General features: G+C 53.7%; 13 protein-coding genes across 18 annotated transcripts; 5 read left to right on the top strand and 8 right to left on the bottom strand.

Moving 5' to 3' along the window:
* The first annotated feature begins 69,540 nt into the window (after nucleotides 1–69,540).
* Nucleotides 69,541–82,128, top strand: ETV4 (ETS variant transcription factor 4). Its single transcript, XM_038754262.1, has 10 exons — nucleotides 69,541–69,577; nucleotides 69,903–69,950; nucleotides 73,803–73,856; nucleotides 74,841–74,967; nucleotides 76,035–76,175; nucleotides 76,289–76,551; nucleotides 78,548–78,613; nucleotides 78,809–78,954; nucleotides 81,318–81,419; nucleotides 81,836–82,128. Exons 1-10 carry the CDS (start codon nucleotides 69,541–69,543, stop codon nucleotides 82,040–82,042), a joined length of 1,191 nt encoding a protein of 396 aa, XP_038610190.1. The 3' UTR covers nucleotides 82,043–82,128.
* Nucleotides 82,129–84,455: 2,327 nt separating this feature from the next.
* DHX8 (DEAH-box helicase 8) lies at nucleotides 84,456–96,051 on the bottom strand. Its single transcript, XM_038754124.1, has 23 exons — nucleotides 95,938–96,051; nucleotides 94,960–95,045; nucleotides 93,046–93,118; nucleotides 92,749–92,834; nucleotides 92,037–92,146; nucleotides 91,544–91,873; nucleotides 91,135–91,279; nucleotides 90,639–90,842; nucleotides 90,249–90,336; nucleotides 89,948–90,045; nucleotides 89,648–89,795; nucleotides 89,307–89,488; nucleotides 88,965–89,159; nucleotides 88,670–88,855; nucleotides 87,822–88,032; nucleotides 87,536–87,717; nucleotides 87,191–87,331; nucleotides 86,865–87,020; nucleotides 86,202–86,339; nucleotides 85,952–86,080; nucleotides 85,634–85,830; nucleotides 85,175–85,354; nucleotides 84,456–84,918 (listed from the first exon to the last, which is right to left on the bottom strand). Exons 1-23 carry the CDS (start codon nucleotides 96,047–96,049, stop codon nucleotides 84,699–84,701), a joined length of 3,597 nt encoding a protein of 1,198 aa, XP_038610052.1. The 5' UTR covers nucleotides 96,050–96,051; the 3' UTR covers nucleotides 84,456–84,698.
* An 11,976-nt stretch (nucleotides 96,052–108,027) lies between these two features.
* On the top strand, nucleotides 108,028–109,196 carry CCDC200 (coiled-coil domain containing 200). The gene is made up of 4 exons (XM_038754847.1): nucleotides 108,028–108,246; nucleotides 108,334–108,508; nucleotides 108,946–109,010; nucleotides 109,141–109,196. The coding sequence occupies exons 1-4, from the start codon at nucleotides 108,043–108,045 to the stop codon at nucleotides 109,165–109,167; spliced, it is 471 nt and encodes a 156-aa protein (XP_038610775.1). The 5' UTR covers nucleotides 108,028–108,042; the 3' UTR covers nucleotides 109,168–109,196.
* A 145-nt stretch (nucleotides 109,197–109,341) lies between these two features.
* Nucleotides 109,342–111,634, bottom strand: TMEM106A (transmembrane protein 106A). Its single transcript, XM_038754846.1, has 7 exons — nucleotides 111,270–111,634; nucleotides 111,056–111,119; nucleotides 110,829–110,979; nucleotides 110,590–110,730; nucleotides 110,402–110,445; nucleotides 110,106–110,159; nucleotides 109,342–109,951 (listed from the first exon to the last, which is right to left on the bottom strand). The coding sequence occupies exons 1-7, from the start codon at nucleotides 111,427–111,429 to the stop codon at nucleotides 109,750–109,752; spliced, it is 816 nt and encodes a 271-aa protein (XP_038610774.1). The 5' UTR covers nucleotides 111,430–111,634; the 3' UTR covers nucleotides 109,342–109,749.
* A 1,676-nt stretch (nucleotides 111,635–113,310) lies between these two features.
* NBR1 (NBR1 autophagy cargo receptor) lies at nucleotides 113,311–135,070 on the bottom strand. 3 transcript variants are annotated; one of them, XM_038753478.1, is made up of 22 exons: nucleotides 134,995–135,070; nucleotides 126,981–127,091; nucleotides 125,300–125,362; nucleotides 124,410–124,428; nucleotides 124,049–124,071; nucleotides 122,536–122,790; nucleotides 121,173–121,247; nucleotides 120,778–120,986; nucleotides 120,372–120,533; nucleotides 119,942–120,151; nucleotides 119,616–119,775; nucleotides 119,266–119,484; nucleotides 118,765–118,893; nucleotides 118,452–118,527; nucleotides 117,981–118,091; nucleotides 117,630–117,791; nucleotides 116,240–116,329; nucleotides 115,445–115,916; nucleotides 114,887–115,002; nucleotides 114,691–114,754; nucleotides 114,107–114,212; nucleotides 113,311–113,578 (listed from the first exon to the last, which is right to left on the bottom strand). In XM_038753478.1, the coding sequence occupies exons 2-22, from the start codon at nucleotides 127,080–127,082 to the stop codon at nucleotides 113,405–113,407; spliced, it is 2,997 nt and encodes a 998-aa protein (XP_038609406.1). In that variant the 5' UTR covers nucleotides 127,083–127,091; nucleotides 134,995–135,070; the 3' UTR covers nucleotides 113,311–113,404. The 3 variants fall into 3 exon arrangements, with proteins under 3 accessions (XP_038609406.1, XP_038609405.1, XP_038609407.1); XM_038753477.1 differs by lacking the exon at nucleotides 134,995–135,070 and adding an exon at nucleotides 130,895–130,974; XM_038753479.1 differs by lacking the exons at nucleotides 117,981–118,091; nucleotides 134,995–135,070 and adding an exon at nucleotides 130,895–130,974.
* Nucleotides 135,071–141,360: 6,290 nt separating this feature from the next.
* BRCA1 (BRCA1 DNA repair associated) lies at nucleotides 141,361–178,771 on the top strand. Its single transcript, XM_038753886.1, has 18 exons — nucleotides 141,361–141,448; nucleotides 146,178–146,231; nucleotides 146,576–146,653; nucleotides 147,355–147,443; nucleotides 147,924–148,057; nucleotides 150,126–150,225; nucleotides 153,962–156,418; nucleotides 157,044–157,129; nucleotides 158,915–159,065; nucleotides 161,117–161,391; nucleotides 165,470–165,557; nucleotides 175,132–175,209; nucleotides 175,540–175,580; nucleotides 176,322–176,405; nucleotides 176,953–177,007; nucleotides 177,559–177,632; nucleotides 177,783–177,843; nucleotides 178,457–178,771. Exons 1-18 carry the CDS (start codon nucleotides 141,369–141,371, stop codon nucleotides 178,582–178,584), a joined length of 4,113 nt encoding a protein of 1,370 aa, XP_038609814.1. The 5' UTR covers nucleotides 141,361–141,368; the 3' UTR covers nucleotides 178,585–178,771.
* Nucleotides 178,772–189,604: 10,833 nt separating this feature from the next.
* RND2 (Rho family GTPase 2) lies at nucleotides 189,605–195,287 on the bottom strand. The gene is made up of 5 exons (XM_038753917.1): nucleotides 195,165–195,287; nucleotides 194,925–195,012; nucleotides 194,031–194,140; nucleotides 193,189–193,323; nucleotides 189,605–190,466 (listed from the first exon to the last, which is right to left on the bottom strand). Exons 1-5 carry the CDS (start codon nucleotides 195,264–195,266, stop codon nucleotides 190,212–190,214), a joined length of 690 nt encoding a protein of 229 aa, XP_038609845.1. The 5' UTR covers nucleotides 195,267–195,287; the 3' UTR covers nucleotides 189,605–190,211.
* Nucleotides 195,288–197,927: 2,640 nt separating this feature from the next.
* On the top strand, nucleotides 197,928–202,445 carry VAT1 (vesicle amine transport 1). Its single transcript, XM_038753863.1, has 6 exons — nucleotides 197,928–198,331; nucleotides 200,371–200,578; nucleotides 200,830–201,000; nucleotides 201,089–201,178; nucleotides 201,374–201,615; nucleotides 201,834–202,445. The coding sequence occupies exons 1-6, from the start codon at nucleotides 197,987–197,989 to the stop codon at nucleotides 201,915–201,917; spliced, it is 1,140 nt and encodes a 379-aa protein (XP_038609791.1). The 5' UTR covers nucleotides 197,928–197,986; the 3' UTR covers nucleotides 201,918–202,445.
* Nucleotides 202,446–202,539: 94 nt separating this feature from the next.
* IFI35 (interferon induced protein 35) lies at nucleotides 202,540–204,364 on the bottom strand. The gene is made up of 7 exons (XM_038754261.1): nucleotides 204,278–204,364; nucleotides 204,098–204,178; nucleotides 203,604–203,928; nucleotides 203,411–203,517; nucleotides 203,121–203,313; nucleotides 202,939–203,045; nucleotides 202,540–202,819 (listed from the first exon to the last, which is right to left on the bottom strand). The coding sequence occupies exons 1-7, from the start codon at nucleotides 204,362–204,364 to the stop codon at nucleotides 202,628–202,630; spliced, it is 1,092 nt and encodes a 363-aa protein (XP_038610189.1). The 3' UTR covers nucleotides 202,540–202,627.
* Nucleotides 204,365–222,931: 18,567 nt separating this feature from the next.
* Nucleotides 222,932–229,010, bottom strand: RPL27 (ribosomal protein L27). The gene is made up of 5 exons (XM_038753871.1): nucleotides 228,953–229,010; nucleotides 228,652–228,738; nucleotides 224,757–224,926; nucleotides 224,480–224,590; nucleotides 222,932–223,017 (listed from the first exon to the last, which is right to left on the bottom strand). Exons 2-5 carry the CDS (start codon nucleotides 228,730–228,732, stop codon nucleotides 222,969–222,971), a joined length of 411 nt encoding a protein of 136 aa, XP_038609799.1. The 5' UTR covers nucleotides 228,733–228,738; nucleotides 228,953–229,010; the 3' UTR covers nucleotides 222,932–222,968.
* Nucleotides 229,011–238,249: 9,239 nt separating this feature from the next.
* RUNDC1 (RUN domain containing 1) lies at nucleotides 238,250–247,413 on the bottom strand. Its single transcript, XM_038754260.1, has 7 exons — nucleotides 247,336–247,413; nucleotides 247,140–247,247; nucleotides 246,813–247,097; nucleotides 240,524–240,682; nucleotides 240,026–240,224; nucleotides 239,613–239,729; nucleotides 238,250–239,415 (listed from the first exon to the last, which is right to left on the bottom strand). The coding sequence occupies exons 1-7, from the start codon at nucleotides 247,411–247,413 to the stop codon at nucleotides 238,538–238,540; spliced, it is 1,824 nt and encodes a 607-aa protein (XP_038610188.1). The 3' UTR covers nucleotides 238,250–238,537.
* Nucleotides 247,187–261,245, top strand: LOC119934954 (putative protein PTGES3L). Of its 4 annotated transcripts, XM_038754541.1 has the most exons (17): nucleotides 247,356–247,419; nucleotides 248,801–248,914; nucleotides 249,355–249,421; nucleotides 249,508–249,606; nucleotides 249,821–249,910; nucleotides 250,338–250,391; nucleotides 254,187–254,315; nucleotides 255,717–255,876; nucleotides 256,262–256,319; nucleotides 258,949–259,105; nucleotides 259,315–259,431; nucleotides 259,526–259,656; nucleotides 259,766–259,832; nucleotides 259,988–260,079; nucleotides 260,252–260,306; nucleotides 260,603–260,697; nucleotides 260,962–261,245. In XM_038754541.1, the coding sequence occupies exons 1-17, from the start codon at nucleotides 247,412–247,414 to the stop codon at nucleotides 261,095–261,097; spliced, it is 1,629 nt and encodes a 542-aa protein (XP_038610469.1). In that variant the 5' UTR covers nucleotides 247,356–247,411; the 3' UTR covers nucleotides 261,098–261,245. The 4 variants fall into 4 exon arrangements, with proteins under 4 accessions (XP_038610468.1, XP_038610469.1, XP_038610467.1 ...); XM_038754542.1 differs by lacking the exons at nucleotides 247,356–247,419; nucleotides 248,801–248,914; nucleotides 249,355–249,421; ... (1 more) ...; nucleotides 249,821–249,910; nucleotides 250,338–250,391 and adding an exon at nucleotides 252,977–253,055; XM_038754540.1 differs by lacking the exons at nucleotides 247,356–247,419; nucleotides 254,187–254,315; nucleotides 255,717–255,876; ... (7 more) ...; nucleotides 260,603–260,697; nucleotides 260,962–261,245 and adding exons at nucleotides 247,187–247,289; nucleotides 250,978–251,307.
* A 1,143-nt stretch (nucleotides 261,246–262,388) lies between these two features.
* G6PC1 (glucose-6-phosphatase catalytic subunit 1) lies at nucleotides 262,389–277,596 on the bottom strand. The gene is made up of 5 exons (XM_038754886.1): nucleotides 277,311–277,596; nucleotides 273,900–274,009; nucleotides 273,615–273,720; nucleotides 273,405–273,520; nucleotides 262,389–263,473 (listed from the first exon to the last, which is right to left on the bottom strand). The coding sequence occupies exons 1-5, from the start codon at nucleotides 277,526–277,528 to the stop codon at nucleotides 262,977–262,979; spliced, it is 1,047 nt and encodes a 348-aa protein (XP_038610814.1). The 5' UTR covers nucleotides 277,529–277,596; the 3' UTR covers nucleotides 262,389–262,976.
* Nucleotides 277,597–278,732: the final 1,136 nt, after the last annotated feature.

The raw sequence follows: 278,732 nt of genomic DNA, 5'->3' as shown, positions 1-278,732 counted from the left end.
CTAGCATGTGATGCCAGGAAACCAGGCCACAGCCAGGGCCAGAGAGCCATCTTCCGGGATCCCCTTCTGGCTCTGTCCCCTCTTCGAACCCCGTCTGCCTTCCCGGCTCCATCTGCCTTTCCAATCCATCTGCCCTTCGGCCCCATCCTGTCCTCCTTCCTGGGTCTGTCCCATCCGCTCGCCTGGCCCCATCCGCCCTCCTGGCCCCGTCCAGATTTCTATGGCTTCTATGTTAATGGATTTTGACCCAGAATCCCATCCATCTCAAACCAAAATCAGACCAACCAGAGACCCAATGTAAGGGGACAGAAGTGAGTTTTTGGTTCAAAGATGATCCTGCTGATAATTACAACTGTGGTATGTATGAAGCGCTTACTATGTGCCAAACACTGTTCTAAGCACTGAGTTAAATACAAGATAATCAGATTAGACACAGTCCCTGTCCCACATGATGTCTAAGAATAAGAATCTCTTGCCATGTCTTATGTTTGTGACAGTGTGTGACTGTGCATGACAGTGAGTCTGTGTAGTGGTAATAGCACTTAAGTGCCTACTCTGTATAAACCCTGGGAGAAAATACACAAGTGAGAATTAAACATGGCCCCTGGGCATCAAGGGACTTTGTGGCAGTGTGATTATGTATGAGAGTGGGTGTGTGTCAGTGTGTGTGACAGTGTGTCTTTGAGCCACTTCCAAGACTCTGTCAGGTAGCTGATTCAGGAACAACTGCTCAAAGTCTGGGGACCATGTGGGACAACTTTCTGGACTGTAGCCTAAGACTTACCCCAGTATTGTGTGTGTATGTGTGTGTGTGCATGTGCGGGCATGTGCGCTTGTGTATGTGAGTATGCACGTGTATGACTGTGGGTGTGTGAAACAGTGGAGACAGAGTGTATGACATTGCGCGGATCTGATTGTGTGAGGATTTGCAGTGTGGTTGTGATGATGTGTACGTGAGTGTGTCTGGGTAGAACCTTTTCTCCTGACACTAGGGTTGGGCAGTTGGTGAATGTGGGAGAGCAGGGACAGAGCCCATACAGGGCCAGAGCAGGAAAACAGGTCTCCAATGCCATCCTCTACCGATAAAGCAGAAATTTCCTCCCAGAGATTAAACCTGGGCCCTGACCCTAGGCTTGGCCCTAGCTCTGGCCTTAATAATAATAATAATAATGGCATTTACTAAGCACTTACTATGTGCAAAGCACTGTTCTAAGCGCTGGAGAGGTTACAAGGTGATCAGGTTGTTCCACAGGGGGCTCACAGTTTTAATCCCCATTTTCCAGATGAGGGAACTGAGGCCTAGAGAAGTTAAGTGACTTGCCCAAAGTCACACAGCTGACAATTGGCAGAGCTGGGATTTGAACCCATGAACTCTGACTCCAAAGCCCGTGCCCTTTCCACTGAGCCACGCTGCTTCTCTAAGGCCCCTGGCCCTGGAACTGGCTCAGGCCTTATCCCTGCCCCTGCCCCCGGCTTCTGAGCATGGGTGCACTCCAGGCCTGGACCTGGACCGGGAAGGGACAACAGAGGTAACAGGGGCAGAAGACCCTCCCCAACCCACCACAAGAAATTCTCACCCTGCATGGGGGAAGGGACACTGGCCCTGGGGGGACATAGGGAAAGGGGCACTGACCTTGGAGAGCTGCTGGGGGCAGGGGAGTAGGCCTGGGGAGCTGGGGAGGAGGTGCTGTCCCTGGGGAGCTGGGGGGCAGGCAAGGGGCACAGGCCCTGGGGAGCTGAGGGGTCAAAAAGGCACTGGCCCTGGGGAGCTGGGGGAGGGTGGGGGGCGGGGAGCAGGGGAAGGGGATAAGGTCCTGGAGAGCTGAAGCGGGGGCAGGGGATGGGGAGCTGGGCCTAGGAAATTATGGGAGCAGGGGAATGGGTGTTGAACCTGGGGAGCTGGTGGGGGGCGGGGGAAGGGAATCAGGCCCTGGGGAGCTGGTGGGGGCAGGGGAAGGGGAGCCGGGCCTAGGGCACTGACCTTGGGGAGCTGATGGAGGGCAGGGGAAGGGAATCAGGCCCTGAGGAGCTGGTGGGGGCAGGGGAAAGGGAGCCGGGCCTAGGGCACTGACCTTGGAGAGCTGATGGAGAGCGGGGAATGGGGGTCAGGCCCTGGGGAACGGATGGGGGCAGGGGAAGGGGAGCTGGGCCTAGGGACTGACCCTGGGGAGCTGATGGGGGGGCCGGGGAAGGGGAGCTGTCCTGGGGGAGTTGGTGGGAGGCAGGGGCAGGAGAGCTGAGCCTAGGGAGTTGGGGGGCAGGGGAAAGGGTACTGCCCCGGGGAGCTGGTGGGGGGCAGGGGCAGGGGCCGGTGCGCTGGCCGCGGGGAGTCGGAGCAGGAGAAGGAGCACTGGGCCTGCAGCGCCGGGAGGGCACAGTCCTACCAGAGCGGGGCGACAGGAGAGGGGGCAGCAGGAGCCCGGGCCCGGGACAGCAGGGGAGATTTGCGCCCCGAGGTGGGTTTCCGCGGCCGCGGCAGCCGGGAACCCAGACAGGAGCCGGAGAGCAGCCGCCAACGGCCCGAGAAAACCCGCCACCACACAGGGGTAAATGGCCAGCTCGGGACGGCCGACAGAAGCCGCCGGCCCCGCCCAGGGCCCGCCCGGGCCCTCCCAGGCCCAATCTGTCCAGGCCCCGCCCATCCCAGCCCCCGTCTAATCAGTCCAGCCCTTCCCAGGCCCCGCCAACCCCAGCCCGGATCCCTGTTTCTCTGGCTCCTGTCGAAACCTGTCGATTCATTCAATCGTATTTATTGAGCGTTTACTGTGTGCAGAGCACTGTACTAAGCGCTTGGGAAGTACAAGTCACTTAACTTCTCTGGGCCTCAGTTCCCTCATCTGTAAAATGGGGATTAAGACTGTGAGCCCCTCGTGGGACAACCTAATCACCTTGTATCCCCCCAGCGCTTAGAACAGTGCTTTGCACACAGTAAGCACTTAACAAATACCACTATTATTATTATTATTATTACAAGTCGGCAACATATAGACACGGTCCCTACCCAACAACGGACTCACCATGTTCAGCAGCCATAAGGCAGCCGAGGTAATCCGAGTGTGGCAGCCCCATGCCTGTTTCTCCCAGAATCACAGGGACGTTTCTACAGAAACGCTCTGGGCATGTCTAAAGTACTACTTTCCTTCCCTTATTGACACCCATGCCCATAACCTCCATCAGCTGTTCTGGACATTTAACTCCCTCCTCAGGCCCCCTGTTCCTCCCCCTCCTCCATCCCTCACCCCCAACAATCTGGCCTCCTACTTCATTAGTAAAATTACCATCAGATCTGAGCTCCCCAAAGTCACCTCTCCCCCTTCTCTCCCCGGCTCTCAACCGTCTCTGCTACTCTCCCATCCTTCCCAGAAGTATCTTCAGATGAGATATCCTCCCTCCTCTCAAGTGCCACCCTGTCCACCTGTGCTTCGGACCCCATTCCCTCTCATCTTATGAAAACTCTTGCCCCTTCCCTCCTCCCCTCCTTAACTTCCATCTTCAACTGCTCTCTCTCCACTGGTTCCTTCCCCTCTGCCTTCAAACATGCACACGTCTTCACCATCCTAAAAAAACCTTTCTTGACCCCACTGCCCCCTCCAGTTATCACCCTATCTCCCTCCTACCCTTCCTTTCCAAACTCCTAGAATGAGTTGTCTACACTTGCTGTCTCGAATTCCTCAACTCCAACTCACTCCTAGACCCCCTCCAATCTAGCTTCCGTCCCCTCCACTCCACCAAAACTGCCCTCTCAAAGGTAACCAATACCTCCTTCTTGCCAAATCCAACAGCTCCTACTCTATCCTAATCCTCCTAGACCTCTCAGCTGCCTTCGACACTGTGGACCACCCCCTTCTCCTCATCACGCTATCCAACCTTGGCTTCACAGACTCAGTCCTTTCCTGGTTCTCCTCATCTCTCCGGCCATTCATTCTCAGTCTCCTTTGCAGGCTCCTCCTCCCCCTCCCATCCCCTTACTGTAGGGGTTCCTCAAGAGTCAGTTCTTGGTCCCTTTCTGTTCTCTATACTCACTCCCATGGTGAACTCATTCGCTCTCATGGCTTCAACTATGATCTCTACAATGATGACACCCAAATCTGTATCTTCACCCCTGTCTCTCCCCCTCCCTCCAGGATCGTATCTCCTCCTGCCTTCAGGACATCTCCATCTGGATATCTGCCCGCCATCTAAAACTCAACATGTCCAAGGCTGAGCTCCTTATCTTCCCTCCCAAGCCCTGTCTTCTCCCAGACTTTCCTATCAATGTAGACAACATTACCATCCTTCCCGTCTCACAAGCCCACAACCTTGGTGTCATCCTTGACTCCGCTCTCTCATCCACGCTGAGAAGTAGCGTGGCTCAGTGGAAAGAGCATGGGCTTGGGAGTCAGAGGTCATGGGTTCTAATCCCGGCTCTGCCACTTATCGGCTGTGTGACTTTGGGCAAGTCACTTAACTTCTCTGTGCCTCAGTTACCTCATCTGTAAAATGGGGATTAAGACTGTGAGCCCCACGTGGGACAACCTGATCACCCTGTGTCCCCCCAGCACTTAGAACAGTGCTTTGCACATAGTAAGTTCTTAACAAATACCATCAACAAGAACAAAACAAAAACAAATACCACTTGTATTATTATTATTTATTCACCCCACACATCGAATCTGTCACCAAAACCCGCCAGTCTCAACTCCACAACATCACCAAGATCCGCTCTTTCCTCTCCATCCAAACTGCTACCTTGCTGGTTCAATCTCTCATCCTATCCCGACTGGATTACTGCATCAGCCTCCTCTCTGATCTCCCTTCCTCCTGTCTCTCCCCACTTCAGTCTATACTTCACTCTGCTGCCCGGATTATCTTTGTACAGAAACGCTCTGGGCATGTTACTCCCCTCCTCAAAAATCTCCAGTGTCTACCAGTCAACCTACGCATCAGGCAAAAACTCCTCACTCTCAGCTTCAAGGCTCTCCATCACCTCGCCCCGTCCTACCTCACCCCTCTTCTCTACTTCCACAGCCCAGCCCACACACTCCACTCCTCTGCCGCTAATTTCCTCACTGTGCCTTGTTCTCACCTGTCCCATCGTCGACCCCTGACCCACGTCCTTCCTCTGGCCTGGAATGCCCTCCCTCCACACATCCACCAAACTAACTGTCTTCTTCCCTTCAAAGCCCTACTGAGAGCTCACCTCCTCCAGGAGGCCTTCCCAGACTGAGCCCCCCCTCTTTTCTATCCTCCTCCTCCTCCCCTCCCCATCATCCCCCCCGCTCCCTCTGCCCTACCCCCTTCCCCTCCCTACAGCACTTGTATATATTTGTACATATTTATTACTCTATTTTATTTGTACATATTTACTATATGTATTTTATTAATGATGTGTATATAGCTATAATTCTATTTATTCTGATGGTACTGACACCTATCTACTTGTTTTGTTTTGTTGTCTGTCTCCCCCTTCTAGACTGTGAGCTCATTGTTGGGTAGGGACCGTCTCTATATGTTGCCAATTTGTACTTCTCAAGTGCTTAGTACAGTGCTCTGCAGACAGTAAGCGCTCAATAAATACGATTGAATGAATGAATGAATGAATGTCACCCCCCCTCCTCAAAAATCTCCAGTGGTTGCCTATCAACCTCCTCACTATTGACTTCAAAACTCTTCATCACCTTGCCCCCTCCTACCTCACCTTCCTTCTCTCCTTCTACATCCCAACCCGCACACTCAGCTCCTCTGGTGCCACTAACCTTCTCACTGTACCTTGTCCTCGCTTGTCTCACCGTCGACCCCTGGCCCACGTCCCACCTCTGGCCTGGAATGCCCTCCCTCCTCACATCCGACAAACTAGCACACTTTCCCCCTTCAAAGCCCTACTGAACGCTCACCTTTCATCTTCCATCTTTCATCTCTCATCTTTCTGAGACCTTCCCGGACTGAGCCCCTCTTACCATCTCCTCCCCCTCCTACCGCCCCCACTCACTCCCTCTGTTCTACCCCCCACCTTGCCCCACAGCACTTGTGTATATATATGTACATATTTATAATTCTATTTATTTTATTAATAATGTGTATATAGCTCTAATACTATTCATTTATATTGGTGCCATTGATGGTTGTTTACTTGCTTTGATATCTGTCTTCCCCCTTCTAGACTGTGAGCCCATTGTGGGCAGGGATTGTCTCTGTTGCTGAATTGTAGTTTCCAAGAGCTGTGGGGCTTACTCTGCGCACAGTAAGCACTTAATGAATGTGACTGAATGAATGAAATAGCATTCATTCATTCAAGCATATTTATTGATAATATACTGTGTGTAAAGCACTGAACTAAGCAGTTGGGAGAGTACAATACTACAGTAAAGAGACACATTCCCTGCCCACAATAAGTTTACAGTCTGGAGGGGGAGCTTACAGTCTAGAGGGCATTGGGGGTTCTCACTGGGACCTTGGGAGCTAGATTCCTGCTCTCTGAGATGGGCGCAACAAGGCTCTCTGGGCCTGGACCAACAAACCTCTCATGGTACCAGGAAACTCCAGATCCAATCCATGCACCCACCACTGGTTTCCCCTGAGCAGCTACTGAGTTCCCAAAACTGTACTGAGAGAAGCCCAGCACATAGTTACCTGCCCTCAAGGGGCTTACAATTTCCTGGTGGAGACAGACAAATTATTCACGAATGGTGAAAACCAGAGGGAGTATGAGAATTTAAAAGGAAATCGTATGAATATGTCAGGATGAAATAGCTGAATACATAACTGAATAGACATAAATGCTGAGGGCGGGAATCAAATAAACAAGTGGCTGTCAGGTTATGCAGGTGTTGTTAATTACTTGGAGAAATCTTCCTGGAGAAAGTGAGATTTTAGGAGGCCTTTGAAGGTGGGAAGAACTCTGGTCTGGAAGACTTTAATGGATGAGGAGAGTTCCTGGCTTAAGGGAGCAGGGTGAGTTGAGGCAGTGAGTTGACAGTGAGGCACAGTTAGTAGGTCTATTTAAGATTCATTCATTCATTCATTCATTCATTCATTCAATCGTATTTATCGAGCACTTACTGTGTGCACAGCACTGTACTAAGCGCTTGGGAAGTACAAGTTGGCAGCATATAGAGATGGTCCCTACCCAAAAGTGGGCTCACAGTCTAGAAGGGGGAGACAGACAACAAAGCAAAACATATTAACAAAATAAAATAAATAGAATAAATATGTACAAATAAAATAGAGTAATAAATGCATACAAACATATATACATATATGCAGGTGCTGTGGGGAGGGGAAGGAGGTAAGGCGGGGGTTGGGGAGGGGGAGAGGAAGGAGGGGGCTCAGTCTGGGAAGGCCTCCTGGAGGAGGTGAGCTCTCAGTAGGGCTTGGCGGATGTGTGGAGGGAGGGCATTCCAGGCCAGGGGGAGGACGTGGGCTGGGGGTCAACAGCGGGACAGGCGAGAACGAGGCACAGTAAGGAGATTATCGGCAGAGGAGCGGAGGGTGTGGGGTGGGCTGTAGAAGGAGAGAGGGAGGTGAGGTAGGAGGGGGTGAGGTGATGGAGAACCTTGAAGCCGAGGGTGAGGAGTTTTTGCCTGATGCACTAGAGATTTTTGAGGAGGGGAGTAACAGTAACATGCCCAGAGCGTTTCTGCACAAAGACGATTTGGGCAGCGGCATGAAGTATGGATTGAAGTGGGGAGAGACAGGAGGATGAATAAGAGAGTGAGCTGGGGAGTAGCCAGTGAAGAAAGTCCACCAGATGGCCGAGTAAATCCTCCGGAAACCTGCTGTCCTCCCCTCCCCCTCCCCCTCCAACATGGCTCCCACTTCCTGTTCCCAACATGCCCTGCACACTGTGGACTATAAGGCTCTAAACTGCTGCTGAGCACTCGCAGGGCCTCGTCACCAGACGGCCAAATAAATCCTCCAGGAATATGCCTCCTTCCCTCAGTAACTTCCAGGGCCCTTGCTGCCCTCCTCTGCAGGCCCACGCCTGGAATGTGGAAGCAGCGTGGCCTAGAGTAAAGAGCACAGGCCTGGAAGTCAGAGGACCTGAGTTCTAATCCCACCCCTTGTCTGCTATGTGACCTTGGGCATGTCCCTTCACTTCTCTGGGCCTCAGTTTCCTCATCTGTTCAATGGGGATTAAATCCTCCACCCTCAAATTTAGATTGTGAACCCTATGTGGGACAGGGACTGTGTCCAACCAGATTAGTGCTTAGAACAATGCTTGACATAGAATAAGCACTTAACAAATATTATCATCATCATCTTGCACCAACTCTCCTCCTCATCCCTGAGAAACCTCCATCCCGACCTGCCCTGTGTCAGAGGGACATGGGTTCTAATCCCGGCTCTGCCATATGTCTGCTGTGTGACCTTGGGTAAGTCACTTAATTTCTCTGTGCCTCAGTTACTGCATCTGTAAAATGGGGATAAGAGTGTGAGCCCCATGTGGGGCAGGGACTGTGTCTTGTATCTACACCAGTGCTTAGAATGGGCTCTCTCATTCACCCCTCACATCCAACCCGTCACCAAAACCTGCCGGTCTCACCTCCACAACATCACCAAGATCTGCCCTTTCCTCTCCATCCAAACCGCTACCTTGCTGGTTCAATCTCTCATCTTATCCCAACTGGATTACTGCATCAGCCTCCTCTCTGATCTCCCATCCACCTGTCTCTCTCCACTTCAATCTATATTTCACACTGCTGCCCGGATCACCTTTGTGCAGAAACGCTCTGGGCATGTTACTCCCCTCCTCAAAAACCTCCAGTGGCTGCCTGTCAACCTACACATCAAGCAAAAACTCCTCATTCTCGGCTTCAAGGCTGTCCATCACCTCGTCCCCTCCTACCTCACCTCCCTTCTCTCCTACAGCCGAGCCCTCACCCTCCGCTCCTCTGCTGCTAACCTCCTCACTGTACCTCATTCTTTCCTGTTCCGCCGTCGACCCACGGCCCATGTCCTCCCCCTGGCCTGGAATGCCCTCCCTCCGCACATCCGCCAAGCTAGCTCTCTTCCTCCCTTCAAAGCCCTACTGAGAGCTCACCTCCTCCAGGAGGCCTTCCCAGACTGAGCCCCCTTTTTTCTCTCCTCCTCCCCATCCCGCTGCCCTACCTCCTTCCCCTCCCCATGGCACCTGTATATATGTTTGTACAGATTTATTATTCTATTCATTTTACTTGTACAATTTACTATTCTATTTATTTTGTTAATGATGTGCATCTAGCTTTATTTCTATTTATTCTGATGACTTGACACCTGTCCACATGTTTTGTTTTGTTGTCTGTCTCCCCCTTCTAGACTGTGAGCCCGTTGTTGGGTAGGGACCGTCTCTATATGTTGCCGACTTGTACTTCCAAAGCGCTTAGTGCAGTGCTCTGTACATAGTAAGTGCTCAATAAATATGATTGAATGAATGAATGAATATAGTAAGCACTTAACAAGTACCATAATTATTATTAGTGTGGCACTTCGCATATAGTAAGCACTTAATAAATACCGTTGATTGATGGGTTACCTTACATCCTTGATTTCTTGCTGCAACCCAACCCACACACTCCACTGCTCCAATGCCAACTGAACTTGATCTCATCTTTCTTGCCACTGACCCCTTGTCAACATCTTCCACTGGCCGGGAACTCCTTCCCCCTTCATATCCTACAGATCACCACTCTCCCTATCTTCAAAGCCATCCTAAAATCATATCTCCTGCAAGAGGCCTTTCCTGTCTAAGCCTTCTCTTCTGTGTCACCTAGGTGCTTGGGTCTGTACCCCTTAAGCATTTTGATATTTACTCCTCCCCTAGGCTTACAGCACTTACTTACATATCCCTATCTGTAATTTATGTTAATGTCTGTTTCCAACTCTGGTCAGTAAACTCCTTGTGGGCAGGGTTAATCTTGTACCCTCTCAAACAGGACAGTATTCTGCACACAGTAAGAGCTCATTAAATATAATTGATTGCTCGACTGGCTGATTGAAGAAGAGGATGGGGAATATGTCATCAAGGAAAACCCGGCTGGATTTAGTGACAAATTGAATGTGAAAGCTGAAAGGCAGTAAAGAGAGGAGGGGGTCACCAAGGGTACTGGCTTCTGAGGCAGGGAGGGGAGTAGTATAATTGACAGAGATGGGAAAGTTAGGAGGAGAAGTGGATTTTGGAGGGAAGGTGAGATGTTTGGTTTTGGACATGTTGAGTTTGAGGTAATGGTGGGGCAGCCAAATAGAACTGTCCTGGAGAACTCTTCATCTTCCCACGCAAACCCTGTCCTCCCCTTGTCTTTTCCATCACTGTAGACAACACCCCTATCCTCTCGGTCTCACAAGCCCTTAACCTCGGCATTGTCCTGGATTCATTTCTCTCATTCAACCCACATATTCAATTAATCCCTAAATCCTGTCAGTTCAACCTTCAAAGCCTTGGGCAAATCACTTAACTTCTCTATGCCTCAGTTTCCTCACCTGTAAAATGGGGATTAAGACTGAGCCCCAAATGGAACATGGACTGGGTTCAGTGCTTGGGAGAGCACATGTTTAACAGTATAACAGACTCATTAACTTGCATCTGCCCCAGTGCTTAGTACAGTGCCTGGCACAAAGTAAGAATTTAACAAAGACCATTAGAAGCAAACAAAAATCACTAAATTCCACCCTTCCCTTTCTATCCAAACTGCTACCACATTACTCCAAACACTTAACGTGTCCCACTTTGATCACTGCATCAGCCTCCTTGTCGACCTCCCTGCCTCCAGTCTCTCCTTACTCCATTCCATACTTCACTCTGCTGCCTGGATGATTTTTCTAAAAACATGCTCAGTCCATGTTTTTCCGCTCCCCAAGAACCTCCAGTGGCTATCCACCCACCTCCACATCAAACAGAAACTCCTTGCTCCTTTAAAGTATTCAATCGGCTTGCCCCCTCCTACTTTACCTCTCTTCCTTCCTACTACAGCCCAGCCAGCTCACTAAAATCCTCTAAGGCCAACCAACCCCTTGCCCTCATCCTCCCTCTGGCCTGGAACTCCCTCCCCTTTCATATCCGAGAGACCATCACTCTCCCCAGTTTCAAAGCCTTATTAAAATCACATCTCCTACAAGAGGCCGTGCCTCGACTAAGCCCCCATTTCCCTTAATTCCTTTCCCTTCAGTGTTGCCTATTTACCCACTGAGAACTTGATATTCAGCCACAATCTCAGCCCCACAGCACTTATATACATACCCATAATTTATTTTAATGTCCAGCTATCTCCCTAGACTGTAAGCTCCTTGTGGGCAGGGACTGTATCTACCAACTCTGTTATACTGCATTTTCCCAAGGGGTTAGTACAGTGCTCTGCACACAGTAAGTGCTCAATAAATACCAGCGATTGATTGATTGATTGACTGAAGGCAAGAGAAAATTTGAGAGCAGCTAAGAGGTTGGGGCCAGCAAGGTTTAGAGTTTGTGGTCCCCTGCATAGAGGTGGTAGAGAAGCAGTGGGGCCTAATGGAATGAGCAGAAGCCTGGGAGTCCGAGACCTGGGTTCTAACCCTAACTCTGCTGCTTGCCTGCTGCATGACTTTGGACAAGTCACTTAACTTCTCTGTGCATCATTTTTCTCATCTATAAAATGGGAATTAGGTATCTGTTCTTCACTTCTTCAACTGTCATCCCAGTGAGGGACAGGAACTGTGTTCAACCTGATTATCTTGTATCTCCACCAGCACTTAGTACTGTGCTTGGCACCTAGTAAGCACTTAACTATCATCATCATCATTATTATTATTGTTATTATTAGTTAAAGCCATGTGAGTGGATAAGGTCCCTGAGGGTAGGGGTGAAGAATGAAAACGGATGAGGACACAGCTTAGCAGGACCCTTACAGTTAGTGGACAAGAGGCCAAAGAGGAGTCAGTGAATGAGACTGAGAAGGAATGAGCAGAAAGGTAGGAGGAGAGGCAAGTTAGTGCCTTGTCTGGTAAAGCAAGGTCTGAAGTGGATCTGGCTGAGGGGGTGGGCCACAGAGTCAAAGGCAAAGAAGTCCAGCGAGGTCCAGAAGGATGAGAACTGGGTAGAATGCATTGATATGGGCTGGGAGGGGATCACTGGTGACATCGGGGACAGTGGTCCTGTCCAGGTGATGTGAAGGGACAGATTGGGACCCCAGCAATATCCTGGGCTGTGCTGTCCAAGAACACCCCTAAGGAGGTCATTTTCCTCCTGGACTTGTAGCCCCATTCTGCTGGCTACCCCCCTCCCCCCCGCCCATCATCTGCTGGCTGCCATCACTGGCCCTGCATCCCTGCCTGACTAGCCCTACCCCCCTACTTAACTGGCCCTGCACTGTTGTCTGGCTTGCCCACCCTCTCAGCCTAACTGGCCCTGCCCCACTGCCTGCTTCGCTCCTCTGTGCTGTCGAGGAATGCAGGAGAGGACATTCCAGCATTTAGGGGATAGAGAAGGGAACACAAGTCGGCAGTTTCGCATTAGGTTGTCATTTTAACCATGCCCCTGCTCCTGTGCCTGGCATGACCCTGGGCTTGGAAAGTCCAGTGGGCCCGAGCCCTCTGGGCTGAGGCTTAGGAATCTGTCCAGGCGGGCTTCCTCTCCTGTGGGGAAGACACTACGTGACTTGTGTTCTGTTTGTTACTAACAGCAGGCAACCTCAAATTCGCCTAAATTCCTATCTCCTAGCTGCCTGATGGGTGAGGAGGTCTGTCTGTGCCAGCTGTTTGCAGTTGTGCCCCCCAAAGCAGTGCATTTCCAGCATCCCTCAAGCTGGGAGCTCAAAGTTATCTCTATCTGCATTCTTCCTCATAAACCTACTGCCCCCAGAGGGCCTGTTTACCCCCGAGCCCTGAGCCCCCAAATTACAGATCTCACTCTCACTGTGTGCTTGTGGTGGCAGGCTATTCTAGTGTATGAAGAAAACAGCCTGTCTCTGCTAGACAAATAAGTGATTTCTGTTTTCACTTCAGGCTCCCAGATTCTCTGTCCCTGGGGAGCAAAGTCGGGACAGGCTGGCACCCCTGGGGCTATTTACATCGGCCACATGTTCTAATCCCTCTTCCTTCCCTTCCTTTCTCTCTTCCTTCCTTCCTTCCTTTCTTCCTTCCTTCTTTTCTTCCACGCCTTCCAGTGACCTGCTTCCTTCCCTCCCTTCAGTTTGCCAGCCAGCTGGCCAGCAAACAGTCCATTCCAGTTCCCGGGGCACGTAGAAGAGCAGATGCTGACAGGTTTCCTCAGAAACCAGATTCAGTCAAAGATAATCCCTCTCTTTGCACTTAGTACAGTGCACTGCAATACAGTAGGTGCTCAATAAATGCCACTGATTGATTGATTGATTGGATGGACGTGTTTCCCTGGCCAGTTTGTCTGGAGAAGCTGACAGCCGGAGAAGGGGGCAGTTCCATCAGTGACTGTCCTGGGCTAGGGAACTGGGAAGCCCATCTGATGGAGGGGCAGTTTGTGGCCCCCAAGACTGAGAAGTGAAACAAAACAGAGGACAGGTTCCTGGCAGGAAGGGTCAAAAGATTTAAGAGGCCCATTTGCTTCCCAGAATGGCAGGCAGTGCAAGGAAGACAATAGTCCCAGTGCAGTGGGCAAGTTCAAGGAGAAGGACAGTCCCAGTGTAGTGAGCAGTGTCAGGAGGAGAATAGCCCCAGTGTGACAGGCAGTGTGAGGAGAACAGTCCCAGTGTGACAGGCAGTGCAAAGAGAAGAGAAGTCCCAGTGTGGCAGGCAGTGCAAGGAGAACAGCCCCAGTTTAGTGGGCACTGTGAGGAGGAGAATAGCCCCAGTATGACAGGCAGTGTGAGGAGGAGGGGAGAATAGTCCCAGTGTGCTGGGCAGTGGGAGAAGGAGGAAAATCCCAGTGTGGTGGACAGTGCAAGGAGGACAGTGCCAGTGCAGCAGGCAGTGGGAGAAGGAAAACATTCTTAGAATTGACAATGGGGCAGTTCCAGTAGCTCATAAAAATGGACAAGAGATGGGATGGAGGCAAAGAGGGTCTAACTCCACTCCATCCCCCTGAGCCCCTCCCATCATAGAAAGTGAAAATATCTTATCTCCAACTTCCTTTATTACCCTGGGGCCACAATGCTCACACACACACACACACACACACACACACACACACACACACACACACACACACACCCCAATAATAATAATAATGGCATTTATTAAACTCTTACTATGTGCAAAGCACTGTTCTAAGCGCTGGGGAGGTTACAAAGTGATCAGGTTGTTCCACGGGGGGCTCACAGTCTTCATCCCCATTTTACAGATGAGGTAACTGAGGCACAGAAAAGTTAAATGACTTGCCCAAAGTCACAAAGCTGACAATTGGCGGAGCTGGGATTTGAACCCCCGACCTCTGACTCCAAAGCCCGCGCTCTTTCAACTGAGCCACGCTGCACACACACAAGCACACACAGGTATATCTACACACAAGTATATATACACACTAATACATTGAGCCCAGCTAGAAGCAGCATTGCCTAGTGGATAGAGCACAGGTCTGGGAGTCAGAAGGACTTGGGTTCTAATCCTGCCTCCTCCTCTTGTCTGCTGTGTGACATTGGGCAAATCACTTCACTTCTCTGGACCTCAGTTCCCTCATCTGTAAAATGGGGACTAAGACTGTAAGCCCCATTTGGGACAGGGACTCTGTCCAATCTGATTGCCTTGTATCTACCTCAGTGCTTACTACAGAGCTGGCACATAGTAAGCACTTAACAAATACCATTACAAACAAACAAACTGCAATTGGCAAAGATCATCAGGACGGATCCATGGTACAGACCCCTGGGGCTGAGTCAGGGACAGAGTTCGGTGTGAGTGTTGGTGGGGCCTGGACTGGGGCCTACTGGACACTCCCTGGCTTGGTCATCAACTGCCCCTTCCACAGTCAAAGGCCTTCCAGGGCCCAGCCCTCACACTGTGGCCTGGGGAAGCAGGCCAACAGGGCCATCAGGACCTCGGACTCCTGGGAGGGTGGCAGTCCTCCAGGGCCACCTCCCTAAGGCTCCAAAGTCTTTCCCAGTAACCAAGAAACTAAGGGGGTCAAGCTTTACCAGAGTGGTCACCAGCACCTGTGGCCCCAACCTATTGTCAGACCATGCTTGGGAGACCAACCTGACCAGCAGGACGAAGACTACAGGGTTGCCAACAGGGAGATGCCAGCAGAGCATCAGCCACCCACTTGTTCATGGTCTAACAGTTAGGATTCCTGGTTTTCACTGGGAGGTCCGGGTTCAACTCCCGGCATGGGAAGAATGCTCATTTAGAGGAGCAGCACATCTAGTGGATAGAGCATGGGTCCAGGAATCAGAAGGACCTAGGTTCTAATCCCAGCTCCACCACTTGTCTGCTGAGTGATCTTGAGCAAGTCACTTAACTTCTCCATGCTTCAGTTACCTCATCTGTAAAGTGGGAATTAAGACTGTGATCCTTATGTGGGACAGGGACTGTAACCAACCTGATTACCTGGTGTCTACCCCAGTACTTAGTGGAGTGCCTAGCACATAGTAAGCACTTAACAAATGGCACACATTATTACTATCATTATTGTTGCTATTATTATTATTCATTCCCTCATCTTGAGTATCTATTGAATGCCTGTACAGAGAGCTGAACCAGGCACCTGCCATGGGCACTGGGTACCCAAAGAGTGCAGAACTCTGTGATGAGCTCCTGGAAGACAGGAAAGCCAGTGTGGTCTGGTGGAAAGAGCAAAAGACTGGGAATCAGAGGACATGGGTTCTAATCCCAGCTCCAACACTTACTTGCTGTGTGACGTGGGCAAGAGTCACTTCATTTCTCTTGACTTCCGTTTCCTCATCTATAAAACTGGGATTCCATACCTGCTCTGTCTCCTACTTAGACTGTGAGCTACATGTGGATCAGGGACTACATCTAATCTGATTATCCTGTATCTATTCCAGCACTTAGCACAGTGCTTGAAACATAGTAAGCATTTAACAAATACCATATTTATTATTCTCTGGGCATCAGTTTGCACATCTGTTAAATAGGGATGATACACCTGCTCTCCCTCCCCATTAGACTGTGAGCCCCATGTGGAATGGGGACTGTGTCCAACACTCAACCAATCGATTATATTTATTGAGGACTTACTGTGTCAGAACAGAACAGCACAGAACTAAACCCTTGAGAGCGTACACTCTAACAGAGTTGGAAGGCATGTTCTTTACCCACAGTGAACTTAGAGTCTAGAGTGGGAGACAGACACTAATCTAAGTAAATTATGGATATGTATGTAAGTACTGTGGAACTGACGGAAGGGTGAATAAAGGGTGCAAACCCAAGTACAATTTGTCAACTCGAGTGGAATAAGAGGAAATGAGAGCTTAGTCGGGGAAGGCCTCTTGGAGGAGATGTGCTTTTAATAATGCTATTTTAAGGTGGGGAGAGTGATCATCTGTCGGATATGATGACGGAGGGAGTTTCAGGCCAGAGGCAGGGTAGGGCAAGGGGTCAGCAGCAAGATAGATGAGATCAAGGGATGATGAGGAGGAGGGCATTAGAGGAGCAAAGTGTGTGGGCTGAGTGTGGGAGATCAGGGAGGTGAGATAGGAGAGGACAAGAAGATTGAGTGCTTTAAAGCCTATGGAAAGGAGTTTCAATCAATCAATCAATCAATCAATCGTATTTATTGAGCGCTTACTATGTGCAGAGCACTGTACTAAGCGCTTGGGAAGTACAAATTGGCAACACATAGAGACAGTCCCTACCCAACAGTGGGCTCACAGTCTAAAAGGGGGAGACAGAGAACAGAACCAAACATACCAACAAAATAAAATAAATAGGATAGAAATGTACAAGTAAAATAAATAAATAAATAAATAAATAGAGTAATAAATATGTACAACCATATATACATATATACAGGTGCTGTGGGGAAGGGAAAGAGGTAAGATGGGGGGATGGAGAGGGGGACGAGAGGGAGAGGAGGGAAGGGGCTCAGTCTGGGAAGGCCTCCTGGAGGAGGTGAGCTCTCAGCAGGGCCTTGAAGGGAGGAAGAGAGCTAGCTTGGCGGAGGGGGAGAGGGAGGGCATTCCAGGCCCAGGGGATGACGTGGGCCGGGGGTCGACGGCGGGACAGGCGAGAGCGAGGTACAGTGAGGAGATTAGCGGTGGAGGAGCGGAGGTTGCAGGCTGGGCAGTAGAAGGAGAGAAGGGAGGTGAGGTAGGAGGGGGCGAGGTGATGGACAGCCTTGAAGCCCAGGGTGAGGAGTTTCTGCCTGATGCGCAGATTGATTGGTAGTCACTGGAGATTTTTGAGGAGGGGAGTAATATGCCCAGAGCGTTTCTGGACAAAGATAATCCGGGCAGCAGCATGAAGTATGGATTGAAGTGGAGAGAGACACGAGGATGGGAGATCAGAGAGAAGACTGGTGCAGTAGTCCAGACGGGATAGGATGAGAGCTTGAATGAGCAGGGTAGCAGTTTGGATGGAGAGGAAAGGGCGGATCTTGGCAATGTTGCGGAGCTGAGACCGGCAGGTTTTGGTGACGGCTTGGATGTGAGGGGTGAATGAGAGAGCGGAGTCGAGGATGACACCAAGGTTGCGGGCTTGTGAGACGGGAAGGATGGTAGTGCCGTCAACAGAGATGGGAAAGTCAGGGAGAGGACAAGGTTTGGGAGGGAAGACAAGGAGCTCAGTCTTCGACATGTTGAGCTTTAGGTGGTGGGCGGACATCCAGGTGGAGATGTCCTGAAGGCAGGAGGAGATGCGAGCCTGGAGGGAGGGGGAGAGAGCAGGGGCAGAGATGTAGATCTGGGTGTCATCAGCGTAGAGATGATAGTTGAAGCCGTGGGAGCGAATGAGGTCACCAAGGGAGTGCGTGTAGATCGAGAACAGAAGGGGACCAAGCACTGAACCTTGGGGAACCCCCACAGTAAGAAGATGGGAGGGGGAGGAGGAGCCTGCAAAAGAGACTGAGAAAGAATGACCGGAGAGATAAGAGTTTCTGTTTGATGCATGTTTTTGAACAAAAACTGAATGTTTCTGTAGAAAAATGGTCCAGGCAGCAGAGTGAAATGTGGACTGGAGTGGGGAGAGGCAGGGGGCAGGGAGGTCAGCAAGGAGGCTCCTTACCAGCAAGGAGGCAGGGGGATAACTGCTTGAATTATCGTGGCAGCAGTTTGGTGAGGAAAGGGTAGATTTTAGCAGTATTGTAAAAGTTGAACCAACAAGATTTGGTAACAGATTGAATATGTGGGTTGGATGAGAGAGATGAGTTGAGGATAACACCAAGGTTATCCTCAGCTTATCATCAAGGTTATCCTCCAGGTCTGTGAGGCAGGGAAGATGGTGTTGTCTACAGTGATGGGAAAGTCAAGGGGAGGACAGGGTTTGGGTGGGAATATGAGGAATTCTGTTTAGGACATGTTACGTTTGAGGTGTCAGAATGACTTCCAAGTAGAGATATCCTGAAGGCAGGAGGAATTATAAGTCTGCAGAGAAGGTTCTAGGCTGGAGATGTAGATTTGTGAGTCATCTGCATAGAGGTGGTAGTTGAAGCCATGTGAGCAAATAGGTTCTCCAAGGGAGTGAGTGTAGATGGAGAATAGAAGGGGACCCAGAAATGAGCCTTGAGGGACTCCCATGGTTAGGGCGTGGGAGGAAGAGGAGGAGCTCATGAAAGAGACTGAGAATGAGCAGCCAGAGAGATCGGAGGAGAACCAGAAGAGGAGATTGTCAGTGAAGCTGAGGTTGAATAATGTTTCCAGGAGAAGGGATTGATAGGCAGTGTTGAAGGCAGCTGAAAAGTTGAGGAGGATTAGGATGGAGTAGAGGCTGTTGGGTTTGGCAGAAGGAAATCATTAGTGACTTTTGAGAGGGCAGCTTTGGTTGAGTGAGTGGGGAGGGAGACAGATTGAAGGGGGGTCAAGGAGGAAGTAGAGGCAGAGGGTTGTAGCCAACTCACTCAAGGAGTTTGGAGAGGAATGGAGGGAGATGGGGCTATAAGTGGAGGGAGCTGTGGGATCCACAAAACTCCTTATCTTCCCATGCAAACCCTGTCCTTCTGCCGACTTTCCGATCATTGTAGACAGCATCACCATCCTTCCTGTCTCACAAACCTGTAGCCTCGGCATTATCCTCGACTCCTCTCTCTCATTCAACCAACATATTCAATCTGTCACTAAATCCTGTTGGTTCAACCTTCACAACATTGCTAAAATATGCCCTTTCCTTTCCAACCAAACTGCTACTACGTTAATCCAAGCATTTATCCTATCCCGCCTCGGTAACTATATCAGCCTCCGTGCTGACTCCCTGCCTCCTATCTCTCCCCACTCCAATCCATACTTCATTCTGCTGCCCAGATCATTTTTCTACAAATGGATTCAGTCCATGTTTTCCCATTCCTCAAGAACCTCCAGTGGCTGCCCATCCACCTCCACCTCAAACAGAAACTCCTTAATATTGGTTTTACAGCACTCAGTCACCTTGCCCACCCTCAACATTTGTATCTGATTTTCTACTACACCCCAGTCCACACACTTTGCTCCTCTAATGCCAACCTACTCAATCTCACCTATCTCACCACCATCCATGTCCTGCCTCTGGCCTGGAACACCCTCCCTCTTCATATCCGACAGACTCTCCCCATCTTTGAAATCTTATTGAAGGCACATCTCTTAAAGGCCTTCCCCAACTAGGCCCTCATTTTCTCTTCTCTCACCCGCTTCTGCATCACCCTTTATTTGCACTCCTTCCTCCTTCATCCCCACAGCACTATAAGTTGTTTGTTTATATTAATGTTGGTCTTCCCCTCTAGATTGAAAGCTTGTTATGAGCAGGGAACAGTTCTACTAACACTGTTATATTGTACTCTCCCAAGTGTTTAGTACAGTGCTCTGCATGCAGGAAGTACTAGATTGTAAATTCCTTGAAGGCAGGGATCCTGTCTATTTGCTCTAATATACTCTCCCAAATGCTTAGTATCGGGCTCTGCACACAGGAAGCACTAGATTATAAAGTCACATAAATGTTAATAAATACCATTAAAAAAATCTCCGTGAAGACAGGAGTCAATGCTTAGGACGGTGCTCTGCACAGAGTAAGCACTCAATAAATACTATAGATGGATTGACTGATTGATTGCTTTACGTTTAGGGGAGAAACCTCTGGCTCCACTAGCCCTTCCCCCTCTCAGTTCTGTGCCGCCTCCTCAGGAAAGCAGTGGTGGCTCTCTCAGGCCTGATGGTACACCGTGCCTCAGCAGGTGCCAACAGCCAGAAAAAAGCACAGTGCTGTTTCTGCTGGCAAAGTCCCCTGAAGCTCCACGGTGTTGTTCTGGTGCTGAGGATGCTGGCCTGGGTGAGTGAGGCCGCTGGCCCTGAGACAAATGTGGTAAGCAGCCTCTGGCCTGAGTGGTTCCAGTGAGCTTCCACTGGCTGTCTGAGCTCCAGTGAGCAGCTGCTGGCCTGCATGAGCTCCAGTGAGCAGCCGCTGGCCTGTATGAACTCCATTGAGCAGCCACTGGCCTGTGTGAGCTTCACTGAGGAACTTTGGGGTGAAACTGGGCAGTGCCCAGGGCCAGAGTACAGCTGCTCCCCGAGACAGTGTCCATAACCTTCAACCAGGGCTCCCTAACCTAACCCAACTGCTTCTCTCCCAACTGTCTTCTGTTTCCTTTCTCATTCCTCCCTACAGAGAACACACTGGACTGGCCACTGGACCACTTTCCCACCTTGGCTCCCGGAGTACCCCTCAGTGGTCTCTGCCCCACCCTTTCCCCTTGGATGCTCACTGGGAATGATGGTCTAAAAAAGACCCTCTCTCTTGGGAACACCACCATCTGTCAGGGACACTGCTACCTGCCAGGGGCACTCGTCAGGAACACCACGATCTGTGAAGGAGATCACCACCTGTCAGAGACATCACTTGCTGTCAAGGACACTGACATCTGATACTAACACCCCAGACTAAGCCCCCCTTCTCCTCTGCTCCTCCTCCCCTCCCCATCGCCTGGCTCCCTCACTGTGCTCTATCCCCTGCCCACCCCACACCACTTGTGTGTATATGTACATATTTATTACTTTATTTTATTAATGATGTGCATATATCTACATTTCTATTTATTTATAATGATGGTACTGATGCCTGTTTACTTGTTTTGGTGTCTGTCTCCCCCTTTCTAGACTGTGAGCCTGGTATTGGGTAGGGATTGCCTCTATTTGTTACTGAATTGTACTTTTCAAACAGTAAGCTCTGCAAACAGTAAGCTCTCCATAAATATGATTGAATGAATGAATAAACCTGTGAGGGACACTGTGAGGAACACCATCACCTGTGAGGACGATTGTCACCTGGTCGGGGATGCCAGTCAGGAATACCACCACCTGTGAGGGAGATCACCATTTCACCACCTGACAAGGGCACTGCCACAGGTGAGGGGCACCTGAGGAACATCACCACTTGTCAGGAGCACTGCCAACTGTGTAGGGCACAGCAGAAGCAAGGCTCTCGTCCCCTGCCCTCCATGGCCCCTGATGGGTCGGAGGCTACCCAGGTGGGGGCTGCTCTGCCAGTCAGGCAGCAATACTAGTCCCAGAGCCCCAACCCCACCCCAGGGCAGCATTGGCTCTGCCCGCCCGTCGGGGGAGGGGCACCAGGAGCAGCCCCGGGGGACCCCCAGGGACCAGCCCGACCCACTCTTAGCTGTAGGGGTTTGAGCATGGCCCAATTCTTGGGGAGAGGAGGTGGTCGCCTCCCCGAGCTGCAGACTGGAGAGCAGGGCTACCGTCCAACCCCTTGGGTTCACCTCGGTGCACTCTGGAGCCGTTTACAGTCAAGTGGACAAATGGCAGGTGTGGCGGCAGCACCTCCAATGGGGCAGAGAGGTGCCAGGGGTGCAGAGAGGTGCCAGAGAACAGAGACAGTGGTTGAAGAAGTGGCCAGAAGGTGGGCAATGGCCTCAATGGCCCTGCTCCAACCCCAGGGCTCTCCTCAACCACCCAGGCCCTCCCCAGCAGCCAGGCTATAGCCAGGAGAAGTTCAGAAAGGAACTGGGGGTACCAGTAGTATTTAAGAGATGTGAAGGTCAGAGGGCCCAGGAGGTGAGAGAACAAGTCTTCCTTCTGCTCTATGACAACTATAGTTCATGAATTTTGAACCACAAAAAGCAGTTTAGCCCAGTGGAAAGAGCACCAGCCTGGGAGTCCGAGAACTTGACTTCTGGTCTAGGCCCTGCCGCTTGCCTGCTGTGGGACTCTGGACAAGTCACTTCACTTCGTTGGGCCTCAGTTTTCTTATCTGTGAATCACTCAATCGGTGGTATTTTTTGAGCACTTACTGTGTGCAGAATGTGGAAGAGTATGATACCACAGAGTTGGTAGACTGGTTCCCTGCCCACAGTGAGCTTATGTCTAGAGAAATTGGGATTCAATACCTGCTTTCTCTCTCCTACTTAGACTGTAAGCCCCATATGGGTCAGGGCCTGTGTCCAACCCGATTCCTTTGAATATATGCCAGCACATAGTAGAGTATTTGTCACAAAGTAAGCACTTAGCAAATACCGTTATTATAGAAAGGAAAACGTTGAAACTCTCACAGCAAAAATTAGACTCAACCTAGAGTTCACCCCAGAAAATGTAAAGTTAGGGATTTTTTCATGGTATTTGTTAACTGCTTACTATTTGTCAAGCACTGATCTAGGTGCTGGGATAGATATAGGATAATCAGGTTGGACTCAGTCCCTGACCCAGAAATGACTCACAGACTAAATTAGAGGAAAGAGGATTTAATCTCCATTTTACAGATGTGGTAACTGAGGCACAGAGAAGCAAAGTGACTTGCCTAAGGTCATACAGCTGACAAGTGGTGGAGCTGGGATTAGAACCCAGGTCCTCTGACTTTTTTTAATGCTGTTCATTAAGCGCTTACTAAGTGCCAGGCACTCTACTAAGCACTGGGGTAGATAAAAGCTAATCAGGTTGGACACAGTCCATGTTCCACAAGGGGCTCACAGCCTTAATCCCCATTTTACAGATGAGGTAACTGAGGCACAGAAAAGCAAAGTGACTTGCCCTAGGTCACACAGCAGACAAGTGGCAGAGCCGGGATTAGAACCTAGGTCTTTCTGATTCCCAGGTTGGCGCTCTATCCATTATCCACTGTGGGGAGCACAGGACTCTGAGGCAAATCTGGAGTTTTGGTCCAGGCCTGAGGGTCCACGGGCCATGGTCTGCCTACCCTCTGACCCCAGGGCCCAAAGGCAACATAAACTGCCCCATCCCTCCAATTTGTCTGTTCACAGGTAAAGGCTCTCAGCTCTTGGTGGCAAGTAGTGGCAAGGTTCCCCCCTGCAACATTCGGCTCTGCTCCCAGAGGCAAGCCAACCCACCAGCATTCATCTCCATTCCTAGAGGCAAGACCCAGACCCAGTATTCACCTCCACTCCTAGACACAAGATCCCCACCAAGCGTTCAACTCCATTCCTAAAGGTAAGACCACTCCCAACATTCAGCTCCATTTCTAGAGGTAAAGCCCCCCATGAATTCAGTTCCATTCCTAGAGGCAAGACACTCCCACCACCATTCAGCTCTCCTTAGAGGCAAGCCCCCCACCCCAAGCATTCACTCCCCAAAACAAGACCCCCCCCCCCCCACAAGCATTCAGCTCTATTCCTAGAAGCAAGGCCCCCCAAAATTCAGCTCTGCTCCTAGAGGTAAGATTCCCCCTGCAACATTCAGCTCCACTCCTAGAGGTAAGACCCTCATCCAGCTTTCAGCTCCGCTCCTAGAGGCAAGACCCTGATTCAGCATTCAGCTCTGTTCCTAGAGACAAGACCCCAACCCAACATTCAGCTTCGCTCCTAGAAGGCAAAGCCCCCACAGCATTCAGCTCTCCTCCTAGAGGAAAGATTGTTCCCTCAACATTCAGGTCCACTGCTAGAGGTAAGACCCTCACCCAGCTTTCAGCTCCTCTCCTAGAGGCAAGACCCCCATCCAGCATTCAGCTCTGCTCTTAGAGGCAAGAACCCCAAAGCATTCAGCTGTGCTCCTTCTAGCTCCCTTAGGTGCTCAGCTCCAGCCAAAAGCCCTTTGAGCTCCCCACTCACAGAATCTTCCACCAGCAGGCATAAGTGGGCATGATTTCAGTCCAGGACTAAGCTCCTTATGGGACAACCCTCATCTCTCCCTCCTACGCTATGGGCCAGAAGGAGTGTAAGATGGTCTGTGCTGATCACTTGGGGAGAGTTGGGGTGAAGTGTGGAGTGTCAGGGGAGTTGGATGATCCATGACGGGTCCCTGGGGAGAGTCAGGGATGGGAAGGGAAGAGCCAGGTTGTTGGATAGTCAGTGTTGGGTCGCTGGAGGGACTTAGGGGCATTGGGTGGTCCATCCTGGGTCACTGGAGGGAGAGTTAGGGATGGAGTGGGGACAGTCAGAAGTGTTGGATGGTCAATGCTGGGTCACTGGAGGGAGAGGCAGGGGTGTTGGGTGGTCTGTACTGGGGCACTGGAAGGAGAGTTAGAAGTGTTTGGTGGTCTGTGCTGGGTCACTGGAGAAGGGTCAGGGGTGGAGAAGTGAGTTGGGGCGATGGAAGGTCCATGTTGGGTCACTGGAGGAAGAGTCAGATATGTTGGAGTCAGAGATAATCATAATAATAATAATGGTATCTATTAAGTACTAGGCATTATACTAAGAACTGGGGTGGATACAAGCAAATCGGGTTGGACACAGTCCCTGTCCCACATGGGGCTTACAGCTTCAATCCCCATTTTACAGATGAGGTAACTGAGGCACAGAGAAGTGAAGTGGCTTGCCCAAGGTCACTCAGCAGACAAGTAGCAGAGCAGGAATTAGAACCCTTGACCTCATGATTCCCAGGTCCGTGCTCTATCCACTAAGCCATGAAAATTAGGGGTGTTGGATGGTCAGAGCTGGGTCACTAGGGAGAATCAGGGATGAAGAGGGGAAAATGAGGGTTGGTGAATGATCTGCGCGGGGTCCTTTGGGGAGAGTCAGAGCTGTAGAAGAGAGAGTTAGGAGTGTTGGATTGTCTGTGCTGGGTCACTGGAGAGAGTTGGGAATGGAAACGGATCAGTTAGGGATGTTGGATGATCTGTGCAGGATCACAGAATGAATAAGGGAAAGGCAGGAGCATGGAATGGTCCATCTTTAACCATGAGGGTGGGGGCCCAGAAGAGCAACCAGCACCCAATTCTTCCAAGGGTCCTGGTGCCGCTGGTGGAGACAGAACCTGGCGTGGGGCTGAGTGGGAAAGGTTGGGTCCAGTGCGGGCTTGTTAGGAAGAGGAGGTGGAGGAGGAGGAGAAGGAGGAGAAGGAGGAGGAGGAGGTGAGAAGCTAAGCTGTCTTACAGGAGAAACTGCAGAAAATCCACCTTGTTTGCCTTCTTGCCCTGGCACAGCTGGGGAGAAATCTCTGAGCCAGGCTGCTGCCAACCCTGTAGCGATTCTCCGGCAGAAAACTCATGGGGCTTTGTCCCCAGGGCCGACTATTCATCCATTCATTCAGTAGTATTTATTGAGCGCTTATGGTGTGCACAGCACTGTGCTAAGCGCTTGGGAAGGTGCAATACAACAACAAACAGATACATTCCCTGCCCACAACAAGCTTACAGTCAGGCTGGCAGAGCCCACTGAAGCCAGTCACTGCTGGCCCCTGAGTTTCTGGGTGATGGAAGGTTGGTGGACCATCCGAGAGGGGGAATAAAGAGCTTCAGGAACTTAGCACGGGGTGATTGTAGTGTTGGTTTACTCCACGTGGATGGTCTGCAGTCACCTGGCCTGTTCCCTATAAATAACTAGTATTGATGGATTCTATAGCCAATGGCAAAGACTGAGCACCCCATGCGGGACAGGGACTATGTCCAACTCGATTTTCTTGTATCCACCCCAGCGCTTAACAAATACCACAATTATTGTTATTATTATTATTGTTATGCCACTTGACGGACTAATAGCCAGAAACCTGGGGTTTAGGCATTCAGACTCCCTCCACTGTGCCTCCTTGTGCCGAGTTTTGCAGCTTGGATACGAAGTATGAGTTCCTTATGGGCCTGGAAGAACCATGAGATGGTCTGGGGCCATTGGGGGTGACAAGGTCCCCCAAGAAAGGCTCTGGATTCAAGCAGAAACAGGTAGAGTTCCACAAAATGGCAGCTCCACCCAACCCCTGCCCCTGCCCCAGTTCTACCTAGTCCCAGCACCATCCAGCCCTTCCTCCCGTGCCAGCCACTCCCCAGAGTCTGAGCGCTTGGAAGAGTTTGCATCCTGGTCTGATGGGTGGCCAGGCCAGTGGATATTTTCTTACCAGGCCAGTGGATATTTTCTTACGATACGATTGTAATTTTGGCCCCTTTTGGTCACAGTAAATTGTCCTGTTTGCACAGATCCCGGCTGAAATAGCAGCCTGCGTACACCCCAGGAAGTGAGCATGGTACTCAGGAGCCTCCTGTCTGTCAGCTCTGGGCAGGCAACCTGGGGGCTCATGGGACAGAGGAGGGAGGAGGGGGGAGAGGCCACCTCCTTCCCAGCCAGCCACATGTGGGGGCTGAGGCTATTTTTTCATCTGACCGCCTTAAACGGGTAATTTGAATTATTGTAATGAAAAAGTTCCCTTCTGCACCATCCCCGTCTTGGATCCTGTGACATCCGTCCATTCATCCCAGGAAGGGGAGCAGGGAGCCAAGCAGGGATGGGTTTATGGTGGCGCCCCCTGCTGGCTCCACGTGAGAGAGCCAGTGGTCCAGTGGACTCTGCAAGATAATAATAATAATAATGGCATTTATTAAGCGCTTACTATGTGCAAAGCACTGTTCTAAGCGCTGGGGAGGTTACAAGGTGATCAGGTGGTCCCACGGGGGGCTCACAGTCTTAATCCCCATTTTACAGATGAGGTAACTGAGGCACAGAGAAGTTAAGTGACTTGCCCAAAGTCACCCAGCTGACATTTGGCGGAGCCGGGATTTGAACCCGTGAACTCTGACTCCAAAGCCCGTGCTCCTTCCACTGAGCCACGATTCTAGCTGGGCTCGAGACAGGACCTAGGTGGGCTCAAGTCAGGCTCAAGTCATACCTCCATCCAAAAAGGATTTCCTGCAGAAATCTTTAAGAGGAGCAGTATGGCCTAGTGGATAGAGCCCAGGCCTGGAAGCCAGAAGGACCTGGGTTCTACTAGCGGCTCTGCCACCCGTCTGCTGTGGTATCTTGGGAATGTCACAAATTCTCTTTGCCTCAGTTTCCTCATCTGTAAAATGGGGATTAAGACTGTTAGCCCTACTTGGGACAGGGACTGTGTCCAACCTGATTATATTGTATCTGCTTAGAACAGTGCCCGGCACATAAAAAGCACAGTGATTATTATTATTAGAATAATAATTATTATTTCACAGCCAAAGTCTCCCCCGGGTGGACCCGGGGTTATTCATTTGATGATGATGATGATGGTATTTGTTAAGCGCTTACTATATGCAAAGCACTGTTCTAAGCGCTGGGGGGGATACAAGGTGATCAAGGTGTCCCACGCGGGGCTCACGGTCTTCATCCCCATTTTACAGATAGGGGAACTGAGGCTCTGAGAATTTAAGTGACTTGCCCAAGGTCACACAGAAGACATGTGGCGGAGTCGGGATTCGAACCCATGACCTCTGACTCCAAAGCCCGTGTTCTTGCCACTGAGCCACGCTGCTTTTCACAAAGCATTTATTAAGCACTTACTATGTGCAAAGCACTGTTCTAAGCGCTGGGGAGATTACAAGGTTGTCCCACAGGGGGCTCACAGTCTTAATCCCCATTTGACAGATGAGGTAACTGAGGCACAGAGAAGTGAAGTGACTTGCCCAAAGTCACACAGCTGACAATTGGCGGAGGCGGGATTTGAACCCATGACCTCTGACTCCAAAGCCCAGGCTCTTTCCACTGAGCCAGCAAATACTGGGAGTATTTGCTGAGTGCTCACTGGACACGGGGGGCAGAACCACTTATCCATGAGATTTATTGAGCGCTCACTGTGCACTGAGCATGTGTCCCACAGACCCACAGTGGGCACTGTGGGCTTTGAGGGTAGCCCTCCTCCCCGGACTCCAGAAGCACATGAAAAGATGAAAAGAGCCATTCCCTACCTTCTCTGAGCTTATAATCCAGACTCAGCAAGTGCCTTGTGAGCTCAGGGGGTGAGAAGTCGGGGGTGACGGCAGGCCAGGTAAACACTGGGGTCTCCCTTGCACCCCTACCCTCCTGAGCTCCCTGAAGTCAGCAAATCACAGGTTGTCTCATGGTTGTCCCGTCTCATCCACCCTAGGGGCATCAGGGCATCAGAGAAACAGCATGGCATAGTAGAGAAGCAGCAGAGCACAAGCCTGGGAGTCAGAGGTCCTGGCTCTGCCACATTTCTGCTATGTAACCTTGGGCCAGTCACTTCACTACTCCATGCCTCAGTTGCCTCATCTGTAAAATGGGGATTGAGAGTGTGAACCCCTGGTGGGATAGGGACCTTGTCTGACCCAATTTGCTCATATTCAACCCTGCGCCTACTACAATGCCTGGTACATCATAATAATAATAGTGGCATTTATTAAGAACTTACTATGTGCCAAGCACTGTTCTATGCAGTGGGGAGGTTACAAGGTGATCAGGTTTTCCCACGTGGGGCTCACAGTCTTAATCCCCATTTTACAGATGAAGTAAGAGTCAGAGCTCTTACATAGGAAGAGCTTAACAAATACCACAATTATTATTATTAAGCCTGGAGTTCCTTCCCAGAAGATCATAAGGGTCCGGGAATGGCAGTCAGTCTGGCCCCGGGAAGCAGGCTTAAAATGGTGACTTACAGCCACCCTGACCAGGGGCCCATTCTGGCCACCTCAGGACCTCTCATCACAAAGCCGGATGCCCCAGCTCTGGATCAGCAATCACTGCATCCCACTCTCCCCTGCCTGGGCTACCTTCAAGGCACCTGCAGGCCCCCATTTGACTGGACCTGAGCCAGGAGATGCCCAGCTGGATGTCCTCAGTTGCCAGAGTCTAGATTGCATGCCCATCACAGAGGTGATGCCCTGGACAGAAAAGGTGCCTGGATCTGCAGGCCCCACTTTCTGTTTTAGCCCCAGAAACCCATGGCTTCTTTCTGTGGCTTTCATAACTACTTCTCTGTCTGGGATTTTCTCTGCAGATCTCTGCCCAAGGAAACTTGCAGGGAAAATTCCAGAAAACAACAATTTCATGTGGAGAGACTTCCAAATACTCACACCACTAGTCCAGGCAGTAGCAGGGGGGAGGGGTGTGTGGAGGGGGTGGTAGTAGTAGTAGTGAGGCATAGTGGATAGAGCACGGGCCGGGGAATCAGGAGGTCATGGGTTCTAATCCTGCTCCTCCACTTGTTGGCTGTGTGACCTAGGGTAATCACTTTATTTCTCTGGGCCTCAGTTACCTCATCTATAAAATAGGGATTGAGACTGTGAGCCTCATGTGGGACAGGGACTGTGTCCAACCCCATTTCCTTGTTTCTATCCCAGCACATAGGATAGTGCCTGGTACATAGTAAGTGCTTAACAAAAACCATAATTATTATTAATTATTATTAGTTGTCACACTAAAGGCATTGATTAAACAATGTGCTGTACTATAAGCACTTGGCAAAGTACAAAAAAGAATGAGACTATCCCTCCCACAAGGAGTTTACACTCTAAAAAGGGAGGCTGACATAAAAATATTTACAAATACGGTGATCAGAAGAAATAAAATGGTTGTATAATCAGTCGCACACCCAAGAGGAAGGGTATAAATAAATACATACATACTTAAATGCTAGAAGTGCTAGAGAAGCACCATGGCCTAGTGGATGGTTTATGGGCCTGGGAGTCAGAAGGACCTGAGTTCTAATTCAGTTTGGGTGATTACAATAGGGTATGTAGACCCAAAACCCTGCGCTCAAAGAGCTTACAATCTAGCGGAGGGAGACAGACACTAAACAAAATTACAGGTAGGAGAAGCAATGGAGCATGAGGATATGTATGTAAGAGCTGTAGGAGTGGGGTGGGGTAAGTATCCAAGGCTTAGGGTGCTGACCCAAGTGTAAAGGTGGCTCAGAAATTGGGGGGAATAGGTGGGTAGACACATCTCCATCCCTCCTTTGGCTCTGGCATACCCCACCCCCCAGGATACCCAATACCCTGTGAGGGACGAGTCACGGGCCATACTTCCTGGGCTCCGGCAAGGGCATCAGAAGGCAGCTGGCCCAGGTCCGTGGCCTCCACATTTCCCCCGGTCCTGGGCTACAGTCCTCTGCCAGCAGCTGGGCACACTCCCGGACAGAGCCTCCCCCAGACTCCCCAGGAGCCCTCACATGGTAGTTTTTGGCCTACAAACAGTTCTTCCTGCTTCCAGTGCAAAGCAGGGAGCGCAGTCCATGTGCGATGTCCACCTACACATCTGTAATTTCTTTATTTATATTAATGTCTGTCTCCCCCTCTTAACTGTAAGCTTGTTGTGGGCCGGGAATGTGTCTGTTAATTGTTGTATTGTACTCTTCCAAGCACTTAGTGCAATGCTCCACACAGTTAGCGCTCAATAAATACCATTGAATGAATGCATGATTGAAAAAACAAACATATACTTGCCCAAATTGGAGCCCCTCGTGCCCTCTGGTCCTGGGTGGTCGGGTTCCCTCTGAGGGCTAGAGGACCTAAAGTGAGGAGGCGGGCAGGGGCACAGCCCGCTGCGGAGGTCACACCAAGGCCTCTTATGTGCAAGACCCATTTACGGCTGATGCCAACGCAGCATTGTGCCCAGCGTTATGCCCTATTGTGCACCACGGAGTTGTGCCATGACCAGGCAGGTGGCTGCTTTGGGAACGGCTGCGGTCTCCACTGCTCCTATTAGTCTGCAATTTTTCAGGATTCCTTCTGCGCCCCACCTGCCACGAGGTTCTCTGGTCAGAAACCTTCAAGACTGAGGGCCTCGCTGCCACATGCAGGACTGGGACTAGAGCCCAGGTCTCCCCTTTCCCCGAGCCGGGCTCTTTCCTGAGGACCAAAGCAAGGCTGAGAGCACAGGGGGGCCCACTGCATACAGCCAGTGCCAGGAGATGCTGTAAACGGATTTCCAATCAGGTGAGACTGCTGCTGCCAGCCGAGCAGTTTGAGCCAAGACCTGGATCCCTATGTGGAAGCTGCATGGTGTAATGGATACAGCACGGGCCAGGGAGTGACAAGGTCATGGGTTCTAATCCCAGCTCTGCCACTTGTCTGCTGTGTGACCTTAGACAAGTCACTTTACTTCTATGTTCCTCAGATATCTCATCTGTAAAATGGGGATTGAGACTGTAAGGCCCACATAGGACAGGGACTGGGTACAACTCGATTTGTTTGTATCAGCTGCAGCACATAATACAGTGCCTGGCACATAGTATAACAAATACCATAGTAATAGCAATACATGGCTAGAAATGCCCCCACACACACTTGGCATTCTCCCTAAAGGAATGGATAGAGGCAGAGCAACAGATTTTTTTACAATGAGGGAAGTTTTACACTAGAAAATCCCACTTTGAATGGGATTTTCTCACACATTTGCTCCCCGCTGCCCAGATACGGAAAAGGTGCTGTCTTTCTCCATATGCCTCAAGAATCTAGTTCATCTGCTAAGCTACCTCCTCTGCCCCTGCACCCACCCGCCCCACTCCTCCCCACTCTTAGTACAGTGCTCTGCACACAGTAAGCACTCAATAAATATGACTGAAGACTGAATGCTCTGACCCAGGTGTCTGAAAAGCCCCCAGTTGTGCAGCCAAAAACAGATCTGGTCTCACAATCTGAGGGTTAGATACAAGTTCTTGTTCCCAAAGTGTCCTGATGGCAGCGATGCAGCATTTTCTTTGAGCTAAGCACTGTACCACTCTGATGGAGAAGAATGAGATCAGGTCCAGTCCCTTTCCTACACAGGGATCACAGTCTAAGAGAGAGGGAGAGGAGGGATCTTATCACAATTCTATAGGTGAGTAAACTAAGGCCCAGAGGAGTAAAGAGACTTGCCCAAGGTCACACTGCAGGCCTGTGGTCCAGCTAGGACTAGAACCTGGATCTCCAGGCTTCCAACCCAATCCTATAATAATAACAATTTTTGTATTTGTTAAGCCCTTACTGTGTGCCATGCACTGGAATAGATACAAAACAATCAGGTAGGATCACATTTCCTAGCCAACACAGAGAACAGGCGATTAAGCCCCACTTTACAGAGAGGGAAACTGAGGCCCAAGGTTTACTCAGTGGACCAACGGCAGAACTGGGATTAGAACCCAGATCTCCTGATTCCCAGTCCCAAGCTGAATCCACTGGGCCATGCTGCTTCCCTGGTCCCGCCCAGAGAGCTGGCTCCTGCAGCTTCGCTTCAAACTTTTTCACCCTCCTCAGACTCTAATTAACTCTTTGGCCCGGAGCCTGCCGTGGTTTCCTGGTTGTGTCTATTTGGTTGCACAGGTCTTCGTTGGACTCGGCTCCGGGCTAAATGTAGCCACCGCCACAGACGATGTCACGGTTTGGGGAGAGGGGTAATTGGATGGGAAACCATAATTACCGGGACCGCTGATAGCTCCGTCCCCCAGGCAATTTGAGGAGGTGTGTACCACTCGAATCAGTCCAATTAGGGTTCTATCTTCTCATAATCAAATTGGGTATAATTGCTAATTGCCCCTGGCGCGCAATATTTTGAGGCAGGAACTTGGCTGTAGCGTTTTTGGATTTGTTTCTAATCTTTGCCCATTCTCCCCATAGGCCAAGGCCACTGGCCCCTCCTGCGAGGCTCTCTGACCTGAGGAGGCTCCAGATGGAAGCCCCTAGATGGCCAATGAAGTCCAGGATCAACTAGTCCCCCAGGGGTCCTTGTGCCAAAGGCTCTGCCATGGCCTACCTGGGCCTCCCCAGGGCAGTCCACCAGTGTCCCCCCACAGTGGACTCCCAATAGCCCCCCAGCAGCCTCACACCCAAGCCAGGAGCTGCAACTCAGTCAGAGTGGTTCTGACGGCTGGGTTGTCTTCCCTCAGAACTGGCTGCCTGAGGGCTTTCATCTTTAGTCTGATTGGGCCTGAAATTCCACCCACCAAGTAATAACAATGACAGTACTTGTTAAACACTTGCTATGTGCCAAGCACTGTTCTAAGCACTGGAGTATAAGTACAAGTTAATCGGGTTAGACACCTCAGAGCAGGGGGGGCCTCAATGCTTCTCAGCAAGTAGCCCCAAGCCCAGACCAGCAACAGGGCAGTGCAGCCATAGGTGGAGAGGCCCAGGGAGGGCAGTGCCCAGAGGTGGGGGCAGGGCAGGGCCCCGGGGAAGGAGGGGTCAGACCGAGGAGAGGAACTTCAGGGGGGCGGAACACAGTGAGCATCGTCTCCACCACCGCCTCTTCAGCTCAGCGGTCCAGCCGCCGCCCGACTGCCCAGCCTGAGCCTGACCCTGACCCTTGCCCCCACACCGCCTCTGAATGCCGGCTGCTAGGTCACTTCCTCATGGAGGTGTCTGCTCATGTGTGACAGGACATGCGCATACACAGAGGCAGCAGGCAGACATGTACACAAACATACACACACACATACACACATACACACAGTGCTCCCTCAGGGCTGTGGGGAAGGCACTACAGCAGGTGCAGGGCAGGGGGAAGGTAGAGAGGCATAGGAGCTCCTCCTGGGCATTTCTGTCCCCTGCCCAACAGGTACTGGCCTCCCCTCCCCTCCCCTCCATTCTAATTTTTGCCCCTATTCTAATCCGGTCCAGTCTGTGACTGTTACACTGTCTTGTCGTTCTCTCCCAAGTGCTTAGTACAGTGACTGATAATTGATCATCGATAATTGATCGATTAATAATTGTCGTATTTGACAAGTGCTTAATCTGAGGCAAGGGTGGGGGTAGATACAAGATAAACAGTTCAGACATAGGTCTGTCCACCATGGGGTCTACACAGAAGGGAGAACAGAGGAAACCGAGGCCCAGAGAAGTTAAATGACCTGCCCAAGTTCACACAGCAGTCAAGGGGTAGGGCTGAGCTTAGAACCCAGGTCCTCTGATTTACAGGCCCATACTCTTTCCACTAGACCACGCTGTTACTTATCACAGTAACTTGACTTCATGAGACTTCATTACATTACCCTGCATGCCTAACTTAACATAAGGTGGTCCCGTGGTCCCTTCAGGGATCACCCTAGCACTTAGACATACAGATGCAAAAAACTTTGATTTTCATCCCTGCCCAGAGACCAAGTAGGCAAGAACCAAGATCAAGTCAACCTGCCTGTATCTGAGTTCTTAACCTCTTTGCCCCACCCCTTTATCCGATTCTTCCTTGAAAGTGGTCAGGGTCCAACTGATGTCATCACCAGCTGGCCAGGTGAGGTGGACCTTCCTGAGGAAGCAGCTGACTGGGGCCAACCGATGGATCCCCTCCCAGCCAGACGGACCGCTGGCTGGCCCTGGTGATTACAGGAAGCTGCATGTCCCTTTCCAGTGCCACATGAGGCTTGACAGGCTATCCCAGAGCATGAGGGCAACGCTTGTTGCCACTGCCTGATTGGACGAGATAGGGCAGGACAGGACTCAGGACCATGACAACAATCAATCAGTCAATGGTATTTATTGAGCACTTACTGTGTGCAGAGAGCACAGTATCAAATGCTTGGGAAAGTATGATACAACAGAGTTGGAAGATATGATCCCTACCCTAAAAGGTGCTAACAGTCCAGTGGAGGAGACAGACAGTAAAATAAATTACAGCAGGATATCAGGATATGTCCATAAGTGCTGTGGGCCCTGGAAGAAGTAAGTATGAAAGTGCTTAGCCACAACAGGCCCAAGTGCATTAGCAGACCCAGAAGGGTGGGCAAATAGGGTGGAGAAATGAGGCATTAGTCAGGGAAGGCCTCTTGGAGGAGATGTCATTTTATGAGGGTTTCTTAGATGGGGAAAATGGTGTCTATCCGATATGAAACGGAAGGGAGTTCCAGACCAGGGGAAAGATGTGGGCTGGAGGTCGGCAACAAAATTCAGGTGAGATTGAGATACAAAGGAGCAAAGTGTGTGGGTTGGGTTGTAGTGCTTCTTAGATGGGGAAAATGGTGTCTATCAGATATGAAGCAGAAGGAAGTTCCAGACCAGGGGAAAGATGTGGGCTGGAGGTCGGCAACAAAATTCAGGCAAGATTGAGATACAAAGGAGCAAAGTGTGCGGGTTGGGTTGGGTTGTAGTGCTTCTTAGATGGGGAAAGTGGTGTCTATCAGATATGAAGCGGAAGGGCGTTCCAGACCAGGGGAAAGATGTGGGCTGGAGGTCGGCAACAAAATTCAGGCGAGATTGAGATACAAAGGAGCAAAGTGTGCGGGTTGGGTTGGGTTGTAGTACCGTGGGAAGATGAGAAGTTCCGTTGGGAGGAAGGCCTCTTCCCCTCCCTTCCCTTCTCCCCGCCATCTCGACCCCGTCGCTCTCGGCCCCCGGCTCTCCCCGCCCCGATAGTGGGAGTCGCTGCCCGGGGAACCGCTGCGTTCCCCTCCCTCCCTCGTGCTCCAGGAGGTGCCCGGCCCCAGCCCGGCCCGATTTCCGTGCCGGTGTGCCCGGGCCTGCCCAGGGCGGGTCCAGCGGGCTCGGTGGTCGACGAGCAGGTGGAGCGGGGCCCTTGGCTGTCTGTATGTGAGCTGGGGGGCAGGGGCAGGGCAGGGCAGGGCAGAAGGCTGGCAGGGCCCGGCAGGGGCGGGGCGGGTCCCTGGAGGACTGGGGGTGGGGTTGACCTCCGGGAGAAAAGGTTGCCTGCAGCGGGCTGCTCCGCCCCGAGCCGGGAGACGCGTGGCGCCGGCCTGCCCACGCGGGGCCCCTGTGCCACCCTCTGCCCACCCTCTGCCCGCCCCCTGCCCACCCTCAGCGCGGCCCCCGGGCGCCCCCTGCCGCCCGCCCGCAGCCTCGCCCAGCCCCTGGAGCCTCCTTTCCGTGCCCGCCGAGGAACCTGCTTCAGCTCATTGATTCATTGACCAACTCACCTCTCTGCGGATTGCCCGGCATTTACCCCTATTGTGCTCCCCCCCCCCACCCCGCAGCCCATTAGCCTGCAAGCTCCTCCAGGTCAAAAACGGCCCTTACTTCCTCTGTCCTTTATGTCCTTTCATCATCATCATCATCAATTGTATTTATTGAGCGCTTACTGTGTGCAGAGCACTGGACTAAGCGCTTGGGAAGTACAAGTTGGCAACATATAGAGACGGTCCCTACCCAACAGTGGGCTCACAGTCTAAAAGGGGGGAGACAGAGAACAAAGCCAAACATACTAACAAAATAAAATAAATAGAATAGATATGTACAAGTAAAATAGAGTAACACATATGTACAAACATATATACATATATACAGGTGCAGTGGGGAAGGGAAGGAGGTAAGATGGGGGGGATGGAGAGGGGGACGAGGGGGAGAGGAAGGAAGGGGCTCAGTCTGGGAAGGCCTCCTGGAGGAGGTGAGCTCTCAGTAGGGCCTTGAAGGGAGGAAGAGAGCTAGCTTGGCGGATGGGCAGAGGGAGGGCATTCCAGGCCCGGGGGATGACATGGGCCGGGGGTCGATGGCGGGACAGGCGAGAACGAGGTACGGTGAGGTAATAATAATGATGGCACTTATTAAGCGCTTACTATGTACAAAGCACTGTTCTAATTGCTGGGGGGGGGGGGGGGATACACGGTGATCACGTTGTCCCAGGTGGGGCTCACAGTCTTAATCACCATTTTACAGATGAGGTAACTGAGGCTCAGAGAAGTTAGGTGGCTTGCCCAGGGTCACACAGCAGACATGTGGGGGGGGCCGGGATTCGAACCCATGACCTCTGACTCCAAAGCCCAGGCTCTTTCCACTGAGCCACTATGCTTTTCAGCGTGCTTTCCCTAAGAAGCAGCGTGGCTCAGTGGAAAGAGCCCGGGCTTGGGAGTTGGAAGTCGTGGCTTCTAATCCTGGCTCCCACACTTGTCAGCTGTGTGACTTCGGGCAAGTCACTTCACTTCTCTGGGCCTGTTACCTCATCTGTAAAATGAGGATTAAGACTGTGAGCCCCCCGTGGGACAACCTGATCACATTGTAACCTCCCCAGCGCTTAGAACAGTGCTTTGCACATAGTAAGCGCTTAATAAATGCCATCATTATTATTATTATTATCTGTAAAATAGGGATGAAGACTCTGAGCCCCACGTGGGACAACCTGATTACCTCGTATCCACCCCAGCGCTTAGAACAGTGCTTGGCACATAGTAACCGCTTAACCAATACCATCATCGTTATTATAATTATTATTATTATTATTCCCACCTACACGCAGCAGCTACCCGGTACGGACGCAGCTCACAGCAGGCATACAGCATAGCTAAGTAAATGCTCAGAATAGCAGCCCATAGGCTGGCAAATACCCAGTACAGCACTCTGCATACAGTCGGGGCTCAGGACAGCTCCCTGCACTTACTGAGTGGCCAGTACAGCACTCTGCACAAAGTAGACGCCCTATATAGTATTCTGTACACAGTCAATGCCCAGTAAAGAACTCTGCACACAGTAACTGCCCAGTTTCGTGCTCGAGACACAGTACGTATAATGATGACAGTACAGAACTCTACACACGATAGTCTCCCAGGACAAAATTCTGCACGCTGTCAGAGCTCAGTATATCACTCTGCAAACAGTAGCTGCCCAGTACAATGTTCCAAGGGAGGGCTGAGACAGGGAAGTGAGGACTTAGTCGGAGAAGGCCTCTTGGAGGAGATGTGCTTTAACCGTGGGGCGAGTGATGATCTGTCGGTACAGCAAGCGCTTAGTACAGTGCACTGCACACAGTAAATGCTCAATATATACGATTGAATGAAATGAATATGAAGGGGGAGAGGCCGGAGGCAGGACGCGGGCGAGCGGTCGGCGTCGAGATGGATGAGCTCGAGGTACAGTGAGAAGGTTGGCGTTAGAGGAGGGAATCGTGTATGTCGGGTTGTAGCTGGAGATGGGCTGAACGTCCTTTCAGTCTTCCGAACTGCTCTCCGATGGTGCGGGTGACCGTTCCCTCGACCTTTACCAGCCATGGGGCGGGGGGGAGGTGGAAGACTCCTGCTCCCGCTTCACCCCGACCCCAGCTGCGCAGGTGGGCGAGGGGCGGGCAGGACCTGGTACCTGTGGATGCTGCCCAGGACAATGTAAACTGTCCTCTGCCTGAGGGAACCAGGAGGAGCTGGGGGCCGAGTTCCGGGACGTATCTGGTCCTGCCCTGCTGATCCGGTGCCAAATCTAGCTACACGGCGAGGCCCAGCCTCTTGCGTCTCAGACACAGGGCCCCTCCGGCCCACTGTCGCTGCCCCATCCACTAGGTTGAGCCTGGAGTGGGGGGTGGACCGTCCGTGCTGGAGAAGGGGGAATTAAGGGTTTAGGGTGGTCCTTGCAGGGGCACTGAGGAGAGTCAGGGATGGAAAGGGAAGAGCCAGGGGTGTTGGATGGGCCGTGCTGGATCACTGGGGAGAGTCAGGGATGGAGAGATGAGAGTCAGGGGGGGTGGGATGGTCTGTTCTGGGTCAGCAGCGTGGCTCAGTGGAAAGAGCACGGGCTTGGGAGTCAGAGGTCATGGGTTCAAATCCCAGCTCTGCCAGTTGTCATCTGTGTGACTTTGGGCAAGTCACTTCACTTCTCTCGGCCTCAGTTACCCCTTCTGTAAAATGGGGATGAAGACCGTGAGTCCCACGTGGGACAACCTGATCACTTTGTATCCTCCCCAGCACTTAGAACAGTGCTTTGCACATAGTAAGCGCTTAACAAATGTCATCATTATTATTATTGGGGAGAGCCTGGAGGGAGGGAGGGGAGAGCCAGGGGTATGGGATGGTCCGTGCTGAGTGACTGGGGGACAGTCAGGGATGGAGCGGGGAGGGCCAGGGTTGCTAGACGGCTCGTGCTGGGTCACTGCAGAGATTCAAGGATGGAGAGCGAGGAGTCAGGGGTGTTAGATGGTCCGTGCTGGGCCACTGGGGGACGGTCAGGAATAGAGAGGGGAGAGCCAAGCGTTGTTGGATGGTCTTTGTGGGTCACTAGAGAAAGTCAGGCAAGGAGAGGAGAGAGTTGGGGGATTTGTGTGGTCTGCGTTGGGTCAGTGGAGAGAGTCAGGGATGGAGCTGGGAGACTTAGGAGTGTTGGATAGTTTATCCCGAAACACGAGGAGCAGAACCCCAGAGGCCGTTAAAGTTCTCCGCAGATCCCACCCCGGGCGACGTCCATAAATATTCATTCACTTATTCAATCGTATTTATTGAGCGCTTACTGCGTGCAGAGCACTGTACTATGCGCTTGGGAAGTACAAATCGACAACATACAGAGACGGTCCCTACCCAACAACGGGCTCACAGTCTAGAAGGGGAAGACAGACCACAAAAGAAAACAAGTATTCTAGATACCTCTTCCCTGCAGACCACCTCAGCAGGCCCCGTGCAGAGCGCACTGGTGCCCTCAGACTGCCCTCACCCCCAAGACCCTTCCCCCCAGGCGGAAGGGATGGGGGCGGCCTGGTAGGGGGAGGGGAGCGGGCTTCGTCGCCTGTCAGAGAAATTTCTGTGCTTTCATCGCCTAATTCATCTGCATTCCTCCTCGCACTTTTTAGAGCCTCAAACCATTTCTCATCCGTAGTCACTAGGAAGCCGTAAATCGGCCTTTATGTCGCAGAAAAATCAATTGTTATTTGACACTTTACCTTAATATTTCCGACTTCCGGCGACGGCAATAAAGTCTCCATCCGCCTGCGCTTTCGCAGGCAATTAGCGCGTCCCCTCCCCACCTCCCCCGACCGATTCCCACCCGAGCCGTCGCCGCGGCCCCCACCCCAACCCGGGGAAGATGTTTTATGGGATTGAGCGGATTTACCTCAACTAGTGTCTACACCTGGGCTTTTTAGCACGTGTCTACACCTGGGCTGCCGGACGGAGTTGTCACACCCCATTCATTCATTCATCATCATCATCATCTTGTTGGTATTTGTTAAGCACTTACTATGTGCCAAGCACTGTTCTAAGCACTGGGATAGAGACAAGGTTGTTAGGTTGTCCCACTTGGGGCTCACAGTCTTGATCCCCATTTTCATCATCATCATAATAATGTTGGTATTTGATGATGATGGCATTTATTAAGCACTTACTATGTGCAAAGCACTGTTCTAAGCGCTGGGGAGGTTACAAGGTGATCAGGTTGTCCCACAGGGGGCTCACAGTCTTAATCCCCATTTTACAGATGAGGTAACTGAGTCCCAGAGAAGTTAAGTGACTTGCCCAAAGTCACACAGCTGACAAGTGGTGGAGCCGGGATTTGAACCCATGAACTCTGACTCCAAAGCCCGGGCTCTTTCCACTGAGCCAAGCTGCTTCCAAGTGCTTGTTAAGCACTTACTATGTGCCAAAGCACTGTTCTAAGCACTGGGATAGCTTTGGAGTCAGAGGTCGTGGATTCAAATCCCAGATCTGCCAATTGTCAGCTGTGTGACTTTGGGCAAGTCTCTTAACTTCTCTGTGCCTCAGTTACCTCGACTATAAAATGGGGATTAATACTGTGAGCCCCCTGTGGGACAACCTGATCGCCTTGTAACCTCCCCAGCGCTTAGAACAGTGCTTGGCGCATAGTAAGCTCTTAATAAATGCCATTATTATTCTTATTATTACACAAGGTTATTAGGTTGTCCCACTTGGGGCTCAGAGTCTTGATCCCCATTTTCCAGATGAGGTAACTGAGGCACAGTGAAGTGACTTGCCCAAAGTCACACAGCTGACAAGTGGCGGAGCTGGGATTAGAACCCACCACCTCTGACTCCCAAGCCCGGACTCGATTCAATCGTATTTGTTGAGCGCTTACTGTGTGCGGAGCATTGTACTAAGCGCTTGGAAAGTACAATTCTGCAGCAAATAGAGACAGTCCCTGCCCACAGCTCCCCAGGTGGTCGTGGCTGCAGGGCTGCGGGCCAGCCGGCAGGGGGCGCCCCGGCCCCACACTAGCCAACCCCCAGCCCGCGGCATTCATTCATTCATTCATCCATTCATTCATTCAATTGTATTTATTGAACGCTTACTGTGTGCTGAGCACTGTACTAAGCGCTTGGGAAGTACAAATCAGCAACATATAGAGACGGTCCCTACCCAACAACGGGCTCACAGTGTAGAAAGAGCCCGGGCTTGGGAGTCAGAGGTCATGGGTTCTAATCCCAGCTCTACCACTTATCAACTGTGTGACTTTGGGCAAGTCACTTAACTTCTCTGGGCCTCAGTTACCTCATCTGTAAAATGGGGATTAAGACTGTGAGCCTCATGCCGGACATCCTGATTACCTTGTACGCCCCCGCCCCCAGCGCTTAGAACAGTGACTGGCACATAGTAAGCGCTTAACAAATGCCATCATTATTATTGTTATTAGAAGGGGGAGACAGACAACAAAACAAGTAGACAGCTGTCAATACTATCAGAATAAATAGAATTATAGCTATCTACACATCATTAATAGAATAGAGTAATAAATATGCACAAATATATACAAGTGCTGTGGGGAGGGGAAGGGGTAGGGCAGAGGGAAAGGGGACGATAGGGAGAGGAGGAGGAGGAGAGGAAAAAGGGGGGCTCAGTCCTGGAGGAGGTGACCTCTCAGTAGGGCGGCAGACGTTTCAGTGGCGAATCAGTCAATCAATCAATCAGAGGTATTTATTGAGCGCTTACTTTGTACAGAGCACCGTACTAATACAACAGAATTAAGGGATACGTTCCCTGTACGGTGCTTGGCACAGAGTAAGCGCTTAACAAATACCATTTTAAAAAATGACAAAAAAATACGCAACACGAGTTTACAGTCTAGAGGGGGAGACGGACATTAATACAAATAAACAAATAATTTGGAATATATTTATTGAGCACTTATTGTGTGAGTGGCACTGTACTAAGCGCTTGGGAGGCTACAAAATACAAGAGAGTTGGTAGACACGTTCCCTGCCCACAATGATGTAGCAGTCTAGAGAAGGAGACTGACATTAATATAAATAAATAATTCATAATATGTCATTTTTATATATGTATGTCAATCATATTTATTGAGCTCCTACTCTATGCAGAGCACTGAATTAAGCTATGGAGAGAGTTCAACATGGTCTCTACCTCCAAGGAATTTCCAATAGCGCACAGATGGGAGGGAGGAGTAGTGGATATATATTTGTTAGTACTTAAACAGTAGGGTTTGTAAGCCGATATGTACAGGAGGCCGGGGTTGCAAATACACAAGGGCGTAGTTGGAGCAGAAGTACTGAAGCGGTATTCGGGGGGGATATATAACTAGAGGGCGAGGAGATAATGTAGTAATAATAATAACTGTGGTAATTGTTAAGCATTTACTATGTGCCAGACACTTTTCTAAGCAGTGGGGTGGTTCCAAGCAAATCGGGTTGAACACTGTCCCCGTCCCACATAGGGCTCACAGTCTTAATCCCCATTTTACAGATGAGGGAACTGAGGCCCAGAGAAATGAAGCCATTTGCCCAAAGTCACACAGCAGACGAGTGTCAGAGCCAGGACTAGAATCCAGGTTCTTCTGACTCCCAGGCTTGTGCTCTATCCACTAGGCCATGATCTGGGAAGGCTTCCTGGAGGAAGTAATTTCAGAAGGGCTTTGAAAATAAGGAGAGCTGTAGACTGATGGATTTGAACAAGGAAGGGAAGTGAAAGGGAAGGGCATGAGCCCAGGGTTGGAGGTGGGAGAGAGCAGAATGAGACCCACTGAGCGGGCTCATTTGAGAAGAGGAAGAGTTTGAGTGAAGTGGAAAGATGATCCGGGAAGCAGAATGAGGTGTGGACTGGAGGGGGGAGAGGCTGCATGCAGGGAGGTCAGCGAACAGGCTGATGCCATTGTCAAGGCAGGATACAATAAATGCCTAGACCAACGTTTTGGCCATTTGGAGGAAGTGAAAAGGGCAGCTTAATAATAATAACAATTATGGTACTTGTTCAGCGCTTACTATGTGCCAGGAATTGTACTAAGCGCTCGGGTAGATGCAAGCAAATCGGGTTGGACACGATCCCTGTCCCACAAGGAGCTCACAGTCAATCCCCATTTTACAGATGAGCTCACTGAGGCCTAGAGAAGTGAAGTGACTTGCCCAAGGTCACATAGCAGACAATTGGCAGAGCTAGGATTAGAACCTGGGTCCTTCTGACTCTCGGGCCCGGGCTTTATCCATTAGACCATATTGCTTCTCTTCTGATGAGAACTAAGCAGTTGGAAGTGTCTAATGGTCCGCTGCTTCAGGGGCTCTTGGGAAACTGTCCAGAACCAATCACCCCACTACTTTCCCTCCTTCTCCTTTGTCCTGTTCATTCCTCCTTCAGGTCCCTGGTCCAGTCCTGGGAGCGAGAGAGCTCGGAGATGGGGAAAGACAGTATTTCCTAGGTAAACAATCCCATCCAGCCCCCCCACCCCCAGCTCTAGCAGAGACCCCCGAGGGTTCGAGCCTTGAGCCAGCTGCCCCTTTCTCCAGAGGGTGCCCCTTGGCCCTGAGCTCACCCAGTTTCATGGGATTCTCCAGGGGAATGGGGCGATGGGGAGAGGGAGTCTGACCCTCTGTAACCCTGCCAGGTGGGGTGGGGTGGGACCGAGACCCCGCCAACCAGGGGTCCCACCTGCAAGGCCTGGTTCTCTGCTTTGAACCAAATCCACTACCTTCCGTCCAGTGGACCAGACCATAGGGGATAGCGGCCCCACTTGGCCCCCACTCCTCTGTCCTGTCAGTTGGCAGTCCTCACCCCTCCACTGACCCCCTGGTCTAGAAGACCAGGGACTGAGCCCAAAAGAAATTAGGCTGCAGAGTCGGCACCGGTGGGGGCAGGGGTGTCATTTTCTCTCTAGAAGGAGAGGGCAGTGAATCTCCCCACTGCTTCCCCAGATAGCCGCGGCTGGATCCACCGGCCTGAGTTCACTGCCCCGGGACTGACCTTTTCAGATCTGACCTCGGGATCGTCCTGATTTGGGAGCGTGGAGACGCACCCAATAAACCCAGGGCTTTGTTGGGGCTTCACTTGAGCCGCCCCGCCCCACCCCTACCCAGGCTGGCTTAGCCTTGGACATATTTGGAAACCTGGAGCTGGGCTGGGGGTTCGGAGCAGGGTTGGGTTAATGGCTGGGAGATGGGCAGGGGCTGGGCAGGGCCTGGCATGTTGGGAGGTAGAGCCGGGCAAGAACTGGGGCTGGGGACTGGTGGGGCCTGGAACTCTGGACTGAGTTGAGTTAGGGTTGAGTGGGGCTTGGGACTCTGAGCTGGGCTGGATTAGGGTAGGGTTAGGGGCCGCGAGGAGCTGGGGTGTTGGGGCTGTGTGCTCTGAGCTTGGCTGGGCTGGGGGCTTGGGGCTGGGCCTCCCAGGCTGGGGCGGATCCAGTGATCTGAGGCCCCGGGGGTCTCCTTCGTTTATGTCTTATTTCCGGCTCTGGGCAGGCGGCCAGCAGAAATTGGACCAGCGATACAGGTTACTGACGCTGATGCTACCCCCTCCCATGCCCTTCCCATGAGTCTCTACTTCACGTCCCACTTACTTCCTGGGGATCGGGGCCCCAGCTGTCTGTCTAGCTGACTGTCTGACTGTCTCCCCCAAAAGGAATCACGGGAGGTGGGGAGGGAGGACATGTGTGTGCATGTGTATATATGCGTATGTCTCTGAAACTGTGTACATTTGGGTATGAGTCTCTTAATGTCAGTATATCTCTGTATATCTCTATCTATCATAAAATCCCACAGAGATACTGGACCCCGAGGCTGAAAAAAATAAGGGGACTAAGAGACAGAGATAGGAGGAGATAGCTAGAGAGATGATGACAGACGGGGAGTCAGATGGAAACAAGACAGAGGTACAAAGACAGAGACGCGGAAGTGAGACAGGAAGGCAGGCTAAGAGACAGTGACCAGGGCTAAGAACTGGAGTGTGCAGAGACAGGCAGAGAAACACCCAAAGAAATGAAGATGAAGAAGAATGGTGGGAACCCTAAATGCCAAGTCACACTCCAAACACACACAAACACACATACACACTCACAAATGCACACACATGCACACAAACACATGCACATACGCTTTTGCATGTGCATTCATGTGTGCGCACACACACACTGTCTTGCGCACACACATAATGTGTCCCGCCTGGCCCACCCCCATCCCCCAGTTTGTCCGGGCTGGCCCAGTGCCCCACAGCTGGGTGTGATCAGGGCTGTGAGCGACAGCCAGGGACTGCTCGGTTACCACAACCCATTTCCGGCATCGAGCTTTGCCCAAACGGAGATTTATAGTGCCATAGCTTTGCTGCCAGGGAGTCCTGTGCGGGGGGAGCCCCGCAGCCCCCAGCCCCTGTCAGCTTCCCCTTCCCACCCTAAAGTCCCCCCTCCCTCACCACCCCCAGCAGAGCCCATCTGCCACAGCCAGGGAGGGGAGGGTCCTCTGCCAGCCCCCACTTCCACCCTCCAGCCCCCCAGCCCCGCTTCTCTTACCACCCCCAACAACACCCCCACCCACCAAGGCCAGATCAGGGAGGGTCCCCTGCCATCCTCCTCTCCCACCATCCAGCCTCCCAGCAGCCCCCACCTGCCATGAGTGGGGCCACCCGCCAGCCTCCTTTCTCACCCTTCGGCCTCCCGGAACCTACCCTTGCCACCTCCAAAGAGGACCCCCAACCAGCCTCCCCCGAACAGGTCCAGCCTCTCATCCGCCCTTCCCCCTGCCACCCAAGTAGCCCCCACTCACCATGTCTTGCCAGCCCAGAGCCCCTGGTTGAGGAGGGGGAAGATCAAAAAGAGGAGGGAGGAGGCAGGCCCGGGAGTTGAGTTTTGAGGGCCGGTGTCTGTAGGGCCTGCTGGGATCTGGGCGTCTCTGCCAGGGCCCGCCCAGCCCCTGCCCTGTACAATGAGCCCAGGGTGGTGGCAAGGGGGCCAGGGGCTGGACTCACCGCTTGGAGTCTGGGCATTGGGCACCCCAGGAGTCACTCTTCTCCAGCACATGCTGCAACCTTGGACAACCAGCCGAGGCTGAGGCCAGGTTCCCACCTCAGAGTTGGAATCTGGCCCCTGGAAACCATTGGCACAGGAGGAGGAGGGAGGAGACCCTACCTGTCAGGCCTAAAGAGACCACAAAACCCAGGAGAGCAGCTGACCAGGCTCCTTTTCTCTCAGGTCAGCAGGTGGAAATGGGCCGAAAGAGCCGGGGAGAGATGGGGGTGAGACACCAGAAAGGATTTGCAGCCTGGGAGATCTGTGGAGCTGGAACACACCATAAAGGAGGGTTATGGAGTCTGGGAGCCTGAGACCGGCTGCCTGTCTCCCACCTGCCTGGGGCTCTGTGCCGGACATGGAAGGACTTCCCTGTCTTTGTACGGGCTCAAGACAAGTCCGGCTGGCAGAGGAGGCTGCGGGCTGGTGAGACTGCCCCCCTATCTGAAAGGCTTGGGGCAGCAGTGGAAGGGGCTCAGGGTCTTTTCCCCTCTATTGTCCCCTTCCCCCTTCTCCCCTGTCCCCTTCCCCAATCAGAGAAACTGTCATCTCCCGTCCCCTCTCCCTCCATGCCGAGAGACTTCCCATTCTCCCTCTCTCCCCTGTCCCCTCCGATCCCGAGAGAGTCCCTCTCCTCTGCTTTCTCCTGTCCCTCCCCCCCATCCCCGGCCCCGAGAGACTCCCCTTACCCCCCTCTCTTCTGCCCCCTCCCCACCCCAATCCCCTAGACACAGTAATTCTCTTTAATCGCTTTCTCCCATAACCATTACCACGATTTCGGAGTTTAATTTCTCAAAGTGCAGATAATGACTCGTTTCCTTCCTGTGTCAGAGCTGCCTGCCAGGGCCAACGAGGGGCGTTTGGGCCGGGGTCGGGGGTGGGGATGGGTGACGGGTTGTGGGGGAGGGAGACTGCAGTCCTGGCTTGTTGGGGGGAGGGGACTCCCCGGCCTGCGGGAATCATGGACGGAGCAGGAGGAGAGACAGGGAAGAGACCTGGGTGGGCCAGGTCTGGGTGACTCCTTCTAACTGTACCTTGCTCTCTCCGTCCCCTCGTTCACTTTGCTCCCCAAGCTTGAAACTCTGCCCCACAAAGACTGTGAACCCCAGGAGGGCACAGGGACCGAGTCCCACATGATGATCTTGCATCTACACCAGTCCTTCTCACAAAGTGTTTAACAAATAGTGTTGTTATTATTATTGTTAGTATTATCATTATTACCATTATTAAATCTGCCTGACCAGAGCTCTCCCTATTTCCAAAGGTCTCCTAAAACCCCACCTCCCTCCACAACCCCTGCCCCCAGCACTCCAAGTGGTAGGTACCAATGTAATATAATATTATATTATTATAATAATAATAATAATGTTGGCATTTGTTAAGCGCTTACTATGTGCAAAGCACTGTTCTAAGCGCTTGGGGGGATACAAAGTGATCAGGTTGTCCCACGTGGGGCTCACAGTCTTAATCCCCATTTTACAGATGAGGTAGCTGAGGCTCAGAGAAGTTAAGTGACTTGCCCGAGGTCACACAGCAGACATGTGGCGGAGCCGGGATTCGAACCCATGACCTCTGACTCCAAAGCCCGTGCTCTTTCCACTGAGCCACGCTGCTTTCTAAGAGAGACTTTCTAAGAGAGTCTACATATAGAGACTTGTTCATACCCTCCCTCGAATTTGGACATGGATGTATAATCAGTGGCACCCTCAATTATTTATTTTGTTCATTGTCATGGAGCCCGGGCCTAGGAGTCAGAAGGACCTGGGTTCTAATTCCGGCTCTGCCACATCTCTGCTGTGTGAAGTTGGGTAAGTCACTTAACTTCTCTGAGTCTCAGTTACCTCATTTACAAGTTAGGAATTGAGTGTGCGCCCCATGTGGGACAGGGACTATGTCCTACCTGATTAACTTATATCTACCCCAGTGCTTAGAACAGTGCTTGGCACATAGTAAGCACTTAAGTACCACAAATATTAATGATCAGAATCATAATAATAAATCCTTTTATATGTGTTTCCCCCATCAAAGTGTAAGCTCTCTGTGGGCAGGAAACATGTCTCTTATTTCTGTTGTATTTTCCTGTACAGTGCACCCAAAGGGTACCCAATAAATACCAATCATTTTATTGAGCACTTACTGTATGCAGAGCACTGCACTAAGCACTTGGAAGAGTACAGTAACAACCGAATTGATAGACATGTTCCCTACCCATAAGAAGCTATCACTACTGTTACTATTACTAGGGTGCTGTATTAGATGCCTGTTCTATGAAGAGCATGGCATTAGACACCTCCTGTGTGCTGAGCACTGAACTGAATGCCAACTATGTAAGGTGCACTCTACCGAGTGCCTATTGTCATGTCTTGTCTTATGCTGGTGAGTCGTCTCCGACCCAGAGAGACCAACTCTGTTATATTGTACTTCCACTGCTGCTCTGCACACATTAGGGACCCAAGAAATATGATTGATTGCACTATGCTGAACATATATTGGGTACACAATACTGAGGAGGAGGAGGAGTTACAAAATAGTAGTAGTGGTCATGGTAATAGTAGTATTAATAGTAGTAGCAGTGGTGGTAATAGTAGTACTGGTGTTAGTAATGGTAGTAATAATGGTAGTAGTAATAGAAATAATAATTAATAATAGTAATTATTATTACTGGGCCAGCTGAGGCAGCTCAGAAAAGAAAGTTCTCATCGTCCTAATGAGGACATGGGTACGTTATTGAAAAAATTGAAACCGACAGGTATAATCTCCCTAAAATCTCCCCTACTCCTCTCCAGTCCCTCCCTTCTCCTTTTCCTTCTTCAACTCTCCCATCTTTCCCAGCACTATCTCGAGAGGAGATTTCCTGCCTCTTCTCAAAATTCACTCCCTCCATCTGAGTATCTGACCCCACCCCTTCTTCCCTCCCTGACCGCCATCTTCAATTGTTCACTCTCTAATAACTTCTTCCCCACTGCTTTCAAACATGCTCATGTCTCAACTATCCTAAAAAAAAAAAATTCCTTGGCCCCATGGCTCCCTCCAGTTATCTTGCCATCACCCTACTACCATTACTCTCCAAACTCCTTGAGCGAGTTGTCTACATTAGCTGTCTCCACTTCCTTTCCTCCAGTTCTCTCCCTGACCCCTCCAATCAGGCTTCTGCCCTCTTTACTCCACCGAAACTGCCCTGTCAAAGGTCACCAAAGATCTCCCTCTTGACCAATCCTACGCCCTCTACTCCATTCTAGTACACCTTGACCTTTCCATTGCCTTTGACACTGTATACCATTCCCTTCTCCTGGAAAACTTGGCTTCACCAACACTATCCTCTTCTGCTTCTTCTTTCTGGACACTCATTCTCAGTCTCTTTTACAGGCTCTTCTTCTGCCTCCTCCCCCTAACTCATTTTTTGTGGTATCTGTTAAATGTTTACTATGTGTCAGTCACTGTACGAAGCACTGGGGTAGATACAAGTTAATCACGTTGGACTCAGTCCCTATCCCACATAGAGTTCACAGTCTTAATCCCCATTTTACAGATAAAGTGACTGAGGCACAGAGAAGTTAAGTGATTTGCCCAAGATTACACAGCAGACAAATGGAGGAGCTGAGATTAGAACCCAGGTCCTTCTGAATCCTGGGCCCATGGTCTTTCCACTAGGCCACACTGCTCACCTCACTACTGTTGTACAACAACCCAGCCCACGCATTTCACTCCTCTAGTGCCAATCTCTTTACTCTTCTTTGATTTTGTGTATCGCACCACTGACCTCTCACCCACATCCAGCTTCTGGTCTGGAATGCCCTCACTCTTCATATCTGACAGACAATGACTCTCCCCGCCTTCAAAGTTTTATTGAAGGGACATCTCCTCCAAGAGGCCTTCCCTGGCTGAGCCCTCCTTGCCTCTTCTCCCACTCTCTTCTGCATCACCTTGACTTGCTCCTTTTATTCATCCCCTCTCCCAGCCCCACAATACTTATACATGTGATTGTAATGTTATTTATTTATATTAATGTCTGTCTCCTTCTCCCAAGAGCTTAGTACAGTGCCCTGCACACAGTAAGCACTCAATTAAAACAATTGACTGACTGACTGCTTCTAACTGTGGGAGTCCCCCATGGATCAGTCTGGGTCCCCTTCTATTCTCATTCATTCATTCATTCATTCAATCATTCAATTGTATTTATTGAGCACTTATTGTGTGCAGGGCACTGTACTAAGCACTTGGGAAGTACAAGTCAGCAGCATAAAGAGACGGTCCCTACCCAACAATGGGCTCACAGTCATCATCATCATCATCATCAACTGTATTTATTGAGCGCTTACTATGTGCAGAGCACTGTACTAAGCGCTTGGGAAGTACAAATTGGCAACATATAGAGACAGTCCCTACCCAACAGTGGGCTCACAGTCTAAAAGGGGGAGACAGAGAACAAAACCAAACATACTAACAAAATAAAATAAATAGGATAGATATGTACAAGTAAAATAAACAAATAAATAGAGTAATAAATATGTACAACCATATATACATATATACAGGTGCTGTGGGGAAGGGAAAGAGGTAAGACCGGGGGGATGGAGAGGGGGACGAGGGGGAGAGGAAGGAAGGGGCTCAGTCTGGGAAGGCCTCCCCTTCTAGACTGTAAGCTCATGGGCAAGGAATGTATCTACCAACTCTGCTATGTTATATTGTATTCTCCCAAGTGCTTAGTACAGTGCTCTGCACACAGTAAGCACTCAAAAAATACAATTCATCAATTAATTAACGGGTAAGTCCTAGTCAGTCCATCTGTTCAGAGCACTTGGGAGAAGGTGGTAGAGACAGAAGGTGCTTACAATCTTAGCAGAAACAGACACTTCCTCCAGGTAGGAAGAAGGATTTGTTCTGACAACTTGACACCTGTCCACGTTTTGTTCTGTTGTCTGTCTCCCCCTTCTAGACTGTGAGCCCACTGTTGGGTAGGGACCGTCTCTATATGTGGCCAACTTGTACTTCCCAAGCGCTTAGTACAGTGCTCTGCACACAGTAAGCACTCAATCAATACGATTGAATGAATGAATGAATGAATGAATAATAACTGGGGTATATCCTAGACAATGGGCTCACAGTCTCCATCTACACCCACTCCCTTGGAGAACTCATTTGCTCCCATGGCTTCAACTACTATCTCTATGCAGTTGACACCCAAATCTCCATCTCCAGGCCCGATCTCTCTCCTTCTTTGCAGTTTCATATTTCCTCCTGCCTAAAGAACTTCACTTGACTGTTCAGCTGAACTTCAGACTTAACATGTCCAAAACAGAACTCCCATAGTCCCACCCAAATCCTGCCCTCCCCATAAACTTTTCATCATTGTAGACAGCACTACCATCCTCCCTGTCTCACAAGCCTGACTTTATCCTGGACTCATCTCTCTCATTCAACCCACATATTCAATCTATCACTAAATCCTGCTGGTTCAACCTTTGTAATAGCACTAAAATCCTCCCTTTCCTCTCCATCCAAACTGCTACCACATTAATCCAAGCACTTATCCTATTCTATCTTGATTACTGCATCAGCCTCCTTGCTGACTCCTGTCTCTCCCCACTTTCGTTCATGTTTCACTCTGCTGCCCAGATCATTTTTCTACAGAACTGTTCAGTCTATGTTTCCCCACTCTTCAAGAACCTCCAGTGGTTGCCCATCCACTTCTGCATCATACAGAAACTCCTTACCATAGGCTTTAAAGCACTCAATCACCTTGCCCCCTCATAGTGTATCTTACTGATTTTCAACTACAACCCAGCCTTCATACTTGGTTTCTCTAACACGAACCTACTCACTGTAACTTGATCTCATCTATCTCACCTCTGACCTCTCACCCACTCCCTGCATCTGAAAGGTCCACTCTCTTCATATCTAACAATCACTCTCCCCTCCTTCAAAGCCTTATTTAAAGTCCATCTCTTCCAAGAGGCCTTCTCCAACTAAGCCCTCATTTCCTCTTCTCCTACTCCTTTCTACATCACCCTTGTACTTGGATTTGCTCCCTTTATTAACCCCTCCTCAGCCACAAAACACTTTTGTATAGATCCATTTTTTATTTATTTATATTAATGTCTGTCTCTCCCTCCTGACTAAAAACTAGTTGTGGGCAGGGAATGTGTCTACCAACTCTGTTATATTTTACTCTCCTAAATGTTTTGTAAAGTGCTCCTTGTAAGCCCTCAACTGATTGATAGGAGTGGCAGTAGCAATACTGATAGGAGAAGGAGGAGGAAGAGGAGAGTGGTAGTGTAGTAGTAGCAGCAGTGGAAGTAATAGTAGTGGTAGCAGTAGTGGTAGTAATGGTAGAGTAATAGTGGTAGTAGTAGTAGTGGTGGTATTGGTTATAGTAGTAGTGATGATGGTAACAGTAGTACTCATTCATTCATTCAATTGTATTTATTGAGTGCTTATTGTGTGCAGAGCACTGTACTAAGTGCTTGAGAAGTACAATTCAGCAACAAATAGAGTCAATCCCTGCCCACAACAGGCTCACAGTCTAGAAGGGGGGAGATTTGACGGCATAAGACAAGACAATTTGTGGTGGTGGTGGTGGTGGTAATTATCATAGAAGTCGTAGTGATGGTGAGAGTAAGAGTAGTAGTAATAGTTGTAAGAGAAGTGGTGATGGTGATAATAATAATAATAATAATAATAATGGTATTTGTTAAGTGCTTACTATATGCCAGGCACTGTGGTGGTAGTAGTAGTAGTAGTAGTAGTAGTAGTAGTAGTAGTAGTAGTAGTAGCGATGATGGAGACTCCCATTATTCAAGAATGACAGACAGTTAGGCCAGAGTTTTATTCCCATGGTTTCTCCTCTTTTCTCAATTCCTCAAAGTTACAATGTTCAGAGAAGACACATAAAATCCGTTTCCAACCATTTTCTTTTCAAAGCCTCACTAAATTGTAAATTCATTGAAGTTAGAGTTCCTCTCTACCTACTTTTTTGCACTCTCCCAAGTGCTTAGTATAGTGTTGTGCATTCAGTAAGTGCTCAATAAATATCATTGACTGACTGGTGGTTTCTAAGACTCCAGGATGGAGATCTTGAATGAAGGAATTGATTACAGTGGTGTAGATTGCATGCCACTCACCTCTCTTCCCTGACTGTCCCTCAGGCAGAGAGGGCAATGACTGATTAATCCAATCAATGCTATTTATTGAGCACTTATTATGTGCAGAGTACTGTACTAATCTCTTGGGACAGTACAATACAACAGAATTACTGCTGTGTTCCCTGCCCATAACGATCTTGCAGTCTAGAGGGCAGAAGGGCAGAACACTGTGACCACACAAAGATTGGTTATGTGTTGGACCCATTTATTGACAAAGTGACTCCAATGTTGTAGTAGTAGTACTACCAACTGCTCCTCCGACCCCATCCTTTCACACCTTATCAAAGCATTTGCCCTCTCCCTGACCACCATCTTTAACTATTCGCTCTCTAATAGCTATTAGAGAGCTTTCAAACGTGCTCATGTTTCCCTATCAAAAAAAAGATTCCTTGACCCCACAGCTCCCTCCAGTTATCTCATCACCCTCTTACCATTCCTCTCCAAAACTCTGTGAGCGAATTGTCTACACCTGCTGCTTCCACTTCCTCTCCTCCAATTCTTGACCCCTCCAATTTGGCTTCCACCTCCTTCACACCACCAAAGCTGCCCTCTCAAAGGTCACTAATGATCTCCTTGCCAAATCCAAAGGCCTCTACTCCATCCTAATCCACCTAATTGACCTCGAAGTTGTCTTTGACACTGTGGACCACCCCCTTCTCCTAGAAACATTATCCAACCTGGGCTTCACTGACATTGTCATCTCCTGGTTCTCTTCCTAACTCTCTGGCCACTGATTCTCAGTCTGTTGCAGTCTCCTCCTCTGCCTCCCACTCTTTAACTGTGAGAGTGCCCCAAGGTTCAGTTCTGGTTGCCCTTCTATTCGCCATCTACACCCATGCCCTTGGAGAACTCATTCGCTCCAATAGCTTCAACTACCATCTCTATGTGGATAATTCCCAAATCTACCTCTCCAGGCCTGATCACTCTTCTTCTCTGCTGTCTCACATTTCCTCCTGCTTTTCCATTTTCCTTGACTCATCTCCCTCATTCAACCAGCATATTCAGTCAGATTCCAAATTCTGCCTGTTTTATTTCCACAACATCTCCAGAAGCTGCCCTTTCCTCTCCATTCAAACTGCCACCACATTGATGCAGATGCTTGTTATATCCCATCTCAGCTACTGCATCAGGCTCCTCACTGACCTCCCTGCATCCAGACCCACTCCTCTCCAGTCCATACTTCAATCTGCTCCCCAGATCATTTTTCTAAAATATCATTCTGCACACATCTTCCCACTCATTAAAGAGCTCAGTGGTTGCCCAGCCAGCTCCATAGACAGATACTCCTTGCCATTGCCTTTAAATCACTCAATCATCTCTCTCCCTCCCATCTTACCTCACTGATCACTTACTACAGCCCAGTCCACACATTTTACTCCTCTAATAAAAACCTATTCACTGTGCCTTGATCTCTCATCTCTCTTGCTGTCAACCCCTTGCTCACATCTTCCCTTCAGTCCGGAGCCTCCTCCTCCTTTATATCCGGCAGACCACTACTCTCTCCATCTTCATAGCCCTAATAAAACCATAGCTCCTCCAGGAAGCTTTCCCTGACTAACTTCTCATCTTTCTACCCTACGCTTCCTCCCTACTGCATCATCCATTCACTTGGGTCTATGCCAGCTAAGTACTAAAGTACTCACCCCTACCACCAAAGTACTGATGCATATAACCTTGTATTTGGTTGCTTCCCTTTATTTTAATTAATCAAACAATCAATCAGTAATATTGATTGAACGTTTAATCTGTGCAGAGCACTATACTAAGTGATTTCAATAGTACAATACAATATATCAGTCAATGGTATTGAGTGTTTACTATGTGCAGAGCACTGAACTAAGTGTTTGGCAGAGTACAACACAACAGAATTAGTCTCTATATGTTGCCAACTTGTACTTCCCAAGCACTTAGTACAGTGCTCTGCCCACAGTAAGCGCTCAATAAATACGATTGAATGAATGAATGAATGATAGGGACTGTGTCCACCCCTATGGGCTGGTACCTACTTCTGTTATTGTACAGATTTGTTACTCTATTTATTTTACTTGTACATATTTACTATTCTATTTATTTTGTTAATGACGTGCATCTAGCTTTATTTCTATTTTTTCTGATGACTTGACGCCTGTCCATATGTTTTGTTATGTTGTCTGTCTCCCGCTTCTAGACTGTGGGCCCACTGTTGGGTAGGGACCATCTCTATATGTTGCCAACTTGTACTTCCCAAGCGCTTAGTACAATGCTCTGCACACAGTAAGTGCTCAATAAATACGATTGAATGAATGAATTAATTAATTAATAGACAGGTTCCCTGCCCATAATGACCTTACAGTCAAGAGAGGGAGCTAGACATTAGTATGTCTATCTATGACATTAGATAGATAGACATTCTATGATAGACATTAATATGTCTATCTATGAAGAAGCAGCGTGACAGTGGAAAGAGCCCGGGCTTGGGAGTCAGAGGTCGTGGGTTCTAATCCCGGCTCTGACAACTATCAGCTGTGTGACCTTGGGCAAGTCACTTAACTTATCTGTGCCTCAGTTACCTCATCTGTAAAACAGGGATCAAGACTTTGAGCCCCACGTGGTACAACCTGATAACCTTGTATCCATCTCAATGCTTAGAACAGTGCTTGGCACATAGCAAGTGCTTAACAAATACCAACATTACTATTATTATTAGTATAAATATATAATATATAATATATAATTTAAAGATATGTATAAAAATGCTGTGGGGTGGAGGATGGCATTTAGTTAGATGTGGTAGACATGATTCCTGCCCTTATAGAGCTTACAGTCCAGGGACAACACAGGCATTAAAATAAATTGCAGCTAGGGGAATCAGTAAAGGATATGGACATAAGTGTTGTGAGGATTGAGTAGGGTGAATATCAAAGTATCAAAGTACTTAAGAGTGATGTGCTGCTGGAGTAAAAACAGAATCAAAGTGCTAAAGGAGCATCGACCAAAGTTACACAGGTGAAACTAAAGGAAGGGCAAATAGGGTGGGGAATTGAGAGTTTAGTCAGCAAAGACCTAGTAATAATAATAATTGTGGTATTTATTAATTGCTTACTATGTGTCAAGCACTGTACCAACAGCTGGGGTGAATACAAAGAAATCGGGTTGGACACAGTCCCTGTCACAGGTGGGGCTCACAGTCTCAATCCCTGTTTTACAGGTGAGGTAACTGAAGCACAGAGAAGTGCCCAAGGTCACAGAGCAGGCAAGGAGATAAAATTTTAGGATGGCTTTGGAGATAGGGAGAGTGGTGGTCTGTCAGATATGGAGGTAGAAGGAGTTCCAAGCAGGACATAGGACACGAGCAATGGGCCGACAGCTAGAAAAGACAACACCTAGGAATAGGGACAAGGCTGGCATTATAGGATAGAAGTGTGCAGGCTGGGTTGTAGTAGAAGATTAGTGAGGTAAAGTAGGAGAGAGAGAGCTAATTGAGTGCCTTAAAGCAGGTGGTAAAGGGTTTCTGTTGGATGCAGAGATGGTTGGGCAACCACTGGAAGTTTTCGAGAAGTGAGGAGACATGGACTAAATGTTGTGTTTAGTCAAAAAAAAATAAAATCTTCCAGGCAGTAGAGTGAAGTATGGACTGGAGTAGGGAGAGAGACAAAGTAGGGAGGTCAGCAAGGAGGCTGGTGCAGTAGTCAAGATGGGATATGATAAGTGCTTAGACCAGCGTGCTGACAGTTTGGATGAAAGAAAAGGGGTGGATTCTAGAGATGTTATTGAAGGAAGAACCAACAGGCTTTGACGACAGATTAAATAGCTGGCTTGAATAAAGAGTGAGTGAGACAGGTAGGATGGTGTCTACAGTGACAGGAAAGTTGATGGGAGGATATGGTTTGAATGTGAAGATCAGGAATATTGTTTTGAATATGTTAAGTTTGAGGTGTTGAAGGCACATCCAAGTAGAGATGTCTTGAAGGCAGGAGGAAATGCTTGGCTGCAGAGGAGAGAGATCATGGCTGGAGATGTAGATTTGGGAATCAGCTGGTAGAGATGGTAGTGGAGGCCATGAGAGTGAATGAGTTCTCCAAGGAAGTAGGTGTAGGTGGAAAATAGAAGGGGGCACAGAAATAAGCTTTAAGTGAAAGTGAATCTTTAACCATTCACTTTCCAATGGCATTTTCCCAGTGCTTTCAAACTTACACAGGCATCCCTTTCCCTAAAAACAAAAAAACCTTCCTTAACCCCAGTTTTCATCCCATCTCCCTCCTACCATTCCTCTCCAAACTTCTTGAGCGAGTTGTCTACACATGCACACTTTTTCTCCTTGAATTCTTTACCCTCTGCAATCTGGCATCTACCATTTCCATATCTCTCAGCTGCGGTTGTTCTGGAAACACTACCTAGCTTGAGTTTCACTGACACTGTCCTCTCCTGGCACTCCTTCTATCCCTCTAACCACTCCTCAGTCTCTTTTCCAGGCTTTTCCTCTTCCTCCCAGCCCCTAACTGTGGGAGTCCCTCAAGGCCCAGTTCTGGGTCCCCTTCTATTAGCCTCCTATGCCCACTCTCTTGAAGAACTCATTCTCTCCCTTGGCTTCAACTACCATCTCTAGGAGGAGGATTCCCAAGTCTATGTCTCAAGCCCTGATCTCTCCTTCTCTGCAGTCCCGAATTTCCTCTTGCCTTCAGGACATCTCTTTTCAGATGTCCCAACAATGCCTCAAACTTAATCTATCCTAAACAGAACTCAACTTCCCAATCAAATCTCCTCTCCCCACACTTTCTCATCACTGTAGATAAAACCACCATCCTCCCTGCCTCACAAGCCCAAATCCTTTGTATTATCCCTGACTCATTTCTCTCATTGAACCCACATATTCATTGTCACCAAATTTCTAAATCCTGTCTGTTCTACCTTCACAATATCTCTAGAATCCACCCCTTCCTCTCCGTCCAAACTGCCACCATGCTGATCCCAGCACTTGTCATATTCATTCATTCAATCGTATTTATTGAGCGCTTACTGTGTGCAGAGCACTGTACTAAGCGCTTGGGAAGTACAAGTTGGCAACATATAGAGACGGTCCCTACCCAACAACGGGCTCACAGTCTAGAGGTGGCGTATCCCACCTCAACAACTGCAACAGCCTCCAACCTCTCCCCATTACAGTCCAGACTTCACTCAGTTGCCCAGATCTTCCCACTCTTCAAAACTCTTCAATAGTTTCCCATCCATCAAATAGGAGCGCTTTACCAAGGTTTTAAAGCACTCAATCAGCTCTCTCCTTTCTACTTAAGCCTTCCTCAACTCCCAGTACAACTCAGCCCTCAAACTTTGCTCCTCTAATACCAACCTACTGACTGTTCCTTGATCTCATCTCTCCCACTGTCATCCCTTTGCTCACAACCTCCCTTTGGCCTGGACCTCCCTCTCCCTTCATGATGATGATGATGATGATAATGTTTATTAAGCGCTTACTATGTGCCAAGCACTGTTCTAAGCACTGAGGTAATGAGGTTGTCCCACGTGGGGCTCACAGTCTTAATCCGCATTTTACAGATGAGATACCTGAGGCACAGAGAAGTTAAGTGACTTGCCCAAAGTCACACAGCTGAAAAGTAGCGGAGTCGGAATTAGAACCCACAACCTCTGACTCCTCAGACATGCTGCTTCACCATCATTCTCCCCACCTTCAAAGCTGCTCTAAAATCATATCTCTTCCTGGAAGCCTTCCCTGACTGTCCTTTCATGTAACTACCCTATTCTTCCTTCCTTCTGTATAATAATATAATATAATGGAATATAGTAATAAGGATCCCTCTAAACTGTGAACTTGTTGTGGGCAGGGAATGTGTCTGTTTCTTGTTGTAGTGTATTCTCCCAAGTGCTTAGTACAGTGCTTTGCACATACTTAGCACTCAATAAATGCGATTGAATGAATGAATAATAATAGTAATTATGGTACTTGTTAAGCACTTACTATGTGCCAAGCACTGTTCTAAATGCTGGTGTAGATACAAATTAATCAGGTTGGATATAGTCTGTCACACAAGGGGCTCACATTCTTAAATCCCATTTTACAGAGGAAGAAACTGAGGCACAAAGAAGTGACTTGCCCAAGGTCACACAGCAGTCATGTGACAGATTAGAACACAGGTCTTTCTGATTCCCAGGCCCATGCTCCATCCACTGTATCACCTATATACTTGGATCTGTACCTCACTAAACACTTTAATACTCACCCCACTCCCAGCCCCGCAGCAGTTGTGAACATATGTTTATACTCTGCTGCATCTCCTATCTGTAATTTATGTTTATGCCTGCCTCTGTCAGTAGGTCCTTCTGCCTCTCCTTGTTGGTCAGGATCACATCTACCAACTCCAGTATATTGTACTTTTCCAAGCACTTAATACAGTGTTCTGCACACAGGAAGCAATAAATACCATCGACCATTTGATAGAGGCAGCTGTAATGTTGTTACAACTTGTAGTGTTGGGAATTTAGGAGGGTTTTGCATATGGGGAAGCTTTGATGGAGGAGGAGGCACTGATCAGACAGATTTGGGGGGAACGGAGTTCCAGGCTGACTGAACAGCTTGCGCTGGGGGTCAGGGAAGGAAAAGTTGAAAGCAAGTTTTGGTTAGGAGGTTAGTTTGGGAGGAGCAAAGAATGGGAGCGGCTGAGTAGCCATTGAAGAGAACCCTTGGGTAAAATGAAGAGCCTGGTGGAGAGCCTTCAAACCAATGGTAGGAATTTGATGTGAAGGGAGATGGGCAACCTTAGGAGGGTATTGAGGAGAGTGACATTTCGGAAAGATGATCTAGAGAACACTGTGGAATATGGACTGAAGTTGGGCACACCAGTGAAGAGGTCAATAGGATAAGAGTTCACAACAGGGTAGTGACAGTTTGGGTAGAGAGGAAATTTTTTGGAGGGTAACTCTGCAGGATCCATCAATCAAAAGGACGCAGCATGGCCTAGTGAAAAGACCATGAGCCTTGGAGTCAGAAGGACCTGAGTTCTAATCCTGGCTTCACCACTTGTCTGTTGTGTGACCTAGAGCAAGTCACTTAACTTCTCTGTGCCTCAGTGACCTCATCTGTAAAATGCGGGATTGAGACTGTGAACCCAATGTAGGAAATGGACTGTGTCCAACCTAATTAGTTTGTACCTATCCCAGCATTTAGTACAGTGCCTGGCCCATAGTAAATGCTTAACAAATACCATTTAAAAATAACATTTATTGAGGGTTCACTTTGTGCAGAGCACTGTCCTGAGCACTTTGGAGAGAACAGTATAGTTTCTGTCCTTAAGGAGCTTGCAGTTTCATGGAGGAGAAGATATTTCATTCATTCATTCAGTCGTATTTATTGATCGCTTACCATGTGCAGAGCACTGTACTAAGTGCTTGGGAAGTACAAGTCAGAGGTAAAGGAAGCAACTGAACATAAGGAGATGTACATAGTACTCTGGGAGTGGGGATGGGGCAAGGCCAAGTGGTTAGAGGGTGGGACTAAATTCATGGGTGAGGCAGTCAGGGGGCGGGGGGGTGGATTTGATTGGACGTGAAAGCTGAATGACAGAGAGGAGACCAGAAAAGGGCCACGGTTGCAAGTTTATTTTGTTAATATGTTTTGTTTTGTTGTCTGTCTCCCCCTTCTAGACTGTGAGCCCGCTGTTGGGTAGGGACCGTCTCTATATGTTGCCAACTTGTACTTCCCAAGCGCTTAGTACAGTGCTCTGCACACAGTAAGCACTCAATAAATACGACTGAATGAATGAGGGAGGATAGTGGTGTCCTCGGAGATGGAGAAACTGAAAGGAGGAAATGTTTTAGAAGTTTCACTGTGATGTTCACGTTTGGAAATGGTGAGTTTGTGGTCCCAGTGGATCAACCAAGTGGAGCTGTCCTGGAGATGAGGGGAGATGCAAGATTGAAGAGTGGGGCAGGTTGGGAGAGAGGAACGTTTAGGAACCAACAGCTTAGAAGTGGTAGCTGAAGTCTTGTGAGCAAATGAGTTTTGAGAATGAGTGAGTGAGTGAGAAATAGAGAAATCAGAACTCAGCCTCCAATACCTACATTTAGGGATGGGGTACACACACACACACACACACACACACACACACACCAACAGAGAGAGAGAGAGAGAGAGAGAGAGAGAGAGAGAGTTAGGGTGCAGTGGGAGAAGAGAGGGGATAAGCAAGAAGGAGGGAACTGAGGAGTGCCTTAAAGTCAATGGTCAGGAGATTCTGCTTCATATAAGAAGAGTGGGCAACTAATTAAGGTTTTTGAGGAGTTTGTTGAATAACATTTTAGAAAAATGATCCGTGCAGTTCAGAAAAGTATGGATTGGCAAGAGAAGAGAATGAAAGCAGGCAGATCAAGGAGGAGGCTGATGCAGTAGTCAAGTCAAGGTGCCTGTACCAGCATGGTGGTCATTTGGATGAAGAGGATGCGGTAGATCTGATAAATGTTGTGGAAGAAAGCCAGACAGGATTTAACAGCAGACTGATTTTGAAGGTTGAAAGGGAGAGAGGAGTCAAAGATAAGGCCATGGTTTCAAAATTCAGAGACAGGGAGGATGGTGGTGTTGTCAACTGTGTTGGGAAACTTAGGGGGAGAAAGGTTTGGGAGGGAAGGTAGGGAATTCAGTTTTTGATGTATTCTACTTAAGATACTGGTGATAGACACTGTTGATGTGGACTTCAAAGGAAGATGAGGTGAGGAATGGGGGAGGGATGGTGCAAAAGCAGATTGGGGGGCAAGGAGTAGGCTGACTCCTCCTCCTTTTCCCATGAGCTGGAGAGAGAGGCAGAAGGGGAGGCCCCCTCCAGAAAAAGTGACGGGGGAGACTCTGTGTCTGGGAGGGGGGCCAGATCGCAGTGATAGTGAGGAGAGGGGACTGGAAAAAGCACAGAGGGGAGGGGATGGAAGTAATAATAATTGTAATATTTATGCCAAGCATGGTACTAAGCAATCAATCAATCAATCGTATTAATTGAGCGCTTACTGTGTGCAGAGCACTGTACTAAGCGCTTGGGATGTACAAACTGGTAACATATAGAGACAGTCCCTACCCAACAGTGGGCTCACAGTCTAGAAGGGGGAGACACTAAGCACTGGGGTAGATACAAGATAATCAGATCAGACACAGCCCCTGTTCTGCAAGGGACTCACAGTCTAAGGAGGAGTGAGAACAGGTCTTGAACCCCCATTTTACAGATGAGGAAATGAAAGCACAGGGAAGTTAAGTGACTTGCCTAAGGGCACACAGCAGACAAGTGGTAGAGTCAAGATTAGAACCCAGGTCCTCTGATTCTTAGGGCTGTGCTCTTTCCACTGAGCCATGCTGCTTCCCTACTGAGTGAGTTGATGGGGCATGTTGCTGGGGATGGAGAGTTCAGGGTGGTAGAGAGAGAGGAGAGCAGGGCTATGCTCCTGTCTTCACTATCCTAAAAATCCCATGGTTTCCTGCAGTTATTGCCCCATCTCCCTCTTACCATTCCTCTCCAAACTCCTTGTGCAAGTTGTCTACACCTGTCTCAAGTTCCTCTCTTCCAATTCTTTCCTTTACTCCTTCCAGTCCCATTCACCCCACAGAAACAGCCCTCTCAAAGGTCACCAATGATCTCCTTTTTACCAAATCCAACAGCCTCTACTCCACCCTAATCCTTCTCGACCTTTCAGCTGCTTCGATGCTGTTGACCACCCCCTTCTCCTGGAAACATCATTCAACCTTGTCTTCATTGACTTCAGTTCCTCTCCTGGTTCTCCTCTTATCTCTCTGGCTGCTCATTCTCAGCCTCTTTTGTGGACTCCTCCTCTGCCTCCCACCCCCTAAATGTGGGTGGCCCTCAAGGTTCAGTTCTGAGTCCCCTTCGATTCTCCATCTACACCCACTCCTTTGGAGAACTCATTCACTCCCATCCCTTCAACTTCTAAGCAGATGATTCCCACGTCTACATCTCCAGCCCTAATCTCTCTTCCTCTCCTCAGTCTTGCGTTTGCTCCTGTCTTCAAGACATCTCTACTTGGTTGTCCTGCTGTCCTGCTGTACTAAGTGCTTAGTACAGTGTTCTGCACACAGTACGCTCTCAATAAATATGACTGAATGAATCTCAAACTTAATATATCCAAAACAGAACTCCTTATCTTTCCACCCAAAACCTATCCTCCCTGTGACGTTCCTATCACTGTAGACAGCACCACCATCCTTCCTGCCTCACAAACCCACAACCTTGGCGTTTTCCTTGACTCGTCTCTCGCATTCAACCCACACATTCAATCTATCACTCAATCCTGTTGGTTCAACCTTCACAACATCGCTGTCACGAGCCCCCAGCTCATAGAGAAGCAACATGGCTCAGTGGAAAGAGCACGGGCTTTGGAGTCAGAGGTCAGGGGTTCAAATCCCGGCTCCGCCAATTTTCAGCTGTGTGACTTTGGGCAAGTCACTTAACTTCTCTGTGCCTCAGTTCCCTCATCTGTAAAAAAATGGGGATTAAGACTGTGAGCCCCACGTGGGGCAACCTGATCACCTTCTATCCCCCAGCGCTTAGAACACTGCTTCGCACATAGTAAGCGCTTAACAAATACCATCATCATCATTATTATTATTACCCACCGGGACTTTCCTGGACCAGGGGGAGCCTCAGTGACATGTAGAGACAAACCAAACCACCCACCACCAAGGTTACTGTGGAAAGTTTTTTACTGAGATTTACCAACGTGCAAGGGAGCGACACATACACACTGTCACTTACACACTCCACCAGGGGTCCACTACCAGTCTGCTAGTCAAGAAAACCCGTTCTGCCAAATGCTTCTTCTTTCTCGAATGCTGCTCCTGCTTCCTTTGAGTGCTGCTGTCTCCTGCTTCTCTCCTCTGCGTGCTTCTCCCCCTGAATGCCAGCTTCTGCTGTGTGTGCTTTCTTGCTCTGCCTGCTTTCACGCGATTCAAAGCCTTTTATCTGCCTAAGGTGTTGGAGCTGTGATTGATCTAGGTCCATTACCCGGATGAGCAGGGGGAGAAGGCCTGGCCTCCCCCCATGCTCCACCTGTACAGGCTAGCAATCACCTGCCCTCAAGTAGAGCCCATAAGTACCTTCACGAGTCCTTTCCTTGTTGTTGTTCACAGGATCACAAACAGTCACAGATAAGGCAGCTTGCTGTGGGCTCACCACAATCGCTAAATTCTCCCTTTCCTCTCCATCCAAACTGCTTCTACATTAGTCCAGGCACTTACCCTATTCAGCCTTGATTACTGAATGAGCCTACCTGTTGACCTCCCAGACTCCTGTTTCTGCCCACTCTGGTCCATACTTCACTCTCCTGCCCGGGTCATTTTTCTACAAAAACCTTCAGTCCATGTTTCCCCACTCCTCGAGAACCTCCAGTGGTTGTCCAACTACCTCCTCCTCAAACAGAAACTCCTTACCCTTGACTTTAAAGCATTCAATCACCTTGCCCCCTTTCTACCTCACCTAACCACTCTCCTACTATTCATTCAATCGTACAACCCAGCCCATACACTTTGCCCTTTAATGCCAACCGACTCACTGTACTTCTATCTCCTCAATCTTCCCACCGACCTCTTCCTGCTTCTGGCCTGGAATGCCCTTCTTCTTCATATCCAATAGACAATTACGCTCCCCACCTTCAAAGCCTTATTGAAGGCACATCTTTTCCTAGAATCCTTCCCCGACTAAGCCCTCATTTCCTTTTCCCGCACTCCCTTCTGCTATGCCCTGACTTGCTCCCTTTATTCACCATCCCTTCAGCCCCACAGCACTTATGTACATATCCATAATTTATTTATTAATATTAATGTCTGCCTCCCCCTCTAGAGTGTAAGCTTACTGTGGATGGGGAATGTGTCTATATATTGTTGTATTGTGCTCTCCCAAGCACTCAGTACAGTGCTCTGCACGCAATAACTGCTCAGTAGATACAATTGATTGATTGCTATGGTGAGCAATTACAATTGATAAATATGATTGATAAATATGATTGAATGAATGAGCAGAGAAACAGTGGGGCCTAGTGGAAAGAGCATGATCCAGGGAGTCAGAGGACCTGGGTTCTAATCCCTCCTCCCCAGTTGCCTGCTGCGTGATCTTGGACAAGTCACTTAACTTCGCTGTGCCTCGGTTACCTCATCTATGAAATGAGAATTAAGACAGTGGGCCCCATACAGGCCAAGCTAATCCAACTTGATTAGCTTGTATCTACCCTAGTGTTTAGTACAATGCCTGACACAGAGTAAGCGATTAACAAATATCTTTTTTTTAATAAAAAGCAGAAGGAGGGGTGAGTGGGGTCACAGTGAAGTCCTGAATCCTCAAAGACCATCATGAGGAATGGTGGCTTCTAGTCCCCACTCCCTGGTCCTGAATGCCCATCCCTTCTCCCTTTCTTGTTCAAACTCATTCAAAGGACTGTATATACCTACTGTCTCTACTTTTTCCCCACCACCTCTTTTCTTGATGCTCTACAGTTGGGTTTTCACCCCTTTCACTCCACCAAGGCCACTCTCCACTCACCAGTGGCCTCCTCAGAGCTAAGCCTTCTGCGCTGATTCTCCTAAATTTCTCAGCTGCCTTTGATGCTGTGGACCATTCTGTTTTCCTGGAAATGCAACCTTAGTTTCACCCTCTCAAGCTCGTTCATTGGCTCTTCTTTTACATCCCAGCTCCTAAGTCCAGAGCTAACGGCTTTGATAGAATTTTGTTACCTAGGCAGTAAACTGACCAATGACATAATGACAGACAAGACAGTAGAAAAAAGAATCAAGAAGGCCTGCTTATCCTTTGGGAGACAGTCAAACAGAGTGTGGCTGCAGCATGGCACCTGGCCCCAGATCAAAGTAAAGTTCTTCAGAGTGGTAGTGCTGTCCAAACTTCTTTAATCATTGTGAAACCTGGACTCTACACAAGGTGCCCCCTCCAGCTTCTCTAGCAAGCCCACCAGCACCTCTAAAGGGCCAGACTCAGTGTCCAGTGGCAAGACAAGCTCTCAAACAATGAAATTCTGGATTGTAGCTTGTCTCCTACCATCAAAGTTCCGCTCACTTTCATGCAGCTATGCAGGCTAGGTGGGACATGTGAGGAGAATAAATGATGGCAGGATACCCAAACTGCTGCTCTATGGAGTGCTGAACTTGGGAAACCGAAAGCCTGGAGGGCTGAAGAAACGTTTTAAAAACAGACAATGATGCATCACAGTGGAAAGCAGGAGTCAGTTGCTGAGGACAGAACAACACTGGCACACTGCCATCAAGAAGGGAGCAGCTTTCTTTGAGCAAAAGCTTCATAAGGAACCAGAGACAAGGAGACAAAAGAGAAAACAGCATCGGGTGCTGCATTGGCCCTTTCAGCCTCACACAGTCAGGGGTGAACTTCACCGACAAATGAGAGGGAAAGGGATCAGAGTTGGAGGCTGAGGAGGTAGAGAGCGGATAGGAAACCTCTTGCAAGACAGCTGGGAAAGAAGAGGAGGGAAGGAGAGGAGAGAAAAGGTGAAGGAAGAAAAAGGTGAAGGAGGAACTGTGGGAAGTTCCCACTTAATGGTGTCTCTTCTGACAAAGAAGTTGAGGGGGTCATCAGTGGCGAGGGAGGGAAGTGGCGGTGGGGGGCACTGGGAGCTTCAGGCGGGAGTTAAAGATAGAGAATCGTTGGTGGGGGTTATGGGCATAAGAATCAACAAAGGCGGAATAGGTGAGTTGGCGAGTAGAAAAATTTAAATTGAATTTGGCATGGCAGGAGTGGGCCCAGGGTCTGGGTTCTTTCCAGATAGCCCCCTGGGTGTGGTCCCCTGACCCGGCCATCTGCTATGTGTCATACTGTAATGGGTGCCCATTTTATGCAGAGAGCCATACTGGACACTGAGTGTGAAGAAATGCTGCCTGCCTACTGTGTGCAGAGTGGAGGGCTGGGCACACGAGAGGCCCTGCTCACAAAGAGTTTACCAATTAATGAGGGAGGCAACTAGCAGATATAAATTACAAACAAGTGACCTAAAGACACACATAAAAACATGGAAATACACTCTCTGATGCACACACATAAACACATGCTCTGAGATACACACATTAGTGCCCACACTGGCATGTTCATATTTGTTCTGAACACACACAGTGCATACGCTGTTCAGACTGCACATGCACTCTGTGCTCACATAATAATAATAATGGCATTTATTAAGCGCTTACTATGTTCAAAGCACTGTTTTAAGCACTGGGGAGGTTACAAGGTGATCAGGTTTTCCCACGGGGGGCTCACAGTCTTAATCCCCATTTTACAGATGAGGTAACTGAGGCACAGAGAAATTAAGTGATTTGCCCAATTGGCGGAGCCAGAATTTGAACTCATGACCTCTGACTTCAAAGCCCGTGCTCTTTCCACTGAGCCAAGCTGCTTCTCTAACACATCTCAACACACCCCTACTCACACACCCATTCACATTCGTAGTCACAAATGCATTTATCCCCAGGCGCGCGTGCACACACACACACACACACACACACACACACAAACATAACCACACAACCACAGCTGCACAGTCATTCACAAGCAGTCATACACAAACACACACACAACCACACAGCCATGCCTGCACAGTCATTCACAAGCTTGGCACATGGTGAGCGCTTAACAAATACCATTGTTAGTTAATTAATAAGCGCAGTCACACAACACACACACACACAAACACACGAGTGTAATTATACTCACCCAGGCAGTGACACAAACGTGCACTCAAATTCACACGTGCACAGTCGCGCCCTCACACATCCACGCAGCGGTTCCCACGTAGTCACGGCCGTGGGGATCCGCACCCAGCCTTAGGAGCCCAGACACACACACGGACACACACAAACACACACAGAGAGAAAAAGAGAGAGAGAGAGAGAGAGCCTCGCACGAGGCCCTGAGTCAGACTTAATAATAATGAGTCTGATTATGAATTGCCCCGGCGCTCCAGCCGAGGGTTTGCGAGGAGCGCCGCGGAGCTCCGCTCCCGGTTTATGAATGAATCCGGCGGCCCCGGTTTCTTATTTTATGAATGGGAGCCCACGCCGTGAATGAAGTCGAGAAACAGCCCCGGGCCACTGATTGGTCCGGGCGATTGGGAGACCCCGCCCCCAGCTCCGCCGGGGGAGCGCCCTGATTGGCGGGCCGGCCCGGCCCTGAGGTTTCATTCACAAAAGTCAATGAAACAAAGAGATCGCGGAGCGCGGAGCCCGTTGCCAAAGGCGATGCACCAATCGTCGTCGTGGTCCGCGGCGGCGGCGGCGGCGGCGGCCTCAAGACTGTCCGCGCCGCCGGGAGCCGGTCGCTTCCTCCGGCGGACTCAGGAGCTCCCGCAAGCCCAGTCCGGGGGCTGGCTCGGGACCCCCCGGGGCCACCTGCCTTGACACCCCCCCCCACCCCCTCTCAGGTGAGGATCCGGGGAGGGAGAGGGATCCAAGCGTCAGCTTGCCCGCCTCCACGAATACACACACACACACACACGCGCTCAATCACACACGCTCACTCCACACACCCTCGCGATTCGGCTGGGATTTGGGAAGAGCCCACCCGCCGTCCTCTCCCAGGGTTGGGGGCCGCTTCTGTCCCACGCGCGCCCCGACCCCCGTTCCCCAGGGACGGGCGGTGACACTCGCGAAAGCACACAGACCCTCGCTGATACCCGGGCGGGGAGACTCCCGCGAAGGATACAACCACGAGGGCGATACACACACCCACACCCACACACCAACGGACACACGCGAGGGACGCAACCGTGAATTCAGGGTGACGGAGCACACGCCCCACCCCCACGAGGACAACACACACACACACACACACACACACACACACACACACACACACACACCCCATAACACCACACCACACAGAAGCGCGCGCGGGAGAGCCTTCCGGGCCCAAGGCTGCGAGTGTCGGTGTCGGGGCAGGTGGAGTCGAGACGGGCTGACCCTCGCACCCCTCGGGCCGTGTGTGAGCGGTTCCCCTCCGGCTCCGGCAGCTCTGTGGGCCCGGGCCCGGAGGACACCCCGGCGGCCAGCCCGGCGGCCAGCCCGGCGGCGGCGGCGGCGGCGGCGGCGGAGCGGCCGGAGCGGCTGGAGCTGATGGAGCGGGCCGGGAGAGTCGGGTCCGCGGACCAGCGGGTGCCCCTCGTCCCGTCCGGCAGCGTGAGTGCGGCCTCGGGCCCCCCGCCCCCTCGGGCCGTGGACCCCTCGGACCCCTACTCTGCCCCCGCCCCCGCCCCCGCCCTCCGGGCCGTGCCCCTGAGCCGGCCGGCCGGCCGGGTCCTGAGCCGACCGCGACCCCGACCCCTCCCGGCCCCCCCGGCCTTGGGCGATGACGGCGTCCGCGCCCCCTCCCCCGTCCAGAAGCTGGCGGAGGCCGCTGGCTGCCACCCGGCCGCGAGCCGCCCCCTGCGGGACCTGATGGAGCCCCGGGGCCTGCCCCCGCCCGAGTCTGAAGGTAAAGAAGACCCTCCTTCCCAGCTCCCTTCCCCTCCCCTGCCCTGCCTTGCCCTCCCCTCTCTCCCTTTCCCTTGCTGCTCCCCCCTTCATGCTTCCCCACCTCCAGTCCTGCTTCTCGGCCCTTCTCCAACCTACCCCCATTTCCCACCACTTTCTGTCCCCTTCCCCTCCCTCTCCTCCCCCAGCCCCTCCTTCCTACCCCCGCCCAGATTTCCCCGTGTCACACACGCACACTCCCTGTCTTCCCCGTGTCACACACACGCACACATACCCTGGTCTCCCCGTCTCCCCCGCCCGCCCTCCCTGGTCTCCCCGTTTTCCAGATCTATTCCAGGACCTCAGCCAGTTCCAGGAGACCTGGCTCACAGAAGGTAAATTGGACGTTTCGAGTATTTCCCCCATTTTTTCGGTCCTACTGTTTGCTCCGGCCCAGCCCCACCCACCTCTCCCGGGCTGGGGGCTGCAGGTAGGGCCTCCCCTTGTCCCCTCCACGCCCCCCCCCACCACACCTGCACCAGTTCCCCTTGTGTAACTCGTGGGGTGAATCAGCCCATTGTGGAGTGGAGGGAGGGGCTGGGGCAGGGGTTGGGGTAGAGCTAGGGCAGAGGCTGGGGATTGGGGTAGAGGTTAGGGCAGAGGCAGGGGCTGGGGCGTGGGCGGGGTAATAATAATAATGATGATGGCATTTATTAAGCACTTACTATGTGCAAGGCACTGTTCTAAGCACTGGGGAGGTTACAAGGTGATCAGGTTGTCCCACGGGGGGCTCACAGTCTTCATCCCCATTTTCCAGATGAGGGAACTGAGGCCCAGAGAAGTGAAGTGACTTGCCCAAAGTCACCCAGCTGACAATTGGCGGAGCCGGGATTTGAACCCATGACCTCCAACTCCAAAGCCCGGGCTCTTTCCACTGAGCCACGAAGCTGAGGGAGGGGCGGGGGCAGAGGCTGGGTTAGAAGCTGGGGCGGGGTAGGATCTGAGTCTGGGATTGGAGCAGAACCTGAGGCTGGGGCAGAGACTCAGGGTTGGGATGGGGGTTAGGGTAAAAGCTAGGACAGGGGCTGGGACGGAGGCTGGGACAGGGGCAGGACCTGGGCGGGGTGGGGGGCAGAGACTGAGGCTAGGGCAGGGGCTGCGACAGAGACAGGGGCAGAGGGTGGGGGGGAGGCTGAGGCAGGGACAAGGTTTGGGATGAGATGGAGGCTGGAGGTGGGGGCTGAGGGGGAGAGAATGGGGCAGGGGCAAGGTTTGGGATGAGATGGAGGCTGTGGGGGGCTGAGGGGGAGAGAATGGGGCAGGGGCAGAGGTTGGGGTTGGGACAGGGCTGGGGCCAAGCCTGGGCGGGGGGCGAGGGGGATGAGGTGGGAAATGAAGGCTGGGACCGGGGGCTGGGGCAGCGGTTGCCCCAGCGGGGGGATGAGGTCAGAGACAGGGCCTGGGGCTAGTTCTGGGCCTGGGCCTGGGCCCGGCTTTTGAAGGCTTGGAACGGGCAACCTCTAATGCCACCGTCTGGGCACCGCCCCTCTGCCCCTCCTCCTCCCGGGCTCTCCACCTCCGGCACAAGCCAAAATCCCGTTCTGCAGCCCCAGCTGCTCCGGCTCGAGAGCGGCTCCCACCCGGGCCGTCCCCTCTCCCCCACCCCAATGCCCGCCAAGTCCCCTGCCCCTAGGGCACACTCAGGACCTCCCTCTCAACAGACGGGCCAAGGAGAGAGACACAGACTGTGTGTGTGCGTGGGTATGCGTGCGTATGTGTAAGTGTGTGTACGCGTGGTGTGTGAGGGTATACGTGGGTATGTGCGAGTGCGTGGGTATGTGTAAGTTTGTGTGTATGCGGTATGTGTGAGTGTATACGTGGGTATGTGCAGTGTGTGGGGGGCGATGTGAAGGCGGGTATCGGTCTCCCCGGGGCCACGACCAGAAAGACGGGCGAGAGGTGGGGCTGCCGACGCCCGGAGCCGGGGCTGGCCGTCTGTCCTTTCGTCCTCCCGACCGCCTGGGCCCAGGAGCGGGGCCTGTGTCCGTCCGTTCGTCTCCACGGTTCCCGGGGCGGGATCCGTCTCTCCATCCGTCCTTCCATCCGTTCTCCGGCCCACCCGTCTCCCCGGTACCCGGAGCGGGTTCTACCTCCCCATCCGTCCATCCGTCCGTCCGTCCGTCCGTCCTTCTCGGCTCCCGAAGCGGGGTCTGTCTCTCCGTCCGTCCTCCCGTCCGTCCGTCCCCCGGGCTCCCGGAGCGGGGTCTGTCTCCCCATCCGCCCGTCCGTCCGCTCCGTCCGTCCGCCTGCCTCTCCTGCTGCTTGGGGCTACGATAAAATGTCCTTTTCCTAAACGTTTAGCCGGAGCTCGTCTCGCCCCGCCCCGCCCCTCCTCCCATCCTGGGGCCCATCCCGCGTCCGCGCTCCCCCACCCCCTCACCTCCTCCTCCTCCTCCTCCTCCTCCTCCTCCTCCAGCCTCACGGAGCCCTTAGGGGGTTCTGCTTGGTTTGGTCCCCTCCTCCTGATTTCTCTCCGCTCCGACGGCCAGGGCTCCGGTTGTAACTGTCTCTGGACCCCGACGGGAGAAGGGGGAAGTTGGAGGCGGGGCGGGATGCGGGGGAGACCTCGAGACTCACCCGGGGGTCTTTGACAGGGGTGGGGGGGGGATAGGATTTGAGAAGGGGGGGCTGGGGATGGCGTTTGGAGGTTTCTTTGAGGGCATTTGCGGTTGAGCCTGAGTGCGAGTTTAAGTGTCTGTGTGTGTTGTGTATGAGAGAGAGAGAGTTGGTGCAGCCGACCCTAGAAATCGGGGGTCGACTCAATCCTGCAGGTGGGGGTGGCCGGGTGGGGGGCTTCCCCTGGGCCTCAGCCCCCTGCGCAGGGGCGGCCGTGGGGGCGGCGGAGCAAGAGACGGAGGCCCGAGGTGGCCGCTGAGCCGCCAGCCGCTGGCCCTGGGCACGAATGCAGCTGCCGGCCCGGCGATCCCTACAGCCGTCTCCCCGGCTCCTCCCGCAAGGTCAGTGGTCCCTTCGGGCTGAGGGTTTGGGGGCTGGGGGGCTGGGGTCCTCGCTGGGGGACCGGGGCAGGAAATAGGATGGGGGGGATGCTTGGCTTGACAGGACTGCCAGGTTCTGGGGTGCTGGGTTGGTAGCCGGGGGAGGGGGCTGGACTGGCAGAGAGTGGGTGGGGTAGAGTGCCGGGTTGGTAGTGGGGGAAGGGGGCTGGGCTGGGAGGGGTGGGGTGCCGGGTTGGTAATGAGGGGAGGGGGCTGGATTGGCTGGGCTGGAGGGAGTGGGAAGGGTGAGGGGGGCTTAGCTGGCAGAGAAGTGGGGGATAGTTCTATCGGAGGAGTCGGGGGGGCATGAAGGGCAGGGTCTTTTTCTCAAAAAATGGAGGAGGCGGGGAGGATGGGCCTCAAGACCCATTTCAGGGTGGCCCAGCGACTGCATACCGGCTGGATCTTCTGGAGGGAGCGTCGGGGGACCAAAGGAACATGGTGGGGTCTGGCCATGGCCCAGCAAATTTGCCTCTGAGGATCAAGGAGGAAGCCGGGAGGCGGGGAGGGGGGGGGGCATAGGGAGGTGGGGTGAGGAGGCTGAGGCCAGGGATTCTTGGGGAGGGGGCGGTCTAGGTCATGGGGAGGCATGGGAGGACGGTTTTCTTACTGAAAATAAAAGGGTCTCCACCCCTCCCCCTCCTCACCTGTCCTTCCTTGTGTGTGTTTATGTGTTTGTGTGTGCATGCATACCTGAGGGGAGGGGGACACCCCTCGGTGGATGTGCCTCTGTGACTCCGTGTATGTGCCTGTGTGACACAACTAGAACTGGAATCAGGAAATATTTGTGGACATGGGGCACGGGCACACTGTCTTTGTGTGCCACTGTTTTTTGTGAATTTGGAGGTGTTATACAGTGAAGCCCTTTGAACATATGCCTTTGTCCTCAGCTTGGGTTATGTGACTGTGTATATCTGTACGGCTGACCTGTGTGACTGTGTGTGTCTGGGTGTGTGTGGGTGTCAGAGTATCTCTGTACCTGTAAATCACTGTGTGTCTGCAGCCTCTGTGGGGCAACAAGTTGGGTGTTGGGGCTTCCAGAGGCCATCCCAGCCATCCCTCTGCCCGGAATGGTTCTCGCAGGCTGGGGTGCCTCAGAGGTCCTGACCTCAATCCCTCTTTCTGCAACAGCTGCGGGTGCCACAAAGATGTCTCCCAGCCACACCCCCACAACTCTCTCTCTCTCCCCAGCCCAGGTCCCTGACAGCGATGAGCAGTTTGTGCCAGATTTCCACGCTGAAAACCGTAAGTGCCTGCAGGGGTTCTGCAGGGGGGCTGGGGGGTGAGGGAGGGATGGAAACAGGGAGTGTGGGGATGCTGACCAGAACAGGGGCTGGTCTGGGCAAGAGACAGCTACAGGGATAGAAGGCTGGGGAGCATTCAGGACTGGAGTCTCGGGGGTTAGTATATCTTGACCTACCCTCTGACCCCTGCAGCTGATTCTGTGACCCTTAATGCTGACCCCCTGACCTCTCCTACTGATCCCCAGATCAGGATCTCCTCTCTCCCCTTGATGGCCCCAGAAGCACAAACAAATAGAAGACACTAAAATTACAGGTCCCCATTTTCTTGCTCCTCTTATTCCCCCTGCCTCCCGCCCCTCAACATCTCCTGAGTTTGATTTTGGAGCAGGGAGTTGGGTGGGAGGGGCCCACAGGGTCAGTGGGGAGCGGAGGGCCTCTTGGTAATGGCTTTGTAGAGAAGTCAGACTGTCCAGCCACCACCCCCACCCCCTGACCCACACACCTGTATAATGGCCTCTGGCAGACTGAGTGGGGGTGAGTGTGTCTGAGTCAAAGTGTGAGTGAATGCTGTGAATTAGGGTGTGTGTGCTTAGATTTAAATTGAGCACTCTGCACACAGTAGGTGCTCAGGACAGTGCTGGGCACACAGTAGGTGCCCAGTACAACACCCTACACATGGTAGGTGCTCAGGACAGTGTTTGCATATGGTAGGTACCCAGGACAACCCTCTTCACAAAGTAGGTGCAGAGACCAGTAGGTATGTGCAGGGACCAGTAGGTATGTACCAGGGACACTGATCCTGGGGTGAAGGTAGACTACAAAGCATTTGTGAGGTGTGGGTGCCCATCTGCAGACATGGGCACAGAGGGGCCTGGGCGGGCCTTTTCTTGGAGGGAAACAGGGAATTTGTGGGGAGCAGATTCCGGGGGGCAGAGGGTCACCGGCCACGTGGATGGGCAGGTGTCTGACCCAGCCGCCCCCACAGTCGCCTTCCACAGCCCTCCTCCAGCCAAGATCAAGGAGGAGCCCCAAAGCCCCCGTCCGGACCCCACCCCGGTCTGCAGCCGGTGTCCACTCACCATCCGCCATGGAGAGCCGTGCCTGTACCCCAGGTGGGGAACCGGGGGGCCACACCCCGCTGACCATCGGCCGTGGAGAGTCATGTCTATACCCCAGGTGGGGGGGCAACGGGGGCCACACCCCACTGACCATCGGCCGTGGAGAGTCATGTCTGTACCCAAGGTGGGGGGCAGGGAGGGCGTACCCTGCTGACCACAGGAAATGGAAAGCCTTGTCAATACCCCAGGTAGGGGCCCGGGGGGTCACATTCTGCTGACCATCATCATCATCATCAATCATCATCAATCATATTTATTGAGCGCTTACTATGTGCAGAGCACTGTACTAAGCGCTTGGGAAGTACAAATTGGCAACATCTAGAGACAGTCCCTACCCAACAGTGGGCTCACAGTCTAAAAGGGGGAGACAGAGAACAAAACCAAACATCCTAACAAAATAAAATAAATAGAATAGATAGGTACAAGTAAAATAAATAAATAAATAGAGTAATAGATATGTACAAACATATATCCATATATACAGGTGCTGTGGGGAAGGGAAGGAGGTAAGATGGGGGGGATGGAGAGGGGGACGAGGGGGAGAGGAAGCAAGGGGCTCAGTGTGGGAAGGCCTACTGGAGGAGGTGAGCTCTCAGTAGGGCCTTGAAGGGAGGAAGAGAGCTAGTTTGGCGGATGGGCAGAGGGAGGGAGGGCATTCCAGGCCCGGGGGAGGACGTGGGCCAGAATAGATATGTACAAGTAAAACAAATAAATAGAGTAATAAATATGTACAAACGTATATATATAGGTGCTGTGGGGAAGGGAAGGAGGGGGATGGAGAGGGGGAGAGGAAGGAAGGGGCTCAGTGTGGGAAGGCCTCCTGGAGGAGGTGAGCTCTCACTAGGGCCTTGAAGGGAGGACCATCGGCCATGGAGGCCTTGTCTGTACCCCAGGTGGGGGTCCAGGGGGCCACACCCTGCTGACCATCAGTCATGATGCATTGGGCCAAGCTGGGCCGTCTCCTGGCGAGGAACCGGGTCTCCTTGCCAGCAGATCCAGGGGTCCCGGGGGGGTGGAGGGGGCCTAGCAGGTGACTGAGCCAGCATCCCTCTCCCACCCAGTGCCTACGAGTTCCCCAGACAGCTGTCCCCCAGGTCCCCGCCCCCACAGCCGTTCCCCCGAGCCCAGCGCAGCTTCCTGAGGCCGCAGAGCAGCCCGCAGGCCCTGCCCCTCTCAGGTCGGAGCTACCTCCTGCCGCACAGGTGAGGGGGCGAGGGGCAGGGGGCGGCGGGGCACGGCCCGGGGGATGCAGAGAGCCGGCTCCTGCCAGCCGTGGACCCTGTCAGGATGTTTCCCGTTTCCCCCCCCCCACCAGCGTCGCCTTCCAGCAGCCCCTGGAGTCGGGTCGACCCTTCCCCTCTGCTCAGGGGAGGGGCCGGGAGCCCCCCATCCCGTACCGGCGCCAGCTGCCCGAGGCCTGCCCGCCCCACGCCCCGCACACCTTCAAGCAGGAGCTTTGCGACCCCGGCTATGGGCAGGTGGGCGCAGCGGACACCGGGGGCAGCGGGCACAGGGGGCCCGGGTACCCGCCTGGAGTGGTGATCAAGCAGGAGCAGATGGATTACAGCTACGACTCCGGTAGGAGAGCTGGGGGGACCGATTCCTGTGGGAGAGGAAGGGAGAGGGTTAAGTCGGCCAGTCAGGCATCACTTTTGTCCGTCCTCAAGCTGCCCTTTGAGAAAAGGCAGGGGCTCGCCGTTCTAACCTCCCGCTCCGCGATGCACTGTTATCAGCCCTTCCTGGGCCTACCTGAAGGGCTGGCTTACGGAAAAGAAGGAAAAAAGTTTTAGAAGTCTGGGAGGTGCCCAATAAGTTCCCCCTGCTGTGGGGGCAGGGGGTGTGAGTCCACAAAATAGGGGACAAAAGCAAACTCTGCCCTAAACAATGTAGGTGTTCTCCTACCTGAAATTGGAGGAAGGGGCTGGAAGGGGCTGGCGGTTCATTCGTTCATTCATTCATTCAATCGTATTTATTGAGCGCTTACTGTGTGCAGAGCACTGTACTAAGCGCTTGGAAAGTACAATTCGGCAACAGATACAGTCCCTACCCAACAACGGGTTCACACGTGGTTGGAAGTATCCCTCCCCCTCCTCTAGTGAAGAAGAAGAGGCTCAGTGGAAAGAGCACGGGCTTTGGAGTCAGAGGTCATGGTTTCAAATCCTGACTTGGCCACTTGTCAGCTGTGTGACTTTGGGCAAGGCACTTAACTTCTCTGTGCGTCAGTGACCTCATCTGTCAAATGGGGATTAAGACTGTGAGCCCCACGTGGGACAACCTCATCACCTCGTAACCTCCCCAGTGCTTAGAACAGTGCTTTGCACGTTAGAGAAGCAGCGTGGCTCAGTGGAAAGAGCCCGGGCTTTGGAGTCAGAGGTCATGGGTTCGAATCCCGGCTCCGCCACTTGTCCGCTGTGTGACTTTGGGCAAGTCACTTCGCTTCTCTGGGCCTCAGTTCCCTCATCTGTAAAAAGGGGATGAAGAATGTGAGCCCACGTGGGACAACCTGACCATCTTGCATTTCCCCCCCCCAGCGCTTAGAACAGTGCTGTGCACATAGTAAGTGCTTAATAAATGCCATTATTAATTAATTAGTTAGTAAGCGCTTAATAAATGCCATTGTTATTAAGAGGAGGTCCTTCCCCATCATGTGATCAGAGATGTGGGACTAGGCGTCCCCTTCGGCCTTCTCGGCCCCCGGCAGTGGGTTGGGGGAGAGTTCTGAGGAGCCAGGCCGGGGAGAAACTCAGAGTGACCATCCCCAAGAGACTGGATGTCCCCCTCTCCTTCCACGCAGTCTCCCTGAAATCCGATGAAAGAAAAACTGGAACACCCCACTCTCCTCTCTGCCTGTCGCCGCCGCTTAAGGGGGGATCCCTTCCCGGAGATTTACCCGAAGTGACGGAAAACGGATGTCTAAACATCGAATCATTCTACAAGTTCAGATAATAATAACAATAATAATGGCATTTATTAAGCGCTTACTATGTGCGAAGAAGCACTGTTCTAAGCCCTGGGGAGGTTACAAGGTGATCAGGTGGTCCCACGGGGGGCGCACAGTCTTAATCCCCATTTTACAGATGAGGTAACTCATCTGTTACCCAAAGTCACCCAGCAGACAACTGGCGGAGCCGGGATTTGAACCCATGACCTCCGCCTCCAAAGCCCGGGCTCTTTCCACCGAGCCACGCCGCTTCTCGATCACGATCACGAGGCCGAATGAATGGCATCTAGACTGCAAGCCCGGTGTGGGCAGGGATTGTCTCTGTTGCCGAACTGTACCCTCCAAGCGCTCAGTACAGTGCTCTGCGTACAGTGAGCGCTCAGTAAATACGATTGAATGAATGAATGAGTGAATTCCCCACCTGCCTCGGGTCTCTACGGAGTTCGCATGAGGGTGGGGGCCGGAGGAGAGGACGGGAGGAGCGAGGCTGACCTTGCAGCAGGTGGGATCTAAGTTAGACCGTCGTAGTACTGACGTGCCCCGTGCCCAACGGCTTGGGAGTTGGAGGAAATCTGCAGAGGGTCCCGGGGGCCGGGGAGAGGGGTCTGGACCGTCCCCTTGTGTCCTCCACAGTCGCGGCCGGCTGCCCCACCGCCTATCTGGACGGCGACGGCTTTCTTGGCAGCGATGGGGCCCTCGGTAAGAGCGGCCCTCTGGGCCTTGGGGGGTCTCTGGGGGGTGGTCAGGGAAAGGAGAGCCCGTGGTGGCCCATCCGCGCCCGGTGTGGGGTCATTTCTCTTCCTTGGGAGCCGGGCCGGGGGCGCCTCCGGAGCTCTGACGGCCCCCCGGCCTCCCCCCTCCCCGCGCCCCCCGGCCCGGCGCTGGGCTCCGCAGGGGACCGGGAGGGGCCCCCGGGCCAGCGGCGCGGCTCCCTGCAGCTCTGGCAATTTCTGGTCACTTTGCTGGACGACCCGGCCCACGGCCGCCTCATCGCCTGGACGGGGCGCGGCATGGAGTTCAAGCTGATCGAGCCCGAGGAGGTCAGACCCCCCGCCCCCCCTCCTTCCCATCCCTATATTCCCCATGATCCCACCCTCTTCCTCCCTCCTTTATAGTCCCTTGATAGAATGATAATGATGGTATTTGTTAAGCACTGTTCTAAACACTGGGATAGATACCAGGTGAGCAGGTTGCCCCACGTGGGGCTCACGGTCTTCATCCCCATTTTACAGATGAGGTAACCGAGGCCCAGGGAAGTTAAGTGGCTTGCCCAAGGTCACACAGTAGACGGGTGGCAGAGCCGGGATTAGAACCCGCGATCTCTGACTCCCAAGCCCGGGCTCTTTCCACTAAACCACACTTCTCCCCCCACTCCATCCCTTCCCCGCAGCTCTGCCCCACCCTCTCCCTCCTCCCCATCCCCTCGGCCTCCCTCCCTCCTCCCCAGCCACGGGACTGTCTCTATATGTTGCCAACTTGTACTTCCCAAGCGCTTAGTACAGTGCTGTGCACACAGTAAGCGCTCAATAAATACAATTGATTGATTGATTGATTGACGACCATGGCCTCGCTCTCCTTCCCTCCCTCCTCAGGAGTCCCATGAATTCATTCACTTATTCAATCGTACTTACTGAGCACTTACTGTGTACAGACTGCTGTACTAAGCGCTTGGGAGAGCACAGAGAACGATAAACAGACACATTCCCTGCCCACAAAGACCTTACAGTCTAGAGAGGGAAACACATTTGTAAAAATATATTACAGATACGTGCCTAAGTGCTGTGGGGCTGGGAAGGGGAATGAAAAAGGGAGCAAGGCAGGGTGAAGCAGAAGAGAGTGGGAGAAGTGTCAAAGAGGGCTTAGTCCGGGAAGGCCTCTTGGAGATGATGTACCTTCAATAAGGCTTTGAAGGTGGGGGGGACAGTCGTTGTCTGTCGGGTTTGAGGAAGCAGGACGTGGGGGAGGTGTCGGTGGTGAGATAGACGAGGTTGGGGTACAGTGAGACCTCCATAGTCCCCATGATCTCCCCCTCTCCTTCCCTCCCCTACAGTCCCCATGACCCACCCTCTCCCTCCCTCCCTTTCCTCCTCTATATTCCCCATGACCCCACCCTCTTCTTCCCTCCTTTATAATCCCATAATTATAATAAGAATTATGGTATTCGTTATTGCTTACTATGTGCCAAGCACCGTTCTGAGCACTGGGGTAGATACAAGATAAGCAGGTTGTCCCACGTGGGACTCACAGTCTTCATCCCCATTTTACAGATGAGGTAACTGAGGCCCGGAGAAGTTAAGTGGCTTGCCCAAGGTCACACAGTAGACAAGTGGCAGAGCTGGGATTAGAACCCACGACCTCTGACTCCCAAGCCCGAGTTTTTTCCACTAAGCCACACTTAACCCCCCACCCCCTGCACCTCTATAGTCCCCATGACCCTGTCCTCTCCCTCCCTCCCTCCATGATCCTAACCTCTCCCTCCTTCTCCCTCCCTCTTCCCTGGTCACGATGGGCCATTCATTCATTCATTTATTCGGTCAGTCAGTCAGTCAGTCAGTCAGTCATATTTATTGAGCAGTTACTGAGTGCAGACCTCTGTACTAAGCACTTGGGAGAGTACAATAAAGCAATAAACAGTCACATTTCCTAGCCACAACAAGCTTACAGTCTAGAGACAGATATCAATACAAATAAATAAAATTACAGATCTGAACATGAGTGCTGTGGGGCTGGGAGTGCGGAAGAGCAAAACGAACAAGTCAGGGTGACAACAGAGTGGAAGATATGGAAAAGTGGGGCTTAGTCCGAGAAGGCCTCTTGGATGAGATGTGCCTTCCTCTACAACCATCCCAGGCCCTTTCCTTGCTCCTGCCCCCTCTACCCTCAGCCACCGGTGCCCAAGGGGATGAAGGATCCTCTTCATCCACCCGTGGCCTGATTTCTATAAGGCCTGGCCTGACCTGTGCGCTTGCCTTTACCTGCAAGGTCGCATTAAGCAGAGTGGCTTAGTGGAAAGAGCCCGGGCTTGGGAGTCAGAGGTTGTGGGTTCTACTCCTGACTCTGCCACTTGTCTGCTGAGTGATCTTGGGTAAGTCACTTCACTTCTCTGTGCCTCGGTTACCTCATCCGTAAAATGGGGATTAAGACTGTGAGCCCCCCGTGGGACAACCTGATCACCTTGTAACCTCCCCAGCGCTTAGAGCAGTGCTTTGCACATAGTAAGCGCTTAATAAATGCCATTATTATTATTATTATTATTATTATCACCCTGTAACCTCCTCAGCGCTTAGAAGAGTGCTTGGCACATAATAAGCGCTTAACAAAAACCATAATAATTTTATTATTAAGGTCTGTGGCCCCGCCCCCTCCACCACCTCACCCCATCTCCCCCATGACTCCCTGGTAGGTGGCCCGGCTCTGGGGTGTCCAGAAGAATCGTCCAGCCATGAATTATGACAAGCTGAGCCGCTCCCTCCGCTACTACTACGAGAAGGGGATCATGCAAAAGGTGCAAGCTGGGGGCTGGGGGCCGGGGATCAGGGGAGCTCCTGGGGGTCTGCCTCTCCTCCGCTGCTGGAGTTTTGTCCTGGAGGATAGACTCATCTATCCCCTTTCCTTCCCATACCATGGGGGAAGGGGAGATATCTCAGCTGAAGGGGAGATGGGAAGGAGGGGGCAGGAGTGTCAGGGGCTATCAGAGCTGAGAGCCAGTGGGGGGGTGCCCAATCCCCCTCCCAATACACATACTGAACCCCAGCGACTGCACACCTGCCACCCCGAGAAGGATGGGGAGAAGGGAGGGAAAGGGAAAGGAGGGAAGAGGAGAGGGATAGGGAGGGGACGGAAAGGAGAGGAGAAGGAAGGGATAGGGAAGGGAAGGGAGGCTGGGGGTGGGCGGGCTGCTGACTCGGCTTGTACTCCCAGGTGGCCGGCGAGCGCTATGTGTACAAGTTCGTCTGTGAGCCCGAGTCCCTGTTCGCCCTGGCCTTCCCCGACCCCCAGCGTCCGGCCCTCAAGCCCGAGTTTGAGCGAACGGTCAGCGAGGAAGACACGGTGCCCCTATCTCACCTAGATGAGGGCCCCCCCTTCCTGCCGGAGCTGGGCCCCAAGGCCGGGGGGTTCCCCTACTAACTGCTTCTGTCCCCCGCCACACACCCAGTCATCCCAAGTTGAGACCCCCCAGCCCCCTGCCCCCATGGCACAGCTAGGTGCACTTGCAGGGCACATGGAGCAGACCAGGGCCTGAAACAAGAACCCCCCGACGAACACACCAGCCCCTTCATCCCCAGCTAGCCCCAGCTCTGGCCCCCAAAGCCCCCCTCCTCCCGGAACGCTTGGGCCTTCCTTAACTCCAGTAGCCCCCTCTCCACTGCTGAGGAACTGCCCCCTCGTTGGAGACTCAGGGAGGGGGAAACTGTTCCTCTCTCTCCTGCCCGTTTTGCCCCGTTTTCTGCATCTCCCCTGCCAGCCCGCAGCAACCCCTGGGGCTTGAAGCCATGACTGCTGACTTGGCCTGACCCAGGAAAGCAGGAGTCAGACTGAACGGGGTGGGAGGGTCTTAAGCCCGATTCTCCCTGAGCGGGGGCCCTGGGGGAGACAGGGGCCAGGCCTGAGCTGGAGGGGGTTGGTTCTGTGAACTGGGAGATGATCACCATCCCCCCAATCCCACCCCGACATTGCACTCCTCTTCAGTGACCACCACCCCCCCACAAACCCAAATAAAGATTCCCTCTCCACCTGTCATGGTCCTGTTTTCTCATGGTTGCAGGGGGGAGTGGGGCAGGAGGGAGGTGGTGTGCTGGGATGGGGGAATCTGGAGGTGGAGGGTTTTCACCCCCTCAAACCTCCCCCAAGAATGGAGAGAAGCAAAGCAGCGGCATGGCTCAGTGGAAAACAGCACAGGCTTTGGAGTCAGAGTTCATGGATTCAAACCCCGGCTCCGCCAATTGTCTGCTGTGTGACACTGGGCAAGTCACTTAACTTCTCTGTGCCTCAGTTACCTCATCTGTAAAATGGGGATGAAGACTGTGAGCCCCCCGTGGGACAACCTGATCACCCTGTAACCTCCCCGGCGCTTAGAACAGTGCTTTGCACATAGTAAGTGCTTAATAAACGCCATTAAAAAAATGGAGGCTGGATTAGAGCCATTCCGACAACTGGTCAACAGGTCAACCCTGGCTCCTCCCACACCTACCTTGGCCCCTACTCGGGGGCTACCCCAACACCAGGCTGACGGATGGAGCAAGAAGGGAGAGGAAAATAACCCAAGCTCAACCACTCCGGGTGTCCTCCCCTTCCTGTAACCTGGCTGAGCTCCCTGCCCATCCCTGGGGGCTTAACCAACCTCTCCTCTGCCCTCTTTCAGCTCCTTGTGGCTACAGTTGTGCCCAAACAGCCTGTCCCTTTCAGAGGCACCACACCCCCAAGGCCCAGGCAAAGGGGCCCTGCCTCCTCCCTAGCCCCCTAAACAGCTCCCTGCTCCAGCTGTCTCTGTCACACAGACACACACACAGACGCACGCATGCGCCAAAGCAGCAACAGCATCACACTGCAGCAGGACGGGGGCTCCAGCTAAATCTAGGGCCAAACTTCCCTGCTGGGCTCTGAGCAAACCAGGGGCAGAATAGGGAGAGTCAAGGGGGCAGAATCTGGGCAGAGGAGAAAATTAGGGGGAACCTGACCCCATGGCCAGCCTCTCCAGACCCATTGGGTATACTACCCCACCTCCCAATAATGCTCCTAATGGCACAACATGACCTGAGACTGTCAGAAACCAAGGGTCAGACATCAGAGCCATGGGCCTGGCTTTCGGGATGAGTTGGGGTGGTCTTTCCCCCTCTGACACACTAAGTGCCCTGCCCCACTCCACAGAACAAAGCTCTCGGCATGGCAGACAGCCCACACCGCAGCAGAGAATGGGCCTGGAGCCCAAGACGCAATCGTGCTCCTTTTCCCCCGTGTGCTCAGGGCCTCTCCCACCTCTGTAACCGCCTGCTTGCTGCTCTGACACTGGACATCTGACCAGTGTCCCCCCGGACTTGGTGTCCCCCCAGACAACCCCCACCCAGGCCCCTGCCCCACAGTCAGCAGCTGTCAGTCCCTCAGAGCAAACTCCCACTTCACAATAGGCCCCCTCGCCCCCCAACCACCTCCAGGTGGATACCCCACACTTGCCCCAGTTTGACAAGGCACTCGCCAGGCCCCCGGGGTTGAAACAGGATGAAACAAATCACCCAACAGTGGCCATAAAAAGTGGCAGCCGGGGCTCCTTGGCTCTCCCCTCCTTGGCTTACAGCCCCACAGGGCCCAGTCTTAGGGCCAAGACAGCAGGGCCCCAGTGGGAGCAAGGAGGAAACGGGACATGAGGCCATGTGGTTGGCCCACCCTGGCTACCAGGCTCGGGGAGCAAGGGATGCCAGGGGTTCCCGGGGTGTGGACGTGGAGTGGCGCTCCCTCTCCCCCCATGGGGCCAGGCCCACCTTTCTCCGTGTGGGCTCGGCACAAAGGTAGGGGCAAGAGACGGTTTTTAGTAACAGAAATAAATATTCTTGGTGGGTGCAGGGGGCCGCCTGTCTGGAGCAGAGGCCTCGCCGCTCCCAAGTGTTGGGTGGGTGGGTGGAAGAGCCAGGGCGGGAAGGGTGCTGAGAGTTGGCTGTAGTTGCAAGCCCTCTGTGGGGGCAGGGCCCCAGTCCTACTGAGTTCCTCCGCCGTCCCGCCAAGTGTCGGGGAGGGGGCCGGGCAGGGCCCCAGACACCGGCCATCCAGTCTGGGCACAGTCCGGGGAGACTCAACGGCGGCGGAAAGCGCGGGAGATGCGCCAGGCGTTGGGCTCCTCGTAGCGGTTGTACAGGGGCTCCAGCCGCTGCTGTTTCTTCTGCTTGCTCAGCTTGGTGGGATCGGACACCTTGAAGAAGGCCGGGGCAAACTCCACCAGCCAGCGCGGGTCGATGGTGGTCACCTCCCGCATGTACTCCTTCGTGGTCAGCACCAGCTCGTGGTACACCACCCTGCCGAGAGGCCAAAAGCCCGCTTGCTCACTCTTACTCCTCCGCCCAGCCCTGCTCCCTGGACCCCCATCGCGTAGCCGTCCCCTCACCCCCTGCCTCCCATCGCAGTTGGACCAAGGGGTCTCCGGCCAGTCCGACCCGGCTGGGCCCACAGGTGGGGCCGGGGCAGCCAGCAGTCTCTGAATGACCGGACAAGCCTGCACTGGGCCTGGCACCCACGCCCGCCCTGGGCTCCTCGCCCGGCCCCCGGACCTACCACTCAGGCTGGCGATTGAAGAGGGCGCTGGACGGGTGGATGTAGACCACCTGCTGGTCGATCAGCGTGCGGTAGCCCTCCTGTGGGTCCTTCTTGGCCGCGTTGCGGAAGAAACCGCTACAGATGGCCTTCTGCACACGCACCGTGGCCTTGCCACAGGACACCACGTCCAACTTGTGCCTGGGACAGGCCAGAGGAGTCGTTTAGTCTCGCATCCACTGCTCCCTGGATGGAGGTCGGGGAGGGGGCCGGGGGAAGGGGGCTCCACCTGGCTCTGACCCAACAGCACCGGGGGACTGGAGTCCATCGGGAAGGGGAGGACAGAAGGGTCAGCTGCGGCTACCACGTCAGCTGCCCCTCCCCTGCGGCCCTTGGCTGGGAGCTGCGGGGGGCACAGTGGGGGCTCAGGGTGAACGGATAGGAGGGGAGGGGAGGGGCCGGCGGTGGGGCCGGGCTCACCTATCCATGATGCCCAGCATCTGTTTGCGGATGTCCTGGGCCCGGCGCAGCGAGCGGGCCTGGATGAAGTTCTCGTAGCACCAGGGGTTGGCGAACTTGTTGTTCTTCCAGGAGTTGTAGACGGCCAGCAGCGTCAGGTGGTCCCCCTCCGTCTGGTGGAACTTAGCTTTCTTCTGGTCGGCCAGCGCCTGCTTATCCTGTAGAGACACAGGGTGGCCCCCCCGAACAATGGTCAGCGCCGCCACTCCCGGAGGGATGGACGAGTCCAACCGGCCCTAGGTCCCCTCCCCGGGGTCCCCTTGACCGCCTCCGCCCCACCTTGGGCCTGTAGAAGACATTCTGCACAGACAGCATGGACACGATGGTTAGCATCTCCTCGCTGCAGCCCAGGTGGACGGACATGATGAGCATCTTGCAGAGCATGGGCTCCAGGGGGAACTCCGCCATCTGCACCACGGGGGGAGACGGGAGAGGGATCACGATCCCACCCTGCTACGGCCCCTCCTCCCCCCGCCCGCCTCAGGGCCCCAGCATCGGTGGAGCGCTGAGGCCCCGAGCGGGGACCTACCCGGCGGCCCAGGCGCGTGAGCAGCCCCTCGTCGTCCAGTGCCCCGAGCGTGTACAGCTGCTCCATGGCGGTGATCAGGGTCTCCATCGGGGGGGCGTCCATGAAGTCAAAGGACAGGAGGTCATTGATGCCCATGGCCTGCAGCAGGGAGACACAGCCACGCTCACATGCCGCCTCAACAGCCCCTCAGCGGTCCGCTCCCACCTGGGACACCCCAGGAGGACAGTCCCTCGGCTCCTCTCCTGCCCAACTGCTGGGCGAGCCAGACCCCTGGAGCAAGGGAGCGGGCAGAGTGATGGCCAGTCTGAACCAGCCCTTCCTGTCGGGGCCTCCTCCCAGGTTGGGGACTGTGGGCCGGGGGCCGGGGCCACAAAGAGAGTCAGAGACATCCACACCCGCCATGCTCAGTGCAACGGTGGGAGAGGCCCAGCCAGGAACACAGCTTCCCTCTGTCCTTCCCCGCCGCTCCAGAGCCCAACAGAGCCTGGAACAGACTGGCAGACCCCAGGTGGGATGGGGACAGAGCCAGCTGGGACGGAGTTTCCAGCTGCCAGGGTCACACCTCCCTTGCGGAGCCCCAGGTAGAGCCTGAATACGCAGACAGGCAGGCAGGCGGACGGACAGCTGTACCAGTGGGACCGAGGGCCAGAGTGGGTGACCTACCTTGAGGGACAGCACCGTGCTGGCCAGGTTGGTCCTCTGGATCTCAGGCACGTTGGTGGTCAGCATCTCATCCCGGTACGCCCGCTCCGTGTACAGTCGGTAGCACTTCCCCGGTCCTGTACGCCCTGCACGGCCTGCCCTCTGCTTTGCTTGGGCCTTCACCGGGGGAAACAGGAACACAACCATCGTGGGTCACGTACACAAACGCGTGCGCCCTCGCCTGTCACTCCCACCCTGGACAACCGCCCTCCTTTTCCCTCCAGGATCCCAAATTAAGCAGAGGCCACCAGGAGCCAGAAGGCCGGGGGAAAAGCTCGGTCGGGCACCTGGGAAATGGGTGTCACCACCAGCTGGTCAATGCCGGTCTTGGAATTGTACACCTTCTGCTTCACAAACCCAGGGTCTACCACGTAGTAGATCCCGTCAATGGTCAGCGACGTCTCAGCGATGTTGGTGGCGATCACCACCTAGGGCAGGGCAACGGGACACGGTCAGCCTGGGCGGACAGAGCCTTAGCAGAGGGGGGCCGGGGGAGGCCCCCGGATGACCCCGTCCACGCCCGTTCCTACTCCCATCGCCTGGACCAGGGTCCCCACGGAGCTCAGGTCCGGACGGGATAGCTGGACGGAAGGGAAGCCAGGCCTGAGCCTGAAACCCTTCCAGCCGGTCACCTTACGGCTGCCGGGGGGTGCGGGGTCGAAGATGCGGGTCTGCATCTCACTAGGCAGGGCCGAGTAGACAGGCAGGATGATCAGCTCCGGGACGTCCGGCCCCAGGGACTTCATCCGCTCGTACAGGATCTCGCAGGCCGTGTCGATCTCTTCCTGGCCAGTCAGAAACACCAGGATGTCCCCTGAAGACGGAAGGGCAGGGGTTCGGCATGGGGAAGGAGGGAGGCTGAGCCAGCCGATGCTCAGAGACCACCCCCGCCGTCCTCTGCCTCCGAGTCGCCCTGACCTGGAGGTTCAGTCAGATGAATCTGCATGACGGTGATGAGGCTGGCATCCAGATAGTCCGTCTCCGGCTCCTTGGTGTACAGGATCTCCACGGGGTAGGTGCGGCCGGGGATGGTGAAGATGGGGGCTTCGTAAAAGTACTGGGAGAACTTCACGGCGTCCAGAGTGGCCGAAGTGACGATCAACTTCATGTCCTGCCGTTTCTGAACCGTCTGGGAGGCGGGGGGAGAGGCTCCCATCACCCTCATGTCCCACCCTCCTTCTCTCCCAGCTCGGTCCCGCCCCTGTGGCCCTCTCCCTTCCTCTCTCGGACGGGCCAAAAAAGGGACAGGACATCTCCAGGAGAAGTGTATCGCTGCTCCCCTGCAGACAGGGAGCTCTCAGCTCTGGGCTGCACGTCAGAGACCCGCCCACCCCACCCGCACCTGAACAGCTGCCCATCCTGAGGTCCAGGGAGGCTAGGAGAGATGGGGTGCAGAGGGGACATGAGTCGGGGAGGACAAGACTGACAACAATAACTACTGTTACGGCATTTGTTAAGCACTTACTATGTGCCAGGCACTGTAATAAGCTCTGAGGTTGATACAGGATAATTGGGTTGGACGCAGTCCCTTGTCCCACATGGGGCTCACAGTCTCAATCCCCATTTTACAGATGGGGGCAACTGAGGCACAGAGCAGTTAAGCGACTTGCCCAAGGTCACCCAGCAGACAAACGGCGGAGGCGAGATTAGAAGCCATAACCTTCGCCGCCCTGGTCTGTGCTCTATCCACTACGCCACGCTGCCTCTTATGGGGGGGACATGAGGAGAGTGATGGGGGGCCAGAGGAGCTGGGGGGCACAGGAGACCTTCTTCAACAAGCCGAAGAGCACGTCGGTGTGGATGGTGCGCTCGTGGGCCTCGTCTAGCATGATGATGGCGTACTGGCCCAGGTCGGGGTCTATGAGGCACTCGCGCAGCAGCATGCCATCCGTCATGTACTTGATGACCGTCTCGGGGCTGGTGCAGTCCTCGAACCGGATCGTGTAGCCCACCTGGGGGGTGCGAGGCAGGGCCCGGCCCCACGTCAACCCCACCGCCCCTGATTCTGAGCCTGGAACGCCTCCCCAACCGCCCCCGGCCCCAGCCCGCCCCCACACCCACCTCCTGGCCCAGGCAGCAGCCGAACTCCTCGGACACGCGCTTCGCCACGGACATGGCGGCCACCCTCCGGGGCTGGGTGCAGCCGATCTTGCCCCGGGAGGTGTAGCCCGCCTCGGCCAGGTACTGCGTGATCTGGGTGGTCTTCCCCGAGCCCGTCTCTCCAATGACGATCAGGATCTGGTTGTCGTGGACGGCCTGAGGCGGGGGGGGGGTCCGGGGGTCAGAGATCCCCTCTCTCTGCGGCCCGAGGAGCCACCCCTCCATTCTGCCCCGCCGGCTGGGGGGGGGGGGCTCCCCCTTCCTTCCCACCCACCCCCAAGCCCCACTGGCCCCGGCAGCCACCTGGATGAGCTGCTCCTTGAGGCGGAAGATGGGCAGGCTCTCCCGCTGTTCGATGATGGACAGCTGCGTCTTCTTGCCGTAGGACGCCTTGTTGCCGCCAAACGCGTGCTTCTTCCACTCGGGGATGTCGCTGGGCATCATGCCAATGCCCCTCATGTTGGCCGCAATCTGCCGCCCGTCCACTGCCGGGTGAGAGCAGAGGAGAACCTGAGCGGGGCGGACTCCGGCCCCGGCTAACGTGGTCCCTCGCCGAGACCCGGGCAGGTAGAGGGGTGGCAGAGGACACCATTCCCCGGGCCGGGCCCCTGCCGCCCCCGGCCCGGCACGCCCCCCAGACCTACCGTCGGGCAGTGGATCCACCCAGTGTTTGTTGAGTCCCATGGGGATGGAGTCCATCTCGGCCTCGCGCTGCGCCTGCTTCAGCTCCCGCCTCTCCTTGGCCAGGGCGCTCTGCATCATGGCCGCTTGGGACAGGGAGCCGTCGGGGTTCTGAAAACGTGGCAGCATTGGGTGACGACGGCGGTGGCCGGGCAGCGGGAGAGCCTGGACAACCCCGGGCCCGAAGCAGGCCCGCCACCACCCAGAGGTTCCTCCCAGGGAGGGCTCGGCCCAACCTGCTCCCCGCCGCCCCCGGACCTGACCTTAACGATCTTGATGGGGCTCATGTCCATGCTCTGCTTGGTGTGGCCCCTGAGGAACGGGGGCTCCTCCTCCACCAACTCGATCTCCAGGTCCTCATCTGAGGGGACACAGGGCCCAATCAGCTCGGGCCGAGCACCCCTCCCCACAGGGCCCCGTCAATCGGGGCTGAGCATCCACGCCTCCCCACCCTCGTAGACGCGTACGGAGTCAGGGGACGGCAACGGCCGTGGCAGCCCTGAACTCCCCGTACCCCCAGGCCCAGACCGGTCCCCGCCCGCCTCTCGGACCTAAACCAGTCACCTTCCTCGTCGTCCACCTTGGGCAGGATCCCGGTCTCCTCGTCAAAATCGGGAAACTCTTCTTTGGAAAGTACGTTGGCTGCGATCATCTGTGGAGCAGGGAGGGGTCAGGCGTGGCCCTCGCCACAGCGAAGACTCCCGGGAGCAGCGGGGGACGGGGCTCCATCGCATCGGGCAGCCCAGTGAAAGTCTGGAGGTGCCAGAGGGCCCTTGGGGGTGGGGTGGGAGTGTTCACCAGGGCCGGGCTGCCTTCGCCTATGAGATTGAGGGGAACGGGGAGGAGTTGACCCTATCCAGCCCACAGTGGATTGCGAGAGCGGAGAATGGATGGCAACAACCCCGGCGACTCAGCCCGCCGGGGCTGGAGAGGGCCCCCGGTCCCCTGCCGCACCTGCTTGATCTCCCACTTCTCGGGGTCCGAGATGCGGGTGAGCCGCTTCCTCTGCAGGGTGTCGTCCTCCAACTCCGGGGCGCTGACCAGAGCCAGGTGGCTGGGTCTGTCCGGGTTCCTCATGGCGGTCTCCTCGCCGGCCTCCCCAGCCGTGGTCCGGCGCCGGTTAGGGTTCAAGTCCTCACCCGTCTCCTGCTCCACGTCCTGGAGAACAGTCCTAGACACTTGTCGACGGCTGCCCTCAGCGTTCTCCCTGCTCACGCTCTCCTCCATTCTAGAATTCCCTCCCAGTACCCTCACCCCGTAAAGCCCAGCCCTGCCCAACCCACTGCCTCCGGGAGGCCTTCCAGATTCCCTCCCCGCCTCTCTGCTCAGATGGTCCCTCCAACACCCTCAGCCCCAAGCATCTTTCCGCTAGGGCTCGGGGCCGTGGCCGGGGGTAACTGGCCTCCTCCACTTGGATTGGCCCGCCCGGTCAACCCAATGCCCGCCGTACCTTCATGCTCAAGCTGGTCTTGGTGCCAGTGAAGGACAGTACCTTCACCTTGACCCTCTGACCTTTGCTCACAACGTCAGCCACGTTGGCCACCCGGCCCTCTCGGCGCAGCTCTGAGATGTGGACCAGGCCTTCCCAGCGCTTCCTGGGCAGGAAAAGGGAGTGGGGTTGGGGGAGAAAGGGATGCTCAGAGTGGATCTGGAGACCGTCGTCCTTTCCAAAGGCAGTCCCGGCGGGTGGGGACTGGGACAGGACAGGGACTGCCCCTTGCCGAGCGCCGTCAGTCCCCAAGTTCCACCAGGCCGATCTGGGTCAGCATCCAGTGTCCACATAGTACAGGAGGGAAAGTGGGAGCCTGGCCATGCCCCTCCCTCCCCCAACCCGGGCCCAACATGGGGCCGCCCCTCACCTCAGCCCCTCCAACTGCACAAAGCAGCCAAACTGCATGATGCTTGTGACCTTGCCCTGGTAGATGTCCCCGATGGAAGGCTCCTCGGGCGGAGGCCGGTCCACATGCTTGTCACGCCACCGCTCGGGCCTCCGCTCACCGTCCCGACCCCGCTCCCTGCGGGACGGGCTGGGGCTCCGGCTCCGGCCCCTCATCTTCCCTTTGTTCCTCTCCCGCGTCCGGGAGCGGGAACGGGAGCGGGAATGAGAACGGGGCCTGCGTTTGGGGTCTCGGCTCCGGTCCCGGCTCCGGTCTCGGCTCCGGCTCCGCTTCTTCTTCTTTGTCCGGTCACTGAAAGGATAGAGCAGCCGGGTCCCAACTGGGCCACCCCTGGCAGTCCCGCGCATTGCTCACTGGCCCAGGCCTTGGCCAAACTGAGGGGCCACCTCAACCGGGCCGAAGGGGGTGTCTGGGGAGGGAGACCGCAGCTCAGATCTCATTCCCTCGGACGTACCGGTGATCGGTGCCCCGCGGCTTAGCCCGTCCCGCCGCGCTGGGCATCAGGGCTTCGAGTTCCTTCAGGACGTCCACGGCCACCTTGACGTCATCCTCGTCCAGCATGGTCTGGGGGTGCACACACTCTAAGCCTCACAAGCTCCGGGGATATCGTCAAAAGCAGAAGCAGAGACTGGCCGGGACTAAGCGCCTCCCCCTGACAGCCCCCAGCCCCCGCTGACGACCAGTCTCCAAGGACCATAGCCGTCCCCTGGTCGGCCCAGGCTCGGGTCCACTACCCGGGTATCCCCACTGCCAACTGTCCCCGGTGACAGGGATACAGAATACCAAGTTGCCGAGTGCCAGGGACCCCATCTGCCCAGGACAGGTGCAATCAGAGCCCGGGTTGCCTTCCAAACCATCCGACTCACTGGCCCCTACCCCCTTCTCCAGACATCGGGCCAGTCCTGGCCCAGCAGGATGCTCAGTGTAGGGGGAGATCGAAGTCTCCCCCAGTATTCCCGGGATCCACCTCCCCTCTGAGGGCAGGCCCAAGGCACTGCTTGCCACCTCCTTCCTGTCGCTCCCCGACCCAGCAAATGAGGAAGGGACTTCCTGCCCTCACTCGGGCTTCCTCCCCAGATGCTGCAGAGAGACCCTGGACCACCGCCGCCCAGGCCCCGGGAAAACAGGAGGGGCCCGAAGCCGGTAGCACGAGATTGCACTCATACCCTGATGGTGGGGTTGTCTGGGCGGCACAGTGCAGGAAACAGATCCTTCAGTTTCTCCTTCTCTGATTTGGGCTTAGCCACCGGATCTGGGTGCAGAACAGAGCGGAAAAGTCAGTTGGAAGGGGCCCGGAAATGCCACGGGGAGCTTCGGCTTTCACCTGCCAAACGTGGGGAAACTCCCCCCTCCACCTCTCCCTTCCCCCACCGGGTGGTCTGGCCACTCTGCTCGGCCATAGCCTAGTGTTTGGCAGCCACTCTCCACTACCAGAGCAAGTTGGGGGGCCGGCATCTCCTCACCCTTGGTGGCGGCGGGTCTGGCGGGGGGCCGCATGGTCTGTATGAGCCGCAGCAGGTTACTGATGAGGGAATCCTGGGGAGAAGCAGGAGGACACAGTAAGTGTGGCCTGGGTTCCTTGGCCACGGGACCACGAAGGGCCTCTTGGAGATTCCCTCACCCTCACCTCCGGCCCAACACCCGCACATGCGCACACAGAGATAAGTAGTTTCCAACTCTCCATGACTCTGAGCTTGCCTGCTTTGGTGGAGTTTGTGCTTAACCCAAAATGCTAGGAAGAAAGTGAAAGGACTACAACGAGAAGGGGGTGGCGTAAGACTACGTGTGTGTACCTACACAAGCAAAAATGTGCTTGCCCTGGAGCCCTTAATAATAATGATGGCATTTACTAAGAGCTTACTATGTGCAAAGCACTGTTCTAAGTGCTGGAGAGGTTACAAGGTGATCAGGTTGTCCCATGGGGGGGGCCTCACAGTCCTAATCCCCATTTTACAGATGGGGTAACTGAGGCACAGAGAAGTTAAGTGACTTGCCCAAAGTCACACAGCTGACAATTGGTGGAGCCGGGATTTGATCCCACGACTGCCGACTCCAAAGCTGACTCTTTCCACTGAGCCACGCTGCTTCTGCTGCTTCCTTCTCACCCAGATCCTGGCCCCAACGACCCTGCATCCTTCCCGGGCAGGGCACACCTGCCTGCCTCTTTTGTTTGGGGCCACGGAGACCCGATCCAGAGACAGGGCCGTGCCGGCCCCAGACACCAGTGCTGGACCTCAATGGACAGAGTGAAAATTCCAGGCAGGGCTAAGGCCCAATCAATCAATCAATCAATCGATCGTATTTATTGAGCGCTTACTGTGTGCAAAGCACTGTACTAAGCGCTTGGGAAGTACAAGTCGGTAACACATACAGACAGTCCCTACCCAACAGCAGGCTCACAGTCTAGAAGGGGGAGACAGAGAACAAAACCCACCGATGGAGAGACATTTCCTCTAGACTGTAAGTTCCTTGTGGGCAGTGAGGCTCACTGGAAAGAGTATGGGGTTGGGAATCAGAGGTCATGAGTTCTAATCCTGACTCCGCCACTTGTCTGCTGTTGGGCAAGTCACTTACCTTCTCTGGGCCTCAATTTCCTCACCTGTAAAATGGGGATTAAGACCGTGAGGCCCGTGTGGGACAACCTGATTACCTCGTATCCCCCAGCTCTCTTTGCACATAGTAAGCGTTTAACAAATGTCATCACCATCATCATCACTTGGAGCTGTTGGAAAGTCCAGGCTGGATCACTAGGAAAGTATCAGGGCCACGGCGCGGGGGAGGAGGCTTGGGGACGTGGCACCTTCCCTTCAAGGCCCTACTGAGAGCTCACCTCCTCCAGGAGGCCTTCCCAGACTGAACCCCTTCCTTCCTCTCCCCCTCGTCCCCCTCTCCATCCCCCCCATCTTACCTCCTTCCCTTCTCCACAACATCTGTATATATGTTTGTACATATTTATTACTCTATTTATTTATCTTACTTGTACATATCTATTCTACTTATTTTATTTTGTTAGTGTGTTTGGTTTTGTTCTCTGTCTCCCCCTTCTAGACTGTGAGCCCACTGTTGGGTAGGGACTGTCTCTATATGTTGCAAACTTGTACTTCCCAAGCGCTTAGTCCAGTGATCTGCACACAGTAAGCGCTCAACAAATACGATTGATGATGATGACTGTCTCATGTGTTGCCGACTTGTCATCAATCGTACTTATTGAGTGCTTACTGTGTGCAGACCACTGTACCAAGCGCTTGGGAAGTACAAGTTGGCAACATAACTTGTACTTCCCAAGCGCTTAGTCCAGTGCTCTGCACACAGTAAGCGCTCACTAAATACGACCGACTGATTGCTGGAAGGCGGCCGCCTCCCCACGTCACACGTACCGTGAACTCGGCCCCATTTTTGGCAAGAGAGGCTTTGAAGGTATCGAAGGTCGTGTTCTTCTCGGCAAGGCTGATGACAAACTCGGCTGCGGGGAGGTCGGGGCGCGGAGGGGGAGAAAACGAGCACGGAAAGAGAGTTTCCAGTGACTGTGAGCCCTTTTAGACTGTGAGCCCACTGTTGTGTGGGGACTGTCTCTATATGTTGCCAATCTGTACTTCCCAAGCGCTTAGTACAGTGCTCTGCACACAGTAAGCGATCAATAAATACGATTGATGATGATGATGAAGGAGCCTCCATCATCTCCAGTGGCTACCAATCACTCTGCGCATCAGGCAGAAACTTCTCACCCTGGGCTTCCAGGCTGTCCATCCATCCCCTCGCCCCCTCCTACCTCACCTCCCTTCTCTCCTTCTCCAGCCCAGCCCGCACCCTCCGCTCCTCTGCCGCTGATCTCCTCACCGTTAGGCCTCGTTCTCGCCTGTCCCGCCATTGACCCCCGGCCCACGTCCTCCCCCGGGCCTGGAATGCCCTCCCTCTGCCCATCTGCCAAGCTGGCTCTCTTCCTCCCTTCAAGGCCCTACTGAGAGCTCACTTCCTCCAGGAGGCCTTCCACACTGAGCCCCTTCCTTCGTCCCCCTCTCCATCCCCCCCATCTTACCTCCTTCCCTTCCCCACAGCACCTGTATATATGTATATATGTTTGTACATATTTATTACTCTATTTATTTATTTATTTATTTTACTTGTACATATCTATTCTATTTATTTTGTTAGTATGTTTTGTTTTGTTGTCTGTCTCCCCCTTGTAGACTGTGAGCCTGTTGTTGGGTAGGGACTGTCTCTATATGTTGCCAACTTGTACTTCCCAAGCGCTCAGTACAGTGCTCTGCACATAGTAAGCGCTCAATAAATACGATTGATGATGATGATGATGATGGAGCCCCCCCCCGGTCCCCCCGGGGGCCGGGCTCGCTCACCGAGGTCCTTGTCGTTGATGCCCAGGTGGTTGTCCAGTTCGGTGCAGACCTTCGACACCAGCGACAGGTACTCGAGCTTGGCGAGCTCCTCGGCGGGGCCCGGCTCCGCCATGACACCGCCTCCCCCGCTTCCGCTTCCGGCCCCACTTCCGCTTCCGGCCCCGCCCGTGGGGGAAATCGCCGCCAGGGGGCGGGGCCCGTGACGTCACGCGGCCCGCGGACCAACGAGTTTCTGCCGGAAGTTGGGGACGAAGGGCCCCATTCGAGGGGCGGCCTGCTTACGGCGGCTTGTTCTTGTTATTGTTATTACGCGGGCTGGGGGCGGAGCCGCCTGACAGGCGCATTCATTCATTCAATAGTATTTACTATTCATTCATTCATTCAATCGTACTTATTGGGCGCTTACTGTGTGCAGAGCACTGTACTAAGCGCTTGGGAAGTACAAGTTGGTAACATAGAGAGACCGTCCCTACCCCACAGCGGGCTCACAGTCTAGAAGGGGGAGACAGACAACAAAACAAAACAGTCATTCATTCAATCGTATTTATTGAGCGCTTATTGTGTGCAGAGCACTGTACTAAGCGCTTGGGAAGTACAAGTTGGCAACATATAGAGACGGTCCCTACCAAACAGTGGGCTCACAGTCTAGAAGGGGGAGACAGACAACAAAACAAAACATTCATTCATTCAATCGTATTTATTGAGCGCTTACTGTGTGCAGAGCACTGTACTAAGCGCCCGAGAAGTACAAGTTGGCAACATAGAGAGACGGTCCCAACCCAACAGTGGGCTCACAGTCTAGAAGGGGGAGACAGACAACAAAACAAAACATTCATTCATTCAATCATCAATCGTATTTATTGAGCGCTTACTGTGTGCAGAGCACTGTACTAAGCGCCCGGAAACTACAAGTTGGCAACATAGACGGTCCCTACCCAACAGCGGGCTCACAGTCTAGAAGGGGGAGACAGACAACAGAACAAAACATTCATTCATTCATTCAATCATATTTATTGAGCACGTACTGTGTGCAGAGCACTGTACTAAGCGCCCGGGAAGTACAAGAACAAAACATTCATTCACTCATTCAATCGTATTTATTGAGCACTTACTGTGTGCAGAGCACTGTACTAAGCACCCGGGAAGTCCAAGTTGGCAACATAGAGAGACGGTCCCTACCCAACAGTGGGCTCACAGTCTAGAAGGGGGAGACAGAGAACAAAACAAAACATATTAACAAAATAAAATAAATAGAATAAATATGTACACATAAAATAAATAGAGTAGTAAATACATGCAAACATATAAACCAACAGTGGGCTCACAGTCTAGAAGGGGGAGACAGAGAACAAAACGAAACATATTAACAAAATAAAATAAATAGAATACTTCTCTGTGCCTCAGTTACCTCATGTGTATAATGGGGATTGACTGTGAGCCCCCTGTGGGACAACCTGATCACTTTGTAACCTCCCCAGTGCTTAGAACAGTGCTTTGTACATAGTAAGCACTTAATAAATGCCATTATTATTATTATTATTATTAATAATAAATGAATAAGTTACATTTGTGTACATAAGTGCTGTGGGGCTGAGGGAAGAGTGATTTACTTGTGTCGAGCCAAGGAAATGGACAAATACAAAGTGTGTTCGTGGTTATTTAAACACACACACACACACACACACACACACACACACACACACACACACACACACACACACACACACACACACACACACACACACACACTCTTAATGTGTGCTGGGCCCTGAACTAAGCGCCTGGGAAAGTACACTGCAGCAATAAATGGTGACAATCCCCACCCACAACGAGCTCACAATCAATCGTATTTATTGAGCGCCTACTGTGTGCAGAGCACTGTACTAAGCGCTTGGGAAGTACAAGTTGGCAACATACAGAGACGGTCCCTACCCAACAGTGGGCTTACAGTCTGGCGGGAGGGAGACATCAAAACAAACAGACGTCAGTACAAATAAATATTATTAAATTCATTCATTCAATCGTATTTGTTGAGCGCTTACTGTGTGCGCAGAGCACTCTACTAAGCGCTTTTTCATGACATTTATTAAGCGCTTACTATGTGCAAAGCACTGGGGAGGTGACAAGGTAATCAGGTTGTCCCACAGGGGGCTCACAGTCTTAATCCCCATTTTACAGATGAGGGAACTGAGGCACAGGGAAGTTAAGTGACTTGCCCAAAGTCGCACAGCTGACAGTTGGCAGTGCCGGTATTTGAACCCATGACCTCTGACTGCAAAGCCCGTGCTCTTTCCACTGAGCCACGCTGCTTGGGAAGTACAATTCGGCAACAGATAGAGACGGCCCCTACCCAACAATGGGCTCACAGTCTAGAAGGGGGAGACAGACAACAAAACCAAACAGGTAGAGAGGTGTCAATACCATCAGAGTAAATAGAATTATAGCTATAAGTGCATCATTAATAAAATAGAATAATAGATATGTACAAATAAAATAAAAAATATGTGCAAATATATACAAGTGCTGTGGGGAGGGGAAGGGGGTATGGCAGAGGGAGGGAGGGCAGAGGGATGGGGAGGAGGAGGAACAGAGGAAAAAGGGGGGCTTAGTCTGGGAAGGCCTACTGGAGGAGGTGAGCTTTCAGTAGGGCTTTGAAGGGAGGAAGAGAGCTAGTTTGGCGGATGTGTGGAGGGAGGGCATTCCAGGCCAGAGGTAGGACGTGGGCCAGGGGTTGACGGTGGGACAGGCAAGAACGAGGTACAGTGAGGAGGTGAGCGGCAGAGGAGCGGAGGGTGCGGGCTGGGCTGGAGAAGGAGAGAAGGGAGGTGAGGTAGGAGCGGGTGAGGTGATGGACAGCCCTGAAGCCGAAAGAGAGGAGTTTTTGCTTGATTCAAAGGAAATGCGCCGACTCCTGCGGGCCCGGCAGCCTCCGCAACACAGGAGACCTAATCTCAATCAATCTCTCTCTCTCTCTCTCTCTCTCTCTTTCTCTCCTCCTCCTCCTCTCTCCTCCCCATCCCTGACTTAACGCTGAGGTCATCATCATCATCATTTTATTATTATTATTATTATTATTATTATACTATTATTATATTATACTGTTATATTGTTATATTAATATTATTATATTATTATACTATTATTATAATAATAGTATTTGTTAAGCACTTACTCTGTGCCACACACTGTGCTAAGCGCTGGAGTGGATCCAAGCAAATCGGGTTGGACACAGTCCCTGTCCCACATGGGCTCACAGTCTCAATCCCCATTTTACAGATGAGGTAACTAAAGCACAGGGAAGGGAAATGACTTGCCCAAGGTCACACAGCAGACAAGTGGCAGAGTCAGAATTAGAACCCATGACTTTCTGACTCCCAGTACTATGCTCTACACCATGCTTCTTCCCAATTACTACAGTATAAACATTAAGGAAGGAGACTCGTGGGCATTGTCCTGAAATGGTAATAATAATGGTATTTGTTAAGCACTTACTACATACCAAGCACTGTACTAAGCACTGGCAGTTAGAGGGACGTAGGTTTAAATCCCAGCTCCACCACTTGTCTGCTGAGTGACCTTGGGTAAAGCACTTCACTTCTCTGTGCCTCAGTTCCCTCATCTGTAAAACAGGGATTAAGACTGTGAGCTCCATGTGGGACAGGGACTATGTCCAACCTGATTACTTTGTATCTAGCCCAGCGCTTAGAACAGTGCCTGGAGCATAGTAAATGCTTAACAAATACCACGGTTATTATTATGCCTAGTGGATAGAGATGGGTCTGAGAGCCAGAAGGACCTGGGTTCTAATTCCGGCTCTGCCACTTGTCTGCTGTGTGACCTTGGGCAAGTCACTTCACTTCTCCGTGCCTCAGTTACCTTATCTGTAAAATGGGGCTTAAGACTGTGAGCCCCATTTGGGACAGGGATCTTGTATCTACCCCAGCGCTTAGAACAGTGCTCGGCATGTAGTAAGTACTTTAAAAATTCCACAATTATTATTATTACTCACTGGGGAGTACATGGGGTAATCAGATCTCACAGGAAGAAGGAGGGAGGACTGGTATTGAATCCCCATTTTGCAGATGAGGGAACTGAGGCACAGAGAAGTGATTTGCCCCAACTCACACAGCTGACAAGTGGCAGAGCTGGGATTAGAACCCAAGTCCCCTGATTCCCAGCCCTGTGCTCTTTCAACTGTCAATCCAGAGTAATATTTATTGTGCACCTAATGTGTGTAGGGTACTTGCTATAAATAGTAGTGAAAGAAGTTGAGTTCCCACTTTATGCAAGGCATTGTACTAAGCGCCTGGGAAAATATAACAGAAGCAATCAGTCGTACTTATTGAAAACGTACTGTGTGCAGAGCACTGTACCAAGTGCTTGGGAGAGCACAGTATCAAAATTGGTAGACACGTTCCCTGCCCACAACGCGTTTAAAGTCTAGAGGAGACGCATCAATATAAATAATTTCTGGACACGTACATAAGTGCTGTGGGGCTGAAGGAGGGGTGAATAAAGGGTACAACTACTTGTATTACTGGAGTACCATACTGGAATACTATACTGGACTCATGCTGGGTCCAAGACACTATATACTAGATGCTCACTGGGCGCTTACTGTGTGACAAGTACTGTGTGAGTAGTGGAAGTGATGATATTTATTGAGTACCTAAGCAATGCTCTGTACTAAGTGCTTGAGAAGGTGACACAGGCTGAGCCCGCCACCCCCACACCGCACACCCCTCTAGCCGTGCCAGAGTGAAGGCTTGCCGACCACCCCAGCGCCCAATTGGTAATCTGTGCCAAGGGGAGGGGGTCTCCACCCCTCCCCTACCTCAGGGGACCCAGGATCGATTCAGGGGGGAGGGACGATGAGCCCTCCTGTCTGTCCTGTCCCCCACCTTTCATTCATTCATTCAATCGTATTTATTGAGCGCTTACTGTGTGCAGAGCACTGTACTAAGCGCTTGGGAAGTACAAAAGTTGGCAACACATAGAGACGGGGGCCCGAGGCGGCCCAAGGAGGCCCGAGGAGGCCCGAGGAGGGCACGAGAGGGCCCGAGGGGGCACGAGGCGGCCCGAGCATTCATTCATTCATTCATTCAATCGTATTTATTGAGCGCTTACTGTGTGCAGAGCACTGTACTAAGCGCTTGGGAAGTACAAGTTGGCAACATATAGAGACGGGGGCCCGAGGCGGCACGAGGGGGCCCGAGGAGGCACGAGGAGGCACGAGGCGGCCTGAGCATTCATTCATTCGTTCATATTTATTGAGCGCTTACTGTGTGCAGAGCACTGTACTAAGTGCTTGGGGAGTACAAGTTAGCAACACATAGAGACGGGGGCCCGAGGTGACACAAGGAGGCACGAGGGGGCCCGAGGGGGCCCGAGGGGGCCCGAGGAGGCCCGAGGCACCTCACTCCTGAGGGGCGGGTCATTCATTCAATCGTATTTATTGAGCGCTTACCATGTGCAGAGCACTGTACTAAGCGCTTGGGAAGTACAATTCAGCAACCAATAGAGACAATCCGGGCCCTCTACGGGCTCACAGTCTAGAAGGAGGGAAAAAGACATCAAAACAAGTAAACAGGCCCTCTGCATGTAGCAAAGCCTCTCAGTACCAGAGAGGAGAGACCCCCGTGCCCCCTGGACCCCTCCTCCCTCCCCCCTCCATCCGTGGCCTGGTGACTGCACGAGGAAGGACTCTCCAATCCTCCCGCCACCCGGACCCTTCCAAACACCGGGATCCTGACACCAGAGCAGCAGGCCAGCCACTCACCAAGATGATAACAATGTGTCAACCATAATAATAATAATGATAGCATTTATTAAGCGCTTACTATGTGCAAAGCACCGTTCTAAGCGCTGGGGAGGTTACAAGGTGTCCCACGGGGGGCTCACGGTCTTAATCCCCATTTTGCAGATGAGGTAACTGAGGCCCAGAGAAGTGAAGTGACTTGCCCAAAGTCACACAGCAGGCAGTTGGCGGAGTGGGATTTGAACCCATGGCCTCTGACTCCAAAGCCCGGGCTCTTTCCACTGAGCCATGCTGCTTCTCTACCCCTAACATCCACTAACGTCCTGATAGCACGCTCTCCAATTGACTCCGGACAGCCACACTAATGATTTGTCAATCTCTGTTTAGGCTCTATGGGTTCTCCCCCAGTTGGGAGCTGCTGATTCCCCTCAACCTGCTAAAAAAAAAAAGCCTGCATTGGTCACTGGATTCTACAGATCATCATCATCATCATTATCATCAATCGTATTTATTGAGCGCTTACTGTGTGCAGAGCACTGGACTAAGCGCTTGGGAAGTACAAGTTGGCAACATATAGAGACAGTCCCTACCCAACAGTGGGCTCACAGTCTAAAAGGGGGAGACAGAGAACAAAACCAAACATACTAACAAAATAAAATAAATAGAATAGATATGTACAAGTAAAATAAGTAAGTAAGTAAGATCAACTGCAGCAGCCCCACATTTTTTTCCTTTAGGCCCTAATCTCCCTCCCCCACCCCCCCCATGTGCCCTCAGTTTCCTTCCTCTGATTCCCCCCACCTCTGGCCCCCATAATAATAATGGCATTTATTAAGCGCTTACTATGTGCAAAGCACTGTTCTAAGCGCTGGGGAGGTTACGAGGTGATCAGGTTGTCCCTCGGGGGGCTCACAGTCTTAATCCCCATTTTACAGATGAGGTCACTGAGGCACAGAGAAGTTAAGTGACTTGCCCAAAGTCACACGGCTGACAACTGTCAGAGCTGGGATTCGAACCCATGACCTCTGACTCCAAAGCCCGTGCTCTTTCCATTGAGCCACGCTGCTTCTCCCACGCTACCCAGGATCCTTCCTCATCCCTCTCGCCACAGGCCAGTCCTCCTCCGCTCACTCCCATCCAACTTTTTCCCACCCTTTGCCCAGCCCCCCATACCTGTCATCACCCTCCCCCAAAACTGGCTCCAGCCAGTTCACTTCCATTCAACCCCTTCCTATCCCTCCCCCCAAGGGGTAGTACAGTGCTTAGTAATAATAATAATAATAATAATAATAATAATAATAATAATAATAATAATAATAATAATAATATAATGGCATTTATTAAGCACTTACTATGTGCAAAGCACTGTTCTAAGCGCTGGGGTAGATACAAGGTAATCAAGTTGTCCCACCTGAGGCTCACAGACTTAATCCCCATTTTCCAGATGAGGAAACTGAGGCCCAGAGAAGTGAAGTGACTTGCCCAAAGCCACACAGCCGACAAGTGGCGAAGCCGGGATTCAAACCCATGACCTCTGACTCCAAAGCCCGGGCTCTTTCCACTGAGTCACGCTGCTTGACACAGTCTTTAGAGAAGCAGCGTGGCTTAGTGGAAAGAGCACAGGCTTGAGAGTCAGAGGGTGTGGGTTCCAAACCCGGCTCCGCCACTTGTCCACTGTGTGACCTTGGGCAAGCCACTTATCTTCTCTGTGCCTCAGTTCCCTCATCTGTAAAATGGGGCTTAAAATGTGAGCTCCATGTGAGACAACCTGATTACCCTGTATCTACCCCAACGCTTAGAACAGTGCTTGGCACATAGTAAGCGCTTAACAAATACCACCATTATCATTATCATTATTATTATCCTCCATCTACACCCACACCCTTGGAGAATTCATTTTTCTCCCATGGCTTCAACTACCATCTCTATGCAGTTGATTCCCAAATCTACTTCTCCCTCCCTGATCTCTCTTTCTCTGCAGTCTCATGTTTCCTCCTGCCTTCAGGGCATCTCTATTTGTATGTCACACCAACCACACCTCAAACTTAACGTGTCTAAAACTGAACTCTTTATTTTCCCACCAAAACCCTGTCCTTCCCCTCTTTCCCATCACTGCAGAAAATACCGCTATCCTCCATATCTTACAAGCCCATACCCTTGGCATTGTCCTCGATTCATTTCTCGCTTTCAACCCACGTATTTAATCCGCCACCAAATCCTGTCAGTTCTACCTTTGCAACATCGCTAAAATCCACCCTTTCCTCTCCATCCTAACTGCTACCATGCTGATCCAAGCACTTTACCTATCCCGCTTTGATTACTGAATCAGCCTCCTTGCCGGTCTCCCTGCCTCTTGTCTCTCCTCACTCCAGCCCATACTTCATTCTACTGGCCAGATTTTTCTACAAAACTATTCCTCACTCCTTAAGAACCTCTAATGGCTATCCATCCACTTCCGCATCAAACAGAGACTCTTTACCATCAGCTTTAAAGTACTCACAGTTGTCCCATCCTACCTCACCTCATGAGGCCTTTGCTGATGGCCTTTTCTTCTCTCCAGTTTCATTCATTCAATTGTATTTATTGAGCGTTTACTGTTTGCAGAGCACTGTACTAAGCGCTTGATTATAGCCTACCGACTCCCACCACTGACCTTTTCTACTCACCATCTCCTGTCACACTTTTGTTCATATCGACTTACACAAACACTCCTTCCTGTTTAGAAATGATGCTGTGTCCGACAGCACTGACTGAAGTGAGGAGAGATAGGAGGTTGGGAGATCAGAAAGTATGCTGATGCAGTAATCCAGTCGGGATAGGATGAGTGACTGTCCTAACGTGGTAGCAGTTTGGATGGAGAGGAAAGGGAGGATCTTGGCGATGTTGTGAAGGTAAGACTGGCAGGTGAGACTGGTATACATATCTACATATATATATATACCTGTAATTTATTTACTTATCTATTTATTTATTTATATTAATGTCTGTGACCCACTCTAGATTGTGAGCTCGTTGGGGTCAGGAATGTGTCTGTTGTTCTGTTGTACTCTCCCAAGTGCTTAGTACAGTGCTTTGCACACAGTAAGCACTCAATAAATACGACTGAATGAATGAATGAGGAATGAGTAACCACTGGAGGTTTGAGGACTGGAGAAGCAGTGTGGCTCAGTGGAAAGAGCACGGGCTTGGGAGCCAGAGGTCGTGGGTTCTAGTCCTGGTTCTGCCACTTGTCAGCTGTTTGACTTTGGGCATATTACTTAACTTCTCTGTGCCTCAGTTACCTCATCTGTAAAATGGGAATTGAGACTGTGAGCTCAATGTGGGGCAGGGGCGGTGTCCACCCTGATTTGCTTGTATTCACCCCAGCGCTTAGAACGGTGCCTGGCACATAATAAGCACTTAATGAATACCACAGGTATTATTACCTCGACCCCCTGGAGAAAACGGGAGTGAGGTAGACGGGAGGGAGGCTGGAGTCATCAAATTCCTAAGCACTCGGCTTGAGGTCCGCAGCCGGAAAGGAGTTGGGAGTCACCAGCCGGGAGGTACACCACCTTGTACTTCCCAAGCCTTCCCAAGGCTTTCCCAAGCCAGTACACTACTGTTCTAGTGTACTTTCCCAAGCGCTTAGTACAGTGCTCTGCACACAGTAAGCGCTCAATAAATACGATTGAATGAATGAATGAATGAATGAATGAATGAATGAGGGTGGCCGCAGCCACAGCGAGGAGCTGACAGGTTGTCCTCCCGTCCCCCCCGGTCCTCCGGAGAGGAGTTGACCCATTCATTCATTCATTCGGTGGTATTTATTAAGCGCTGTGTGCGGCGCACTGTACTAAGCGCTTGGGAAAGTACACTAGGACAGTAAACAGTGACAACCCCTGTCCTCAACGAGCTGACAGTGTAGAGGGGTCCCTCCTCCCGTTCCCCAGTCCGCCGGAGAGGAGTTGACCGGCTCATTCATCATTCATTCGGTGGTATTTATTAAGCGCTTACTGTGTGTGGTGCACTGCACTAAGTGGCTCAGTGGAAAGAGCCCGGGCTTTGGAGTCAGAAGTCATGGGTTCGAATCCCGGCTCCACCACATGTCTGCTGTGTGACCTTGGGCAAGTCACTTAACTTCTCAGAGCCTCAGTTACCTCATCTGTGAAATGGGGATGAAGACTGTGAGCCCTACGTGGGACAACCTGATCACCCTGTATCCCCCCCAGTGCTTAGAACAGTGCTTTGCACATAGAAAGCGCTTAACAAATGCCATCATTATTATTATTACACTAGAACAGTAAACAGTGACAACCCCTGTCTTCAACGAGCTGACAGTATAGAGGGCTCCCTCCTCCAGTCCTCCGGTCCACTAGAGACAGCTGACCCGTTCATTCATTCATTCATTCAGTGGTATTTATTAAGTGCTTACTGTGTGCGGCACACTGTACTAAGCGCTTGGGAAAGTACACTAGAACAGTAAACAGTGACAACCCCTGTCCTCAACGAGCTGACAGTGTAGAGGGGTCCCTCCTCCCGTCACCCGGTCGGGCGCAGAGGAGTTGACCTGCTTATTCATCATTCATTCGGTGGTATTTATTAAGTGCTTACTGTGTGCAGTGCACTGTACTAAGCGCTTGGGAAAGTACACTAGGACAGTAAACAGTGCTAACCCCTGTCCTCAACGAGCTGACAGAATAGAGGGATCCCTCCTCCCGTCCTCCGGTCCGCTAGAGAGAGCTGACCCGTTCATTCATTCAGTGGTATTTATTAAGTGCTTACTGTGTGCAGCGCAGTGAACTAAGCGCTTAGGAAAGTACAATAAACAACGAGCTGACGATGTTCTAGTTCTAGTGTTCTAGTACACTAGAACAGTAAACAGTGACAACCCCTGTCCTCAACGAGCTGACAGTGTAGAGGGGTCCCTCCTCCCGTCACCTGGTCCGCTAGAGAGACAGCTGACCCGTTCATTCATTCAGTGGTATTTATTAAGTGCTTACTGTGTGCAGCGCAGTGAACTAAGCGCTTAGGAAAGTACAATAAACAACGAGCTGACAGTGTTCTAGTTCTAGTGTTCTAGTACACTAGAACAGTAAACAGTGACAACCCCTGTCCTCAACGAGCTGACAGTGCAGAGGGGTCCCTCCTCCCGTCACCTGGTCCGCTAGAGAGAGCTGACCCGTTCATTCATTCAGTGGTATTTATTAAGTGCTTACTGTGTGCAGCACAGTGAACTAAGCGCTTAGGAAAGTACAATAAACAACGAGCTGACAGTGTTCTAGTTCTAGTGTTCTAGTACACTAGAACAGTAAACAGTGACAACCCCGGCCTCAACAGCTGACAGTGCAGAGGGGTTCCTCCTCCCGTCCCCCGGTCCCCTAGAGAGAGCGCTGACCCGTTCATTCATTCATTCAGTGGTATTTCTTAAGCGCTTACTGTGTGCGGTGCACTGTACTAAGCGCTTGGGAAAGTACACTAGAACAATAAACAGTGACAACCCCTGTCCTCAACGAGCTGACAGTGCAGAGGGATTCCTCCTCCCGTCCCCCGGTCTGCTAGAGAGAGCGCTGACCCGTTCATTCATTCAGTGGTATTTATTAAGCGCTTACTGTGTGCGGCGCACTGTACTAAGCGCTTGGGAAAGTACGCTAGAACAATAAACAGTGACAACCCCTGCCCCCAACGAGCTGACAGTGTGGAGGGGTTCCTCCTCCGGTCCCCCGGTCCGCTAGAGAGAGCGCTGACCCATTCATTCATTCAGTGGTATTTATTAAGCGCTTACTGTGTGCGGCGCACTGTACTAAGCGCTTGGGAATGTACACTAGAACAATAAACAGTGACAACCCCTGCCTCCAACGAGCTGACAGTGCGGAGGGATTCCTGCTTCCGTCCCCCGGTCTGCTAGAGAGAGCGCTGACCCGTTCATTCATTCAGTGGTATTTCTTAAGCGCTTACTGTGTGCGGCGCACTGTACTAAGCGCTTGGGAAGGTACAGTAGAACAATAAACAGTGACAACCCCTGCCCGCAACGAGCTGACAGTGTGGAGGGATTCCTCCTCCTGTGCCCCGGCCGGCGGGGGAGGGGCTGAGCGGTGTGTAGTCCTCGTCCTGCGCTGTCCAGCCCCGTGCCCGGAGAGTAGATGCCCACGGAGGAGCCCACAGAGGAGCCCATGGGGCCCACTGAGGAGCCCACGGAGGGGCCCACAGACAGGGCCGCCACCGGGCCGGAGGCTCCGTAGCGCGGTAAGGCGAGCTCTCTCCGGCAGGGGGCGCCCGCGCCTCGCCTCGCCGTTGCCAAGCAACCGCCATGGCCGCCGCCGTTGCCAAGCAACCGCGATGGCCGCCCCCGTTGCCAAGCAACCGCGATGGCCGCCGCCATTGTGATACCCAGGGCCGGGCCGGGCCGGGTCAGGAGGGGTCAGGAGGGGTCCGGTCCGGTCCGGTCCTGTCCGGAGGGCCGGGGGCAGCTCCGTTTCCCTGGTCGCGGCCCCATGGGCAGCGCCTACCACTGGGAAGCCCGCCGAAGGCAGATGTTCCTCGATAACCGCCGCCTCTGCCAGCTGCGGCAGGTTGGAGGCCGGGCCGGGGGGCCGGGGGACCGGGGGGCTGGGGCCGGGGGCCGGGGGGAGGCTGAGCTCCGTCCTGCGGTGACCCAGGAGAAGGCTCAGCCGAAGCCGCCGCCGTTGGAGGAGGAGGAAGAGGAGGAGAAGAAGGGTCCGCCAGGGGCGGAGGTGGCGGCCGTCGTGAGCCAACCCAGCCAAGCCCGGTCCCCGGCCCCTCAGCCCGTCGGACAGGACCACACCCCCGGCCCCGCGCCCCTCTCCCTGCCCGGTAAGCGCCAGACCCGCCGGGATAAACTTACCCCCCAGCCCGGGCCCCGCCATCGTCTCATAGTGATGTGGAAAGAGCCCGGGTTTGGGAGTCAGAGGTCGTGGGTTCTAATCCCACCTCCGCCACTTATCAGCTGTGTGACTTTGGGCAAGTCACTTCACTTCTCTGGGCCTCAGTTACCTCATCTGGAAAATGGGGATGAAGACCGTGGGCCCACGTGGGACCTCCTGATTACCTTGTATCTACCCCAGCGCTTAGAACAGTGCTTGGCAAATACCATCGTCATTATTATTATTTGTTAAAAGCTTACTCTCTGCCAAGCACTGTTCTAAGTGCTGATCATCCGATCCCCGCCGCGGCCCGGACACAACGATGCCGGCTGGTGGGGGGAACAATCTCTCTCCAGGGATCCTCCTCTCAGTCACTTTGTGCTTTAGTTTCAGAGTCCAGCCGCCCCAACCACAGGCCGAGCATCCACCCCGCCCGCCAGAAGCGCTACTCGGTGAGGGGAGGGGGCCGTGCCGGGCGGCCGGAGGGGAACGGGGGGGGGGGGGGGAAGGTGGGTGTGTAGGGGGGGAGATGGAGGGAGGACTCTGTTTCCTTAACCGAGGCCTCTCCCCGCCCCCGCTCAGGCCATGGAGTACGTGCAACAGTGGTAGCCTCGAACGCCTGGCGCCCCGCCCCCCCCCCCCCCCCATCACCGCCCCAATAAAGCCGAGTGGGAGAGGCTCCGCGTCTGCTCTGTGCGGCCAGGGGAGCTCCCCACCCCTCACTGGACCCCAGGGAGAAAATGCCCTCCCATCCAGGGTGGTCTCCTCCCGCCCCTTCCCCGGGTCAGCAGGAACCAGCCCATCTCCGGCCGGAAAGGGGGCAGGGCGCTGGCGCAGCTCACGATCACGAGCTACCACCGCCTCCTCCTCCTCCTCCTCTTTCTCCCCCGCCACCGATTTTGCCAGGGACACACGTGACTCTCCCCGCAGGAGCGGGCCGGCGAAGGGTTTATTGGGGCGGGAGGTCAGGGTGTTCACCGCAGGAAAGCGCTGGGGTGGGCGGGGGGAGGTCACCTTAAGCCTTGATTCTCCGCTCCCCCGCCTAACATCACCCGGCTCACGCACGGACAACTCCTGGGCAGACACTGCTCTGGCCGATGCGGAGCACTCAACAACATCACGTGTGCTCACATGTGGCCCAGCCCCTGGCCAGCTCAGTCCGGGAAGAAGAGTTTGTGCGCCCTCGGGCCCTCAGGGCAAGGCGGTCTGGAGGTGTTGGGGGGACGGGGCGGTCAGGGGTCCCCGAGAGGAGAGGTGTCCGGTGTCGTTTTGTGGGGAGGGGGGGTCCCAGAGTCTCTGGGGGGTGGGGGCATGGCCCCGGCAGTCCACGTACTGGGTGCCCTCGAAAGCCACTTGCTGAGCCCGGCCCATTGAGCTGCAGGTCACGTTGCCCCTGGGAAGGAACGGGGGTCGGGAAGGGGGCCCATCTCAGCTCTTTTGCGGGGTGGGAGCCCCGTTCTCTCTACCGCCCACCCCTCCAGCGGCTCCAGGTGCGGGAGGAAACGTTGCCCATTGCCTGGGGAGCGGGGAGGGGAAGGGGTACTCACTGGAAGAACAGCAGCACGTGGTGGACCTTGATCTTCGTCCAGGAGCAGATGTTGCTGAGAGAGGGACAGACAGGGTAGAAGGACCCTGGTGGTCCCTCAGCTGGGGAAGGGGGTCTTCCTTTTGAAGGTGCCATCGACCCCCTCCTCTGCCCCACCCAGTGCGGAGCCCCGTTTGGGTCCCTCAATGGTGGGATGAGCGGTGGCCACCTGTTTGGACATCGGAGCCGCGACCTAGCCCTCTCCTTTCCCCGCTCCCTGCTCCCCCGACCCCAGGGGCCACTGTTGGGGATGCTTACCAGGTATTATTGTCCGTTATCTCGCTGACCACCGTGAAATTCTTCTGCAAGCCAAGGCAGAAGGAGGTCCGTTGGGAGGTCCGTCCCCGTCGCTGCCCCCGGGCCCAGGGGAGGAAGCGGCCGCGGAGGGGCAGGTGAGGTGGGCCCCTCTGCCTCCCCCCTTGCTTCCCCGGAGTCGGGGGGCTCACCTGGGCGCGGCCGAGGGGCCCGATATAAAGGGGGCGCCGGTCCGTGTGCTGGCCCACCACCAGCTGCAGGTGCAGGGCCTCCAGGTACAGCGCGGTCACCACCGCCGGGTACAAGTTGCCGTTGGCGATCTCGAGGGTTTTCTGGGGTTAGGGGAGGGAGACAGGGGCCGGAGACCGTCAGGGCAAGGGCCTGGATGGGGTGGGGGGGGGGACACAAGGCCGGCCGGGAGGTCACCCACCGTCACGTTGAGGATGACGGCTCCGGCCCCGGCCGAGGCGGACACGGTCAGCCCGCTCAGCTGCACTTGGATGGAGCGCGGACAGAGGAAGAAGAAGGTGAGGCCCGCCAGGAGCAGGCAGCCCAGCATGGCCAAGGACACATACCGCTTCCTGCAAGAGGGGAGCATCGGCTGCGGTGGCTGGCCGCCGGGAAATGCGGAGGGGGTTGGCGGGGCCGGGGGCTTACGTGTGTCGGGGCTTCAGCCTCTGGTCTCCATAGGGAACTAGGGCCACCAGTTGCTTCTCCAGCTCTACGGGACAGAAACGGAAGGAAGCGAGTCACCCTCAGGCCGGGACCCTTGCTCCTTTCAACTCCTCCTCCTCCTGCAGCCTTCCGGGGCGTCCCACCCGTTCCGCTGGCCGCCCACCGGACAGGTCGGGGGTCCGGGGCCGGGCCTCACCGCGAGGGATGGTGCCGGCCCCGTGGCAGGAGGGGCAGGTGACGCAGGTGGCCGGGTTGATGGTGCCGTAGCTGCCGGAGGCCGGGGTCCGGCCCAGGCCCCACCCTCGCCTCTTGCCGGACACCGTGGCATCCCTCGGGGGCAGCCCGGACTCCTTCATCGCGCCCCCTGCTCGGGCCGAGACATCTGAAGGCCCCGGGTGGGACGGGACGAGAGACCGCTCCCAGCACCGAGGGCGGTGAAACCGAAACTGTCCACGGCTGGCCCGCCCCCAGCTTCCCCTACTAGCTCCGCTCCGCCCCCACCATCAATCAATCAATCGTATTTATTGAGCGCTTACTGTGTGCAGAGCACTGGACTAAGCGCTTGGGAAGTCCAAGTTGGCAACATATAGAGACAGTCCCTACCCAACAGTGGGCTAGAAGGGGGAGACAGAGAACAAAACCAAACGTATTAACAAAATAAAATAAATAGAATAGGTATGTACGAGTAAAATAGAGTAATAAATATGTACAAACATATATACAGGTGCTGTGGGGAAGGGTAGGAGGTAAGACGGGGGGATGGGGGGGGCGAGGGGGAGAGGAAGGAAGGGGCTCAGTCTGGGAAGGCCTCCTGGAGGAGGTGAGCTCTCCGTAGGGCCTTGAAGATCAGAAGGTCACAGGTTCTAATCCCAGCTCTGCCACTTGTCTGCCCTGTGATCGGTGCCTCGGTTCCCTCGTCGGTCGTGGGTGGAGAAACTGTGTCCGTAGCGAATGTCCTTGGCGTACTTGATCACGAGACACTTGTACTGAGCGATCTGAAACTACTGGCTCCGCTCCCCTCCACCCGACCCCTATTGCCTCCCTCCGCCTTGTCCGGCCCCTGACCCCTCCCACTGTGGTTAAACTCTACAATTATTACCAGCCCACCAAGCTGGTAATCCTTGGTTTTCCACAGAAACTAGAGTTTCCTCTCTGTCCCTTGAGAAGCAGCATGACCTAGTGGGAAGAAATGGCCCTGGGAATCATGTTGGGTAGGGACCGTCTCTGTATGCTGCCGATTTGTACTTCCCAAGCACTTAGTACAGTGCTCTGCACACAGTAAGTGCTCAATAAATACAATCGAATGAATCAGAAGACCTATGTTCTAATTCCCACTCCACCACTTGCCTTTTGTTTGACCTCGGGCAAATCACTTAACTTCTCCGGGCCTCGGTTTTCTCATCTGCAAAATGGGGACTCAATACTTGTTGTCCCTCCTACTTAGACTGCGAGGCCCAGGTGGGGCTCAATTCTCTTGTGTCTGCCTCAGTTCTTAGTACAAGCTTAATAAATACAACTATTATTATTATTAGGAGTAGTAATTTCCCTCCACCCCACACTCAAACAGCCCAAGGGAACTTCCCACACCTCACCCCACCACCATTTTCGCCCACCCTACCAACTCCAGCCAGGAGCCCTTCAGGGCCAGATGCACAAACCCTATTCCCAGCAGTCCAGCACAGCTCCGGGAGAGAAACGGGGCTGGGAAGGGTATAAGGCCTGCCCTGGGGGTTGGGTGCCAGTCCCTATCGTTTGGGGGCACAGAACCTCATCTGTTCAGCTTGCAGCCCCATGCCCTTGGGAAGTGGACCTCCTGGGGGTCTAGCTTAGTGCCAGGAGGCAACCAGGCCCTGGAAGGGACCCTATGGTTACTCCAAGTCCAGTTTCTGCCCCACCCCTCTGAAGCAAAAGCTTCCCCCCAGTCACTGATGGGGGGGGGGAAGAGGAGAAGGGGTTTTAGCCCTCAGCCCCCACCTGTGCTGGTGGGCCCCAGGGCAGAAACACAATTGCTGGAAGACGGGGCAACCCCATGGCCCCCTCTGGATACCGCCTCCACATCAGCTCCAAGATGGGTTCAGGTTGCCAGCTCACAAGCAAACTCCTCCCCTTTCTTCATCCCAAACGAAAGATGATCTTCCACGGCCGGGGCCCTAGGCTCCCCGCCCCCCGCCGGGGTTGGGTCAGGGTCAACAGAAGAAGAGGGGACCCCCTTCCCCCGCCACAGAGCACAGTCGTCATCAAGTCATCACGCAGCGGGCTGAGTTATTTAATGCGACATTCGGGAATGGGGAGAAACCATGGGGCGGGCCACCACAGCTGGGGCCAGGGTGCTCAGAAACGTTGTCCGGCCCAGTCGTTGTGGTTGGCCTGCAGCAGGTCGGTCACGGCCGGCGCGAGCCTGTAGTTGTGTTTCCTCAGCAGGCGTAGGTTCAGCTGCCGGTCACAGAAGCCCATCTCGAACAGGTGGGCCAGGAGCACGGCCGTCTGCTCCTCGCTCACAGGGGGCTGCAGACACAAGGAGACCCCACCCACCCATTAGCTGCTGCGCCCCTCTCCCCCAACGCCTCAGCTCCGGTCCAGGACCCTGGGCCGGGCCGTTCTCCACTCCCGACTACCTTCCTCTGGCCAGGGGGCAGCCAAGGAGCCAGAGCCCAGCCTATTGGCCTTGATCAACCACACACACTGGTGCGAGGTGGGGGGGATGATCGTCCCAGGCCCCTGCCTGGGCCCTAGGGTGGAGGCAATAAAGGGCTAGGTTAGGGGGTGGGGGGCACCAGGTGTGGGGTACGCCCAGGACTTTAGCCTTTTCCAAGGATGTGGGGGAGGATGAGGAGGAGGGCAAGGCATTTGGGGGCCAAGTTCTGTTCCTTGGGCACTGTAGGGCTGCAAATCTGCCCATAACCGCCCACACACTTTAAAGCACACAATGGGGCACACTGTCCCTCCACGCTCCCCTCCCCTCATGACCCCAGCCCCGCCACGCTCCCCTCCGCACGCAACCGCGGCTGGGCCCCTGCTCTCTGGCCCACGAACCTGCACAGGGAGGGGCAGACCAGCGAACAGGGCTTTGTAGGCTGAGGCGGCCACGGACAGTGCCCCCTTGACCAGTCCGCCGGCCAGGCTCCTCTCAGGTTGGGGCCTGGGAAGGAGGCACAGGGGAGGGAGTCAGCCCTCAGACGGCAAGCAGTCAGGACGAGGCTGAACGGGCCAGGGCAGAGAAGTGCGGGGTGGGTGGCACTCTGATCTTTGTTCCTTCCCCCACAGCCTGTGAGCTTCTGGTGGGCAGGGGATGTGTCTACTAACTGTTACACTGTACTCCCCCAAGGCCTAGCAAAGTGCTCCGCATACAGTTAAGTACTCACGAAATACCACTGACTGATTCTCTGCTGGGCTGGGCCCATGATAGCCAAGGTGGGAGGGCTGCTATGCCCGGCCCAGCCCAGCCCAGACTAGGCATCCCCTCAGCTTCCCCTCCCCGCAAGCTGGGGCTGCGACCAGCCCCAGGCCCCTCCTGGAACCATGCTGACCAACAGGACAGGTGCTTTCTGGGGGGGGCCCGAGGTCTCTGGGGGCGGACGCTGGCTCAGGGACTGTGGGCGCCCGGCTCTGGCAGTTACCTCAGTTGGTCAGGGTGCATCTGCCAGGCCTCCTCGGGGCTGCAGGAGTCTGCCCCGCTGTGTTCTAGGGGAGAGAGTGGACAGTGAGTTATCCACACCCCCTCCACTTCTAGCCCATGCCAAGAGAGCAAGCCTGCCTCCGCCCACCCTCCAAGCTCAGGGGAGCTCAATTCCAGTGCAAGGGGCTGCTACTTACCTTCCCCTCGAAGAGTCGAGGTGCCCGCGTCGGTTGTAGTGTTGGCATCGGCATCGCTGCTGTGATCGCTGACAGTGTCCACGCAAGCCGTGGGGCTCTGAGGGGGAGGGGGACTCCTGGGGGGGAAGACACAATCTATGTGTACTCTGGTGGGATCCAGAGAGCCAGGCCCTCGAGGGAACCAGACTTGGGGGCCCGGTGCTGCCCGAGGGGCTTTTGTGCAAGCAGGAGGCAGGGCAGGGCCGGGCACAGCCAGGCCAGTTTGGGTAGGGGCAGCCCACTAGCACTGTCTTGATCCTGCCCCTCTGCCACCCAGGAAACACAGGGCTCTCAGTGGGGAGAGAGGGAAGGAGACTAACAGGAAGGGAGGGCCTGTGCTCATTGGAGGCCACGGTACTCAGGGGCAGAGGGAGGACGGCCAGAGAGGACCCTAGGGGAAGGCTTGGTTCTTCCGGCCATCTGGAGGGATGGCGGAGGCAGGGGCTTGGGACCCAGGCAGGGGGACAAGGCCGAGGGCTTGGTGCAAGGGGGTGAGGGGTGAGGTTGAGGGCTCGAGACCTGGGCGGAGGTGGCGACGGTTCAGGCCCCGGAGGCCCCAATCTGGCCGAGCTGTCACCAATGCTGGGCTCCTGAAGCTGGTGCTCTACTTCGGGACACGGCAGCAGTGACGACGACGACGAAGTCTCCCAGGGCCCAGCGGCCTCTAGGGTGGGCCCAGCAGCCTCTCCAGTGGGCCCAGCAGCCTCTCCAGTGGGCCCAGCGGCCTCTGGGGTGGGCCCAGCGGCCTCTCCAGTGGGCCCAGTCTGGGGCGACACGCTGGGGACACCGGCCGACTTGCCCAGGGGGCGGCTGGTGTCAAAACACTCAGGCAGGACGATGATGTAATCGTCGGTGGAGTCTGAGGACCCTTGGCTTCTCACATCCGTGAGGTCCTCCTCATCGTCACCCTCCTCCTCCAGCTCCTCCCCAGCCCCATCCTGGGCCGCAGCCTCCCCGGATGGCCCCTCTGCAGGAGGAGCAGATCTCTCTCCTGGAAGCAGGAGCATCGGTTAGACGGGATGGAACGGCCTCATCCCATCCTCTTCCCTAGGCTAGTCTGCCCAAGACAAGAGTAGGTAGCGTGGTTGGGGGCCAGGAGCCCAGTGGCCTAGTCGTCCCAAAACTCAGCAAGCCTCAGCACCCAGCCCCCCCTCGGTTTCTCCCAGCATGTGCTCAGTAAGCGCCAGTTAGACTGCTGCATGACGTCCGTGGGTGAGGGTCCATGCAATCTCCCTGCCCGGGGAAATTCTCCTCACCATCCCCCTGCCCCTTCTGGGCCCGGCCTCTGCCCCCTCTAGGCCCTATAGGACCCACCCGTTTTGACTGGAGGCCAGGAGGTTGTGTAAGTGTCGTCTTCCCTCTGAATGTTGGGGTCAATGCCTTCGGGCAGCAGCTGGAGGGAAGCTAAAGACAAACAAACCGGTGGGGCCTCCCCTCCCCTGACAGCCAAGTAGCCAAGTCTGTGACCCCCTCAGTTTCTGGCCTTTGTAAGGAAGGGGCAAGAACCACTGTCCCTGTAGGGAGCGGCCAGGGTGGGGAGGCAGGTAAAGAGGCACTCGCTAAGCAGGGCCTGGATGGACGGGGACGGGGGGCAGCGATGGTCACTTGGTGAGCACGTTGTGGCTCGGCGGGACAGTGTAGATGAGGGGCAGGAACAGACACTCAGTGAGCGATGCCTGGCTCGGTGAGTTGGGGTAGACAGGAGAGCAGGGGCAGACATTCGCTGGCCAGGGCAAAGCTTGATTGGGTCAGTGTGATCGGGGGCGGGGGGACGGGATGGGGGACACAACTGCTAACCAAGGCATGGCTCAGCAGGGTCAGTGTGGAGAGGGAAGCAGGGACAGACATCCACTGACTAGAGCATGGCTCGGTGGAGGTCGGGGGCATGGGGGACCGGGATAGATACTTGCTGGGCAGGGCTGGGGTCAGTGTTGACAGGGGGACAGTGACAGAAACTCACTGGTTGGCTCGGTGGGGTTGATGTGGACAGGGAGACCAAGACAGACACTCACTGAGCAGGGCCTGGCTCAGTGGGGACGGTGGGGGCGGAGGGGTAGGGGCAGACGCTTGCTGAGTAAATTCTGGCCCGGGGGGGATGGGGAGGACAGGAGGACGGGGATGGACAGTCAGTGAGCAGGGCTTGGCTCGACCAGGTCAGTGAGGACAGGGAGACAGAGATGGACACTCACTGAACAGGGCCTGGCTTGGTGGGGTTGAAACGGACATGAGGACAGGGAGACAGGAACAGACACTCGCTGAACAGGGCAGGAAGAAGGGATGGAAACTGGTTGAGTGGGGCCTGGCTTGGCAGGGGAAGTGTGGACGTGGGGGCCTGGATGCGGAGATAGTGTGAATGGGGGACAGGGACGGACACTTACTGAGCAGGGCCTGGCTCAGCCAGGTCAGTGAGGACAAGGAAACAGGGATGGATACTCAATGAGCGGGGCCTGGCTTGGTGGGGTTGGTGTGGACACAGAGACAGGAAGATAGGAATGGACATTCACTGACCAGGGCAGGGAGAAGGGACGGAAACTCGTTGAGTAGGGCCTGGCTTAGTGGGGTCAGTGTGGACATGGGGGCCGGGATGGACACTTGTTGAGCAGGGCCTGGCTTGGCGGGGTCGGTGTGGACGGAGGGCAGGGACGGACACTCCCTGTGCAGGGCCTGGGGTCAGTTTGGGACAAAAACAGGCGAGGACACTCACTGGCCAGCAGCCTGCTCCTGAGGGGCGGGCTGTGGTCTGGGGCGGCGTCTAGAGTGAGGGAGCGGATCACGGTCTCACACACAAACTGGCTCCCACTCAAGTCCTCCTCCACCTCCTCCAAGGGTGGGGGGCTCCCAAGGCCTTCCTGGGATTCTTCAGGCTCTGGAAGAGAGCAGGCCCCGTCTGGATACTCTGTCTGTAGCGCCAGCCCCCAGGTACTCACCCCGCCCACCACCATGTGGGTTCGCCAGGCAGATGCCAACGCTGTGCTGTGCTCTCCACCATCCAAGACAATATCCCTGGGGGGAGGGGAGGGGACTCCCAACCTGCCCCCTCCTCAGCCCCCCTCACCTGGTCGGGCGCTAAGCGCCGCCCCTCCACTCGTTTCCAGGGGCTGCCCCTGGCCTGGCTGCCCAACTGCCAGGCTGCTGTGTGGCAGCGGAGACAGGCAAGGAGTCGTGTCTGGAGGGAGAGGCAGGAGGTTGACCTCAGCCTGGGACAAATGGCCCTCTCCCGCCATTGCCCCAAATAGTGTCAGGGGTGATGGGGGCACTGTGGGCCCTGCGGGCTGCTGGGCTGGAGGGAAGGGAGGGGGCTTATCCCAGGGACCCTCCCCGAGGAGCAGAGGTAGCCGATCGCTTGGGGCAGGGAGGGGCGGGTGGCATTCTGGCCTTGAAGTGGTGCCCAAACCCAGTGCTCCCTCCCTCACCCCTGCAACAAGTCCCACAAGCCTGTGTCTGGTCCCAGACAGTCTCCCGGGAACCCCCAGAGCCTCCCTGCTCCCTCCTGGTCACCCTGCCCTAAGAGCCGGGCCGCTCTTACCCTCGGGTGTGTTGTGGGGTACCCGCTCCAGCTCCTGCACAATGTTGATGTCCAGCAGCTCGAAGGACAGCAAGTCCTGGACGGGGGAAGGACAATGGGCTTGTACGCACACACACACACATGCAAACACACACACACACACACGGAGCCCACCCCACCTATCCCCAACCTGGATGAGCTTGAAGGCCCCAAACCCAGCCCTTGCCCCGCTGCAATGCCACAGCCCTGTGGAGGGGGGTGGGGAAGGGGGAAGAAGGGAGAGGAGGAAGAGGCGGGAGAGATTAAGGGCACAGATGCACATCCACAAACCCACCTGGGCGGTGAGGAGGTCGACGGAGGGAATGTACAGCTCCCGGTCACTAGTGCCCCTCGGCGACGCCGCATCCGCCGGCTGTCCTGCTTGGCTGCTACCCTGGCCGCACCCAATGGGGTCCACAGCCTCCTGCAGAGCCGGGACCCCAGGATGCGTCAGCCCCGCTGGGAGCACCAAAGGCGGGGGCGAAGGGGATCCGGGGACTGAGAGCCAAGGGCGCTTGGAGCCGGGCACCCAATTCTGCTCAAGGGAGGTTCCAGACAGACCAACTGGCAGCAGGGCCACAGCTGCCCTGTTCCTGTCAGCCCAGCCCTCCCCCAACCTCACCACATAGACGGTACCGGCCCCGAAACCCAGACAGACACCTCGGTGGCCCAGCAGGTGTAAGGATGGTGCCAAGCACGGGGATGAGCCACGCTCACCCATGAGGAGGAGGAGGAGGAAAGAGCCCTAGCTACTTCAGGGTTGCAGGAGGCTCCGATATCGGGGTCGGGGGCCCACCTCCGGCTGTCGGGGGTCCACGATGACGCTGCACCAGACGCGGGGCCCAAACTGCTGCCCGCGATGGGCCAGGCGCCAGTGTGACGTGTACGTGCCCTCCAGACCTGGGGCGACAAACTCCACGGACACGATGCCCACGTGCCCGCTCCGCAGGCAGGGCACCGCCACCTCCTTCAGCTCCGAGCCCGCCAATCTCAGGTTCCCCCACAGGAGCGTCAGCTGCGACCAGGGGACAGGGAGCCGGAGCTGGGATGTGGCACCTAAGCCCACTCCTCAGCCCCAGCCCCTGTCCCCTCCCTCTGGCCTCAAGGTTCCCCACAGGAGCGCCAGAACCGGACCGGCCCCCGCACCTTGGTGTCCGCGCTCCACTGGATGCTCCCGGTGTTCTCCATCCGCCAGTGTTTAACGAACTTGGTCCCGGGCTGCAGGTGGGTGCCATCCGGCAGATTCTCATCCACGAACACCGCGCTTAGCGTCGGCCCCACTGCCGGGCATGACTGCAGAGGGACCCTGGCACAGGGCGAGGAAGGTGGTCAGCACCCGCAGAGTGGGCTCAGGGGGCAGGCGTGGAGGAGGGCGGAAGGGCAGTATTCCGGCCGGGGCCCCCGGGGCAGGCTAGAGGCAGGGGCCTGGGCCCTGCTCCCCCCGCTCCCTCCCCTCCCCGCCCCCAGCTCACAGGATGGGGCCGGCAGGAGGCAGGTAGTCCATCTTGGTCAGCAGGGCCCCGGGTCCAGGCAGGCCAGAGCCCGAGCTCCACAGGTGAATCTTGCGATGCAGTTTCAGCTGCTTCCGCAGCTCCTTGACCTCCGCCTCTCGCTGCTTCTTCTCCGCCCGGAGACGCCGCTTCTCGGCCTTCCGTGAGCTGCGGTCGGCTGCCTTTGGGGGCCTGGGGGGTGTTAAATGGGAGGGGGACGGGGCGGGACAGGGAAGAAAGCTTCCATTTCCCCTCTTATCTGATTGGGACCCCTGTTACCTCAGGGCCCCCGACTTTTGGTTCCAAGACCACCCAAGGCTCCATCCCTCTTGCCTCCCCAGCCCAGTGTCCAGTTCCCCTCCACCGGTCAGTCTGTCCGTCCCTCCACCCGCCAGTCCATCCTTCGTCCTACCGCGGTGGTTCTGGGGGGGCGAGGAGGTGGGGCGGGGAGGTGGGGGACGGCCCTCCGGCACCCCTTGACGGTGGTCGCCGTAGCTTCAGGAGGACGTGGTTGGGATCGTGGCCGTAGGGTCCGGCTTCGCACAATTCACAGATGTTATAGGATGGGCACAGGCTGGGTGGGCAAAGAAGAAGAGCGAGCCCTGAGCCCCCCGCTCCATCCTGAGCATAGGACTGGGGGGCAAGGGCAAAGGTGGGGAGAAAGACGGTTGGTTTCTCTCTTGGCCCAGCACCACCTGAAGGACTCTGGGCTCGGCCCCTTCCCGAACCTTCACCCCAAAAAGGCCAAGGACAGGCCCCGGGTAGCCCAGACCGGGCGGCGCTAGCCCGGAGGGGTGCCCTGGGTCAGGGACACTCACCTACACTGGTAGCGCACGCCCACCAGGCTGGCCCCACAGCCACTGCACTGGATGCCCCAGTGGCATGGGTTGGCACGGGGGCCCGGAAGCACTGACGGGGCCTCCTCAGGGACAGAGAGCGGGCTGGCTGGGAGGCTCTGCAGGCTCAGCTTCTCATTCAGCTTCTGATCCAGCTTCTCAACCGTCTCCTTGACCACCTGCTTCCGGAACTGCAAGCGCGACAGGGGACAATCGGTGTCCTCAGGCCTCACTGGGGAAACCCGCAGACCCGGGTCTGCCCCTCCACCCCCCCCCCCCAGGCCCCGACTGTGCCACAGATCCTGACCCCCGGGGTGGGGTCTCCTGATTGCTGAGCGGGAGGCGGGGACCGGGGCCACCGCAGAGAGGATACTCACTGCCTCCAAGTAGCTGGTGAACCAGTCCGGAGGACTTTCCTGCAGTCCGGCGGAGGTCCCGGCCAGTAGCCCAGCCTGGTGGAGGGTGGGGGCGGGACACACAATGTGAGGACCCAGCAGGGACCTACTCAGCAAGCCCACTGCCCCCCCAGCTGGGACCCAGGAAGATCCTGGGCATCCTGTCCTCCCTCCCCCCACCAAGAAGAACAGAGGGTGGGGAGAGCCCCCAGCCTGACTTGGCCAGCTGGGCCCAAACCCCCTTTCCATCCCCACCCAGCCCAGTAAATGTCCGCACCTTTCCCCAAAGAGGAGAGGCTTGTGGACCCAGAGGCCCAGCTACCTGGCCAGGGTGACCTGGCGGCCCCCTCCCCTGCCCCTGCTCTCAGAGAAATCTCAGGCTACTGAAGCCATGAAGCAGGGAGAGTGAGGAGTCCCTGGCCAGCCCTGGCTCGTAGGAACACAAGCAATCCCAAGCCGTGCCAGTCCCACAGTCCATCCGGCTCCAGACTCTGTCCCCTCCTGGGGCACCGGGTCTCTTGGACAAACTATGTGCCAGTTGCCCTCTTGAACGTCCACCCTCCCGGGTTCCATCACTGACTCCCGCTGTGGTCCAGCACCGACACTCATCCACGGATCAACCCAACCCCCTCTGGCCCTGCTGACGTTTCCGCCTGCACGGCATCCTGCTCATCCTCCAGTGTAAGGAGAGAGAGACAGGGGGAGGGGTTGCATTTCCTTCTCTTGGTTCATAGCCTGCCAATCTCCCTGGCGGGCTGGGAAATGGAGACTCAGTATTTACCCCCCTCCTGACTCAGCAAACTCCAACCACACGTCTCCTCAGACCACAGTGTCTGGATCCCGTTGGTCAGATCTCGCCCTGAAACTGCTCCATTCCTGGCTTTTTCTTGCCCTGTCCTTTCCCTCTCAGTTCAGCTTTTCTGAACTGTGGCCACCAGAGCTGCCTGCAGCATGCCTGGGTTTGGGCCACTGAGGGATCACTGAGGACTGGGTCTCCAGTCTGACTTCTCTCTGGTTCCGGCGAGGGCAGAACTAGGCCACCACACTGGTCGCTACCCCGTCCTGGACCACTTGTAGGACAAAGTCAGCTATGACTGGAAGACCTCCCTTCTGAGCTGGGACTGACCACTCCAGGCCAACCTGCGGTCACCCTGGTCCAAGTTCGTTATCAAACTAGTCCCTCCTGCCCCCTTCCCCATTACAATGTGAGCTCCTGGGGACCAGGAACAGGGGTCTCTTATGGCTGGTGGTGGTGGGACCCTCCCCGGGGCTAGGGGACGGACAAAGTGAGTTGGCATAGGGAAGGGAACAGGTGGGAGCTTAACAAAACAGTCAGCAAAGACACCTGTGCTCCCGGCTGCCACCGCTGCTGCCGCTCCTTCTTCTCCTCTGGCTCCACTTCAGCTGTCTCCACCACCTCCTCCTGCCGCCTCCTGTCCGGGTCCATCGCCCGTGCCAGTGTTGAATAGTGCCCGAGCGGCTTCCTCCCGGGACAGGGAGCGGCCTGATCCCTTGGCCTGTGGGCTCCTGTGAGGGCACCGCCCGCCCGCTGCTTCTCGTAGACATTCATCTGAAGTTGGTTCCCTTGGTGGATGGCTATCTGTGGGAATACGGAGCCCGGCTCAGGGCCCCATGGAGGGTGGGGGTGCCAGGGGCCCGTGTGGACTACAGGCAGAAAGAGGCGACGGACTGACCTCAGTGTACACTTTGTGTGTGTTTGTGTGTGTGCGCACGCACGGGAGTGGGTGACAGGGGAGTGAGGGGTCTTCATAAGCACCCAGTAAAGCCCCTGGTGACAGCTAGGGAAGCCCTTCCAAAGCAGCTGAATCCTGGGAGGCCGCCTCCCACCTCCACCCCCCACGGACAGTCACTGGGGAGCTGACGACTCAATCATTTTGCTCGAAGGTCTCATTCAAAAAGGAAGCCCCAGGACTACCCACCATCCCGAGAGTGGAGCCCCAGGCTGAGAGAGATGGGTGAGGGTACAACATGGGCTGGCTAGTGGCATTGCTGAGGAACTTGGCTAATGGGACCAGGGGACGCCGTGCTGGGGAGGCCTGCGCTCTCCTGGCCCCAGGGCTCTCACTGGGCACAAATAAACCCGACTGAACCCCATCTTTGAGGATGGCCTATCTAATGCGAGCGCTGGAGATTGCTGTAGATCACGCACCAGGCTAGGGTGGTAGTGGGTGGAAGCACAGTCCTGCCCTCCTCTGAGCCATCCCTGGGCTGCCAATTGGCCCCGGCAGCTCGAGGACTCAGATCTAGAGGACCCTCACGCGGTAATCTACACCATACCAAACCCATGTTTGTTTCTGCCCACTGTGGCAGGCCAGGTTCAGACGGGCGGACTCTGGCCAAAGAACGCTCCCTACTTCCCAACAGTGCTCTCACCACACATGGAGCGGAAACCCGTGTCCTAGGAGAACCGGCAGTTCCCACTGCCGTGGCTGCTGCCGGATGGAGCTGTGATGCTGGACAATTACCCAGCAAGGTGCGGCCCACCAGCGGGGGTGACCTGGGCTGAGCTGAGGGACAGGAGGCGACTTCGGGCCGGGAGTCCTCTTTGGCAAGCTGGACACGATAAGGTTGGGCCCGGGGTCCAAGTCCTCTGGCACTGGCTCCATCCCAGCCCAAGACCACCGGTGGCTTGGCCTTCCCACCACGGACCCCCCATACGGGCCCAACTGCGGTATGTGTGTCTCACTCCGTACCCCAGTGTGGCAGGCTGTCCCCAAGAGGGCCGAAGCCAAGCAAGAACCATTGAGCTGGGGGGAGGCAGTTTCACTGCACAGCTCTCCTGGTAGGAGAGAGACAGAGAGAGAAAGAGAATCGAGAAGAAGCACATCGGCCCTTACCTTAAGGGACTCTTCATACTCTCCTGCAAGAGCAAAGACCTAGTGTGAACACACAGCACCCACACACCCGGCAGTCACTCTGCCACCCCCAACACACGGCCCCCAAAGGAGACTCCGGGAGGGCCGTCTCGGCTGCATCAAGCTCACGGGGGCCACTCACCTCGCAGCAGCTGCTCTGCCCCCAGACCCCACGACCCCCAACGGCCGGACAGGGGCCCACTCGACTGTCCACTCCGAAGCGGGGGCAGGGTCGGCCAAGCTGAGGACCGGCGGAGGTGCCTCAAGTCAGTCTGAGCCACCCGGAAACCCATAGCCGGGGCTCGGAGGGGCAACGGGACTTCCAGCCTGCTGGCTCACTCACCTTGGCTGTTGATGGAGACCTGCAAGGGAGAGGAAAGGAAAGGGCGCATGGATGGGCAGACAGTGAACCAAGTCTCTCCCCCAGTCCCTGGATGTGCCCCCTGAGCCCCGCCAGGGGAGATGCCAGGCTGCCTCCCAGGACAGGGACGTGGCGTGATCTAGGGGAGGGGAGAGAGCACAGATCTGTCTGGCCCCAGCCTCAGCCCCTAGCTGGGTCCCTGGCCTGCTGTGAGATTTCAAGCAAGCTAGAACCTTTCTGGGCCTCAGTGTCCTTGTCTGTAAAATGGGGCGAACAGGGTCTGCCTTTATCTGCCTCCCACGGATGTTGTGAGGACATAGTAACGTAAAAGCGTTTAGGGAAAATATAGGCAGGAAGATTATTTTTTAGGTTACAGGCTCCTCCACGGTGGAGGGCAGTGGGCACCCCCCAACTTGGTCCCCAGGCCAGGGTGAGCCTCCCCTCCCCCAGTTCAGTGCCTGGACCACAGTGGTCCCCAGGAAATGCTGATGATACTTTGGGGGCGGTTAGAGGAAGACTCTGAGGGCCTGTGCAGGAGTCAGGGACCAGCCCAAGGTGAGCCCACCTCTCCGCAGTACCAACACCTGCCTCACCCCCTGGCAAACAGTCATGGCACATGCGTGGTGGTGGTGGTGGTGGGGCGGGGGGGGGGGGGGGGTCTACTGCTGTGACCCTTCCTGACCCAGAAGGGCTATAACCCTTGCCCCCCACTTTCTCCCCAGGGTTTCTTGATTTTTTTCTGAGTCTCCCTATACCTGCTTGCCTGTCTCGAGACACCCCCAGGACCAGTTGAGGTGTCAGGACCCCAACTTTGCCGCCCACCCCGAAAAGGGCCGAAATCCCCACCCAAGTCCCCTGCCAGGCGCTGTTACCTCTTCGCAGTCCTCGTCCAGGTATTTGATCTGAACGGCGTCCAGGTCAAAGGAAACTCTCACCTGTGGGGAGACGGAGGGCGGGTGTGGGGTCAGGGCCGCTGGCAGTGCCGATCCCGACTGGCCGTACGCTCCCACTGGGCCCTGGACAGACCCCTCCCCGTACCCCCGGGGGGCAGGGAGTCAGGGTGCAGCTTGGGGCGCTGAGGATTTGGGAACGCCGCCGGCTCTGCTGCTGCTGCTGCTGCTGGGCTCCCAGGCCAGAGCCCGCTGAAGGAAGGCAGGACTGAACCCCGGCAGCTGCGGACAGACCGATGGTCACCCATAACTGCCCCCGGCAGGTCCAAAGGGCGGCCGGGGCAGAGGCCGGCACCAAGGAGCCAGGCAGAGCTCGGGCCTGGGGGAAGGGCTCCTCTGCAAGGGGTGCACCGTTTCCTCGGACTTGGACGGTTTTGAGGCTCTTAACCCCTTGACCTGTCATTAGGTGTCCATCGCCAACCCTCCCCCTTATTCTCAGGCTGGGAGTCCCGTGGGGGCCAGGGGCCACGTCTGTCACCCAGCACTTAGTACAACGCTTTGCTCTTGGTAAACACTGAATATTATCACTGCTACCACTCCTGACTCGGGGCGGCGGGGGGAGGGGGGCCAGGGCTGTGGAGTCCCTTCTTGGGCTGGGAAAGGGTGGGGGTGGGAGTCCGGTGACATGGAGGCCGAGGCTTGGGAGGTGGGGGGACAACCCATCCTACTGTTCCATGGCCAAAACCCTTCAAACTTCACTAAACAACCATCCCCCCCCCGACCCAGCCCTACCACCTTCCCCTCCCCACATCACTTGTATATATATTTGTACGGATTTATTACTCTATTTTACTTGTACATATTTACTATTCTATTTATTTTGTTAATGATGTGCACGTAGCTTTAATTCTATTTGTTCTGATGACTCTGACACCCGTCTACATGTTTTGTTTTGTTGTCTGTCTCCTCCTTCTATACTGTGAGCCCGTTTGTGGGTAGGGACCGTCTTGATATGTTGCCAACTTGTACTTCCCAAGCGCTTAGTACAGTGCTCTGCACACAGTAAGTGCTCAATAAATATGACTGAATGACTGAATGACTGAATGAATGAATGAAACAATCTCCTTCTTTGCCTATTCAGGCCTTCCTGTAGGCACCGCAAGTGGAAGGCAGCACTAGCAGTCTCCAGCCTGGGCGGGCAACCTCTTGGCTTCCAGCCAACGGGGCTCTGGACGTCCTCCCAGCTGCCCGCCACCCTCAGGGAGAAGCAGCTCCAAAGGAGCAGATGGGGCCGAATCCCTTGAAGCGATGGGAATGGGGCGGGGGCGCGGGATCCTTTTTCTCAACGGAGAGAACACGGGGGCAGGTTCTGACAGCCCTAACCAGGGATGGTCCCGCCATGAGCCGGGCGGAGCCAGACGTGGCTTCCCTTCTTGTTTTCCCTGAACGCAACCAGCTCCTCCTTTCCCGCAAGGTCTGCCCCCCCGCCACACCGGTTTCGCCAGGGACCCACCCCGGGGCCAGAACCCAGTTGAGGAATCGCCGTCCCAAGCCAGCCGTGCCTGATCCAGTCAGCCCCCTGCAAATTCCACATGCAAAGGCCAGTCGCGCAACAACTCCCGGCTCCGTCTGAGGTCACGGGCCGGCCGGGCCACGCACTCACCATGGCCTCCACGTCGGCCCAGGTCGTATGGGACGAATCGGAAACCAGGAAGCTCTGGGTCTCGTTCCTAAATGTCACCCTCAGGTTGACCTGCGGCTCCATGCTGGGGGGCTGATGGAGGAGGCATCGTGTTCAAGAATCATCTCCTCCATGGAGCAAAGTCAGCCAGGCAGGGGGAGGAGGACAAGGGAGGGACACAGAGCCATCGACTCTCCCTGCCCCCCCACCCAGCCTTCTTCATTTAGATTGTGAGCCCCTCAAGGGACCGGGACCACGTCTAATTTTCGGTTGTGTAGTCTCTTCTCATCATCAATCGTATTTATTGAGCGCTTACTGTGTGCAGAGCAATGTACTAAGCGCTTGGGAAGTACAAATTGGCAACATATACAGTCCCTGCCCAACAGTGGGCTCACAGTCTAAAGTCTGCCCTGCACCCAGTAGGCACTTAATAGATACAATTTCTACTAGACCGGCACCACCTCTTCACCCTCACCTCAACCAATTAATCGGTGACCTCCACCGGACACAGGGGCCCCCAGAGTGTTTTCTGTTTGGGAACCCCCAGCTCCACTCCCACCTGGTGGGTGGCACAGATCACATCCCAACACAGGCCAGCCCCAGGGATCCCCCATCCTCCCCTGGGCCAGACCGGCCCCCTGTAGTCAGCAGGTGCCCACCACCCGGGTCAGCCGGGAGGGGCTCCGGCTCGGGACTGTCTCTCCGGCTATGGGGTTGCCCACCTGGGGACTCATATTGTGCTGACATTTGCTAACCAGCAGTTTGCCTAACCCGGGGGCGGCAAAAGGGGCCACTTGGCCGATCAGGTTTGTGATCATTTTGCCAAGTGACCCCTCATCCCCACCTCGAGCCAAGCCGGGATCTTTCTTAACTCTGCTCCGCACACCCTGTTCTCCTATGGTGTCCCTCACTCTGACCCAAAGAGTTTTTGACTTCTGCTCTCTCCCCGCCCTCCCCTGCCTTCCCTGGATGTCCTGGCCACCCACAGCCCCAGATTCTGGCACCGTCCACCTGCCCGGAAGGAACAGACACACAGAGAAGTTCAGAGGCCCTGGGTCACTCGCTGAAGTCCAGAGAGGGCCGGAGCCGCCACAGGCACGGAATTTTTCCCCTCAGAGGCCCCATCTGCGGGAGGCTGGAACTCCACTGCTGCCCTGTAGTCCTTCCAGCTCCCCAGCTATTTCCCACAGTATGGTGCTCCCTCCCTCCTCTGCCCTCCATAGGACAAAGCCCTCCCCATGAAGTGGATCCTCCCCCACCTCCACCCCACCCTCTGATGGTGACATGTCTTCCTTTCATATCCTCTGTCCAAAGTTGACCCCCCTCCCCCCTGTGACACCTCCCCCCGGGATATCACTCCTCCCCCCACCCCATCTACCTCCCAGGACAGTGACACCCTCCCCCGCCCCTTCCACCCCCAGCATGTGACACTTCCCCGAGCCCGCCACACCCATCTACCTCCAGGACACGTCTCCCCCGTCCACTCCTGGAATATGAGAACTCTCCCCCCGCCCCACGGATGGTGACACCTCTCCTGTCCACCCCCAGAATGTAACACTCCCCCCAGAACCCCAGAGAGTGGGTGATATCTAATATCTCTCCCCCCCCCCCCCGCCCCATTTGTCTACTTCCAGGACGATGACTAGACTGTGACCTCGCTGTGGGCAGGAATGTGTCTGTTTTTACGGCGTACTCTCCCAAACGCTTAGTACAGTGCTTTGCACACAGTAAGTGCTCCATAAATATGATTGAATGATGACATTTCTCCCTTCTCCCCCCCCTCCCCGACCATAGCATCTCTGCCCACTTCTGGACACTGATACAGGTTTCCCCGGCCTCCCCCACCGGAACCTGGGCAATGACCCCTCTCCCTTCTGACCCCTCAGAGAGTAAACTCTCCTCTGTAACCCCTCCAAAAGTGGCCCCTTCCCTCCTCTACTCCTCCCTGACAGTGGCACCTCTCCCCTCTTGCCTGCTGGGACAGTGGCACCTCTCTCCTATGCCCGCCCCGGACAGTGGCCCCTCTCCCCTCTGCCCCCTGCTCGTTCAAGCTCTCATCCTATCCCGTCTGGACTACTGCATCAGCCTTCTCTCTGATCTCCCATCCTCGTGTCTCTCCCCACTTCAATCCATACTTCATGCTGCTGCCCGGATTGTCTTTGTCCAGAAACGCTCTGGGCATATTACTCCCCTCCTCAAAAATCTCCAGTGGCTACCAATCAATCTGCGCATCAGGCAGAAACTCCTCACCCTGGGCTTCAAGGCTGTCCATCCCCTCGCCCCCTCCTACCTCACCTCCCTTCTCTCCTTCTCCAGCCCGGCCCGCACCCTCCGCTCCTCCGCCGCTAATCTCCTCACGGGGCCTCGTTCTCGCCTGTCCCGCCGTCGACCCCCGGCCCACGTCCTCCCCCGGGCCTGGAATGCCCTCCCTCCGCCCATCCGCCAAGCTAGCTCTCTTCCTCCCTTCAAGGCCCTACTGAGAGCTCACCTCCTCCAGGAGGCCTTCCCAGACTGAGCCCCTTCCTTCCTCTCCCCCTCGCCCCCCCATCCCCCCGTCTTACCTCCTTCCCTTCCCCACAGCACCTGTATATATGTATATATGTTTGTACATATTTATTACTCTATTTATTTTACTTGTACATATCTATTCTATGTACTTTATTTTGTTAATACGTTTGGTTTTGTTCTCTGTCTCCCCCTTCTAGACTGTGAGCCTACTGTTTGGTAGGGACTGTCTCTATATGTTGCCAACTTGTACTTCCCAAGCGCTTAGTACAGTGCTCTGCACACAGTAAGCGCTCAATAAATACGATTGATTGATTCCTCTCCCCCTCATCCCCCCGTCTCACCTCCTTCCCTTCCCCACAGCACCTGTATATATGTTTATATATTTATACATATTTATTACTCTATTTACTTATTTTACTTGTACATACCTATTCTATTTATTTTATTTTGTTAATACGTTTGGTTTTGTCCTCTGTCTCCCCCTTCTAGACTGTGAGCCCACTGTTGGGCAGGGACTGTCTCTATATGCTGCCAACTTGTACTTCCCAATCCCCCTTCTAGACTGTGAGCCCACTGTTGGGTAGGGACTGTCTCTACATGTTGCCAGCTTGTAATAACAATAATAATAATGACGGCATCTATTAAGCGCTTACTATGTGCAAAGCACTGTTCTAAGCGCTGGGGTCTTTTAGACTGTGAACCCACTGTCGGGTAGGGACTGTCTCTATATGTTTCCAATTTGTACTTCCCAAGCGCTTAGTACAGTGCTCTGCACATAGTAAGCGCTCAATAAATACGATTGATTGACTGATTCGGGAGGTTACAAGGTGATCAGGTTGCCCCACGGGGGGCTCACAATCTTAATCCCCATTTTACAGGGGAGGGAACTGAGGCCCAGAGAAGTGAAGTCACTTGCCCAAAGTCACACAGCTGACAATCGGCAGGGCCGGGATTCGAACCCATGACCTTGTACTTCCCAAGCGCTTAGTCCAGTGCTCTGCACGCAGTAAGCGCTCAATAAATACGATTGATTGATTGATTGATTGCCCAACCCGGACTGTGGCACCTCTCCCCCTCTTCCCCCTGGACAATGACTCCGCTCTCTACTGTCGGTGGGTCGGTCCAGGGCAGTGCCTCTTCCCTCCTCCGTCCCCCCCGCCCCCCGGGGGGCACTGCCCTTTCCCCCCTGCCCCTGCACAGAGTGACAGGGTCAGGCTGGGGGGACCCCCAGCTCTCTGCAGAGCCCACTGTTGGGTAGGGACTGTCTCTAAATGTTGCCAATTTGTACTTCCCAAGCGCTTAGTACAGTGCTCTGCACACAGTAAGCGCTCAATAAATACGACTGATTGATTGATTGATTGATTAGAGCCCCCCACCCGCCTCCTTACCCGCTTCCCGGCCCCGGGGGCGCCCGGCGAAGGCCGCGACGGCTCCCACTCTCCGCCGCCCCTGCGGCCCAGACTAATATGGCGGAGCACAGCGGGGCGGAGGGCCCACGAGCTTCCGCCCTGCCGGCCTGGCGATTGGCCGGGGGCCCTGTCCGTCAGAGAGCCCCTTCCCGCCGATTGGCCAAGCCCGGGGAGAGGGGCGGGGAGACACCCTGAGACGCACAACAATAACAAACAAGCCAAGGTGCCGGGGGGGGGGGGGGGGGGCAATCCGCAGACCAGGCCAGCGCGGCCCGGTCCCTTTTTGATAATGGCATTTATCATCATCATCATCATCATCAGTCGTATTTATTGAGCGCTTACTGTGTGCAGAGCACTGGACTAAGCGCTTGGGAAGTACAAATTGGCAACATAGAGAGACAGTCCCTACCCAACAGTGGGCTCACAGTCTAGAAGGGGGAGACGAAACCAAACATACTACAAAATAAAATAGAATAGATATGTACAAGTAAAATAAATAAATAGAGTAATAAATATGTACAAACATATATACATATATACAGGTGCTGTGGGGAAGGGAAGGAGGTAAGATGCTGCTGCCCGGATTATCTTTGTCCAGAAATGCTCTGTATGTCATATTACTCCCCTCCTCAAAAATCTCCAGTGGCTACCAATCAATCTGCGCATCAGGCAGAAACTCCTCACCCTGGGCGTCAAGGCTGTCCATCCCCTCGCCCCCTCCTACCTCACCTCCCTTCTCTCCTTCTACAGTCCAGCCCGCACCCTCCGCTCCTCTGCTGCTAATCTCCTCCCCGTACCTCGTTCTCGCCTGTCCCGCCATAGACCCCCGGCCCACGTCCTCCCCGGGGCCCGGAATGCCCTCCCTCTGCCCATCTGCCAAGCTACCTCTCTTCCACCCTTCAAGGCCCTACTGAGAGCTCACCTCCTCCAGGAGGCCTTCCCACACTGAGCCTCTTCCTCCCTTCAAGGCCCTACTGAGAGCTCACCTCCTCCGGGAGGCCTTCCCAGACTGAGCCCCTTCCTTCCTCTCCCCCTCGTCCCCCTCTCCATCCCCCCCATCTTACCTCCTAAGCGCTTACTATGTGCAAAGCACTGTTCTAAGCACTGGGGAAGTTACAAGGTGATCAGGTTGTCCCATGGGGGGCTCACAGTTTTTAATCCCCATTTTACAGATCTATTGTACATTGTACATATCTGTTCTATTTATTTTATTTTGTTAGTATGTTTGGTTTTGTTCTCTGTCTCCCCCTTTTAGACTGTGAGCCCACTGTCGGGTAGGGACCGTCTCTATATGTTGCCAACTTGGACTTCCCAAGCGCTTAGTACGGTGCTCTGCACACAGTAAGCGCTCAATAAATACGATTGATGATGATGATGATGATGATTTTACAGATGAGGTAACTGAGGTCCCTTCCCGAGGCCCGGGAGCTTCGACGGCAATTACTGTGTTTTCCCCGGCCTAGTTGTTTTCCGTCCATTCGTTCGCCGGGGATGCCACGGTTTGGCACCTGCCGCCGTCCAAGGACAAACCCTCTAGACTGCTGTGGGCAAGGAATGAGCCTGCTTATTGGTATATGCAGTCTTTTAGACTGTGAGCCCACTGTTGGGTAGGGACTGTCTCTATATGTTGCCAACTTGGACTTCCCAAGTGCTTAGTACAGTGCTCTGCACACAGTAAGCACCCAATAAATATGACCTATATACATGTATATCACCTGTATATATGTACATACGTTTGTACGTATTTATTACTCTAGTTATTTATTTATTTTACTTGTACGTATCTATTCTATTTTATTTTGTTAATATGTTTGGTTTTGTTCTCTGTCTCCCCCTTCTAGACTGTGAGCCCACTGTTGGGTAGGGACTGTCTCTATACGTTGCCAACTTGTACTTCCCAAGCGCTTAGTACAGTGCTCTGCACACAGTAAGCACCCAATAAATACGACCTGTATATATGTGCATATGTTTGTACATATTTATTACTCTAGTTATTTATTTATTTTACTTGTACATATCTATTCTATTTATTTTATTTTGTTAATATGTTTGGTTTTGTTCTCTGTCTCCCCCTTCTAGACTGTGAGCCCACTGTTGGGTAGGGACTGTCTCTATATGTTGCCAACTTGTACTTCCCAAGCGCTTAGTACAGTGCTCTGAACACAGTAAGTGCCCAATAAATACGACCTGTATATATGTATATCACCTGTACATATGTATATATGTTTGTACATATTTATTACTCTAGTTATTTATTTTACTTGTACATATCTATTCATTTTATTTTGTTAATATGTTTGGTTTTGTTCTCTCCTGTATACATGTATATATGTTTGTACATATTTATTACTCTATTTATTTTACTTGTACATATCTATTCTATTTATTTTATTTTGTTAATACGTTTGCTGTCTCCCCGTTCTAGACTGTGAGCCCACCGTTGGGTAGGGACCATCTCTATATGTTGCCAACTTGTACTTCCCAAGCGCTTAGTACAGTGCACTGCACACAGTAAGCGCCCAATAAATATGACCTGTATATATGTATATCACCTGCATATGTTTGTACATATTTATTACTCTATTTGTTTTACTTGTACATATCTATTCTATTTATTTTATTTTGTTAATATGTTTGGTTTTGTTCTCTGTCTCCCCCTTCTAGACTGTGAGCCCACCGTTGGGACTGTCTCTGTATGTTGCCAACTTGTACTTCCCAAGCGCTTAGTACAGTGCTCTGCACACAGTAAGTGCTCAATAAATACGACTGATTGATTGACTGATTGAAAAAGAGCACGGGCTTGGGAGCCAGAGGTCATGGGTTCTAATCCAGCCCCCGCCACTTGTCAGCGGTGGGACTTTGGGCAAATAATAATAATAATAATGATGGCATTTGTTAAGCGCTTACTATGTGCAAAGCATGTTCTAAGCGCGGGGGGGGGGGGGATATAACATGATCAGGTTGACCCACGTGGGGCTCACAGTCAATCACTTGATTTCCCTGTGCCTCAGTTACCTGTAAAACGGGGATTAAGACCGTGAGCCCCACGCGGGACAACCTGATCACCTGGTATCCCCCCTCAGCGCTTAGAACAGTGCTTTGCACATAGTAAGCGCTTAACAAATACCATCAAAACAAACAACAAAAAAACTGATCATCTTGTATACCCCCAGCGCTTCGCACAAAGTACGTGCTTAACAAACGCCATCATTATTATTACTGTACTCTCCCAATAGTTTAGTACATCATCATCATCATCAATCGTATTTATTGAGCGCTTACTATGTGCAGAGCACTGTACTAAGCGCTTGGGAAGTCCAAATTGGCAACATATAGAGACAGTCCCTACCCAACAGTGGGCTCACAGTGTCCTCCCTCTGCCCATCCGCCAAGCTAGCTCTCTTCCTCCCTTCAAGGCCCTGCTGAGAGCTCACCTCTTCCAGGAGGACTTCCCAGACTGAGCCCCTTCCTTCCTCTCCCCCTCGTCCCCCTCTCCATCCCCCCATCTTACCTCCTTCCCTACAGCACCTGTATATATGTATATATGTTTGTACACATTTATTACTCTATTTATTTATTTGTTTATTTTATTTGTACACATCTATTCTATTTATTTGATTTTGTTAGTATGTTTGGTTTTGTTCTCTGTCTCCCCCTTTTAGACTGTGAGCCCACTGTTGGGTAGGGACTGTCTCTATATGTTGCCAGCTTGGGCTTCCCAAGCGCTTAGTACAGTGCTCTGCACATAGTAAGCGCTCAATAAATACGATTGATGACGATAAAAGGGGGAGACAGAGAACAAAACCAAACATATTAACAAAATAAAATAAATAGGATAGATATGTACAAGTAAAATAAATAAATAAATAGAGTAATAAATATGTACAAACATATATACATATATACAGTGCCCTTCACATAGTAAAGGCTCAATAAATACGGTTGACTGATTGACCGACTGACTAGACGCCGCAGCTGCTGCTGACGGAGACTACAACTCCCACAGTGCACTGCGACAGGTCCTTCCGCGCCCCGGGGGAGAGGACCGGGGACTACTTTTGTCACCGTGTTATGTTTACCTGAGGAGACTCCCATTGCCGCAGGGGCGCCCAGGGGACGGTGGCTTCCTCTGAGGGTCTCTGCTCTGAGTCAAGCCCCCCAACGCCTCAACCGGCTGGAGCCCCTACTATGACGCCATAAGAGCCCCGATGGTGACGTCAGAGGGCGGGGCAGACCTCCGAAAACGTGAATGGATGAGTGGGGGGGGGCCTTAAAACTTCCGTCCTCCCTCCTCCACACCGCGCAGGGCGGGGGCGGCAGCAGCCAATCCCAAGTGCCCTGACATCCGCGGCCTCCTCGCTCTGCGCACGGGACTCTCTCCCGCTGCCCGATTGGTGCCCGGCGGGGGGCAGGCGCCTTCGCGTTGCCCGGGCGACGGGAAAGCGCGGGAAACCCGTAGAAGTGGGGACTGCGCCTGCGCGCCGCGACCTCGCGGAGGAAGATCGAGCTGTGAGGCGATCGGGTGAGGGCTGAGGTGAGGGGAGGGGGCCGTTGAGGTGAAGAAGTTTGGAAGGGAGGGGGGAGTCTAGAAGTGTGGAAGAGTCTACTTGTTTTGTTTTTTATACTGGCATTTATTAAGCGCTTACTATGTGCAAAGCACTGTTCTAAGCGCTGGGGAGGTTACAACGTGATCAGGTGGTCCCATGAGGGGCCCACAGTCTTCATCCCCCATTTTACAGGTGAGGTAACTGGGACGACCTGATCATCATCAGTCGTATTTACTGAGCGCTTACTATGTGCAGAGCACTGTACTAAGCGCTTGGGAAGTACAAATTGGCAACATAGAGAGACAGTCATCATCATCAATCGTATTTATAGAGCGCTTACTATGTGCAGAGCACTGTACTAAGCGCTTGGGAAGTACAAGTTGGCAACATAGACAGTCCCTACCCAACAGTGGGCTCACAGTCTAAAAGGGGGAGACAGAGAACAAAACCAAACATACTAACAAAATAAAATAAATAGAATAGATGTGTACAAGTAAAATAAATAAATAGAGTAACAAATATGTACAAACATATATACAGGTGCTGTGGGGAAGGGAAGGAGGTAAGATGGGGGGAATGGAGAGGGGGATGAGGGGGAGAGGAAGGAAGGGGCTCAGTGTGGGAAGGCCTCCTGGAGGAGGTGAGCTCTCAGCAGGGCCTTGAAGGGAGGAAGAGAGCTAGCTTGGCGGATGGGCGGAGGGAGGGCATTCCAGGCCCGGGGGTCGATGGCAGGACAGGTGAGAACGAGGTACGGTGAGGAGATTAGCGGTGGAGGAGCGGAGGGTGCGGGCTGGGCTGGAGAAGGAGAGGAGGGAGGTGAGGTAGGAGGGGGCGAGGGGATGGATGGACAGCCTTGAAGCCCGGGGTGAGGAGTTTCTGCCTGATGCGCAGATTGATTGGTAGCCACTGGAGATTTTTGAGGAATCTGATCACCTTGTAAACTCCCCAGCGCTTAGAACAGTGCTTTGCACGTAGTAAGTGCTTAATAAATGTCATTCTTCTAGACCGTGAGCCCACTCTTGGGTAGGGACCGTCTCTATATGTTGCCAACTTGTACTTCCCAAGTGCTTGGTACAGTGCTCTGCACACAGTGGGTGCTCAATGAATACGATTGATTGATTGATTAATTGCCAGCTATGTGACTTTGGGCAAGTCACTTCTCTGGGCCACAGTTCCCTCATCTGTAAAAAGGGGATGTAGACCGTGAGCCCCTCGTGGGACAACCTGATCATCTTGTAAACTCCCCAGTGCTTAGAACAGTGCTTGGCACATAGTAAGCGCTTAATAAATGCCATTATTATTATTATTAAGTGACTTGCCCAAAGTCACACAGCTGACAATTGGCAGAGCCGGGATTTGAACCCATGACCTCTGACTCCAAAACCCGGGCTCTTTCCACTGAGCCACGCTACTTGCTTTGTTGTCGGTCTCCCCCTTTTACGCTGTGAGCCCGTTTTGGGGCAGGGACCATCTCTATGTGTTGCCGATTTGTCCTTCCCACGCGCTTAGTACAGTGCTCTGCACACAGTAAGCGCCCAATAAATACGATTGAATGAATAGGGGGACAGTGAGGTGAGAGAGTCTGGAGAAGTGGGCAAGTCTGGCGGGGAGGAGGGTGCTGAGGGGAGAGTCTGGAAGGAAAGAAAACATGTTTGGTTTTGTTGTCTGTCTCCCCCTTCTAGATTGTGAGCCCACTGTTGGGTAGGGACCGTCGCTATATGTTGCCGGCTTGTACTTCCCAAGCGCTTAGTACAGTGCTCTGCTCACAGTAAGTGCGCAATAAATAAGACTGAATGAGTGAATGAAAGGAGTGAGAACCCTGAGGGGGCATTCTGAAGGGGAAGGGTCCTGTGAGCCGGGAGAGGTATACTGGGGGGTAGGGCCACTCATTCCGTGGTTCTTGGGTGGTTTCCTGAGTGAGGGGAGAGAAACTGAGGCCAGGGTGAGGAACAGCCTGCAGTTTCCCGGGCTTAGGCAGGGCTCCTGGACCAGCTCTGCAGTCCCAACCTGGCTGTGCCTCTCCAGAGCAGTGGGAAAGGCCTGACCACCCAGGAGAGACCAGGACAATGGAATGGGACAAGGGAGGCGGTGGGCCGGTGCTACAAGTCTCCCAGATGTGGGGGGACTTACTCCGACTTGTGGTCCAGGACAGATACGGGCTTTGGAGTTAGAGGTCATGGGTCCAAATCCCGGCTCCGCCAATTGTCAGCTGTGTGACTTTGGGCAAGTCACTTAACTTCTCTGTGCCTGTTACCTCATCTGTAAAATGGGGATTAAGACTGGGAGCCCCCCGTGGGACAACCTGATCACCTTGTAACCTCCCCAGTACTAAGAACAGTGCTTTGCACACAGTAAGCGCTTAATAAATGCCATCACTATTATTATTATTATTATACGGGCAGTGACCAGAAATGGTGACCTAATGCCGCCCCTTGGAGATGGGAGAGAAGCCAGACGGACAGTTACTCTCCCTCCGCCTTCGAAGTCTGATTGAAAGCACATCTCTTCCAAGAGGCCTTCCCACACTAAGCCCCACCTTTCCTCATCTCCCGCTCCCTTCTGCATCTCCCTGACTTGCTCCCTTTGCTCTTCCCCCCCCCAACTCCACAGCACTTATATATGTGTGTGTATATATATATATATATATATATATGCAATTTATTTGCATTGATGTCTCTCCCCCCAGACTGTAAGCTTGTCATGGGCAGGAAGTGGGTCCGTTTATTGTTGTCTTGTACTTTCCCAAGGGCTTAGCACAGTGCTGTGCACACAGTAAGCGCTCAATAAATCCGATTGAAATGAATTAATGAAGACCAGCCCTGCCCCCATGTGATCCCTAGGTGCCTCTAACCCAGGACACAGCGGGCAGCACTGGTGACCTCAGTTCAGGATGGACTGAGCGGAGTTGGAGGAGGGGCAGGGAAGGGCAGGTAAAGGTCGAGGATGAGGCTGAGGCAGCTTCCTTATTGGGACCTGACAGAAGGGATCCCGGTGCTGCCATTTGGGAAGATGGGCAGGGAATGTATCTACCAACTCTGTCGTGTTACATTCTTCCAAGTGCTCAGTAAACACTCAGTTATTACCATTGATTGACTAAGATTCAGCCCAGGAGGGGACAAGATTATTACTGTATTAGTTAAGCACATCATGCACTGTTCTAAGCTCTGGGGTAGATACAAGTTAATCAGGTCCCTGCCCCTCATGGGGCTCACAGTCTAAGTAGAAGGGAGAACAGGCATTGAATCTCATTTTACAGGTGAAACTGAGGCACAGAAAAGTGAAGTGACTCACCCAAGGTCACCCAGCAGGTAACTGGTAGAGCTGGGCTTAGACCTCAGCTCATCTGACTCCCTAGCCTGTGCTCTTTCCTTTAGGCCACGATACTCCTCAGCTGGAGTTTCCAAAGTCAGGAAGGATTTGGGTAGGGTGAACACAGAGTCGCCATTTCCCAGCCCAATGTCAGCTCTCCAGGGGGAGGGAGTACCTTTTGGTGCTGGAGGAGGTGGAGGCTGCAAACAAACAGAAGGGGATGAGCAGAGGGAATCTCTTCCCTCAGGAAGCTATGGATCAGGAAACTTCAACAGGGCCAGAGGGATTTGGGTCCCTGGACCATGCTGGGTCTCAGAGGGAAAGTCAGAAATGGAGAGGGGAGAACTGGGGGGTGATGGCGGTGGTAGTAGTAATGGTACTTACCAGTAATGAGAAGCGGCATGGCCTAGTGGAAAAATCATGGACCTGGGTTCTAATCCCAACTCCGCCAAATTGCATACTGCGTGACCACTTAACTTTTTTGTTCCTCACTTTCCTCAGCTGTAAAATGGGAATGCAATACTTCTCCCTCTTACTTAGACTGAGCCCTGTGTGGGGCAGGGACTGTGTCCGACATATATAACTTGTATCTACCCCAGCGCTTAGAACAGTCTTTGACATGTAGTAAATGCTTAAATACAATAATAATAATAATTTAAAGGGTGCCCACTGGATGCAGTGCACTGTACTGAGTTCTGGGGAAAGTGCAACAGACCCAAGAGACACCTTTCCTGCCCAGAAGGATGTTGGAGGCAGACATATTTGCACATAGAGTAATAATTATGGTAATTGAAGGTACAGTTGAATTAATGTGTCTATCCAAGTGCTGAAGATAGATATAAATAAATTTGTGCCAGAGGTGCTGTTGGATTGCTTATAACCTGGGTGTTGGGAATTAATTAGGGTAGCTCGTTGGAGATTGGGGGATTTTAGAAGGCCTTTGAACATGGGGAGAGCTGGGGTCTAATGTCGATCCTCCCTGCTGAGTTGGATAGCCTCTGCTGGCTCACTGGGGAGAGTTAGGGCTGTGGGATGGTCCGTGCTGGGTCACAGGGGGAGAGTCAGGGATAAAGAGAAGGGATAATTTATTAAGCACTAACTTTGTGTCCGGCACTGTTTTAAGCGCTGGGGTGGATAGAAGCAAGTCAGGTTGGACACAGTCCCTATCCCACATGAGGCCCACAGTCTCAATCCCCATTTTACAGGTGAGGTAACTGGGGCCTAGAGAAGTGAAGTGACTTGGCCAAGTTCACACAGTAGACAAGTGGAAGAGCCGGAATAGGCCCGAGCTCTACCCACTACAACATGTTACTGCTATGGGATGGGCCATGCTGGATCACTGGGGAGAGTCAGGGATGGAGAGGAGAGAGTTAGAGTTAGAGGTGTGGGATGGTCCCTGCGGGGTCACTGGAGTAGAGAGTTAGGAGTGTGAGATGGTCTGTGCTGGGTCACTGGGGAGAGTCAGAGATGGAGAAGATTGTCAGTGCTGGGCCACTGAGGAGGGTTAGGGGTGTGGGATGGTCCCTGCTGGGTCACTGGGGTAAGCAGCGTGGCCCAGTGGATAGAGCATGGGCCTGGGTTCAAATCCAACTCTGCCACATGCCTGCTGTGTGACCTTGGGCAAATCACTTAACTTCTCTGGGCCTCAGTTACGTAATCTGTAAAATGGGGATTAAGAATGTGAGCCCATGTGGGACATGGACTTTGTCCAACCTGATTAACTTGTACCTAACCCAGTGCTTGGCACATAGTAAGTGCTTAACAAATACCATAATTAGAGTTGGAGGGGAGAGTTAGGGGTGTTGGATAATAATAGTATTAATGGCATTTATTAAGCGCTTACTATGTGCAAAGCACTGTTCTAAGCGCTGGAGAGGTTACAGGTTGTCCCATGGGGGGCTCACAGTCTTAATCCCCTTTTTACAGATGAGGTAACTGAGGCCCAGAGACGTGAAGTGACTTGCCCAGAGTCACACAGCTGACAATTGGTGGAGCCAGGATTTGAACCCATGACCTCTGACTCCAAAGCCCAGGCTCTTTCCACTGAGCCATGCTACTTTTCAGCGTGGATGGTCCATGCTGGGTCACTGTGGTGGGGGGGAGTCAAGGATGACGAAGGGGGAGAGTTGAGGGTCATTTGGATGGTCCATCTCTAACTCTGAAGGTGGGTGTCCATAAGGGTGACCAGTGCCTGCCCCTCCAAGTACATGCTGGCCATAGGCTTGGTGAGGACTGGTAGCAGGGTGATCAGGACCCTGATGGGATGAAGCGGGGAGGAGGAGGACTGCGATAACTTCAGTAGCATTTTGGGTTTGCCAAAGTACTCTAGCAGTGCTTTCCTTCATGGTAATGCTTTCCCCCCTACCCCCTTGACTGGAGCAGCTGATAACAGTTTGTCAAAACCGGATTTGCTGCTCAGACCCAGCTGCTGGAGGCTCCTTCCCTGGAGTCCCAGGCTTCCAGCTGAGCCCCAGCCTCTGGAAGCCCCGTAGAGCGAAAGCATTTTGCGGTGCTTAGTAACTGATTCTGACTTCTTTTTGTGTGTGTGTGTGTGCTTGTGCGTGTGGATGTTGGAGACTTGGTTGAAGAGGGAAGAGATGGACTTCCCTGCAGTTGGAGTCCAGGAGGTTCAAGGCGTGTTGGCCGACATGCAGAAGAATTTGGAGTGTCCAATCTGGTGAGTTAACAGAACTCTTTGGGTCCAGTGAGGCTGTTGTCTCTCTCCCTCTCTCCCTCCTTCCCTCTCTTCCTCTTTCTCCTTCCCTTTTTCTCTCTCCCTCCTTCCCTCCCTTTCTCTCTCCCTCCCTCCACCCAGCAAACCAGGGGTGTTGAGACAGCGTCTGGGGGAGCCCAGCCCAGTCCTCGCTGCAGGAGCAGACCAGGCTGTGAAGGGAACAGACACGGGGGCTGGCCGGAGCTTGGGGTGACGGAGCCGGGTGAGCAGAGGCGTGGACCATGATGCTCGGGGCTGTCTGTTGCTCTCCAGGCTGTGTCAGAAGCCAGGCCTTGGGCACTGCCCCTTCCTGCGCCCCAGAAGGGCTTTGGGCCCCCAAGGGTGGCAGGCACAGTAAAGGGGGAGAGGGAGCAAGTGGCTTCCAAGATCTAGTCCAATGGAACCCAGACTAGGGGCCCCAAACCCATTGTATCTAGGGACATCCCCCCTACCGCGAACAGAGGCAGATCCCCCCCTTCCCCCGACTAGGGAGCCACCCAAGTTAGGCTGCAGGGACTGCTGGCCCGGGGAGAGGAGGAAACTGCAGCAAAGCAGCGTTGCCTACTGGATAGAGCCATTTGCCCAGGATTCAGAAGGACCTTGGGTTCTAATCCCGGCTCCACCACTTGTCTGCTGTGTGACCTTGGGTGAGTCATTTAACTTCTCTGGGCCTCAGTTACCTCATCTGTGCAATTGGGATTACTATTGTGGGCCCCAAGTGGGACATGGATTGTGTCCAACCCTACTATCTTGTATCTATCCCAGTGCTAAGTGCAGTGCCTGGCACGTAGTAAGCGCTTAACAAGTACCTTTTTTTTCAAAAAGAATCCTGAGGTTGTTCTGGGAGCAGGCAGAGCACCCCACATGGTAGCCTCCAGGCCTCCTCACTGACCTCCAACCCAGTGGGCAATGTGGTTTTTATGGATAGAGCCCGGGCATGGGAGTCAGAAGGACCTGGATTCTAATTCCAGCTCCACCACATGTCTGCTGTGTGATCTTGAGCAAGTCACTTCACTTCCCTGGGCCTCAGTTACCTCATCTGGAAATAAGGATTAAAACTCTGAGCCCCATGTGGGACATGAACTGGGTTCCAACCTGGTTAACCTGTATCTACCCCAGCGCTTAGAACAGTGCTACGCACATGGTAAGTGCTTAACAAGTACCATAATTACCTTTACTATTAAGAGAATTATGTTCTCACCATCGTCCTGGCAAGTTTAGCTGCCAGTTAGACACACCGGAGGGCTTGACTCTAAAGACGAGGGGAGGGAGGGGGAAAGGCCTCGATAATCTCATTTCTGGACAGGGGTCATCCACGGGCCTGGCCGGTCACAGGCAGACTCCCCCAGCTCCCGGCCAGAACGGATTCTTCTTCCTCTCAGTCCGGGCTTGCCGCCTGCATCTGCGCTTCACCTGTGCGTGGACCTGAAACGAGTCTGAGTTTCACCTGCTGCCCCTTCCTCTTCCCCTCCCCCATGTTCCTGTCCCCACTTGCCCCAACACAGGCCCTCTCACTGGAGCTCTTTTCAAGGGAGCAGAGAGCGACCGTGAGGGCTCTCTACGCCCCTGCCCCCCAACTCCTTGTTGGCTGCTACTAAACTCCCATCGCCCATCTGGAGTTGAAACATCCCAACTGCTACCACGCTGCCCCCAGGATTCATCAATCCATCCTTAATTTATTTCTATATCCTCTTCCCCACTCGAATTATAAGCTCCACGTGGGCAGGGATCCTGTCTACCAACTCTGTTGTATTGTCCTGTCCCAAGCGCTTAGTATAGTGCTCTGCACAAAGTAAGCACTCTTTAAGTACCACTGATTGATTGCCCATCCTGGGTCAGCCCTAATAGCGGACCCTTTGCCAACTTCGGCCGGCCCCCCGGGTGGACAGGTTGGAACCTGTTGGGCTGTTTCTGGGAAGGGCTTCTGCCACCCCAGTGGGGATTGGGGTGCTGGGGAAATCGATGGCAGATCTGCAGAGCCTGGTAGGCCTGGCTAGCTCTCCAAACCCACTTTGAGGGAAGCAGCATGGATTAGTGGGAAGAGCACGGGCTTGGGAGTATGAGGATGAGGATTCCAATTCCAGTCCTGTCACTTTTCCGCTGTTTGACCTTGGGCAAATTCATACATTCATTCATTCTTCAATCGTAGTTATTGAGCGCTTACTGTGTGCAGAGCACTCTACTAAGTGCTTGGGAAGTACAAGTTGGCAACATATAGAGGCGGTCCCTACCCAACAACGGGCTCACAGTCTAGACAGGGGAGAGAGACAACAAAACAAAACATGTGGACAGGTGTTAAGTCGTCATAATAAATAGAATTAAAGCTAAATGCACATCATTAACAAAATAAATAGAATAGTAAATATGTACAAGTAAAATAAATAGAGTAATAAATCTGTACAAACATGTATACAGGTGCTGTGGGGAGGGGAAGGAGGTAGGGCAGGGGGATGGGGAGGAGGAGAGGAAAAAGGGGGCTCAGTCTGGGAAGGCCTCTTGGAGGAGGTGAGCTCTTAGTTAAGCAAATCACTTAACTGCTCTGTGCCTCACTCCTCTCCTCTGTAAATCGGGAGTCGAATACCTTCTCCCCCTCCTACTTAGACTGAGTCCCATATGGGAAGGGGATTGGGCCCGATCTGATAGTCTTTTATCAGCGCTTAGCAAATACCACAAAAGACAGAGGGCTGGGTGAGACACCCATGTCTTCTGGCTACAGGAGTGCAGCCTGGAGAAGCCACCTGTGTTAGAAGGAGCGGGCACCTTTTCTGATCACAGCAAGGATGTCTCAAATGTGTGCGGCTCCCAACTCGCTTCATTTTACCCTCACTTCCCTTGTGAGAGGCTATCTTCCTTTTTCCATTTTGCAGCTGAGAGACCAGGCCCAGAGTAATAACAATTACAACAACTGCGGTATTTGGTAAGCACTTTCTAGGTGCCAAGCACTGTACTAAGCATTGAGGTAGTTACAGGGTAACCAGATTATTGTTAGTATTATTATTATTCATTATAATGATACTTGGTAAGCGTTTACTATGTGGCAAGCCCTGGGTTTTTTTTTGTTTTTTTTAATGGCATTTATTAGTCAATCAATCAATCATATTTATTGAGTGCTTACTGTGTGCAGAGCACTGTACTAAGCGCTTGGGAAGTACAAGTTGGCAACATATACAGTCCCTACCCAACAGTGGGCTCACAGTCTAAAAGGGGGAGACAGAGAACAAAACCAAACATACTAACAAAGTAAAAATAAATGATTAAGCGCTTACTATGTGCAAAGCACTGTTCTAAGTGCTGGGGTGGTTACAAGGTGATGATCAGGTTGTCCCACAGGGGGCTCACAGTCTTCAACCCCATTTTACAGATGAAGTACCTGAGGCACAGAGAAGTTAAGTGACTTGCCCAAAGTCACACAGCTGACAATTGGTGGAGCCGGGATTTGAACCCGTGACCTCTGACTCCAAAACCCGTGCTCTTTCCACTGAGCCACGCTGCTTCTCTGTTCCCTGTTCTAACGCTGGGGTAGATACAAGAAGGTAATCAGGTTGTCCCACATGGGGCTCACAGTCTTGATCACCATTTTACAGAAGAGGTAACTGAGGCACAGAGAATAATAATAATAATAATGGCATTTGTTAACCGCTCTGTGCAAAGCACTGCTCTAAGTGCTGGGGTAGATGCAAGGGAATCAGGGTGTCCCATGTAGGGCTCACAGACTTCATCCCCATTTTACAGATGAGGGAGCTGAGACCCAGAGAAGTTAAGTGACTTGCCCAAAGTCACACAGCTGACAAGTGGCAGAAACGGGATTAGAACCCGTGACCACTGACTCCCAAGCCCAGGCTCTTGCCACTAAGCCACATGGGCTTGCCCAAGTTCACGCAGCAGGCAAGAGAAGAGCCAGGATTAGAACCCATGTCCTCTGACTCCCATGCTCTTTCCTGTAAGCCATGCTGCTTCTCTAGACAAAGTCCCTGTCCCACATGGGACTCACAGTCTAAGGGAGAGGGAGAACAGGGATTGAATCTCTATTCTTGGATCACTGCGGCCCAGAGAAGTGAAGTGACTTGCCCGAGGTCACAAAGCGGTCTCAGAGCCGGGATTAGAACCCAGGTCCCCTGCCTCCCGGGCCTGTGCTGGGAGGTTCAGGGACTTATCCAAGGCCTCCGGGGTTAAGCTGGGACTAGAACCCGGATCTCTCATCTCCCGGAGTGTCCTGGAGAAAGTCGCCCTTGCGCATTGATTGGTTTGCCCTCCTGCCCCTGGCACATGTTGGCACAGTCTCACTCTGCCTGAGGTCTGCTGTGGGTGTGGGAGCGGCGGGTCATCCTCAGCCGCAGGATTTCCAAGTGGAGGCAAGAAGGGAGTGGCGGCAGTGGGGAACCCTTAGCTCAGTGGTAAGAGACTCCTCGTCCTGAGGATCAACTGTCCCTGTCCTCGCCGAAGGTCTCTGTCCTCCATGTCCTTGAGGCCCATTCCACCAGGGTGGGCCTCCCCAGCTCCTCCTGACCCCTGGGAGCTCTGGGCCGAGGTGCCGTGCTGGCGACAGGCCATGCCCGATGATCCCGGTGTGGGAGTTGGCCGAGCGCCCGCGGTCTCCTCACGGGGACCCCACAGGCGGCCGTTCTGGCCACCCCCAGAGCCCACCGGGACAGTGTCCCTAACTTTGGTTTTCTTCTCTCCCGGCCCGATCCAGCCTGGAATTGATCAGAGAGCCGGTGTCCACCAAGTGCGACCACATCTTCTGCAAGTAAGTGTTCCCCCATTTCGCCCTGCCCCCCTCCTCCTCACCCCCAGGTAGTGCCGGCGCCTTTGTTCGCACCTCTGCTGTGTTCAGAGAGAAAAAAATGACAGTGCTCCCGGAGCTGCTAACAAAGCTGCTGTTACCAGGACTGTCCCCTCCCTGGCCACCCCCACCAACACACAGAGTTGCCACTCTCTTAAGTGCTCAGTACGTACTAGTGATTGCTTGGCCTAGGGAACAAGCAGGAGACTGTCCTCCTGGGGCCACTGGGCGTGGGTTCCGCCTGGGTTAGGTCGCTTCCCTTCCCGGAGGAAAGAAAACTGCAGAGTTTTCTTCTCCTCTTCCTGTAGGTTTTGCATCTTGAAGCTTCTCCGCAAGAAGAAAGGCCCTTCCCAGTGCCCTTTATGCAAAAATGACGTAACCAGGAGGTACGTGATTTGGGCAGGGGGGCGGGGGAAGGAGCCGCTGGAGAAAGTGCAAGTTCCTCGGCGATGGTGCGGTTAACCTGCCTTGGCTTCTCAGCAGGCAGGCAGTGCAGAGTTGCTCATCTCACTGCAGCTGGGAATTACTTTCTGACGTTTCCGGGGAGATGGGGAGCCGGGCGGAGGACCTCCAGAGGGATTGTCCGGAGGCGGCCAGAATGACTCGCAGCCCAGCTGCTCCTTGGAAATGGAAGCTGCTCTGATGAGCAGATGGGTTGGGTGGGACAGGTCACTTCCTCCTCCATCCGCGGCCTGACCGCCCGTCCACGGCCTGTGTTGGGGTCCTGCTCTGGGAGGGCCAAGTGGCCCCTGAGGCCGGGGCAGGGAGAGCAGAAGTTGTGGCCGAGAGAGTCCCCACCCTGGAGCTCAACGCAGAGGACCTCTCCACCCTGCCCCGCCTCCGCTGGGCAAGCAGTGGGGGATGATTCCTTTAGAGTGGAAGTGCTCCGTGAGTGGGGCTGTGACCCTCTTTTGGGGCCACCGTCGAACCAGCCGTAGGAATGAATCGGCACCCTCTGTCACTCCCGCCTCCCATCCCCTCCTTCCGCCACAAGCACCATCACCCCCTTTAGAGGTTTCGTTTCACCGCCCACCCCCGGAGAAGACTCCCAAGCTTCTTCCCCGCCTGGCCAATGCTCTCTTTGCAGGAGTCTCCAGGAGAGCCCCAGGTTCCAACAACTGGTGGAAGGCCTGCGGCACACCATCCGTGCCTTTGAACGCGACACGGGCATCCAGTGTGAGTGCTCCCGGGGGGGGTCTGCTGGGGGAGACACCCTGCCCGTTGGCACCACTACTCCAGGTTTGATGGTTCCCTCCCAGGCCTTTGCAGCCAGGCTGCTGGGTTCTCTAGCCTCTCCCCCGTTGCCTTCCCAGCAGGGAACTGCATCTGTGATACTGGGCAGGCCTGCCCACTGAGGACCAGGGGGAGCAGATGACTATTTGGCTGTGGCAAGAAGGAAGCTCTAAGCTCCTGCCCTCTTCCCCTTTCCTGGGTCCCGCCTCCACTTGACTCGTCAGAAAAGGCAGGGAGATGGCAGGAGTCACAGGGGATGCAAGAAGCAGCCAGTGAGGGACCACCAGAGGGTTATCCAGCTTCCAGGGCTTGGGTGCAGGTGGCCCCTGCCCTGGCAGATCGCACTGCCCAGGGAATGCTAGCCAACGAATTGCCCCACCCAGGCAACAACAACGGGCTTTTCCTGACTTTGTTACCCGGCAGTTTCTAGCAGCCAGGAGTCGAGCGGTAGTCCCCCTCCTAAGCACGCAAAGGAAGACCTGCCCACCGTTCGGACTTCGGGTTACGGGAGCAGAGCCCAGAAGGACCAAGCCAACAGCCAAGGAGGTCCAGCTACGGTGAGACTCCTTCCCCTCCCTTCCTGATGCCCACCCTGGGTGGCCTCAAGTGCTTCAGGGCGAAGTCGTCTTCCTCCTGGGCACCGGGCTCTTGCCCCACAAGGCCCTGCAGGGCTGGGCATTTAGGTGCCCAGACAAGGCAGGACTGAGCCAGTCCCATGCTGTTTGAGATTGGGGGGGGGGGTGTCAGAGGGAGTTGAGAGCCTGCTTGCATCGTGCCTTGATTTTTCTGAAGTTTCAAAGGAAAATGTTGGCAGATATTTCCGTGTGAGTTGAAAATGTTTGCAGGAGAGGTGGAGCATCCTGGTTCGTCTCCCCAGCCCCAAGGTCAAACCCGAGGGTGCCAGCCTCGAAGGGCCTTATGGGGCCCAACGACCCCAACCCCGAGGCTGTTTCTGGGGTCACTGCCAGGGATGCCAGCCCAGGCTGGTCTCTGGGGAGGACTGCCAGGCTAAGCCCAGCCCTCAACTCCTATGCTAAGGCCGTTTTGGGGGGTGGACTCTGAGCAGCCATGTGCAGGGAAGCGGGCAGGAGCTGGTCTGACTCATCTGGGTAGGCCACAGGCCACCAGGCAGATCAGTATCTGGGTGGCCCTTGGCACTCCCCACCTCTGGGAATGCTTCCCCCGTCCCTTGGGCTCGCTTGTTTTCCAGTTTCATTGACCACTCCTGAAGCTGTACCGGGCAGACACCGACTTACCTTAAAGCTGCCCCCCACTCACCATCAGCAGCCTGTCCCGGCCTTCCCCCAGCGCCCTCTGGTCCATTCACAGGGGTTCGGTATCAGCATGCTGGGCCCTGGACTGCGTTGACAGAATGCCCTGCCCACTGGGTCAGAAAAGCCTCCAGAGCTCGACTTCCCTGCCTTGGCAGAGAGGGGAACCCACAGCTCCAGGTGGAGAACTCTCCACGACCGTAATTGATGCGCTGAGATGGGTCTGTCAGTGGTATTTGTGGAGTATCCTGGAGGGGAGGGGTTCAGTTTGGGACATACTGAGCTAGAGATGCTGGTGGATCATCATCAGTGGTACTTACTGAGCGCTTACTATGTGCTGAGCTCTGTATTAAGTGCTTGGGAGAGAACATTACAACCAAGTTGGCAGATACAGGGTAGCTGCAGCTGGGTGAGTGGAAAAAACTCCCTAGGAGAGAGTGCAGATTGATAAAGAAAGGGAATCCAGGCAGGGCCTTGAGTGTCCCCCACAGTTTGGATGGGGAGACAGAAAAAGAGCTGGTGAAAGAGAAGCTGTGCTAGTAGAACCAAGATTCGTTTTCCAGGAGAAGGGGGTGGTCCACGGCATCGAAGGCAGCAGAAAGGTTAAGGAGGATTAGAATGGAGTAGCGTCTGCTAGCTGTGGCACTGGTGACCTTGGAGGGAGCGAGCTCAGTGGAGTGAAGAATGAGGAAACTGGGTTGTAAAGAGTCCAAGTCGACACAGGAAAGAAAGGAGAGGCAGCAAGCGTATACGCTTGGAGCAGTTTGGACAGGAATGAGCAGAAGGAGATGGGGTGATAGTTGAATGGGGGCAGTGGAATGCAGAGAAGGGTTTTTCTAATACAGGGGAGATCAGCATGTTTGAAGACAGGACAAGAGCCATCAGAGAAGGAGGGGTTGACTCTGGGGGTTAGGGAAAGAAGAAGAGTGGGCACTTGGGATTTTAGGGGGTGAGAAGGGGTAGAGTTGAGGCACCGGTAAAAGGGATGAAATTTGAGAAGAGGCAGAACAGGAAGATTGTTTTGCTATTGACACAATCACTCCCCCTTGCCTTTCTTTTCCTTCTCTCCCTCCTCCCCACCCCCAGGAGCACCAGGTCCTCCCTTAGGCCTCTGCCCCGTCCCCCTGGTCTTTCCTGGTGTATTATCTACCCATGAGGGGCAGGGGCAGGAGAAAAGTTTCAGTTACTCTAGTGGCCTTCCTGAGTCCCAGTGTCAAATGTATTTCCCTGGACATCTTTAGCGCCGAGATGTGTCTGTTGGGCTCCAGGGTCCGTGCTTCCGTCTGCTGGCCCGGGTAAAGGGGTGGGGCCTCCTGTTCTCCGTAGATGATCCGTTGCCTCTGTTCGTTGACAGGAAGCCAGCTTACGGGCTCCCCGGAGTTCAGAGAGGAGGAAGCACCCTCGGCCTGCCCAGGACCCTGCCCGGGACCAGAACGATGTCTGCATCGAGCATGGTGAGACCCTCCCCGCCCCACTCTACTGGGTTAGAGTCCTGATGTGGGGAGATCTCTGACGGACATTACCCTCCCCCGCTTCAAAGCCTTATTGAAGGCACATCTCCTCCAAGGCCTTCCCTGACTTAATCGTCCTTTCATCGTCTCCCACTCCCTGCTGCGGTGCCTTGACTTGCTCCCTTTATTCATCTCCCCTCCCAGCCCCAAAGCACTTATTTACATAGTTGTCATTTATTTATTTTCATTGTCTGTCGCTCTCTCTAGACTGTAAGCTCACTGTGGGCAGGGAATGTGTCTATTGTTATACTGTACTCTCCCAAGTGCTTAGTCCAGTGCTCTGCACATAGTACTCGATAAATACAACTGACTGACCTGTATCCAATCAGTTGTATTTATTGAGTGCTTACCATGTGCAGAGCACTGTAACTAAGGACTTGGGAAAATTCAATACAACAGATTTAGTAGACACATTTCCTGCCCAGAAAGAGCTTACAGGCTAGAGGGGGAGATGGACAGTAATATAAAGAAACACACCCCATTGATCTGCTTGCGGCGGGGCTGAGGGAGGGCATCTGAGAGGCCTGAGTCCGGCTGGGGCTCCCCAGTAGTCCCACACGCTGGGAAACTGATGCTTATGGAGCTCCGCTAGCCTCCTGGCCTGCCCAAGGAGTCACTTTCCCTGCCTTTGCGGGTCCCAGTGGGAAATGGAAGAAGCTGGAGGGTCTGTTTCTTCTCCAGAAACTGCACTCAGTGCCCAGAGCCCCAGAGGATGGGTGGTTATGGGGAAACAACAAATCAATAGATGTTACTGATTGGCTGGCTGAGTGCGTACTCTGTGCAGAGCACTGTTCTAGGTACTTGAGAGAAAATAATAAGACTATGCATGTAGGATCCTAAATCTATCTCCTTGTTCTTTCCCCACGAGAAGCAGCGTGGCTCAGTGGAAAGAGCACTGGCTTTGGAGTCAGAGGTCATGGGTTCGAATCCCGGCTCTGCCAATTGTCAGCTGTGCGACTTTGGGCAAGTCACTTCACTTCTCTGTGCCTCAGTTCCCTCGTCTGTAAAATGGGGATTAAGACTGTGAACCCCCTGTGGGACAATCTGATCACCTTGTAACCTCCCCAGTGCTTAGAACAGTGCTTTACACATAGTAAGCGCTTCATAAATGCCATCATTATTATTATTGTTATTATTTTAGGCATTTTCATTCATTTATTCAATTGTATTTATTGAGCGCTTCCTGTGTGCAGAACACTGTACTAAGTGCTTGGGAGAGTACAATACAACAATAAACAGACACGTTCGCTACCCACAACGAGTATGAAGTCTAGAGGCGGGGAGACAGGCATCAATACAAATAAATAAATTACAGATACGTACATAAGTGCTGTGGGGCTGGGATGGGGGGAAGAACAAAGGGAGCCAGTCAGGGAGACACAGAAGGGAGTGGGAGAAGAGGAAAGGTGGGGCCTTAGTGTGAGAAGGCCTCTTGGAAGTCTTTTGTGAGGGCCGTTGCAGCTGCTCCCTTGGGTGGACGAGGGGGTGGGAGCCAAGAAGGACCCTGGAAGAGGGAGAGGGCAGGATTGGGACAACTGATCCGGGAGGGTTTGGCAGGGGGCCAGTTATTCTCCCAGTTCCAACTGCCCGGCTGACGTGGGGGGCCTGCTAGGGGTGGTGGCTCTCCTGGTTTCGTGGGGGCAGGACAAATGTGGCTCAAGCCTGCCCTAGAACCACCAGTCCACAGTTAGGGGCCCTGGACAATTCTGTTTGTTCTAACGATTTTGACACCTGTCTACATGTTTTGTTGTCTGTCTCCCCCTTCTAGACTGTGAGCCCGTTGTTGGGTAGGGACCGTCTCTATATGTTGCTGATTTGTTCTTCCCATGCGCTTAGTACAGTGCTCTCCACACAGTAAGCGCTCAATAAATATGATTGAATGAATGGACAAGGTACTTGGAAGAGTACAATGCCTAGAAGACATGGTCTTTGTCCTCAGGGAACTTACTGTCTAAGTGTGGGAGACAGACTTTAAATTCCAGATTGGGGGAGTATTAGAGTGTATAAAATATATAACCAGCGCTTAATAAATTCCATCATTATTATTATTATAAGGGCTCCAGGTATTGTGGGAGTATTACTGTGTGCAGAGCACTGTACTAAGCGTTTGGGAGAATAATAACAATAATAATAATGAGAGTAATAATAATTGTGGTATTTAAGTGCTTACTCTGTGCCGGGCACTGTACTAAGCATTGAGGTGGCTACAAGCCAATCAGGTTGGACATAGTCCCTATCCCACAGAGGGCTCACAGTCTTAATCCCTGTTTTACAGATGAGGTAACTGAGGCACAGAGAAGTTAAGTGATTTGCCCGAGGTCACTCAGCTGATAAGTGGTGGAGCTGGGATTAGAACCCATGACCTTCTGAGTCCCAGGCCCATGCTCTATCCGCTACACCGTGCTGCTTCTTGTACAATATAACAGAGTTTGGTAGACACAGAGCTTGCAGATTAAATGAGACAGACATTACAAATAGAAGAAATGGGAGAGTATAAGGATATGTACATAAGTACTTAGAACGGTGCTTTGCACATAGTAAGCGCTTAATAAATGCCATTTAAAATAAAGTGCTGTGGGGCTGGGGGTGAGGGCTTAGGGAAGGCTTCTTGGAGGAGATGGGATTTTAGAGAGGAAGAGGGAGCTGTTTAGGGAATGGGGGCATGAGGAGAGGGAGAGAGGGAAGGGAGTTGGTGGGGTAGAGGAGGAGGAGAAGGAGGGAAGGATAGAGGGAGGGTGGCACACAGTGTAAGCGGCAGAGCTGTAGTAATAAAGGTGGTATTTGTTAAGGACTTACTACACCCTAAGGTTGATGCAAGATAATTAGGTGCCTGTCCCTCATGACACTCACGGTCTAAGGGTTGGGTGGGAAACAAGTATTTAATCCCCATTTTACAGATGAGGAAACTGAGGCCCAGAGAAATCAACTTACTTGTCGAAGATTACACAGCAGGCAAGTGACAGAGCTGGATTTAAAACCCAGGTCTTCTGACTTCCCAGCCTACGCTCTTCCCGCTAAGCTTTGCCACTTCTCAAGTTCTCAGGAAGCTCAGAAGGGCTGAAATAGCAGTTGGCGGAGAGATAAGAGATTCCTTGGGGAACGCCTCTGGGTGGAGGTGTGATCTCGGTCCCTGGGGCTGCCATCATTCCAATCCTGTGGTGTGGGGGTCAGTGGCATCCTGGCATCTGCGTATTACCCCCGGTGCCACGGGTCTGGGGCAGAAGAGGTGGGCCTGACCCTTTGGGAATGAAAACTTGTAAATGGAACGCCTAATATGCCAGTCGACGGGGTTTCCCCTGGCCCTCGGCACAGCTCGGGAAGCCTGGGTGAGGCGGGAACTGTCATGCATCCTACTGAGGCCCAGTGAGGCCCAGCGAATTTCTCCAGCCTGCCCCGAGGGTCAGGAGTGGAGCAGGGACTGCAACCCAGAGCCTCTGGCTCCGGCAGACCCTGCGGAACAAGGAAGGATGGGAGGAGGCTGAACATCCGAGGGCGATGAGGAGTGAGTTGAGCAGGGGCTGGCAGCGCCCTCAGATGCTGCCTTCCCCTCCCCCGGCTGCCACGGTAGGCCTCGTGTCCGGGCACTGCCTAGGCCTCTGACCAGGTAGCATCCGGTACAAAAAACTTTTTGTGGAAACACCCCCTAACCGACTTGCTTTCTGGCTCTTGCTCCTTTCAGCTGACGCAGAGCAGCCCGAGGGGCTCGTGGCGGGGATCGATGCCCAGCCGTCTGGCCACGAGGGTTCAAACTCCACAGAAGAGCAAGGGGCCGAGGGGCGTCTGGCTAAGATCCCGGAGAGTCCCGTTCCAAATGGGTCCAGGCGCCGGGCCACTCGGGCCAGCTCTGTCCTGCCTGGGGACCCCGGCCCTCTACCCAACACTGTCTGCCAGACCGGGGCCGAGGTTTGCCCGGTTGCTGGGCGTGGGCAGAGTCGCCGAAGCAAAGAGGACAGAGGCAGAAGGAGGCAGAGAGGTAGACTGGACCCGGACCTGGGGGAGGAGGCGGAGGTGGAGGCTGGCCTCCCGGGGAGTTCCGGCCATCAGGCCGACATCCCTGCATCTGGGAAGAAGCTGAAACAGAGCGTCCGAAAGGTGAGCGAGTGGCTTTGCGGGGCCGTGGAGCCAGCGGAGCCGGAAGCCGAGTCCCCGTGGCTGAGCGATAAAGAGTCCGACGCTTCCGAGGAACCCGACGTGAAGGCGGTAGCCCTGGGTTCCAGACCCCCGGAGAGCAGGATCGAGGACCAAGTGTTTGGGAAAACCTATCGGAGAAGGGCACCCCTGAGAGAGGCTGCCGCCTCCGGCTTTCCTCAGGCCCGGCCCCACCGGAGGGCCGCGTTCTTGGGCCTGCAACCCAGGGATTTTATGAAGACGAGAGCTGCCTCTGCCAGCTGCCGGCAGGACAAATGCCCCGTTACTGGGAGGGCCCAGGACCGGCCTGCCATCGGAGGTACGGAAGACTCCCAGGAGGAGGCAGAAGCCAGAAGTCACGGGGCCGAAGCTAAGCATGAGACCAGCCCCCCGGGCCGAGGGACGACCCCGGGGAGCAAAAGCAAGGCCCGGCAGTCCCACAGGGGCAAGCCGAGCCGTGGGGCCCCCGCCAAGGCCGCTCGGGCCCTGGAGCTGGGTGTGGCCAGCACTCCCAGCCCCCCTGAATGGCCCGAGCTCCAGATTGGTAGTTTCCCCAGCAGCGAGGAGCGACTGGGATTCCGGAGGGGCCAGGAGCGGCTCCCAAGCGAGGAAGTGACCAGTGGTACTCAGCCACAGGGGACCATAGGGAGAGCCCGCCTGGCCTCCCCGGGAGGAGACGGGTCAGCTGGGGATGGTACCGACACGGGCCTCGCCACCCCCAAGGAGTTTGCTGGCCCCACCCTCCACAACCAAGCCCCGGAGCAGGGGTTGGCCGCCACCCCTAGAGGTAAAGAGAACTCCCAGGGTGGGGTGCCATCGGGAGAGACCCCAAGCGACTCAGTGGTCCCCGACACAGACTGTGAGACACAGGAGAGCAGGACGCTGCAGCCCGCCTCTGGGACGGGGCCGCACCCACTCAGGAGTACCCAGGCCTCAGCCTCGTCCAGCCTCTTGACCAGTCCTACCCCCGAAGGTGCCAGACCCGGTCCGGCCAGCCCACTCCCAGCCAGCAGAACCTTGGGGGCCAGAACCAGCATGGAGGACAGTGAACTGGACTCTCAGTACCTGCAGAATCTACTCCGGCCTGCCACCCGCCGCTCTTTTGCTCTGCATTCCAGCCCAGGGAAGGGGCGGCCCACCGCCTCATCAGCTACTGGAGCTCCTGGGAGACTCCAGCCTCCTGCAAGTGCCACCAAGAAGTTGGTGGGTGAAGAGGAAATGGCCAGTGGCTGGAACACCAGGCCCAGGCCCACCAGACTGAGTCCCCAAGGGGTAGGCAGCCCTCCAGGGATAGATGGGGACCAGGTCCCTGGGGAGTCCACACCCACACCCCAGGAGCCAGTCCACTCTGCGGAGAGCCAGGACATCCCTGGGAGGGACACCCCGGGCAGGGGATCTCCCTTGGTCAGCCCCTGGTCCAGCCCTCAGCCGGCCGAAGGGGCTCGGGCCTCTCAGGCTGGGTCCGAGACCCCCAACGACTGGCTGGGAGGGGACATGCAGGTGAGGGAACAGGCTGACCTTTTGGAAAATGATGCCAAAGAGATATCGGCAGTCTTTGGGCGGGCCAGCGGGACCCCTGTTCCTGGGCGGGGCCGGCGGAGACAAGCCCTGAAGCTTGCGTCTTCCGAAGAGGACTTATCCAGTGAGGACGACGAGCTGCCGTGCTTCCAGGAGCTGCTCCGTGGGCAGGCGGTCAGCACTCCGGCCCGGCCCGCGGAGACTCCGGCCCCAAGGAACGGCAGCAGCCACAGGGACGTCCACCCGGCCACATTACCCAGTGGGGCCTCCCCGGGGCCAGAGCTCAGCCAGGAGTCGGAAGGCTCGGAGAGCCTGTTTTCCTCTGGCTCGTTGAACTGTGAGGATTCAGCACCCAGAGCCGGGGGCCTGGGAAGCCAGCAAAGCTCCCGGGCTGCCCGGGCCGGGCCCGTGGATGACCGGGCCGAGGGGGAAGTGGACGCCGGCCCTGGAGGACGAAGCCATGGTGATCAGGAAGCAGGCCCAAATTCAGGTAAAAGGAACTGGGTTTGTGCCACCCCATCCCGGGTCACTTCCCATGCTGCATCCAGACTGCCATGTGATCGAAACTGATTGAATTGTGGTTTGAGGGCTGGTCATCTGGGCCTTGGTGCGTCCTTCCATTCTCTCTGAAGAGATTGAATCCGAATCTGCAGGACCTCCCTTGAGCAGGGCACTGTACCAGTCACCAACTGGGGTCAGAGCGTCCAAAACCGCGTTTGGGGAACAGACGAGAGATCAGAGCCAGTTCCTCCCCACGGGGAGTTCTTGGGTGACTAGACACCAGCCGAAGAGCAAACAAGTAGATGGATGTGATCTGGGAGGAACTGAGGGGGTGGCGTGGCCAGAAAGGGAGGGATGGATCAGGGAAGGTCCCCTGGAGGAGGTGGCATTTTAGCAAGCTGTGGTGGGGCAGGGAATTTCCCAGGCCGGGGAGTGCGCCCAATCCGGCACCATTCGGCCTGTCCCGGGAAATGCCTACCCCCGTTGCTGGGCCTGTTGCCCCCTGTTCTGAAAGAGCTGGGCCCCCTTTGGGGTGGGTGTGGGGGTCCAGCCAGTGCTCTGACCTTGGGGCCCCGGCCGTGGCTCCCACAAAACTTGCTCCTGTGTTGTCCCAGGTGAAGCTTCTGAGTCGGCAAGCGAGGCCAGCCAACCTGAAGACTCCTCGGCGCTGTCTACACAGTGCGACATCCTAACCACTCAGGTAGGGGCAGAGAAGACCTCACTGCAGGGCGGGGTTTCAGGCTCCCTCTGCCCAAAGCTCTGACAGTAAGCTCCCTGAGGGCATGAACTATGTCGATGGATTCTTGCCAGAGCTTCATATAGTGCTCTGCCCACATTATGAGGTGCTCTAGACATACTGAGTGATTGTCAGAGCTTTTATATCTCCTCTCTCCTCCCCTCCCTTCTCCTCCCCTTCCCTTTCTTCTCCCCTCTCCTCCCCTCTCTTCTCCCTCTCCCCTCTTCTCATCTCCTCTCCTCTCTCCTCTTCTCCTCTCCTTTCCCCTCTCCTCTCTTCTTCTCCTCCCCTCTCTTCTCCCCCTCCTCTCTCCTCCTCTATTCTCCCCCTCCTCCTCCTCTCCTCTCCCCTCTCCTCTCTTCTCCTCCCCTCTCTCTTCTCCTTCCCTCTCCTCCCTCTTCCTCTATTCTCCCCCCTCCTCTCCCCGCTCCTCTCTTCTCCTCTCCTCTCCTCTCTTCTCCCCTTCCCCCCTCCTCCCCTCTCCTTTCCTCTCCTTCTCTCTCCTCTTCTCTCTTTCTCTCTCCTCTCCTTCCCTCTCCTTCCCTCTCCTCTCCTTCCCTCTCCTCTCCTCCCCTCTCCTCTCCTTCCCTCTCCTCTCCTTCCCTCTCATCTCCTCTCCTTCACCTTCCCTCCCCTTTCCTCTCCTTCTCTTTCTTCTCTTCTCCTTCCCTTTCCTCTCCTCTCCTTCCCTCTCCTTTCCATCTCTCTCCTCTTCTCTCCATCTCTCTCCTCTCCATCTCTCTCCTTCCCCTTCAATCCTCCACTATTTAAGGGATTTCCAGTTTGGAGGTGGCTGCAGCCTCTGAGACAAATTGGGGAAGGGGAGGGAGGGATTCTGGTAATGAGTTGTCAGCTGGCCTCATGCTACCACCCTGGGCACTGAGATCCCCAGTGAGCCCATAGGCAGCGGCACTGTCCAAGCCAGAGCCCCATCCAGCCAGCCACCTGTTTTGGCGGGACGGACCCCGGGGAAGGGGGAAAAGCTAGGGGTGGGGCTTCTTTGTGCCGGCCCAGACCCACGCTGCCCCTGTGCCCTCCTGAGGCAGCCCGCAACAAAGAGAGGCAGGGAACACCGAGCAAGAGTGTGTCTGTCTCTTTTTCACTGGCCAGTGGGGCAGGCCAGGCCCGGAGCCAAGGAGGGGAGTAGAGCCCAGCTCTGAGTTGGGGAGAGAAAGGCCCAGGACCACGGTGGTTGGTCTGGCTTGCCTCTGACGGGTCCCCCCCAGCCAGCTGAGAGTTCAGGAGTTGACCGTGGGATCGAGTGGGTGAGTGAGCCTGGTGCCCCGGCTGCGGGAGCCGCCTTTACCTCCGGCCATCCCGCTCAGTGGCTCCTTCCCTTATCTCCAGCCCTACGTGGCAGGGAGCCAGGGTCCCACGGGATTCTGGCCTTCGCCAGGCTTCTGCCGGCTTGGTCCTCCCCAGGAGAGGGCTCTGAGCTCTGTGGAGATGTTTGATCACACCTCCCACACCTTCCTCCCCACTCTTGGGGGCCTCTGGGGCTGCCGGGGATGGGGAGGGTGTCCAGGGGGCTGGGCTCATCACCTCACCAAGGCAGAGTTGCTGGGGTGGCCGGCAGGCTGGGGATGCCGGCTGGTGCGGGCTGTGCCAGGAGGTCGAACTGTGGGAATTGGGTTCAGGCCGCCCGGGGCCGGACCATATCGTATTTCCGATGCTTTTCGGCTTGGGGTCCTCATCCCCGAGTGCCGTCCCCCGACCAGCGCCCGCCCTGCACCCTCCCTGTCGTTGCAGCAGAAAAACGCCATGCAAGACAACCTGAAAAAGCTGCAGCAGGAAATGGCCGCTCTGGAGGCCGTGCTGGAGGGGCACGAGAGCCCAGCCGCCTCCACCTCTGCCTTCTCGTGGCCAGATTCCAGTCCGCAGCAGCACCGACCCGGAGGAGGTGAGTGTGTTTCCCAGCTTGGTCGTTCCCTGAGGCCGCTGGCCTTGCCAGATGAAGAGTTGTTTGGCCCTACCTGCCTGTCCGATAGGGTGAGGGAGACCAAGTACACGCCTATGTCCTGGGCTGCGGGACGGCTCCTGCTCAAACCTGCTTGAGTCCCAGGAAGGAAGTTGCCCACGGCCTTTGAGCTGTGGGTGGGATTGGAACTCCAGGGGTGTGTGGCTTCGGGGGAAGAGCACAGAGTTGGGATGTGGGAATCCTGGCCCTGCCCTGGGCCTGTGTGTGATCTCAGGCAAGTGACTATCCTGTCTAGGCCAGTCTCCTGCGCAGAGATGGGGAACCACGAGCTGACTGGTGTGCCAATAGTTTGAGGATGGTAGACTGGAGCAGGGCGGGAGATTAGTAGGGGGAGCACAGAGGGACCCGGGTGGAGCAGGGGAGTGCCAGTTCCCCTCTGGACCCCCTCCAGCCATTGCCCAGTGAGGGGGTTCTCCCCCAGGAAGCAGGAGAGGGTCCAGTCAGACCCGCATCGCCCTTTCCTTGCCCCCGACCCAGTTTGAGCCCCTTGGGCCCTGTTGCAGCTGTACAAGAGCCGGGCCTCCACCGGTCTTTCCAGAACCAGGTCGGATAGTTGTGTAATTATTTCATTTCTGGTTCCCTCCCCCACTGCGCGCTCCAAGGGCTCTACCAGGATGGGCCGTCCGTGGCCCTGGGTACCGGGTTGCCATGGCACCCAGCAGGCTCCCTTGATGAGTTCTTGAGCAGTGGCACGTACATCTCCTCCCTTTGGAAGCTCCAGCGGTAGCCAGAACCGCCATCCTCCTGCCCGCAGCACGGTGCTTCCCCCCGGGGCCACGGGGAAGATTGTGCCGTGCCAATGAGAGAGAAAGGGAGGGAACCAGAGTCTGCCTCCCGCTGGCTCACCCCTCCAGGCCTTTGGGCTCTGAGACGCTGCGGGTGGGCAGACTGTCCTCCAAACTCTCCCCCTCCCCTGGTAGCCAGCCTAGATTAGAGAGCGGACCACCCCGGGACCACCTCAGGACTCGGGCTCTGCCAGGGAGTGGACTGTGTCATTACCTCTGTCCCGCTCAGTAGCCCCGGGAGGCATTTCACTCCTGGCTTCCCTCCAACCGACTCCCCTCACCCAGAGTTCTCCTGCACACGTGGGCACAACCCGCTCTGGCTGAGGCCCTTGCTGACTGGTTGGGGTATTCGTATGCTAAATGTGCCCGTGGTGCTCTGGGCTCTTCCTGTTCTGCTGGATAATTCTGCTTTGTATGGGCTCTGGGGGACGTTTCCTAGTCCCAGATAAACTGCCGCCCCGCAATGGGGGATAATAAATTAGTTTCAGAAACCCCCAGCTGCAAGGAAAAGTCTGCCGGTTCTCTGCATCGGCAGAGCCTGCCTCATTCCCGAAACTGTGTCTGTCCAGAGCTGAGTCGGACAGCTCTGGGCAGCATGAGGGTTTGCCCAGCAATCAATCAGGCAGTGAATACCCTATCTCCTGCCCGGGCTGACGGACCCCCCTCGGTCCCAGCCATGGCCCGGCCTGGCCGGCGCACGGAGGCTAGAGCTCGGCCCGGCCCGCCATGGTAGTCCGATCACCGGCGGTTTCCGGAGGGTGGAGGGATGCTGGTGGGCCGGAGCGGGCCCCTATGCCTTTCCGATTCCTTCGTCGATCAGATCCCCAGCTGCATAAGCGCCCGGGAAGGAAAAGATCTTCCCAGCTGCTGGGACCGTTTTGAGCCCGCACTGGGGCAGCTCACCGTTTCCCTTCTCCTCCTCTCTCTGCTGCTTCTGCTGTGTTCTTCCAAAGGATTAATTAGTTGGGGTGTTTAAGTACTGTCTCTATGCCGGTTGCTGGGCTGGAGACATAATCCATGTTCCACATGGGTCTCCCATTTTGTGAGCAGGAATCTTATCCCTATTTTAAAGTGTTGCGGGGTGGGGGAAACCGAGGGTCAGGAGGAGGGTGGGGCCGGCCAAGGGGATAAGTACCCCACGCAGCTTGTATGGTTCTCACAGGCCTGACCTGTCCTTCCCTCCTCCAGAAAGGACCCTGGTACCCGGACGGAAGCCGACCCAACCCTCCACTGACTCGGAACCCGACCCCAGAGGAAACGGAGGTCCCAACCCTCCGGCCTCGACTTCGTCCCGCCGCAGCCCACCGAGGGTCCCCAGGAGCCAGCCAGCCACGGTTTACTCCGGGCCAGGGGACGGCGTGACCCAAGAGCGGCCTGGAGTTTCGGAGAGGAGCCAGGGAGCGCCCAGACCCAGTGGCGGGAGAATGTCCATTGTGGCATCAGGGCTGACACAACCGGAGCTGGTGAGTGAGATTACGGTCAGAAGCTGAGGCCGCCCTGATCCCAGGCGGAGCTGGGAGGAAGGGGAGGCTCCCCCCCTTTCCCCGAGGGAATCCACAAACAGTGAATTCCTGAGGTGGTCCCCTGTGGTTTCACACCACGGGAAAACAGGAGAGCGCAGTCCAGGGCTGGCGCAGTCGGCCAACGAAGGGCCGATGAGGCGCTTTTCCTGTGGGAGGAGGAAATGAGCCATCGGGAGTGGGGGCTTCCCCCTCGCCCACCCCTCCCACATGGCATCTTCCTCCTTTCCTCCACTCCACCTGAACGCCAGGGCAGCAGGATTGCCCGACCCCGGCAAGAGCCATACCAGGCTGAACTGGTCTCCTCATGCCCCTCCCCGCCCCCAAGCGTGCCCAGCCAGAACCCTGGCAGTGGGCTACCTCATCCTTTGTGCCGGAGCCTGGTCTCTACTTGCTGCAGCAAGCGGGCCATCAGCAGGACTGGTCTCTGAGGGCAGAATGGGGTTAATAATAATGATAATAATTGTTAAGAGCTTACTGTGTGGCTTAACACTACGCCAAGTGCTGGGATAGCTACAAAGTAATCAGATTGGTTACAGTCCCAGAAGCAGCGGGCTTAGTGGATCGAGCCTGGGAGCCAGAAGGACCTGGGTTCTAATCCCAGCTCTGCCACATGTCTGCTGTGTGACCTTGGCAAGTCACATAACTTCTCTGTGCCTGTTAGGTCATCTGTAAAATGAGGATAAGAGGGTGAGCCCCATGTGGGACAGGGACTGTGTCCAACGTGATTAACTTGTATCTACCCCAGGGCTTAGAACAGTGCTTGGCACATGATGGTACTTGTTAAGCGCTTATTATTATTAGGGAGAGGAAACAGGTATTGAATCCCCATTTTACAGATGAGGAAACTGAGGCACAGAGCAGTTAAGTGACTTGCCCAAGGTCACACAGCAGACAAATGGTAGAGCTGGGATTAGAGCCCAGGTTCCCCGATTCCCAGGCCCATGGTCCTTCCACTACTACATGCTGCTGCTACATTATCCAACCTTGGCTTCACAGACACTGTCCTCTCCTGGTTCTCCCGTATCTCTCCAGCCTCTCATTCCCAGTCTCATTCGTGGGCTTCTCCTCTGCCTCCCACCCCCTAACTGTGGGAGTCCCTCAGGGCTTATTTCTGGGTCCCCTTCTATTCTCCAGCTACACCCACTCCCTCGGAGAACTCATTCACTCCTAGACCGTGAGCCCGTTGTTGGGTAGGGACCGTCTCTATATGTTGCCAACTTGTACTTCCCAAGCGCTTAGTACAGTGCTCTGCACACAGTAAGTGCTCAATAAATATCCTTGAATGAATGAATGGATTCACTCCCATGGCTTCAACCACCGTCTCTATCCGGATAATTTCCAAACCTTCGTGTCTCTAGTCCTGATCTCTCACCTTCTCTCCAGTCTCTTGTTTCCTCCTGCCTTCAGGACATCTCTATTTGGATGTCTCGATGACATCTCAAACTTAACATGTCTGAAAGAGAACTCTTTATCTTCCCTGTCCTCCCCCTGACTTTCTCGGTACTGTAGACAGCACCAACATCCTCCCTGGGTGACAAGCCCTTGACCTGGGCGTTACCTTAGACTCATCTCTCTCATTCAACCCACGTATTCAGTCGGTCACCAAGTCCTATCTGTTCAACCCTCATAATATCGCTAAAATCCACCCTTTCCTCGCCATCCAAACTGCTTCCATGTTAATCCAAGCACTTATCCTATCCAGCCTGGATTGCTGCATCAGGTTCCTTGCTGACCTCCCAGCCTCCTGTCTCTCTCCACTCCAGTCCATACTTCACTCTGCTGCCTGGATTAGTTTCTACAAAAACTCCATGTTTCCCCACTCCTCAAAAATCTTCTGTGGTTCTTGAGACAGAAACTCTTTACCCTCGGCTTTGAAGCACTTAATCACTTTGCTCCCTTCTACCTTAACTCACTGCTTTCCTACTACAATCCAGCCCACACACTTCGCTCTTCTAGTTCCAACCTAATCACTCGATCATCTCTATTTTTCTTCTGACCTGTCACCCACGTCCTGACTCTGGCCTGGAACGCCCTCCCTCTTCATATCTGACCGACTATCACTCTCCCTACCTTCAAAACCTTATTAAAGGCACATCTCCTCCAGGAGGCTTTCCCTGACTCAGCCCTCATTTCGTCTTCTCCAACTTCCGTCTGTGTTTCCCAGGCAAGGGATTTATTCCCTCCTCCCTCAGTCCCACAGCACTTGTGTACATATCAGTCATTTATATATTTATATCAACGTATGTCTCCCCCTCCAAACTGTAAGGTGGTTGTGGTCAGGGAAAGTTTCTACCAACTGTTATATCGTAGTATCTTAAGTGCTTAGTACAGTGTTCTGCACACAGTAAGAACTCAATAAATGCAGTTGATTGATTGAGTCCCTCTCTGCTGAGGGCCCCGGGTGGGTGCCTGCTGAAAATCAGAATGAAAGGGTTTGGGAAACATTTTCTGAAAGGTGGGAGGGAGGGAGAGGGAGGTGTGGACTGTATACTGAGTGAGGTTGGTGCTAGTGGGAGACAAATCTTCCAGCTAAAGAAGCAATGTCGGAACCACTGGCTGGAGCTGTCTTCCCACGTTGAGCCTTGTCCAACGGCTAAATTGGCCGCACAGGGGACAGAGAAGGCTGAGTTAAAGGTGATGGGAGGCCCGTGCTGGGTCACTGGGGAGAGTCAGGGAGGGAGAGGGGAAAGTTTGTGGTGTTGGGTGGTCCGTGCCGGATCACTGGGGAAAACCAGGGGTGTTGGATGGGCCGTGCTGGATTACTGGGGAGAGTCAGGGATGTTGGATGGTGTTGGGTCACCGAGGGAAAAGTAAGGGATGGCGAGGGGAGAATATTCACTCAACCGTATTTACTAGAAGCAGCGTGGCTCAGTGGAAAGAGCACGGGCTTTGGGGTCAGAAGTCATGGGTTCAAATTCCGACTCAGCCAACTGTCAGCTGTGTGACTTTGGGTGAGTCACTTAATTTCTCTGTGCCTCAGTTCCTTCGTCTGTAAAATGGGGATTAAGACTGTGGGCCCCCCATAGGAAAACCTGGTCACCTTGTATCCACCCCAGCACTTAGAACAGTGCTTTGCACATAGTAAGCGCTTAATAAATGCCATCATTATTATTATTATTATTATGTGCAGAGCACTCTACTAAGCACTTCGGAGAGTACAGTTCTATAATAAACAGATACATTCCTGCCCACGATGAGCTTACAGTCTTGGGGGGGGGGAGACAGAAATTAATATAAATTAATGAATTACAGATGTGTACATAAGTGCTGTGGCGCTGGGAGGAAGGAAGAACAAAGGGAGCAAGTCAGGGTGACACAAGGGAGTGGGAGAAGAGGAAAGGGGGGCTTAGTCAGGAAAGGCCTCTTGGAGGAGGTGGGCCTTGAATAAGGCTTTGAAAGTGGGGAGAGTAATTGTCTTTGTCGGATTTGAGGAGGGAGGGTATTCCAGACCAAATGCAGGACGTGGGCGAGGGGCCGGTGGCAAAATAGACGAGATCGAGGCCGAGTGAGGTGGTTAGCATTAAAGGAGCTGAGTGTGCAGACTGGGTTATAGTAGGAGAGTAGCGAGGTGAGGTAGGAGCGGGTAGGGTGAATGAGTGCTTTAAAGCCAATGGTGAGGAGTTTTCATTTGATGCGAAGGTGGATGCGAAACCACTGGAGTTTTTTGAGGGGTGGAGAGACATATCCTGAACATTTTTGAAGAAAAATGATCCAGGAAGCAGAATGACCTATGGACTGGAGTCGGGAGAGACAGGAGGCTGGGAGGTCAGCAAGGAGGCTGATATAGTAATCCAGGCGGGATAGGATTAGTGAGAATAGGGGAAGTTGACTAGTCCATCCTTAGAGTCCTCAACGGACGGGCAGGGCTGAGGCTGAGCCAGAGGGTGTCCCTCAGGTAAGTCGTGGTGTGAATGGTGTAGACGGGGGCCAGCACCCCACTGGAGGTAGCAGTCCAGAACTCTCGTCATGTTCCCTTTGGAGTTCACTCAGTATAACTTGGTGTCTCACTTACTTTCAGGTGCTGGTGCAGAAGTTTGCCAGAAAAACCCAGAGCGTTCTGTCCAGTCAGTTCACTGCAGGGACAACACATGTTGTCATGAAAACAGGTATTGGCGGCTGCTGCTGTCACTGCTACTACTGGCCCATCCAAGCACAGTTGGGGACCTGAAAGTCCCCGCTCAGCACACCGTCTGTGGGAGGGGGGGGAATCTCCTAGGGCTCCAGCTGTAATGAGGTCTTCATTCTTCCTGCTACTAATTGGATGTTCCCCTCCTTCTCGCCGAGCCCACCCAGGGATTTTATGGCTGCAGTTTGGGGCTGTTTTGCTGGAAAGGCTGGGAAAGCCAGATCCAAGCTTTCCCGCTCAGGTGAATCAGTCAGCCAGTCTCGCCCCCTGACAGAGCCACTGGTACAAACTGCTTTAAATCTCACCTCCTTCAGCATGCCTTTCCTGATTAACTCCAACACCCAAATAGTCACCCTGCATGTTTGTTTATATCCATCCTCGGCACGTGAGAGAGAAAGAGAGAGAGAGAGAGTGTGTGTATTTTCAAGTGTCATGAGCGCCTACTTCATGAAGGCCATAGCCCCTCTGGGATTGGCATGGCATGGCAACACCACTAGCTTTGCCCCCAGAATTCTTTGGATGGGAAGGGTAGTATGGCTAGCCCACCACCCCCTCCTTAGATTTGGAAAAGATGGCAGCTCCACATCCTGCCCTTGCCAGCTGGGATCCTCGGGGTCCTGGTTGGGGTCCTTGGGGATGCTGAGTACAAATGAGGGCTGTGCTCAGGCTAGGATCTCCTTTAGGAACTGGGCTCACTGCGATGCGCCCAGACTCTGGATGCGGGCTAGACTTTACAACACGAGCAGGGGACAGAGTGGCAGGAGTGTCTTGGCTGCTGGGCCAACTGGCTGGTGTGTGTGGCCCATGGGGCCTGCCATCCACTAGGGGTGAGGCAAACAGGCAGGTCTCTCTGGGGTGGAGGTGAGGGAGCTACTCACTTCCCCAACCTCCCCCACCACTGCCCCCAAGGCCAGGTGAGGACCAGAGAGGAGCTCGCCGGGCTGGAGAGTTCCTCCAAACCTCCCTCCAATCTGGCTTCCACCCCCTTCACTCCACAGAAACCGCCCTCTCAAAGGTCACCAATGATCTTCTTGCCAAATCCAATGGCCTCTACTCCATCCTAATCTCCTCAGCCTCTCAGCTGCCTTCGACACTGTGGATCACCCCTTTCTCCTGGAAACGTTATCCAACCTTGGCTTCACTGCCTCTGTCCTCCCCTGGTCCTCCTCTTATCTCTCATGCCGTTCATTCTCAGTCTCCTTTGTGGGTTCCTCCTCTGCCTCCCACCCTCTGTGGGAGTCCCTTAAGGTTCCCTACTGGGTCCCCTCCTATTCTCCATCTACACCCACTCAGTTGGAAAACTCATTCGCTCCTGTGGCTTCAACTACCACCTCTATGCGGATGATACTCAAGTCTACATCTCCAGCCCTGATCTCTCTCCCTCTCTGCAGTCTCGCATTTCCTCCTGTCTTCAAGACATCTCTACTCGGACGTGCCGCTGACACCTCAAATTTAACATGTCTAAAACAGAACTCCTTATCTCCCCTCCCAAACCCTGTCCTCCCCCTGACTTTACCATCACTGTAGTCGGCACCACCATCCTTCCTGTCTCACAAGCCCATAACCTTGGTGTTATCCTTGACTCCTCTCTCTCATTCAACCCACATATTCAATCCATCACTAAATTCTGTTCCCTCCTCACAACATCACTAAAATCCATCCTTTCCTCTCCATCCAAACTGCTGCCACGTTAATACAATCACTCATCCTATCCCATTACTACTATTACTATCCCATTACTATTGATTATTATCCCATTACATCGATTACTGCATTGGTCTCCTTGCTGACCTCCCAGCCTCTGTCTCTCCCCACTCCAGTCCATACAGCACTCTGCTTCCCGGATCATTTTACTACAAAAACGTTGAGGACATGTCTCCCCGCTCCTCCAAAAAACCCAGTGGTTGCCCATCCACCGCCGCATCAAACAAAAACTCCACACCATTGGCTTTAAAGCACTCTACCACCCTGCCCCCTCCTATCTCACCTCGCTTCTCTCTTCCTGCAACCCAGCCTGCACACTTCACTCCTCTAGTACTATCCTTCTCACTGTGCCTCCGTCTTGCCTGTTTTGTCAGCGACTCCTAGCCCACGGCCTGTCTCTGGCCTGGAACACCCTCCTTTCTCAAATCTGACAGACAACCACTCTCCCCTACTTCAAAGCCTTATTGAAGGCACATCTTCTCCAAGAGGCCTTCCCGGACTAAGACTCACTTTTCCTCACCTCCCACTCCCTTCTGCATCGCCCTGATTTGCTCCCCTTGCTCTTCCCCCCGCATCCCAGCCCCAAAGCACTTATGTACATATCTGTAATTTTATTTATTTGTATTGATGCCTGTCTCCCCCACTCTAAACTGTGAGCTTGTTGTGGGCGGAGAATGTCATTGTTTATTGTTGTATTGTACTTTAGTGCTTAGTACAGTGCTTGGCACACAGTGAGAGCTCACTAAATATGATTGAATGAATCTTCATTCAGAGATGGAGGAAGCAGCAGGACAGGGAGTTGAGAAGGGAATTAAACAACTGAAACAAATGCAAGGGCAGTGGGCTTCCGAGTCAGAAAAGATGGAGAAATAATGTTGTTGGGCAGAGGATAGGGCAGAGTTAAAGGAGTCTAAGATGAACTTGAGATGGGTTAGGTCAGCCTGATATCCGGGTATCCCCAACAGCACTCTGGCTCCTGCACAGGAGCGAAAGAAGTGGACTGTGGAGATGATCCAGGGCTGTGAGTTAATGATATAGGATCGACAAAGGGATAGGGGAGCGAGTGAGTTGAATTCAGGAGAGAGGGGAGTGTTGAGGGCATCAGTTTGGTCATCAAGGGGAGGTAGTTTGGGTGTGGAGACTAAATGGGGCATGATGACTTGAGAAGATTGGATGGGGTCAAAAGACTGGAGGAACAGAACAGATTTGTGGGGAAGATTTTGTTGCCACACTCTTAAAGTGTTAGTTGAGAGCAGGGAATGTGTGTCTTGCTTCTATTGTACTTTCCCAAGTGCTTAGTAAAGTGCACCGTATATTACCACTGCTGCTACTACTATGATTACTGAGCCTGTACGGGATACGGAGCACTGTTCTAACCGCTTGAACCTCCTGTGTGACCTTAGGTAAATCACTTACCTTCTCTATGCCTCCACCATTTCCTCATCTGTAAAATGTGGATTCAATCGCTGTTCTCCCGCTCCCTTAGACTGTATTGTATTGATAGGCTCACCCTGTGTAGGCCAGGGATTATGTATGACCTCATGATCTTGTATCTACCCCAATGCTTAGCACAATGTGTGGCGCACAGTGAGTGCTTAACAAATACTATGATTATTATTATTTATCACTCAAAAACACAGTGTCTGCCCTCGAGGAGCTTACCGTCTAACGGGAGAGCAGAGAAGCCATAAATAATTTACAGATAGTGGAAGCAGCATGGCTCAGTTTAAAGAGCATGGGCTTTGGAGTCAGTGGTCAATCCTGACTCCACCAGTTGTCAGCTATGTGACTTTAGGCAAGTCACTTAACTTCTCTGTGCCTCAGTTACCTCATCTGTAAAATGGGGATTGACTATGAGCTCTCCATGGGACAACCTGATCACTCTGTAGCCTCCCCAGCGCTTAGAACAGTGCTTTGCACATAGTAAGCACTTAATAAATGCCATCATTAATTAAGCAGGGGGAGAACAGGAAATGAAAACTGATAAGGAAGGGTGAAAGGCTAAATCAGTAGCCTCCATCCATACACACCTCCTATCTCTCGCTTAGGTGACCTGGGTTGCCGTCCCGGCTCTGCCAGGATGGGAGCGCGGGCTGGGGCCGGAACATCGCTGGCAAAGGCCTCTGACTGAAGACCCGTTGATGGTGTTTGGGGAAACGGGCAGGCCCAGCAGGAATCCTGAAAAATAGCCATCTGACCTGGGTGGCAGAGATTGCCGCGCCTACCAAGGCGTCGGCCTGACGGTCATGGCGCTGAGATGGCTTCGGCCCTAGATGGGTCCTGCGTGAAAGAAATCTGGGCGTGCCCTTTGCGGCGTGCTGCGTCCCTGCCCACCTCCTTGCTCAGTTCTTCCCTCTGGGCCCTGCAGGAACACTACTGGCAGGGCCGGGAGATTGAGAGCGGCCCCGGCCAAACCGCTAGCCCTGGAGATGATTCTCCCGTGCGGGTTTTGGCCCCTAAAGCTGAGGCCGCTCTGTCACTCTCGATTCTAGGCCTGAGGCTAGGCAAAAGGGCTGAGCAGAGGCACAAATATCCGCTGGTGATGATGATGATGACGGCATTTGTTAAACACTTACTATGTGCCCAGCACTGTTCTAAGCGCTGGGGAAGATACAGGGTAATTAGGTTGTCCCCCATGGGGCTCACAGTCTTCACCCCCATTTTCCAGATGAGGTCACTGAGGCCCAGAGAAGTGAAGTGACTTGCCCAAGGTCACACAGCAGTGGTGGAGCCGGGATTAGAACCCATGACCTCTGACTCCCAAGCCCGGGCTCTTGCCGCTGAGCCATGCTCCTTCTCTCTTGGTGCCTGGCGGCAAAGGATGTGGGGAATGAAATTAGGGAAGGCTGGCTGGAGGAGGTGGGCTTTTAGGAAGGCTTTGTCAACGTGGGAGTGTGATGAGGTTTGGATTTTTGTGTGAGGGATGAGGTTCCCCGCAGCGTGAGGGAAGGGATGGTGGCAGGAGAGTCGAGAGTGAGGTACAGATGGTGGGTGGGCTTGGGAGGAACGAAGAGAGCCGAAATGTAAGATGTCGGAGAGCCGGTGACCACCTGTGAAGCTGGTGGTCGGTCTGGGGTAGGTGAGGGTCTCCCTTGGGGCCCGTTTGGGGACCCAGTCGGCTCCAGTTCAGGGCTCTGGGCCCCAAGGGGAGTGGGGAAGGGGGCCAGGGAGACCTCAGCTCACCACTAAGCCCCTTCCATCAATCAATCAGTGAATCAGTGGTATTTATGCAACACCTAAGGTGTGCAGAGCCCTGTACGAAGCGCTTGGGAGAGAATAATCCAGGAGCCGAAGTCTGTCTGACACATCTCTAGAAAGGGAAGAAACAAAAACATCCCCTAATGAGAGAGGACTTAGTTCAGTCCAGCCCTCCTCCCCCGGGAAGCAACTGCTCTTTCCACGATTTGCTCCGTTCTTCAAAAGGCCCTTTGAAAAGCGGGGAAATAATCAATGGATGCTTTAGCTCAGGCTGCTGGCTGCAGGGTTCCTCCCTCCCTCCCCCGCCCAGACTCCACAGCTGGTGGGTCCGTGGTGGCAGTGGGAGGAGCAGTGGTTCTGGTCTCATTTTATTTCATCCACTTGGGGTGGGACCAAGGCCCAGCAGCTGTAGTATAGGAAGATTTTGTCCTGAGCACCCCTTGGGCACAATCAATGCACTATAAGTACTTCAACACTTATGTGTATAGCTTCACATTCAGTCGTTTCCCCTGCCTGTAACTTATTTTCTTGTCTGTCTTCCCCGTTAGGCCGTGCGCTCCGTGACGATAGGGATCGTGCCTAATTACTCAATTGTACTCACCCATGCTCTTGGTACAGTGCTCTGCACACAGAAAGAGTTCAATGACTGAACGTGGACTATAGTAATAGCAGTTTACTAAGCACTTGGAGAGTACTGTAAAGTAGAATTGGTAGATTCGATCCCTGCCTTTGGAGTCTAGAAGGGGAGACTAAAAAAACCTAAATCCTAAAAAAAATCTTCCATGGCTCCCTCCATTTATCGCCCCATCTCCTCCTACCATTTCTCTCCAAACTTCTTGAGTGAGTCATCTACCCCTGCTGCCTCAGGTTCCTCTCCTCCTGTTCCCTCCTTGAACCCCTCCAATCTGGATTCCATCCCATTCACTCTGTGGAGTGAACGGCACAGAAACTGCCCTCTGAAAGGCCATAAATGATCTTCTTGCCAGATCCAACAGCCTCTATTCCATCCTAATCCTCCTTGACCTCTCAGCTGCCTTCGACACTGTGGACCACCCCCTTCTCTTGGAAACATTTTCCAACCTCGGCTTCGCTGACACTGCCCTATCCTGGTTCTCCTCCTACCTCTCTGGCCACTCATTCTCAGTATCTTTCATGGACTCCTCCTCTGCCTCCCACCCCCTAACTGTGGGGGATCCCTCAAGGTTCAGTTCTGGGTCCCCTTCTATTCTCCATCTATACCTACTCCCTTAGAGAACTTGTTCGCTCCCATAGCTTCAAATACCACCTCTGTGCGGATGATTCCCAATTCTACATCTACAGTCCTGATCTCTATCCCTCTCTGCAGTCTCACATTTCCTTCTGCCTTCAAAATATCTCTACTTGGATGTCCTACCGTCACCATAAACTTAACTTGTCCAAAACAGTACTCCTTATCTTCCCACACAAACCCTGTCCTCCCCATGATTTTACCATCAATGTAAGCAGCACTACTATCTCGCAAGCCCACAACCTGGGCATTATCCTTGACTCCTCTCTCTCAGTCAATCCACATGATTAATGTATTACTAAATCCTGTCTAAATCCTAAATCCAACTATGTACCCTATCCCGCCTTGATGACTATTTCAGCCTCCTTGCTGACTTCCCTGTTTCTTGTCTCTCCCCACTCCAGTCCATACTTCACTCTGCTACCCAGATCATTTTTCTACAAAAACGTTCAGTCCATGTTTCCCCCACTCCTCAAGAACCTCCTTACCAATGTCTTTAAAGCACTCCATCACCTTGCCCCCTCTTACCTTAACTCACTGCTCTCCTACTACAACCCAGCCCACACAACTCTCTCCTCTAATACCAACCTACTCGCTGTACCTCATTCTCATCTATCTCAATGCCAAATACTCACCCACATCCTGCCTCTGGCCTGGAATACCTTTCCTCTTCCCATCTAACAGACATATCTAACTCTCCCCACCTTCAGAGCCTTACTGAAGGCACATCTCTTCCAAGAGACCCTCAGGTCCTCTTCTCCCACTCCCTTCTGCGTCACCATGATTTGCTCCCTTTATTCACCAGCCCACCTCAGCCCCATAAGCACTTATGCACATATCTGTAATTTATTTATTCATTCATTCAGTCGTATTTATTGAGTACTTACTGTGTGCAGAGCACTGTACTAAGCGCTTAGGAAGTACAGGTTGGCAACATAACATCTATTTATATTTATATTAACATCTGTCTCCCCCTCTAGACTGTAAGCTCGTTATGGGCGGGAAATGTCAGTCAATCAATCAATTGTATTGAGTGTTTACTGTGTGCCGAGCATTGTACTAAGCACTTGGGAGAGTACAATGTACCAACTCTGTTATACTCACCCAAGTGCTTAGTACAGTGCTGTGCACGCAGTAAGTGCTCAATAAATGCCATTGATTGATCGACAGACATTGAAATAAATTACAGATGGGGAAATGCCAAGATGCGAGGATATGTACATAAGTGCTGTGGGGCTGAGGGTAGGGTGAATATCAAGGGCTTGAATGGTACAGATCCAAGTGTGTAGCAGATGCAGAAGGGGAGGTGAGTAGAGGAAATGAGGACTTAGTGGAGGAAGACTCCTTGGAGGCGATGTGATTTTAATAAGGCTTTGAAGGTGGGGGAGTGCCGTGGTTTATCATATATGAAGGGGAAGGGAGTCCAGGCCAGAGAGGGGACATAGGCAAGGAGTCGGTTGCAAGATAGACAAGATCGACGTACATTGAATAGGTTGGCATTAGAAGAGCGAAGTGGGGGCTGGATTGAAGTAGGAGATGAGAAAGATGAGTAGGAGCCGGGGAGCTGAGTGCCTTAAAGGCGATGGTAAGGAGTTTCTGTTTGGTGTGGAAGTGGCTGGACAACCATTGGAGGTTTTTGAGGAGTGGAGAGACATGGGCTGACTTCTTTTTAAGAAAATGTTCGGCAGCAGAGTGGAGTGGGGAGAGACAGGAAGCAGGGAAGTCAATGAGGAGACTTGCAGTAGTGTAGGCAAGATAGGATAATGTGGGAGCAGTTGGATGGAGAGGAAAGGATGGATTTTAGTGATGTGAAGGTAGACCCAACAGGATTTGGTGAAGATTGAACGAGGAAGATGAGTTGTGGAAAATGCCTTGGTTAAGGACTTCTAAGACAAGGAGGATGTTGGTGGTTGTCTAAATTGGTGGGGAAACAGAAAGAGGACAGGGTTTGAGTGGAGCGATGAAGAGTTCTGTTTTGGGCATATCAAATTTGAGGCGACGGCTGGACATCCAAGAAGAGATTTCCTGAAGACGAGAGGAAATACCAAACTGCAGAGCGGTCGGGGCTGAGAGAGAGATTTGGGGAATCATTTGCCTAGTTGTAGCTGAAGCTGTGGGATCAAATGAGCTCTCCAAGGGAGTGGGTGTAGATGGAGAATAGATGGGGTCGCAGAACTGAACCCTGAGGCACCCCCACCGTTAGATGGTGGGAGGCAAAGAAAGAGCCCCTGAAAGAGGCTGGGAAGAAACGGCCAGAGAAATAGGAGGAGAACCAGGAGAGGACAGTGTCCGTGAAGCCAAGGTTAGATAAAGTTTCCAGGAAATAGTGGGTGCTGGGGGAGGGGGGCATCGACAGTGTCAAAGGCACTGAGAGGTCAGGGAGCATTAGGTTGGAGTAAAGGCCACTGGATTCGGCAAGAAGGAGATCAATTGGTGACCTTAAAGAGGGCTGTTATCGCGGAATGGAGGGAGTGAAAACCAGATTACAGGATGTTGAGGAGAAAATTGGAGGAGAGGAAGTGGAGGCAGTGGGTGTAGACATCTCACTCAGACAGTTTGGAGAGGAATAGTAGGAGAGAAATGGGGTGAGAACAGAAGGGAGCCATGAGGTCAATGGATGGGATTTTTTAGGATAAGGAAGACGTGCTTTAAAGCAGTGGGGCGGGAGCCTTTGGAATGTGAACAGTAGAAGATGGCGGTCAGGGAGGGAAGAAGCAAGGGGGCAAGTGTTTTAATTAAGTGAGGAGGGATGGGGTTAGAGGCGTAGGTAAGGGGAGAGATTTTGAGAGGAGGTGGTGGATGATCTCTTGAAATACTGCTGGGAAGCATGGGAGGGTCTAAGAGAGGGCAGGAGGAGGGAAGGACTGGAGAGGAACCAGGGAGATTTTGGGAAGATCATGCCTAATGGTTTCAATTTTATCAATTTAAATATGTGGCCAGGTTATTAGGGGCAAGAGATTGGGGGTGAAGGGACAGGGAATTTGAGAAGGGAGTTAAAAGACCAAAACAGTATCACTACACAGCTCATGCGTAAGAGCGGAGGAAACATCTTGGGGAGGTGATCCAGGGCTGGTGGTTGGTGGTACGAGATCGGCAGAGGGTAGGGGAGCGCAGTGGAGAGAACCCTCCTGTCCTTCTGTCTGCCTGGGAGGGTTGGCAGGCACGGCCCGGGGGAAAGGTTGGGAAAGCCAGACCCGAGGGCCTCACCCTCTGAGAAAGACCTGGTCATTTACCGCACCATAGGTGCCCCTGGCCCCGGGGCTGGACCGTGGGTTATGGCGGCCAGAGGCCAGACTGTGGGCTGTCCCTGCGAGATCCGGCCCCGCTCACCACTGGCTTGGCTCCCTAGACCCAGCCCCCACCCCTGCTTGTTTTCGCTCCCCAGATGCTGAGTTTGTGTGCGAGCGGACACTGAAGTACTTTCTGGGCGTGGCCGGAGGACGCTGGGTGGTCAGCCATCTGTGTAAGTCCCGATCGGGGTGGGGGCTGCCGGAGACCCCTCCGTGCCACAGTCAGTCGCTCTCACCTTTGCTCGCTTGGGGAAGCAGCCGGGGCTGGGTTCCTTCCTAGCAACACCCAGCCCGGCACCGGAGGTTGGAGCGGAGAGGGCTGTTGGGTGGAAGCCGAAACCCTCAGGGCCCTGACACCGGATCAGGCTCCTGGGCTGGAGGGGGACAAGCTGCATCCTGGGGTATTTTGGCGGGGGCGTTCACGGTGCGGGGAATGTGACTCTGGGATTGCAGTGGGCTCAGGGGCACCCTCACCTGACCTGTTCCTCTGCTTTCTTCCCCAGGGGTCACCCACTCTTTTCAAGAAGGCAAGGTGCTGGCTGAGGTAGGCTGAGGCACCCAGGCGCTAGAGGACAAGGACCTGACGGGGACCCGAGGGTGGGGGCCGGAGGCCCAGGGGTTAGGGGATTGGGCGGGGGCCGGGGCCAAAGGCTGGCACCCCAGGGCGGGGGACCCTCACCAACTCCCTCCACTTCTGAGGCTGCTGGTGGGGGCACGGGGAGATGACTGTCCCTAAGTCCATCCATCCCACCTGGGGAGGGCACTGGCTGCTTGGGCCTTCTCAGTACCCCAGCGGCATGGCAGAAGCCCGAGAGTGACTGCGGGAGAAATGACACCACCAGGGTCTCCTGACAGGCCCTAAGATTGGTTGTGGAAGCCATTGAAGACCCCCTTTTCCATCCCCCTGGTAGACGTTTGACCACTCACCCACCCTGCTGTCTCCACCCCACAGAAGAGCAGACCCCAGACTCCTCAAGCCATTGCAGCTTTGCAGAGCCACATAGAGACTAAGTAAAGCGAAGCAGTTGGGACAGCAGGGACCCTGAGGCAGGAGTCATAAAGCCTTTTATGCCACACTCAGTTCCAGCAGTGAGAGCCCCATGGGCAGTGTGGGGGCTCCCAGTTGGGCCCAAATGACCTCCCATCCTCACTTTCAAGAGCGGACGTCACCAGTGGCAGGCCATCCGTACCTCCTAGAGGGGCAGCTGGATTGGGCGGAGGGTCCCGGGGGAGAGAAGTGGCCCTGCCCTGCCCCCTCTGACTCCCTGGGCCCCATTTCTTCTAGCGGGACTTTGAGGTGAGAGGGGACGTCGTGAACGGGAGGAGCCACGGAGGCCCGCGGCGGGCGAGGGTGGCGCAGGACCGAGAGGTAGGACTGAGGAAATCGGTGGCCAGCTGGCAGGTCTGTCTGTCCATCTATCCGTCAGTCAGTCAGTGGCTTTTATTGAATGCCTACTGTGGGCAGAGCACCGGATGGAGAGTACAGTACAACAACAGAGTTGTACAGCCTCATGGATCTGGGGTCCCTGATCTTTCCCGGGGTGGGTGAAGGGAGCGAAAGGTCAGGTGGGGTGCGAAGCTGAGATGCAGGTGGGAAGGTTGGTGGGAAGGGTGTGCTTTTCTGCATTTACCTCTGTCCAGTGGGAGGAGGGGCATCAGCCCAGACAATGCCAGCCGTGGCATCCCCAGCGTGGGCTTCCGGTTATCCCTGCCCCTGGCGAGCCGCTGAGTCCCTGGGTCCCGTGGCCGCCCTGACGGGCTCGGTGGTCTGGCGTGGGGAGTGAGAGGAAAGCCTGGCATCTCCCCAGGCTGCTGCGGTGCGGCAGCTCCGACCCAGCTGGGAAAAGCGGCCATCGAGCTTGGGCGCTCCCGGCTACTGGAACAGGGGAGCCGACACCCGCTCCTTCTCTCCTCAGCTCTTTGCAGGCCTGGCCATCTGCTGCTACGGGCCCTTCACCGACATGCATTCGGGTGAGACCCCCAGCCCCATGCAGCTATACACGGTTGGGCCCCTAGCTGGGCCTCCAGAGGTCACCCTGCCCTCCATGAGTCCCTTGGACCCCCCTAGGAGGGAGAGGGACCCCTGCCAAGCTGGGAGGGCTTCCTCAGAGAGGGGTCGCCTGGCCGCGCGGGGAGCCGTATGTGCCTCTGGGCCGGAACTCACTTCCGACCGGAGTGGGGAGGGGCTGGCTGCTGCGGGGAGCTCCCGAGACCCACCCTAGGAGGGCCGTGGGGGTCCTAGGTTTGAGGGCAGGTGGGCTGTGGTGCCTGTTTTCTCCCTAGAACTCCAGGGCAGGAGGAGAGGGCCCAGCCCCTGCCTCCAGCCCGGGGGGAGGGGGGTCTCCTGGGGCCCTGGGAATCCTGCTGCTGCTTGGACAGAGTCCTCCTGCCCCACTGACCCCTTGCCAACCTCACAGCGGGCCAAGGGAACGTGGGCGGAGCACGGGGAGAGTGGGCGAGGTGGGGCAGGGGAGGGGAGGCTGAGCCCCTGAGCTGGGGCCCTGCTTGCTGTGTCCGTTCAGATCACCTGGAATGGATGGTGGAGCTAGGAGGAGCGTTGCTGGTGAAGAAGCCATCTTTGTTCCCAGCCAGAGCAGTATGCACCCCTGGGGCTGACGGGTTGGGGCGAGGGAGGGAAGTGAGCAAGGGAGGGAGGGGAGCGGGAGGGGGGAGCGGTTCCAGGGAGCAGAGCGTTCCCTGGGCCTGCCCAACCTGCTGCAGCTGGACTCTCTCTTGGCCCCTACAGGGGGTCACCCGGGTTCTGGTTGTGGAGCCCGAAGCCTGGGACGAGGATGGCAGTTTCCAAGGTGAGACCCTGTACCTAAACCAGACGGAGGGAGAAAGCGGGGGTGGCGGGGAGAAAGAGAGAGAGAATACTTGTGTGCTCAATCCCTGTACATTTATGGTGTGACACACCTAGGCCTGAGCCAAGTACTGTGTGCGTGTGCGGGCATTACGTGCATATGGGTGTCATAAGAATGAGAAACCTGTCCCTAGCCAAAGGGGAGAAGGGGTGTGTGTGAGTGTGCGTGTGTGATACCCACATACAGTGGGGGTGGGAGTTGGAGTGGAGGGAGAAAGGGAATGGGTGGCAGATAGAGAGGGTCTGTGTGCCCAAGTGGAAGAGGACGCTTATAAGGCTGCTATTACTGAAATGACATCTCTGGGTGTGGCCCCATGAGAATTTCTTGCACTGTGTTCAACTGTGGTGGGAGGCGGGAGTATCTCCTGACACAGTGCCACAAGATGGGTTCCGGCAGCCCAGGCCCAGTCGCCGTGAGCCAAATGGGGACTTCTGGGCCGGGCAACCTGGTCCACCCCTCGGCCCCCGGGGACGAGGGACTGCTATATGGAAGTTGGGTGGGGGCTGAAGGAGGTGCGGAGGGCAAAGGTCACAACCCCTTCCTGTTGTGTCTGTAGGTATCAAGTGGGCATGCCTGGCGACGGTGGTGACCCGGGAGTGGGTGCTGGACAGCGTGGCCCGCTATGAGCGCCAGGAGTTTGATCCCTATCTTGTGGCCCACCTCCTGACCCCATCCCCACCGTGATCCATGTGCCCTGGGCCGTGGAGGGGGCGGATTCAAGAAGCTGGATCCATCCCTCACCCTGCTCCTCCCCTCGGCCCCAGCCCCGGCCCCGCTCCCCAAAGGGAGCCAGGTGAGACCTGTCTGCTGATGCCAAAGCCAGCCCAACCCCACAGGACAGGGAAGGGCGGGCGATGGGGATGGAGGCACATTCGGGGGCTCCGAGGGGCAGCTGGGGCCGGGGGCTGGGGGGGGAAGAGGCGGAACCGACTCCCTCCTGGGGGACAGAGCTGCAACACTGAAGGCCGCGTTTCGGTGCGACCGACGAGAGAGCTTGTGTATTGGGCAGGGTTCCTTCGGCGCTGTAGGTGGTGGGAGTGGAGGGAGCAGGGGCCTGCCCTGAAGGGGAAGAAACAGAAGCCCCTATCCCCTCTTTCCCCTGCTCCTACTCCAGCTTCTCCTGCTCTTGACATCTCAGCTGGGACATCAGCAGTTGGAGCCGGGGCCTGCGGCCCCCGGAGGGAGAAGGCTCCTCACTGGTGGGGATGAGGGTTGGGGCACTCACCCTGTTGTGCCAGTCTACTTCACGAGTGTTTTGTGATTCACAAATAAATCCCCCCAGCTGCTGTGAGCTCCGCCTCTGTGTGTTGGGGCTGCTGGGGAGTGGTGCCCGGGACTTAGGTGGGTCGCTGTCAGGACCTATCCTGTCTCCTGGGATGGCCTCGGCTCCCACACTCCACACGACAGACCTTCCTTCCCGCTTCATCTGCTGTTTCCCATCCGCTCTGCACCTCTTCCCTCTGTCCACCATGTCTCACCCCCACAGTGGCCCTCGCAGCAGATTTAAAGCAGGGCTCAGAGGGATGTGGTGAACTGCCCGTGCAGCACGGCGACTGCAGCTCTCCTACCCCAACCCGCAGCCTGGGAGAATCCTGGCAGCATAGTTGCCGGAGAGGAGGTGTCGAAGCCTTGATCTCGGACATGGGGGCCTCCAGGCCTGCCCCCAGCAGCCCTGGACTCACTCGTCCCCTTCCCTGCCTTCCCCCATAGATGGACCAGTGGGTTGAGGGAGGCAAGGAGAGGCTGCGTTTTTCTCAGGTGGCACAGTCAGACTAACTCTGATGGTCCACTGGACCCCACCTGCCCAGGCTCTACTATGAGGCTCAGGCTCAGTGTCTTCCATCCTGCTCCCTGACACTTACACACATAAACACACACACCTCACCCCCGTGGTCCCCCAGAAAACAGGATCAGACTTCAGCAGGCCAGGCCAAATGGGGGCAAGGGGGTCGAGGGGATTGTACTAGTGGTGGGGGTAGCTTCTTTAAGACTTTCCAGTCCCCTTGCTTGCCATGAAGAGTATTCAGTCAGTGGTATTTATTGAGCGCTTCTTGGGGGCAGAACACTATAGAAGCGCTAATCCAATACTAATCCCCACTCATTCCAGCTAGATTTAGTTTTGCACTTTTCCTTTGTAGGCAAGAGAAAACCACTGCTGCAGCACCTGCCCAGACCTGGTGGTCTGGCCAGGGTACTCCCCACTCAATCAGCAGTATTTATTAAGCACTTACTGTGTGCCAAGCACTGCCCTGAGAGCTTTTAAATGAGAGACAGACACCAAAATAAATTACAGCTAGGAAGTGAAGAGTGGTTGTGAGTACTTAAGTGCTTAGGTGGCGCAGAAATACAGAAATTGGCTCTAAGATGGAGAGAATAGAAAATAAAGGCCTTAAATTATAGTATTGAGCACTTAAATGTGCAGAACATTGTACTTGAGAGAGCACTTGCCTAGCATGCTGCCTTCAAGGGAGCAACTCACTTTGAGCAAAAGCTTCAAGTGGAAAGTGGGATGAAGAGGCAAAAGAGAAGCCACGTGACCTAGTGGAAAGAGTATGGGAACTTCTAGGAGTTAGAAGGACCTATGTTCCAATCCTGGCCCTACCACTTGTTACTGTGTGACCTTGGACAAGTCACTTAACTTCTCTGTGCCTCATCTGCAAAATTGGGATTAAGACTGTGAGTCCCAGTGGGACATGGACTGTATCCAACCTGATTAGTCTGTATCTACCCCAGTGCTTAACACAGCGCTTATCAATCTGTCACCAAATCCTGTTGGCCCAACCTTCGCAACATTGCTAAAATCCACCCCATCCTCTCCATCCTAACTACTACCATGTTAATTCAGGCACTTATCCTATCCCATCTTGACTACTTCACCAACCTTTCTGACTTTCCTGCTTCCTGCCTCTCCCCACTCCAGTCCATACTTCATTCTTCTACCTGGATTTTTCTACAAAACCATTCAGTCCATGTTTCCCCACTCTTCAAGAACCTCCAGTGACTGACCATCCACCTCTGCCTCCAACAGAAACTTCTTATAATCGGCTCTAAAGCACTCAATCACCTTGCCCCCTCCCACCTCACTGTGGTGCTTGCATATTACAACCCAGCCCGAACACTTAGCTCCTCTAATGCCCACCTACTTACTGTACCTCGATTTCGTTTATCTCGCTGCCAAGCTCTCGCCCATGTCCTGCCTCTGGCCTGGGACGCCCTCCCTCTTCATACTGAACAGACACTCTCCCCTCCTTCAAAGCCTTATCCAAGAGACCTTCCCTGACTAGGCCCTCATTTCCTCTTCCAGGTCCCCCTTGGACTTGAATTTACAACCTTTATTCATCCCTTCCTCAGCCTTACAGTGCTTACATACATAGCCATAATTTTGTTTTAGTTATTGTCAGTCTCCCCCTCGTGACTGTGAGTTCACTGTGGGCAGGGAATGTGCCTCCTAACTCTGTTATATGGTACTTTCTCACGTGCTCATTACAGCACTCTGCACACAGTAAGAGCTCAATAAATACGATTGAATGGTTGCCTGGCACATAGTGCTAAAATACCATTTTAAAAAATGAAAACCATGCCAGGTGCCACCAACTCAACAAGGAACAACGTTTTTGTGAGCACGATGTGACCAAACTGGATTCTGCATTTGGCCTTCTCGGCCACATGCGTTCATAGGTGAACTTTATCACTAGTGGGGTTTTCCACTACCAAGGACAACTATATAATAATAATAATGATATTTATTAAGCACTGACTATGTATCAAGGACTGTTCTAAATGCTGGGTTAGAAACAAGCTAATCGGGTTGGACACAGTCCCTGTCCCACATGGGTTTCACAGTTTTAATCCAGTCTTTGACAGATGAGGTAACAGAGGAGAGGACTGAAGTGACTTGCCCAAGATCACACAGCAGACAAGGGGCAGGGCCGGGTTAGAACCTAGGTCCTTCCCCTGCCCTCAAGAATCTTATATTCTAGTGAAGGAGGTGGCCAGGTAAAAAAGGGTGAGGAAGAAGTGGAGGCATAATGGCCCATTTGAGGCATTTGGACAGGAATGGGAGGAGGGAGAAGGAGCAACAGAAGTTTATTTGGGGTTGGGGAGGTAGGATTAGGTTTGAAGGTGGAAGGGTCAGAGTCGTCAGAGCGATTGGTTGAAGATGGAGGTCAGTGAGGGAATGAGAGTGGACACGGGGGTTTTAAGATGGAACAGAGGGGCTGAGGCACCGGTAGAAAAGGTAGGGTTTGAATGGGACAGGAGCTAGCCTCTCGAGAGATGGCTACGGAGGATGGAGGGTGGGGGGGAATGGGAAGGCTTTGGGGAGCATGTGCCTGATGCTTTCGATCTTGTCAACAAAACGGTTGGTTAGGTTGTTAGGTGCCAGGCGCGGGGAGGTTCGGGGTGGGGGTGGGGTCAATGGGGGTGTTGCAGGAGGGAGTTCTGCAGGGCCAGAATAAGTCGGTCAATCAATCAGTGGTATTCATTGAGCACTTACTGTATGCAGAACAATGTTCTAAGCATTTGCCTTCAGGATATCTCTACTTGGATGTCCCACCGACACCTCAAACTTGACATATCCAAAATAGGACTCCTCTTCCCACCCAAACCCTGTCGTCCCCATGTCTTCCCCATCACTGTGGACAGCACCACCATCCTTGCTGTCTCATAAGCAGCGTGGCTCAGTGGAAAGAGCACGGGCTTTGGAGTCAGAGGTCATGGGTTCTAATCCCGGCTCTGCCAATTGTCAGCTGTGTGACTTTGGGCAAGTCACTTCACTTCTCTGGGCCTCAGTTACCTCATCTGTAAAATGGGGATTAAGACTGTGAGCCCCCCGTGAGACAACTGATCACCTTGTAACCTCCCCAGCACTTAGAGCAGTGCTTTGCACGTAGTAAGTGCTTAATAAATGCCATCATTATTATTATAAGCCCGTAACCTTGGCGTTGACTTCAACTCATTCATTCCATGTATTCAATTTGTCACCAGATTCTGTCGGTCCAGCCTTCACGTCGCTACAACCTACCCTTTCCTCTGCAACTGGTTCTACTTCACTGATCCAAGCACCTAGCATATCCTGCCTTGACTACTGCATCAGCCTCCTCACTGACCTCCCCTCCTCCTGTCTCTCCCCAATCCTGCCCCATACTTGACTCTGCTTCCCAGATCATCTTTCTAAGAAAGCATTCAGTTCAAGCCTCCTCACTCCTCAGAAACCTCCAATGGTTGCCCAGCCACCTCTACATCAAACAGAAATTCCTTAAAAATCGGCTTTAAAGCAATCAGCTTGGCACCTCCTCTCTTACCTTACTGATTTCCTACCCAACTCGCGTGTTTCCCTTCTTCCAAGCCAACCTACTCAGTGTACTTGACTTTGTCTATCTCATCACTGACCCCTTGCCCACATTCTCCCTCTGGCCTGTAAACTCCCTTCCCCTTCATCATCATCATCTTCAATCGTATTTATTGAGTGCTTACTGTGTGCAGAGCACTGTACTAAGCGCTTGGGAAGTACAAGTTGGTAACATATAGAGACAGTCCCTACCCAGCAGTGGGCTCACAGTCTAAAAGGGGGAGACGGAGAACAAAACCAAACATACTAACAAAATAAAATAAATAGAATAGATATGTACAAGTAAAATAAATAAATAAATAGAGTAATAAATATGTACAAACATATATACATATATATATCATATATGACAGACCACCACTCTCTCCATCTTCAAAGGTGTATTAAAATTACATCTCCTCCAAGAGGCCTTCCCCAACTAAGATCTTGTTTCCCCTACTCTGTCTCCCTTCTGGGTCATCAGTACACTTTTATTTGTACCCCTTAAACACTTGATATTCACCCCACCCTTCCTGTTAGGCAGAGAATAAGTCTACCAACTCTTTTATACAATACTCTCCCAAGCACGCACTTTTGCACGCAGTAAGCACTCAATAAATACTATTGATTGATTGGGAAAGCATAATGTAATAGAATTGGTAAGCAAGTTCCCTGCCCACAAGGAAAGCAGTGCAGCCTAGTGGAAATAATAATAATAATAATAGTAATAACAATGGTATTTGTTAAGTGTTTATTATGTGCCAAGGACTGTTCTAAGTGCTAGGGTAGATACAAGCTAATCAGATTGGACAACTTCCCTGTCCTATATGGGGTACTCAGTCTTAAGAAACAGCGTGGCTTAGTGGAAAGGGCCTGGGCTTAGGAGTCAGAGGTCGTGGGTTCTAATTCTGGCTCCGCCACTTATCAGCTGTGTGACTTTGGGCAAGTCACAACTTCTCCGTGCCTCAGTTACCTCCTCTGTAAAATGAAGATTTAAGACTGTGAGCCCCATGTGAGACAATCTGATTCCCTTGTATCCACCTCAGCACTTAGTACAGTGCTTGGCATATAGTAAGCGCTTAACAAACACCATCGGTAATTAACTAATTAATCCCCATTTTACAGGTGAGGTAACAGACACAGAAAAGTTAAGTGACTTGCCCAAGGTCACACAGCAAACTAGTGGTGGAGTCAGAATTAGAACCCAGGTCCTTCTGCCTCACAGGCCCGTGCTCTATCCACTGGGAATCAGAGGATCTGGGTTTTGATCCTGACTCTGCCACTTTCATTCATTCATTCAATCATATTTATTGAGCGCTTACTGTGTGCAGAGCTGTACTAAGCGCTTGGAAAGTAATCCCTGCCCACAATGGGCTCACTGTCTAGAAGGGGGAAGACAGACATCAAAACAAGTAAACAGGCATCAATAGCATCAATATAAATAAATAGAATTGTAGATAATATGCAAATCGAAACAAGTAAGCAGGCACTTGTCTTCTAAGCCTGGAAGCTTACGTGGGACGGGGACCGTGTCCAGCCTGATTGTCTTGTATGTCTCCTAGTGTTTAATACAGTGCCTAGCCCATAGTAAGTGCTTAACATTGTCTCTCTTTATTGCTGTATTGCACCTTCCCAAGTGCTCAGTACAGTGCTTTGCACACGGTAAGCGCTCAATAAATACGATTGAATGAAATACCATTAAAAAACGGTACAGATCAGAGTGCATAGGCAATACGGAAGGGAGAGGGAGTAGGGGGAGAGAGGGCTTAGTCAGGGAAGGCCTCCTGGAGGAGATGTGATTTTAGTAAGGCTTTGAGGTGGAGAGAGAGATGGTTTGTCCAGTAAGAAGGGGGAGGAAGTTACAGGCCAGAGGGAGGATGTGGGCAAGGGATCAGAGGGAAGGTGGGAACAATGAACATGGGATTCGATGAGAAGGAAACTAGAGTTGTCGCTGAGTATGGGGAGGCAGAGTTAAAGCAAATCAGGATGAATTTGAAATGGCCCAAGTCGGGCTGGTGCTTGCCTTTGCGAGCCCTCCACACTTGGCAGTCTGAGCGCAGGGGCAGAGGAAGCGCGCTGTGGCCGTGACCCGAGGCCAGAGGTTGATGGTGCCGGATCACTGAATGCAGCTCAATTCTGTCTCTCTGTCAAAAAGGGTGGCCGGGATCCTGGTTCCTTCCTGCAATACTCCCAGACAAGAAGGGTGCCCATGCAGCAGGTTGAGACTAGCCAGGGAGGGAGCTGACAGAGGCGACAGACTCTCCCCACCCCATCCTGCCCCACCCGGGCAAGCGGCACCCATTGGAGCTGGAAGAAGTCAGGTCCAAGCCAGACGGCAGGAAACACTTCTTCCCCCAACAGAGTTTGAGGGGGAAGTGAGCACAGGGAATCTGTTTCCACGGGAAGTTAGCTGTGCTGTGATAAATGCCAGCAGGCCCCGGAGGGGTGTGGACAGATCCTTGGCCCAGCTCCCTGGTGAGAAAGTCAGGAACAGAGCGGGGAGATCAAGGGTTGGAAGGTGTCCAGACTGGGGCACAGGATTGGCAGGGATGGAAAAAGGAGGACGGGGTGAAATAGAGAAAGGGCTCTTACTAGGGCGACCAGGCATTTAAAATTGCACTGCCCCCTTTTTTAACAGCCACAGCCCCCTCCCCTGCCACACCGGGCCAAGGAGCTGGAGTTTTTCTGGTAACCACAGTAGGAATCCGGGGGGCTACCTCTGCCAGCTGAAAGGGCTGGGGCCTGGACCGGCTTCCCCACCATACACCCTCCGAGTGACCCCCACGCTCTGTCCAGAGGCATGCCAGGCTCACTTTAGGAGCTGAGACACCCTGATGTTTGGCACACTGCAGCCCTGGCCCTACACCACAAGAAGAGGAAAAAAAATCTGCCTTTTCTGTCCCTCCCCTTTAGACTGGAAGATCCTTGGGTGCAGGGATCCTGTCTACTGACTATTGAACTGCACTCTCCCGGGGGCTTAGTACAGAGCTCTGCACAGTCAGCGCTCAATAATGCCATTTTTTAATGGCATTTATTAAGCGCTTACTATATGCAAAGCACTGTTCTAAGCGCTGGGGAGGTTACAAGGTGATTAGATTGTCCCACGGGGGGCTCACAGTCTTAATCCCCATTTTACAGATGAGGTCACTGAGGCACAGAGAAGTTAAGTGACTTGCCCAAAGTCACACAGCTGACAATTGGCGGAGCCGGGATTCGAACCTGGACCTCTGACTCCAAAGCCCATGCTCTTTCCACTGAGCCAAGCTGCTTCATAATAATGATGGCATTTATTAAGCGCTTACTATATCCAAAGCACTGTTCTAAGCGCTGGGGAGGTTACAAGGTGATCGGATTGTCCTACGGAGGGCTCACAGTCTTCATCCCCATTTTACAGATGAGGTAACTGAGGCCCAGAGAAGTTAAGTGACTTGCCCAAAGTCACACAGCCGACAATGGCCGGAGCTGGGATTTGAACCCATGACCTCTGACTCCAAAGCTCGTGCTCTTTCCACTGAGCCACTGAGCCATTGATTGACTGGTACCAGAAGAGCCGTCCAGTGCTTATTGTTGTAATAATAATAATAATGATGGTATTTGTTAAGTGCTTACTATGTGCCAAGCACTGTTCTAAGCACTGGGGTAGATACAAGGTAGTCCATGTGGGGCTCACAGTCTTCACCCCCATTTTACAGATGAGGTAACTGAGGCATAGAGAAGTGAAGTGACTTGCCCAAGGTCACACAGCTGACAAGTGAAAGAGCCGGGATTAGAATCCTTGACCTCTGACTCCCAAGCCCGTGCTGGTTCCAGCTTCTTCCCGCTTCCTTTCACCTCTGGCTGGGGGGGATTGGATAGCCAACGTCAGCTCACCGGAGGGAGGTGAGGGATTTTAGAAGGCTTAAGAAGGGTTAAATAGAGACAAGGATGATCATCATCTTAGGGTAGAAGAGGAAAAGTTAGGGCTGGCAGGCAATGTCAGGGAAATTAATTAGACGCAGGAAAATAGGGGTTTTCAAGTGTCCTCTTCTCTTCCTCCCCACCCCAAGGAAGGGAACCTCAGAGCCTGGCCTTGGCCCAAGACTTGGGGAAATATTAGGTCAGGCTTCCCCTCATTGATGGCCCCCAGGCCCCTCCCTGGTGAAGCTTTGCCGGACCAGGAAGAAAGAGTTGAAGAAGGTTGTGTATCCGTTTGTTTCTGGGTTGGGGTACAGCAGACTGCTGCATCGTACTACCCTTCTGCCAGGCCGCGGCAGGCAAACCAAGTAAAGCCTCCCAACTCCTGCCAGCAAGCGAGGGCCGAAGGTGGAAGCAGCCGAGCACTTGGGAATCGGAGGGCTGAGCCGTGGGAGCCGGCAGGAAGCAGCTCGTGTTGCCCTTTAAATGGTAGCAAAACCACAGAGCAGCCCTCAGCTCCACTGGGCAGTCTCCTGCTTGGAGTTATACAAATGGACCTCAAAGAGAAAGCGATTTGAGGCCACCCTTCAAGGTAACGGATGAAGCAGACGATTTTCTCGGCAATTGACGTCTTGTGGGGTGCGGGAAGGCTGTTGGGCCCCAAAGGCGCCACACCAAATCAACTCCTCGGAAAGCCGGCTGACGGCTTCCCTCTCAGGCCTGGTCCCAGGGGGTAGCCTCCCCTCCGCCTGAGCCCAGGCTGGAGGATGGCCTGGATGAACCCAGGGAACGGTGACCCCTGAGCCACTGATGGGTTGAAGCTGAGGCTTCGGGAGGGAGCTGGGTGAGGAGGAATGGGGATGGGGGACCTGGGGAGTTGAGGAGAGGTTTGCCCCGAATTGGCAAGTTTAGACAGGTACACAGTGGCCTGGGGCTTTTCACTGGATTCTCTTAAAGGATTCCAGCAGGGATAAGGTTACGTAGCCCATTGTCCTTTCCCAAGACGTTAGCACAATCCTAGGCAACAGTTAAGTGTCCAATAAATATCACGGACGGATTGAAAAACTGGTTTACAATCCATCCCCTCCAGAACTCTGGAAATGGGTCCACTGCTGACAGTCACACACAGGACCACCGCTTCCGACAGTCGGCCCGATGCCTGTTGGGGTGGACAGCTGTAGGGCTGGGCGGCCGTGGGGCCAGATATCTGTAGGACCGGTGGCTGTGGGGCAAGATGGCTGTGGAATCAGATGTCTGTGGGACCGGCAGCTGTGGTGCAGGATGGTTGTGGTCCTGGATAGCTGTGGGACTGGACAGTTGTGGGGCTGGCGGCTGTGGGGCTGAGCAGCTTTGGAGCCGGAAGGGTGTGGGGGTAGGTGAGTGTGGGGCCGGATGGCTGTGGGGGTGGCGGCTGTGAGGCAGAATGGTTGTGGGGTAGGATGGATGTGGGGCAGGATGGTTGTGGAGCCGGTTGGCTGTGGGGCTGGGTAGCTGTTGGGCCGGCCGGCTGAGGGGCAGGGCGGTTTTGGGGCCGGCCGGCTGCGGGTCAGAATGGCTGTAGGGACGGCTGCTGGGATCCGTGTTCCCTTTGCCTCTGAACCCCACAGGGTCAGCCGTGCTGAACTGTTGAGGGAAAATGTCCATTGTCTCCTTCCCCCGTGACGGGGAGAGGCAGGCTGTCCTCTGCTCTCCCCCCAGCCCCCATAGAGCTGACCAGACTAGGCCTTAGGCACATAGTCGGGCCCCAGGCAGGCCTCATTTGTCACTCTGGAGGGAAGCCCTCCGCCCTGTCCTTGCCCCGCCTCACGCCTCCACACATCCCTCTCCTCTCGGGCACTTGGACAATGAACCCAGTGTCCTGCCCTCCCCCCTGCTGCCAGCGCCGGTTCCCCATAGGCCTCAGGAGCCTGGCACGGAGCTCCCTGCCCCTGCCTGCCCTCCTCCCCCACCCCTGCATCTTCTCCCTCTGACCATCTCCTCCCTCCCCTTCTCAGGTCAGGGCTATCGGGCCTCCCGGCAGTCTTCGCATCCTTGCCCGAGGGAGCAAGAGCGGTCCAGACTCAACCTAGAAGGAGCCCCCAGGACACCCCCAGCCACAGGGCCACCGATCGATCGGAGAAGGAGGCTCCCAAACTCCATCCACTCCCTTTCCTGGAAGCCTGGCAGCCCGGCAGGCTGAGGCGGCCTTCTTCCCCAGCCTTCCTCGCTCTCATCACGCTGCCCTGAGGATGCGACAGGGTTAGAACCTAAGCTGGGCCAGCTTTTCTCCTTAATTTCAAAAATCCTACAGTGATGATTATTTGGCCTCCCTCCTTGGCCATCCGCAGCCCGCTTTCTCTCTGCCTGCACACTGGGGGCTGGGCTACTCTTGCAGCTGCAGCTTCCTGGCTCCGCAGCGACGCACACCAGCTCTAACTCCGCTCCCTCCTGCTACAGCTGGCGGGGCGGGCACGGGCGCCGAAGACCGCAAGCCAGAGCGGCAACGTAGTCCACAGGTTTATTGGGTCACCGGCCCCTCCGCCGCCACCACCCCCACCCCCAGGAGGGTCACGCGTGCAGGGAGGGGGCCAGCACACCGACAGCGAGAGCAACTCGCCAGCAAGGGCTGGGGAAAAGGGGCCGGAGCTGGAGAGGGCAGGGTCGGGGGGCAGCGGGAACAGGGGGCACCTGGGGGCTTTGCTGTTGAGACATGCAGCTGCGTGGGAAGTGGCTGACCCCTGACCTTTACTCAAGGGCACGGGCACCCTGAGGAGAAGGAGATGGATGTGGGGGCAGGGGCTGGGGGTAGAGGGTGAATATGTACAGGCGTGCGTGTGAGTGCCTGAGTGGATGTGCCCCCAAAGACTTCTCTGTCCTGGGCTTTCCCCGCTCTCCACCCTGCTCCAACCGCGCCCCATCCCAAGTTGCGGGGCTGGGGAGGGTCGGCAGGGAGGGTCTGGGGCTTCAGTGGAAAGTAGTGGAAGCTTGGAGATCGCAGGCTGGATGGACAAAGGTGGATAGGCCTCAACCCGGGTTGGAGAGCTACTGCGGGGAGGCCGAGGAGCGAGGGAGGAGGAGAAGGAGGAGGAGGAGGAGGGCGGGAATCCTCTCACATGACAGAGCAGCTCTTGGCTCGGTCCTTGCGCCCCTCGGCCTCCCCGTCTAAGTCCGTCCGTCCGGACAAGGGCAGCTGGGACGTCCGCTTCAGCCCCCGGCGCGAATCACTGCGCTTCAGCTGCTTGTGGGTGCGGCCGAGCGAGGCCAGGGTGGCCACGTGGAACACGTCCCGCACGCTGCGCTCCGACGCCTTCGACGAGCACTCCACGTAGGCCACTGCCCCCGCCTCCCGTGCCAGAGCGCTGCCCTATGGGGACACGGGGCAGGCCGCAGGCTGGCGGAGGCTGGACCTGGGGCAGCCTGCTGGGGGGCTGGACTTGGGGCAAGCTGGGGGGATGGACACAGGTAGGCTGGGGGTGGGAGGGATACGGATGGGGCAACAACGGGGGCAGATCAGGGGGAAAGGGCATAGGGCAACCTGGGGGGCAGGACATGAGGCAAGCCAAGGGGTTGGATACAGGGCAGGCCAGAGTGGAGATAGGCATGGGGCAACAAGAAGGAGCTAGACCCAAGCAGGCCAGGGGGAAGGGCACAGGGCAACCAGGGGGGATGGACACAGGGCAGGCGGGAGTGGGGGACAGGCATGGAATAACTAGGGGATCTGGATATGAGGCAGGCCAGGAGGCTGGATACAGGGAAGGCCGGGGTGGGGGGCTGGATGGGGGCAACTGTGGGAATTCAGTTCTGGTTCCCCTTCTGTTCTCCATCTACAACCACTCCCTTTCATTCATTCATTCATTCAATCGTATTTATTGAGCGCTTACTGTGTGCAGAGCAATGTACTGTACTAAGCACTTGGGAAGTACAAGTTGGCAGCATATAGAGAACTCATTCGCTCCCATGGCTTCAACTACCTCCCCTCTGCAGATGTTACCCAAATCTACATCTCCAGCCCTGATCTCTCTCCCTGTCTCCAGTCTCGCATCTCCTCCTGCCTTCAGGACAGCTCTATTGGATGTTCTCCCGTCACCTCAAACTTTACATGTCCAAAACAGAGCTCTTTATCTTCCCATCCAAATCCCCTCCTCCCCCTGACTTTCCCATCACTGTAGACGGCACCACCATCCTTCCTGTCTCACAAGCCCGTAACCTTGGCGTTATCCTTGACTCTCTCTCTCACACATATTCAATCCATCACTAAAGCCTGACGGTTCAAGTCACAACATCGCTAAAATCCACCCTTTCCTCTCCAACCAAACTGCTACCACATTAATCCAAGCACTTATCCTATCCTGCCTTGATGACTTCCCAGCCTTCTGTCTCTCCCCTCTCCAGTCCATACTTCCCTCTGCTGCCGGGATCATTTTTCTACAAAAACCTTCACTCCATGTTTCCCCACTCCTCAAGAACCTCCAGTGGTTGCCCAACCACCTCTGCATCAGACAGAAATTCCTTATCATTGGCTTTAAAGCCCTCAATCACCTTGCCTGTTCCTACCTCATTTCGCTACTCTCCGACTACCACCCAGCCCACGCACTTCTCTCCTTTAATAGTAACCTCCTCAGTGTACCTTTATCTTCCTTATCTCGCTGTGGATCTCTTGCCAACACCCTGCCTATGGTCTGGAACACCCTCTCATCTCTTATCTGACAAACAATTACTCTCTTCCCATTCTTAGCCTAATTGAAGGCACATTCATTCAATTCATTCAACTGTATTTATTGAACGCTTACTACATGCAGAGAACTGTATTAAGCGCTTACATCAGAGGCATTCCCTGCCTAAGCCTTCTTTTCCTTTCCTTCAACTCTGTTTTGCATAGCTCTGCCTTGCTCCCTTTATTCACCCCCCTGTCCCAGCCCCATAGCACTTATGTACAAATCTGTATTTATTTATCTATATTAACGTCTGTCTACCCGTCTAGACTGTCAGCTCGTTTTAGGCAGGGAATGTACTCTCCCAAGGGCTTCGAACAGTGCTCTGCCCACAATAAGCGCTCGATAAATACAACCGACTGACTGATGAGGCAGGCCTAGGGGCTGGACAAGGGACAGGCCGGGGGGCTGGACACAAGGCAGGCCAGGGGCTGGACACAAGATAGGCTGGGGGGAACTGGACAGAAGGCAGGTCAGGGAGCAACCAGGGGGAATGAACACAGGGCAGGCTGGGAGAGCTGGATATGGGGAAGGCTGGGGAAGCGGGATGGCTTGGACATAGGGCAGGCCAAGGGATCTGGACATGGGGCAGGCCAGAGAGACTGGACATAGGACAGGTCAGGGGGTCTGGACACAGGGCAGGTAGGGGAGGGCTGAACATGGGGCAGGCCATGGTGATTGGACATGGGGTGGGCTGAGATACGTGGCAGGCCAGGGGAGCTGGGCATGGAGCAGGCCAGGGGGGCTTGACACAGAAGAGAAAGGGAGGGCTGGACATGGGGCAGGTTAGGGGAGCTAGGTATGGGGCAAGATGGGGGGCTGGACATGGGGTAAGCTGGACATGAAGTAGGCCGGGGAGCTGGACACAGAACCTAAAGGAGAAGGCTGGAACTAGGGCAGGGTGGGGGGCTGGACATGGGGCAGGCCAGGGGAGGCTGGGCAAAGGGCAGGATGGGGGGCTGGACACCGGTCAGGCTGTGGGTGCTGGGCATGGGACAGACAGGGGAGGGCTGGGCATGGGGCAGGCTGGGGAGCTGGACACAGGGCAGATCAGAGGGGGCTGGACATGGGGCAGGCTGGCGGGGGGGGGGGGGTGCAGAATACAGGGCAGGCCAGCGGTGGGGGTGAGGGAGGACCAGGGTGAGGGAGGACCAGCCTGGGGGGCGGGGAGGCCCAAACCAGGAGGGAACCCAGTGGTGGCACTCAAGACCGCCAGCCCCCTGACACCAATGCCCAGACAGACATGCCCACAGACACACCCACGGAACCAGATGGGGACAGATCAGGTGGAAACCAGATGCACGGCTACCCTGCAAGGGGTTTAGGTTCAAAGGAGATGGGGGACTAGAGGGGTGGGGGCGGGGCAGGGCTCACCTGCTCATGTGTGACGGGGATGAGCCGGTGCTTGGACAGCTCCCGCAGGGTGGCCAGGTCTGTCCGCATGTCCAGCTTGCAGCCGACCAGGACCACCTTAGCACCTGGACAGAACTCCTGGGTTTCTCCCTGCCACTAAGAGGAGCCAGCGGGGAGAGAAGGGGGCCTATGAGTTGGCCTTGGGGGCAGGGGTGCTTGGCTCTCCAGCAGTAGGTTGGTTGGCCCGCTGGGGCAAAAAGGGAGGCGACAAGGACCGGGAAAGAGACAGTGGGGACCAGGAGAGAGACGGTGGGGGCCGAGAGAGATGGTGGGGGCCAGGAGAGAGACAGAGGGAGCCAGGAGAGAGACGGAGGGAGCCAGGAGAGAGACGATGGGGACCAGAAGAGAGATGGTGGGGGCCAAGAGAGCGATGGTGGAGGCCAAGAAGGAGACGTAAGGGCCAGGAGAAAGACAGTAGGGGCCAAAGGGGGACATGGGACAGCAAGGAGAGTGGATGAGAAGGGGCTGGAAAGTGTAGAGTGGCACTTGTGGCCCTAAACAGAGCCAGCCTGCTCCCCCAACCTGTTCTCTGCTTCCCAGCTCCAGCCCTGGAAACCCATGTCCCTCTCCCCCTCCCCACAGGCCTCCGGCTGGCCTGTCTCTCCCCAGCCCCCCGGAGCCGGCTTAAGACCCCCACCCGAGACAAACCGGCCTTCAGGTCCTTCCTCTGGTCTGGTCTCTGCTGTCTCCAATGACTTCTGACTTCTCTCCTGGTGGCTGCACTCCGGGGGGTGGGCGGTGGGGGGGACGACCCCGTTATCTAGCTCCCAGGCCCACAACCCCTCGCATACATACATACATACCTTTTTGAGGACACTGTCCAGCGTCTCTGGGCGGCTGATATCAAAGCAGATGAGAACGGCATCCGAGTCGGGGTAGGCCAGCGGCCGGACGTTATCGTAGTAGGACGACCCTGGGAGAGTGGGGGGCCTGAGTCACGAAGGGGTGTGGGGAGTGAGAGACACCCCCATCCCCCCCATTTTACAGATGAGGTGACTGAGGCACAGAGAAGTTAAGTGACTTCCCCAAAGTCACACAGCTAACAAGTGGCAGAGCCAGGTTTTGAACCCATGACCTCTGACTCCAAAGCCCGTGCTCTTTCCACCGAGCCATGCTGCTTCTCAGTAGCGGTGGTGATATCTCCTAGACTGTGAGCCCACTGTTGGGTAGGGACCGTCTCTCTATATGTTGCCAACTTGTACTTCCCAAGCGCTTAGTACAGTGCTCTGCGCACAGTAAGCGCTCAATAAATACGATTGAATGAATGAATGAATCCCCCAGGAGCCGGTAAATGGTGATAGTAAGTTCCGTACTGCATCTCTCGCTACACCCCCGCCCCACCAATCAATCGTATTTATCGAGCGCTTACTGTGCGCAGAGCACTGGACTAAGCGCTTGGGAAGTCCAAGTTGGCAACATATAGAGACGGTCCCTACCCAACAGTGGGCTCACAGTCTAAAAGGGTCGTCGGGGGTCGGTCGGCCTGCAGAAGGGGAAGCCCAACGGGGGTCCGAGGCAGAGCTGAGAGGTTAAATCAGAGCCCCCTGCCCCCTTGCCCGGGGCCTAGGAGGAGGAAGGGGAACCCGGGAGAGGGAGAGGGGGTGTCCCCGGGCTGACCCCCAGCCCCCCAGCATCCCGAGTCCAGGCACCGGGGAGGGGGCGGGGGATCCGGGGGTCCAGGGGTGGGGGGGCGGTACCCGAGGTGTCCCACATGTTGAGCTCGATGCGCCGCTTGTCGATCTCGAAGCTGGCGGTGTAGTTCTCGAAGACGGTGGGGACGTAGCTCTGCGGACACGGTCAAGCGGTCAGCCCGGGCCCGGCCGCCGGCCGGCAGGGTGGGCTCCGCTCCCCCCGACCGCCCCCGGCTCGGTGGACCCCCCGCCGACCCCCGGGGCCTGCGGGCCGGGCCTGCGGTCGGGGCGGGTCGGGCCGCTCACCCCCGGGAAGGCGTCCTTGGCGAACACCTGCAGCAGCGCCGTCTTGCCGCACTCCGCGTCCCCGACCACCACGATCTTGCAGCGGCCGCTCTGCCCGTCCATGGCTCCGGCTAGGCGCCGGCCCCGGCTCCCCGGACCGCGGCCCCCCGGCCCCCGGACCCCCGGCCCCCGCTTCGCAGCCCCGGTCCTTGGCCCGGCTCCTCCGCGGCTCCTGCCGCAATCGCTGCCACCGCCACCGGCATCTCCCGGGGCCCCGCCCCCGAGCCCGGGACCCGCCCCCCGACGGCCCCGGGACCCGCCCCCCGGGGAGGGCCCGGCGCACGGGACTCGGTGGGCGGGGGCCTTCCTCCTCCTCCTCATCATCAATCGTACTTATTGAGCGCTTACTATCAATCAATCAATCAATCAATCGTATTTATTGAGCGCTTACTATGTGCAGAGCACTGGACTAAGCGCTTGGGAAGTACAAATTGGCAACACATAGAGACAGTCCCTACCCAACAGTGGGCTCACAGTCTAAAAGGGGGAGACGGAGAACAGAACCAAACATACCAACAAAATAAAATAAATAGGATAGAAATGTACAAGTAAAATAAATCAATAGAGTAATAAATATGTACAACCATATATACGTATATACAGGTGCTGTGGGGAAGGGAAGGAGGTAAGATGGGGGGATGGAGAGGGGGACGAGGGGGAGAGGAAGGAAGGGGCTCAGTCTGGGAAGGCCTCCTGGAGGAGGTGAGCTCTCAGCAGGGCATTGAAGGGAGGAAGAGAGCTAGCTTGGCGGAGGGGCAGAGGGAGGGCATTCCAGGCCCGGGGGAGGACGTGGGCCGGGGGTCGACGGCGGGACAGGCGAGAACGAGGTACGGGAAGGAGATTAGCGGTGGAGGAGCGGAGGGTGCGGGCTGGGCTGGAGAAGGAGAGAAGGGAGGTGAGGTAGGAGGGGGCTATGTGCAGAGCACAGTACTGAGCGCTTGGGAAGTCCAAATTGGCAACATCTAGAGACAGTCCCTACCCAACAGTGGGCTCACAGCCTAGAAGGGGGAGACGGAGAACAAAACCAAACATACTAACAAAATCAAATAAATAGAATAGATATGTACAAATAAAATAAACAGAGTACAAAATCTGTACAAACATATATACATATATACAGGTGCTGTGGGGAAGGGAAGGAGGTAAGATGGGGGGGATGGAGAGGGAGACGAGGGGGAGAGGAAGGAAGGGGCTCAGTCTGGGAAGGCCTCCTGGAGGAGGTGAGCTCTCAGCAGGGCCTTGAAGGGAGGAAGAGAGCTAGCTTGGCGGATGGGCAGATCATCAATCGTATTTATTGAGCGCTTACTATGTGCAGAGCACTGGACTAAGCGCTTGGGAAGTACAAATTGGCAACATCTAGAGACGGTCCCTACCCAACAGTAGGCTCACAGTCTAGAAGGGGGAGACAGAGAACAAAACCAAACATACTAACAAAATCAAATAAATAGAATAGATATGGACAAGTAAAATAGAGTAATAAATATGTACAATCATATATCCATATATACAGGTGCTGTGGGGAAGGGAAGGAGGTAAGATGGGGGGGATGGAGAGGGGGACGAGGGGGAGAGGAAGGAAGGGGCTCAGTGTGGGAAGGCCTCCTGGAGGAGGTGAGCTCTCGGCGGGGCCTCCTGCATTACCGGCAGGCTCCTGCACCGGGACGGGTGGGCGGTTCCCGGCCTCCCGCCCCCCCTGCCCCTCCGTCCGGCCCTCCCCCCGCCCCCCGGCCTCCTCCTCCGCGCGGCGAGCGGCGCCCCCTGGCGGCCACTGTCGGGAAGGGCTCCTCCCTCCGCCCCGCCCCGTCCATTCATCAATCGTATCATCAATCGTATTTATTGAGCGCTTACTATGTGCAGAGCACTGTACTAAGCGCTTGGGAAGTACAAATTGGCAACATAGAGAGACGGTCCCTACCCAACAGTGGGCTCACAGTCTAAAAGGGGGAGACAGAGAACAAAACCAAACATACTAACAAAATCAAATAAATAGAATAGATATGTACAAATAAAATAAATAAATAAATAAATAAATAAATAAATAAATAGAGTAACAAATCTGTACAGACATATATACAGGTGGAGTGGGGAAGGGAAGGAGGTAAGATGGGGGATGGAGAGGGGGACGAGGGGGAGAGGAAGGAAGGGGCTCAGTCTGGGAAGGCATTCTTCATTCACTCATTCAATCGTATTTATTGAGCGCTTACTGTGCGCAGAGCACTGTTCTAAGCGCTTGGGAAGCCCAAGCTGGCCACATCTAGAGCCGGCCCCTACCCAACCGTGGGCTCACAGTCTCCCGCTCCTGGGCGTATGTTTGTACATATTTTTTTTTTCACTCTATTTATTTATTTATTTTATTTGTCCATATCTATTCTATTTATTTGATTTTGTTAGTAGTTTGGTTTCGTTCTCCGTCTCCCCCTTCTAGACTGCGAGCCCCCTGTCGGGTAGGGCCCGTCTCTCTATGTTGCCAACTTGGACTTCCCAAGCGCTTAGTCCAGCGCTCCGCACACGGTAAGCGCTCACTAAATACGATCGATGATGATGATGCTGCTGCTGATGACCCGCCTGACCGACGACTGTTGGCCCTCCCCCGCGGAGGGGGCGGGACCCTCGGGCCTTTAAATGGGCCGGTCCAGAGGGTCCGCCCTCCGCCGTTTGTTTCCTTCCTTCCCTCTTCCCTGTCCGGACTCCGGCCTGCGAGCTTTCCCCCACCCGCCCACCCGTCGGTCCATCGGTCAGTCGGTCGGTGGGTCCGTCCGGCCGAGCCTCGCGCGCCCCCCGACCATGTCTGCAGCGGGGGAGACGCCCCCCGAGGGGGGACCCCGTGCCCACCCCGAGGCCCCCGAGCAGGCCGGCCCTCCTTCTCCTTCTTCTGCTTCTGCCTCCGTGCGCTGCCTGGTGCTGTCGGGCTACGGCGGCTACGACAAACTGAAGGTCCAGAGGCGTCCGTCGGCTCCCGGCCCGGGCCCCGGCCAGCTGACCGTCCGGATCCGGGCCTGCGGCCTCAACTTCGCCGATCTCATGGCCCGCCAGGGCCTCTACGACCGCCTGCCCCCGCTGCCGCTCACCCCGGGCATGGAGGCGGCCGGCGTCGTCAAGGCCGTGGGCGACGGGGTCAGCCGGCGCAAGGTGAGCGGCCCCCGGGCCCCCAACGGGTGACCCCAGGTCCGGGAGTGACCCCGCTGCAGAAAAAACTTGCCTCTGGGCTCACTGCTCCATCCCTCGGGTCCGGGTTCGAGTCCTGCCCCGTGCCCCGCGCCCAGAGAGATGCCGGAGGGGAAGGAGGAAGCTGGTGCCCATCCCACCCCACTCCTCGGTCCACGGACCCCCGTGCCCCGCCGTCGAAGGCGGGCCCCACCCCTGGGCACGGAGACGTTCAGCATCATCATCATCATCATCATCAATCGGATTTATTGAGTGCTTACTATGTGCAGAGCACTGGACTAAGCGCTTGGCAACATATAGAGACAGGCCCTACCCGACAGTGGGCTCACAGTCTAAAAGGGGAGACGGACAACGAAACAGGTTCAGGCCTGACCCACCGCGTGGCTCGGTGCAAAGAGCACGGGTTTTGGACTCGGAGGTCATGGGTTCAAATTCCGGCCCCGCCAACTCTTACCTGTGTGACTTTGGGCAAAGTCACCTCTCTGTGCCTCATCTGTAAAATGGGGATTGAAACTGCGAGCCCCCCGCTTGAGACAACCTGATCACCTTGTAACCCCCCCCCCCCCCCCCCAGCGCTTACATATCTATTCTATTTATTTTATTTTGGTAGTACGTTTGGTTTTGTTCTCCGTCTCCCCCTTCTAGACCGTGAGCCCACTGTTGGGTAGGGACTGTCTCTATATGTTCATCATCAATCATATTTATTGAGCGCTTACTGTGTATAGAGCACTGTACTGTAGTAAGCGCTTCGGAAGTACAAGTTGGCAACGTATAGAGACAGTCCCTACCCAACAGTGGGCTCACAGTCTAAAAGGGGAAGACAGAGAACAAAACAGGTTCAGGTTCAGGCCTGACCCACCGCGTGGCTCGGTGCAAAGAGCACAGGTTTTGGACTCGGAAGTCATGGGTTCAAATTCCAGCCCCGCCAACTCTTACCTGTGTGACTTTGGGCAAAGTCACCTCTCTGTGCCTCATCTGTAAAATGGGGATTGAAACTGCAAGCCCCCACCTTGAGACAACCTGATCACCTTGTAACCCCCCCAGCGCTTACATATCTATTTATTTTATTTTGTTAGTATGTTTGGTTTTGTTCTCCGTCTCCCCCTTCTAGAGACCGTGAGCCCACTGTTGGGTAGGGACTGTCTCTATATGTTCATCATCAATCATATTTATTGAGCGCTTACTGTGTACAGAGCACTGTACTGTACTAAGCGCTTCGGAAGTACAAGTTGGCAACGTATAGAGACAGTCCCTACCCAACAGTGGGCTCACAGTCTAAAAGGGGAAGACAGAGAACAAAACAGGTTCAGGTTCAGGCCTGACCCACCGCGTGGCTCGGTGCAAAGAGCACGGGTTTTGGACTCGGAGGTCATGGGTTCAAATTCCAGCCCCGCCAACTCTTACCTGTGTGACTTTGGGCAAAGTCACCTCTCTGTGCCTCATCTGTAAAATGGGGATTGAAACTGAGCCCCACTTGAGACAACCTGATCACCTTGTAACCCCCCCAGCGCTTACATATCTATTTATTTTATTTTGTTAGTATGTTTGGTTTTGTTCTCTGACTCCCCCTTCTAGACCGTGAGCCCACTGTTGGGTAGGGACTGTCTCTACATGTTCATCATCAATCGTATTTATTGAGCGCTTACTGTGCGCAGACCACTGTACTTTACTAAGCGCTTCGGAAGTACAAGTTGGCAACGTATAGAGACAGTCCCTACCCAACGGTGGGCTTACAGTCTAAAAGCTGTCTAAACAGCTTTAGCAGTCTATATGTTGCCAGCTTGTACTTCCCAAGCGCTTTTAGTACAGTGCTCTGCACACAGTAAGCGCTCAATAAATACGATTGATTGATTGATTAGAACAGTGCTTTGCACATAGTAAGCGCTTATTGAATGTCACCGTTATCGTTATTATTATTATTAGGGCTGGAGGAGCTGTAGGTAAGGCTGTAAGTAACTGCCTCCTCCCTTTTCCTCCTAATCTTCCCTAACCCACCCCCCCAGGTAGGTGACCGGGTCCTGGTTCTGGCCCGCTCTGGCCTGTGGCAGGAGGAGGTGACCGTCCCGGCCAACCTAACCTTCCTGATGCCCGAGAACATGACTTTTGAGGAGGCGGCGGCCCTGCTGGTCAACTACATCACCGCCTACATGGTGCTGTTCGACTTTGGTAACCTGCGCCCGGGCCACAGCGTCCTAGTGCACATGGCCGCAGGTACTGCCCCTTGTACCCATCTCCGCCCCCCAGCAGCCCGCTGCCAGCCTCTCCCGTGCGGATTCCCTGGAGAACTGCCATTCCCCCCCTCCCGCCCCCATTTTGGATGTAGTTACGGGCCAAATGAGCCTCCAGGGAATTGTTGCCGGTTGTGGGGCTCTCGGTTGGATCTTCCTTGGGATGAGGGTCGGGGGGATGTAGGAGAGGAGCTGAGGAAGCCCCCACGCCGACCCCACACTTGGCGCCTGCAGGAGGGGTGGGCATCGCGGCCATCCAGCTGTGCCGGACGGTGGAGAGAGTGACGGTGTTTGGGACGGCGTCAGCCAGCAAACACGCAACGCTGCGGGACCACGGGGTGACCCATCCCATCGACTACCACACGGTCGATTACGTGGAGGCCGTCAAGAAGATCTCCCCGCAAGGTTTCCGTGTTGGGCACAGGAGGAGGATGGGGGCGGGGGCTGGGTCTAGGTTCTCCTCCAATTTGGCTCTATCCCTTGTTCTCCCCAGGAGTGGACATCGTGCTGGACCCCCTGGGCGGAGCTGACACCGGCAAAGGGTTCCACCTTCTGAAGCCAATGGGCAAAATCATCACCTATGGTGGGCTGGGCGGGGGTTGAGCAGGGCTGGGGCCGAGCTGGGGTGGCGGAGCTGAGGAGGGGGCTGGGGGGGAGTGAGTCTGGAAGTGGGGATGGAGTTGAGAAAGGGGGCTGGTGCGAGTGGGGTCTCTGCCTTCCCCGGCTCCTCTCCTTCACTCCCACCCCCGCCTCCCCACCCGACCCCCTCTGCCCCCAGGAGCGGCAAACGCACTGTCCGGCCCCCGGAGGAGCCTGCTGACCCTGGCTCGGGTGTGGTGGGGCCAGTTCAGCATCTCCGCTCTGCAGCTGCTGCAGAGTAACCGCGCCGTGTGTGGCTTTCACCTGGGCTACCTGGACGGAGAGGTGGAGCTGATCAGCGGTGTGGTGACCCGCCTGCTGGACCTCTACCAGCAGGGCAGCATCAAGCCTCTCGTCGACTCCGTCTGGCCCTTCGAGAAGGTGAGAGAGAGCTGCCGGGCTGGGGCCGCCCGCCCGCTCCGCACACTGCTCCTCCACCCTCCCCTTCTCCCCACTGGGCCTGGGCCAGCGCTGATTTCCACCCGAGCAGCCCATTTGGTCGCGGAAGCGTTTGAGGAGGTGGGAGACACGTGCAGCTGCCCCCACCCCTCGAACCATCCCCTCTTTCCCCCCCGAAACCATGCCTTCTCCCCCCCCAGGTGACTGAGGCCATGCAGCAGATGCAGGAGAAGAAGAACGTGGGCAAAGTCGTGCTGGTGCCCGGCGAGGCAGCCGAGACTTAGAGGCCGGCGGTGGGCGGGGGGGTCAGCTGTGTGGCCGGAGTAGAGAGCGAGAGCCCCGCTCAGTCTGGCTAGTGGGGCTTCCCCTGCCCGCCCCGCTGGGCTTCCCAGCCAGCCCTGGGGTGTCAGCACCCGTCAGTGACCGATAAGGAAGTCCAGCTCTGAGGTTTTTCGCTTTGCTCGTGCCAGGGTGGTGTGGGGAGCGTTGTGGGGCTCGAGTGCCATTTCCCCGCCCCGCCCCCCAAGGACTGACCTTCTGGAGGCAGGCGGGCGAGGGTGGTGAGGCTGGGTCTCCTTGGGGGCCCTGACTGCAGGTTGGTTTATCCTCCCCCCCACGTCCTCCCTCTTTGCCAGCCCCAACAGAGGAGTCCCTGTTTACAGAGGTCCGGAGGGAGGGCTGCTGGGGCAGGAAGGAACACTCCAGGCCCTACCAGGGCCCCCACACCCGTCTCCCCTCCACACTGGTCCACCCCGGCCCCCGCACCGTGTTGCCTTGTGTCTGTGTCAATAAAGCATCCGACTGCCCGCCCTGCTACCCGTCCTTCCCTCTGTCGCTCCATCCAGCCGATCGCCGGGGTCCCCCGCCCCGACTGTCCCCAGACCCATCCCCTGCATTTTGGCTGAAAGTTTATTGGCAGAGGCGACGTGATAGGCAAGTAACAAAAGCAAAAAAGGATGCCGGGGGAGGTGGAACCCGCCCACCCCCCAGCTGCCTAATGGATTTCTGGGGTAAAGAGGGCATAGCCGAGTCGGCCCGGGGCCACGTACACCAGGGCCTCCACCTCGCCGCCTCCGCGCGTGGGTCTCTGGAAATGGAGCTCCAGGGCATCGCGCAGCGCGGACTCTTCCAGCACGTCGGCCACGCCGCTCAGCAGGACCGTCCGAGGCACCCGCAGACACCCCAGCTGCCGGGCCCGAGGGGTGGGGGAAAGGGACGGGGACACAGGCAGAGATGGAGAGTCAGGGGGCTCTGCCCCATGCGGCGGGAGCACCGCCCCCTGAGCCTCTAACTCCGTCCCCTCACCTCCAGGCCGCTGACCTCCCCCTTCAGGTACGGGGTCACTGCCAGGGTCACCGTCCTCTTGCCCAGAGGCACTTCGAACCAGCCCACGCAGCACAGACGGTCCACCACTGCGGAGGGCGAGGGGTTAGGGGGATGCCAGGCTGGGCCTACGTGGCCCCCCCGGGCCCCGTCCCAGCCCTCACCTCCGTCCTCGGCGAAGTCCAGCACGGCGGCCCGGCCCCCGGGCAGCAGCTCCCGCATGGCCACTTCCCCGCCGCCGCGCGACGCTTTACAGAAGAAAAGTTCCAGCTTGTCCAGCAACTGGTCGTCGCTCAGCCCGAGCCCGGTGGGCAGCCCGCTGAGCAGGGCCCTGCGGCCGCACCGCCGCCCTGACACCTGGGGGGAGCAGGGTCGCGGAGGTGGGAAGGGTCACAGACAACGACCACCACCACCCCGGCCCCCCCGCCTTCCCCAGTCCCTCTGCCCACAGAACCTGGAGGGCGGCCGGGGCGGGCAGGTGCAGGGCCCGGGCGCGGAGGCGTAGACGACACTCCTCCACCTGGACCTCGTGTTCGGGCTGCTGCAGCAGCTGCCGGGCCACTGTGGGGGTCGAAGGGCACGGCCCCGGGGGTGTCAGCTTGGCCCCTGCGGCCTCCGCCTCCCTCCCGCCCCCGCCCCGGGCTCACCCTCCGGGTCTTCAAAGGTGACCAGGGCCGAGCCCCCGAGCAAGGGCAGCCGGATGTGCAGGTCGGATCCACGAGGGCCGGATGACGGCCGGGCCGGCAACAGCAGGGCCAGCCTTGGCAGCGGGGTGGGGGCTGGGGGCTGGACGTCTGCCCCGCCGGGCGGCGGGGCCGCCGTGTCCCCCGGGTCCTGAGGGTCCGGCCCGCGCCCCTGCAGCCTCGCTCTCCTGGCCTTGGCCTCCGCCCGCAGCGTGTGGGCCTGCTCCTCCGCGTCCGCCTTGGCCTTCCGCAGCTCCCGCCTGTCGGCCTCCAGGGCCTGCCACGTCTCCTGATCAATCAATCAATTGTATTGAGCGCTTACTGTGTGCAGGGCACTGTACTAAGCGCTTGGGAAGTACAAGCTGGCAACATAGAGAGACAGCCCCTACCCAACAGTGGGCTCACAGGCTAGAAGACAGGGGGGCGGGTGGGCTCAGGAGGGAGGGGGTGGCCCGCACCTGCCATTTCTCGATTTCCTGGCGGAGGCGGGCAGCGCACTGGGCCTCAGTGGCGTCGTCCGGGCTCAGCAGCACGAAGGCCTGGGTCAAACAGAGAGGGCACGGGGGGGGGGGAAGGGGCGGTCAGGGACTCAGGCGGCCGGCACCGTCCAGCCCCCGCAGGCCCCGGGCCCCTCTCACCTCTAGACTGCCCCGGCCCCCGGTCGTCGCACCCTCGGGGTCGGCCTTGTCCTCCACCGAGGGCCCCCGGGCGCCGGCCACTTCCATTTTCGTTTTCCACCGGCTCCGCCCCGTCCCGTCTGCGGGAAGCCCCACCCCAAGTGACCCACGGCCTCCCAAGACCCCCCTTCCCGGGGACCTCACGGTCAGACAGGGGAGCCGGACAGACGCAATCGGCCAGTCGATCTTTTGCCGAGTGCTTACTGTGTGCTCAGCGCTTGAAACAAAATGAGGTACCGTTTGGGGAACAAAATCTCCGACAGGAGGAAAAAACAGAATAGAAAAGTCAGGAAGTGCTTGAATAGCCGGTAAACGGACACGTCCGGAAACACTCCGAGAGCCCGTGAGGCTGAGGGGTCGTTGGGAAGATGGGACTTGGGGCCAAGGTAATTAATCACTTGAAGCGGACTGACTGGCTCAGTGGAAAGAGCCCGGGCTTTGGAGTCAGAGGTCATCGGTTCAAATCCTGGCTCCGCCACTTGTCAGCTGTGTGACTTTGGGCAGGTCGCTTCACTTCTCTGGGCCTCAGTTCCCTCCTCTGTAAAATGGGGATTAAGACTGTGAGCCCCACGTGGGACAACCTGATCACCTTGTAAATTCCCAAGTGCTTAGAACAGTGCCTTGCACATAGTAAGCACTTAATAAATGCCATTATTATTATCTTTTAGACTGAGCCCACTGTTGGGTAGGGACTGTCTCTATATGTTGCCAACTTGTTCTTCCCAAGCGCTTAGTACAGTGCTCTGCACACAGTAAGCGCTCAATAAATACAATTGATGATGATGATGATCGCTTGCTCTACTATCTTTCCCTCGCCCTAATCTATTCTGACATCTGCCTACCCCTATAAATTGTAAAATTCCTTGTGGGCAGGGATCGCATCTACTGACTTTATTGAATTGGACTTTCCCAAGCGCTTAGTACTGTGCTGTACGCACACAGCAAGTGCATATTACATCATAATAATAATAGTGGCATTTATTAAGCGCTTACTATGTGCAATGCACTGTTCGAAGCGCTGGGGAGGTTACAAGGTGATCAGGTTGTCCCTTGTGGGGCATTAATTAATAAATGCCATTAAAAAAAAAAAACCAGACACGCTCCCTACCCTCAAGGAACTTGCAGTCTACTGGTGGAAACACTCATTAATTACCCATGGGGGAATGTGAAGCTGGAAGACGGTGAGGAGTCGAGAATAATAATAATAATAATAATAATAATAATAATAATAATAGCATTTATTAAGCACTTACTATGTGCAAAGCACTGTTCTAAGAGCTGGGGAGGTTACAAGGTGATCAGGTTGTCCCACTGTGGGGGTCACAGTCTTAATCCCCATTTTGCAGATGAGGTAACTGAGGCACAGATAAGTGAAGTGACTTGCCTAAAGTCACACAGCTGACAATTGGCGGAGCCGGGATTTGAATCCATGACCTCTGACTCCAAAGCCCATCCTCTTTCCACTGAGCCACGCTGCTTCTCCGTTTCCATCTCCGAGGATGACGTTAAGGGTTGGGAGATCTGGATCAAGGAGGGTGACGTCACGGACAGACACAGGGAATTTGGGGAGGAAGATGAGGGGTTCAGTCCCGGTGCTGTTGAGGTCGAGGTGCCGGTGGGATGGAGTGTGGGAGCCGAACGACCCGGAGGCATCGACGGGGACACTGAGGTGGCGGCATTTGGGCTGAGGCGAGGGTGAGGTGGGTGGGTGATGGTGGATTGCAAAGGGGAAGCCACACTGGTCCAAGCGCTTAGTACAGTGCTCTGCACATAGTAAGCGCTCAATAAATACGATTGATGATGGTGATCCTCCCCCTGACACCCCGACTTCAACGGCCCGTGGCCCACTGTCCATCGACTCTCCTGGGCGGTGAGCCACAGCTGCCCCTTCAAGCCCCCTGCCCACGCCCTGTCCCAGGGCAGCTTTGGAGCACTTACATACAGATCTGTCATTTGTTTATTTATATTAATGTCTGCCTCCCCCCTCTAGACCGTAAGCTCGTTGTGGGCCGGGAATGTGTCTGTTTGTTGTCGTATTGTAGTCTCCCAAGCGCTCAGTCCAGTGCTCGGCACACAGTAAGCACTCAATAAATATGATTGAATGGACGAATGAATGAATGAAGCAACGTGGAGCACCACCTCCTTTCCCGAGCCAGAGCTTCAGCTTTAAGACTCTCTGGGGGGGAGCTGAGACCCGAACCTTGAGACCTCCCCTCAAATGGGACACCTCCCTCCCAATGGAGGAAAGGTCCGCGGTTCCTCAGGGCTCACTGACTCCGCTAGACGTGGGGCAGAACCTCACGGTTATTGTGAGGAGGGATGATAGGTGTGGTGGGTAGCCTCTTGAAATCAATCAATCATATTTATTGAGCGCTTACTGCGTGCACAGCACTGTGCTAAGAGCTTGGGAGAGTCCATTACCAAAGGGTTGATAGTCACATTCCTTGCCCATAACGAGCTTACGGTCTAGAAGAGGATAGAGACATTATTATAAATAAATAGCGCTTAGAACTGAGCTCTGCACAAAGTAAGTGCTCAATAAATGTCACTGATTAAATAAATTATAGCTGTGTATGTAAGTGCTGTGGGGATGAGGGAGGGGTGAAAATCCAAGCAAAGGCGATTCAGGCGGGAGTGAGAGAAAAGGAAATGAGGATGTAATAATAATAATAATAATAATGGCATTTGTTAAGCATTTACTATGTGCAAAGCACTGTTCTGAGTGCTGGGGTGGATACAAGGTGATCAGGTTGTCCCACGTGGGGCTCACAGTCTTAACCCCCATTTTACAGATGAGACACAGAGAAGTTAAGTGACTTGCCCAAGGTCACACAACTGACAATTGGCAGAGCCGGGATTTGAACTCATGACCTCTGACTCCCAAGCCCGTACTCTTTCCATTGAGCCACGCTGCTTCTCCATGAATGAATTGAAGGCACATCTCCTCCCAGAGGCCTTCCCAGACTAAGCCCCACTTCTCCTTATCTCCCATTCACTTTGGTGTCACTATGACTTGATCCCTTTGCTCGTTCGCCCTCCCAGCCCCAAAGAATTTATGTACCTATCTGTAATTTTATTTATTTGCATTGATGTCTGTCTCCCCTACTCTAGACTGTGAGCTCGTTGTGGGCAGGGAATGTCACTGTTTATTGTTGTATTTTCCCCAGCGCATAGTACAGTGCTCTGCACACAGTAAGCGCTCAATAAATACGATTGATTGATTGATTGATTGATGTGGGTGAGAGATCAGTGGCAAGGTAGATTAGATGGAGGTACAGTGAGTATTAGAGAAGCCAAGTGTGTGGGCTGGTAGGAAATCGGGGAAATAAGGGAGGTGGTTGAGTGCTTTATAGCCAGTGGAAAGGAGTTTCTGTTTGATGCGGAGGTGGATGGCCAACCACTGGAGGTTCTTGGGGAGTGAGGAAACATGGACTGGACATTTGTGTAACAATAATAATAATTATGATTTTTATTAAGCACCAGGCACCGTTCTAAGCACTGGGAAAAATGATCTGGGCAGCAGAGTGAAGTACAGACTGGAGTGGGGGAGACAGGAGGCAGGAAGGTCAGCATGGAGGCTGATGCAGTAATCAAGGAAGGATAGGATAAGTGCATGGATTAATGTGGTAGCAGTTTGGATGGAGAGGAAAGGGTGGATTTTAGCACCGTTGTGAAGGTTGAACTGACAGGATTTGGAGGCAGATTGAATATATGGGTTGAATGAGAGAGATGAGTTGAGGATAACACTGAGGTTACAGGCATGTCAGTCAATTAGTCAAGCGTATTTATTGAGCACTTACTAGGTGCAGAGCACTGTACTACGTGCTTTGGGGAGTGCAATGTAGTAATATAACAGACACATTCCCTGCCGGCAACAAGCAGTCTAGAGGGGGAGATGGGAATTAATATAAATAAAATGACAGATATGTGCATACATTCTGTGGGGCTGGGAGGGGGGAAGGAATTAAAGGGAACAAGTCAGGTTGACGCAGAAGGAAGTGGAAGAAAAGGATCTCAGTCAGGGAAATCCTGTTGGAGAAGATGTGCCTTTAATAAGGCTTTGAGAAGGGGAAGAATAATTGTCTGTTGGATATGAAGAGGAAGGGCGTTCCAGGCCAGAGGCAGGACGTGGGCGAGAGGTCGGCAGCGAGATAGATGAGATCGAGGTACAATGAGTAGGTTGACTTTAGAGGAGAGAAGTGTGTGGGCTGAGTTGTAGTAGGAGAGCTGCAAGGTGAGGTAGGAGGGGGCAAGGTGATTGAGTGCTTTAAAGGCTTTAAAGGTAAGGCGTTCAGGTTTGATGCACAGGTAGATGGGCAACCATTGGGGTTCTTTAGGAATGGGGAAACATAGACTGAACGTTTTAGTAGAAAAATGATCCAGGCAGCAGAGTGAAGTATGGACTGGAGTAGGGAGAGAAGGGAGGCAGGAAGGCCAGCAAAAAGGCTGATACAGCAATCAAGGTGGTTTAGTGTAAGTGCTTGGGTTAATGTGATAGCAGTTTGGATGGAGAGGAAAGGGTGGGTTTTAGTGAGACGGGGGAATGGTGGTGCTGTCTACAGTGTTGGGAAAGTCAAGGGGAGGACAGGGTTTGGGTGGGAAGATAGGAGTTCTGTTTTGGACATGTTTCGCTTGAAGTGTCGGCTCACATAGAGATGTCCTAAAAAAGCAGGAGGAAACACGAGACCGCAGAGAAGGAGAGAAATCAGGGCTGGAGATGTAGGTTAGACAGTCATCTGGATAGAGGTGGTAGTTGAGGCCTTATGAGCGAATGAGTTCTCTAAGGGAGTGAGTGTAGATGGAGAATAGAAGGGGACCCAGAACTGAACCTTGAGGGACCCCCACAGTTAGGGGGTGGGAGGCAGAGGAGGAGCCTGTAAAAGAGACTGAGATGGGCTAAGTAGTGTGGCCTAGTGGATAGAGCCTGGGCCTGGGTTCTAATCCTGGCTTTCCCACTTATCTGCTGTGTAACTTTGGGCAAGTCACTTAATTTCTCTGGACCCGTTTCCTCATCTGTAAAATGGGGATTAAAACTCTGATAGCTCTGATAGAGATAGCTTCTATTAGTTGATTAGCTTGTATCTCCCCCAGTGCTTAGAACAGTGCCTGGCACATAGTAAGCACTTAGCAAATATCATTTAAAAAAACCCTGTGAGATGGCAGTTTCTGTGGAGAGAAGGGAGCAGAAGCCAGATTACAGGGTGTAGCAGCATGGCTTAGTGGAAAGAGCATGGGCTTGGGAGTCAGAGGTCATGGGTTCTAATCCTGGTTCTGCCACTTGTCTGCTGTGTGACCTTGGGCAAGTCACTTAACTGAGGCACAGAGAAGTTACCTCATCTGTAAAATGGGGATTAAGACTGCGAGCCCCACATGGGACAACTGATTACCTTGTATCTACCCCAGCGCTTAGAACAATGCTTGTCATTCTTTCATTCATTCATTCATTCAATCGTATTTATTGAGCGCTTACTGTGTGCAGAGCACTGTACTAAGCGCTTGAAAAGTACAAATCAGCAACGTACAGAGAGGGTCCCTACCCAACAATGGGCTCACAGTCTAGAAGGGGGAGGCAGACAACCATACAAAACAAGTAGACAGGTGTCGATACCATCAGAATTGATAGAATTATAGCTATATACACATCATTAATAAAATAGAGTAATAAATATGTACAAATATACACAAGTGCTGTAGGGAGGCGAAGGAGGTAGGGCAGAGGGAGGGAGTGAGGGCGATGGGGAGGAGGAGCAGAGGAAAGGGGGGGGCTAGTCTGGGAAGGCCTCTTGGAGGAGGTGAGCTTTCAGTAGGGCTTTGAACGGAGGAAGAGAGCTAGTTTGGCAGAGGTGAGGAGGGAGGGCATTCCAGGCCAGAGGTAGGACGTGGGCCAGGGGTCGACGGAAGGGACAGAAGAGAATGAGGCACAGTGAGGAGGTGAGCTGTGGCAGAGGAGCGGAGGGTGCGGGCTGGGCTGGAGAAGGAGAGAAGGGAGGTGAGGTAGGAGGGGGCGAGGGGATGGAGAGCTTTGGCACATAGTAAACACTTAACAAATACCATCAACATTATTAATTATTATTATTATTATCTCATTCACTCCCATGGCTTCAACTATTACCCACCCGTGTGTGGATGATACCCAAATCTACATCTCCAGTCCTGACCTCTCTCCCACTCCCTGCAGTCTCACATTTCCTCCTGCCTTCAAGACATCTCTACTTGGATGTCCTCCCATCACCACAAGCTTAACATGTCCTTATCGTCCCACACAAACCCTGTCCTCCCCCTGACTTTCCCATCCCTGTAGACAGCACCACCATCCTTCCTGTCTCACAAGCCCATAACCTTGCTGTTATCCTTGACTCCTCTCTCTCATTCAATCCACATATTCAGCCTTTTTGCTGACCTTCCTGCCTCCCTTCTCTCCCCACTCCAGCCCATACTTCACTCTGCTGCCTGGATCATTTTTCTACAAAAACGTTCAGCCCATGTTTCCCCATTCCTCAAGAACCCCCAGTGGTTGCCCATCCACTTCTGCATCACTAAATCCTGTCAGTTCCACCTTCCCAACATCACTAAAATCTTCCCTTTCCTCTTCATCCAAACTGCAACCATGTTAATCCAAGCACTTAACCCTATCCTGCCTTGATACCTGTATTAGCCTCCTTGCTTACCTTCCTGCCTCCTGTTGCTCAGATCAGTTTTCTACAGAAACGCTCAGGGCACGTTTTCCCACTCCTCAAGAAACTCCAATCGTTTCCCGTCCACCTCGGTATCAAACAAAAACTCCTCACCATTGGCTTTAAAGCGCTCAATCAACTTGCCCCCTCTTACCTCATCTCGCTACTCTCCTACTACAACCCAGCCCACGCACTTCACTCCTCTAATGCTAACCTTCTCACTGTGCCTTGATCTCATCTGTTCTTGTCGTCGTCGACCCCTCGCCCGCATCCTGCCTCTGGCCTGAAACACCCTCCCTCCTCAAATTCGACAGACAATTACTCTCCCCTATTCAAAGCCTTATTGAAGGCAGATCTCCTCCAAGAGGCCTTCCCTGACTAAGCCCTCCTTTTGTCTTCTCCCACTCCCTTCTGCGTCGCCCTGACTCGCTCCCTTTATTCATCCCTCTCCTCTCAGCCCCACAGCACTTATGTACATATCTGCAATGTATTTATTTATATTCATGTCTGTCTGTCCCTCTAGACTGTAAGCTCATTGTGGGCAGAGAATGTGTTGGTTTATTGTTGTATTGTACCCTTTCAAGCACTCAGTACAGTTCTCTGCACAGTGAACTGGAGACAGCAGATATAGGCAACCCACTCAAGGAGTATGGAGACGACTGGTGGGAAGGAGATGGGGTGATAACTGGAGGTAGCTAAGGGAGAGGTTTTTTTAGGATGAGTTGGACTTGAGCACAGGATCGTTTGAAAGCAGTGGGGAAAAAAGACCCCGGAGAGTGAGTGGTTGAAGATGACAGTCAGGGAGGAAGAAGTGAGGAGGCAAGTGCCTCAAGATGGGGTCGGAGGCACAGGTGGAGCAGGTGGATTTTGAGAGGAGGCAGGAGATCTCCTCTCGAGATACTCCTGGGAAAGATGGGAATTGAAGGGGCAGGAGGTGGGAGGGACTGGAGAGATGCAGGGGAGATTTTAGGAAGATCATTCTTAATGGTTTCAATTTACTCAAAAAAGTAGATGGCCAGGTCATTAGGGGCAAGATATGGGGGAAGTGCTCAGTACAGTTCACTACAGTTCAGTACAGAGATTGCTGGTTCAATCTCTCATCCTATCCCGGCTGGATTACTGCATCAGCCTCCCCTCTGATCTCCCATCCTCCTGTCTCTCCTCACTTCAGTCTATACTTCACACTGCTGCCCAGATCATCTTTGTGCAGAAACGCTCTGGGCATGTTACTCTCCTCCTCAAAAATCTCCAGTGGCTACCAGTCAACCTACGCATCAAGCAAAAACTCCTCACTCTCAGCTTCAGGGCTCTCCATCCCCTCGCCCCCTCCTACCTCTCTTCTCTCCTTCTCCAGCCCAGCCCGCACCCTCCACTCCACTGCCGCTAACCTCCTCACCGTACCTCGTTCTCGCCTGTCCCGCCGTCGACCCCCAGCCCACGTCCTCCCCCTGGCCTGGAATGCCCTCCCTCCGCACACCTGCCAAGCTAGCTCTCTTCCTCCATTCAAAGCCCTACTGAGAGATCACCTCCTCCAGGAGACCTTCCCAGACTGAGCCCCTTTTTTTCTCTCCTCCTCCCCATCCCCCCCCACCTTACCTCCTTCCCCTCCCCACAGCACCTGTATATATGTTTGTACAGATTTATTACTCGATTTATTTTACTTGTACATATTTACCGTTCTATTTATTTTGTTAATGATGTGCATCTAGCTTTACTTCTATTTATTCTGATGACTTGACACCTGTCCACGTTTTGTTTTGTTGTCTGTCTCCCCCTTCTAGACTGTGAGCCCGTTGTTGGATAGGGACTGTCTCTATATGTTGCCAACTTATACTTCCCAAGCACTTAGTACAGTGCTCTGCACATAGTAAGCGCTCAATAAATACGATTGAATGAATGAATGAATGCAGTGCTCTGCACACAGTAAGCAATCAATAAATATGATTGAATGAGTAAATGAATGAATGAATAAGGGGTTTGAGGAGGGAGTTAAATGTCTGAAATAACCTGGGCAGAGGAGAGAACAGAGTTAAAGCAGGCAAGGATGACATTTAGGTGGACACGGTCTGCCTGATGTCTGGATTTCAACCAGCACTGCTCTGTGGATCGTCCACAAGAACAAAGGAAGTGGACTGTGGAGGTGATCCTGGAGATCAGTGAAGGGAGAAGGAAGGGAATGAGTTGGGTTCAGTAGAGAGGGTGGGTGGTTTTGAGAGTGTCAATTTGGTTCTTAAGGGAATGTAGTTTGGGCCTGGAGACTAAGTGGGGCATGATGACTTGAGAACATTGGATGGGGGTCAAAAGATCAGAAGTCTCTGTGGAAACAGATTTGCGGGGAGGAGGTGCGCAGAAGAGGACAGGTAAGGAGGTTATGGTCAGATAGAGGGATTTCAGAGCTGGCGAGGGTAGAGATTATACAGTGACCAGAGATGATGAGATTGAGTGGTGAGAGGGCAAGGTCGGGTGGAGCAGGAGGTCAGTGGAGTTGAGGAGTGATAGAAAGCAGGCGGCAGAAGGGTCGTCAGGAACACCTATGGGATGGTGAAGTCAATCAATCAATCAATCATATTTATTGAGTGCTTACTGTGTGCAGAGCACTGTACTAAGCGCTTGGGAGTACAAGTTGGCAACATATAGAGACAGTCCCTACCCAACAGTGGGCTCACAGTCTAGAAGGGGGAGACAGAGAATAAACCAAAACATATTAACAAAATAAAATAAATAGAATCAATATGTACAAGTAAAATAGAGTAATAAATATGTACAAACATATACATATATACAGGTGCTGTGGGGAAGGGAAGGAGGTAAGATGGGGGATAGAGAGGGGGACGAGGGGGAGAGGAAGGAGGGGGCTCAGTCTGGGAAGGCCTCCTGGAGGAGGTGAGCTCTCAGTAGGGCCTTGAAGGGAGGAAGAGAGCTAGCTTGGCAGATATTGGGAGGGAGGGCATTCCAGGCCAGGGGGAGGATGTGGGCCGGGGGTCGACAGCGGGACGGGCGAGAACAAGGTACAGTGAGGAGGTGAGCATCAGGGGAGCAGAGGGTGTGGGCTGGGCTGTAGAAGGAGAGAAGGGAGGTGAGGTTGGAGGGGGCGAGGGGATGGAGAACCTTGAAGCCAAGGGTGAGGAGTTTCTGCCTGATAAGCACCAAGGATCAATGTGGGGAAGGAAAAAGAGAGAAGAAATATGGGTAAAAGATCAAAATGATTAACAAAGTTGGAGGTGGGGCCTGGGTGGCAGGTAGATGACCGTGACTAGTATCTGGAGTGGGCGGTAGAGGCAGATGATAAGGGCTTCAAAGGAAGGGAAATATCTGGAGTGGGTGGTAGAGGCAGATGATAATGGCTCCAAAAAAAGGGAAAGAAAGGGACAGGGGAGGTGAAATGGGGTGAAAATGGCATTGGGAAACGAGAAGGAAGCCAACTTCTTCCCCCTTTCCCAGTGAGTCTGGGAGAGTGGGAGAAGATGAGTCCCCCTCTGGAGAGAGCAGCGGGAGAGACTGTGTCACTGGGGAGAGCCAGGTTTTGGTGATGACAAGGAGGAGCAGTGACTGGGTCAGAAACAGGTCAAGGATGAAGGGAAACTTTTGCATGATGGAACAGGGTTCCACAGGCCACACTCGTTTGAGGCTGTGGGGAAAATGCAGGGGGAGGGACTGCACGAGGGGTGGGAAGGGCTTATATGGGAGCGAACTGGTGGGGACTGGTCGTGGGGGAAGGGGATGAGGGGGCCAGCACTGAGGCAGGGTAACAGGGTTGGGTTGGGGAGGAAGGTAGGGGTGGGAAGGGGGTGGATGAAAGTGAAAGACGGTGGGGGCTGGGAAGTGAGGGCAGGGAGGGCGGAGAAGTTGAAGGGTCACAGGTGAGGTTGTCAATAGCAATAACTGCTTAATCCAGTGGTTCCGTGATTAATTGCTGAACTGAACGCCGGACTTTGGGTCCTTGAGAGTGAAAAGGCAAATGTTTAGGGGTAAACAGAGGACGGATCCCCAAGGATCATTGTAGGGACGGGGAAAGAGAGAAGGATCTCACCATCACCTCACATACAACCTGTCCAAAACTGAGCTAGTCCCTCCAACTTTTCCATCACAGTAGACACCACCACCATGCTTTACACCTCACAAGTCTGCAACCTTGGCATGCTCCTCAACTCGGCTCTCTCCTTCAACCCTCTTATTAAATCGGTCACTAAGTCTCGTCAGTTCGATCTCCACAACATCTCCGGAATTTTCTCCTGCCTCTCCATCCAAACTGGTTCAAAGTCTTGTCGTATGTTGCCTCGACTACTGCATCAGCCTCCTCACTGATCTCTCTGCCTCCAGTCTATGCTTTCTGCATCTTTTCCTAAAAAAAAGGCTCTGCCCCCATCTTCCCACTTGTCCAGTTTCTCCGGTCATTGCCCATCGAACCCTCACTACACAAACTCCTCACCCTCAAGATACTCAGTCCGTTCTCTCCCCTCACTTATCCTCGCCCCTCTCCCACTATAACCCAGCCCGCCCACTTCTCCTCTCACGCCAACCTGCTCATTGTGCCTCACTCTTGCCTCATTCGCCATGGATCCCTTGCTCTTACCCTCCCTCCTGCCAGGAGCTCCCTCCCACTACATATCTGGCGGACCAGCAGTTTCCCCATCTCCAAAGCCCCACAGAAATCAGATTGCCTCCAGGAAGCCTTCCCAGCCTAAGACCTTGTCCCCTGGCCCTATTTTCCTTACCTCTTGCCTCTCCCATGCACTAAGTCCCACCACCGCAACACGTATTTTTTAATGGTATTTTTCAAGTGCTTACCACGTGCCAAGCACTACATTAAGCACTGGGGTAGATAAAAGCTACTCAGGTTGGACATAATCCCTGTCCTACAGGGTGTCACAGTTTAAAGTACAAGGGAGTAGGATTTAATCTACATTTTAATCAATCAATCATATTTACTCAGCACTTATGGTGTGCAGGAGACTGTACTAAGCACTTGGAGGAGTACTACACTCTGCGCACAGTAAGCGCTCAATAAATACAACTGAATGAACACATTCCCCAGATAAGGAAACTGAGGTCCAGAGAAGTTAAATCACACAGCAGACAAGTGGCAGAACTGGCAATAGAACCCAGGTCCTCTGACTCCCAAGCCTGTGCCCTTTCCAGTAGGACACGCTTCTTCCTTGTACTTAATTTAATCTGTCACTCCTGTTGGACTTTTAACTCCTCGAGGGCAGCGATCATGGCTACCAACTGTATTGTACTTTCCCGAGTGCTTAGTATAGGTTTTTGCACAAAGAACTCAATAGATAGGACGACTGACACACTGAATGAGGGGACTGAAAAAGAGGGAGTCGTCAAGGGAAATGCCCAGGTGGTGAGCTCGAGAGACAGCGAGGATGGTAATGGTGGTGGTGTCAAGCTAGCTCTCTTCCTCCCTTCAAAGCCCTACTGAGAGCTCACCTCCTCCAGGAGGCCTTCCCAGACTGAGCCCCCTCCTTCCTCTCGCCCTCCTCCCCCTCCCCATCCCCCCCTCCTTACCTCCTTCCCCTCCCCACAGCACCTGTAAATATGTATATATGTTTGTACGTCTTTATTACTCTATTTTATTTGTACATATTGATTCTATTTATTTTATTTTGTTAATATGTTTTGTTTTGTTCTCTGTCTCCCCCTTCTAGACTGTGAGCCCACTGTTGGGTAGGGACCATCTCTATAGTGTTGCCAACTTGTACCTCCCAAGCGCTTAGTACAGTGCTCTGCACACAGTAAGCGCTCAATAAATACGATTGAATGAATGAATGAATGACTCATAATGGGAAGATGAGGTGGAGGAGAGGATTTGTGGGAGGAAGATGAGGATGTGGGAGATGCAGCCGTGGGAGCAGATGAGGTCCGCAAGGGGGATGAAGGCAAAGTAAGAAGAGAAGTGGACCCAGAATCAATCAATCGTATTTATTGAGCACTTACTGTGTGCAGAGCACTGTACTAAGCGCTTGGGAAGTCCAAGTTGGCAACATATAGAGAAAGTCCCTACCCAACAGTGGGCTCACAGTCTAAAAGGGGGAGACAGAGAACAAAACCAAACATACTAACAAAATAAAATAAATAGAATAGACATGTACAAGTAAAATAGAGTAGTAAATACGTACAAACATATATACATATATACAGGTGCTGTGGGGAAGGGAAGGAGATAAGATGAGGGGGATGGAGAGGGGGACGAGGGGGAGAGGAAGGAAGGGGCTCAGTCTGGGAAGGCCTCCTGGAGGAGATGAGCTCTCAGTAGGGCCTTGAAGGGAGGAAGAGAGCTAGCTTGGCGGATGGGCAGAGGGAGGGCATTCCAGGCCCGGGGGAGGACGTGGGCCGGGGGTCGATAGCGGGACAGGCGAGAACGAGGCATGGTGAGGAGATTAGCGGCGGAGGAGTGGAGGGAGCGGGGTGGGCTGTAGAAGGACTTGTACTTGTACAAGGACTTGTAGAAGGACCCAGAACAGCCTTGAGGAGCTGAAGACAGGCGAGCCAGCGAAAGAAACTGGGTTGGAACAGCCAGGGAAGTACGAAGAGGAGAGGAGAGAAACCTATGTCAGTAAAAACCAAGAGAAAGCACCCGGGTGTTGAAAGCAGCTAAGGTGAAGGAGTAAAATCTATCAGATATGGTGAGGAGGAAGTCAGAGGTGGCCTTGGAGACAGTGGCTTCGGTAGATGGGAGGGGGCAGACGCAGGATCTCAGTTGGGAAGCAGCATGATAGAGCACAGGCCTGGGAGACTAAAGGTCATGGGCTCTTATCCCAGCTCTGGCATTTGTCTGCTGTTTGGCCTTGGGCAAGTCATTTCACTTCTCTGTGCCTCAGTAACCTCATTTGTAAAATGGGGATTGAGACGGTGAGCCCTATTTGGGGTCATTTCCAACCCCATTTGCTTGTATCCACCCCAGCGTAGAGTGCCTGGCACATAGTAAGCGCTTAACAAATACCAAAATTATTATTAGTACTACGAGAGGAAGGGAAAGGAACAGGCATACACAGCCACCCATTTGAGGATTTTGGACAGGAATGGGAGGAGGGAAATGGGGAGGAAGGATCAACCAATTAATTGATATTTAATGTGTGCTTACTGGGCCGAGCATTGTTCTCAGTGCTTGGGAAAGCACGATACAATAGTTTGTAAAATAAAATAAAATCGACCAGCGCTTAATACAGTGCTTGATGCATACTAAGCACTGAAATACAGCAATGAATATTATTAGGGGGCCACCACACAACCTGAATTGGGAGATAGATCCACACACATTTTACAAGCCTTCCACCCCACTTCCAAAGTAAGCACTCTCGCAGTCTATGCTCCTGTTCCACCCAACTCAGCCCCAGCACTTGGGCTGGGAGGCCCCACCGATTCCTTATCACCGAGCCGTCTTCTGCCTCACAGCACTTTGACCCAGTACATCTCCCTCCCCTCACTTGAGGGCAGCTTGTTGCCGCCTCCAGTGATGGAGGTTTGCCTTCCCAGTGATCCTTAACCCTTTCAGATCAGCCCCCCTTATCCTCCCTGGCTTGGGCCCCCCGACACCCACCCAATTTGCCAGGCTTCTAAGCCGAGGGTGAAGGAGCCTGGCCATTTTCACTGACTTTTCATTTCACTGACACTGTCGTCTCCTAGTTCTCCTCCTCTCCCTGGCTTCTTATTCTCAGTGTCCTTCACGGGCTTCTCCTCTGCCTCCCACCCCTTAACTGTCCGAGTCCCTCAAGGTCAGTTCTAGGTCCCATTCTATTCTCCCACCCCCCTAGAAAACTCGTTTGCTCCCGTGGCTTTAACTACCATCTCTAAGCAGATGATATCCAAATCTACATCTCCAGCCCTGATGATAATAATAATGATAATAATGATGATGGTTTTTGTTAAGCGCTTACTATGTGCCAAGCACTGGGGCAGATACGAGATCATCAGGTGGTCCCATGTGGGGCTCACAGCCTTAATCCCCATTTTACAGATGAGGTAACTGAGGCACAGAGAAGTGAAATGACTTGCCCAAAGTCACACAGCTGATAAGCGGTGGAGCCAGGATTAGAACCCACTACCTTTGACTCCTAAATCTGTGCTCTTTCCACTAAGTCACGCTGCTTCTCCTCTGCAGTCTCACATTTCCTCCTGCCTGCACGAAATACGATTGAATGAATCTCCTGCCAACCTCAAACTTAACATGTCCAAAACAGAACTCCTTATCATCCCACCCAAACCCCGTCCACCCCGATTTCCCCATCACTGTAGACACACCACCACCCTTCCTGTCTCACAAACCCATAACCATCGTGTTATCAATTCATCTCTCATTCAACCCTAATATTTAACCTCCTAAATCCCGTCAGTTCTACCTTCACGTCACTAAAACCCAGCCTTTCCTCTCCAAACTATGTTAACCGAGCACTTATCCTATACCACCTGGCTTACTGCATCAGCCTTCTTGCTGACCCCGCCTCGCCTTCTGTCTCCCCACTTAGAAAAACTTTCAGTCCATGTTTCCCCATTCCTCAAGAACCTCCAGTGGTTGCCCATTCACCTCCACATAATAATAATAATAATGATGGCATTTATTAAGTGCTTACTATGTGCAAAGCACTGTTCTAAGCGCTGGGGGGGTACAAGGTGATCAGGTTGTCCCATGTGGGTCTCACAGTCTTAATCCCCATTTTACAGATGAGGTAACTGAGGCCCAGAGAAGTAAGGTGACTTGCCCAAAGTCACACAGCTGACAAATGGCGGAGCCGGGATTTGAACCCATGACCTCTGACTCCAAAGCCCATGCTCTTTCCACTGAACCGAACTGCTTCTCTTCACATCAAACTCCCTCATTAGCTTGCTCCTTCCTACCATCTCTCCTACAACCCGGTCCGGCCCACAAATTTCACTCCTCTAATGCTAACCTAGTCACCTCTATCTCATCTACCTCGCTGCCTCTAGACTGTGAGCCCACTGTTGGGTAGGGACTGTCTCTATATGTTGCCAACTTGTACTTCCCAAGCGCTTAGTACAGTGCTCTGCACAAAGTAAGCGCTCAATAAATATGATTGATTGATTTATTTATTTTACTTGTACCTATCTATTCTATTTATTTTATTTTGTTAGTATGTTTGGTTTTGTTTTCTGTCTCCCCTTTTAGACTGTGAGCCCACTGTTGGGTAGGGACCATCTCTATATATTGCCAATTTGTACTTCCCAAGCGCTTAGTACAGTGCTCTGCACACAGTAAGCGCTCAATAAATACGATTGATGATGATGATGATGATATTTATTACTCTATTTATTTATTTATTTATTTTACTTGTACCTATCTATTCTATTTATTTTGTTAGTATGTTTGGTTTTGTTCTCTGTCTCCCCTTTTAGACTGTGAGCCCACTGTTGGGTAGGGACCGTCTCTATATATTGCCAACTTGTACTTCCCAAGCGCTTAGTACAGTGCTCTGCACACAGTAAGCGCTCAATAAATACGATTGATGATGATGATGATGATATTTATTACTCTATTTATTTATTTATTTATTTTACTTGTACCTATCTATTCTATTTATTTTGTTAGTATGTTTGGTTTTGTTCTCCGTCTCCCCTTTTAGACTGTGAGCCCACCGTTGGGTAGGGACCGTCTCTATATATTGCCAATTTGTACTTCCCAAGCGCTTAGTACAGTGCTCTGCACACAGTAAGCGCTCAATAAATACGATTGACGATGACGACGACGACGACGATTGATTGATTGCCAACCTCTCGTCTATGTCCTCCCTTTGGCCTGGACACCCTCCCCTTTCACATCGAACCATCACTGTCCCAGCCTCCAAAGCCATTAATGGAGGCACATCTGCTCCAAGAGGCCTTCTACTACCTCCCTCTTCTCCCACTCCCTCCTGGGTCGTCCTTGCACTTGGTTTTGCATCCTTTATTCACCCCTCCCTCAGCCCCACAGTACTTGGAGTAATAATAATGATGGTATTTGTTAAGTGCTTACTATGTGCCAAGCATTAGTCTAAGCATGGGGGTGCTCAAGGTAATCAAGTTGTCCCACATGGGGCTCAGTCTTAATCCTCATTTTACAGATGAGGTAACTGAGGCACAGAGCAGTGGCTTGCCCAAGGTCACACAGCAAATGCCACATCCTGACTCCCATGCTCTCCACTAAGACACGCTTCCACAATTTATCATCATCATCATCAATCGTATTTATTGAGCGCTTACTGTGTGCAGAGCACTGTACTAAGCGCTTGGGAAGTACAAGTTGGCAACATATAGAGACAGTCCCTACCCAACAGTGGGCTCACAGTCTAAAAGGGGGAGACAGAGAACAAAACCAAACATATTAACAAAATAAAATAAATAGGATATGTACAAGTAAAATAGAGTAATAAATATGTATATACATATATACAGGTGCTGTGGGGAAGGGAAGGAGGTAAATTTATATTAATGGCTGTCTTCCTCACACTGTAAGCTCACTGAAGGCAAGGAATGTCTATCAACTCTTTCGTATTGTACACTCCCAAGCACTTAGTACAGTGCTCTGCAGGCAGTAAGCACTCAATAGACACGATTTCACCTGTCCTTTCCCTCCAGCACTTTAGCAGTGCCCTGCACACAGTAAGTGCCTACTAGAGACTTTTACTACTATTCATTGTTTACTTCTAGGTCAGGGAGTGGGGTAGGAATCGCCATCTATTCCCCCGTTTACTTTGCCTTGTCACTGCTGACTTGAGTCCCAAGGTCTGGAATCACCAGTTCTCTTCTCCCACGAATCCCCAACTAACACTATTCACTCCTCTCAATTACTTTGTTTCTTACTAAGCTCCTCCTGCCTGTAACTCCCTCAAATTCACCAGACCACAGTTCTCCCCATCTTTCAAACACACCCATGAAATCCCACCTCAGCGGTGGGAGACTTTCCCCAATATCCTGCTCCACATACAACGCCTTTCCCAACTCCCACCACGGCACTAATGTGCTCACACCCACTGGGAGCCATTTTTCCATATCAGTAAGAGTTGTGGTGCTATTTAATGCCCACCGGCTGCAGCACCACAGAATCACAGGCTGTCCCCTGTCCACTAGCCTAAACGTGAGGGAAATGAAATATTTAACAGTAGGAAGATCATTTTTGAATACTCATATACACACTAATACTGAGGCAGAGCGGAAATACATGAAGCGCTAGGTGGATATAACTCAGGATGTTGAAAATTGCTTAGGGAAGACTTGGTGGTGGGAAGGGAGGCCCTGAGGTCGGGGAGAGTTACGGTCTGGTGGATTTGGGTAAGCGCTTAGTACAGTGCTCTGCACATAGTAAGCGCTCAATAAATACGATTGATGATGATTTGGGGAGGTGGAGGAGTTTCAGTCCAGGGGAATAGCAGAGGTGGGAATGTTTGCTTGAGGGGGCACCCCAATCAGGTGGTGAACACGAGAGGATGGGTAAAAGCGAGCTAATATTAGGTGGGCGGTGAGCAGAGCACTCAACTAGCCAGAAACACACCAAACCACCACCTCAGCAAGCTCTTTTGCCAAGCAGCATGGCTCAGTGGAAACAGCACAGGTTTTGGAGTCAGAGGTCATGGGTTCAAATCCTGGCTTCACCAATTGTCAGCTGTGTGACTTTGAGCAAGTCACTTCACTTCTCTGTGCCTCAGTTCCCTCATCTGTAAAATGGGGGTTAAGACTGTGAGCCCCACGTGGGACAATCTGATCACCTTGTATCCCCCCAGTGCTTAGAACAGTGCTTTGCACATAGTAAGTGCTTAACAAGTACCATTATTATTATTAATATTACATTGTCAAGAGTTAGTTCCCCGAGGGCAGGGAGGGAGGCTGTGCTCCAGGTGCATCTCCCAAGCACTATACTGCCCTGCATATATGCTAACAAGATCAGCAAACCCCCTGCAGCAGGCAGTCACCAACGTGCCCCTCCCACGGAACACAGACGCCAGGCTGTGGGGTGTAATGAGTTTATTACGGACATGGAGGGCCTAGAATCGCAGCTTCTGGAAAAACCACTTGTTCTTGCCCGTCTTGTACCTGTGTTGGGGAGAGGGGAGACAAAGAGAGAAACAGAGACCTGAGCATCCAAGCAGTCACCTCATTCCCAGTCCAACCCCTGAGCCCAACCCTCGTGGTGCCCTGAACACAGCTTATCCGTCTCTCCCAGCAAACTGGCAGCCTCGAGGGCAGGGACCCGGCCCCTTCCTCCCCTGGGCCGGGGGGAGGGTGTTAGTCAATCGTTTTTGAACCCTGTGTACACAGCACTGCATCACGCGTTTGGCAGAGTACAATAGAACAGACACATTCCCTGCCCACAATGAGCTTATGGTTTAGAGGAGACGGACATCAATGTAGAAAAATTAGAAATATGTACACAAGTGCTATGGGCTGGGGTGGTTAATCAATGGTATGCGAGCACCTCTGGGCAAACAGAGGTTACTTGCTGGAAAGCACCAGCAAGTAGACAATCCCTCCGTCTAGCAGGGGAGACAGCGACTGAGTCACTTTTTTTTCTTAGTATTTGTTACCTTCTCACTGTGCCTCAATCTCGCCATTCTCACTGCCGACCCCTGGCCCATATCCTACCTCTAGCCTGGAATGCGCCACTTTTCCTCATCTCCCACTCCCTTCTGCATTAACCTGACTTCCTCCCATTGTCCTTCCCTCCTCTCCCTGCCCCACAGGACGTTTGCATATATCACCAATTTTATTTATATTGAGGTCTATTTATTTGCATTAGATGTTTGTCACCCCACCCCCACCCCGGCAGACTGTGGGCTCATTGTGGACAGAGACTGTCACTCCTTATTGCTGCATTGTACTTTCCCAAGTGCTTAGTACAGTGCTTCGTACTGTAAGCACTTAATAGATAATTTAAATTATTAAATTTAATAATTGGAAGAATGAAAGTTAAGCGCTTAATATGTGCCAAACACTGTACGAAGTGTTGGGGTAGACACAAGCTGATCAGGTTGGATAGAGTCCCTGTCCCACATTTAGTTCAGTCTCAACCCCATTTTACAGATGAGGTAACAGGCACACTGAAATTAAGTGACATGCCCAAGGTCACACAGCAGACAAGCAGCAGACCTGGGATTGGAACCCAGATCCTGTATCCCAGGCCCGTGCTCTTTCCATCAGGCCACGCTGCTTCTCTCCCGTATCTACCCCCGTGCTTAGAACAGTCCTTGACACATAGTAAGCAAACAACAGATACCACAGTAGTAATAATTTACAAGAGGAGGCAAAGAGAAAGCGGAGTTACGGCCATAGGTGTGTTCCGCTTTCCCAAATTGGCAGCCCCTCCCAGACCCCAGCTCACGGTCCCACAAGGGAAGAGGCGATCGATCCATTTATTAAGTGCAGAGCACTGTACCAAGCACTTGACAGAGTCCAATACAACAAAGTTGGTAGACGTGTTCTCTATCCATGACGAGTTTACATTCTAGAGATGGATTCCAATCCCACCCCCTGAAAACACGCAAGGTCTCCACCTCACCTCTCCTCAAACTTGACTTTAGCCTCTCTCCGTGCCTTGCGCTTTAGTGCGGGATCCCGGAAGACATCCTTGTTGACCACAGTCTTGTCCAGGGGAATGTCCACGGAGTATCTGTTTGTGGGAGAGGGGAAGCTCACCAGGAGAAGGGAGTGGGTGGGGGGCACGCCCACAAATATGTTGTCGGTGGAAAAGACTGAGGGTTGCAAGAGGGTCCCAGGCAATGGCCCCAACCCCCAAATCACCTCCCTCTCTCCCTCCGTCTGGCAGCACAACGCACCTGGTGGGCATGAGGTGGTTGTAGTTGTACACCTTGACGAAAGACTTCATCTTCGAACGCTTTGCAACCTTCTTCTTGCCCATGGTTGCCGTCACTTTGCGGGGGTAGCGGTCAATGCCGGCCACGAGAGCGTGGCTGTAGGGCCGGTCCGAGGTGCCATCGTCAATATTCTGGAAATGGGGCCAGGCAGGTAAGGGAGTGGTCCTGCCGGCCACCCCCCTTCACCTCTGGGGTCACCTTGGGGTGACAGAGGGCCCCAAGCTCTGTTTCCAGCTCAGGGCTGCCCATGACAAGCTCACAGCCAGGAGAGAATTATTGGGGGCTCTCACCCTGGTCTCTCCCCCTTTCAAAGCCTTACTGGAAGCACATCTCTTCCAGGAGGCCTTCCTCTTCACCCGCTCCCTTTTGAGTCGCCCTGACTTGCTCCCTCTGTTCTTCCTCCCTCGCAGCCTCACAGCACTCATGTCCATACGTGTAATTTACTTTTTAATATTAATGTCTGTCTCCCCCCTCAGACTGTAAGCTCATCGTGGGCAGGGAATGTGCCCCTTCCTTCCTCTCCCCCCATCTTACCTCCTTCCCTCCCCCACAGCACCTGTATACATGTATATGTTTGTACATATTTATTACTCTATTTTACTTGTACATATCTATTCTATTTATTTTATTTTGTTAGTATGTTTGGTTTTGTTCTGTCTCCCCCTTTTAGACCGTGAGCCCACTGCTGGGTAGGGACTGTCGCTATATGTTGCCAACTTGTACTTCCAAAGCGCTTAGTACAGTGCTCTGCACACAGTAAGCGCTCAATAAATACGATTGATTGATTGATTGTTGTACTGTACCCTTCCAAGCGCTTAGTGCAGTGCTCTGCACACAGTAAGCACTCAATAAATGCAACTGAATGGTCTCACTTCCTGCCTCGCTATGGAACTTTACTGTGCAAGGGCCTGCCTCATTGCTGTTTTAGCTAGCAACTTATGTCAATGTCTGTCTCCCCCTTAAGACTGTAAGCTCGTGGAGACCAGGAAATGTGTGTGTACCATTATATTGTACTTTCCCAAGCGCTTAGTACAGTGCTCTGCACACAGTAAGTGCTCAATACAATTGAACGAACAGTCTCACTTCCTGCCTCGCTATGGAACTTCACTGTGCAAGGGCCTGCCTTCTTGCTGTTTTAGTTAGCAATTTATGTCGATGCCTGTCTCCCCCTTTAGATTGTAAGCTCGTGGTGGCCAGAAAACGTGTGTTTACCGTTATAGTGTACTCTCCCAAGCGCTTAGTACAGTGCTTCACACACAGTAAGTGCTCAATACAATTGAACGAACGGTCTCACTTCCTGCCTCGCTATGGAACTTTACTGTGCAAGGGCCTGCCTTACTGCTGTTTTACTTAGCAATTTATGTCGATGTCTGTCTCTCCCTTTAGATTGTTAGGTAGTGGTGGCCAGAAAACGTGTTTACAGTTATAGTGTACTCTCCCAAGCGCTTAGTACAGTGCTCTTGCACACCTCAAGTGCCCAATAAATGTAATTAAATGAATAAATGGGTCGGTCTGCACGTTCTTGGTCACTCTCCACCGCCGTCGGGGTGAATTGCCTTCCTTCCCCCTGACCTCCAGGATGCTCCGTGGGCCGACCACTCTGCTTTCCAAGCTTCCGTACCACCGGGAAGCCTCGCCACCCCGTTCTGCTTTCCCCCACGCCAACGGGAAAGAGAAAACCACCTACAGTATGAGGCCTCCACAAAACCTCGTTGAGGCTTGCAGTCGCCGTTGCCGTGGATTCTGAATCACGAGGAACCTGAAGTTCTGTTCCTCTAGCCACGGCCACCCCCCTTCACCTCTGGGGTCACCTTGGGGTGACAGAGGGGGTGGATAATGCAGTCGTCTTTTACGTTGTTTTAACACCTCGCTTCGTTAATCCAGACGTCCACCTATAGTCCCCCGTCGTGGACTCTTCGAGGGACTGGATCAATCCGTCAATCGTATTTATTGAGCGCTTACTGTGTGCAGAGCCGCTTGGGAAGTACAAGTTGGCAACACAGAGAGGCAGTCCGATTCCCAACCGCATACCCTTTCCCAGTTTCTTGGTGTGGTGTCTCACAACACCGATTACTTGTACTTCCCAAGCGCTTAGTCCAGTGCTCTGCACACAGTAAGCGCTCAATAAATACTTTTAGACTGTGAGCCCACTGTTGGGTACGGACTGTATACGTTGCCAATTTGTACTTCCCAAGCGCTTAGTACAGTGCTCTGCACATAGTAAGCGCTCAATAAATACGATTGATGATCATGATAAATACGAAACACCGATTACTTGTACTTCCCAAGCGCTTAGTCCAGTGCTCTGCACACAGTAAGCGCTCAATAAATACTTTTAGACTGTGAGCCCACTGTTGGGTAGGGACTGTCTCTATATGTTGCCAATCTGTACTTCCCAAGCGCTTAGTCCAGTGCTCTGCACAGAGTAAGCGCTCAATAAATACGATTGATGATGAGGATAAATACGAAACACCGATTACTTGTACTTCCCAAGCGCTTAGTCCAGTGCTCTGCACACAGTAAGCGCTCAATAAATACTTTTAGACTGTGAGCCCACTGTTGGGTAGGGACTGTCTCTATATGTTGCCAATCTGTACTTCCCAAGCGCTTAGTACAGTGCCCTGCACATAGTAAACGCTCAATAAATACGATTGATGATGCTGATAAATACGAAACACCTATTACTTGTACTTCCCAAGCGCTTAGTCCAGTGCTCTGCACACAGTAAGCGCTCAATAAATACTTTTAGACTGTGTGCCCACTGTTGGGTAGGGACTGTCTCTATATGTTGCCTATTTGTACCTCCCAAGCGCTTAGTCCAGTGCTCTGCACACAGTAAGTGCTCAATAAATACTTTTAGACTGTGAGCCCACTGTTGGGTAGGGACTGTCTCTATATGTTGCCAATCTGTACTTCCCAAGCGCTTAGTACAGTGCTCTGCACAGAGTAAGCGCTCAATAAATACGATTGACGATGATGATAAATACGAAACACCGATTACTTGTACTTCCCAAGCGCTTAGTCCAGTGCCCTGCACACAGTAAGCGCTCAATAAATACTTTTAGACTGTGAGCCCACTGTTGGGTAGGGACTGTCTCTATATGTTGCCAATCTGTACTTCCCAAGCGCTTAGTACAGTGCTCTGCACGGAGTAAGCGCTCAATAAATACGATTGATGATGATGATAAATACGAAACACCAACTACTTGTACTTCCCAAGCGCTTAGTCCAGTGCCCTGCACACAGTAAGCGCTCAATAAATACTTTTAGACTGTGAGCCCACTGTTGGGTACGGACTGTCTCTATATGTTGCCAATCTGTACTTCCCAAGCGCTTAGTACAGTGCTCTGCACATAGTAAGCGCTCAATAAATACGATTGACGATGATGATAAATACGAAACACCTATTACTTGTACTTCCCAAGCGCTTAGTCCAGTGCTCTGCACACAGTAAGCGCTCAATAAATACTTTTAGACTGTGAGCCCACTGTTGGGTAGGGACTGTCTCTATACGTTGCCAATCTGTACTTCCCAAGCGCTTAGGACAGTGCTCTGCACAGAGTAAGCGCTCAATAAATGCGACTGATGATGATAAATACGAAACACCGATTACTTGTACATCCCAAGCGCTTAGTCCAGTGCTCTGCACACAGTAAGCGCTCAATAAATACTTTTAGACTGTGAGCCCACTGTTGGGTAGGGACTGTCTCTATGATGTTGCCAATTTGTACTTCCCAAGTACAATGCTCTGCACATAGTAAGCGCTCAATAAATACGATTGATGATGTTGATGATGATAAATACGACTGATTAATTGATTACTTATCAGGCCAGGCCTCCCTCCTCCCCCCAGTACCTTCACGATCACGGCTTTTCTTCCCGAGTATCGTCCGGCCAGGACCAGCACCACCTTCCCGGGTTTCATGAACTTGCCCATGTCTGTCTAGGGGGAAAACATGGAGGTGATGATGGGGTGCGGAGGGGCCCTGACCCCCGCGGCCCCCGGGCGGCTGCATCCCGCGGGCCCGGCGGGGCATCGTGGCGGCGCCGGCCCCGGGGGAGTCCGGGGCGCCGCTCCCTCCCGCCCCGCGGGCCCCGGAGAGGCGGATGGCGGCGGATGGCGACGGATTAAAGGGCGGCCGAAACCCCGCGCTCACCTCCGCGGCCCCGGCGACCAAGGAAAGAGGAAAAGGCGGGCCGAAGGACGGATGACGCTGCGCGCGCAGGGTGGGGTGACGTCACTTCCGGCCCCGCCCTGCCGGGCGCCCTGTGAGGAGACCAACCCCTTCATCAGTCAATCAAGAGGATCATCATCATCAATCGGATTTATTGAGCGCTTACTATGTGCAGAGCACTGTACTAATCAATCAATCAATCAATCGTATTTATTGAGCGCTTACTATGAGCAGAGCACTGTACTAAGCGCTTGGGAAGTCCAAATTGGCAACATAGAGAGACAGTCCCTACCCAACAGTGGGCCCACAGTCTAAAAGGGGGGGACAGGGAGCAAAACCAAACATACTAACAGAATAAATAGAATAGATATGTACAGGTTAAGTAAATAAATAAACAAATAGAGTAATAAATATGTACAAACATATATACATATATACAGGCGCTGTGGGGAAGGGAAGGAGGTAAGATGCGTTATGATAATAATAGTAACAATAATAAGGATTTATTAAAAGCTTACTATGTGCAAAGCGCTGTTCTAAGCGCTGGGGGCGTTACAAGGTGACCAGGTTGTCCCGCGGGGGGTGCTCACTGTCTTAATCCCCATTTTACAGATGAGGGAACTGAGGCACAGGGAAGTTCTGACTTGCCCAAATAATAATAATAATAATAATGGCATTTATTAAGCGCTTACTATGTGCAAAGCAAGTGACTTGCCCAAATAATAATAATAATGACGATGGCATTTATTAAGCTCTTACTATGTGCAAAGCACTGTTCAGGGGGCTCACACTCTTAATCCCCATTTTACAGATGAGGGAACTGAGGCATAGGGAAATTCTGACTTGCCCAAATAATAATAATGGCATTTATTGAGCGCTTACTATGTGCAAAGCACTGTTCTAAGCGCTGGGGGCGTTACAAGGTGACCAGGTTGTCCCACGGGGTGGGGGGCTCACAGTCTTAATCCCCATTTTACAGATGAGGGAACTGAGGCACAGGGAAGTTCTGACTTGCCCAAATAATAATAATAATGGCATTTATTAAGCGCTTACTATGTGCAAAGCACTGTTCTAAGCCCTGGGGGCGTTACAAGGTGACCAGGTTGTCCCACGGGGTGGGGGGCTCACAGTCTTAATCCCCGTTTTATAGAGGAGGGAACTGAGGCACAGGGAAGTTCTGACTTGCCCAAATAATAATAATAATAATAATGATAATAATAATAATAATAATAATGCCATTTATTAAGCGCTTACTATGTGCAAAGCAAGTTAAGTGACTTGCCCAAATAATAATAATAATAATGATAATAATAATGACGATGGCATTTATTAAGCTCTTACTATGTGCAAAGCACTGTTCGGGGGGCTCACACTCTTAATCCCCATTTTACAGATGAGGGAACTGAGGCACAGGGAAGTTGTGACTTGCCCAAATAATAATAATAATAATAATGACGATGGCATTTATTAAGCTCTTACTATGTGCAAAGCACTGTTCTAAGCGCTGGGGACGTTACAAGGTGACCAGGTTGTCCCACGGGGGGCTCACACTCTTAATCCCCATTTTACAGATGAGGGAACTGAGGCACAGGGAAGTTGTGACTTGCCCAAATAATAATAATAATAATGACGATGGCATTTGTTAAGCTCTTACTATGTGCAAAGCACTGTTCTAAGCGCTGGGGACGTTACAAGTTGACCAGGTTGTCCCACGGGGGGGCTCACAGTCTTAATCCCCATTTTACAGATGAGGGAACTGAGGCACAGGGAAGTTCTGACTTGCCCAAATAATAATGATAATAATAATAATAATAATAATGGCATTTATTAAGCGCTTACTATGTGCAAAGCAAGTTGTGACTTGCCCAAAAAATAATAATAATAATAATAAAGATGATGGCATTTATTAAGCTCTTACTAAGTGCAAAGCACTGTTCGGGGGGCTCACACTCTTAATCCCCATTTTACAGATGAGGGAACTGAGGCACAGGGAAGTTCTGACTTGCCCAAATAATAATAATAATAATAAGAATGACGATGGCATTTATTAAGCTCTTACTATGTGCAAAGCACTGTTCTAAGCGCTGGGGAGGTTACAAGGTGACCAGGTTGTCCCACGGGGGGCTCACACTCTTAATCCCCATTTTACAGATGAGGGAACTGGGGCACAGGGAAGTTCTGACTTGCCCAAATTATAATAATGGCATTCATTAAGCGCTTACTATGTGCAAAGCAAGTTGACTTGCCCTAATAATAATAATAATAATAATAGTAATAATAATAATAATAATAATGACGATGGCATTTATTAAGCTCTTACTTTGTGCAAAGCACTGTTCTAAGCCCTGGGAACGTTACAAGGTGACCAGGTTGTCCCACGGGGGGGGCTCACAGTCTTAATCCCCATTTTACAGATGAGGGAACTGAGGCACAGGGAAGTTCTGACTTGCCCAAATTAATAATAATAATAATAATAATAATAATAATAATAATAATAATAATGGCATTTATTAAGCGCTTACTATGTGCAAAGCAAGTTAAGTGACTTGCCCAAATAATAATAATAATGACGATGGCATTTATTAAGCTCTTACTATGTGCAAAGCACTGTTCAGGGGGCTCACACTCTTAATCCCCGTTTTACAGATGAGGGAACTGAGGCACAGGGAAGTTCTGACTTGCCCAAATAATAATAATGGCATTTATTAAGCGCTTACTATGTGCAAAGCAAGTTAGGTGACTTGCCCAAATAATAATAAAAATAATAATAATAATAATGACGATGGCATTTATTAAGCTCTTACAATGTGCAAAGCACTGTTCTAAGCGCTGGAGACGTTACAAGGTGACCAGGTTGTCCCATGGCGGGGGCTCACAGTCTTATTCCCCATTTTACAGATGAGGGAACTGAGGCACAGGGAAGTTCTGACTTGCCCAAATAATAATAGTAATGGCATTTATTAAGCGCTTACTATGTGCAAAGCAAGTTAGGTGACTTGCCCAAATAATAATAATAATAATGACGATGGCATTTATTAAGCACTTACTATGTGCAAAGCACTGTTCTAAGCGCTGGGGATGTTACAAGGTGACCAGGTTGTCCCACGGGGGGCTCACGGTCTAAATCCCCATTTTACAGATGAGGGAATTGAGGCACAGGGAAGTTCTGACTTGCCCAAATAATAATAATAATAATAATAATAATAATGGCATTTGTTAAGCGCTTACTATGTGCAAAGCACTGTTCTAAGCGCTGGGGAGGTTACAAGGTGACCAGGTTGCCCCACGGGGGGCTCACAGTCAATCTCCATTTTACAGATGAGGGAACTGAGGCACAGGGAAGTTGTGACTTGCCCAAATAATAATAATAATAATGACGATGGCATTTATTAAATGCTTACTATGTGCAAAGCACTGTTCTAAGTGCTGGGGGCAAGGTGACCAAGTTGTCCCACGGGGGGCTCACGGTCTTAATCTCCATTATACAGATGAAGGAACTGAGGCACAGGGAAGTTGTGACTTGCCCAAAAATAATGATAATAATAATAATGATGGCATTTATTAAGCACTTACTATGTGCACAGCACTGTTCTAAGCGCTGGGGACATTACAAGGTGACCAAGTTGTCCCACGGGGGGCTCACAGTCTTAATCTCCATTTTACAGATGAGGGAACTGAGGCACAGGGAAGTTAAGTGACTTGCCCAAATAATAATGATGGCATTTATTAAGCGCTTACTATGTGCAAGGCACTGTTCTAAGCGCTAGGGAAGTTACAAGGTGATCAGGTTGTCCCACATGGGGCTCACAGTCTTAATCCCCATTTTACAAATGAGGTAACTGAGGCACAGAGAAGTGAAGTGACTTGCCCAAGTCACACAGCTGACAAGTGGAGGAGCCGGGACTTGAACCCATGACCTCCGACTCCAAAGCCCGGGCTCCTTCCGCAATCAATCAATAGGATGTATTCATACGATTGATTGATTGATATGTTGCCAACTTGGACTTCCCAAGCGCTTAGTACAGTGCTCTGCACACAGTAAGCGCTCAATAAATACGATTGAATGAATGAATGAATGAAGCGCCGACTCACGTAGAGCACAATTCTTCAGCTCTTGGGAGAGGACCCCTTTCAATAATTCTATTTCTCTATTTCGATGGTATTGACACCTGTCTCCTTGTTTGATTTTGTTGTCTGTCTCCTCCTTCTAGACTGTGAGCCCGTTGTCGGGTGGGGACCGTCTCTATCTGTTGCCAATCAATCAATCAATCATATCTATTGAGCGCTTACTGTGTGCAGAGCGCTGTACTAAGCGCTTGGGAAGTACAAGTTGGCAAACATATAGAGACAGTCCCTACCCAACAGTGGGCTCAATGTGTACTTCCCAAGCGCTTAGTCCAGCACTCTGCACACAGTAAGTGCTCAATAAATGTGATTGAATGAATGAATAAATATGAATGAATGAATGAATGGGTAGAGTTTGTCTCTGTTGCTGAATTGTAATAATAATAATGATGGCATTTGTTAAGCGCTTACTATGTGCGAAGCACTGTTCTAAGCGCTGAGGGGGATACAAGGTGATCAGGTTGTCCCACGTGGGGCTCCCAGTCTTCATCCCCATTTTACAGATGAGGTAACTGAGGCTCAGAGAAGTGAAGTGAATTGCCCAAGGTCACACAGCAGGCATGTGGCAGAGCCGGGATTAGAACCCATGACCTCTGACTCCCAAGCCCGGGCTCTTTCCCCTGAGCCACGCTGTTTGTCTACTTTCCAAGCCCTCAGTACAGTGCTCTGCACACAGTAAGCGCTCAATGAACGACTGAATGAATGAATGAATAGGTAGGGATTGTCTCTATCTGTTGCTGAATTGTAATAATAATAATAATAATGATGACATTTGTTAAGCGCTTACCATGTGCGAAGCACTGTTCTAAGCGCTGAGGGGGATACAAGGTGATCAGGTTGTCCCACGTGGGGCTCCCAATCTTCATCCCCGTTTTACAGATGAGGTAACTGAGGCTCAGAAGTGAAGTGACTTGCCCAAGGTCACACAGCAGGCATGTGGCGGAGCCGGGATTAGAACCCATGACCTCTGACTCCCAAGCCTGGGCTCTTTCCATTGAGCCATGCTGTTTGTCTACTTTCCAAGCACTCAATACAGTGCTCTGCACCCAGTAAGTGCTCAATGAATGACTGAATGAATGAATGAATAGGTAAGGATTGTCTCTATCTGTTGCTGAATTGTAATAATAATAATAATAATAATGATGGCATTTGTTAAGCGCTTACTATGTGCGAAGCACTGTTCTATGCGCTGAGGGGGATACAAGGTGATCAGGTTGTCCCACGTGGGGCTCCCAGTCTTCATCCCCATTTTACAGATGAGGTCACTGAGGCTCAGAGAAGTGAAGTGAATTGCCCAAGGTCACACAGCAGGCATGTGGTGGAGCCGGGATTAGAACCCATGACCTCTGACTCCCAAGCCCGGGCTCCTTCCACTGAGCCACGCTGTTTCTTTACTTTCCAAGCCCTCAGTACAGTGCTCTGCACACAGTAAGCACTCAATTGAATGAATGAATGAATCCCCATACTCAGTCACCAAATCCTGCAGGCCTAGTGGATGGAGCTCAGGCCCATGAGTAATAATAATTATGGTATTTGTTAAGCGCTTACTAAGTACCATGCACTGTTCTAAGCGCTGGGGTAACATACAAGATAATTGGGTTGTCCTACTTGGGGCTCACAGTCTTAATCCCCATTTTACAGCTGAAGGAACTGAGACACAGAGAAGTTAAGTGACTTGCCCAAGGAAACACAGCAAAGTGGCAGGGCTGGGATTAGAACCCATGACTTTCATTCAATCATTTATTAAGCACCTACTGCGGACAGACCTTCTGACTCCCAAGCCCTTGCTCTATCCACGAGGCCATCTCAGGAGGATCTGGGTTCTCAGCCACTTGTCTACTGTGTGATCTTGGGCAAATCGCTTCACTTTTCTGCCTCAGCTCCCTCATCTGCAAAATGGGGATTAAGACTGTGAGCACCTCCCCTCCTTCAAAGCCTTACCGAGGGCACAAAATACTAATAATAACAGTCATGGTATTGGTTAGGCGCTTACTATGTGTCAAGCACTGTTCTAAGCACTGGGGTATCATCATCATCATCATCAATCGTACTTATTGAGCGCTTACTATGTGAAGAGCACTGTACTAAGCGCTTGGGAAGTACAAATTGGCAACATATAGAGACAGTCCCTACCCAACAGTGGGCTCACAGTCTAAAAGGGGGAGACAGAGAACAAAACCATACTAACAAAATAAAATAAATAGAATAGATATGTACAAGTAAAATAGAGTAATAAATATGTACAAACATATATACATATATACAGGTGCTGTGGGGAAGGGAAGGAGGTAAGATGGGGGGATGGAGAGGGGGACGAGGGGGAGAGGAAGGAAGGGGGTAGATACAAGGAAATCAGGTTGTCCCACATGGGGCTCACAGTCTTAATTCCCATTTTAGAGATAACTGATGCACAAAGAAGTTAAGTGGCTTGCACTTGCAGACAAGTGGCGGAGCCGGGATTAGAACCCACGTCCTCTGACTCCCAAGCCCGTGCTCTTTCCACTAAATCACGCTGCTTTTCTTTTTAAGGCACTCAATCCGCTCTTTCCCTCTCCTGGGGTAGAAACTAGAGCACACTTAGTTCCTCTTGCTGGGCCTCATTCTCGGCTCTCCTGCCCCTGAACTCTAGTTCACAGCCTCCCCTTGGCCCGGACCTCCCTCCCTCTCCTTTCACAGACCACACAGACTGGGAGCCCGTTGTTGGGTAGGGACCCTCTCTACATGTTCCCGACTTGTACTTCCCAAGCGCTTAGTACAGTGCTCTGCACACAGTAAGCGCTCAATAAATACGATTGAATGAATGAACGTCCTCTCCCAGGGGCTTGCCCTCAGTGGTATCCTGAGGTTTTCTTTCCCAGCTGCTGCAGTCCCTGCGGCGGAGCGGGACGGTGTCTTGGTGGGCCCCGGCCTCATTCCCAGTTAGCAAGGAGCCCCTGCGCAGCTCCAGAGAGGGACTGGGGGTGTCCATGCTGGAATACAGATGGGTCTGTAGGGCCTCCAGAGCCCACCTCCTCCAAGGAGCCCTCCCTCATAAAGGAAACATTTTTTGGCCCCATGCCTGGCCAGAGTGATCACGCTGGGGACACTATTGGACCGGTGATGCTGAGCCCACGTGGCACAATGGCTAGAGCACAGACCCGGGAATCAGAAGGTCACGGGCTCTAGTCAGGCCCTGCCACTTGTCTGCTGTTGGCCTTGGGCAAGTCACTTCACTGTGCCTCAGTTACCTCATCTGTAAAATGGAGATTAAGACTATGAGCCCTATAATAATGGTATTTATTAAGCACTATGTGCAAAGCACTGTTCTAAGCGCTGGGGAGGTTACAGGGTGATCAGGTTGTCCGACGGGGGGCTCACAGTCTTAATCCCCATTTCATAGATGAGGTAACTGAGGCACAGAGAAGTGACTTGCCCGAAGTCACACAGCTGACAATTGGCAGAGCCCGGATTTGAACCCATGACCTCTGACTCCAAAGCCCGTGCTCTTTCCACTGAGCCACGCTGCTTCTCTGTGGAACAGGGACTATGTCCAACCTGATACGCTTGTATCCACCCCCAGAGCTTAGTACAGTGCCTGGCACATAGTAAGCGCTTAATACCAAATTATTCCTGCTCTCACTTGCCCCAGCTACGTGGGGAGGTCAGAGTAGCGGGGAATGTGATGGGAAGGACTCTGCTTTCAGAAGGGAAAGGAGGGTATCTGCCCACCCCCATGACTTCGATCCCACCAACCTCCCCGGGGCCGCTCTGACCTCCAGCCACTGGGAAGCCTTTGGGGACGATGGGCTACTGCTGCCCCACTCCCTCAACTTCCATGGGCCGGGATTTGAACCCATGACCTCTGACTCCAAAGCCCGTGCTCTTTCCACTGAGCCACGCTGCTTCTCTGTGAGTAAGACTGTGAGCCCCCCGTGGGACAACTTGATCACCTTGTATTCCCCCCAGCGCTTAGAACAGTGCTGCGCACATAGTAAGCGCTTAACAAATGCCACCATTATTATTATTATTATTATGCCCAGGGGCTGAGAGTGACAGGCTGACAGCAGAGCTAAGGACTGGCTCTTTTAGACTGTGAGCCCACTGTTGGGTAGGGACTGTCTCTATATGTTGCCAATTTGTACTTCCCAAGCACTTAGTACAGTGCTCTGCACATAGTAAGCGCTCAATAAATACGATTGATTGATTGATTGATTGATTGAGGGAGGAGCTGGGCCTCCTGGGAGGCAGAAGGCCCCGCAGGCAGGCGGCAGCAGCCAGCCCAGGCTGGGCCAGGCCAGGTTGAGGTTCTGTCACAGAGGAGTGGGATGCCAAGAGCCAGAGTCAAACCAGCAGGGCCCTGGACGTTGTGAGGAGCAGGCAGGCACACATGCGTGGAAACACCCCCCCCACCCCAACCCCTCGCTATCCCCCCAGCCCATGCGGCTGTTCTCTTCTGCAGCACTGGTGGTGGTAGTGGCAGCAGCAGCAGCAGGAAAGGGGCCGTGGCTCACGTCGGCCTTTCCTACCTCCAAGGGCAGAGCGACCAACTCGGGGGGGTAGGGAGGTGCTGGGAGGCCCCGGCCCAGCCCTCGGCCCGCAGAGGGATGAAAGGGCAGATGCGGCTTCCCATAAACGCTGGCTTTATTGGGAACCGGAGCGAGGCAGGTTCGGAACCGGAGCCGACCCTGACCGAGATCCGGAACCGGCAGCTGAAAGCAGACTCCACGGTGGCCGGCCGCGCTCGGGCCCCTGGCTGCCGCCGTGTCGCTTCACGGGCCCCCGGACCTGGAGTTCCATCAGCTCTGGCCTCCCCGGTGGGGGGCCGCTGGTTTCCCCTCGTGGATAGTACGGGAGAAACCCTTCCGGCCGGCGGGGGTGGCCACCCAGACCCGCAGCATGGTGAGCGGGGGCGTGGGAACCGGGTGCCGGGGGCCAAGGCAGGGGCAGATGGTGGCGCCGGCCAGGATGACAGCGCCCGCCTGGTTTCTTGCTCAGCAGACCCACCCCAAGACCAGGAGGGGCCACACTGGGCAGCCAGTGGGGACAGGTGGACGGGGGTCAGGGAAGGGAGGAGATGGGAGGTGGCGGCACCCCGCCCCAAAGCTCTCTGGGAGCAGTGAGGCAAGGGACGGGGGTGTCTCCGGCTCCGCCGATGCAGCCTGGGGGTCCCCACGGGCGGGCCTCCGCCGCCTCACGATCCACGCTTGGGGGCCGACCACAGGGAGCCCGTGTAGGCCCAGGTGGCCGGTCCTGTGTGGCAAGGGGCAGGCTAAGGGTAGATTCCTGACCCTGCAGGCCTAGGATTTGGGGCCACCCCGGTCCTGCGCCCAGTCCCGGCCACCCGTCCCAGGGTCAGGGGGCCGGGGGGGAGGGGGGGAGGAGGAGGAGGGTGGGGAAGGGATTGGAGGGGGGAGAGGAAGGGCACTGGGTGTAAGGGGCGCGGGGCCTGGCCAGACGGCACCCTCAGAAGGCGTCCTTGATGTTCTTCAGCTGGCGGACGGCCAGGTCCACGGGGAGGCTGAAGCGGAGGCCGCTGAGGCGGCTGAGCAGGGTGAGGGCGCCCTCGAAGCCCGTGTGGGCCACGTAGCTCCAGGGCTGGTAGTGGCGCTCCACGAGGGCCCCCGACTTGCAGACCAGGTTGAGCCAGGAGACCAGGCGCTGCTCGTTCAAGGCCAGGCACACCAAGGCCTTGAGCTCCGAGTCGGCCCCGCGCTTGAAGGGGCCGTGCTCCGTCAGCACCAGGTGGACGGCCGCCAGCAGGCCCTGCTCGGGGGTCCCGGAGCCACCCCCGCCCACCGGCAGGGCGAAGGCCTGGGACAGCTTGCGGGCCGGGGACTCGGCGAAGGCCCGGCCGTTCTTGGCCTCATAGTACTTGACAAAGAGCTCCCAGGGGTGCATGGCCTGCGGGGAGGTGGCCGCCGAGGAGAGAACGGGCAGCAGGCAGGCGATGGGCGCCAGCACCAGGCTCATGCCGGGGGAGGTCGTCGCGGCCCCCAGCCCGTGGGCCAGCAGGTCCCGCACGGCCGCCGTCAGCTCCCTGCGCACGGCCACGGTCAGCTCGTCCTTGCTGGCCGGGGACAGGTCCGGCAGGCCGCCGGGGGTGGGACCTGGGGGTGGCGGGGGCTTCAGGGCCAGCTGCCGCACCCTGTCCACAGAGGCCTCCAGCCTGCGCAACAACGGCCCGTAGTCCCCGTCCCCGCAGCCGGGTCGCCAGAGCGGGTGGGGGACGTGGCCCGTGGCGCAGCCCAACTGAGTGACGGCGAACATCTGGAGCACGGCCAGCGCCCGGCGCAGCAGCTGCAGCCCTGTCGCTCGCATCTTCCGGGCTTCTTCGGGGGTCACTGTGAGCCGAGAGAGAGGGGGTCCCCGTCACAGGAGGCCGGGGGCAAGGGAGGGGCTGTGTGGGACGTTCGGCGGGGGGGAGGGGGTGGCGACCGTCACCCTGCGGGAAGAGGGGGGATGCGGAGGGAGAAGACGCCCGGTGAGGGAAGGGGGCCACCCGAGAAGGGCGGGGCTCCCAGGGAGCAGCCGCACTCACCCCTGGCATTGCCCGGGCGTGGCCGGGTCCCCGTTCGGGAAGAGGCCCCGGCGGGCGTGGGGCCGGTCCTGCACTCACACCGCCCGTCCTCCGTCTGCGAGGGACTCCAAACCGCGTCTACAGTGACAGGCCACCGGGAGGGGGGTGGAGGGGCAGTTTCTCCCCAGGGCCCCGGCCCCTGGGCCCACACCGCAGCTCCTTCCCCACCGGCCGGAGGGCAGCGCGGCTCGTCACGTACCCGTCCGGCGATCGCGGTCCCCCGCCCCGCCCCTCTCCCACCGGACGTCAGGTCCGCCCGCCCGGTCCCTTGTCCCTGGTCCCCAGAGGAAGAAGCGAGCGGCCTCCTCCGGCCTGGGGGGGGGGGGGGGGGTTCGGGTGGCCCCTGGCTCTGAGCCGCCGCCAAACCCTCTCACCTTGGATGAAAGCGATGAACATCTCGAGGTCCCGGATCTGGGTCTTCAGCTGCCCCAGCAGCTGCTCCTTCACCCGAGCGGGATTGACCATCTGGGCCACGGCGGCATCCACGCGCTGCCGCAGCTCCTCCGGAGACAGCACGCCCACGTCCTCGCTCAGGTTCACCCCCAACTTCTTGGCCAGCTCATCGATGATCACCTGCACGGGCAGCAATGAGGGAGCCGCCATCCCCCATCCCGAACAAAATCCGGATCCGATGGGTGGAGGCCACGGGGCGCTCTCTCTGGGAAGGCTCCGACCCTCACCTCCAAATCAAGTCGTCCCCAAGGACTGCGACCCTCGCCTCCATATCAAGTTGTCCTTAGGGATTCTGGGAAGACTCGGGCGCTTGCTTCCAAACCAAGTGGCCCCCGAGGGTCCCGGGAAGACTCGGGCCCTCGCTCCCAAACCAAGCGGCCCCAGAGGATCGGGACTCGGGGGAGGCCAGGGATGCTTACCCGCTGCTTCTCCAGCACCATGGACTGGGGGAGTGAGTCGTAGCTGCCCTCCTGGTAGGCGAAGGTCTCCAGGTCATCCAGCTGGGTCTTGAGCTGCACGATGAGCTCCCGCTGCCTCTCCCTCTGGACTTCCAAGTGCTGCTGTTTCTCCTGCTCGCTCTGGAACAGGCCGGGGAGGAGGAACACCCGCAAGGTGTTTAGGAGGAAGAGGGCTGGGCCCGCTAAGCCCACAGAGGCACCACTGTCAGAGCCTCGGACTGACAACCTACTTCCCGCACAATCGCCACTCAGTCAATCAATCGATCGTATTTATTGAGCAGCACTGACTGTGTGCAGAGCACTGAACTAAGTGGTTGGGAAAGTACAATAACAGAGTCGGTAGACACATTCCCTACCCCTAATGGGCTTGCAGTCCAGAGGAGGAGACAGACATTAATATACATAAATAAATTACGGCTATGTACCTAAGTGCTGTGGGGCTGAGGAAGGGGTGAATAAAGGGCGCACATTCAACTGCAAGGGTAACACAGAAAGGAGTGGGAGAAGAGGAAAGGAGGGCTTAATCGGGGAAGGCCTGTCGGAGGAGATGTGCTCTTAATAAGATTTTTAAGATGGACAGAGTGATCACCTGTCCGATACGAACAGGAAGGGCATTCTAGGGCAGAAGCAGGATGTGGACAAAAGGTTGGTGGGGGTGACAGGTGAGAATGAGGTACTGTGGTACTGAGGTACGGTTAGCATCAAAGGAGTGAAATGTGTGGGCTGGGTTGCAGTAGGACATCGGGAAGGGAAAGGAGGAGGGGGCAGAAGGATTGAGTACTTTAAAGCCGATGGTGAGGAGTTTCTATTTGATGCGGAGGTGGATGGGCAACCACTGGAGGTTCGTGGGGAATGGGGAAACGGACTAAATGTTTTTAGAGAAAACTAATCAGGGCAGCAGAACGAAATATGGACTGAAGTGGGGAGAGACGGGGGTAGGGAGGTCGGCAGGGAGGCTGACGCAGTAATCGAGGTGGGATGGGAGAAGTGCTTGGATTAACACGGTAGCATTATGGGTGGAGAGGAAAAGGTGGATTTTAGCAATGTCGTGAAGGGCAAACCGACAGAATTTCCAACTTGTACTTCCCAAGCGCTTAGTACAGTGCTCCGCACGCAGTAAGCGCTCAATAAATACGACTGAATGAATGAGTGAATGGTGACAGCTTGCATATGTGGGTTGAATGGGAGAGATGAGACGAGGATAAATACGGGATTGTGAGACAGGGAGGATGGTGGTGCTGTCTACAGTGAGGGGAAAATCAGGGGGAGGATAGGGTTTGGGTGGGAATGAGGAGTATTACTGTTATCAGCTTCCTTGCTGACCTCCCTGTCTCCTGTCTCTCCCCATTCCGGTCCCTACTTCATTGCCCAGATCGTTTTTCTACAAAAACGCTCCGTCCACGTTTCCCCACTCCTCAAGAACCTCCAGTGTTTGCCCATCCACCTCCGCGTCAAAACAGAAACTCCTTACCGTTGGCTTTAAAGCACTCAGTCACCTTGCCCCCTCCTATCTCACCTTGCTACTCTCCCACTACAACTCAGCCTGCACACTTTGCTCCTCTAATGCCAACTACTCAATGTACCTTGATCTCATCTACTTTGTTATCGGCCTCTCGCCCACGTCCTGCCTCTGGCCTGGAATGCCCTTCCTCTTCATATCCAACAGACATTTACTCTCCCCACATTCAGAGTCTTATTGAAGGCGCATCTCTACCAAGAGGCCTTCCTTGACTAAGCCCTCCTCTCCTCTTTTCCCACTCTGTTCTGTGTCACACTGACTTGCTCCCTTTATTCTCCACCCACCCATCCCAGCCCCACAGTTCTTATGTACACATCTGTAATTTACCTATTTATATGTCTACCTCCCCCTCTAGACTGTAAGCTCACTGTGGGCAGGGAATGTGCCTGTTATTTAGTCGTGTTGTACTCTCCCAATTACTTACTACAGCACAATCGACTGATTGAGGAATTCTGTTTAGGACACGTCTAAGGTGTCGGTGGGACATCCAAGTAGCGATGTCCAGAACGTAGGAGGAAATATGAGATTGTAGAGGAGCGGGATCAGGGATGGAGATTTGGAAATCATCAGCAGGGAGATGGCACTTGAAGCCATGGGAGCGAATGAGTTCTCTGAGGGAGCGGGTGTAGACGGAGAATAAAAGGAGACGCAGAACTGAGCCTTGAGGGACTCCCACAGTTAAGGGGTGGGAGCCAGTTTAACCTCCTCATTTTTGTCTCTCCTGCTGCCCACCTCTTGCTCACACCCCGCCCCCCCGCCACAAACTCCCTTCCCCTTCACACCTAGTTATCCACTGCTCTCCCCTTCTTCAAAATTTCAATACCTCTAGGGCTCCTTCCCTGATTCATTTCTCATCTCCCCACCTTACGGCCCTGCTACTGCCACGTCACCACTTTGGTGCCACGTAAGCACTTGGGTGCTCACTCGCCCCCGCCTCCCCCTCAAACCTCCAGGAGCATTTTCTGTCCCTGTCTATTTACTCTATTAGCTCCTCCGATCCAGACTTTACGTTAGCGTGTGACTTCCCCCACTAGACTGTAAAACCCTGGAAGGGGAGGGATCGGTTCTCCGAATTCTATTGCGCCCAAACTAGTTGGTGCTCGATGAATACCTTCAATTGAGTGGCTGATGTTTCCTTCTAGCAGACAGAGTTACGGCCAGACCCGGAGGCGGAATCGGTCCCCTCCCCCACCGGTGGGAGAACTGTCAGCTCCTGGGAGGGAACGCAGCCAGTGTCTGCCCTGGCTGAGGGTTGGAGGGGTTGGGCCAACCCAGCCAGATGCCAAAGGGAAACGAAGCTTTGGGCGAAAAGTGGGCTGCCCTGGAGGACAGGAAACTGGCAGGGAAGACAATGCCAAATCTGTCTGGGCTCATGACCTGTTACACTCAGTCACGATGACTTAGGCTGGGAACTCCATATGGGACGGGGACAGGGGCTGTGTCTAATCTTGTATCTACCCCACTTAATACCATTACCATTATTAGTATTATTATAATAAGTAGCGTAGCCTAGTGGGAGTCAGAGGACCTGGGTTCTAATCGTGGCTCCACCACTTGTTTGCTGTGTGGCCCTGGGCAAGTTCACTTTTCAGTTCCCTCATCCACAAGATGGGGATTCAATACCTGTTCTCTCTCCCATTTAGAACGGTGAGGCCCATGTGGGAGAGCTGGTTATCTTCTATCTATCCCAACGCTTGACACATGGCAAATGCTTAACTAATACCACAATTATTATTATCATTTCTTATGATCTTATTATAAGCCAAGCACTGGGGTAGATATGAGACCACCAAATTGGACAGTTCCTGTCCCACATGTTGGCTCACAGTCTAAGGGGGAGGGAGAACAGGTACTGAACCCTCATTTTCCAGATGAAGAAGCTGAAGCTTCTTAGTAAGCTAGCTCTCTTCCTCCCTTCAAGGCCCTACTGAGAGCTCACCTCCTCCAGGAGGCCTTCCCAGGCTGAGCCCCCTCCTTCCTCTCCCCCTCACCCCCCTCTCCATCCCCCCATCTTACCTCCTTCCCTTCCCCACAGCACCTGTATATATGTATATATGCATGTACATATTTATTACTCTATTTATTTATTTTACTTGTACATACCTATTCATTTTATTTTGTTAATATGTGTGGTTTTGTTCTCTGTCTCCCCCTTCTAGACTGTGAGCCCACTGTTGGGTAGGGACTGTCTCTATATGTTGCCAACTTGTACTTCCCAAGCGCTTAGTACAGTGCTCTGCACACAGTAAGCGCTCAATAAATACGATTGATTGATTGATTGAAGCACAGAAAAGTTAAGTGGCCTGCCCAGGGTCTCCCAGCGGGCAAGTGGCGGAGCTGGAATTAGAACTCAGGTCCTCTGACTCCCGGGCCTATTTGCCTTCCACAAGGTCAGGCGGCTTCTCTTATTGAATGCTAGTGTGCAGAGCACTGTACTAACTGTTTGACAGGGTATGATGGCATTATTAAGCAGGATCCCTGCCCTGCAAACGCTTAAAAGAAGGAGATTATTATAGCTATACTTCTGTTATTTGAACCCATGACCTCTGACTCCAGAGCCCGGGCTCTTTCCACTTCTTCTCACAAGTAGTACAGTGTACTGCACACAATAAGCACTCAAAGAATACGACTGAATGAACGAATGCACCTGTATATATGTATATATTTGTACGTATTCAACACTCTATTTATTTATTTATTTTACTTGTATTTTGTTAATATGTTTTGTTTTGTTCTCTGTCTCCCACTTCTAGACTGTGAGCCCACCGTTGGGTAGGGACCGTCTCTATACGTTGCCAACGTGTACTTCCCAAGCGCTTAGTACAGTGCTCTGCACACAGTAAGCACTCAATAAATACGATTGATTGATTGATCATCTCTATATGTTTCCAACTTGTACTTCCCAAGCGCTTAGTACAGTGCTCTGCGCACAGTAAGTGCTCAATAAATATGATTGGTTGATTGATTGATTGATTGACCGTCTCTACGTGAAGCAGCGTGGCTCAGTGGAAAGAGCTTGGGCTTTGGAGTCAGAGGTCGTGGGTTCAAATCCTGGCTCCGCCAATTGTCAGCTGTGTGACCTTAGGTAAGTCACTTGACTTCTCTGTGCCTCAGTTACCTCATCTGTAAAATGGGGGATTAAGACTGTGAGCTCCCCATGGGACAACTGGATCACCTTGTATCCTCCCCAGTGCTTAGAACAGGGCTTTGCACACAGTAAGTGCTTAACAAATGCCATCATTATTAAATGTCATCTATATGTTGCCAACTTGTACTTCCCAAGCGCATAGTACAATGCTCTGCACACAGTAAGCACTCACTAAATACGATTGATTGACTGATTGAATGCGCTGGTGGCAGGTGGAGGGTAAAGGTGGTGGGCCGCCGGGCCCACCCTGCTCCTGCTGTGACCCACCGCCTCCCCACGGGGCTTCGTTCAATCAATCAATCAATCGTATTTATTGAGCGCTTACTGTGTGCAGAGCACTGTACTAAGTGCTTGGGAAGTACAAGTTGGAAACAGAGACAGTCCCTACCCAGCAGTGGGCTCACAGTCTAAAAGGGGGAGACAGAGGACAATACCAAACACACTAACAAAATAAAATAAATAGGATATGTACAAGTAAAATAAATAGAATAATAAATATGTACAAACATATATACAGGTGCTGTGGGGAAGGGAAGGAGGTAAGATGGGGGGGATGGAGAGGGGGACGAGGGGGAGAGGAAGGAAGGGGCTCAGTGTGGGAAGGCCTCCTGGAGGAGGTGAGCTCTCAGTAGGGCCTTGAAGGGAGGAAGAGAGCTAGCTTGGCGGATGGGCAGAGGGAGGGCATTCAATCAATCAATCCATCAATTGTATTTATTGAGTGCTTACTGTGTACAGAGCACTGTACTAAGCGCTTGGGAAGCCCAAGTTGGCAACATCTAGAGACGGTCCCTACCCAACAGTGGGCTCACAGTCTAGAAGGGGGAGACAGAGAACAAAACCAAACATACTAAGAAAATAAAACAAATAGAATAGACAGGTACAAGTAAAATAGAGTAATAAATATGTACAAAGATATAGACATATATACAGGTGCTGTGGGTAAGGGAGGGAAGTAAGTTGGGGGGGGATGGAGAGGGGGACGAGGGGGAGAGGAAGGAAGGGGCTCAGTGTGGGAAGGCCTCCTGGAGGAGGTGAACTCTCAGTAGGGCCTTGAAGGGAGGAAGAGAGCTACCTTGGCAACTATACGTCTCTCTATGTTGCCAACTTGTACTTCCCAAGCGCTCAGTCCAGTGCTCTGCACACGGTAAGCGCTCAATAAATACGATTGATGATGATGGGCAGGGGGAGGGCATTCCAGGCCCGGGGGGTCGATGGCGGGACAGTGCTAAGCGCTTAGTCCAGTGCTCTGCACACAGTAAGCGCTCAATAAATACGACTGATTGATTGACAGGCGAGAACGAGGCCCCGTGAGGAGATTAGCGGCGGAGGGTGCGGCGTGTTTACTGTGTGCGGGGCCAATCCCCGCTCTCAAGGGGCTGCAAGTCTCCTACGCCTCCTGGTTTTTTTTTATTTTGTTAGTATGTTTGGTTCTGTTCTCCGTCTCCCCCTTTTAGACTGTGAGCCCACTGTTGGGTAGGGACCGTCTCTATACGTTGCCAATTTGGACTTCCCAAGCGCTTAGTCCGGTGCTCTGCACACAGTAAGCGCTCAATAAATTGATGATGACGGTCCTTGCCACTCACCGCGTCGTGTCCGGGCAGGTGGTGGGGGCCGTCGGGGCCGTCGGTCCCCGCGCAGCCGAGCACGTGCGGGCAGCCGCGGAAGGCGAAGTCCTCGAGCTCCCGGAGGAGCCGCTGCTGGTCGGCGGGGGCCCCGCGCGACACCTGCCGCAGCCGGAACTGCACCTGCGCGAAGTGCGACGCCAGCGCCAGCAGCGCCGAGTCCAGGCGACGGCGCTCCGACCGCAGCCGCCGCACCAGGCGCTCCGGGGACGACGGGCGACACGGCCCGGGCCCCGCCGCCGCCCCCTCGGGCCCCGCCGCCGCCTCCTCGGGCCCCGCCGCTCCCACCGGCGCCCAGCGCACCGCCGCGCGCAGCCCCGCCGCCTCCTCCTCCTCCTCAGTCGCCTCAGCCGCCGCCATCTTGCCGGAAGCGCCGCGCGTCAACCGCTCCCTTCGCTGCCGTGGCAACGGCGGCGGGGGCCGTGCGCAGCGGGGAGGGTGGGTGGGGCCGTGCGCAACGAGGGGGCGGGGACCGTGACGTCACGCGCAGCGTCACCGCCCTCCCGCGCCTTATAAGGCGAGGGGGCGTGGCCACCCCCGGACCCCGACTAGCGGCGGCCATGGCGCGGTGAGGGAGAGGGGGGAGGGGGCCCGGCCCGCCTTTGGATAATAATAATAGTAATAATAACGATGGCATTTATTAAGCGCTTACTATGTGCAAAGCACTGCTCTAAGCGCTGAGGAGGTTGTCCCACGGGGGGGCTCACAGCCTTAATCAATCGTATTTATTGAGCGCTTACTGTGTGCAGAGCACTGTGCTAAGCGCTTGGGAAGGCCAAGTTGGCAACAAATAGAGACGGTCCCTACGCAATAGCGGGCTCACAGTCTAAAATCTTAATCCCCATTTTACATGGGGATTGGCCTGTACATATTTATTACTCTATTTATTTTACTTGTACCATATCTATTCTATTTATTTTATTTTGTTAGCATGTTTGGTTTTGCTCTCTGTCTCCCCCTTTTAGACTGTGAGCCCACCGTTGGGTAGGGACTGGCTCTATGTGTTGCCATCTTGGACTTCCCAAGCGCTCAGTACAGTGCTCCGCACACAGTAAGCGCTCAATAAATACGATTGATTGATTGATTTTAGACTGTGAGCCCACTGTTGGGTAGGGACTGGCTCCATATGTTGCCATCTTGTACTTCCCAAGCGCTTAGTACAGTGCTCTGCACACAGCACTCAATAAATACAATTGATTGATTGATTTTAGACTGTGAGCCCACTGTTGGGTAGGGACTGTCTCTATATGTTGCCATCTTGTACTTCCCAAGCGCTTAGTACAGTGCTCTGCACACAGTAAGCACTCAATAAATACAATTGATTGATTGATTGATTTTAGACTGTGACCCACTGTTGGGTAGGGACTGTCTCTCTATGTTGCCATCTTGTACTTCCCAAGCGCTTAGTACAGTGCTCTGCACACAGTAAGCACTCAATAAATACAACTGATTGATTGATTGATTTTAGACTGTGACCCACTGTTGGGTAGGGACTGTCTCTCTATGTTGCCATCTTGTACTTCCCAGGCGCTTAGTACAGTGCTCTGCACACAGTAAGCACTCAATAAATACGATTGATTGATTGATTGATTTTAGACTGTGAGCCCACTGTTGGGTAGGGATTGTCTATGTTGCCATCTTGTACTTCCCAAGCGCTTAGTACAGTGCTCTGCACACAGTAAGCGCTCAAATACGGTTGATTGATTGATTTACAGATGAGGGAACTGCAGAGAAGTGAAGTGACTTGCCCCAATTCCTACAGCTGACAATTGGCGGAGCTGGGATTTGAACCCACGGCCTCTGACTCCACGCTGCTTGGCGACCCCAGGCAGACCCCGTCAGCCCTCTGCTGCCCACCCAAGGTCTTCCCCAGGGCCCTCCCTCCGCCGTCCTATCTCCCTCCCCTCTCCCCGTGTTACTGACCCCCCCATTCCCGTGTGTCCCCTCAGGCAGCACGCCAAGACCCTGTGGTATGACCGGCCCAAATACGTGTACATGGAGTTCTGCGTGGAGGACAGCGTGGACGCCCGAGTCCTCATTGAAGACTACCGAGTCGTATTCAGGTAGTGGCATAGGAGTCCCTGACTTCACATCAGCTTTGCCCTGTCTCGCATCCTCACCCCAACCCCACGTGAGATTCTGCCCCGTCCCCTGCGAGTAGCCCTGCCGCAGGACTCTGGAGAATAGATAAGGCTGGAGGCTGGGTATTTCCACTGCTGTTCTTCTGCCCACTCCCCTGCAGTTGGGGTCTCCGAGGACCCGCTGCCCAGGTTCACCATCAGTCGTATTTATTGAGCGCTTACTGTGTGCAGAGCACTGGACTAAGCGCTTGGGAAGTACAAGTTGGCAACATAGACAGTCCCTACCCAACAGTGGGCTCCCAGACACCTTGTTGTAGGTGTAACCGGTGAACTCACTGCCCCAAATGGAAACCAGATGGGCTCAGCTCCAAACCTATGCCTCACCCCCAGCCCAACTCCACCCTATCTTACTGTGCCTCCAGCTGCAAGACCCCAGAGGGTGTGGAACTTTACAACGAAATTCCCCTGTTTGCCAGAGTAAATTCCAAGGTGAGTGAGAGTGGAGGGGGGAGGCTCCCCTGGAGGGCCATCCTGCTGTAACCTGCCCCCCTGGACTTCTCCCTGCCCCCCCGCAGGACTCCCAGGACAAGCGCTCAGGCCGCTCCGTGACCTGCTTCGTGCGGAAGTGGAAGGAGAAAGTTGCCTGGCCTCGGCTCACCAAGGAAGACAACAAGGTGAGGAGGGGGGAGGACCTCTGTCTTCTGGGGTGGCCACACGATGGGAAAGGGGAGGGTCTCCCAAAGGCTCCTCCACCACGCTTCACCGAGTCCTCAGTGGCTCTGCCTGTGCCGCTGTATGAATGGGGACCCCAAAAGCCAGGGAAGGCACCTCTCTTCCCCGGGGTGACTGGGAGTGCGTGACCCGTGTCTTCCCCTTGCCCCCGCCCAGCCTGTGTGGCTGTCTGTGGACTTCGACAACTGGAGAGACTGGGAAGGGGAGGAGGAAGGGGAGCTGGCCCAAGTGGAGCACTATGCCGAGGTGAGATGGGGGCGGCGGGTTGGGTGGGCGTCTGGGGCTGTATGTGGTGGGGGGATGTTCCAGCCAGCTGACCATTCATTCGTTCGTATTTGAGTGCTTAGTGTGTGCAGAGCACTGTACTAAGCGTTTGGGAAGTACAAATCGGCAACATATAGAGACGGTCCCTACCCAATAGCAGGCTCACAGTCTAGACCAGCCAACGGACCGAGCCACCTGCTTCTCATCAGACATCATGGCTGGCCTCTTGTGTTCTCTAGCTAACAGTGGTTCTGAGCTAAGCCCTACCCCCACCCCCCAGCAAACACCCATCCTAGGTGCCCCCATAACCTGGCAGGGGGCAAAGTGGCTCGGTGGGAGCATTATGGGGTCTCCCGGGGAGAGAAGCCACTCAAACTCCTTCTCCCTGTCCCCCCCGGCCCCCTTGCAGCTCCTGAAGAAGGTCAGTGTCAAAGGCCCAGCCCCTGCCATGGATGACTTGGATGTAAGTTGAAGCGGTGACCCGCTGGGCTGCTCTCCCCCCTACCCTGACCCGTGCCTCTAGCTCATTTTCTGCTAGCCCTCCAGAGGCAGGGATCGTGCCAACCAACTGTATTGTAGTGGCGAAGCAGCGTGTTCTAGAGGAAAGAACACAGGCCTCGTGTTCTAATGTCGGCTCCACCATTTACCTGCTGTGTGACCTTGGGCGAATCACTCAGTTTCTCTGTTCTTCAGTTACCTCATCTGCAAAATGGGGATTCGATACCTGTTCCCCCTCTTATACTGTGAGCCCCATATGGGAGCTGCTGATCTTGTATCTACTCCGGCGTTTAGTACAGTGCTTGACACATAGTGTTTAACAAATACCACAATTACTATTATTATACTCTCCCAAGCTTTTAGTGTGGTGCTCTGCAGAGTATAGGTAGACAATAAATACCGTTGATTGCTGGGATGTAGGGAGCTTTTCTTCCCTCCCCTCCGCTCCAGTTCCTCAGTCGCGGATGGGGGTTGGGGTTTCCTATTCTGCCGGCATAATCTCCCCCCACCCTCCACCTCCTCACTCCAACAGCTGCTTTTCCCCTTTCCAGGATGACTCCGATGGGGCGGATGCTGCAGGTTCTCCCTGAGGGCGAGATGAAGAGGGCCCTGCCACTTCCTAGGGGCCGGTGTACCTGTTCGGTTGGAACTCCGGCTGGTCGTATGGCTGCGGGGTCCGGGCTGCGGCTCCGGCCGTCTTGGGGAAGAGACGCAGCAGCTTGCAGAAGAGTTAAGATGAGCAGGAGCCCAGCCCGGCTCACTGGCTGGTTGCCGTCTGTCACCCTCCTTGGGCCTGCTGCCCTCTCCCAACGTCCACGCAGAGCAATGGGGAAGGAAAATGCGGAGGGAGGTGGGGGATCAATAAATGAGTGTGCACGTGCGAGGCTGTTTGGATTTGTTTTTCATCGACCTGGATGGAAAAGGGAATGGGATTCCTCTTCGCACTTTTCCTTTCTGCCTCCCCCTGCGACGCAGGCCTTCCCAGACTGAGCCCCCTCCTTCTTCTCCCCCTCCTCCCCCTCTCCTTACCTCCTTCCCCTCCCCACAGCACCTGTATATATGTATATATGTTTGTACGTATTTATTACTCTATTTTATTTGTACATATCTATTCTATTTATTTTATTTTGTTAATAATAATAATGGCATTTATTAAGCACTTACTATGAGCAAAGCACTGTTCTAAGCGCTGGGGCTGTTACAAAGTGATCAGGTTGTCCCACAGGGGGCTCCCAGTCTTAATCTCCATTTTCCAGATGAGGGAACTGAGGCCCAGAGAAGTGAAGTGACTTGCCCAAAGTCACCCAGCTGCCAATTGGCGGAGTCAGGATTTGAACCCCTGACCTCTGCCTCCGCAGCCCGGGCTCTTTCCACTGAGCCATGCTGCTTCTCAACATTTTGTTGCCGGTCTCCCCCTTCTAAACTGTGAGCCTGCTGTTGGGTAGGGACCGTCTCTCTAGGTTGCCCGCGTGGCTCAGTGGAAAAGAGCCCAGGCTTTGGAGTCAGAGGTCATGGGTTCAAATCCCGGCTCCGCCAACTGTCAGCTGTGTGACTTTGGGCAAGTCACTTCACTTCTCTGGGCCTCAGTTACCTCATCTGAAAAATGGGGATGAAGACTGTGAACCCCTGTGGGACAACCTGATCACCTTGTAAACTCCCCAGCGCTTAGAACAGTGCTTTGCACATAGTAAGCGCTTAATAAATGCCGTTATTATTGTTATTATTATTATTCCCAAGCGCTTAGCCACGCTGCTTGGAGAAGCAGCATGGCTTGGTGGAAAGAGCCCGCGCTTTGGAGTCAGAGGTCATGGGTTCAAATCCCGGCTCTGCCAACTGTCAGCTGGGTGACTTTGGGCAAGTCACGTCACTTCTCTGGGCTTCAGTTACCTCATCTGAAAAATGGGGATGAAGACTGTGAACCCCCGTGGGACAACCTGATCACCTTGTAACCTCCCCAGCGCTTAGAACAGTGCTTTGCACATAGTAAGCGGTTAATAAATGCCGTTATTATTATTATTCGCAAGCGCTTAGCCACGCTGCTTGGAGAAGCAGCGTGGCTCAGTGGAAAGAGCCTGGGCTTTGGAGTCAGAGGTCATGGGTTCAAATCCTGGCTCCGCCAGGTGTCAGCTGGGCGACTTTGGGCAAGTCACTTCACTTCTCTGGGCCTCAGTCCCTCATCTGTATATGTTGCCAATTTGTACTTCCCAAGCGCTTAGTCCAGTGCTCTGCACACAGTAAGCGCTCAATAAATACGATTGGTGATGGTGATCTGTAAAATTGGGATTAAGACTGTGAGCCCCCCGTGGGACCACCTGATCACCTTGTAAATTCCCCAGCGCTTAGAACAGTGCTTTGCACCTAGTAAGCCATTAATAAATGTCATTATTATTATTATTAAAACAGTGCTGTGCGCACAGTAAGCGCTCGATAAATAGGAATGAGTTTGCGCGAAGCTTGGTCCAAGCGGGGCCCCGTCTCCTGCGTCGGCGCGCGGACCGGCTATTTTTGTCCCTCGTCGCCTCCCGTCGTGGCCGCGCCTGCCCCCTCCTGGCCGAGGGTGGAGGTGCCGGGGGTCACGGGGGTCACGGCGATGGCGTTCTTGTGCCAGCGGGACAGCTACGCGCGGGAGGTCCGGCCGGGGGAAGGGGGGTCTCCGTGGTCTGGCCCGGCTCTGTCTCCCCCTTTTAGACTGTGAGCCCACTGGTGGGCAGGGACCGTCTCTATATGTTGCCAACTTGGACTTCCCAAGCGCTTAGTACAGTGCTCTGCACACAGTAAGCGCTCAATAAATACGATTGATTGCTGAGCCCCTTCCTTCCTCTCCCCCTCGTCCCCCTCTCCATCCCCCCATCTTACCTCCTTCCCTTCCCCGCAGCACCTGTATATATGTTTGTACAGATTTATTACTCTATCTTGTCCATATCTATTCTATTTATTTTATTTTGTTAATATGTTTGGTTTTGTTCTCTGTCTCCCCCTTCTAGACTGTGAGCCCACTGTTGGGTAGGGACTGTCTCTATATGTTGCCAACTTGGACTTCCCAAGCGCTTAGTACAGTGCTCTGCACACAGTAAGCGCTCAATAAATGCGATTGATTGATTGATTGATTGCTGACCCACTTCCTTCCTCTCCCCCTCTCCATCCCCCATCTTACTTCCTTCCCTTCCCCAAAGTACCTGTATATATGTATATGTGTTTGTACAGATTTATTACTCTATTTATCTTACTTGTACATATCTATTCTATTTATTTTATTTTGTTAGTATGTTTGATTTGGTTCTCTGTCTTCCCTTTCTAGACTGTGAGCCCACTGTTGGGCAGGGACCGTCTCTATGTGTTGCCAACTTGGACTTCCCAAGCGCTTAGTCCAGTGCTCTGCACACAGTAAGCACTCAATAAATACGATTGATTGATTGCTGACTCCCTTCCTTCCTCTCCCCCTCGTCCTCCCCTCCATCCCCCAATCTTACCTCCTTCCCTTCCCCACAGCACCTGTATATATGTTTGTACAGATTTATTACTCTATTTATCTTACTTGTACATATCTATTCTATTTATTTTATTTTGTTAGTATGTTTGGTTTTGTTCTCTGTCTCCCCCTTCTAGACTGTGAGCCCGCTGTTGGGTAGAGACCGTCTCTATATGTTGCAACTTGGACTTCCCAAGCGCTTAGTCCAGCGCTCTGCACACAGTAAGTGCTCAATAAATACGATTGATTGATTGATTGACTCCCCTCTCCCGTTCTTCCCGGTGCCCACAGCTGTCCACCACGGTGCTGTCCTGCCTGCCCGCCGAGCAGCAGCTGGAGCGGGGCGGCCAACGGGAGACGCTCACTGGCTTCCACGTGCTGCTGGCCGACACGGTGCTCTTCCCCGAGGGCGGCGGACAGGTACGAGCCCCCGAGGCCTCTAATAATAATAATAATAGCATTTGTTAAGCGCTTACTATGTGCAAAGCACTGTTCTAAGTGCTGGGGGATACAAGGTGATCAGGTTGTCCCACGTGGGGCTCACAGTCTTAATCCTCATTTTACAGATGAGGGAACTGAGGCTCAGAGAAGTATATGTATATATATATGTATATATACCTGATTTATTTTACCTGTACATATCTATTCTATTTATTTTATTTTGTTAATATGTTTGATTTTGTTCTCTGTCTCCCCCTTCTAGACTGTGAGCCCACTGTTGGGTAGGGACTGTCCCTATATGTTGCCAACTTGTACTTCCCAAGCGCTTAGTACAGTGCTCTGCACACAGTAAGCGCTCAATAAATACGATTGATTAAGTGACTTGCCCAAGTTCACACAGCAGACGTGGTGGAGCCGGCATTCGAACCCGTGACCTCTGACTCCAAAGCTCTTTCCACTGAGCCACGCTGCTTCTCTAAGCAGCTAAGCGCTACTTCTCACATAGCGCTTAACAAACACCGTCATTATCATTATCATTACAACTACTACTATTACTAATAATAACGACATTTGTTAAGTGCTTATGTGCGAAGCTGGGGAGGTTACAAGACGATCAGGTTCATTCATTCAGTCATATTGTTTGAGTGCTTACTGTGTGCAGAGCACTGGACTAAGCGCTTTGGGGGGTCTCACAGCTCTATTTATTTATTTTACTTGTACATATTTATTCTATTTATTTTATTTTGTTAATATGTTTTGTTGTCTGTCTCCCCCTTCTAGACTGTGAGCCCACTGTTGGGTAGGGACCGTCTCTATATGTTGCCAACTTGTACTTCCCGAGCGCTTAGTACAGTGCTCTGCACACACTAAGCGCTCAATAAATACGATTGAATGAGTGAAATGAACGAATCCCCATTTTACAGATGAGGTCACTGAGGCTGCCCGTTGTTGGGTAGGGACCATCTCTGTATGTTGCCAACTTGTACTTCCCAAGCGCTTAGTCCAGTGCTTTGCACACACTAAGCGCCCAATAAATACAATTGAATGAATGAAATGAATGAATCCCCATTTTACAGATGAGGTCACTGAGGCTGCCCGTTGTTGGGTAGGGACCGTCTCTGTATGTTGCCAACTTGGACTTCCCAAACGCTTAGTCCAGTGCTCTGCACATAGTAAGCGCTCAGTAGATACGATTGAATGAATGGATGAATGAGGCGCGGAGAAGTGAGCCAGCGGTCCGGGGGCGGTGGGCGGCTCGGCTCAGGGCCCAGCGCCGGGCCGAGAAGGGCCGGGGGCCGCGGACTCGGGGGGGCCCGGGGCGGGGAGGGAAGAGAAGGTGGGGCCGGTGGGCGGCAGCTGAGCCCCCCCGGGCCCCCCCAGCCGGACGACCGAGGATTCATCGATGACATCCCGGTGCTGAGGGTGAGCCGGCGGGGGCCGGAGGCCTGCCACTTCGTCCAGACGGCGCTGGAGCCCGGCCGCCCCGTCCTGCTGAGCCTCGACTGGGCGAGGAGGTTCGACCACATGCAGCAGCACACCGGTGAGCGCCGGCCGACCCAGCCGGGTGTGCGGGGGGGGCCGGCCGCCCGCCCGCCCACCCTGCCCCTCACGCTGGGGCCCCCGGCCCGGCCGGGGGGGCGGAACCCCGGGGTCCAATCTCTCACTCCCTCCGGTGCGGAGTTGGCAGGACTTTGGCCACCCGGCGCAAAGGTCAGGAGGCCCTGGGGGTGGGGGGGTTCACCCCGGCCAGCCCCACAGAGAAGGGCAGGGACCTAGGTTGAGTGGTGCCCACGACTAGGCCCTGCCCCTACCCTTCAGCTCCCTCCTTTCCCCCACCATCATGCCCTTTCTCCCTGCCCGCCTCATCCGGCAAGCCCCCTGCTCAGGGCCACCCCTGCCCTGCCCTCCCCTGTCCTCCTCCACAGGGCAGCACCTCATCACCGCAGTGGCCGATCTTCTCTTCGGGCTGAAGACAACCTCCTGGTGAGCCGGGAGGTCGCCGTGGAGACACCCGCTGCGTCCCGGGCCTCACCTGCTGACCCTCCTGAAAGCTCACCTCCTCAATTAATACCTCCCCACGGTCCCCTCTGCACTTTTGCACGCTTAACCACCCATAGCACTTTTATACACAGTGATTTACACTAAGTGCTACTGTTTAAGCATTTATTCGTTCACCTTCCGTCTCTTCTGCATCCGTCCTTTCTCTTAGATTCTAAGATTGCCTCAAGGGCAGGCCTGTGACTCTACTTCTAGTGGGTCCTCCCCACTACCTAATCATAGTAGTAATAATAATAATAATAATGGTAATGGTATTTGCTAAGCGCTTACTTTGTGCCGAGCACTGTTCTAAGCGCTGGGGTAGATATAAGGTTAACAGGTTGTCCCACGTGGGCCTCACAGTCTTAATCCACATTTTACAGATGAGGGAACTGAGGCCCAGAGAAGTGAAGTGACTTTTCCAAAGTCACACAGCTGACAAGTGGCGGAGCCGGGATTCAAACCTACGACCTCTGACTCCCAAGCTTGGGCTCTTTCCACTAAGCCATGCTGCTTCTCAATAGTAATAATAATTATGGTTTTTATTGAGCACTTACTATGTGCCAAGCACTGTACTAAGCTCTGCGGTAGATATAAGGTAACCATGTTGTCCCATGCGGAGCTCACAGTCTTCGTCCGCATTTGAGGTAACTGAGGCACAGAGGAGTTCAGTGGCCTGCCCAAGGTCGCACAGCAGACAAGTGGCAGAGCTGGGATTAGAACCCACGTCCTCTGACTCCCAAGCGCGTGCTCTTTCCACCAAGCCATGCTGTTTCTATTTTGCAGTTATTATAGTAGTTATTAAGCTGTCACTGTGTGCAGAACACTTTACCAGCAGGGAAGCAGCCTGGCTTAGTGGAAAGAGTATGAACAGGGAGTCAGAGGACCTGGATTCTAATCCCGTTTCTGCCACTTGTCTGCTGTGTGGATTTGGGTGAGTCACTTCACTGCTTTGTGTCTCAGTTCCCTAATCTGAAAATGAGGATTAAGTCAGTGAGACATGGACTGCGTCCAACCTTGTATAATAATTATGGTATTCTTTAAGCGCTTACTATGTGCCAGGCGCTGTTCTAAGCGCTGGGGTAGTTACAAGGTAATCAGGTTGTCCCACGTGGGGCTCACAGTCTCAATCCCCATTTTCAGATGCGGTAACTGAGGCACTGAGAACTCAAGTGACTTGCCTAAGGTCACACAGCAGACAAGTGGCGGAGCCATCATCATCATCAATCGTATTTATTGAGCGCTTACTATGTGCAGAGCACTGTACTAAGCGCTTGGGAAGTACAAATTGGCAACATATAGAGACAGTCCCTACCCAACAGTGGGCTCACAGTCTAAAAGGGAGAGACAGAGAACAAAACCAAACATACTAACAAAATAAAATAAATAGAATAGATATGGACAAATAAAATAAAGCCAGAATTAGAACCAGCGTCTTTTGACTCCCAAGCCTCTACGCCATGCCCAGCATTTAGTATGGTGCCTGACCTCCTAATAAGTATTACTAAAAGAAAAAAAAGCACGCCACAAAAACTACCCAAATGAGGATTAGTGCTGTGTACACAGTAAGCGTTCAATAAGTACAGTTGATTGAATGAATAAATGAATGATTAGCCAAGGGTCCATGGCCTGCAGGAGGTACATAAAGAACACTTAAGGACAGTTGAAACAGCATTAAAAACCGAGAACCAGAATGAATGAATAGCCCAGGAACAACCCAACCATGTGGCTAACGGAGCAGTTTTCCTGCACCGACGTCCAGAGCGGTGCAGCCGTAGCCACCCCCACTCCGGTCGCAGGGCTCTGAAAGTTGACGAGACTTGCTGCCGTTTTGTCTCACCCCACCCGCGGTGGAGAGAAGGGGACGGGACCCGATGTCGAGGGGTTTGGCGTCTACTGTGGGGGTGGTCTCGGGTGGCGGGGCTTACTTAGCACAGCTCTCTACACCCAGGAAGCTCTGAGTAAATACTCTTGATTGGTCGATTGATTGATTAGGGAAGCAGCGTGGCTCAGTGGAAAAGCCCGGGCTTTGGAGTCAGAGGTCATGGGTTCAAATCCCGGCTCCGCTGTCAGCTGTGTGACTTTGGGCAAGCCACTTCACTTCTCTGGGCCTGTTACCTCATCTGCAAAATGGGGATTAAGACTGTGAGCCCCACGTGAGACAACCTGATCACCTGGTATCCCCCCAGTGCTTAGAAAAGTGCTTTGCACGTAGTAAGCGCTTAACAAATGCCATTATTATTATTATTCTGGGACCTTGGCTGGGCTACCTGTGTGCTGTTCCCTTGGGGGTCTCAGATTCTTCCTCCCTGAGGACCCCCCCACACACACACACACTCACACACACATCACCCCAAGGAAAGACTGAGGGACCCCACACACACACACTCACACACACATCACCCCAAAGAAAGACTCTGAGGGGTTCGGGGGGGCTCCAGGCAGCCCCTTCTATCTGGGCACAGCCTAGAACAGGCTTAGGGCCCCTCCCCTGAGGGAGGGTGGGCATAGGGCTGGAACACCCCCAGCTCAACCCATGCTGCCCCATGCCACCCTCCCCCACACCCCACCGCAGGGAGCTGGGGCGGCAGCGGAGTGTGATCGAGCTAGACGCTCCCGAGCTGACTCCAGTGCAGGTGGCCGCTATCGAGCAGGAGGTGAACGAGAAGATCCGGGCACGGGTGCCAGTGTCCGTGAAGGAGCTGGAGGCCACCGACCCCGAGGTGGAGAAGGTGTGCAGAGGGCACGGTCTTCCGGCACAAGTGGTCCCTGCGCTAGTCCATCTCCCAGCCCTGTGCCCCGTGGCCACCCACCTCCCCTTGAGGCAGCCCCACACCCACGGGCCAGGTGGAGCGGGACGCTAGCCCGGCCCCGCAGCACGACGGACGGACGGGTGGCCGGCCGATGGTCCCGTCTCACCTGCGGGCTCTTTGCTGTCCAGGTGCGGAGCCGGGGTTTGCCGGACGACCACGCGGGGCCGATCAGGGTCGTCAGCATCGAGGGGTTGGACTCCAACCTGTGCTGTGGCACCCACGTCTGCAACCTGGCCGAACTGCAGGTGGGCGCGGCTGGGGGAGGGCGCGGTGGCATAGCCAGGATGAAGAGGGGTGGGGGCCTCGCCCGAGAGGTTTACCATCTTGTCCCCACCCCAGGTCGTCAAGCTCCTGGGTGTGGAGAAGGGGAAGAAGAACCGCACCAACTTGGTGTTCCTGGCCGGGGGCCGTGTACTGCAGGCCGTGGAGCGGAGCCACGGCCGAGAGAGAGCCCTCACCGGACGGCTCAAGTATGGACTGGACCCCGGCGTGTTCTGACCCCGGCCCCGACCCCAAGATGGCCAGCCCGGTCGCGGGGACAGGAGTCCCCGGGGCTGCACATGGGCTTGTCTCCCCTAGGTGTGGCCCCGAAGAGCACGTGGAGGCCGTGGAGAAGCTGCAGGCTTCGACCAAACTGTTGCAGAAGGTGAGCAGGACCATCCATCTGGCATCTATCCGCCCCCTCCCTTGGTATCCAGCCTGCAGGGTCTTCAGGCCCCCCCGAGGGCTGGGCAAAGGCCAGGCGGGAGCCGGGAGGTGGAGGGTGGCCCCCACCCAGCGCCGGACGTATCACCCCTTCAGAACAACTTGACTCTGCTGAGGGATTTGGCCGTCCTCACCGCCCAGAACTTCAAGAACTCCCCGACTCCCGCCCCCCTCTTCGTCCTGCACAGGTGAGCGCCGGGAGGGGCCCAGGGAGTGGGGGGCTGAGGCCGCCGATGACTCTACCCGGCCGCAACTCGGAGGCCGGCACCGGACACTGGGCACCCCTGGGGTCCCGGCTCCCACTACCCACGACCTTCTCCTCCACCTCTCCCATCTCCATGTCGTGGGTTGCTCTCGCAGAAAAGATGGAGACTCCGAGTTTATGAACATTGTCGCCAACGAGATTGGGACTGAGGTGAGTGGGTGTGGGGACAGTTACGAGCCTGGCTGCGAACCTGGTCGTCCCCCTCACCCCCGCACCACCTCCCCAACCCCAAACAAACCTTCAGGCCCAGGGTTCCAGGCTCACGCTACCGGAGGTGGCTCCATTCCCCGTCTCTGCCTCAGGGGCAGGCAGTCCCTCCCACTACGCTCCCCGGAGGCTCCTTCAGTCAAACCCAAATCCCCTGTGCTCCTGCTGTGGCCTTCCCCTCAGCGGGTGTGTGGGAGTTGGGTGAGGAGGGGGGGTCACGGCGCCGGCTTGTCTCGCAGAAGACGCTGCTGTTCCTGACGGTGGGCGATGAGAAAGGGGCCGGCCTCTTCCTTCTGGCTGGGCCCCCCGAGGCCGTGGACACGCTAGGCCCCCGGTGAGTGATATGGGCTTCCCCTCACGACTTACCACACTGCCCCATGCCTGGGTCCCCAGGAAGTCATCTGGTCCTGCTCCCAGACTTGGGCTGGGGAAGGTCTGCCCTCCTGCCCTTTCCAAGGCAGAGAGTCTCCCTCGACTCCCCCCAGGTACCATCCCCTCATCTGGCAGCTGCACTGAGGGTTCCTACAGAGCAGCCAGGTGCGCGGGCCCCTCCCCTGGCCCAGACACAAGCGGCCACCGGCTCGTTCTCGCTCCGCAGGACGGCCGAGCTGCTGGAGGGCCGAGGGGCCGGGAAGCGAGGCCGGTTCCAGGGCAAAGCCACAAAGCTGAGCCAGCGGGCGGAGGTGCTGACGCTGCTGCGGGACTTCTTGCGCGGCCAGGGGGCCGAGGAGTAGTTCTCCCTGCGCTCCAGCAGCCTCCAGCCACACCCCACCCCTGCAGCTCCTCTACCTGGGGCCTGGTGCTAAACCAGGTGATGGGCCGGGGGTGGGGGCCGAGGGAAGTGGGGGGCGGTCTCCGTTTTCCTGAACCATAAAGTGTTTACAGCAGAGCTGGGAATCCTCAGTGAGGTTGTGTTGGTAAACCCGTACGGGGAGCCTGCGTGGGCAGCCGTGCCCAAGGGCGGCCTGGTCTTGCTCCAATGGGCCGCCCTCAGGCCACAGACAGGGCGGGCACTGGGGTGAGGGTGTGTGTGTTTTTAAGTGAGACCATCACGTGCAAGGAGGCACGTGTCTGTAGCAGGTAGTGTGGTTGTGTGCGTGGACAGCTGGCATTTCCCAGAATGACTGTCCAGCGTTCTGCCGCGCATCGATTGCACCCAGTGGAATGGTCTGGCACGGACAAGCTGCTGCATTGTGGTGCCCCGATGGATGGATACATTCCAGGGTCCGCGGAGGGTAAAGTCCAGGAGGAAGGCGGCAGCGATCACCAGGGGACTAAGCCGGACCTTCAGCTAGGGAGGGCCGGTGGCCAGGAGGGAGAGAGAGAAACAGGAAGCCGGTGAGGGTGGAGGAAGATGGGGGGACCCTGGGCCAGAAAGCAGAAGGGCCAGGACCTTCGGGGAATCCATCAGGATGGGTGGAAAACTTGGCGGGGGCAAGGGTGGGGCCGTGTGAAGGCAGCAGGTACTTGGAGGAGGGGTGGTAAAGGGGGGGGCAGAGGGAGGGGCTGGGAATCTGCAGCCACAAGAGCAGCAGGAAGATACTACTAAAGTGGGAGCTTTAGCTGCAGCAGGCTACCTCACCATGACTCCTGGGTCCAGGAGCCTCCCAAGCACCCGCAACCCTCAGCTCAAGCCCACACAGTCCGGGACCCTTCCACAGCAGCATCACCACCCTTGGAGGAATCGTGCTGGACACCCACCCTCTTGATTATAGACAGACAACCATACACTCTTAACACTCCCCACTCCATCCCTAACTCTCCTCCAGGATCCAGCACGGACCAACCCACCCCCCCATCTCCCGACACTCTTCAGTGACCCAGCACAGACCATCCACCACCCCTACTCTTCCTCCACCGACCGCCTCCAGTCCACGTTCTGATTCTGTGGTCGGACAGAGTCCCGGGCAGGACTGGCCATGGGGGTGATCGAATCTCCCGGGCGGAGGAGCATTCCCCAGCCACCAGGCGCGGGCTCCTTTTGAGCCAGACGTCCTTTTGGCTGGGAATGAAATTCTCAGAAGAAATTGTACAGAAAAGAATTTAACATTTTAACCAAGTTACACAAGTTACGCATAGAGGTCATACCTGCAAATAATATTCCCATCCCCAAGGGGACACACGTGTTCAGACCCAGGCACATACATACACATGCACACACATGCACAAACACACTTGGTTAGCCTGGTCCAGCCCTAACCCAGCCCCAGCCGACAGTGTCTGGCAGAACCTAGGGGTCAACACAGGATATTCCTGGTCACCCTGGCTCAATTGTCCAAGCTGCTTCTGAAGAGAGTTGGGTGGGGAGGGGAGGGTCTTAGGTCTGCCCAGCCATGAATCAAAGGTCAGCGGGGCATGACCCCAGACATCAGGGCAGGCCACAGAGGGAAAGAGGCCTGGCCAGGCTGGGCTGTGATGGGGTGGGAGGGCAGTTGGGTGGGCAGATGGACAGGGACTGGTCTGCTTCCCTGATCAACTTGGGATATCCTCGGTGCACTGGGCAAAATCGCTGCACACCCTGGCCTGGCTGGGCCGAGGGTTTAATTACCCTCCAACACCCCCCAAACCCAGCAGACCTGTGCAGACTAGGGCCCCCTCAGCCCAGCCTTGCCCCTATGGTGCCTTCGTCTTGTGCCAGTCCAGGAGGCGGTGGACCCCGTAGGGGACGCAGACGGCGGCGGTCAGCAGCACGGCCGCGCTCTTACAGAAGGACAGCGCGTAGAAGAGCAGTTCAGGCTTGGCCGGGGGTCGCAAGAGGTCGAAGAGGTGCAAGAGAGCCAGCGAGGTGGCCACACAGGCCAGGCGGATGGGCAGGGGCCAGACGGGCATGCGGGGCAGGGGCCAGTGCAGGGCCAGCCCCAGCCCCAACAGGGAGCCCAAGTTCTTGAGGAGGCTGGCGAAAGGCGTCGTGTCGATGTGCACCCACTCGGGCCGCTGGCACCAGCGCTGGGCCTTCTCCAGCGTCCAGAGCAGGTCCACCCCCAGGACCCGCAGCGCCAGGTACAGGCCGATGGCCACGCCGAACAGCAGCAGGGTCACAGCCAGGTAGTGCTGCAGGCTGGCCGTGAAGATGCCCGGGGTGCGGCGGGAAGCCTCGGCCACGGCAATGCCTAAGGACACCACCCCCGGGGTCAGGAACAGGAGACCTCACCCCCTCCCGAAGGTCAAGAACAGACGATCTGGTCCCCCTCCTCAAGGTTAGAAAAGGGGAAATCTGACCCCCACTCCTCCTACATCAGATATGGAAGATCCTACACACCAGGATCAGAAATGAGGGACCCAACCGCCAGAGTCCGATAAGGAGGATCTGACTGTGTCAAGGTCAAACATGGGGGACCTGACCCCTGGCCACACCTGACCTCCCCAGGGTCAGAAATTGGGATCCAGACCATCTTAGCACCAGAAACATTGGATCTGATCTCCCTAAAGTCAGAAACTGGGGCCTGACCCTTTCGTCAGGGGCAGAAATTGGAATCCAGTTCAGCCCAGGGTCAGAAGTGATTGACATGGCCTTTCACTCGGGTCAGAAATCGGCAGGTGGGAACCACCAGAATATGAACTAGGGAACATTGCCTCCCACCAGGGTCAAAGCTGAGGATTGCTCCCCCAGGGTCAGAAATCAGGGTTGGAAACCAGGGACATGGCCTCCTGAAAGTCATTGCATCCATCCCCTTGACACCAACCAGATTTTACTAGACATTTATTCCCCTTCTAGACTGGAAGCATCTTTTTTTGTGGTATTTGTTAAGTGCTTACTACGTGTTATGCATTGATCCAAGTACTGGGGTAGGTACGAGTTAATTAGGTCGGACAGTCTGTGTCCCGCATGCGACTCGCAGTTCTAAGTAGGAGGGAGAACAGTTATCCGTCACTAAAACCTGCCGGTCTCACTTTCACAAAATCGCCAAGATCTGCCCTTTCCTCTCCATCCAAACCGCTACCACATTAGTACAATCACTCATCCTATCCTGACTGGATTACTGCATCAGCATCCTTTCTGATCTCCCAACCTCCTGTCTCTCCCCACTTCAGTCTATACTTCAATCTGCTGCTTGGATTATTTTTTCTACAGAAACAACTCTGGTCATGTCACTGCCCCCTCCTCAAAAATCTCCAGTGGTTGCCTATCAACCTCTGGATCAACCAAAAACTCCTCACTATTGGCTTCAAAGCTCTCCATCACCTCGCCCCCTCCTACCTCACCTCCTTTTTCTACTACATTCCAGCCGGCGCACTCCGCTCCTCTGCCGCTAACCTTCTCACAGTGCCTCGATCTCTCCTGTTCCGCCGTCGACGCCTGGCCCACATCCTACCTCTGGCCTGGAATGCCCTCCCACCTCAAATCCGCCAACAATCACACTTCCCCCCTTCAAAACCCTAGTGAAGACTCACCTCCTCCAGGAGGCCTTCCCAGATTAAGTACCCCTTTTCCTCAACTTCCCCTCCCCTCCCCATTACTCCAACTCACTCCCTTTGCTCTACCCCCCCTCCCCACCCCATAGCACTTGTATATATATGTGTGTGTGTATATATATATATATATATATATACATCAAAACAAGTAAACATGCATTAATAGAAATAGCATTATATATGTATATATATATGTGTGTGTATATATATATATATATACATATATATAATGCTATTTCTATTAATGCATGTTTACTTGTTTTGATGTCTGTCTCCCCCCTTCTAGACTGTGAGCCCGCTGTGGACAGGGATTGTCTTGTTGCTGAATTATACTTTCCAAGCGCTTAGTATAGTGCTCTGAACACAGTAAGCGCTCAATAAATATGATTGAATGAATGAATGAATAAATGAATATCCCCATCCCCATTTTACGGTTGAGGAAACTGAGGCACGGAGAATAATAATAATAGTTATGGTACTTGTTAAATGCTTACTATGTGCCAAGCACTGTTCTAAGCCCTGAGGTAGATACAGGTGACTCAAGTTGGGCACAGCCCCTGGCCCACATGGGGCTCACACTCATAAGCCCCTTTTTACAGATGAGGGAACGGAGGTCCAGAGAAGTTAATTGACTTGTTTAAAGTCACACAGTAGACATGAGGCAGAGACAGGAGACCATTAGGCCATACTGCCTCTTTGTGGGCAGGGAATTTGCCTACCCACTCTGTTATATTGTACTCTCTCAAGCACTTAGTACAGTGCTCTGCACACGGTAACTGCTTTATAGATTGATTGATTGAGAACCCACTGGGTCAAATGTACTGTACTAAGAGTTTGGGAAAGAACAACAGAAGGAAGTCATTCTAGCAGGTTGGGAGGGGAGTGGAGAGAGAAGGAAGAAATGGGGGTGGGGATGCCTGTCCGGTCTGAAGACCTTCTGGGAGGAAGAGGCCCTGGAAGCCCAGTGAGCCCCTGGACTATGCCCAGCGGTCTCAGCCTCCCAAATCACTTTCCCATCAATGGTCCCACTTAATCCAATTCCGCAAGACAGGGTGAGGCAGGGATCATTCTTCCTTTTTCACAAATGAGGAGACCAAGGCCCAGAGAGGTTCAATGGCTGGCCTGGGGAGGCACAGCAGGCTAGTGGCAGGACCATGGCTCCCTCCTAGCTCTCTGGTTTCCTTCTCAGTCTCTTTCACAGGCTCCTCCTCTATCTCCCACCGTCTGACTCTGAGAATCCCTCAAGGCTCAGTTCTGGGTCCCCTTCTAGTCTCTATTTACCCCTACTCCCTTGGGGAACCCACCCATCTCTACGCAGGTAATTCCTAAATCTACATTTCCAACCATGACCTCTCTCCTCTGCAATCTAGCATTTCATCCCACCTTCAGGACACCTCAAACTTAACATGTCCAAAGCAGAACTCCACCTTCCCATTAAAACCCTGTCCTCCCCCTGACTTTCCTATCACCGTAGATAGCACCACCATCATTCATCCCTGTCTCACAAGGCTGTAACCTTGGCATTACCTTCAACTCACCTCTCTCATTCAACTCTCATTCAATTTGCCACAAAGTCCTGTCGGTTCTACCTTCCCAACATCTCTAGAATCCACCCTTTCCTCTCCATTCAAGCTGCTACCACGCTGATCCAAGCACTTACCCTAATTCTCTTTGACAGTGGCATCTGCCTTCTCGCTGACTTCCCTACTTCCCATCATTCTCCTTTCCAGTCCACACTTCCTTCTGCTGCCCAGATCATTTTTCTGAAAAACCATTCAGTCCTTTTCTGCCCTCTCCTCAGAAACCTCCAACGATTGCCCATCCATCCACCTCCGCATCAAACAGAATCTCCTCACCATTGGCTTTAAGGCACTCAATCAGCTCTCCCCCAATCAATCAAACATACTTACTGAGCGCTTACCTTGTGCAGAGCACTGACCTAAGCACCTAGGAGAATATGATATAACAATACGACAGAGTTGGCAGAAACCTTCCCTTCTGTTTGATGTGGACGTGGGTGGATAACCACCTGAGGTTCGAAGAGTGGGGAAACATGCACTGAACCTTTCTGTATAAAAAACTATCCGAGCAGCAGAGTGAAATATGGACTGGAGTGGGGAGAAACAGGAGGCTGGGAGGTCAGCAGGAAGGCTGATACAGTAATCAAGGCTGAATAGGGTAAGTACTTGGAATAATGTGGTAGCAGTTCGGTTGGAGAGGAAAGGATGGATATTAGCAACGTTGTGGAAGTTGAACAGACAGGATTTAGTGATGGACTGAATATATGGGTTGAATGAGAGAGATGAATCAAGGATAACGCTAAGGTTACGGGCGTGTGAGACAGGAAGGATGGTGGTGCTGTCTAGTGATGGGAAAATTAGGGAGAGGACAGGGTTTGGTTGGGAAGATAAGAACTTCTCTTTCGGACATGTTAAATTTGAGGTCACAGCAGGACATTCAAGTAGAGAAGTCTTGAAGGCAGGAGGGAATTTGAGGCTGCAGAAAGGGAGAAAGATTGCCTTGCTGATCTCCAACTACAACCCAGTCTATCCCTCTCCCTCCTTTAAAATCCTCCTAGAATCATATCTGCTGTAAGAGGCCTTCCCTGATTAAACCCTTATTTCTTCTATCCGCCCATCCCTCTGGGCCGACTGTGCACTTAATTGTGTAGCCCTTCAGCACTTTGATACTCGCTCGCCTATCTCGCCGCTGACCTCTCGCCCACATCCTACCTCTGGCCTGGAATGTCCTCCCTCTGCATATCAGACAGATAATTGCTCTGCCCCACTTGAAAGCCCTATTGAAGGCACATCTTCTCCAAGAAGCCTTCTTCGTCTAAGCCCGCCTCTTCTCTTCTCCCAGTTCCTCTAAGCCCGCCTCTTCTCTTCTCCCACTTCCTTCTGTGCCGCTCTTCCTTGCTCCTTCATTCATCCTCCCTCCCATCCCCACAGCACATATGTATATATCTGTAATTTATTCATTTATTTATCTATTTATTTATATCCAGAGCTTAGAACAGTGCTTCACACATAGTAAGCGCTTAACAAATGCCAACATTATTATTAATGTCTGTCTCCCCCTCTAGACTGTGAGCTAGCTGTGGGCAAGAATGTGTCTGTTGTTACACTGTACTCTCCCAAGCGCTTAGTACAGTGTTTTGTACACAGTAAGTACTCAGTAAATACGACTGAATGAATTAATGAATGAATACTCCCCCCAGCTCCACATTGCTTATGTAAATATCCCTATACTCTGTTATTGAGAAGCAACACAGTATAGTGGATAAAGCAAAGGCCTAGGAGTCAGAAGGTCCTGGGTTCTAATCCCGGCTCTGCCACTTGTCTGCTGTGTGACCTTGGGTGGGTCACTTCACTTCTCTGTGCCTCAGTTTCCTCATCTGTAAAATGGGGATTGAGAGTGAGCCCTACACCAGACAGGGACTGTGTCCAACCTGATTTGCTTTTATCCACCCCACCACTCAGTACAGTGCCTGGCACACAGTAAGCACTTAACAAATACCACAATTATTACTATTATTATTGTTATTTCCTCTATCCCTAATTTATTTTGATGATCTGCCTCCCCTGTAGACTATAAGTTCCTTTGTGGGCAGGGAACAGGTCTACCAACTCTGTTGTATCGTACTTTCCCAAGTGCTTAGTGCAGTACTCTGCACTCAGTCAGCGCTCAACAAATACCACTGATTCATTCATTCATTCATTCTTCCCGACTCCCAACTCCATTCCCTTGCCTCTAGGCTCCACTGCCTTTGCAAATGTCATAAAGATGATTTCTTATGTTTGGGTTGTAGTCTCTTAATACAGTGCTCTGCACAGAGTAGGTGTTGAGTAAATGATATTAATTGACTGGTTGAATGATGGATGGCTATTGACCAAACTCCGTGCAGTGAAGAAAAATCACACCAGGCAAACATCAGTTTTGAAACACACACATTAACCACTGCTGACCAGCTGACCAAGGGCCTCCTGCCTTGGCTTCTATACATGGCCTCTTACGGTGTTCCTCTGCCGCTAACCTCCTCACTGTGCCTCATTCTCACCTGTCCCGCCGTCGACCCCCAGCCCACGTCCTTCCCCTGGCCTGGAATGCTCTCCCTCCACACATCCGCCAAGCTAGCTCTCTTCCTCCCTTCAAAGCCCTACTGAGACCTCACTTCCTCCAGGAGGCCTTCCCAGACTGAGCCCCCTTTTTCCTCTCCTCCTCCCCATCCCCCCCGCCCTACCTCCTTCCCCTCCCCACAGCACTTGTATATAGCTGTACAGATTTATTACTCTATTTATTTTACTTGTACATATTTACTATCCTATTTATTTTGCTAATGATGTGCATATAGCTTTAATTCTATTTGTTCTGACGATTTTGACACCTGTCTGCATGTTTTGTTTTTTGTCTGTCTCCCCCTTCTAGACTGTGAGCCCGTTGTTGGGTAGGGACCGTCTCTATATGTTGCCAGCTTGTACTTCCCAAGTGCTTAGTACTGTGCTCTGCACACAGTAAGCACTCAATAAATACAATTGAATGAATGAATGAATGAAAGTGTCTCGTCATGCATCGGCAGCAATATGTCACCAGGGCTCAGAGGCCAAAAATGAGGCTACATCCCTTGTGCCTGTCTGTGTGAATGCGGTTTGTCATGGATGAGCAGTTTGTGCTGGGTCACTGGAGGAAGAGTCAAGAACTGAGAGGAGAGAGTTAGATGTGTTGGATGATCCGTGCTGGGTCACCGGGGAGAGTCAGGGATGGAGAGAGGAGAGTTTGATATGTTGGATGGTCCATGCTGGGTCACCGGAGGAAGAGTCAAGAACTGAGAGGAGAGAGTTAGATGTGTTGGATGATCCGTGCTGGGTCACCGGGGAGAGTCAGGGATGGAGAGAGGAGAGTTTGATATGTTGGATGGTCCATGCTGGGTCACCGGAGGAAGAGTCAAGAACTGAGAGGAGAGAGTAGATGTGTTGGATGATCCGTGCTGGGTCACCGGGGAGAGTCAGGGATGGAGAGAGGAGAGTTTGATATGTTGGATGGTCCATGCTGGGTCACTGGAGGAAGAGTCAAGAACTGAGAGGAGAGAGTAGATGTGTTGGATGATCCGTGCTGGGTCACTGGGGAGAGTCAGGGATGGAGCGTTTGATATGTTGGATGGTCCATGCTGGGTCACTGGAGGGAGAGTCAGGGATGGGGAGAGGAGAGTCAGGGAGGAGTGTTGGATGGACTGCGCTGGGTCACTGGAGGTAAGCCAGGGATGAAGAGGGGAGAGTTAGGGTGTTGGCACGTAGGGTGTTTCAGTGCTTAGCATGTAGTAAGTGCTTAACAAATGTCATAATTATTATTAATATTATTAGAGATGGAGAAGGGAGAGTTAGAAGTGTTGGTTGGTCTGTGCTGCTTCACTGGGGGAGTCAGGGGTATTGGAATGGGAAGCAGCTTGGCTTAGTGGCTAGACCACAGGCCTGGGAGTCAGAGGACCTGGGTTCTAATCCTGGCTCCACCACATGTCTGCTGTGTGACCTTGGGCAAATCACTTGTCTGTGCCTCAGTTACCTCATCTGTAAAATGGGGATAAGACAGGGAGCCCCATGTGGCACAGGGACCGTGTCCATCCTGAATAATGTCTATCTACCCCAGCATTTAGAACACTGCTTTGGCACATAATAATAATAATGGTATTTATTAAGTGCTTACTATGTGCAAAGCACTGTTCTAAGCGCTGGGGAAGCTACAAGGTGATCAGGTTGTCCCACAGGGGGCTCACAGTCTTAATCCCCATTTTACAGATGAAGTAACTGAGGCCCGGAGAAGTTAAGTGACTTGCCCAAAGTTACACCGCAGACAATTGGCAGAGCCGGGATTTGAACCCATGACCTCTGACTCCAAAGCCCGTGCCCTTTCCACTAAGCCACGCTGCTTCTCTATAATATATAGAGAAGCATAGTACATAGTATGTATCATAATTTTTATTATTATTATCATACCCTGTGTCACTGGGGGAGAGTCAGGAGTGTTAGAGGGTTCTGCTGTGTCACTTAACAAGTACCATAATTATTGTTATTATTATTATCACGTCCTGTGTCACTGGGGAAGAATCAGAAATGTTGGGAGGGTTCTGCTGTGTCACTGGAGGGAGGGTCAGGGGCAAGTAAGGGGAGATTTAGAGGTGTTGGAGGGGCCGTGCTGTATCACCAGAGGAAGAATCAAGGATGGGGAGGGGAGAGTTAAGGATGTTGGTCGGTGTTGGGTCCCTGGGGGAGAGTCAGGGATGGTGAGAGGAGAGTTAGGGGTGTGGGATGGTCTGTCCTGGGTCCCTGGGGAAGAGTCAGGGATATTGGGCACGTGTGCTTCTGACTCCATTCCCTCTTATCTCATGAAATCTCTCGCTCCATCCCTTCTCCCCTCCTTAACTTCCATCTTCAACAGCTCACTCTCCACTTGTTCCTTCCCCTCTGCCTTCAAACATGCCCATGTCTCTCCCATCCTAAAAAAACCCTCTCTTGACCCCACCTCACCTTCTAGTTATCACCCCATACCCCTCCTACCATTCCTTTCCAAACTCCTTGAACGAGTTGTCTACATGCGCTGCCTCGAATTCCTCAACACCAACTCTCTCCTCGACCCCCTCCAGGCTGGCTTCCGTCCCCTACATTCCACGGAAACTGCCCTCTCAAAGGTCACCAATGACCTCCTGCTTGCCAAATCCAACGGCTCATACTCTATCCTAATCCTCCTCAACCTCTCAGCTGCCTTGGACACTGTGGACCACCCCCTTCTCCTCAACACGCTATCCGACCTTGGCTTCACAGACTCCGTCCTCTCCTGGTTCTCCTCTTATCTCTCTGGTCGTTCATTCTCAGTCTCTTTTGCAGGGTCCTCCTCCCCCTCCCATCCCCTTCTGTGGGGGTTCCCCAAGGTTCAGTTCTTGGTCCCCTTCTGTTCTCGATCTACATGCACTCCCTTGGTGACCTCATTCACTCCCACGGCTTCAACTATCACCTCTACGCTGATGACACCCAGATCTACATCTCTGCCCCTGCTCTCTCCCCCTCTCTCCAGGCTCGCATCTCCTCCTGCCTTCAGGACGTCTCCATCAGGATGTCTACCCGCCACCTAAAACTCAACATGTCCAAGACTGAACTCCTTGTCTTCCCTCCCAAACCCGGCCCTCTCCCTGACTTTCCCATCTCTGTTGACGGCACTACCATCCTTCCCGTCTCACAAGCCCACAACCTTGGTGTCATCCTCGACTCCACTCTCTCATTCACCCCTCACATCCAAGTCGTCACCAAAACCTGCTGGTCTCAGCTCCACAACTTTGCCAAGATCTGCCCTTTCCTCTCCATCCAAACCGCTACCTTGCTCATTCAAGCTCTCATCCTATCCCATCTGGACTACTGCATCAGCCTTTTCTCTGATCTCCCATCCTCGTGTCTCTCCCCACTTCAATCCATACTTCATGCTGCTGCCCGGATTGTCTTTGTCCAGAAACGCTCTGGGCATGTTACTCCCCTCCTCAAAAATCTCCAGTGACTGCCAATCAATCTGCTCATCAGGCAGAAACTCCTCACCCTGGACTTCAAGGCTGTCTATCCCCTCGCCCCCTCCTACCTCACCTCCCTTCTCTCCTTCTCCAGCCCAGCCCGCACCCTCCACTCCTCTGCCACTAATCTCCTCACCGTTAGGCCTCGTTCTCGCCTGTCCCGCCATCGACCCCTTGCCCACGTCATCCCCCGGGCCTGGAATGCCCTCCCTCTGCCCATCCACCAAGCTAGCTCTCTTCCTCCCTTCAAGGCCCTACTGGGAGCTCACCTCCTCCAGGAGGCCTTCCCAGACTGAGACCCTTCCTTCCTCTCCCCCTCATCCCCCTCTCCATCCCCCCCATCTTACCTCCTTCCCTTCCCCACAGCACCTGTATATATGTATATATGTTTGTACATATTTATTACTCTATGTATTTATTTATTTTACTTGTACATATCTATTCTATTTATTTTATTTTGTTAGTATGTTTGGGTTTGTTCTCCGTCTCCCCCTTCTAGACTGTGAGCCCAGTGTTGGGTAGGGACTGTCTCTATATGTTTCCAACTTGTACTTCCCAAGCGCTTAGTCCAGTGCTCTGCACACAGTAAGCGCTCAATAAATACGATTGATTTATTGATTGATATTGGAGGGTCTGTGGTGGAGCACTAGGGTAGAGTTAGGGATATGGGGGGGGGCATGCTGGACACGGGGGGAGAGCATAGGGGTGTTGGGGGATCCATGCTGGTGACTGAGGAGGGAGTCAGGGATGGAGAGACGAGAGACGGGGATGTTGAAGGGTCCGTCCCTAACCAGGAACGTGGCTGCCTGTTCACAGGAGGGCAGCCAAGTGTGGCTTTCAGAGGTGGAGTTGGGCGCTGCGCGGGTGGCGGGTCTGACCCTCTGATGGACCGAATGTCCCATCCCCCAACTTGGACTCCCCAAGCGCTTAGTACAGTGCTCTGCACACAGTAAGCGCTCAATAAATACGATTGATTGATTGATTGAGAACCCCCTCTTTCCCCCTCCGGAGCAGAGCCCGCCAGCCCAGCCCAGCCCAGCCACCAGCCCAGTCCAGCTCAGCCCAGCAGTCGTACTGACCTGCGAAGACGCCGGCCACGACCTGGTGCGGGAAGTGTGCAGCCAGATAGATGCGGGACAGGCAGACATTCACCTGGAGGCCCCAGAAGGCAGCCCAGAGCAGCACCTGCAAGCAGCTGGAGAGGCCCCACGTCCTCAGGGTGAGCTTCGGGGCAACCCGGTGGGCAGGACCAGAGGGGACGGGGGAGTGGGGAGAGAGGGGCTGCTCACCGGTAGCCCAACTTTGGCTTCTTTTTGCCCCGGGCGAGGGTCAGCAGCTCCGTCACCATCACGTAGTACACGCCGGCTGCACCCATGGCGTGGCCCGAGGGGCTACCTGGGAGTGGACACCGCAAGTGGCTTTGGGCCCAGGCCCCTTCCTCCAGGCAGACCCCGAGCCTGCCTCCCGCTTCCTAGCAGAGGCTGTTCCCGGGCCCCAACCCTGCCCCCCACACTCCGCCGGCCCCCCGGGAAGCGGGTCCATCATCCCCACCATCCCTGGCCAGGGGCGCTCACCTGGGCCAGTTTCGCAGGTGACCGGGAACTGCCGGATCTGCGGGACAGTCGTGTTGCTGTAGTAGCCGCTGTCTTGCACCCACCAATAAGGCCGTTCCCCAAAGAGAATCCTGCGAGGTTGAGGGTGGGGGGACACGAGGTAGGGGGTGAAGGGTGGGGGGAGTAGCTCGTTGGCAAAGAGGCCAGCTCCATGGAGGCCGGGACCCTGCAAAGACCCACGCCTTCCTTGGCCTGGGTCCTAACACTTCTCCCATAATAAGAATTATAATTATAGCTATTTTTAAGCGCTCACTATGTGCCAGGCACTGTCCTAAGCGCTGGGGTGGATACAACAAATCGGGCTGGACACAGTCCCGGTCCCACATGGGACTCACACTCTCCACCCCCATTTTACAGATGAGGCCACTGAGGCACGGGGAAGTGAAGTGACTCGCCCGAGGTCACACAGCAGACAAGTGGCGGAGCCAGGATTTGAGCCCATGACCTTCTGACTCCCAAGCCCGGGCTCTATCCACTACGCCATGCTGCTTCCCAGGATACCCCACAATCCCCAAACCTCCTTGATTCCTGAGTCCCAAAATTAAGATCTTGAACTCCATGGGTCTTCCCAGCCTCTGCACACCCCCCGCTGCATTCCTGTCCCCCTGGCCCTGACTCTAGCCTCTACCCCTTATCTCCCCCCTCTCCCTCTGCCCCTGGACTCTGGCCCCCGGCACCCCGCCCCCTACCCCCTTGACCCCCATCCGTCCTTCTCCTAACCCTCGCCCCTCTCCGGACGCCCGTCCCTCTGCCCCCACCTACTGCCCTGTCCTGCCCACCCCTCCTCTCCTCTCTTCAGCTCTCCGTTGGCACTGCCCATCTGCTTCCGGCCCGCTTCTCGTCCCTGACCCCCTCACCCTCCGGCCCCTGCTGCCCCTGCTTCCAGGGGCCCCTGCTTCCACCCCCCTCGCCTTTCCCATCCCACCCTCCCCTGACTATCGCTCCTGGCCAGTTCAGCCTCCGACCCCTGTATCCAGCCTCCTCCCTACTGGGTCCCTCAGCCTCCAGCCTCTGTCCTTGGCCCGCTTGCCCCCGAACCCCTGGCTACCCCCGGACTCTCGCCCCCTGATCCCTGGCCCTGGCCGGCTCACCACGCCTGGCCTCTGCTCCCGGCCAGCTTCCTCCCCATTTTCCTTTCACTTGTATTTATTGAGTGCTTACTGTGTGCAGAGCACTGTACTAAGCGCTTGGGAAAGTACAATGCAACAATAACCAGTGACCGCCCCTGCCCACAACGACCGCCCCCTCGACCCCCGTGCTCCTCACCTCCCAGCCCCTGCCCCCAGCCCCTCCGCCCCCCAACACATCTCCCCCTGACCCACTCACCACTCCCGGCCCTCTTGCTCCTTTGCCCTTAATCCTGCCTCTGCCCCCGGCCCGAGTCTTTTTGTACCCTGGCCCTTGCCTTTGGCCCTTTCGCCTCCCACGTGCTCTCCACCCTTGCTTCCGCCTGTTCACCCCCAATTTGCCCCCTCCCCCCCACCCACCCCTGGCCTGTTCACCTCCAGCTTGCTCCCGGCCCCCATGACCCCTCGACCCCTATGACCTCCCAGCCCCCATGACCCCCAAGACTATGGGGAATAGGGGGAATAGCCCCCCCCGTGCCTATCAACCTTCGAAACACCAAAAACTCCTCACTCTCGGCTTTAAGGCTCTCCATCCATCACCTTTCCCCTTCCTACCTCACCTCCCTTCTCTCCTTCTCCAGCCCAGCCCGCACCCTCCACTCCTCTGCCACCTCTAACCTCCTCACTGTGCCTCGTTCTCACTTGTCCCACCGTCGACCCCCGGCCCATGTCCTTCTCCTGGCCTGGAAAGCCCTCCCTCCACACATCCACCGAACTAGCTCTCTTCCCCCCTTCAAACCCCTACTGAGAGCTCACCTCCTCCAGGAGGCCTTCCCAGACTGATCCCGTCATTTTTTCCTCTCCTCCTCCCCCACCTCTCCTCATCGCCCCCCTCCCTCCCTCTTCCCTACCCCCTTCCCCTCCCCACAGCACTTGTGTATATTTGTACATGTTTATTACTCTATTTTATTCACGATGTGTATGTAGCTATAATTATATTTATTCTGACAGTATTGACTACTACTTGTTTCGTGTTGTTGTCTGTCTCCCCCTTCTAGACTGTGAGCCCGTTGTTGGGTAGGGACCATCTCTATCTGTTGCTGACTTGTACTTCCCAAGTGCTTAGTCCAGTGCTCTGCACACAGTAAGCTCTCCATAAATATGAATGAATGAGCGATGATGATGATGATGGCATTTGTTAAGCGTTTACTATGTGCGAAGCACTGTTCTAAGCGCTGGGGGGATACAAGATGATCAGGTTGTCCCACGTGGGGCTCACAGTCTTAATCCCTGTTTTACAGATGAGGTACTGAGGCTCAAAGAAGTTAAGTGACTTGCCCAATGTCACACAGCAGACACATGGCGGAGCCGGGATTAGAACCCATGACCTCTGACTCGCAAGCCCGGGCTCTTTCCACTGAGCCACGATACTTTACTTTCCAAGCACTCAGTACAGCGCTCTGCACACAGTAAGCACTCCATAAATACGAATGAATGATGATGATGATGACAACGATGGCATTTGTTAAGTGCTTACTATGTGCAAAACACTGTTCTAAGCGCTGGGGGGATACAAGGTGATCAGGTTGTCCCATGTGGGGCTCACAGTCTAGCCCACTGTTGAGTAGGGACCGTCTCTATATGTTGCCAAATTGTACTTCCCAAGCGCTTGGTACAGTGTTCTGCACACAGTAAGCGCTCAATAAATACGATTGAATGAATCAATGAATCAATGAACCCCCGTTTTACAGATGAGGTAACTGAGGCTCAGAGAAGTGAAGTGACTTGCCCAATGTCACACAGAAGACACGTGGTGGAGCCGGAATTAGAACCCATGACCTCTGACTCCCAAGCCCGGGCTCTTTCCATTGAGCCACGCTACTTCTCTACTTTCCAAGTGCTCAATACAGCACTCTGCACACAGTAAGCCCTCAATAAATACCACTGAATGAATGAATGAATGAATCCACGCCTGTAATAATAATAATAATTTGGGTATTTGTTAAGTGCTTACTATGTGCCAAGCACTGTTCTAAGCGCTGGGGAGGTTGGTTGTCCCCCAGGGGGCTCACAGTCTTCATCCCTGATTTTACAGATGAGGGAACTGAGGTCCAGAGAAGTGAAGCGGCTCGCCCGAAGTCACCCAGCTGACAATTGGTGGAGCCGGGATTCGAACCCATGACCTCTGACTTCAAAGCCCGGAGTCACGCTGCTTCTGCAACGTTTCTCGTTCATAAATGAATGACTGAATGACTCCCCTGGCCCCCAGGGCCCCCCGAACCCCACGACCCCCCGGCCGGCTCACCACTTGAAGACCAGGTTAATCCAGTCCCCGACCACGGCCACCCAGACGAGGCGCACGGCCACGGGCCGGCGCAGGTAGAACCAGGCGGGGAAGAGCACGAAGAAGACATTGCGCAGGTCAGCCAGGGCCGACACCAGCAGGAACCAGCCCTCGGCCCCCGGGAAGGTGTCCTGCAAGTAGCAGGCGGCGTGGACGCCCAGGTCGTGCAGCCGGTCCATGGCCCCCAGCCCCGCCGCTCGCCAGCCCGAGCCCCCTTTATACGGCCCGAGTCCGGCCGGTCGCGGCCACCGCCGCCCTGAGCTTTGGACCCACGGCGGCCGTGGCTCGCAGGCCCCGGTCAAAGGTACGCAGGGCCAGTGCGGGGGGGCTGGGGCCACACACGCCCAACGGCTGATCGGCCCGGGCCCCGGACAGGCCCCTGGACCTCCGGGACAATGATTAACTGGACCCACGGACACAGGCCGGGGGGCTCAGGGAGAAGGAAGGGACACCCGGCTGCGGTTGGCCTAAACGCTGGGGTTACCGTTAGGTTGGTGGTTAGGGGGAAGTAAGGTGAAGGGTGAAGGTTTAGAGTTAGGGTCGGGATTAAAGGTCAGAGTTAAGGGCTAGGGGTAGGGTTAGCCTTAGGGTCCCAGTTAGGGTTCGGGCTAGGGTTGGCCTTAGGGTAAGAATAATAAGAATAAAAATGTTGGTATCTGTTAAGCCTAATGGATAAGGAACTGGCCTCCTAAGCCAGGGATTGTGGGTTCGAGTCCCATCGGGGTTGGGGGAGAAGAGGGACCAGGGAGAAGGAAGGGGCACCCGGTTGGGATTGGCCTAAGTGCTGGGGTTACTGTTAGGTTGGTGGTTAGGGGGAAGTAAGGTGAAGGGTTAAGGTGTAGAGTTAGGGTTGGGGTTAAAGGTCGGAGTTATGGGCTAGGGCTAGGGTTAGCCTTAGGGTCCCAGTTAGGGTTCGGGCTAGGGTTGGCCCTAGGGCTAGCGTTGGCCTTAGGGTAAGAATAAGAAGAATAAAAATGTTGGTATCTGTTAAGCCTAATGGATAAGGAACTGGCCTCCTAAGCCAGGGATTGTGGGTTCGAGTCCCATCGGGGCCGGGGGAGAAGGAGAACCGGGGAGAAGGAAGGGGCACCCGGTTGAGGTTGGCCTAAGTGCTGGGGTTACCGTTAGGTTGGTGGTTGGGGGAAGTAAGGTGAAGGGTTAAGGTTTAGAGTTAGGGTCGAGGTTAAAGTTCGGAGTTAAGGGCTAGGGTTAGCCTTAGGGTCCCAGTTAGGGTTCGGGCTAGGGTTGGCCCTAGGGCTAGGGTTGGCCTTAGGGTAAGAATAATAAGAATAAAAATGTTGGTATCTGTTAAGCCTAATGGATAAGGAACTGGCCTCCTAAGCCAGGGATTGTGGGTTCGAGTCCCATCGGGGTTGGGGGAGA

Source organism: Tachyglossus aculeatus, chromosome 11, assembly GCF_015852505.1.
Source record: "Tachyglossus aculeatus isolate mTacAcu1 chromosome 11, mTacAcu1.pri, whole genome shotgun sequence".
NCBI lineage: Eukaryota > Metazoa > Chordata > Mammalia > Monotremata > Tachyglossidae > Tachyglossus > Tachyglossus aculeatus.
The sequence above is the reverse complement of the archived record's forward strand: the minus strand, read 5'-3'. Positions and strand labels throughout refer to the sequence as shown.

Coding starts and splice junctions, on each gene's coding strand:
- BRCA1 (XM_038753886.1), top strand. CDS start 141,369: ATGGACTTCCCTGCAGTTGGAGTCCAGGAGGTTCAAGGCGTGTTGGCC. Junction 146,232..146,575: donor TGCGACCACATCTTCTGCAA/GTAAGTGTTCCC, acceptor CTCTTCCTGTAG/GTTTTGCATCTTGAAGCTTC. Junction 175,581..176,321: donor AAGGCAAGGTGCTGGCTGAG/GTAGGCTGAGGC, acceptor CATTTCTTCTAG/CGGGACTTTGAGGTGAGAGG.
- ETV4 (XM_038754262.1), top strand. CDS start 69,541: ATGGAGCCCCGGGGCCTGCCCCCGCCCGAGTCTGAAG. Junction 69,578..69,902: donor GCCCCCGCCCGAGTCTGAAG/GTAAAGAAGACC, acceptor CCCGTTTTCCAG/ATCTATTCCAGGACCTCAGC. Junction 73,857..74,840: donor AGATTTCCACGCTGAAAACC/GTAAGTGCCTGC, acceptor CCGCCCCCACAG/TCGCCTTCCACAGCCCTCCT.
- NBR1 (XM_038753478.1), bottom strand. CDS start 127,082: ATGGAGCCGCAGGTCAACCTGAGGGTGACATTTAGGAACGAGACCCAG. Junction 115,003..115,444: donor CCGTCGCCACCTCCGCCCAG/GTCTCGAGCCCT, acceptor CTTCCCCCCCAG/GAGTCCCCCTCCCCCTCAGA. Junction 114,213..114,690: donor ATGCACCCTGACCAACTGAG/GTAACTGCCAGA, acceptor CCTCCTTCCCAG/GCCCCAACCTGAGAGGAGCC.
- VAT1 (XM_038753863.1), top strand. CDS start 197,987: ATGTCTGCAGCGGGGGAGACGCCCCCCGAGGGGGGACCCCGTGCCCAC. Junction 201,001..201,088: donor CAAGAAGATCTCCCCGCAAG/GTTTCCGTGTTG, acceptor TGTTCTCCCCAG/GAGTGGACATCGTGCTGGAC. Junction 201,616..201,833: donor CCGTCTGGCCCTTCGAGAAG/GTGAGAGAGAGC, acceptor CTCCCCCCCCAG/GTGACTGAGGCCATGCAGCA.
- CCDC200 (XM_038754847.1), top strand. CDS start 108,043: ATGGCCGCCGCCATTGTGATACCCAGGGCCGGGCCGGGCCGGGTCAGG. Junction 108,509..108,945: donor CGCGCCCCTCTCCCTGCCCG/GTAAGCGCCAGA, acceptor TTTGTGCTTTAG/TTTCAGAGTCCAGCCGCCCC. Junction 109,011..109,140: donor CCCGCCAGAAGCGCTACTCG/GTGAGGGGAGGG, acceptor GCCCCCGCTCAG/GCCATGGAGTACGTGCAACA.
- IFI35 (XM_038754261.1), bottom strand. CDS start 204,364: ATGGAAGTGGCCGGCGCCCGGGGGCCCTCGGTGGAGGACAAGGCCGAC. Junction 203,046..203,120: donor GGACTTCGCCGAGGACGGAG/GTGAGGGCTGGG, acceptor CGCCCTCCGCAG/TGGTGGACCGTCTGTGCTGC. Junction 202,820..202,938: donor GGGAGGTCAGCGGCCTGGAG/GTGAGGGGACGG, acceptor CGGGCCCGGCAG/CTGGGGTGTCTGCGGGTGCC.
- TMEM106A (XM_038754846.1), bottom strand. CDS start 111,429: ATGAAGGAGTCCGGGCTGCCCCCGAGGGATGCCACGGTGTCCGGCAAG. Junction 110,731..110,828: donor CCGTCATCCTCAACGTGACG/GTGGGTGACCTC, acceptor CCCTAACCCCAG/AAAACCCTCGAGATCGCCAA. Junction 110,160..110,401: donor ATAACGGACAATAATACCTG/GTAAGCATCCCC, acceptor TCCCTCTCTCAG/CAACATCTGCTCCTGGACGA.
- RPL27 (XM_038753871.1), bottom strand. CDS start 228,732: ATGGGCAAGTTCATGAAACCCGGGAAGGTGGTGCTGGTCCTGGCCGGA. Junction 224,927..228,651: donor GAAAAGCCGTGATCGTGAAG/GTACTGGGGGGA, acceptor CCCCATTTCCAG/AATATTGACGATGGCACCTC. Junction 224,591..224,756: donor AACCACCTCATGCCCACCAG/GTGCGTTGTGCT, acceptor TCCCACAAACAG/ATACTCCGTGGACATTCCCC.
- G6PC1 (XM_038754886.1), bottom strand. CDS start 277,528: ATGGACCGGCTGCACGACCTGGGCGTCCACGCCGCCTGCTACTTGCAG. Junction 273,521..273,614: donor AAGCCAAAGTTGGGCTACCG/GTGAGCAGCCCC, acceptor GGGCCTCTCCAG/CTGCTTGCAGGTGCTGCTCT. Junction 263,474..273,404: donor CGTGGCCGGCGTCTTCGCAG/GTCAGTACGACT, acceptor TGGTGTCCTTAG/GCATTGCCGTGGCCGAGGCT.
- RND2 (XM_038753917.1), bottom strand. CDS start 195,266: ATGGACGGGCAGAGCGGCCGCTGCAAGATCGTGGTGGTCGGGGACGCG. Junction 195,013..195,164: donor CCAAGGACGCCTTCCCGGGG/GTGAGCGGCCCG, acceptor CCGTGTCCGCAG/AGCTACGTCCCCACCGTCTT. Junction 193,324..194,030: donor TGGACAGTGTCCTCAAAAAG/GTATGTATGTAT, acceptor GGCTCCTCTTAG/TGGCAGGGAGAAACCCAGGA.
- DHX8 (XM_038754124.1), bottom strand. CDS start 96,049: ATGGCGGAGCCGGGCCCCGCCGAGGAGCTCGCCAAGCTCGAGTACCTG. Junction 88,033..88,669: donor TCTTCGGCTTGTTGAAGAAG/GTCTCCTGTGCC, acceptor CCCGCCTCCCAG/ACGGTTCAGAAACGGCAGGA. Junction 85,355..85,633: donor ATGCTGGGCATCATGGATAG/GTGAGCCCGGCC, acceptor GGCCTGTCCCAG/GCACAAGTTGGACGTGGTGT.
- RUNDC1 (XM_038754260.1), bottom strand. CDS start 247,413: ATGGCCGCCGCTAGTCGGGGTCCGGGGGTGGCCACGCCCCCTCGCCTT. Junction 240,225..240,523: donor TGGTGCTGGAGAAGCAGCGG/GTAAGCATCCCT, acceptor CTGCCCGTGCAG/GTGATCATCGATGAGCTGGC. Junction 239,730..240,025: donor GTTCATCGCTTTCATCCAAG/GTGAGAGGGTTT, acceptor CTGTCACTGTAG/ACGCGGTTTGGAGTCCCTCG.
- LOC119934954 (XM_038754541.1), top strand. Junction 259,106..259,314: donor CCGACCCCGAGGTGGAGAAG/GTGTGCAGAGGG, acceptor TTTGCTGTCCAG/GTGCGGAGCCGGGGTTTGCC. Junction 260,080..260,251: donor CCCCTCTTCGTCCTGCACAG/GTGAGCGCCGGG, acceptor TTGCTCTCGCAG/AAAAGATGGAGACTCCGAGT.